Source organism: Filicampus tigris, chromosome 3 (genome assembly GCF_054856515.1).
Source record: "Filicampus tigris isolate MCC_2025a chromosome 3, RoL_Ftig_1.0, whole genome shotgun sequence".
NCBI lineage: Eukaryota > Metazoa > Chordata > Actinopteri > Syngnathiformes > Syngnathidae > Filicampus > Filicampus tigris.
In genome coordinates, this window is record NC_141219.1 from 29,493,361 (window position 1) to 29,781,718 (window position 288,358).

Genomic DNA, 288,358 nt, shown 5'->3' on the forward strand with positions numbered 1-288,358 from the left:
ACAAGGTCGCGGGCGTGCTGGAGCCTATCCCAGCTGTCTTTGGGCAGTAGGCGGGGGACACCCTGAATTGGTTGCCAGCCAATCACAGGGCACACAGAGACAAACATCCGCACTCACAATCACACCTAGGGGCAATTTTGACAGTCCAATCAACTTACCATGCATGTTTTTGGAATGTGGGAGGAAACCGGAGTACCCGGAGGAAACCCACGCAGGCACGGGGAGAACATGCAAACTCCACACAGGGAGGCCGGAGCCGGGATCGAACCCACGACCTTTGAACTGTGAGGCGGACATGCTAACCAGTCAACCACCGTGCCGCCTGCTGGGAACATATTCTTGATAAAAAATGTGTTTAGGTTGATTTCCACTTTAATGATCAAAAACACACTTTGCTGGTTTGGGAGGGGGGTGGTAGGGACACAGATAAATTATTTTAAAATATGTTTGTGTGCCAATTGTCACGTGAGGATCGGAATTTAGACCCATACGCAGACATGACACTTAAGTTGTAGAGTAAATAGTCTTTATCAATTAAAATACAAAGCATCTACATAGAGCTGAAACTAGAACTAGAAGAAAGTTTGCATCCTCACTCGAAGAAGGTTTGACATATTGACAACGTATCACTGAGTAACCCAAACTTTATAAACTGACAGACATCAGGCCTATATGACATAACAAAGGAGAAAGCATAAAAGGACCATGGCAAATGTATAGCAATTGATACATCACGTATCAACCAGTCATAACACCAATGGCGGAAATGTCCACCATACATAGTTTGTTACAATTTTTGTTTTCCTTCAAACTCTATCAGTGTTGTACAAGTTTATCATTGGTCATGACTGTAGAAGCAAGACAGCAGAGGTAGCTGAGAGGATTAGCCTTGCAGATACTGAACCAAAAAAAAGGATGAGGTAAAATATGGAATCAGTATATAATGTTCACACAATCAACATTTTCTTCATTCTTCAAACTGTCTGAGAATTTAAAATTTCTTCACTTTTCAAACTGTCTGAGAATGTAAAACAATTGTTTTTGAGGTCGTTTGAAGGTACAGTACATGCTTCATGTCATTTTTCTGCCAAGTTCAATATTCACTCCTCCATTTACTGCTTTCCATACCACTCGTCCAGTTCAGTGTAGTCAGTGCAGGTCGGGTAATTTCTCACTGGTCTAAGGTGAGAGGCAGATTGAATTTATCAGCAGTCAATCGCAGGACTGGCAGCACAATTTAGACCATTTCCGCCAAAGGGTGATTTAGAGCGGTCAGTGAATCAAACATTCAGTACATGATTTTGAACTGTGAGAGGATAACTTGTGAGATGAGAACCTCCAACCATTTGCTACCATTTACCTGTGAGTCAATAATTCTTACCACTCTTCTAATGATCTTTTGAGGATTTCACTTGGTCAAATCAGGGATACTACTGATTAAATAAGAAATAACGTTTTATCATTGCTCTTTAGCGCTGTGCTTTTTGCAACTCACTCATCTGCAATAGTTGCGCTGCGGATTGCCAAATAAGTTGGTTCTGATTACAATGGGAGGCACCACCCCTAAATAGTGTACACACACTATTGGCATAATGTAAAACAAACCTTCCCAAACAACCAAACAGTGACGACAAAACAAAAACAACAAAAGAACAGACAATCAAACCCACCAAATAAACGAACAGAGGACTCCTGGTGTACGAACGCAGAGTACCTGGTGATATTATCACAAATGTGTGCGATTAGAACAATTAAAACAGTTTACAGTACAGTGTAATTCAAATTAACTTTAGAACTTTACATAATATAACGAAGACTCTGTTTGTAATTGCTTTGAGGAAGTTAGTATTCATTTCCGTCGAACATCAACCTTGAACTCTTGACTCAAACTCATTGATTTGTGTTTGTGTGTTGTATTGTATTGGCAGCTATGGGCAGTAAGCCCAAGTCAAATTTCCCATTTGGGACAATAAAGTTTATCTTATCTTATCTTATATGTACAATCATAACAGTTCATTGTCCTGGATTCAAGTGCAAACTTCCTCCCAGTATTGGGCCTAACTGAGCTCACAGAAAAGTCAGGACTACAGCAAGGATTGTGACCTTCAAGCCAGCAGCCCAAATTACTGCAAAACTGAGGCAATAAAAAGGTTCACTGCCCTTCCTCTTCAGAGAAGAAGAAACTCAACGTAGAGGTAGCAGACAAAGTCAAGGTATGAAGACAGCATGTCTGTCACTTTTGAACCAAAACTGAAGATCCACCCACTTCCATCATGGAAGTTTTCCACAATTTTGGATGACCCAGCCCGAAGCGTTGACATCCAACTTGAACAGGTTCATAACCCATTCATCCTTCTGAGCTCCTTCCATGAACTCTGATAAGGATATCTGACCTGCGTGAAACAAGCACAAGCACATTAGTGACTTCAATTCACTAAAGAATCTTACGCTTTCATAATTTAATATTGAGAAAGTCCCCATAAACCTGTATTTTAAATATATGCTGAATTTAAACCGAGAAAATCAGCATACTACAAGAATGTTTTACTTATTAGATATACATATAACATGTATCAATGTATGTGTGGAGGCAGGTGAGGCTGACATAATTGAAAGGAAAAAAAAATATGAACCCCCACCACCCGAAAATATTTCATTTATATGGATCTTTGTGCTGTAAATTTTTTTCTTTTGTTTTGTTTTGTACTTTTGGTATACTGTATCAACTAAAAATGTACATTTGTTTTTATCGACAAGTTATTAACGTCTTTATTAACCTGTGCGATCTCAAAACAGTGGAAAAAGGCAACGTCTGAGGCTAGCAGTTCTCCAGCCTCGCGGTAGGGGGCACGACTGGGTAGCAGCGGGCCAAGCGGCTAAAGGCTAGCCGTAGAGTAAGTGAGAAAGTTACAGTATGGTAGCGGGTCAAGTGCAGCCATCCATCATTCTTTTTTTCCACGCTCGCTTGGCCTTACTATATAATGGAGGATTACATTTTGAAACTTCAACAATTTTCTAAACTGGACTTTCGATCAAAGCAGGAGGTCGTAAATAAAGGAAGACCAACGCCGGACCTACACGGTTTGATTCAGTCGACAAGACAGCAGACCCGCTCTTTTCAAACGGAATGGTAAGCACGAAAAGATTGGCTGTGTGGATGTCCAGAGAAAAACAGACTTTTTTGCTTTTCCTGCCTGCTCTTCTCAAATATTGACAATGACTGGACTCGGATGGGATATTGTGACTTGAAGAACTTGCAAAGGAGTCTCATAAAACATGAGCAGTCGACCAATCATATTCAAAGCCAGATCGTTTGGGAATTCCAGGATAGACTTAGCATTGGACGAACAACGAAGACTTAACATTAGCGTTCACAATGCAAAGGTAAGGGAGAACCGAGAGATTTTAAAATATCTCATCAATCCCACCTGCTTCCTTGCCAAACAGCAACTAGCATTTCGTGGAAATAATGAAAGTACAGACTCTTCTAATCATGGCAATTATGTTGAACTCGTGCATGCTTTTGCAGAAATCGATGTCAGGTTTGCTAAACACTTGGAAACATCCACTGTATTTTCTGGTTTGTCAATTAGAATACAGAATTATTTAATCAAAGCACTTGGTGATGTTATTCGAAATTACATTAAAAAGGAGCTCAGTGTAACTCCATTTGTTGCGGTAGAAGTCGACGAGATCACTGACGTCACAAAACACACTCAAATATCTGTCATATTGCGGTATGTGACTAAAACTGAAGCAGACTATGAGATGAAGGAGGCATTTTTGGGATTTGATGATGTGAGTGAGGACAGACGCGCACCTGCTCTGGCTGACTATGTTCTGAGAGTGTTGGAGAAGTATGACTGTGTTGAAAAGCTTGTAGCACAGACTTATGATGTAGCTGCTGTGATAGCCTCAAAGCTGAATGGCGTGATAGCCTCAAAGCTGAATGGCGTGCAAGCTAAATTTAAAGAAAAAGTGCCCGAAGCCATATTTACACATTGTTACGCACACAAGCTAAACTTGGTGCTATCGCATTCAGCAAAGTGCATGCCAGAGTGTCGAACATTTTTTTATAACTGCTGAAGAACTAGCATCATTTATTAGAAAATCCACAAAGCGCACTCACTTGTTGGATGATGTTGTCAAGAGGTGTTTGCCCAGGGCAACCGCAGACAAGATGGAACTATAACTCTAGACTGTTGCAGACAATAAGCATGCACCAAAATGATCTGCGCGCTTTGTTTAATGTTATTATAGAAAATCCTGACAGTTGGGATAATGACACGCTGATGACAGCAGCAGGGTACGATCGGTGGCTGTCAAAAGCATCAACCTGCTTTCTTCTTATGACATATGAGGACATTTTCAATGAAACGGATACACTTTTCAAAGAGCTTCAAAACAAAGTATTATCCTGCCCTCCTAAAGTTCACTGAACACGTAGGCAGTAAGCTCAACACCTTCCGCTCATCAAGACTCTGACCAATTGACTCCAGGTTTATTGATAATTGAAAGGGTGAAACTGACAAATCCAAAAACATATTGCGTAATCAGTAATATGAAATAGCCAACTTAGCCTTTCCCATGATGAAAACCTACATGAATTGTGCCTTATGCATCTGTCAGTCTGAGACAGCACCAATCGCCATAGTTGAAGCATCTCAAAAGATGCATAACTCTCTGCGTGACATTTCAGAGAGGGACGTTCCTGCATAGGTCCGAGGTATCTGGAGACTGACAAGGTTGTCTAAAGAGGATCGCCGTGTGATCCATGACTCTTCCATCTCATGTGGGAGGGGAGAGTCCCAGTCACTGTGATTGTTTGTCAGCTGTCGGAGGATTGCTTTACCTTGAATCGTGACTGGGGCGATGAACCCAAACGATCGTAGATGCTGTTCACAGTAGATAGGACGCCTCGGCGTGTAAAAGGTTTCTCTTCATCACTCAACTTGAAGGTAAAGGTGTCAGACATCAGGTCCCAGTTGAGGCCCAGACTGCGCTGCATGGGAAGAGCATCAGAACCGAGATCCAGGTCTTTGAAGCCAGTCGCATGGTCTCGGGATGGGAACGCCTCATTACTTCTCTTTCGTTTGAGGTGATTTTATGTAATCGCAAATTTGATTTTGACAGTGTCTGGCGTTCTCTTGAGCAAGTCCACTGGTGCTTTTACTGTAGGGAATTACTTCAAGCCATCGTCCACGTAGAAGTCTCAATTGACGAACTGTTTAACATCGGGGTCGCCTTCCTCTGCACTCTGCCGAAAGCAGTAGATGGCCACTGCAGGGGAGGGGCTGTTCCCAAATACATAGACCCTCATGCAGTACTCAACAATGTCCGGGGATGGGTCGTTGTTTCTGAACCACAGGAACCTCAGGAAGTTGCGGTCCTCTTGTCTGACGAGGTAGCAGTGGAACATTTGTTCGATGTCCACTGGAACCTGAGGAGCAGGGTATTGTTGAGGTCTGGCCCGGTCAACAGTAAATTGTTTAATAAGACTGCTCCATGCTGGGCGCTTAAGTTGAACACCACACGGATATTTTTGGGTTTCTTTGGATGGTACACGCCCAAGGTCGGCAAGTACCAGCGCTCTTTTCCTTCCTTCAAAGGAGATGCGACTTCTGCATGTTTATTCCGGAACACTTTTTCCATAAAGGTGAGGAAATGCTCTTTCATCACTGGCTTTCTGTCGAGACTCCGTTTTAGGGATGAGAGTCTGTTTGAAGCTTGGACCTTGTTGTCAGGAAGACGACGCCTTGGTGACTTGAATGGCAGCGGAGCTACCCAGCTGTTGTTTTTATCTTTCTTTAAGTTCTTTTCCATGATTTTCAGGAATGAAATGTCGTCAATAGATGGAGCCACCTTGTTACCATCCTTTGTCTGTTGAAACACAGTGGAGCCCAACTGCTCGGCTCCTACACTGCAGGTAAGTTTCTCTGTTGACTTTAGTTTAAGATGATTGATACCCTGGAGCTGACTGCGCCTCTCTTTCACCTGAAAGATGTTTGGGCAGGGTTCGAAGATGGAGAGATGTTTCTGTTCTGTCGTCCTCGTATACAGGGCATTTACTGTCTCTGGCTTGTGAACACCTCCCAAGCAAACGTTCCCGACAATCACCCATCCCAGGTAAAGCTTCTGGGCGTAAGGTGCATCTCTAGGGCCATTTATCTGCTTGCGAACTTTGTGGGCCGCAATGATGTCTCACCTAAGAAGAAGCATAATGGGTCCGCTCTGTTCGAGTATTAGGATGAGATGAGCAATTGATTTCAGATGGGGTTGGTTGGTTGCAGCATTGGGTGTTGGGATCTCAGATCTGTTGTTGGGGATGTCATTGCATTCCACAAGACATGGTAGAGGAAGCCTGACCTTACTGTCCATAGATTCGATTTGGTAGCCTGAAGCTCTTTTCCCCATGGTCTCTGTCACTCCAGAAAGGGTGCGAAGAGAAGGATTAAAAAATTTTTTTTGCGTTATGAAATTTAAATTAATCTCGATTTTGACAGCCCTAATATATATATATATATATATATATATATATATATATATATATATATATATATATATATATATATATATATATATATATATATATATATAAATATATTGAATATATATATTAATATATAAATATAAATATATATATATATATATATATATATATATATATATATATATATATATATATATTAAAAAACAAACATTAAAGTAACAGTACACGTGGGTGTATTAATACATTTTGGTATGGCATGTTCGGTCCACTTATTAGCGAGAGCTCATGCACGACTGTTGCATGCGGGAGAGGACAGTGGGGGCACAACAGTGAGAGCCAGAAAAGAGCCAGAGCTCGAAGGTCCCCCGTACACTGCGGTCTCCTGTTTGGGAACATTCTGGCTGTCCTGTTAAAATCGGTGATGGGGAAAGGTACGTGGTTAAGTCCGAAAGTTGTGTGCCGACATTGCTACTTAAGATGGGCGGCAAGTAGCAAGTCTAACATGCATGGCATCATCCGACTGGGAATATTTCTTAGACGAGGGAGCAAAAACATTAAACTTAAACAGCAAGATTTATCATATTGTAGCGTCTTCCAGGAACACGCCGTCAGATGTAGTTTAATTATCACGTTTTTATTAATCCAAGTACAACTGCTCGCGTTCTTCTTTCTCCACTGCTCCACTCGTTTTCGTACGATGCATTCATGAACCTCGGAAACATCACAACTCAGCAACACCCAAATCCGACCACAACACAGATAACCCAATTTGTTACAATATGCTGTTGAAGATTCAAATATTTCAATGCTTAAAAAGTGTATACAATTTCATAAAGACTTATTAAAGTTACTGTATTTTTTCATTGTAAAAATAGTTTTAATATAGTTAGCAATAATTGTAACTGTTATTGTATGTATTTTTACTCATCACAAAAAGTGTATATATGTACTGTAAGGACAACTTGGCTTTAACCTGAATACTTAGATGTGTCATAGGCTGGTCCGCTGATAGTGTAGTGGTACACACGCCTGAGTTGTGTGCGGGCAGCGTGGGATCGATTCCCGCTCAGTGACAGTGTCTATGTGTGCCCTGCGACTGGCTGGCGACCAGTTCGGGGTGTAGTCTGCCTTCGCCCATTGACGGCTGGGATAGGCTCCAGCAACTCCCCGCGACCCTGTATAGGATAAGCGGTTTGGAAGATGACATGACATGACATGTCATAGGCTGTTGCTGCTGAGTGTTAAAAGATTTCAGTGTCTTAATAATTTACAAAATTAAGAGATCTTTATTGTTAGTGTATTTTTTATTTTGGTGTAATTTCTTAGAATATCACCCGAATGGTTCCCTTATATTTATTTTTTCGAAAAAAAAGTACAGTTTACTTGTCATCTTTTCAAAATAAACATATTTATTTATTTATTATTATTAATGATTGTGGGATTAATAGTAACATTTATCACATAATAATAGCTTAATAACATTTTCATTGTTATTACACTTGTCCTAATAGGTTGGCAAGGGGAAATCTTACAATTCAATGGCATTACCCCTAGTTAAGATGTGGCATCTACTTAAACTTCAGTTCATGTACCAAACATGCCGTAAAAAGGCAACATTTGGTTCATTGGCGGTTTGGTGAACATGGGTCAGTGCCCTGTAACACTGAGTCTGGACTCCCCATGTAACCCGCCTCTGAATGAAAATTACACACAACTATAATTATTAAACTTCTGATATCGCACTGACCCAACAGGAGGCACTAACGCACGTAGCTCAAGATTCTAATCAGATCCTATCATGCATTGCATCAGCGATAACAGCAGTTAAGGCCTTTTCGGATTCTCATTTCTTCTTAGTAACTTTCCTTTCCCACATTAACCAAGCAAGATTATCCGGATGTACTTGCAAGAAAGGTTGCACTTGAAAAAGTGAAGGAAAAGTGGCTCACCTTTAAACTGCCTTTAGCATAAGTTACTTGTGGCTAATTTTTCGATCGATTTTAGAAACAAAAGAACAGAAAAGGAGAAGTTGCTGTTATGATACAAAACAAGAAGTAAATTGTAAGTTTTTGTTTATGTTTCACGTCACAACATCGTAATACAGTAGTCATTAAGCCCTTCCTTTAAGTCATAAGAAAATGAAATGCCAATTTCCCTTTTAAGAAACACTACTGGATGCAGTGAATTACCATATGAACAAAAGTTTAAGGGATAAGTTTAAGATTATTTAGAATTTAATCAAATAATTCAGGCTTCTTTGCATTTGTGTAAATGAGGAAAAAAGAAGCACAAGTGTGCTCTTCACAACTGCTATTTTTTGGTTGAAATGTTCAGCAATTTATTGAACACATGTTTTCAATTCAATTAAATAAAACACCACCACAAGATACACCACCAATGTAGTCATAAAAACTTGTGCTACTGTTTCTCAAATGAGTGATTCCTTACCATCGCTATTCTGGTCAACCAGTTCAAAGATTCTGTCACATATTTCAGATGGCGTCAAATCCACATCAGTTGTTTGGAGCTTGATTTTGTAAAGAATCTGCGTGATATATAAAATAGGTCTCACACACACACACACAAGCATACGTTGCATTGCTGACATGTTTTATAGTAATAACAATTTCTTATCAGAAGTTTTGAAATGTTGTAAAGCCAAATCTATTATAGGTTAAAACAATTAGTACTATTTATGTTTAAGTAAATCAGTTTCTATGGTGGTGGGCTAATTTGATTTGGGTTTAGAGGCTTACCATAAAGTTCAGCCAGATATAGCAGGACCTAACCTAACTTCTCATCCAATTAAGTGAACCAACCAGTATGTGACCTTACAACCTTAAGCTGTTTAGGGCAGTTCAATAATCACTCTGGAAGGATTAACATTATGAAACATTTTCATATTGACATAACACATAATGACAAACTATTTTAATAATTCACTTGCTGACAAAACCCAAACCATAGTGGCGTGGTTATGGCATGTGATTTGACTTACCCTTATTATCCGTTTAACCTCTTGCCGGTCTAATTTGCCATTCCCATCCTTGTCATACATCTTGAAAGACCACTTGAGCCTATCCTCAAGGTTCCCTCGTAAAATCAAATGAAGCGCTGCAACATACTCCAGGAAATCAAGTGCATTGTCCTGTGATCAAAACAGAAATTTACAAACAAGGAGGTGGGCGCATTTACCAAGATTATTACAATTCATTGCAACGTATCGTTCTGTTTTGCTTATTTTACCTGATTGGTGTCAAATGAGCGGAATATTGTTTCAATGAAGAGAGACTCGTCTGCAGAGGTGCTGGGTACTCCAAAGATCCTCTTAAACTCATGTAAATGCAATGCACCACTTGGACACTCCTTCATGAAAATTATGCACAGCTCCTGAATCTGTGCTAAATCCATCTCCTCGCTGTGGCTTTCTTCCTGTCCCATGGCCTTGATTTGCCTTGAAAAAAAGAAAGCAAAGGCTGCTGAAAATGCTATGATGTCTCCAGGTCACAAAGACATGGACTACAACAACTCAGTCAAACAGCATGTCCAGGTTCTCTCTTAGCAGTTAGCGGCAAGGTAGGCTCTTAAGAAGACAAGCGGATTAACTCACTGACCAATTCATCGCTGCCTGACAAGATGTATGCTGGGAAGTCTACCCAATTACCTTCCTGGGTTGGTTCATACAATACAGAAATTCAGCTTATTGTATCGGTCATTACCAAATCCCTGACTGTGCTGTTAAAAAGATCCATCTGTAAGTCTCAGAGATAATTGTTGAATGCAAATCAAATCCTATTTATGTGCTCATACAAGCACAAAATGCATCAACACAAACCACCATGACATTGCTCTTCTCTCTTATTGGTCACATTTATGTTAACAGGAAGAAAGCTATAATTACCACATTATTCTGGTTTGTGGTTTGAAAAAAAAAAAAGTCTTATGCTGTCAAACATCTATGAGGGTTGTAATGGTAAGTCACCAACAATTTAATCAACGGTGGAAACTATGGGGCAAATTCACAAAAGTACTGTGTGGTTTATGCGTGGCGCTAGCCGGTAAAAATGGAGTGGACAAATAGCGTAAAATTCACAAAACAGGTGCAGAATGCGTCTCGGTGTGCATATTTAAATGAGGTAATATGCATGTACAGTATTTGACAGAGAAATTGCCCATTTCTATGCAAATGAGCCTCATTGATAAACAACTAACACCAGCACTAAAAGACCGCTGCGAGGTATGTGCTAAAAATAATAACATATCCCACAATCCCTTGCATTTTTCCTTGCAAACGCATACGCTGGTCACTTGGACACCTTTACGCGACTACAAGTTTTTAGTAGATTTAAACCTTCTGTTGCGCTGGAGAAATATGCAGAGTGTGCGGTATGCCGACAGATTGTGTTTGAGCGCCAATTTGGACCCATACAAACTTCAACACAGAGACTGGATTACTGACCCGCAAGCACTGCCCATCGTGATTTACATCGATCTTGTCCACTACCTCATTTTCTACCCAAGCCCATTCTGTGAATTGAAGGACTTCCAGAATTATAAAAGTATGGAGGTATATGACAGATATGTGTCCAGCTTGGTTCGGGATGTGTGTGTTTACAATTGACACAATGGCGACCGGAAGGTTGTGAGAGCAAAAGTGGTTCATTCACACAGACTCTCTGAGCCTAGTTTACGATACATGCTTTGTTGGCACGAAATCACTTTCCTGGTTTCATCATTTTGAAATTTTTATTTATTTGACATTTTGAAATAGGCATAGGCTACCCTGCTGAAAAAAAACAGCATAGAACGGCATGGTTTAGTTTTGTTTACATGCTGGTCTCATCAGCTACTAGCAGGGCCACTAGCAAGACCAACACGAACACACTACACAGTCACAGTTTTTGTCTTTTGTTTTTTTAGCAGGGTAGTCTAACTAATGAGATAAAAATACAGTACTACCGTTGAGGAATGCAACAAAGAGCAATCGTATTTCAGCAGAGAATATTTTACCTGTGACAAAGTCATCCAAGCAAATTCGAACATAGTCGGAGTTTGAAGGTTGGCTCTGTTTATTGCAGCCAGCCACAGTCGCCTTTGTCTTTCACTTTTTTTTCTAGGCGTGAACTCCCTGATTTGTGATCAGGAATGGGAAATTCAGGTCCAGAAAGTAAAAATCCTGCCACATGCTAATGTAGCAGGATAGGAGAATGACAAAAAAAGAGGCCAGCCACAGGATATACAGTTGTTGTCTGGAAATCCAGTGCCAGCAATGAGTCTGGTCATTGTCTCATCAAGCGCAATTCCGAGGTAGGGCAAACCTAAACAAACAAATAGCGAAATGAACCAATCAGTGGAGAACGGACATGACAATTAAAAAACAAAAAACAAAACGCATCTTCTTTTGAAATAAATGCTTCCAGTGACGTAACCTTCTGGGGTTTCAATGACTGTGTTCCTGGTTATTTAAAGGGGAAGGCCCACTAGTTGAAACAAGGCATTTTGATTAACCCGTTTGTGGAATATGAGTTAAGCAGCAAAATCTAGCCATCTCATGAAGCGGCCATTTTGTCACTTCTGTCGACTAAAAATGACATCACAGTTGCTCTGGGTTCAGACAACAACCAATCATGTCTGAACTTCAGAAAACAGGTGATCTTTATTTGTTTCCATGTCGACTTTTTTGTCATGTCACTTTTTTTTATTGTTATTTATTCTTATTGTATTGTTTAATAAAGCCTGTAAACATACTTTACTTGGGGCGGCATGGTTTAGCGGTAGACTGGTCGTTTCCCAACCCGCAGGTTGTGGGTTCAATCCCCAGCCGTTGTGTGACCTTGAGCAAGATACTGAACCCCCAGTTGCTCCTGATGCTGCGTCATCAGTAGGTAAAATGAGGTACAGTGTGAAGCGCTTTGAGTACCAAAGGTAGAAAAGCGCTATACAAGTGACAGCCCATTTACCATTAACTTGTTTATGTCTGCTTTGGGACCAATCACAAACATTTTACGCAGCTCGTGATAACAGTAGGGCGGCACGGTGGTCGACTGGTTAGCACGTCCGCCTCACAGTGCTGAGGTTGTGGGTTTGAATCTGGAACCGGCCTTCCTGTGTGGAGTTCTTCCCCTGCATGCATGGGTTTTCTCCGGGTACTCCGGTTTCCTCCCACATTCCAAAAACATGTATGGTTGGTCAATTGAACACTGTAAATTGCCCCTAGATGTGATTGTGAGTGTGAATGGTTGTTCGTTTATGTGTGCCCTGCGATTGTTTGGCAACCAATTCAGGGTGTACTCTGCCTGCTGCTCAAAGACTACAGGGATAGGCTCCAGCACGCCCGCGACCCTTGTGAGGATAAGTGAATCGGATAATGGATGGATGGATAAATAGTGACAACAGTATTGTCTATCTGAATGGATTCACACACATCCAGAGACAAACAAGACTTGGATTTTTACAAGTTTTGGTTTATTAAGCATTTTGTTCATGATGTCATGACAGACATCAACATACCTAACAAGACCCCGAAAAGGTCTGAGAAGACTTTTTCTTCTTTTTTTTTTATTCTACATTCCAACTGGAACAAATACAAGTGAAAAATGAGCAACACACTACCCAGTGCTTTGATACCTCCTTAAATTGAATGTACAATCTCTAATGATACAAGTCTGGTTCCTGGTTGAACAGGGCTTGTGCAATAGTTACCATATACTAGTAATTTCCTCAACCTTATATTCAGGGAAAATGAAAGAAACTATAATATACTGTACTAACAAATAATATCTTGGCAAATAGTTTGCAAGACAGTATAATCTGTTTGTATTGTAATTGTTGTCATTTCAGAAATTCAAAAATAACATTTGCAAAAGTAAATATTTGTTTCTTTGTATATATTGTATTCTTGTATGGATGAATGTACTGTCAATTTATTGAAATTTGAATTGAGTTTATTTCTCACACAGTTATGGATTCACTATTCAGTACGACTGCTTGGATGGGCATACTCGAGTCGGCCATTCGTCGAGGGCAATTTTGGGATTCTAGACAATACCAAACTGAGCCAGGTCGCTTAGTTCCATGTCACCAAATGCCTCCCAGGGACAGATCACTGCAGAGTCTGAAGAGTATAGAGGGACAAAAAGATCATAAAAAGTTAAACTGAACATCCAAACATGTTCAAGACACAACTTTTAAACTACTTACCCCCTAGTCCCTCCATTCCTGGAACATCATTGTCAAACCTTTATAGGGAAATAAAGAGAAACGTAACAATCAGTGTTTGCTGATGAATGTGTAAATGCTGTCCAAATGTGGATATTATGGAGCTTACCCCTTCTGTCCGGCTTTGGGAGCTTTGCTCTTAAACTGTCTGGTTTCCTTTTGTTTGAACTTAGGAGGAGAGGCCTTGTTTCCTCGTTCCCCTGCTGCTGCGTTCATCTCGGAAGCCTTTAATTAAAAATTGGAAAAGGGAAGACCTTTTTTCACTGCTGATTCAAAAAGGTGCCTTGTGTTGCGACTCCACCTTTATAATACTTTCAACTATCTTATATAGCTACTTAGGCCCCTCTACAGGAAAATATGTTTCAGTGTATCTTCACAAGTTATTTACTGTTTGGGCATTTCATCTGCACAGATGCGGCATTTCAGAGCCCGAAAACCAGAGCTGGGCACCGCCTAACCGTCACCGAGTTACCGTCTACATATTTAATCGACCCACGTGGTCCCAGTCGGTCCGAGTCAGCCAAACGGGGTCGAGAACGGACTTAACCTGTACCACGTCACGGCCAAGGTGCCGCACTCCTGACATGCGGCTGAATAAGGAAAAAATAAAAAATAAGAGTGTCGTGTACCTTGTGGTCCCACAGACACAATGACAGGTGCCCCATATTGTTTTTATTTCACCAATCACCCTGCTGTGCGTGTATGTCTGTTGTTTTTATTTGATATTTTTTCTTTGTTTGGCGGCACGTCCGCTTGTGCGACGCCTGCGTGTGATGTGTACATTAAGTTCTGGACAGCGATTGGCTGTCGCCGACCACGTGGATCGGCTGAATATGCAGACGGAAAGTTCGTGACGGTTAGGCGATGCCCAGCTCTGCCGAAAATGATCACTTGTACTTAATGATCACCACTATAACTGGGCCCCAGAGTGGATGGATCTCAAAACTTCCCTGAATGATTGGTTGTAAAACAAGGATGTGAGAGATGAGAACAAACTGTTCTCCTCACCCTAGTACAAGACATGCAGGCAAATGACACGTGCACCGTGCACCCATGTCACGTGTTATTTCTGTCTGTGCCGTGATAATGAATAGTCGTGGTTTGGACACCACAAAAAGAATCAAAATCGAGAATCGTTTGGAACTGGAATCAGGGGTGGAGCCAGAACGTGGCTAATGGGTGGGACTGGAAAAATCAGGGTGGGCCTGAATATTTCTCTCACTGAGCACAATCCTCCTGTCTCGACAACGCACATTCAATTAAAACGGCAAACTGAATAATATGAAGTTTGGATATTCCTTAGACAACCACAATTTTGCCATTTTTAATATTCTGGGGGGGGCCTGTGCACACCCAGGCCCCTCCATGGCTCTGCCCCTGACTGGAATCGAAACAAAGAATCAAACCGGATTACGTGGAATTCAAATGGTGCCCAACCCTACTCTACTATTCGACTACTATTACTACTCTATGTTTTGTTCACGGTCAATTGTACCCCTGGCATTGGCTCCTACATTTCCAATTAATACTATACATTATGCTACAGAATGATGTTTAATACGCCCATTGGTAGCGTGAATGCCTGTATTTCACACTACAGCACAGACTAGTCGCTAGTGCAACCAGAGCGAGAAAGGTAGAGGTAGATAAAAACAGCTGAGCTAAAGTTTAAAAAAGATTGTCTGGTGGAAATTCTGACTGGCTGGTAACATTACAGGGTCACCACTCACCAGCTACATTGGCTGCTGTCAATTTTTTTTTCAAATTTAGAACCCTGCTCAAATGTACGTGCAAATACATTCAAACGTACAAAGTACTTATAGGCTAAATGCTACAAACATAGCAGTTTTTTCCCCCAGAATGCCATGGGGCCATTATGTTGCACCTACTCTTCTTTGCTGATTTTTATTATTATTATTATTATTATTATTATTATTATTATTATTATTATTATTATTATTATTATTATTATTATTCTTTTATGCTTGGGCTTCTTCTCTGTTTCCCACCTGTGGCTGTGCTACATTTGGCACATAACGTCTTCAGGGTCTTCTTGTGGACACACGCATTTCTTGAAGCGCTTCCGTGTTTACAAGATTTTTTTGAGGAACGAAAACAAAACTCCACTTGGGTGTGGACATGGACTCAGTCTAACTTGACAAGATGAGAATGTTCTTAATATTTGAATGCTATTTGTGTCAGTGCTGAAGTTAAAGGTAAGCTGCAACAGAATCTGTGTGCATTAGAGGCTGTTGTGGTTACTTATTTAAAAGTAAATTACAAATTAAGTTTGATTCTTGTGAAAATTGCTATACTTAAAATGATTTTTTTTTCAACATTTGTAGGCTCATTAATATTTAAGATAGCGCAGATTAGTTTTACTCTCTACACCTTTTTTTTTTGAGAACTACATTTACTATAACTGCATTTAAGAAATGTTACATTGGCTTAAAGAAATGCTGAAGGTAGGAACAACTGAAAAAGAACAAATAAAGTAATTCAGTCAGTCAAAAGAAATACCAGATACTACATAGAGTCATCATCAGATGTTTACAAAAAAAAATCAATATCATTGAATTACACAAAAAATTGACTTACTTGTTTTTTAGGAGTGCTGTATTCCAAAGAAATTTGTCTTTGCAGAGAAGATTCAATAAAGTAGCTGCAAGACAAAAGATTGAGCCTCCTTTCTTCTTGCAGTCTCTCTATTGGTCACCTTGTCATGCTATCACTTCACCTTTATAGCCAAGGTTTAAGAACCACCCTAACAACGGTTCAGTGACAGATTAGGTGGTCGTATAACTATAGGAGCTGATGGCTATTTTGAGTGTTGACTTAAAGTGGGGTTTAAATCATCATTTCCAGTAATCCTAGGTTCATCATAAGGTAAATACGCCACTGTAGACAAACCCTAAAAGAACAAATAAAGTAGTGCAGACAGTCAAAAGTGTGGACGTCTTCATTATATTGAAAGATTGACTAGTACTACAATCTGCTTTTAAACCCTACACAAATGAAAATCTAATTTACTTTAACTGAGGCCCTGTTTGTGTTCCTCAATTAGGCTCCTCAGTTGTTTGGCAGTGTACTGTACAATGGCTTAAAAATAAAATTATTCAACCAGAACTGACCTGTTGAGGGTGGTGAAATTCATTTCAAACAATACGTTTATGATATACTAGTACTTCATGTGCAAACATTACGCAATGTGGAAAGTGCGACGTCACGCATGTCCTACTCTTAACTTAGTTGAGCAGGATTATCTATATGGCAGTCTCAAAATATACCGCTTAAAAGATAGAGTTTATGAATAGATTACTTTCATAATTAGACAACATTCTTGAAATAAAGAGCTTACTTTTCTTTGGATACAGTTCCTGCAATGTGTGGGCAGAGACTTTTCTTATCATTTACAAATTTTATGAAGACTGGTATGAACAAATCAGCAGCAGCAGAACAAAAGATGCTGAAAACCTACAACATATTCACTAGAAGATGAATCGAACACTCAGTGCACAACCTCTTTGGAGTATCAGCATACTTATGTGTTAGAAAATGTAGGTTCTCTATTGAATGAATCCAAAACATACGGATTGTATCAAAGAATGAAGGAGTACTAATATGACAATCTAGGACAAAAAAAAAATCATGAGATCATGGTTATTTTTAAACCTCAATATTGTAAATATTATCAGTGTTTTATACTGGAACCTCCACTCTTTGAGCTTGTAAAGTAGACCAACATTACAAGGAACATTTTGCACAAAAACGTTCCTGTGATCAGTGTTGACCCGCCCATACATTATTTTGGAAGATAGTCACATCGGAAGCATTGCCTCATATGTACAAATGTTTAACACTTCCAACATGACTAGCTTGCAAAATATTGCAAGTTTCGTGCTAATATTTTCAGCCTATGGTTATCATATATTTATACATCTGCACATACATTTTAGTGACAATCGGTCATGTTTTTTTTGAGAGATGGAGTTTGCTTGAGCAAGGCATCGTCCCTGCCAGCTCAAGAGAAACATTGTTTGAGCACGCCTTTCACTCTGCCATCTCTCCTTGCATGACAGTATTTTGAGATTTGATTCTGTGTGGTGTGCAACATACACCGAAAAGAAAAAATAGTTTTAATCAATCTTTTGTTACATTTCTCAGATCAGAATTAAAATGTTCAAAACTACTTGTTCAGTCTTCTCAGCGTATCACTTGCGCACATCAAAAAACAGTCTCTCATTTCTTTGAACAAATTGCAAATTCTTTGGCAAATCCATGCAATAAAGTAAAAACGATGTGGTGCCCCTAGTGGCGGCTGAGTGTACCGCAGGCAGTCAAATTCAGCCGCAGGTAATTAATTAAATTATTACTACCCATTATCGCTACATCAATCACTCCTAGCGTCAATCTAGAGTTAACCCACGATGCATCTTTTTGAAATGTAGGAGGATACCAGAGTACCCAGAGAAAACCCCCGCAGGCACGGGGAGACCATGCAAATGCCATTCGGGAAGGCCGGATTCAAGCCCTGGACGTTTGTATTGTGAGGCGGATGTGCTAACCTGTCGCTAACCAGTCATTGCCCTGCATCAAATATACATCAGCCCAATATTTCTCATAATCAGGAGGTAAACGGCAGAGCTAGGCAGAATGGTCCGTCCCTCCGTCCTGGATGGACGCCCATTTTAGGAGCGGAGGCCGGTGGGCGACACATTTGAAAAAAAGGAGCGGACTAAGCAAGGGCAGAAGTGGATTTTAGTCCCTAATGCGTGTGACGCATTAGGCTTCTTTATACTCCCGTGTCGACGTGAGCGACAACTGCCGCATTGCAACACGTAACTGGCACATTGTGCTGTGACACATGTTGGCGACAGGTCTGCAACACATGCCGCGCACACGTCAGAAATTGCTGCTGCGTATATGACCACGTGCGCATTCCCTCTCCAGTTTGGCAGCGGCGTGGGTGTTATGTCACGTATGTGTGTGTAAAGAAGCTACACCCGCACGCACCTTCGCCGCCACATTCCATATCGTTTTCACAATACAATTAAATGCATTGTCTAGTCATCTGGGTCCCTTTATGGTTGTAGCAGGCACGATATCCATTGCTGTCACTGTCTTTTTGAAGCGACGCCCCCCAACTTGGAATGGAACTGTAACACATCTTCAAAACAAGTTGTGCGCGAGTATAAAGTGCGTGCAGCATTGCCGCAGTGACGTCGTTGCTGATGAGGCGAGCACATCCAGGTTCAGTTCATGGACTTCTTCTGGCGTCTTCCTTACTTTAACAACCAACACAGTAGGACGTCTTCATTGAAGTTGAACACCTTCGCTCTAATTCACCTCTCTCTCTTTTTTCTTCGCTCCGGACAAATCTGCTGTGTAATGGTTTCCTTTTCTTTTGAAGGCCGGGAATAGGATTAGCAGGGAAAATAAACAAGCTGGAATGCGAGTGACTTCTTGCCGTCTGTTGGACCCACATAATTATACAATACCTAAAACCAACCCCAAAAGGAACAAATACGTAAGCAGGATGAAAATAGATTTCGGACTTGGTCTTTGGTTTCTAAAGACAGTGACTCCAGGTGTTTTCGAACAGCAATCCTCTTTTCTTTATTGCCAAAAACAATTACCTCTGTTTTGTTTTGGTTTAGCTGAAGGAAATTTTGGTTCACCCAGTTGTTAATTTGCTCTAGACAGTGACACAATTCGCTGATTGAACTGGTGTCATTTGGGGACATTGATATATATAGCTGTGTGTCATCTGCATAACTGGATCTAGCCTTCTCTGTCGCTGGTCCTTCCCTGTGGAATGATTTTGGTTCAACCAGTTGTTAATTTGCTCTAGACATTGACACAATTCGCTGATTGAACTGGTGTCTTTTGGGGACATTGATATATATAGCTGTGTGTCATCTGCATAACTGGATCTAGCCTTCTCTGTCGCTGGTCCTTCCCTGTGGAATGACCTTCCATTGGATGTTAGGCAAGCCCCCTCTCTGTCCATTTTAAAAACCAGTTTGAAAACAAATTTTCGGCTGTTTTTCCGGTTTCTATGGTATGTAGTGTTTTGTGTTAAATTATTGATTTCACTTGCATTATGGCTATTTTGTTGTTGTATGTAAAGTGCTTTGTTACAACTGTAGCTGTTGTGAAATGCACCATATAAATAAAATTGTATTGTATTGTATTATAACATTGGTGTTCTGAAGCATTTGACCCAATGGTAACTTATCGTCGCTGTCCTGTGAAAAACACATATGTATATTTTTTTCAATTTTCTTATTTTTACATGAATGGTGTTTCTGCGTTACAGACATCGCATTAAAGTGAAAATTAAAAATGTTTCCACAATTGGACATAAGTGTTTTTCCTCGTTTATATATGTTTTCTTTTAGACACAATGGTTGACTGAACCTTTGGGAGTGTTTCAACAGATGTAGGATTTTTTTTTTTTTGATTGGGCCCTGGCACTCTAAGATTTCGAATGATTGCACAGTTGTTTGATTCAAACCATCTAAGAAATATATTCATCCATCCACCCATTATTTATATCCTCTTATCCTCACAAGGGTCGCTGGCGTGCCGGAGCCTATACCAGCTGTCATCGGGCAGTAGGCGGGGTACACCCCAAATTGGTTGCCAGCCAATCGCAGGGCACACAGAGACAAACAAACATCCGCACTCACAATCATACTTAGGGGCAATTTAGAATGACCAATAACCTACCGTGCATGTTTTTGGAATGTGGGAGGAAACCGGAGTACCTGGAGAAAACCCACTCAGGCACGGGGAGAACATGCAAACTCCACACAGGGAGGCCGGAGCCGGAATCGAACCCACGACCTCTGAACTGTGAGGCGGACGTGCTAATAACCAGTCGACCACCGTGCCGCCTTAAGAAATATATGAAATATATAAATATATACAGATCAGCATAGTTGTCTAAGGAAATAGACAACTATGCTGATCAGTTCTCCCAAGTCCAGGGGGCCCGGAGAGTGCTCCCACTGAAAATGGTTCATGTATCAACATCCAAATAATAAGTGCATGTCACAGAGAAGGTGATTCAAATATGACTTTATTACAAGATAACATTAAACAGCACATAAGCATAGATAGATAGATAGATAGATAGATAGATAGATAGATAGATAGGATAAACAATTAGACAGAGATTAGACTGTATACAGTGTCTCAGTTGGGCACGCATTATATGTGTACCAAACCCAAGCAGCAATACAGTGTTGCACTTTTGCAAATGCTGGGCTAAAACAAGGACAACAAGAGACTTCTTAAGATTGACAACAAAAATATCTATGCTTAAAGTTGAAGCGGTAGCAAGCGGCCCAGAATGTGTTAAGTTATACTTATAGAACTTCCTCCATTTCACAGCATTGGTTGTTCCCACTCAAAACCATACCAGATCATCTCCAGTAAACAATGACGAGAGCAATAAATCTTCTGGATTGTAGCCGCCATGAATAAATTACGTTTCAGTGGCACCTTGTTTAGACGATGCCAAACTGGGCCAGATCACTCAGTTCCATGTCCCCAAAAGCCTCCCAGGGGCAGATAACTTCTGCATCTAAAGAAAGACAAGAAAACAAATGTTCAAACAATGATGGGGCTGTCTCACTTATTGCTTTTTCCTATGATGTTTACCTCTGATGCTGTCCATCCCAGGAACATAATCAAATCTAAAAAGAAGATTCCACAGTTTTATTCAATATGTTAACATTGTAATGAACTATCACTTGAGCTGACTGGCAACTTACTCCTTCTGTCCAGCCTTGGGTGCCTTGCTCTTAAACAGTCTTGTCTCCTTCTCCTTTGACTTGGGAGGATTGGCAATGGTGCCCTTGGGTTCTGCTGCTGCATTCATTTCTATTAAACCAATAATTTGTGGCATTATTTCCAACAAATACAGTAAATCAATTCATAATTGAACATGTTTTTATATTAAGGTAAGTGAATAAATGGCTGCCGTCATTTTTGTATACAGTCGATGCAATTGTGATGTGCATCCATCCATCCATTGTCTACCGCTTATCTGAGGTCGGGTCGCGGAGGCAGCAGCTTCAGCAGGGAAGCCCAGACTTCCCTCTCCCCATCAACGTCTTCCAGCTCTTCCGGAGGGATTCCAAGGCGTTCCCAAGCAAGCCGGGAGACAGTCTTTCCAGCGTGTCCTGGGTCGTCCTCGGGGCCTACTGCCGGTGGGACATGCCCGAAACACCTCACCAAGGGAGGCGTCCAGGAGGCATCCTAATCAGATGCCCGAGCCACTTCAGCTGGCTCCTCTCAATGTGGAGGAGCAGCGGCTCGACTCTGAGTCCCTCCCGGATGGCCGAACTTCTCACCCTATCTCTAAGGGAGAACTCGGACACCCTGTGGAGAAACCCCATTTCGGCCGCTTGTATCCGAGATCTTGTTCTTTTGGTCATGACCCACAGCTCATGACCATAGAGCTCATGAGAGTAGGAACATAGATCGACGGGTAAATCGAGAGCTTCACCTTTCGGCTCAGCTTGTTCTTCACCACGACGGACCAATAAGTCGGCATCACAGCAGATGCTGCACCGATGCACCTGTCGATCTCCCGTTCCATCCTACCCTCACTCGCGAACAAGACCCTAAGATACTTGAACTCCTCTACTCGGGGCAGACTCTCATCCCCAACCCGGAGAGGCTAAGCCACCCTGTTCCGCCTGAGGACCATGGTCTCAGATTTGGAGGTGCTCATTTTCATTCCAACCGCTTAACAGTCGGCTACGAACCTCTTCAGTGAGAGTTGGAGATTGCGGCTTCAGGAAGCAAACGGTACCACATCATCCGCAAAAAGCAGAGATGCAATACTAAGGCCACCAAACCGGCCACCAAACCAGACTCCCTCGACACTTTGGCTGCGTCTAGAAATTCTGTCCATAAAAGTTATGAACAGAATCGGTGACAAAGGACAGCCTCTGCCAAGGCCCAACCCTCACTGGAAACAAATCTGACTCACTGCCGGCAATGCGAACCAAACTCTGACATTGGTGGTACAGGGACCGAACAGCCCTTATAAGGGGGCTCGGTACCTCGTACTCCCAAAGCACCCCCCACAGAACTCTCTAAGTTACACGGTCGAACGCCTTCTCCAGGTGCACAAAGCACATGTAGACTGGTTGGGCGAACTCTCATGCGCCCTCGAGGACCATGCTGAGGGTGTAGAGGTGGTCCACTGTTCCACGGCCAGGACGAAAACTACATTGCTCTTCCTGAATCCGAGATTCGACCCTCCTCTCCAGCACCCCTGAATAGACCTTACCAGGGAGGCTGAGGAGTGTGATTCCTCTGTAATTGGAACACACCCTCTGGTCCCCCTTCTTAAAAAGGAGGACCACCACGCCGGTCTGCCAATTCAGAGGCACTGTCCCCGATCCCCACGCGATGTTGTAAAGGCGTGTCAACCATGACAGCCCCACAACATCCTGAGCCTTTAGGAACTCAAGACGGATCTCATCCACCCCCGGGGCTTTGCCAACGAGGAGCTTTTTAACTACCTAGGTTACTTCAACCCCAGAGATAGGAGAGCCCACCTCAGAGTATCCAGGCTCTGCTTCCTTAGTGGAAGGCGTGTCGGTGGCTAATGGACACATCATGCAGTGTACCAAACAAATCCACATTCTGTACAATGTGACTACTGGTAAGCACATGAAAGGCGTTGTGCACGCAATTAATGAAGGTGGCTCTGGAAAACAACATGCAGTGAGCGCTGCATATCCTGCGCAGTTGGGTAACTAGTTGTGCGTTTGAAGTGTTCTGAGGCATTTTTTGTGGTTTGTCCATTTCACTGAGTCAGTTGAGATGAACTTTGTGACCACGTCACACGCATGAGGAACGATTAGTGGGCCGGACTAAAATCCACCTCCGCCCTTGCTTAGTCTGACCCCCGACTGTCCAGCTCTGGTCAAAAGTAACCAAACTGGGTGAAATAGCACTGGATCCAAAAGGGTCTGAGCCAATGGTGGGTTATTTAAGCCCAACGCATTGGGTTGAGGCATTGACCCAGCATATTTTGTTCCAACAAGGAATAAACGCTACCCATATATAACCCATCAGACTTTTGCACCTAATTTACCACTACCATGTGGAGCAAAACAGATTTGTACTTGTACACGAGGCACTTAGGGTGCTGGGGGGCGGGGCTAGGTGAAATGCGCCATCTCGACCAATCAAGTGCGACGGATTTGGGTGGCTGAAGCTCAACTTCATTGGTTAACCTTGGTCGCCCAGCGGGAACGAGCACGCTGGAGCACCCCTAACCACCACTAGGCGACCTTCTGTTTGATACTTCCGGGTACGTACGTAGTGTCTCTTACCGGTTATTTTGGTGCCATGCAGAGATGGAATTGCATCTACCGCTGTGAAATACTGCGGTTATAGTACAACAATAGTCAACACGTGTACGCTGGGCCCCTGTTTTGGTTAAAACATTTCTTAGCTGACCAAAAAAACGGCTAACGCTAACGTACGTGCCGTTCACTCGGTAGTAATTACGGTGTGTGTGCATTGATTTCATATTCTTTATTTGAGTTATGCAGAAGGCTAAACGTGACGCATATAACATACATACTGAAGTAGGATGTACATTTCCATTGGAATTGTTTAGTAGCAGAAGAATGAAGTAGGGAAAAGTGCACAATCAGAGGTACTTAGACGCATTGCATTTTCATGGAATTGCGTTACAATAACTATGACATTCAAACCTCTTACGTGTATTTCTTTGTAGTTAAAATAATGACTATTTTTTAATGTATCAGCTGCATTTATCTTTTACTATTGATAATTAAATTGAAAAAAAAAATGTAAAGACAACAATTTATATCAACAATTTATCAAAGGCCAGCAGTCATTCAAACGCAGCAAAGGACAGCAATTTTTACCTTCTTTCAAAACATAATTGCTTAGGGCTGCAATTAATGCTTATTTTAATAATCAATTGTATCTCGTAATCTTATGAATCAAAACAAACATTTTATTTCTATCCTTTCATTCTTAAACACTACTTTCAAATTTTCTGTGCAGAAAATGCACAAATTATTTATATTTCAGCGATTAGATTAGTCTTTGGCACATCAAAGCATATTGAAAAATGTTGATCATTCTTATTTAAGTAAAAGCAAATGTTTGCAAATGTCTTATTTTTGAAGAAACAAAAAAATAGGTGGCGGCACGGTGGTCGACTGGTTAGCACGTCCGCCTCACAGTTCAGAGGTCGTGGGTTCGATCCCAGCTCCGGCCTCCCTGTGTGGAGTTTGCATGTTCTCCCCGTGCCTGCGTGGGTTTCCTCCGGGTACTCCGGTTTCCTCCCACATTCCAAAAACATGCATGGTAATGATTGGACTGTCTAAATTGCCCCTAGGTGTGATTGTGAGTGCGGATGTTTGTCTCTGTGTGCCCTGCGATTGGCTGGCAACCAATTCAGGGTGTCCCCTGCCTACTGCCCAAAGACAGCTGGGATAGGCTCCAGCACGCCCGCGACCCTTGTGAGGATAAGCGGTATGGATAATGAATGAATGATGAAAAAAATAGGTGCTTTCATCAAAGGCTACGTAGACCTGAGAATATTTACTGTTGAGACGGTGACAATTGAGGGATTTGGAATATTTTAAACCAAGTATGAAAATAATCAATTATATTAAAAGCTTAATTTGATAGCCGATTAGTAGATTAATCTTTGAACCTATACTCGATTTATTTTTTCCCTTTATGACTCACATGGTATGCAATGATATCTACTTATCTTCTTTCTATTCAAGGGTATTTTAAAAGCTGAACTAATTAAATTTGGACTTGATAGAATTGAAATTCTCTGACGAGATATCTACGCAGCAATCACCTGGCTTCACTACATGCTGTGCTGCACCAACTGGAGGAAGATGATCTGAACCTGTCCAGCAGTGTCCACCTTTTCTGCTGTCAATGTCTTTGTTCCCTGCTTACAAGCCCAACAATGTTTTCAAAGATGGCTGGGACAATCATCCAATGAGCACTAAGTGAAATGGTACCGCTAACCAATTGTGGCACATAGGACTGCAGCACAATTTACAGGAGTCTAATGATTGCGTAAGTCCTTTTGAACTTTGGTAAACAAAACATGCAGCCGCCCAAATCCGTCGCAGTTGATTGGTCAAGATGGCGCATTTCACCTAGCCCCGCCCCCAAGTACAAGTACAAATCGTGAATCTTACAAGTCCAAATCTGTTTTGCTCCACATCTTAGTGGTAAATTAGATGCAAAAGTCACGTGTGCGTCCAGCAGCAGAAAAAACACTCGTGACCCCAAATGGCGACTTCAAGTTACTTTTGCACCAAATTTACCTTCATATGTTTTTAGCTGGTCTGTAAATGAGTCTACATTCTGTCAGCCAAACTGTCTGGTGTGCTGGGGGCGGGGGGGGGGGACGGGGTGCAAAAGAAAACACCCTCAGGCCATTGGAAGACCAGCATGGCGAAACGCAGTCTGCTAGATTCTCAAACACAGTAAAATAGACTTTCCCCGCCACAAAAATCAAGATTCAACAGTTTTTACGTCAAGTGCGCTTTCTATAAAAATAGAGCCCTAAATGTACTAAATGTGCTGTTTCGTACTTCTATTTCAGACAAACCTGTCCAAAGTGGCGACTACATTCAGCAATTGAGACTGCCCCTATCCAATCTTCAACTCCATCTGATGGGTCAAAATACTTAACTCACTGTGGGTAAAAGTAACCCAATCTGCTCAAATTCCATAGCTACCCAAAGAGTGGGTTCGGAAAACAACACAGCATTTTATAGTGCGTTTATAGTCATAAGTTCAAAGCCCCTGCACTATAAATCAACTGGGATATGTCTATTATTGATCTGTGATAAAATTTAAAGTCACTACAAACTTCAATACAACTCAAAAGATAATGTGTGGTGCCAGAAGGAGCCTAACCTGGATGTTACTTTGGGGATTGGTGGAATCCAGAAGCAGCAGTCTGGAAGGCCTGAGAAGAAAAAGATGCAAAACAAAGAGAAGTTTCTCTTTCTTTTTGCACTCCCTGTTCTGTGCTTTCACTATGCCGTCCCCTTTATATAGTGGTGTTACACAAAGCTGTTAATAGAGCTGATGCAGGGATATTATCATGGGGGATAATCTTCAGAATTTGAGGACAGCTTGTACCTGTGTTGCAGCAAGTGCCTCATCTCTTCGTTCATGTTTTTTTTTTCTACAGAGGCTGCTCATTCTCACCAGCAATTATGCTTTAATGCAGCATGATGCAACAGCACAACAGTAAATATTACTACTAACTACAATACTCAATTTTAAATTATATAATAGTTGTAGAATGTACAGTAGTAGGTTATTGGACAGTTGGCCAACACTCAACACTCGCAGGGGTCGGCAACCAGAGGAAAATTCTGGTTTTGAACGTGAGTCTCCTATCATGATTTTATGTACATTGTGGAAGCTAGCATCGTTTTCATATTGTGGGTGTGTGTGCGTGTGTGTGTGTGTGGTGTTTGATTGACAGTTAACAGCTGAGTGGGGCGTTGTTTCAGCGCATACAGCAGACACGCCCACAGTGTTGATTTTTTTTTTCCTCACTATTCTCAAGCCTCATTTGCTTTGTACTTTTGAAATGGATGTACAGGTGCTGAAAAATGTAGCACGTGGATGGGCAATTGGCTGAAGTGGTCCCCTGATTAATTTAACAAACCCAAGAGATTCATCAAAAAATAAACATCCAATCCATGTTTTTCATGGGGAACGGGATAAATATTGGGGGCCGGGGGAATCACACCAAAAAACAGAACAAAATACAAAATATTTTTTTTAATAATTTTATAAAAAGTTAGAACAAAAAATATGTGGATATACAAAGCCTTGCACGGTGCAGGTGTCAGCTGTAGTCTTAATTTATTATTTTACCTTTCATCAGTAGATGGTAGACATGGCTTAGTTGTGGAAACACCGTGTCTTATACAGCCCTGTACTACTACAATGTGAGTTTTTTTTACGGATTTGGAATGATATCCATGACAAACATTGTACTTCAATAATATACAATTTTGAGTGCATGTATTTTAGTGAAAAATTGCACACAATGTGTTCTTGCACTTAATATTTTCTTGTTCAGTTGTTTTGTGCCATCCTTGAATGGTAATTTGTATGCAAGAGAGCCCTTTTACACTGGAAAAACAAATTACAGTATGTGGTTATTTTGTTGTTTGCTTCAAACATTTTATTGTTGGGTTAGGATAGTTGATCTCTTATACATGCATTGAGAGATATATGAAAAATGAAATATATTAAGAGCACACATTTTACATGTATACAAAATATATTCATATTATGTATTCACAGTTGTTGTTTATCATTGTTTATACTGTTTTGGCCAGCACAGTGAACAAGTGGATAGCACACCAGCCTCGCAATTCTGAGGGTGGGGGTTCGAATTTGGGCACCTACCTTCTTGTGTGGACCTTGCATGTTTTCCCCATGCGTCCGTGGGTTTTACGCACTAAACCGTCTTCCTCCCATTTTCCAAAAACATGCATGTTACGTTAACTGAGACTCTCCATATGCGTGAATTTGAGTGTGAAAGGTTTTTTTCTATTGGATACATACCCTGTGCTTGGCTGGTGACGGGTGCAGGCTCCAGCTCACTTGTAATAGTCCCAGTCCCCTATTTTCAATCTCATCCATTTGCCCAATTCTTCAAAACTGTATCCTGCTGCATTTAAATTGGATTAGATAACATTAGGTCAGATGAGAGCAGAGCATTCTCAAACACAAAATGATGCATTGTTTTTATAAAATGTATAATGAAAATTACCAAAGCTGAATCAGGTGTTTAAAAGTGTTCTTAAAGAGTATTAACTTGTTTCACGTGTCACACGGCAAGACAGACACGTTATCAACAGCAGTTAATATGGAACATGCTGGTAAGTATTTAATTGGATCACACAAGGTGGCCTCAATGATGAAAGTATTATGCATAATACAATCCATACACACTGTATGTTAAGTAACTAATTCCTATATTTACTTAACATGAAATTATCATATTATACACTGGGATGGATATTTTATCTAAGTACTAGGCCATTACAATATATTTACAAACATCCATTCATACATTATCTGAACCGCTTATCCTCACGAGGGTTGCAGGCTGTTTGGAGTCTATCCCAGCTGTCTTTGGCAGTGGGCAGTACACCCTGAACTGAACATTTAAAAAAAAAAAATATGCTGCGTACTTAGCATTACTGCTGAGAAATGGATGGAGGAGAAGGAGGGGAGGGCGAAAAAGGCAAAGATACTCCGGGCGCACAAACACAGACACAATCGTAATACCTCGCTTGCACGGGACACTCGCATGCTCAAATGCAAGGAATCTTGGTCTTTGTAGTACAGGAAGTGCTTGTACAGCATGCACAGTTTTTGGCACGCAACCCACTGGGAATACACAAGCAGAAGTACACAAGCGCATAGACGCAGCACAAAAGCACACTTTTGGAGTGGGGAGCAAACAGGCTACTTCATTCCTGTGGTGAGTGACGTGAATATCAAGTGTTTCATTGATAGTTGAAAGTAACAAGCGGAAATGAACAAACAACTGAACTTACAGGCCTGACAGAATTTGTTCACATGAACACTGTACAGTAGTTAAATGCTTTGTTGCAGGTCTAAATTCCAGCTCTTAGTGGAATTTAAACACAGAAACATTTGCACTCACAGTCACACCTAGGGGCAATTTAGACTGTCCAATTAACCTACCGTGCATGTTTTTGGAATGTGGGAGGAAACCGGTGTACTCGGAGAAAACCCACGCAGGCACGGGGAGAACATGCAAACTCTACACTGGAAGGCCGGGGCTGGATTCTAACCCACGACCTCTGCACTGTGAAGCGGACGTGCTAACCAGGTGACCACTGTGCCGCGCTCTCCATAATCATAAAAATCAGAATTTTTATGGGGTAATGTGAGACACGATAACTAGACAACAAGGGTGAAAGGGACATGGAGGAAAAGACAGAGCTTACACGAAGGGTTTGGGCGTGGTCTGCAGGCTTAGGGCGGACGCAGGCAGTCGCTGTTTGCTTCCCGCTGGGTCCAGTTGTGTTCGGTTCATTCAATCAATCACATTTTATTTATATAGCACTTTTCATACATAAAAATGCAACTCAAAGTGCTGTAAAACATCCAAAGCAAAACATAAAAAGATCCGTTCACGGCCTCCCTCCCAACAAACACAAGACAGATATCCACCAGTACATCAGCACTCACACACACCCGCACAAAGTGCACAACCTGACAAAATGTGTTAAAGACATGACAAGGCACAGAGAAACCATATGAGGAAAGGGTAACCAAGGGAAGCTCATCCTCGCTGAGGGGATTGACAGCCCATGACCACAGGGGTGCCACCACCACAGAGACCCCCGGCGTGGATTAGACAGGCGGACCCCACACAAAGTGTAGAGGCCGCCGGCCACCCGGACCCAAGGAGTCCCTGCGATGACAGCCCCCTCCGCCCTTCCCCAACCAACCCCCCCCAACGCGCAGGCCCCCCATGAGGGAACACTGGAGCTAAAAGCTAACAACAGCAGAGAACAACAAAACTAAAAGACTAAACAGTAGTCGAGTCTAAGAGCTAAAATCAGTAAGATAAGATAAAAATAATCTTCAATCAAAAGAAAAGAAATTATTTAAAAGTTGTTAAAAGCTAAACTAAAAAGGTGTGTCTTGAGCTTCCTCTTAAAAATATCAACTGTCTTTGCGGACCTGACGTCCTCTGGCAGGCTATTCCAAAGGTGAGGACCAAAATGGCTGAATGCAGCCTCACCATTCGTTTTGGTCCTTACCCTAGGAATAATTAAAAGGCCTGCGCCAGAGGACCTCAGGATCCACGAGGGTTGGTATGATAAAAGCAAATCAGATAAATAAGATGGCCCAAGACCATTAACACATTTATAAACTAATAAAAGTACCTTAAAGTTCATTCTGTCGGGTAGCGGAATGGAGGGGAACCCAAAACAGGAAGCAGGGAGTGTTCCAAAACAAAATATATTTGATTTACAAAAGAATAAAACAAACCAGGTAAATCAAATTCTCAAAAATCACTGAATTAACAAAGATCTTGAATAATGTTCAGGAGAAACTTAAAGACTTGGCTTGACTAGGCAAACGAACAGCAATGGGAGACGACATCACAAAAGTACTGTTGTCAATTTATAGAGCACTGGTTCGTTCGGTTTTTGACTATGGCTGTGTGGTCTATGGCTCTGCAGCCAAGTCCACCTTGGCTTCACTTGATGTTGTACAGGCCAGGGCACTTAGATTGTGTGTGGGTGCAGTTCGCACAACTTCGATCCCCGCGCTGCTTGTGGAGACGGGAGGGTGCCCTTTGTATTTGCGCCACAAGAAATTGGCCCTCAATTATTTTGTAAAACTGAAAGGCTTTGGCGCCTTTCTGTCTACGTCGGTGTTGGAAGATAGCTGGGAGGATGGTAGAGCGCCGGCTGGGACGACCTTGCTGCAGTCAGTCAAAGGCCATTTTACATATCCGTATTTTCGCGGTAGGGATGTTGTGGAACTCGTGGTTTAGACTGACATTCCCCTTTGGTTGTGGTCCGCCCCTGATGTAGATTTTTCGGTGTGTGAGGCAGTGCGTCAGGGTTTTAAGGGTGATTTGGTTAGTTATGTAAATATGCATCTTAGGGATCGATGGGAATCTGCTGTACAAATTTACACTGATGGGTTGAGGGATCCAGGTAGCTGTCGAGTCGGTGTTGGGATCGATGTACCAAAGGTGGAGTTTCGACAAGGTCGGCGGCCTCCTGATGGTGTATCTGTTTTCACGGCTGAGTTGATTGGGATTCTGTGGGCACTGTGGCCGGTGGAAGAGGTGGGGGCTGTAAATTCGGTTATATGCACTGATTCCCTGTCATCGCTGGTGGCGCTGGGAGGAGGAGTAGGTGATGGAGGTCATCCATTGGTGGGGGGGTACTTCTCTTTTAAGTTTTGCGAGGAGGAAAGACATAATTTTGTCCCGGCTTCGGCTGGGTCACTGTGGGCTGGCTGGTGGGCTTTTTTTATTGGGGAAGCATGTCGATGGCTGCTGTGAGGTGTGTGGTGTGAGGGAGTCGGTGGAGCATGTGTTGCTACATTGTCCACTATATGAGGCAGAAAGGGTGGTGATGGCTGGTGCGTTCGGTAGGTTGGGTGTTGGGGTTGGGGGTTTGACTTTGAGGGGGATGTTGGGGATGGGTGTTTCATTGATGGAGAGGGAAAGGTTGGTATTGCGGTTTTTAAAAAGTACTGGGCTGTATATTAGAATCTGATGGGGGCTGATGTTGATCTTATGTGTGTGTGGGACACTTGACCGGTGGAGGGCAGCAATGCACCTACTGTGCCTAGTCTGCCGGAAAGTAAGCGAAGAAGAAGAAAACATGAAACTAAATTCTAAACCAAAACCAAAATCAACAAAGACAGATCATGACAAAACTTAAACAGGAAGTTGCAATAAACACTTAGAAGCCTATTTTTTAAAGAATATGTAATCATTCTATTTGAATGCATACAGCCCTCCTGTCTTAAGTTTGTGTTTCACAAGTCAAAGCAAAAAATTGTCCAAACAGCATCTTGTATCTTGAAAAACTTCTAAGTCCAGTCACTCGTACCCCAAGGCACCACTGTACCTGAGAGTGAGATGGTCGTCCCATTCACAGTGCCTGAGTGCGTCAAAAAGAATATGTGAAGTTTCTAACTGATTGTTTCATGCTGTGGCACAAAATGACCTTTGGCAATAAAATAATTGATATACAAGACACGCTGCAGAAAACACCAATGAAGCTGTGGTGGCACATTTCTTCTTTCATCTCCTAATTTCTTGACATGGTGAATTTTGGGTTTTCATTAGCTGTAACTCGTAAAAAATGACATATACCACTGCGTGTCATTAACTATATTAGTTTCACATGTTGACCAACAAAACAATTCATTCACTGTAAATCGCATTGGCAGTCCCATTCCATGATGCCAGCATTGCTCAGGAAAGCTCGACTGACAGGCAAAGAGTTTGTTTGGTCTTCAAGTGGAGTGGTCTGCTGGATGAAATGCTGCAAGTTACATTGTCTCAGCTCCTTTTTCAGCTCTTCAATTTTCTCCCATTTGCTCTAAAGAATGGTGCAGATTACATTAGCAAAGAACTATTAAAATCTTGTTGAATGAAAATACATACCCTAAGCCTGTCCTCTGTAGTCCGCAGCTCTTTCAAAGTCCATGACAATGTATCATCCGATTCTTTGCTCTGCTGCATGCCATGGCTGAGCTCTGATTGCAGTGTCCTCAAGATCCCTTCAGAGAGCTGAGCATCCACCTGAGAGGTTTTAAGTTGTATGTATTGCTCTAGATGTGAAGAATGGGCCAGAAGTTCTTTGATCCGATAATTATGATCAAGTACTGATGTCTGTATCTGGTGTAGACCACTCTGCAATTCTGTTGTGATGAATAAATGAAGACTGTATTTTATTTTAAGATGGTCCATCATTTTTTACAAAACAAATATTGGTATCCTACCTTGTTCTCTGTCTATTTGTTCCTGCAACCTTTCTCTCCATAGCTGACTCTGCATCAGCTCGGCCTCATTATATTCGAACCATTGTTCCAGTCTGTCCAGTTCTTCTGCAGACCCAAATTCCCTTCCAGGAATTGTAGCAGACACTGTTTCATGTTTCCACCGCTCTGTCTCATCCTCCAGATCTTTAAGATGAAGCTGTAAATCTTTCAGCATCCTCTGTTGCTGCAAAATCTGCCTAAATATCTCCTCCTTGGAGGAGAAGGAAGTGCCATTTACCTTTGGTGGGTACTGAGGATCAAGAAAATTTACAGGGGAAGTGTTCAGTTCAGGTGAGGCTCTCGCAGAGTCCAGAGCCTGGTTTGATTTTGTCCTTCTGGATACTGTTGGCACACCAATACTGAAAGTGTGAGTCTTCTCTGACTCCCTGTGTTGCAGGGATTCTGAATCTAGTGGTTTGAGCAGAGCAGGATGAATGACTCTGAATGTTTTCTCTTGCCCATCACTGAGGCTGGGACCAGTCCGTCTCAGAATGAACTGGACCTCAGCAGCCAACTGTCCAAGCTTATTCAGATGCTGCAGAGGACATTCATCGGCACCAAGCAGTCTCTCTGTGCCCCGTAATTTCAAGATGAGAATATAACGACCAGTTTGACCTGCGTAATAGATATCAGGTTAATATAAGCCATAAATGTGTACATACATACATGTATAAATACATACATACATACACATACATACATTGTTGCTTATTAATAAACAAAACTACAGCAGTACCATATCGAATCAAATCGTAATCCCACTGAGTCTTACGAAATCGAATTGTTACATTTTAAAATCGTTGCATCCTTGAATCATATCGTACCCCATGTATCAAGAAGCGTGGTAGTTAAACTGACGGGATTCTGCCAGACGCTCCCAGCAAACCCTCACAATACGTTTGGCTCTGCCAGGTCGGACCGGCATCTTCCCCCACCATCAGAGCCAAATCATCACCATGTGGTGATCAGTTGACAGCTCTATCACTCTCTTAACCTGAGCGTCCAAAACATGCGTCCGCAAATCCGATGACACGACCACAAAGTCTATCATTGAACTGCGGCCGCGTCCTTGTGCCAAGTGCACATATGGACACCTTTATGTTTGAACATGGTGTGCGTTATGGTAAATCCGTGATCAACACAGAAGTCCAATAACAGAAAACCACTCGGGCTCTCATCAGCTCTCACCATTCCTCTTAATCACGCCCTTCCAGGTCCCACTGTCATTGCCCATGTGAGCATTGAAGTTGCCCAGCAGAAGGATGGAGTCCCCAGGGGCGGGGGAATGCTCTCCCACACACCCCTCTAGGACTCCAAAAAGGGTGGGTACTCTGAGCTGCTGTTTGGTGCATAGGCACAAACAACAGTCAGGGCCTCTCCCCCCACCTGAAGATGGAAGGAGGCTACCCTCTCGTTGACAGGCATGAACCCCACTCCTGCTCTGCACTTCTCACCGTGGGCAACTCCACAGTGGAAGAGAGTCCAACTGGTACCAGAGTCCAGGCTGTGTGTGGAGGCAAGTCAGACTATGTCAAATCTGAACTTCTCTGCCTCGCACACCAGCTCGGGCTCCTTCCCTGCCATGGAGGTGACATTGCATGTCCCTAGAGCTAGCTTCTGTAGCAGGGGGTTGGACTGCCAAGCTCCCTAATTTATGCCTCCGCCCAGCTCACAAAGCACCCAACCCCTGTGGCCGCTCTCACAGGTGGCGAGCCCATGCCGAGGGGGACCCACTTTGACACTTTGGACTGAGCCTGGCCGGGCCCCATGGGTTCATGCCTGACCACCAGGTGCTTGCCGAAGAGCTCCACCTCCAGGCCTGGCCCAAAAGGGGGGCCCCGGTTACACGTGTCCGGGCAAGGGAAAACTGAATCCATTTTTGTTTTTCATTATAAGGGGTCTTTTGAGCCGTGCATCGTTTGGTCCCTCACCTAGGACCTGTTTGCCATGATTGACACAAACCCCTCCACCACGGTAAGTTGACGACCCAGTGGCGGGGCTGGGGGGGGGGGGTGCTTTGGGGGGGGGGGGGGGGTTATTGGATATTTATTTCAGAAAACAAATTTGACTGAACTTTTATTTTCAGTTCGACGTGGAAAATGTGACAAAACCGCTTACCAATTGCTTGTGCAAGAGAAATGACAACGTCTTGACAAGAAGTAGCCTGGGATATTCCACACACCACTCGGACCACACCTTCCATCCACACCTTCATCTCCATCGCTGACACACAGCATCACCAGAAGCTACGAGTACAGACCGACAGTCGGGGGTCAGTGGCTTAAACATGACTTCAGCAAAATTCAGCCTTTCATCCGTTTTCTATATCATTTCACAATTCACTTATAAACGGACAAACACTTACATACATTTATACAATCACGTGTGGAGGCATGCGTGAACCATTACACCATCAGTGACCTCAGCAAAAGTCAATTGTAAGTGATGTGAAATCCATACATACAGACATAAAAACCTACAACACTGTCCCTTTATAATTTGAATTTGCATTGCTGGATGAGTGCTTGGAATATCCATCCATCCATTGTCTATACCGCTTATCCTCACAAGGGTCGCGGGGCTTGCTGGAGCCTATCCCAGCTGTCTTCGGGCTGTAGGCGGGGGACACCCTGAATTGGTTGCCAGCCAATCACAGGGCACACAGAGACAAACATCCGCACTCACAATCACACCTAGGGGCAATTTAGAGAGTCCAATCAACTTACATGGAATGTGGGAGGAAACCGGAGTACCCGGAGAAAACCCACGCAGGCACGGGAAGCACATGCAAACTCCACACAGGGAGGCCGGGGCCGGGATCGAACCCACGATCTCTGAACTGTGAGGCGGACGTGCTAACCAGTTGCCCACCGTGCCGCCCTGCTTGGAATATATGTTATAATAAAACAAACCTGAACATTTTTTATTTAAATCAAACAAAATGAATATGAATTTTCACCAGGCAAGTTTATCTTCCATACATGAGAACAGATGTTGGTATGTGAAGTTTGTGGGTTTTTCTCTCTCTCTGTACACGTTTGAAGGAGGCAGGAATGTAGCAGAACACGCTGACATTCTTGATTGACTCAGACTGCATACATATACTTCCGCTTCGTTTACAGTATTCAAAACATCCCAAGTAGCATCAGAACATTCCAGAAAAAAAAGATACACAGAACTTCTAATTTGAAGTTCTCTCAAAATATAGCAATAATAATGAATCCGCTTTCAACAACACATTTGAATTCTTCCATTTTGTCATGACATTAAATGACACTTCTTCTGCTCTATGGTTGTTACTTTAAATTCGAGTTTAAATAATTGCATTTAATTGCATAAATGAACTGTTCTCCTCCGACTCCAAACAACCTGACCATTTTAGATTCTGCTGTTGGTGGGCATGGCACATTTACAGTATTTTTGCCACTTCAAGAAAAAGGTTTTCAGATACCAAACATGATGCTTAAAAACAATACCAACTGCTAATAAAGTGTACACTTACCTTCTAGTGAAGCCTCTTTATCATTGATACTCTTGATCCTGTGCCTGCAGTTGTTGTTAAGTTGGTTTGTTAATGCATAAAATATACCTCACATATTCACCTACAGATTCACTCCAGCTTAGGAAGAGAAATGAAGTGCAGGAATGTGGACCTGCTAGGTGTTTTGTGAGAAAAGTGATGTCATTTGTGGGAGGACCCTTAGTGCACGCACTGTTGAAAGTTTTGGTATTTCAGTTGAAATTCTCTTGTCTTCGTAAATCTCACGATCATATTTAAATTCCACATGACTAGACTATGAAACTTCATGCACGAACAAATGTGTCAATGAAAGCATCTTTTGTTTTCTCCTCCTTGGTGTGTGCCAGTGTGGTAAGGATTGGCAGCTCTGTTTTCCCTCAGTACCATGCAATAACAGTGGTAAACAGAGATAAGCACACACATACCACAAACATCATAAGGAGGAGTGAATCAGTATGTTGGACCGTTGTCTGGTTTCTGTGAGTGGAAGAAAGTAACACATAGTGGAAGTGTCGCTTTTTCAGCACATTTACTATATTCAGTAATGATTACAGTAATTGACAAGAGTAATTTGGCAGCTTAGTGATGAAGTGCTGCCTCCATGAGTAAAAATATGACTTAATCTTCCTATCGACACCTTTTTTTTTATCACACTTTTTGCTCACTTTGTGGCAACACCGTAGCTCGGCACTCGGTTGTTATGGTAACAAAAGCTGTACTCACTATTGATCTAGTTTGGACAAAGCATGAGAAAGCATTATTCATCACACTTTTTGCTTGCTTCATCATAACACTTGGTCTATATATCTTTCTGTCTGTCTGACTGTCTTCTGTCTATCTATCGGTCTCTCTCTCTCTCTCTCTCTCTCTCTCTCTCTCTCTCTCTCTCTCTCTCTCTCTCTCTCTCTCTCTCTCTCTCTCTCTCTCTCTCGCTCTCCCCTCTACATATCCATCCATCGCTCTAAACCTAACGTGGAATGAAAGTTTCCCTGTGTGATGGTACTTTCATGAACTGTGGCTGCAATCTATGGCTCCAAATATGTTTGGGAAGCCCTTGTCTACAGTTTTACTCTGTTGCTTTGGCGCTGTACATTTCTCAGATTAGAATTGAAATTCACAAAACGACTTGTTCAACGGTCACATCATCAAAAAAGGTTTCTCATTTCTTTGAACAAGTTGCATATGTTTTAGTAAATCCATGCAAATGATTCTGTACTATTCTCTGCTGTTTTCCACTTAAATTTGATCAAAATGTAATGGTCAACAGCTAGAGAAAGAATAAAATAAATATATACAAAATAAATCAAACGACCCTGACAAATAATCCTAATAAAGTCAATAAAAATAAATTATACTCTTTGAAGTGAATAATGGCAATTCAACTTTACTTCAGTACACTCGTAATCATTTTTTTTTTTTTACTTTCTCCTCCGGCCACTAGAGGTCACTTGGGGATTAGATGTAGACTCCTGTTTCCCTTAGCAGTCTTTCTTTTTGGTTGTCGTTTCCCTGACATTTTTATGCCACAGTTCCATACACAGTTAACGTTAAGACCCTGACTTTATTTATGTAAGTATATGACCCATTCTACCGAATTGGTTGAAGTTGCTGTCCCACAATGAAAATCATATTTTAAAAAACAATGAAGTGTTCAGACCTTGCCTATTTAGTTACATCTGTTTATGATATATTTTACCACAAGGCATTAATTGAGATACTATTAAACTGAATGTATAAAAAGTCATCTTTTATATGTCACTTCCTATTGGGAGGTGGCTGTCCCAATCTCTAACTCCTAAATTTCAAATCATGAAAAAAAAATGTAGAAAATTTTTGCCAATTTAAAAAATACTTTACTTTAATAGAACATTTTGGTTGCTTTTAAATGTATGGTGAAAGATTTACATTGATTTTGTTGATTTTTTTCAAATTAGAAGTTTGTATGTAAAAAAACCTGTCCCAGCTTTTCATGTCACTACCGAATCGCAAAGAGTATTTGTCTGTAGGCATGACTTGGTTTTAGCCACATCCCCAGAAATTTCACCAGTAAGAGACATTATCTTCATGTTCATCACTGGTCACATGGCGAGTAATTAGTTGGCAGCATTATTAAGTTATGTGCCCTCCAAAGTGGTTTTAAAGACTGTCACTACCAAACACCTCATTTTGGCAATAAAATGAGCACTTTTGATTTTAATGCTAAATATACTGTTTTCTATCTCTGTACACATGCTCAAAACTGTCTGTGGTAGCCACATTGTGCCTAGCATTCTTGAGTATTGTCAACAACTATCATAAAATGTCACTCCCGAAACGGTCACTACCGAAACGTTTCGGTAGTGACAATATGATGTTTCTTTTTGAATAAAGTAAGTTTTAAACAATATAATACATAGATACATATGTCATACATAGATCTTTCTGATATTAACAATATTATATTCCATATCTTATCCAAATTTGAAGGGAAAAATAAACCCGAACCGGTCACTACCGAAACATACAGATAGGTTTCGGTTGTGACACAATGGTTTCGGTAGTGACAATATGATGTTTATTTTTGAATAAAGTAAGTTTGAAATAATATAATACATAGATACATATGTCATACATAGAGCTCTCTGATTTTTAACAATATTCTATTTCATATTTTATCTTAATTTGAAGGGAAAAACACCAAAATGCCAAAAAGCCTAGCAGAGACAGAGTACAGGCAAAGGGTTACAATGACCCAGTGAAATCCAAAGAATATTTAATAAAGGAAAGAGAAAGAAATAAGAGATGGAAGGAAGAAGGAAAGCTGAAGTCTACCAATGAATTCTCCAGCAAGAGCAAAGGAAAGTCAGAAAAGCATGGAGGAAAAGACAAGACCACCCCGGATGTCTCTCAAAAAACAGAGAGAGAGGGAACATACATACAAATGTATGTTACAAAAATGTTTGTCATTCCAATTAAATTTTCATTTGGAAGGTGAAACCACAGTTTTTCAATGATGAAGAGCCCTGTGATGAACAGGTGAGCGGTCCGGCGTGTACCCTGCTTTTGCCCTAAGTCAGCTGCGATCAACTCCAACCCCCTGCGACCCTGAGTACAGCACAAAGTAGAAAATGGAAAAAATAATGTTTCATTCGTTATAATACACGTTAAAAGTTAAAATATAGCAAAACTAGTTAAGTGATTACAATGCTACACTCACACAAAGTATTACTGCAACAGCAGCAACAATATGGTCACTACTGAAATGTTGCAGTCACTACTAAAAAAACTGATGTTTTAACAAAAATAGAGTATAAAATTATCAACCAGCAATTTTTGAGAATGATTTTTTAAGCGTATGTTTGTTTTAATTAATGATGACTTTTGAAGTGAATATGATCAACTTTCTACATTTTACAATGAAAAATAGTATATACATTTTGATTTATTTTGGAAAAAGTCATATGAAATTCTGTTGAAAATTCATTTTGATTGGTTTTGATGGCAAAACCATATATATTAATTTATAAAAATACTCTGTAGAGGGGGGAATGGAAACAAATATGAATCGGCTAGTAGAACTATTTTTATTCTTCTGTAATTGTCTGTTTCTGTAGTGACACATTTTAGGGACAGGCAAGATATTTGGGAAAAGCTAGAAAATACTATTTGAAAATTGACTGTACTTTTACCATATTTGTGCCCCTTAGATATGGTGCAACATGAATACAATAAAAGTTTTTATGAAATAAAATACAAATTTCACACATTTTCCAACTCTGAATTTGAACCAATTCAGTAGAAATCATCGGTTACTTATCATTTGTAATTGCTACTTTATTAGTTATTGCTCGTGCTTTCTACATGTTGTATTGCAGTTGAAGGCCAAAGCTTATATATGGTATCATTGCAGAGCTCCTTCACCTTTGTTGTTAAAGCAACATGTCATGTCAGTTTTTGTTGATTAATAAAATTTTGTTTAAACAATACTTTGTTTTTTTGTTTGTTTTTGGGCTTCTGCTTTGACACCAGTAATAGCGTGTAGACGTTCGAATCGATTTCTATCCTTATAGCAAAAGGAGGAAGTGAGTATGCCGTAAAGCAATTCAGGACATTTGTATTTTTTTTGTGTGCCAGGGTTGCTTCCGTCCTCCTCAAAGCTGCTTAGTGCCTGTAAAAACGATACAGACCCCACACCGGGGCATTACAAAAGTCCCACTAGTTGTAAGTCAATGTTTCATCAAGAGTTGTGAAAATGTTTATAATGCCAATTTCCTGGCCAGTGCTGCTTTAAACACCATTTGACATTGAGGAGTCTGTTTTTTCATGAAGAAGCTATGGTCATCGTTAAATGCTGTGTCCCTGGCTGTGCGTTCTGCGCTGAAGATGTGTCTCAGGCCCTAGTCGCCATCGCTTTGCTGGCAAATAATCCATCCATCCATCCATTATCTCCCGCTTATCCGAAGTCGGGTCGCGGAGGCAGCAGCTTCAGCAGGGAAGCCCAGACTTCCCTCTCTCCAGCAACACCCTCCAGCTCTTCCGGAAGGATCCCAAGGCGTTCCCAGGCAAGCCGGGAGACATAGTCTCTCCAGCGTGTTCTGGGTCGTCCTCGGGGTCTCCTGCCGGTGGGACATGCCCGGAACACCTCACCAGGGAGGCGTCCAGGAGGCATCCTAATCAGATGCCCGAGCCACCTCAACTGGCTCCTCTCGACGCGGAGGAGCAACGGCTCGACTCTGAGTCCCTCCCGGATGGCCGAACTTCTCACCCTATCTCTAAGGGAGAGCCCGGACACCCTGCGAAGGAAACCCATTTCGGCCGCTTGTATCCGAGATCTTGTTCTTTCGGTCATGACCCACAGCTCATGACCATAGGTGAGAGTAGGAACGTAGATCGACCGGTAAATTGAGAGCTTCGCCTTTCGGCTAAGCTCCTTCTTCACCACAACAGACCGATACAGGGTCCGCATCACAGCAGACGCTGCACCGATCCGCCTGTCGATCTCCCGTTCCATCTTACCCTCACTCGTGAACAAGACCCCAAGATACTTGAACTCCTCCACTTGGGGCAGAATCACATCCCCGACCCGGAGAGGGCATGCCACCCTTTTCCGACTGAGGACCATGGTCTCAGATTTGGAGGTGCTGATCTTCATTCCGACCGTTTCACACTCGGCTGCGAACCGCTCCAGCGAGAGTTGGAGATCGCGGCTTGAAGAAGCCAACAGTACCACATCATCTGCAAAAAGCAGAGATGCAATACTGAGGCCACCAAACCGGACCCCCTCGACACCTCGGCTGCGCCTAGAAATTCTGTCCATAAAGGTTATGAACAGAATCGGTGACAAAGGGCAGCCTTGGCGGAGTCCAACCCCCACAGGAAACGAATCCGACTTACTGCCGGCAATTCGGACCAAACTCTGGCATCGGTGGTACAGGGACCAGACAGCCCTTATCAGGGGGCTCGGTACTCCGTACTCCCGAAGCACCCCCCACAGAACTCCCCGAGGGACACGGTCGAACGCCTTCTCCAAGTCCACAAAACACATGTAGACCGGTTGGGCAAACTCCCATGCACCCTCGAGGACCCTGCTGAGGGTGTAGAGCTGGTCCACTGTTCCACGGCCAGGACGAAAACCACATTGCTCCTCCTGAATCCGGGATTCGACCTTCCGACGGACCCTCCTCTCCAGCACCCCTGAACAGACCTTGCCGGGGAGGCTGAGGAGTGTGATCTCTCTGAGCACACCCTCCGGTCCCCCTTCTTAAAAAGGGGGACCACCACCCCGGTCTGCCAATCCAGAGGCACTGTCCCCGATGTCCACGCGATGTTGAAGAGACGTGTCAACCATGACAGCCCCTCAACATCCAGAGCCTTTATGAACTCCGGGCGGATCTCATCCACCCCCGGGGCTTTGCCACCGAGGAGCTTTTTGACTACCTCGGTGTCGGTGGAATTGAGGAGGTCTTCGAAGTACTCTCCCCACCGACCCACAACGTCCCGAGTTGAGGTCAGCAGCACCCCATCTCCACTATAAACAGTGTTAATGGTGCACTGCTTCCCCCTCCTGAGACGCCGGATGGCGGACCAGAATTTCCTCGAAGCCGTCCGGAAGTCATTTTCCATGGCCTCCCCGAACTCCTCCCACACCCGGGTTTTTGCCTCAGCAACCGCCAGAGCTGCATTCCGCTTGGCCAGCCGGTACCCGTCAGCTGCCTCCGGGGTCCCGCAGGCCAAAAAGGCCTGATAGGACTCCTTCTTCAGCTGGACAGCATCCCTTACCGCTGGTGTCCACCAGCGGGTTCGGGGATTGCCGCCACGACAGGCACCGACCACCTTGCGGCCACAGCTCCGATCGGCCGCCTCAACAATGGAGGCACGAAACATGGTCCACTCGGACTCGATGTCCCCCGCCTCCCCCCGTGGGAAAAGTTCTGCCGGAGGTGGGAGTTGAAACTCCTTCTGACAGGGGATTCTGCCAGACGTTCCCAGCAAACCCTCACAATACGTTTGGGTCTGCCAGGTCGGACCGGCATCTTCCCCTACCATCGGAGCCAACTCACCACCAGATGGTGATCAGTTGACAGCTCCGCCCCTCTCTTCACCCGAGTGTCCAAAACATGCGGCCGCAAGTCCGATGATACGACTACAAAGTCAATCATCGAACTGCGGCCTAGGGTATCCTGGTGCCAAGTGCACATATGGACACCCTTATGCTTGAACATGGTGTTCGTTATGGACAATCCGTGATGAGCACAGAAGTCCAGTAACCGAACACCGCTCGGGTTCAGATCGGGGGGGCCGTTCCTCCCAATCACACCTCTCCAGGTCTCACTGTCATTGCCCACGTGAGCATTGAAGTCCCCCAGCAGAACGATGGAGTCCCCAGGTGGAGCGCCCTCCAGCACACCCTCCAAGGACTCCAAAAAGGGTGGGTACTCTGCGCTGCCGTTTGGTGCATAAGCACAAACAACAGTCAGGACCCGTCCCCCCACCCTCAGGCGGAGGGAGGCTACCCTCTCGTCCACCGGGGTAAACCCCAATGTACAGGCGCCAAGCCGGGTGGCAATAAGTATGCCCACACCTGCTCGGCGCCTCTCACCCTGGGCAACTCCAGAGTGGAAGAGTGTCCAACCCCTCTCGAGAGGACTGGGACCAGAACCCAAGCTGTGCGTGGAGGTGAGCCCGACTATATCTAATCGGAACCTCTCAGCCTCACACACCAGCTCAGGCTCCTTCCCTGCCAGAGAGGTGACATTCCATGTCCCAAGAGCTAGTTTTTGCTGCCGGGGATCGGACCGCCAAGGTCCCCGTCTTCCGCCGCCGCCCAGCTCACACAGCACCCGACCCCTTTGGCCCCTCCCACCAGTGGTGAGCCTATGGGAAGGGGGACCCACGTGTCCTTTTCGGGCTGAGCCCGGCCGGGCCCCATGGGTGCAGGCCCGGCCACCAGGCGCTCGCCATCGAGCCCCACCTCCAGGCCTGGCTCCAGAAGGGGGCCCCGGTGACCCGCGTCCTGGCGAGGGAAAACGTGGTCCGTTAATTTTACTCATCATAAGGGGTCATTTGGCAAATAATGGATTCGTGCAACAGAGCCCGCCAGTCCAGGCAGTTCGCTCAGGCCCCGACGTTTCAGGGCCCAAAGCTTGTTCGACCCAAGGTGGACATTGGCATATCGATAGAGGAATGGAAGATGTTCCCCTGTCGCTGTGATGTATTCCGCTCTGGCTCAGTCATAGGAGATTCCCAAGCCCATTTCCAGCTTTTTCAGTGCGCCGGTCCCGAACTAGGTGACAGTCTGTTGAAAGCCAATCCCAACGCTGCTTCCGGATCCTTGCAAGATCTTATTGCCGACATGCGCTCGCTTGCTGTTATCCCGGTGGCCACTTGTGTCCTGCGCGCCGAGCTGCTTCAATTACGATAGGAATGCAATGAAGCGTTTCGTGCCTTTTCGGCCAGGGTGCCGGGGAAGGCGGAGACATGCGCCTATGCTGCAGTATGCGAGTGTGGCAGGGTTGTGGACTTCGCTGAACACATCATCCGCGATGTGTTGATCAATGGCATTTGTGACTCAGACATATGCCGTGTAACGCTGGGTATACCCGATGTCCTATACAAACCAGTGAACAATGTATTGCCATAGTTGAAAACAAAGAAATGGCCGCAGCGGCTTTTAGCTTCTGGTTAATATTTGGCTCACCGGGTTCCATTTCAATAAAGAAATTGTATTTCTGTCCTGTTGCTAATCGCTAGGCGGGAGCTAATGTCTGGTTATTTTAAGTATCTGTGTTAAGGGGCCGTCGAGCCAAGCGAGATATTAGGGTTTGCTTGCACACTTGACTCTTAATCTCTGGTTAATACTAATTTAGACAACGAGGTATATCTATTTCAGTATAAAAATTTGTATTTCATGTGTAATTATTGGCTACATAAGAGTTTGCTTGTGCACATGGCTATTAGCTTCTGTTTAGCTAATTGGTCTAGGTACGCGTATTTCGTTTCAATATAAAATTGAGCATTTCTTTCATGGTAGTATGGGCTGCACACGAATTTGTGTTTTGAGTTCTGTTAAGAAAGGGACTGCCGAGCCAGCGTCGTGACGGGGAACAAAAAAATATTTGCACTCACACTTGTCTGTATTAGGCTGTGACTAATCCCAAACTAGTTAACCAGCTATAGCGGTTTCAATAAATTGAGGAGGCACATTTCTGTCGTGTTCCTATGGGCCAAATTTTTGGTTTTAAGCGTGGTAAAACACAGCTCATCAAATTGTCTGAAGTTTGGTGTGTTCATTATTTATAACTGTTGTTCAAATTTTTCGCACTCTCAAAATGGTGGACGCGTTCCGATTTCAGAAAGGTGACCAACTTGAATGTGGATGAATTGTAATTTGCACTAGCAAGATGAACTGATATTGACAAAGTGGTTCATGATTTTTTTTCTTATCTTCTGCTCATACAAGTTACTGGGAAGATGAAGTGGAAGTGCAAGTATTGTGACTATATCACAGAGAAAAGCAGCTCCTTATTGAAACACTACTGATTAAACATGGCAGCTTCTCTAGAACTGTGCCATTTGCTTGCTTACACCCGAATGCTTATGCACGTTTAAGTCATTTACTGCACTTAAGGTTCACTTAAGCAAGATTTACCAGAATTCCCCAAAACAACTTTGTAAAATCGTCAGTTGTAAGTTGTGTGGTTTTTCAGCTTCCTGCACAGAAGAAATGTTTTTCAGTCAACCGCGCCATTCACATTTAAAAGCTCATCACAGAGTCCAGTGCCCATACACAGGGTGTAACATTAATTCTAATGTGTAATCCATATATTTTTTTCAAGAATATGTTCCCAGCAGGCCCACTAAAACATGGCATTCTGATTAATATTGTGTTTGTGGAATATGAGTTAAGTAACAAAATCCACCCCTTTTTAGCCATATCAGGGGGCGGCCTTTTTGTCACTTCTGTTGACTAAAAATTGCATCACAAATGCTCAGGGCTCAGATAATGACCACTCACAGCTCAGCTTCAGAAAACCCTTTTTTTTTTTTTTAATTGGTTGTACTTCGTTCGTAGCTCTTCCATGCGGCTATCTAGGAATTGAAACTTAACACCGACATTCTAAAATCTGAACAGTTCAGGTAGAACCGGAATGATGTATCCGGTTCCACTCAATTCCAGATTCTCGGTGCCCAACTCTATAAGCAAGGCACATACAGTGGGTACGGAAAGTATTCAGACCCCTTGATTTTTTTCACTTTCTCTGTCATTGCAGCCATTTGCCATAATCCCAAAAGTTCATTTTATTTCTCATTAATGTACATTCAGCACCCCATCTTTACAGAAAAAAAAAATCAGAAATGTAGAAATTTTTGCAAATCTATTAAAAAATATAAACTGAAATATATGGTCATAAGTATTCGCACTCTATATATTATTAATGTCTATATTTATTAATACATGTATCACAGCCTTTTATTGTTTTTGTTCTGTTTATTGCATTGTTTGTAAAGTGCTTTGTTACAGCTCTAGCTGTTATGAAATGCGCTATATAAATAAAATTCTATTGTCTTGTATCGTAATTCTAAGCGGTATGTGTGGAGAAAACCAAGCTCTGTTCTTCACCTGCCCAATACAATCCCTACAGTGAAACATGGTCGTGGGAGCATCATGCTGTGGTTGGCGTTTTTCAGCTGCAGGGACAGGATGACTGGTTGCAATTGAAGGAAGATGAATGCGGCCAAGGACTGCGATATCCTGGAGGAAAACCTCTTCCAGGGTGCTCAGGACCTCACACTGGGCCGAAGCTTCACCTTTCAACAGAACAATGACACAAAGCACACAGCTAAAATAACAATGGAGTGGCTTCAGAACAAATCTGTGACGGTTCTTGACTGCCCTGACCTAAACCTGATTGAGCATCTCTGGTGAGACCTGAAAATGGCTGTCCACCATCGTTCACCATCCAACCTGAGAGAACTGGAAAGGATCTGCAAGGAAGAATGGCAGAGGATCCCCAAATCCAGGTGTGAAAAACTTGTTGCATCATTCCCAAGAAGACTCATGGCTGTACTAGCTCAAAAGGGTGCTTCTACTTAATAAAACGCATTAGGGTCTGAATACTTATGACCATATATTTCAGTTTTTCGTTTTTACATACATTTGCAAAATGTCTATATTTCTGATTTTTTCTGTCAAGATGGGGTGTCGAGTGTACATTCATGAGAAATAAAATGAAACTTTTTATTATTTTGGCAAATGGCCGCAATGACACAGAAAGTGAACATTTTCAAGGGGTCTGAATACTTTCCGTAGTGCCTGTATTTCACACTGAAAAAATCTCAAAGCACACCACTTAGCAAAACTACACAGGGTCTTATGTACCTTTTGTCATCCAGTGGAAGAACATTTTGTTTTGCCTGTTACTATAAATGAATAAACTCATGTGTTTTTTTAAATTGTTTTATTAGTAAATATATATTTGTCAAAATAATTGATATTGGATAATTTTCCGCGGCACACCTGATGATCTCTCACAGCACACCGGTTGAGAATCACTGGCTTAGAGGGTAGTTTGATGACAAACCTCATTAAATCAGTGTAAAACATGAAGGAGGCTATGGTAAAATAAAATGGGAGCTCTTTTATCAAATAGAGGTAAATACTTTGACCCAAAAACACAAACACAAAGTCTCACTTGACTTCTGTATACAGACAATGCTTATTAACTGTTGCTATGGAAATATACATACTACAAGATCCTATTCTACAGTAAGCCTAAATGAATGGGGGGTAAGGGAGAAATGAGACTTCAAATAGATATGTGTGAGAAGGTGGTCATGATGACTATAGTGACGGTGGTGGACTTTATGAAATGCTCGGTCACTCTACTGAAACTGTAAATGATGTGGGATTGATGTGGTGCCTGGTGTGTAGATCAAACTGTGGTGGAAATGAAGGCAAGAGTGTGGAAATGTAATGTGTGTGTGTGCGTGTGTGTGTGTGTGTGCGCTAGAGTCATCATAGCCATGTTTCTCAGTCCTTACTGATGGAGGCGCTCCGTCACGGGCTTGTAAAGGTGTTCATACTGGCGATATTGGTTACACTTACAACAACAATTTGACATCGGGTGAGCATTTGACATTCCAGCGCTAGATGGCGGAAATGAAGATGACAATTAAGTGCCAAAAATACAAGTAACTGTTTTTTTACGGTGGCAATTTTGGTTTGTGTGTGTGCATGATTTTGTGTATGAGTGTGTGCAACTACAGTAACAGTTCCTCAAGAAAAGTTACCAGACATGCTTGCTTCAATCTGTTTATTGCCACTCCCATCTTAGCTTTAACTCTAAACCCCCAAAAAAGAGAGAATTACATATTGAACTAGAGATTGCAATTTCTGGAGAAATTGCATGTGAAGGCGAAGGAAGCTGAAAAGAAACTGTGGAATGCGTTGGAATGAAGTTGAATGAAGTTGAATAAAGTTGACTGATACTGAATAAAGTGGAATAAAGTTGAATAAAGTGGAATAAAATCGAATGATGCTGTATAAAGTTGAATGAGACTGAATAAAGCAGATTGAGCAGACGAAGAGAGACTTTCACGCCCTCTTTGCCTTGTTAAGAACCTGCGGTCTGGGTGAGTGGCATTTTGCCGGCATTGTCTCGCGGAGCCGAGCGCTTCAGCCGCCTTTTAAGCTTGAACACGTGGCTCCTACGCACTTGTGGCCACCTTGACTTTGCTTTTATTGACAACTTTAACCTATTCTGGAATCGCCCGTCTTTTTACCAGCCGGATGGTGTTCATCCGAACTCTCTTGGTAGCAAGATTTTAGCCGCTAACATCCACCATGTTGTAACCAATTCCACTCCCAGCTGACTCTTGTTTACCAATCATATTTCTTCTTCTACTCATAAACGCTGCAATGACAATGTCACTACCATCACTTACAGGCCAATACCAGCTGCTCACAGTACCACCACTCTCACTAGCTCCCCCTGCAGGCCCTCATTATCATTACCACTATCGGACAATTTTCCCATTGAAACCATCACCGGCAGACGCTTCCCTTGCACACACAAACAACGTGGTTTTAACAGTGGTAATCTAGTATATGTTAATACTGCTCATTCGTACCACCATGAGCGCACGTCCAGCACAATAATTAATCTGGCCGTGCTGAACGTGCGCTCCCTTTTAAACAAAACTTTTATCATAAACGACCTGATTTTAGACAATAATTTACATGGTATACTTTTGTCTGAGACATGGCTTGGTACAGATGCTCCAGTTGCTCTCAACGAGGCTTGCCCACCGAATTTTAACTTTTTATTTTCTACAAGGGATGGCAAAAGAGGAGGCGGGACTGCATCAATTTTTATTAATACTCTTTTATCAAAGGAGATCATTTTTAGCAGCTATTTATCGTTTGAACACCATGCCTTTGTTTTTAGCAGTCCCCCTATTCTCTGCATTACCGTCTATAGACCTCCCCATCATTCCACTTCTTTTATTACAGAATTTTCAGAATTCTTATCCATTTTATATTCCAGTTATAACAGGATATTAATAACTGGCGATTTTAATATACACATGGACAACATCTCAGACCCACTATCCAGAGATTTTTCAAACCTTTTAAACTGCTTGGATTTTAAACAGCACGTCTTGCAGCCAACTCACAACAGAGGACACACCCTGGATTTGGTTATAACCTATGGCTTGTCTGCTGGTGTGTCCTCTGTTGTTGACTTGGCAGTGTCAGACCACTACTGTGTCTATTTTAACATCGCCAGTTTTAACCATCTAGCAGTCCCGGTCAGAACAGTGAAGAAACGCTACCTATCTTCTGAGGTGGCAGCAAATTTTATCGAGATCTTAAAAAACACTCCTGCTGACATTTTACCTGCACCCTGTGATCTTATTGTTGACAATTTTAACCTACATCTTAAATCATCATTAGCTTCAGTAGCTCCACTTTTAATTAAAACAACAAAAACAAAGACTGTACCCCCGTGGAGAAACAATGCTATCAAAATATCAAAGAGAAAATGCAGGAGTGCAGAGAGGAGGTGGAGAAAAAGTAAACTTACAGTACACTATGAAATTTTATGCGAACAACTGAAATCTTACAATAAAACAGTAAAACTGGCAAGATCTTCCTATTTCTCAAACCTCATTACAGTCAATAAAAACAACCCCAGGGTTCTCTTCTCCACCTTTGAACTTTTAACTAGTTCTGATTTTAATAAGTCCCCACAGAGACCAACAGATGCTCTCTGTGAGGACTTTGCAGACCACTTCAGAAGTAAAATCGATGACATAAGATCCAGTCTTTTAGCCCGTCAAAACACAAGTTTTAATAAACCCGGACAATCATATTTACATGAGGAAACACTGGAAAGTTTTGCCCTGGTTGATGCAAGGACACTTGTTCGAGTTTTCTCCCAGGTAAACCCAACAACCTGCCTTTTGGATCCAATTCCCACATTTCTTTTTAAGACATTTTATGGATTTTTTTGAAGAACAAATTTTAAATATAGTCAATTGCTCTCTTCAGACAGGCGTCTTCCCCGCTGCTTTTAAAACGGCGGTGGTGAAGCCCCTTCTGAAGAAGAGCGGTTCTGACCCGAGCGTTTTTAATAACTACAGACCCGTATCCAACTTACCGTTTTTAAGTAAGATTTTAGAAAAACTGGTTTTCATCCAGTTGAATCATTTTTTAAATACAAATAATATTTTGGAGAAATATCAATCTGGTTTTAGGATGAACCACAGTACGGAGACTGCTCTTTTAAGGATCTTAAATGATATTAGGTGCACTGCAGACGTGAGAAAACTCACAGTCTTGGTGCTACTGGATCTAAGCGCTGCTTTTGATACAGTAGATCACCAAATTTTATTAAATAGAATTAAAAATCTAGTGGGCATCTCTGGTACTGTTTTTGACTGGTTTTATTCCTATCTCACAGACCGATATTTCTTTGTAAGTATGGATACTTGTTCCTCTAAAACTCATGAAATTAAATGTGGGGTTCCTCAAGGTTCGATTTTTGGCCCCTTACTTTTTAATCTTTATATGCTTCCCCTCGGGGATGTCATCAGGGGACACGGCATCAGCTTTCACAGCTATGCTGATGACACGCAGCTGTATATTGCCGTGTCTCCTGATGACACAGGACCCATTGATACCCTTTTAAATTGCATTTTAGATATCAAGTCATGGATGGCAGATAATTTCCTACAGCTCAATGAGGACAAGACTGAGGTTTTAGTTATCGGTCCCGAAGGTCAGAGAGAGAAGCTTTTACCAAAACTACACATTTTTAATCCCTCACACTGTGTGAAGAACCTTGGCGTCATTTTTGACTCTGAGCTCAGTTTTATTCCTCATATTAAAAATGTAACCAAGATTGGTTTTTATCACCTTAAGAATATCGCCAGAGTCCGCCCGTTTCTCTCTCAGGCTAACACGGAAGTGCTGATGCATGCCTTTATTTCCTGTCGTTTAGATTACTGTAATGCCCTGCTCTCTGGCCTCCCGAAAAAGAGCATTTCACCACTGCAACTACTGCAGAATTCAGCCGCTCGGGTGCTGACGAGAACCACAGGGCGGGAGCACATTACGCAAGTTTTGAAATTGCTGCATTGGCTCCCTGTGTGTTTCAGGATCGATTTTAAAGTACTTTTATTAGTTTATAAATGTGTTAATGGTCTTGGGCCATCTTATTTATCTGATTTGCTTTTATCATACCAGCCCTCGCGGATCCTGAGGTCCTCTGGCGCCGGCCTTTTATTTATTCCAAGGGTGAGGACCAAAATGCATGGCGAGGCTGCATTCAGCCATTTTGGTCCTCACCTTTGGAATAGCCTGCCAGAGGATGTCAGGTCTGCAGAGACTGTTGATATTTTTTAGAGGAAGCTCAAGACACACCTTTTTAGTTTGGCTTTCAACAACTTTTAAATAATTAACTTTTCTTTTGATTGAAGATAATTCTATGTTTTGCTTTGAATGTTTTAAAGCACTTTGAGTTGCATTTTTATGTATGAAAAGTGCTATATAAATAAAATGTGATTGATTGATTGATTGATACACTAACAAGGAGTTACCTAAAAGGTTAGGGGGTACTTTGTTGCTTTCAATGGCTGTGAAGTGTCCAGGATTTAACACTTCGTGGTGCATTCCCCAGTGTCACATGTAAGACATCATTCTATTCTGAAGCTTTTTTGAATGTGTTAGTGTAAAACTACTTCAGATGTGATATTTTCATGACAGCAAGATCTGATTATGCCGCAAGCACGGACAGGATTGCTCGTCGACACTTGTTCAGTTTTTCCCAGAAACTGAAAAGTTATACCCCCCCGTTGGGTAATCGAACCCTGGTCTTCCGCGCGACAGGGGGAGATTCTAATCCACTATACAAACAAGGGGTTACCTAGAAGGTTAGGGGGTTCATTGTTGCTTTCAATGGCTGTGAAGTGTCCAGGATTTAAGAGCTCATGGTGCATTCCGCAGACTCACGTGTAAGACAGCTTTCCATTCTGAAGCTTTTTTGAATGTGTTAGTATAAAACTACTTCAGATGTGATATTTTCAAGACAGCGAGGTCTGATTATGCCGCAAGCACGGACAGGATTGCTCGTTGACACTTGTTCAGTTTTCCCAGAAACTGAAAAGCAAGTACCTCCCCGTCGGGGAATCGAACCCCGGTCTTCCGCGTGACAGGCGGAGATACTAATCCACTATACTAACGAGGAGCTGATTAGAAGATTGAGCGGTCCTTTGTAGCTTTAAATGGTTGTAAGGTGTCGGATTTAAGAACACTTCATGGTGCATTCCGCAGACTCACGTGTAAGACAGCTTTCAATTCCGAAGCTTTTTTTTAATATGGTAGTGTAAAACTACTTCAGATGTGATATTTTCAAGGCAGTGAAGTATGATTATGCCGCAAGCACGGACAGGGAGATACTATTCCACTACACTAACAAGGAGTTACCTATAAGGTTAGGGGGTACTTTGTTGCTTTCAATGGCTGTGAAGTGTCCAGGATTTTAACACTTCGTGGTGCATTCCCCAGTGTCACATGTAAGCCATCATTCAATTCTGAAGCATTTTTTATATAGTAGTGTAAAACTACTTCAGATGTGATATTTTTTAAGACAGCGAGGTCTGATGGCTCCGCAAAATCAGACAGGCTTGCTCGTCAACACTTCTTCTGTTTTCCCTGAAATTGAAAAGTAAGTACCTCCCCATCTGCGAATCAAACCCCGGTCTTCCACGTGACAGGGAGAGATACTATTCCACTATACAAACTTGAAGTTGTTAAAAAGATTAAGCTGCATCTGATGGCGGTGCAAACAGTCAGGCTTCAGTTTTCCCAAAAACTGAAAAGCAACTACCTCCCTGTCGGCGAATCAAACTCCGGTCTTGCGTGTGACAGGCAAAGATACTAATCCACTATACTAACGAGGAGTTAATCAGAAGATTAAGGGGTACATTGTTGCTTTCAATGGTTGTGAAGTGTCGGATTTAAGAACACTGGTGCATTCCGCAGAGCCACGTGTAAGACAGCTTTCATTTCTGAAGCATTTTTCGATACAGTAGATCAAAACCACCACTGATGCGATATTTTCAAGACAGCTCAGTCTGACAGTGCCGCAAAAACAGACACGCTTGCTCGTTGACACTTGTTCAGTTTTCCCACAAACTTAAGAGTAAGTACCTCTATGTCGGGTAATTGAACCCCGGTTTTCCGCATGACAGGCGGAGATGCTAATACACTATACTAACAGGGAGTTGTTTAGAAGATTAAATAGTACTTTGTTGCTTTCAATGGTTGTGAAGTGTCGGATTTAAGAACACTGGTGCATTCCGCAGAGCCACGTGTAAGACAGCTTTCATTTCTGAAGCATTTTTCGATACAGTAGATCAAAACCACCACTGATGCGATATTTTCAAGACAGCTTGGTCTGACAGTGCCGCAAAAACAGACACGCTTGCTCGTTGACACTTGTTCAGTTTTCCCACCAACTTAAGAGTAAGTACCTCTATGTCGGGTAATTGAACCCTGGTTTTCCGCATGACAGGCGGAGATGCTAATACACTATACTAACAGGGAGTTGTTTAGAAGATTAAGGAGTACTTTGTTGCTTTCAATGGTTGTGAAGTGTCAGATTTAAGAACATTTTGTGGTGCATTCCGCAGAGCCACGTGTAAAACACCTTTCAATTCTGAATTATTTTTCTATATGGTAGTGCAAATCCACCACAAATGTGATATTTTCAAGAAAGCTGCGTCTGATGGCGGTGCAAACACAGACAGGCTTGTTCGTTGACAATTGTTCAGTTTTCCCAGAAATTGGAAGGTAAGCACTTCCCCCGTCGGGGAATTGAACCCCGGTCTTCTGCATGACAGATGGAGATACTAATCCACTATACCAAAGAGGAGTTATTTTGAAGATTAAGTGGTACTTTGTTGCTTTTAATGGTTGTGAAGTGTCCAGGATTTAACACTTTGTTTTGCATTCCGCAGACTCACGTGTAAGACAGCTTTCTATTCTGAAGCTTTTTTGAATGTGTTAGTGTAAAACTACTTCAGATGTGATATTTTCAAGACAGCGAGGTCTGATTATGCCGCAAGCACGGACAGGATTGCTCGTTGACACTTGTTCAGTTTTCCCAGAAACTGAAAAGCATGTACCTCCCCGTCAGGGAATCGAACCCCGGTCTTCCACGTGACAGGCGGAGATACTAATCCACTATACTAACGAGGAACTGTTTAGAAGATTAAGCGGTCCTTTGTAGCTTTAAATGGTTGTAAGGTGTCGGCTTTAAGAACACTTCATGGTGCATTCCGCAGACTCACGTGTAAAACAGCTTTCTATTCTGAAGCTTTTTTGAATGTGTTAGTGTAAAACTACTTCAGATGTGATATTTTCAAGACAGCGAGGTCTGATTATGCCGCAAGCACGGACAGGGAGATACTATTCCACTATACTAACAAGGAGTTACCTAGAGGGTTAGGGAGTAATTTGTTGCTTTCAATGGCTGTGAAGTGTCCAGGATTTAACACTTGGTGGTGCATTCCCCAGTGTCACATGTAAGCCATCATTCAATTCTGAAGCATTTTTTATATAGTAGTGTAAAACTACTTCAGATGTGATATTTTTAAGACAGCGAGGTCCGATGGCTCCGCAAAATCAGACAGGCTTGCTCGTCAAAACTTGTTCTGTTTTTCCTGAAACTGAAAAGTAAGTACCTCCCCGTCTGCTCGTTCAATGGTGGTGAAATGTGTAGTATTTAAGAACATGGTGTATTCCGCAGAGTCATGTGTAAGACAGCTTTCAATTCTGAAGCATTTTTTGATACAGTAGATCAAAACCACCAAAACCATGTCGGGTAATTGAACCCCGGTTTTCCGCATGACAGGCGGAGATGCTAATACACTATACTAACAGGGAGTTGTTTAGAAGATTAAATAGTACTTTGTTGCTTTCAATGGTTGTGAAGTGTCGGATTTAAGAACACTGGTGCATTCCGCAGAGCCACGTGTAAGACAGCTTTCATTTCTGAAGCATTTTTCGATACAGTAGATCAAAACCACCACTGATGCGATATTTTCAAGACAGCTCGGTCTGACAGCGCCGCAAAAATAGACACGCCTGCTCATTGACACTTGTTCAGTTTTCCCACAAACTTAAGAGTAAGTACCTCTATGTCGGGGAATTGAACCCCGGTTTTCCGCATGACAGGCGGAGATACCATTCCACTACCCTAACAAGGAGCTAGTGTACAAGATTAAGGGGTACTATGTTGCTTTCAATGGTTGTAAAATGTCAAGAACACTGGTGTGTTCCGCAGAAACACGTGTAAGACAGCCTATACGGTAGTGCAAAACCACCACCGATGCAATATTTTCAAGAAAGCTCCGTCTGATGGTGGCGCAACAACAAACAGGCTTGCTCGTTGACACTTGCTCGTCAACACTTGTTCAGTTCTTCCTGAAACTGAAAAGTACGTAGCTCCCTGTCAGGGAGTCGAACCTCGGTCTTCCGCGTGACAGAGGGAGATACCAATCCACTTATACTAATGAGGAGTTGTTTGGAAGCTTAAAGGGTATTTTGTTACTTTCAATGGTTGAGAAGTGTCTTGTATTTAAGAAAACGGGGGTGCATTCCGTAGACTCACGTGTAAGACAGCTTTCAATTCTGAAGCATTGTTCTATGCGGTAGTGCAAAACCACCACAGATGCGATATTTTCAAGAAAGCTCTGTCTAATGCCGGCCCAACCACAGACAGGCTTGCTCGTTGACACTTGCTCCTCGACACTTGTTCAGTTTTCCCTGAAACTGAAAAGTAAGTAGCCACCTGTCGGGGAATTGCACCCCGGTCTTCCGCATGACAGAGGGAGATACTAATCCACTATACAAATTTTTTGGTATAAAAAAACTAAGTTTTTTGGAAGGTTAAGGGGTACTTTGTTGCTTTTAATGGTTGTGACGTGTCTAGGATTTAAGAACACTGTGGTGCATTCCGCAGACTCACTGTGATATTTTCAAGACAGCGAGGTCTGATTATGCCGCAAGCACGGACAGGATTGCTCGTTGACACTTGTTCAGTTTTCCCAGAAACTAAAAAGCAAGTACCTCCCCGTCGGGGAATCGAACCCCAGTCTTCCGCGTGACGGGGGGAGATACTAATCCACTATACTAACAAGGAGTTAGTTGCAAGGTTAAGGGGTACTTTGTTGCTTTTAATGGTTGTGACGTGTCTAGCATTTAAGAACTGGTGCATTCCGCAGACTCACGTGTAAGACAGCTTTCAATTCCAAAGCTTTTTTTTAATTTGGTAGTGTAAAACTACTTCAGATGTGATATTTTCAAGACAGCGAGATCTGATTATGCCGCAAGCACAGGATTGCTCGTCGACACTTGTTCAGTTTTTCCCAGAAACTGAAAAGTAAATACCCCCCCGTAAGGTAATCGAACCCTGGTCTTCCGCGCGACGGGGAGATACTATTCCACTATACTAACAAGGGGTTACCTAGAAGGTTAGGGGGTACATTGTTGCTTTCAATGGCTGTGAAGTGTCCAGGATTTAAGAACACCTCATGGTGCATTCCGCAGACTCACGTGTAAGACAGCTTTCAATTCTGAAGCTTTTTTGAATTTGTTAGTGTAAAACTACTTCAGATGTGATACTTTCAAGACAGCAAGATCTAATTATGCCGCAAGCACGGACAGGATTGCTCGTCGGCACTTGTTCAGTTTTTCCCAGAAACTGAAAAGTAAATACCCCCCCGTTGGGTAGTCGAACCCCGGTCTTCCACGCGACAGGGGGAGATACTATTCCACTATACTAACAAGGAGTTACCTAGAAGGGTAGGGGGTACTTTGTTGCTTTCAATGGCTGTGAAGTGTCCAGGATTTAACACTTCGTGGTGCATTCCCCAGTGTCACATGACAGATTTCAATTCTGAAGCTTTTTTTTTAATATGGTTGTGTAAAACTACTTCAGATGTGATATTTTTAAGACAGCGAGGTCTGATTATGCCGCAAGCACGGACAGGATTGCTCGTTGACACTTGTTCAGTTTTTTCCCAGAAACTAAAAAGCAAGTACCTCTTATACTATACTATACTAAGGAGGAGTTGTTTGGAAGATTAAGGGGTACTTTGTTGCTTTCAATGGTTGTGAAGTGTCGGATTTAAGGTTCTTAATGTTCAGAGTTCTATTTAGAGAGTCTCTACCTCTTCTAAATTTCTGTTAATTTTGCTTAATATTTTATAGTTATTACAGACATTCAGTTTTCTTTTCTCATACTTTTTTAAATGACAGACTCTAACCTTAGTTCTTTGCAATTAATATCTCTCAATGTTAGATGTATCCTAGATAATACAAAGAGAAAATCTATTTTTATGTTTTGTAGACGGAAGAGTTCTCATTGAATTTTTTTGCAAGGGACTCACTCAGAAAGTGCTGATGTGAAATTTTGGAAAGCTCAGTGGGGAGATCAATGTTACTTCAGTCATGGCTTATCTCAGTCAGCAGGGGTCAGTATTTTATTTAATAAGTTCAGAGGTGACACAATCCAATCTTTTTTTTCCAGAAGATGGTCGGTGGATTATTTTGCTAATTAAAATAGAAAAATCTGTCTTTATAACCTGTAACCTTTATTGTCACAACACTGTTTGTGATGTTTACACATATTTGTAAGAAACTTACTGGTCTTAAAACCAAACATAATGAAGCACATATAATAATTGGAGGCGATTTTAATGATGCCCCTGATGATTTAGTGGATGGAGTACCCACGAGGTTAAATCAACACTCAAGTTTCAAAAACACTACCTTTACTTGCCAACTTGCCAGTAATAGATATATGGAGGTTTTTATACCCTGATAATAAAGAGTTCACTTGGTGTAATGCAAGCAGATCTGCTCAATCCAGAATTGACCTTTGGCTCATACCTCCGTCATGTTTACACTTTGTTTCAGATTGCTCACACAGTTATGCTTCTTTATCTGATCATCAATCAATTTCTATCTAAATGGTAGGCAATAAACAACAACAAAAAACTTTAAGAGGCTATTGGAAATTTAACATAATATCTTTTTGTGAATTGGTTAAAGGCAAAGCGAGAGAAGTTTTTAATGACATCCATTTGAACAATACTTTAAAATGGGAATTGTTCAAGTTCAAAATAGGGGACTAGCTATTAAACATAGTAAGGAAATAAAAAAGAATAATATCAATAAGGAGTTGAGTATTATGAACTAATTAAATGTCTTAATGGGCAAAGACAATCATTCAAATGTAGAAAAAAATGAATTTAACTGATTAAAAGAGGAAATAGATCATTTATATATTGATTTAGCCAAATTAGCTTTTTGTAAGGTCTCGAGCCAAATGGTTAGAGATGGGCGAGAAAAATTAAAATTATTTTCACTCACACAAAACGATTGAATTTTCTCGTCAGTTTTCTTTACCATCTCTGAAGTTCAGGAATCATACAATAAGCAGATCTGAGCAGCTTTTCCATCCTCGCGAATGCTCTCACCCGAGACGGGCGAGGGCAGAAAAGGGGCGCGGTCTAACATGCAGCCCTCACATTTATACCGTCTTCAAAATCTAAACATAATGTGGGGTGGTCTCCTCCCTGGCTGGACCTGCCTATGGGGCTGATCTTCACCAGATGGTCCCGTGCTCAGATCAGGGCATGCTGACTTTGAACTGATTACAAGATGTGTAATTCCCAATTTGGTTTTTGGTTAACCTGTTGGCTAATATAAAGCCATTCTTCTGGATTCAGATCCTTCAAGCCCGTTGTTTCACCGGCGCAGTTTTGTACGACACGAAGTTAAAAGACGAACGTTTGTTTTTCGCTGTCCCCATCCGTTTTTTTCTCTTACGATCCAATGACAGCCTTGTTTTTTTTATTAATATTATTTTCTTTATTTGAATACAAAATAAGTGCAAAAAATGTGGTGTCACTGAGTAATGTGGTAACAATTTTTACTTTGAAAATTCACTAGAATGCATGATATGAAGTGTAAAATAAAACAAAAAATGAAAAAAATGACCCCCCCCGCCTGCGTCCACCCGCCCAAGTGGATTTCAGATCTGTGGGAAACACTGAACACCCATCTGAAGCTGACTGTAAAACTAAAGAAAACAAAGAGAATAACAACCATGGGAATTAAACCAAACCACCTAACTTTTGTCTTATGAAAGTCTGTTAGCTTAATGCTACCACATAATGTGAAAAGCCCAATATGGGCTAATAATATTTCACGATACATTTAAATTCCATTTTTACAGTGTGTTTATTTTCAACAAGCAAATTTATGACACAATTGGACCTTTTCTTCTATTCTTTATGTAGTACACTGCATATTCTTTATGTAGTACACTGCATATCCTTTTTTTTTTACCTCAAACAATAACAGACTCCAAATTACCTTCTTTCATATTGAAGGTATCTCTCAAACCCTTAAGCGCTTGCTCCTTAGTGATTCTCTTCCAGGCCTCTGGCACTTTTGCTTGCTTGGCCTCATACTCTTTAGCAAATTGTTTATTGTAGCGTACCAGTACATACTTCCAGTAATCCGACGCTTCCATTGTGGGGTCTGGGGGAATGTGCCAGTCAGGATAGATGGTAATGTAGTCTCTGTATTGAACCCACCCCCTTAGTTTTCCGTAGTTTAGAAATCTACAATCACTCTGCACATCAGTTGTACACAGAGAGTCAACTAGCTCTTCAGTGACATCGTTCCTGTATCTTCCAAGCCCCTGTGGTCGATGCACAGCCGCATGATGTTTCTTGTGTTCTTTGCCACCTGCTTCACAGGGAATTTTACAAAATGGACACTGTTGTCCACATCCGAATATTCTCTTGAACAGCTCATTCTGTGGTTTTATTGCAAGTTTATTAAGCATTTCGGTTACGTCATCAGTTTGGGAAAATTCAACAAGGAGTGTTTCCTTTAATGTATTCAAGGCTGTAATGAAGCTTTGTGTAAATGAATCGCATGTGCTTTGGATCTGAAACAGACTGCGCTTTTGTGCCTCTTCTGATATTACAATGTCTTTAATCAGATATTTGCGCATTTGGTTGACGAGATTTGAAATGTTTGTGTCATCATCTGATAGCATATTTGAGGCCTGCGTCATTGCATTTAATAGTTTACAAACTACAACCTCCAACTTCTTCTTCTTTAATTTGCACAATAACGTGTCCTCCTGCATTTTTTGACAGAGGTGAAGAAGTATCTGATCCTTAACATATGTTTCATAGGAACAAATGTACTTGACAAAACTGTTGAAATCATCTTTCAGCAGTAACTCTTTCTGAATGTCATATTGGAAATAAGAGCGTGAACTGTAAATCATTGAATGACTGCTTGTCAAAATTTCATCTACAATGTCAATTCCCAAAGATCTGTTGATGCAATCCTCGATGGCCGGCTTGATACACTGCTGGACAAAATCATTTGCTTTGCGTTGGCAATGATCGGTCTCTTTGTATAAATCCAGAAAGTCTGACAAATATTGATGCTTGTACTTTTCCAGCTGCGTTCGGGGGTCATTATTTGACAGGAACCTTTGGTGCATCTTGAGGAATTCTCTTGCAGCAATGCCGCAAATATGAAGTTTGAGGTCAATCTCAAACTGAGTGTTGGTTTGGTGACGCCTGTAACCTTGATTAAGCAATTCATCAATCCTCTGCAGTAGATCCCTTGTGAAAGAGTCATGGTAATCACCGTTGGACTTAGTTTGATCAGCAACAAACTGGATGGACGTATCAATGACATTGTCTGCAAACAATTGTAAATCTCCTTTGTACATATGTTGAACTTTCTTCATTATGGAGTCAACATGGTCGCTTCTGGTCTTAAATGGGCCCATTCCAAAATCCTTTAGGTTTTCAATATTTATGAAGTTCTCATTCACTTTCCGATGGGCGACATTTTTCTTCAGTTGGGTGAGAATGTATGCAGGTACATCTTGTTCTTTCAATGTAGGTACATTGGCAGTAGCTGTAGCCCACATTTTGTCAAACTCCTCTCTCAGTTGGTCATCAGACAGTCTGAAGTCTTTGAAGTCATGCAGAAGTTTCATGACTCTCTCTTCAATCACACCACGGTACTCCCGTTGTATGTCCTGTGCCTTTTTCAAACCAATTTTTAGCTCAAGGACCCTGTCCAAATTAGTATTCACTGAATATTGAATATCCTTGGACAGACTAGCGATACTATTGATAAAGTCAGTTTTGTATTTCTCTATCAAATTAACACGTCTGTCTTTCTTTCTGTAATAATCATAGAGTTTCACATTCAATTTGTTTTTTTGTAATTCAATTTCCCCAGAGAGTTCTGATTTCTTTAATGTAACCATTGTGTCCCATGTTTCCAATCCAGCCTCATTGTTAGCATTTAAGATTTCTAATTCTGCTGCTGTCTGCCAGGAGAGGATTTCTTTTCGCATCTCCCATTCCCACTGTGTAAACTCTTTGCACAGGTTGTCATAAGCATGGGCCACAAGTGTGTTTCTGAAACTAAAGATGAAGTTCTCATACTTCACTGATTTCCACAGACTACTCATCCACTCTAGAAATTCGGGGATGTTTGAGATGTCATTGCTCTTTTCTTTCCCGACTGTCTGCAGAAGATTTTTCTTAAACTCTGCTACAGCCTCACTGTAACCGATGTTTACTGGTGCCATCGGAGGCGTTCCATGCCAAAGGCCTGGGATGTTCCAGTTGTTGTTTTCTAAGTCATAGTCAAGCACATCTGTGAACGCTTGAATCAAAGGCTGTCTCTCCATTTCAGAAGCAATTTGTGTCATTTCATTCAGTTGGTCCAATAGATGTTGTCTTTCTGTCATGCTTTTGGCATGAGCTGAAACACCAGCAACATTTTGATGCACGAAATGACAAACAGTTTTTTTCCCAATTTGTTTCATTCTCATGGTGGCATGGACAACAATTTGCAGGACATCTTTCATTTCCACTGCATTCTCCATTGCAATGTTGATAACGGCGACATCACTTAAGCCAATGACAAAGGTTGCCAGTTGGTTGTCATGCTCATAACTATCTTCTAGCTGTGCAAGCTCAGGGGATTTTAGACCTTCAGTATCAATGAGAAGGATGAAGTCACAACCCAACTGGATTTGTGTATCAACTCCAACTCTGAGGAACAACATATAAGCCCCTCTTGTACATCTGCCACTGCTGACCGGAAAGTGAACACCAAACATGGTGTTGAGAAGAGTTGACTTTCCAGTACTTTGAACGCCCAACACAGCTAGTACTAGCAGCCTGCTCTTCCCACCAACCTTCTTGTGAAGCTCCATTAGCACAGCTGTCACCCACTTCTCTGGGATGTTTGATGCATCTCCATCCAAAAACTCCAATGGGTAACCATCCAACAGCATTTCAGCAGCTACAGCAGGCAAATGAAACAATTTATCTGTGGGATCATCTGACTGCATGGAAAACTCATAGTTTAGTCCCATTTCTCTCATGTAATGTTCTATTCCTAAAGAGCTATTCACCAATTCTTGATCAATCCCTGCAATTAGATTGGCATCCTTATTTTTGCATTGCTCTTTGAATTTGTTACGCAGGGCAGTCAATTTGTCACGAGAGTGGGTATTAAATATGAACTTCATCCACTTCAAGAAATAAGTCCTTCTCTCTTTGTCACTTGTTGATAAAGTGTCAATAAAGTCTTGCATTCCTTTGGATCGTTTCTGTTTGTTTTGCTCTTCCCAAATGTGTCTTTTCTCATTCTGGAGCTGAGCTTTATAATGCTCAACACCTTCAGTGCCAACATCATTTATTCTGCATTCCTTCATCTCCAGTTGTGACAACATTTTCCAATTTTCTCCTTGCAAAGGAAGGTGATGTTTTTTGTACTGTTGTATTCTTCGTGCACTAATGCCCCTCATAATCTCTTCAGCAGTTTTTTTCTGGTCAAGAGTTTTGTTTTCATCGACAGTCAGGCCCAACTCAATAGCTTTTTCCAGCATATTTTCAATACTTGTTGTGCTTTTTATGTTATACAGTGAGTTCTTGATGGCTCTACAAAGTCTTTGAGAAAACTCTGCCACATTCACCCTTGAGTCTTTGATTTTAACACTGCTATTGGGTAAATCCAGTTTTTGCTGTGTTTTCTTGACAGACGTCATATCCTCACAGGCACTCGCTTTGCGATTAACAACAAAAAAGAGTTTGGATTTTGCATCTCGAAGACCTGTCAGAATTTTGTGCTCCTTTTCTTCAATTTTGTCCAAGAATACAAATACTGCATTAGACACTTCACAAAGAAAAGAAAATTGTGTGAGTGACTCACAAATATCTCCTCGCAAATTGGCAAATGTAATTGGCTCTGGGAATATGTCAAGATTTGCTCTGCCACAAGGAAGGAACCAGCAAACCTCCACCAAAGTATTTGAAATTTTTCTAGTCTGTGCCCCTCCTTCCATGTCTTTGTGTAAAAACATGTTGTGATTCTGCTGGCCGCGACTGAGGATGTTATTTAAAAATTGAGATTTTGATAAACTGCAGTTTTTTAGCCTCACAAAGGAAAAGAATGGTATAGTTGCTTGCACAATGTTGTTCTCAACAAATCCTCGTGCTTGACACAAATCATGCGGACACCACTCTTTGACAATTTCTCTCAGAGCCCATAGCATCAGAGTACACTGATTGTTGTTGCAGTGGGGCAACAGCAGTGGGACAGAAAACTGGCATAACGACATCTTGAGGGCCATTTCCTGCTGCAAGAAGCTGTCGGCACAAAGAAACAGACCTACTATCAGGTCAAGAGGATGAACTGTGTTTGCTGATTCACATGCTGTATAAATGTCCAGGTCAAGACTGTCTTCTTGTTCTTCATGATTGCTTAATATCTGTGTACAGTTCCTGCATCCAGCATTGATTTTGAACAGTTCTCTTAGGAAATAAAATGGTATTTCCTCCACTGATAAGACAACTTTTTCGTATATGCTGCTTTTGTTGACTTCCAACAGAGATTGAAGAGTGAGTTTGTTCGGATAATAGTTCTGTAGTCCAAGGTTGGAGAGGAAGTCCAACAGAACTGTCAAGGAGAAAGAGAGGATTATTTGAAAATAATAATTTAAAGCACAGATTTGTGTTCTTGTTTAACTGTGTCTTGACTTGAAATGGTGAATGACATGCATCTCTCATAATCTTATCAATCAGCAAATGTCAATACGCTTGCAAAGTTACAAGCAGACAAAACCCTGCACGGGGAGTCGGCTGAGGTGTGCAGGGTGGGCTGACTATTTCACAGCAGTGTTGTTTTCGTCAACGATGACGATGACAAAAATATTTCGTTAATGCCCTTTTTTTCATGACGATGACGAGCTGAACATGGCTCTTTGACGCCGAAAACATAACGTGACGTACATGAATTTTTGGTGACGAGACGAGACAGGACGAAATTGTTCGCGTGTGGTCCGTCAGACGTTCAATATTTATGACATCCCTCCCTATTGTACACGTAAGCTGTCTTTCAAAAAAATTGCAATGCTCGTGCCACCTATCCTCGTTTGGGCACGCCTACCACCACGACAGCACGCGTCGCACACACCGTCGCACACACCGTTGCACACACTTGCACACCCAAACACGAACAGGTCTGCGGTCATTCATCTCCGCTCACGCACACTGACACGTTTTCCTTTGACGAACCATGGCGACAATGACAGCAAATGGGCTTGCTGGTCGGAAACGAAGGAAAGATATGGACATCTGTACAACCCAGCAGAAAGAACAACACAATGCATTGTAGACAGCTGTAACGGTGAATGTGGCCACAAACTAAGTGTAAAGAATGACAAATCTCAAGCGACATCTTAGGGCTCACAACGCTGATGTTTTGTGCCAACTCATCCTGTTAACATATACTGTGTACATTTACTTGCACTCTGTCATTCAACAATCGGCTTGTTATCAATTTCATTGTGATTAAAGGGACGTTGGGTCCGGGATGGCCATGTTTTCACTAAGAAGTTGATTTTATATATGTTTTGATCAGGAAAAATGAAAAGAGATGCCATTTTCTATTTTATCCATTTATTTTGGAGAAATTAGGAAATAAGTAACTCCATGAATAACGGCCCTTGATAATGAGCAGAATGGCCGCGCCCCCTAGCGTTCTATCCTTGTTTGGCCGGAGTCACGCGAGGAACCGATTCCAAACTCCATTGAAAATCATTGTACTTTTGTTGCTTATAACGTCCCAAAACGGCGATCAATTGGCACCAAAATTTATGTAGACATCTCTACTAATGCCAACTTCAACATATCAAAAGGATTAACCTCTCCGAGGCTGATTTATATGAGAATGAGGAAATGTGTAAGTCAGTTGAGCTACATAGGCATGCTTGTTTCTTGCTTGTTGAAAAAAAAAAAAACACTGCTTCTTTGCTGATCACGGTTAGGGCGGGCGAAGCATTAAACACCAGTCAGGAATTACAGAGACTGAAGTGGAAATGAGACGTGCACATTTATTAGGATGAGGAATGGCCCCTGATTTTCGACTAAAAGGCGCCGTCCAATTTGGAAGGTAACAGCCTAAATGGCACGTTCCAAGCAAGCAGTGACACCGCACGCGACTGTGACTGCGACTGAGGCGACATGAAGACAGGCTCACCTTCACCTCCACACACTGGGCGGACAGTAAGGAGCTAATGTTGTTGTGCTAACGCCTTTTGTTTTAACGGCCTGAAGTTGCTAGTTGTTCCGATTAGCCATCCCAATCCTACCTTTAGATGGTAGGGAAGCGGGGGGCTCCAATCTGCCTGCTGCTGCTAAAAGCCGCGGTCTCCCTCCTGAACGAGACCTGACACTAGTTTAACATCGCTAAATGTCTGAAATATAACCAGTCGGGTTTTGTGTGCGCATTCATGCACTTGTCCGCTTCAGCTTGTGAAAGTGGGGGAGCGATCGTCACGGTATTTTTGGTGATCATGACGAGATCACGTTTTATGTCAATAAATCCAAACTATTGTGCAGAACACTTTTATACTTTCACAGGTTGAAGTGGACAAGAGTAGTAATGTGCATTTACATTTTGGTGGCGATTGGTCGCTGTTTTAGACAACAGAACTGTCAAAGCGAGCAGTATTACCACGCACGCCTTCCTCGCGTGACGTAGACCGCTGAGACCGAAAAGATAATGTAAACCACACCCCAGAAGGGGGCGGGGAAATTTGTCGTAAACCCAATCACAAAAAAATACCTTAAATCACTACAGAGTCTTCTGGGGGGGGGGCACTTTGGTACAGATGTCATTTTTACATGCAAACCTATCATATAAGTGCTCAACCCAATGTCCCTTTAAAGTTTTCCACGTAACTCGTGGCGCAAATGGGCTGACTTAAGGCATAAGTTATTTTGGTTGAGCTAACGTCAAGGCGAACGTCAAGGCGAACGTCAATTCATTCGCTTGTTGTGTGTAAAGTCAAATATTAAAAGTAGATTAAAGCAGTGGTCCCCAACCGTATTTCTACCACGGACCGGTTGGTCCGCGTTAGGGTGTGTGTGTGTGTGTGTACAATAATAAACGCGAATCCACTGCTTTTTTTATTTCACCATTATTTAATGACTTTTTAGCTTTAGCAATGCGGTATCCTGCAATATATATGATAAAAATGCCTTCAAAATAAAGTACAATTTTTATTTTTTTATTTTTATTTTTTACAAGAAACCTCTTTTACTTACAGGAAGTGTTCATTTGTGTTACAGCAGTTTTTAATCCTCAACCAACCACTGCAAAAACTGAAAACCTGTGAATAACATGCTTTTTTGTTCCCCCCGACCCCAAAAAGTAAATAAACAAATAAATAAATAAATGCAATTTTATAAAAGATTCCTAATTGAAGTGTAGTATTATATAGGGAGGGGGCTTAATACAACTGGAAACTGTTCACATTGTTTAGATGTTTACCAGTACCTTTGAAATACTAAGGGGCTGTAAAAATATATAGAATCAGTGACTTATAGCTAATTTCACTCACAATGTAAATCAATATGAAACTCGGTCTTTTGAATCTCTTCGAAAGCCCCGTTAGTTAATGACCTCATTAGAGACCATAATCGTAACATGATTGGTCTTTGCGAGTACTGGTTCAAACTTAATCAGTTTTTACCGCTAAATGAGGCCTCGCCTCTAAACTTCGTTAGTTCACATGTTGCACGCCCTTGTAAGAAAGGTGGGGGTGTAGCCCTTATTTACGAATCTGATCTCAAACTTAGCACTCATTCTAACGACGCCTTTAAAACATTTGAAGTTCGCATTATGCTTTTTCCGTAGATGTGACGTCACAGTAGCCGGAGGATTCAGTGACTACTAATCATGAACAGTCTGATAACGCCCCCTTCTGTCGGCTCGTGTGTTTCAAAATCCTCTCATTCCATAACATCCATTGAATGTGCTGTCTTAGTAGCGCATAGAAATTGTACAGTCTATGGTGTAGCGAGCGGTTTAGCTATATCTACGTCACTTCTGGTGGCTAGAGCCACGATTCCTCAAGCTTCCATGAGGTTCGGAAACACTCGGAATGAGTAAGTAAAACCTATTTTCTAATCGATCTGTGGTTGACAACTTGCAAGAAGTGACTTGTTTGTATTAAAAAACCTATTACTAATGAGAATATGAATTTTAACAGACTCTGAAAAATGTTTGCACCCTGACCTTTAACATTCATATGAATCTCCCATCGGAACCACTTACGATGGCGTTTCAGACAATAATTGATGCTTTTGGTTTCACGCAGATATTTGATAAAGCGACGCATAAGAATGGTAATACTTAGGATTTGGTACTAACGGCTTAGCATTCTCAAATGTAATGGTATTACCATGTACTACTGTTATTTCTGACCATTACTTTATAAAATTTGAAGTCTTGGCTCATTGCCATCGTCCTGACCACAATCAAAGCTATAGTAGGCGCAATATTAGCTCTTCAAACACCACTGCACTCTCTGAGCTACTGCCTCTGGCAACCACTTCCTTTCAGTTATATTGGTTTGATTGATAATCTCACAAATGATTTCAATGCTGCTCTGTTAAATGTGCTTGACTTCGTAGCACCATTAAGTTTTAAAACTCATAGAGGCCTACTCTGTGGTTTTCAGAGGAAACCCACGCACTTAAACAATTACGTAGGAAGCTTGAGCACAAATGGCGTGCGACTAAACTTGAGGTCTTCCGTCAGACATGGTGTGATATCTTACTGTTATACAAAGAAGCACTCATTTTAGCCTAAACTAATTATTTCTCCAGATGAATTGCTCTAAATAAAAACAACCATAAATAGTTATTTGATACAGTGGCAATGCTAACGCAACAGCAGCCGACCTCTAATAGCTCCTCCCATTCAGCTCACGACTTTATGCAATTCTTTACTCAGAAGACTGAGCGCATTCAGGACGAGATTAAGGACACGTTCCCAAAACACAGTTGAATTCTGTGAATTCTGATGTTAGCAAGGGCATTATGGCTGATATTTACCAGACAAGCGTATCTTATTTAAAAAAGTATCTTTTGAAAGCCGAACAAAACTGCTCAGTGCGGCAAAACAGACAACTTGTGTGCTCGACCCACTTCCTGGAAAACCCCCACCGTCTATAGGACTCTCCGTCCTAAATATCATTAATTTATCACTCACCTTGGGCACTGTACAAGCAGCTTTTAAGACTGCTGTTATTCAACCTCTACTTAAGCGAACAAAACTTGATCGAGAGGACCTCAGTAATTATAGGCTGGTTTCAAATCTCTTTTTTTTGCAAAAATTCTTGAAAAAGTCATAGTGCAACAGCTAAATGACTATATCGCCACTAATAATCTATTTGATTTGATTCTTTAGTCAGGATTTAGAGCCGACCACTCTTCTGAGATGGCCCTTTTTAAAGTGACTAATGATCTTCTCCTAGCTATGGACTCCGACACCTTCTCACTACTCTTACTCGATTTTTGCTCTGCTTTTGACACCGTCGATCAAAACATGCTCTTAGAACGCCTTGAAACGTGTGTTGGTATCTGAGGCTCAGCACTTTCTTGGTTTAATTCTTACCTCTCAGAGAGGACGCACCGTGTAATTCATGGTAAATGTGACTTCTGAGTCTTGTTACATGTGGAATCCAGCAGGGATCGTACTTGGATCTTCATTGTTTAGCATGTACATGCTTCTGCTTGGTGATATTATATATAAATATAACATTTGTGTTCATTATTGATGATACCCAGTTATACTGTATATGTCGCTGGAAATAAAAAAAACGGCGTAATTGCTGTAATCTTAAATCGATATTAAACAATAGATGTCTTTCAATTTTTTGCTTTTTAACTCAGAGAAAACTGAGGTGTTGATTTTTGGCCCTGCTCGTCATCGGCACCTATTTAAGGACACTCTGTGTCTTGATAAATGTACTATTACCCAAAGTGATTCAACAAAAAATCTCGGTGTTATATTTGACTCAAATCTGTCTTTTCAAATGCACATTAACAATATTACTAGAACTGCATTCTTCCATCTCCGTAATATTGCTAAAATTTGTCCAATTCTATCGAATAGTGATGCACAAATTTTAATCCATGCGTTTGTTACGTCTCGCCTCCATTATTGTAACGTTTTGCATTTTGTGGTCTTCCCATGTCTAGTATTAGAAGTCTGCAGCTAGTCCAAAATGCTGCAGCAGGACTCCTGACAAGGACGAGAAAGTTCGATCTTATTACACGGATACTAGCCAATTTGCATTGGCTCCCAGTCCACTTGAGATGCGATTTCAAGGTTTTGCTACTTACCTATAAAATATTGCATGGCTTAGCACCTTCCTATCTCGTCGACCTAGTGATACCATATGTTCCGTCCCAAAATTTTCGTTCACAAAATGCCGGTCTTGTAGTGATCCCGATAGCCGAAAAGAAGTCCGCAGGTTCTAGTGTTTTCTATTTGGTCACCAGTGCTTTGGAATGCCTACTTAAGGATATTTAAGTTGCTAGCTACCTCAGTAGAAATGTTTAAAACATGCCTAAAGACTTATTTATATACTTTAGCATTTAGTTGAACTATTTGTTGACCTGTTTACTGCCTCTTCTATTCTCTTTTCGGTCCCTTTTTTCCCAGGCTCGGGAATTAGATGATGATGACCGAATTGGAGTTTGCTGTTTGGATTCCACAGCAACTGATCGCTACAAGATCGGAGGCTGACCACATCCTTGGAGGAGCTGCTATGGAGATTTCTACATTGACCATTGGGCCCCTGCTCACTTCACCGAAGTCGTCTTCCTGCAGCACTTCATTTGATTGACTTTCACGTTATTTTAACTAACATTGTATTGCATCATAATATGTGCCCACTTGGCATCCATTGCAGCCTGATCATCCTGGAAGGAGGATTCCCTTCTCAAGGTTTCTCATTTTTCCCCGGATGGATTTTTTTTCCTTGCCCTTCTGGGGGGTTAAGATCAGGGATGTCGTTAAAATTTGTCAACTATGGCAGGGAACTCCGGTTCCTTGGGAGCCATATCCTGCCTGTTATGGATCTCTCCCTACTGCAACACACCTGATTCAAATGATCAGCTCATCCAGCATGCTCGGTAAAAGTCTGAAATTATCTTGATCATTAGAGTCAGGTGTGTTGCAGTAGGAAACAGGCAGGATTTGGCTCTCGAGGAACTGGAATTCCCTACCCCTGAACTCTGAGCATATGAAGCCCTTTGAGACTTTCTTGTGATTAAAAGAACTGTGATGCCCATCACTACACCATTTATATAATTCCCTAAAGCCCTGTTGGCCTTTTATCATAATTACAAAAATGTGAAATATTTACTTATGTTTAGTTTAGAAACAAATGTACCTGTTGGGTTTTGTCCTTCAGTGCTGGCTGCAGCCATGGTTTGGCATCCTCTGATGGCTTGTCATTAAAAACCTAGAAGCAATATTATTGTTAGGTCTCTTCTGTGTTTTTTAACACTCACTTTAACACACAGAATATAAAATACCCAAAATGTTGCTGATTATTAGTTGATAATTCTGTACCTTAGGTAAAGTACCAATATGACTGGAACACACGCATGGAGACATACTATATAGAATGTGATTACCGTACTTGGTGAAGTTTTATTTTCATCGTCCACACCTCAAAATTTCACTTACCTTACATGTCATTCAGCAGTATCGTATTCTGAAGCTGACTCTGTGTTGCAGTATTTAAAGGCAGTTAACAGAAACAGAAACCATTTGAGAAACTTGAAAAGCAAGTCCCCTTGCATTCTTTTATCTCCTTCTTTGTCTGTTAGTGAGACATGCGTGCATATGAATGTGATGTGAAGAAATAGTGAGATCAATATTTTTTGTTAACTAGGTCCATGCAATTGTCTTATTTTGGTTAATAAAACATCCATCCAGCGGCACGGTGGTCGACTGGTTAGCACGTCCGCCTCACAGTTCAGAGGTCGTGGGTTCGATCCCGGCTCCGGCCTCCCTGTGTGGAGTTTGCATGTTCTCCCTGTGCCTGCGTGGGTTTCCTCCGGGTACTCCGGTTTCCTCCCACATTCCAAAAACATGCATGGTAAGTTGATTGGGCTGTCTAAATTGCCCCTAGGTGTGATTGTGAGTGCGGATGTTTGTCTCTGTGTGCCCTGCGATTGGCTGGCAACCGATTCAGGGTGTCCCCCGCCTACTGCCCAAAAAGACAGCTGGGATAGGCTCCAGCACGCCCGCGACCCTTGTGAGGATAAGCGGTATGGATAATGAATGAATGAATGAAAACATCCATCCATTATCTATACCGCTTATCCTCACAAGGGTGCTGGAGCCTATCCCAGCTGTCTTCGGGCAGTAGGGGGGACACCCTGAATTGGTTGCCAGCCAATCGCAGGGCACACAAAGACAAACATCCACACTCACAATCACACCTAGGGGCAATTTAGAATGTCCAATGAACTCACCATGCATGTTTTGGAATGTGGGAGGAAACCGGAGAAAACCCACGCAGGTACGGGGAGAACATGCAAACTCCACACAGGGAGGCCGGAGCCGGAATTGAATCCACAACCTCTGTACTGTGAGGCGGACGTGATAACCAGTCGACCACCTTTAATTAATTGTTGGGTCAGTACAGTATTTTGTTTCGTAATTGTGTGGAACTGGTTGAAAAGGAAATAGAAAAGTCAAGTGTTGACTTTTTTCTTTCTTTTTTTTATATTCAGTATGACAATATGTTTCTGATTGTTTCTGGGACTGAAAACACTGCCAGCGCCTACATTGCTTCATGTAGGGGCAAGTAAGTTGTGTAAGGTCCATTTTTTTATAAGAACAAGAGATTGTTTTTGTTTTTTGTTTCACTATGTCCACAATGTTCCTCAATTGAACTATGTGCAACTGCAGTATGTGGCTCTTCTACATTCCTCTTTTTCTTCTGTTTCTCCAAAGTCACAACAGCAGCAGTGATTATATCTAAAAATTAACATTATATAGTAACCCAAGGCATTGTGTCATATTTAGAAGCAGGATGTTTAGTCCTTGTCCTGTAACATAGAATAGAATACAATAGAACTTTATTTTAACAGAATGGAATAGAACTTGATTTTCGCTGTCATCTGAACAATAAAAATCAGTTTACATGGAGCTGTGAGTCATCATACTGACAATGTGAAAGTATGATAAAGGGGACTGATGACTATCACAATGTCTATCAATATTAAAATAACATCTTGACAATACGTAAATTAGGATTTGTCTTTTACAGTTTTTGCCCATTGCTTGAACACGTTTTGCAAAATTTTGCTCACTGTCAAAACTCTACGTATAAGCAAATAACAGGTAACAGGTAAATAAACCATTCACATCTATGTTGAAGGATCTAAATCTATATGAATGGCTTCATATTAGCCAACAGGTTAACCAAAAAACAATGCTGCAATTACACATTTACAGACATCGCATAATCAGTTTAAAGTGTTAGTCACTATGCCTGACCATGGGACCAGCTGGAGAGGATCAGCCCTACAGACAGGACTAGCCACATTATGTTATGATTTTGAACACAGTGTAAATGTGAGGGCTGCATGTTAGACCGTGGCCCTTTTCTGCCCTCGCCCGTCTCGGGTGAGAGCATTCGCGAGGATGAACATTGTATGATTCCTGAACTTCAGAGATGGAAAAGAAAGCAGTCGAGCAAATTCAATTGACTTGTGTGAGTCTTTATTTACATTGGATACCTTCTTGAAAGATAAAACGAACACGCATTGAGTAAGTAGTTGTTATGTAAATTGCTAATTGGGCTGATGCCCTAGAGACCTGCAAAACATTCCAACAAGGTGAAATTGAAACTCTGCTATGAAAACCTAACAATCCTTTGACAAAATGTCATTCTGATGACAAAATGATACCAACTTGCATCATATGATTACACCGTCAGATTAGCAGCAACACTCTCGTCTACTTTATATAAAACACATCAGTCTTTAGTTTGTCCACACAAGGCCCTTTTTCACAACAACCAAAAGCTGAAATACTCAATGCAAAATCATTACTTTACAGTTGTGTCTTTTCCAGTGGAGTCAATTCAGTTAAAGCAAAAATAAAACAAGAATACAACAAACTGCACTATTGTAAACACAGAAAACCACAACTGTGCAAGTGGGCTGATGGATACTGCCGTCTGTTGGGGTCTGGCCACAAGATCTCATCAACATCACAAACAATGTCTTCTCTAGCTAAGCATCAGGGAAAATATCCCCTTGTGTGCCGAACCTATACCTGGTTTGATCTTACCTCAATGTCTCCGCGGGCCCATTCCATTGCCTCTTTGACCACTCCCTCTTCTCTCTCTCAGTCTTCCTCCTCCCTGCCTCCATGTTTGCAAAGTTTTCAAAATGAAACTGAGTCCGTTTCTGTAGCGGGGTGATTGGTGTTCAATTTTGTAAGTAACTATTATTAGGTGTGTGTCTGAGTATCTTCAATTAAACAGTGTGTTATATTTTGAATAGATGTGTTTTCCCAATGGTGGGGATTTCATTTTTGAACTAAGTGTCTAATGTATGAAATAGTGTCAGGAGCAAGTGTGTTGCAAAAAGGAGCAAGCGTGTGTAGCAAAAATTGGGGGCTCACTCATAAGAGTGAGCATTAGGGGTGAAACGTTTTTTGTATTCATCCCGTCCTGTCTCGGTACGGGCTTCATCGTTCGGTGCTCGCAGTCATACGACCAATACGTACAGAGCTAGAGGAGCCGTCTGCCCTATAGAACTCAGCGGGGGAACATTTCGGCTTCCCATTTGAATACGACGGCGATGGAGTGCAAGTGGTGGCTTGAAAAAGAACTAAGTGTCGGCATTGGTCGAGGGCATCAACCCGATACAGTTACCGGGGGTAGAAAAAAGAAACCCGTAGAACACAATTTATCCCCACTACTTTTTTAATTTATTCATTCATTTTTATTACTGTATATCAATAACAAAATGTGCACAATTAGCTATTCACTACAATGGTATACACAAGATTTATATATTTCCCCAACAATAAAGTAAAATAACTAATAAAATAAATAAATAAATAAAACACAGCACAAAAAAATATCCCAAAAGCATTAAAAAAACAAAAAAACCCAATAAATGTACAAAAATTAAAAATTAACAAGAAGGGGGGGGGGTTATCCTGCTGTAAAAAAATCCATAAAAGGTTGCCACTTTTTAAAGAATTTGGTCAAATCACCCCTTCTCCAATACCTGATTTTTTCCACTTTCAAAAAGGACATAACATCATTGAGCCATTGGGTGTGTGGAGGAGCAGTCGTGAATTTCCAGTTGAGAAGAAGGTGGCGTCTGACAATGACAGAAGTAAAAGAAACAACTTCTAATTCCATACTTGAATATTGGGAATAGTCTTGTGGGAGACCAAAAATGCCAGTATGTGGTGACATGGTGACAGGCCTGGAGAGAACTTTAGATATAGTATCAAAATACATTTGCCAGAAGCTTGTCAGGGCTGAACAGGAAAAAAACATGTGTGCAAGATCACAGGGAGAAGTTCCACATTTATCGCAGACATCTGTAACATTGAGAAAAAAATGTGAAAGTCTACTCTTAAAATAATGGCATCTGAATACAACTTTGAACTGAATCAAGGTCAGTTGGGCACAAATAGAAGTTCTGTGAATAGACCTCAATACAGAGTCCCACCATTGCTCCTCATCCCCGCTACTTTTTACCAGTCTGGAGAAGTGAAAGCAGACGGAGCCGAAGAAATTACTGAAGCAATCGGCCAGAGCTGAGCCATCCGTCCGTCCCTGGGCCGCGCACGTTGCTGTCTCACATGTTGCGATGACATACAGTTTCCAACACGGAGACGGATGAGCCACGCAGCTCGTTGCTGATGCTTCAAAGTCCCATCACTCAAAGTAAACAAGCTACTCACCCACGTTCCCCTTTAACCGCCACCTTCCAGATCGTTTTCGCAATGAAATTAAATGCATCGTCTAGTCATCCCTTTATGGTTGTAGCAGGCACGATATGCATTGTTGTCGCTGTCTTTTTGAGGCGACGCCCCCCGACTTGTTTCAAAACAATTTGTGTCCACGAGTATATTCAGACCGCTAGCACATCAAGGTGGAATTCATGCACTTTTTCTGGTGTTCACTACTTCTGGAAATACGCCATAGCAAACCTGCAGTGTATAGTGGTTTGCTTGGTATGCTTTTGTTTTGAAGGAGGGGAAGTGTGCAAGATAAATAAGTAACTTGACTACGACTTCTGCGACTTCTTCTTCTACAACTCTTCTCTATAATTATTGGACACAAATAATTGTACATACAATATGACAAATCCAACCCCGGGGCTCGCAATGCAAGGAAGCACGCAGTTGGGTAAATACTATTGACGCATTTGAAGCGTGTCCACAGCGGGTTCGAATAGTAAATTAGCCATCTAGATCCTTAAAAAGCCTCTGCAGTTAGCGTCTCTCCCGCAGCGACGTCAATCACGGACGCTTTTTTTTGTTGGGTTTTTTTTGGGGTCGGGGGGGCGGAGGGCCGACAATGTTTATGAATATGGCCGGAGGGTCGCGGCCGGAAGGGTACCCAAGTCAAGGGTGGAGGGTCGTGGCCGGACCGGCAAAAAATGGTCAAGTGCCCAGCTCTGCAATCGGTATATACGGCAACATCTATGCGCCCATATGCTGTAGTCAAGGAGCCGAGCTTCAAACGTTTATTAAACGTGCTGGAGCCCCATTACAATATTCCATCCCGGACGCAGATTAGCCAGACCGTGGTCCCTGCTTTATAAAATCGCACAAGAGCCGTGGTGGAGCATGAGCTGTCCTCTGCACCCTAATTACACATTTACGCCATAAAGAAATAAAAGTGGGTTTCTAGAATATATAAAAGTGAAAAAAAATATTTAAAATTATCTAGAGGACCTTAATCAAAGGTATGAGAAAAAAGCAGGGCTTTTAAACTGGATTTAAAAGCATTTACACTTGGGGCTGACTTCTCTTCTGTTGGCAGCTTATTCCATTTGTGTGCAGTGTAACAGCTAAATGCAGCTTCACCATGTTTACCTTGAACCCTCAGTTCCACGAATTGACCCAAGTCTGCAGATCTCAGAGCCTTACAGGGTTTGTATTGAGTCAGGATTTTATTAATGTATTCAGGACCCAAACCATTCAGTGATTTATAGACCAGTAGCAAAATTTTAAAATCTATTCTACAGTTAATTGGGAGCTAGTGTAAAGCCTTTAGGACTGGAGAAATAAAGGGGGTTGCAGAATTATTAGGCAAGTTGTATTTTTGAGGATTAATTTTATTATTGAACAACCATGTTCTTAATGAACCCAAAAGACTCATTAATATCAAAGCTGAATATTTTTGGGAGTTGGAGTGGTGCTTTTTTAGTTTTAGCTATTTGGGGAGGATATCTGTGTGTGCAGGTGACTATTACTGTGCATAATTATTAGACAACTTAACAAAAAAACAAAAATGTACCCATTTCAATCATTTATTTTCACCAGGGAAACCAATATAACAGTTCAACATTCACAAATATACATTTTTGACGTTCAAAAACAAATCCGTGACCAATATAGCCTTTCTTTGCAAGGACACTCAAAAGCCTGCCATCCATGGATTCTGTCAGTGTTTTGATCTGTTCACGATCAACATTGCAATTGTGGCAATGTGGACTCACGGCGTTACGGGACAACACCACCTGGGGACTTGCGCCCCAAGAACACAATGTTAAGTCAACAAACAAAAAATAAAAGGTGTGCAAATCAAATATCCACAGGACAAGATGTGATAACAAAAATAAAATGCCTTTATTCCAAATTTAATAAAATAGGAAAACTAAATCAAAAGAGTGGTATATGAAGCCTGCCACAACACAGCCAGGACTGGGGGCTTACCGTGGCAGCGGTAACAAAAAGGGAAAGATCCAAAACTGCACAGCACCCGTGAAACACAAACCAAAACAAGTGAACTACCACCAAGGAACCGCTGCCACACCCGGCCCTCAGGACCTGTCAATAAAAAAAGCACACAATGAAAGCAAACCATTGAGTCAGACCTCGTAATGCTAAAGAAAAAAACAACCAACAATAAAACCAACAGTGATCAATGGCTCCAATGATAATGTAACAAAAACAGAAATAAGGCTAACCAAATAATGATACTTATAAATTCAAGGGGACTGGTACAGCCGTTGGACGGCAGGGGGCAAGCTGCACGGACGAGCTGGGGCATTGCGTTACCCGATTGGGGCATAGACCAGCCTTACCCAGTCCCGCTCCAAGTCACACCACACTGCAGTAACGGAGCGGAACTGGATTAAACAGAGCGCACATATTTAAAACTAGGCTGGATCGACTAAACATGCATGCCTTCGATGACAATGCCACACTCTCAGACTGACGTCAACCCGTGCACTCCACCTGCGTGCTGGCTCTGTGAAGGAGGAAGAGGAAGAAGAGGCACAAGGGTGCCGCCCCTTGTGGTAGGGTGTGTGGCTCTATTTTGCAACACATGCAGCAGCAACCACAGCCTCCAAGACACTGTGCAGAGAGGTGTACTGTCCCTCCTTGTAAATCTCACATTTGATGAGGGACCACCGGTTCTCTATGAGGTTCAGATCAGGTGAAGAAGGAGGCCATGTCATTAGTTTTTCTTCTTTTAGGCACTTTCTTGCCAGCCATGCTGTTTTTTGTTAAGTTGCCTAATAATTATGCACAGTAATAGTCACCTGCACGCACAGATATCCTCCCCAAATAGCTAAAACTAAAAAAGCCCCACTCCAACTCAGAGGCGGAGCCAGAACGTGGCTAATGGGTGGGCCTGGAAAAATCAGGGTGGGCCTTAATATTTCTCTCACTGAGCACAATCCTCCTGTTCCGACACATTCAGATCTTCCTTAGACAACCACAATTATGTCATTCTTAATATTCCATCAAATAAAAAACACAAACAGAAATTCAAAAATAATTTAATAATAATTTATATAAAATTAAAAGTATATATTTTTCATGAAATTTCACTGGGTGGGCAGCCTGTCAATCTTGGTGGGCCTGGGTGTATACAGTTCAGTAATATGAGTCCAAACTTCACATGATGATAGTATTCCTCGTCAGGAACATGAATATACTGGAATGATGTTCTACTTATTGACCGCAGTAGAGAAAGTCTCCTCAGCTTTAGACGACCACGGGTGTGGCAGATATGTATGACACCAATAGGCGCAATAACCGACTTGGATTGGATTTGACCCTTCGCCACAATACAGAGCGGGATCCTGCTTAAAGTAAACCATTTTAGACTTGTTATAATTAATTGGGTTATCTGTTTTGTTTTGGGGACATTTGTGTTTTGCTGAGTTGTGTTGTTGTGTTGTTTTCTGAATGCATCATGCGACTCGCCCCTCGATGGGAGGGGTGCGTGAGTAAGAGGAGAGAGCAGACGGCGAATAAGAGGAGAGATCCGTGTGTACTCATGACGGAACAGTGACCGTGTTGTAATAATAAAAGGGAGATAACTAAACTACGTCTGATTTTGCGTCTTTGGAAGACGTTACATTATAAACTTTTGGGCGATTTAAGCTTGAAAATAAAATAAGGGCTGTGAGGGCAGGTCTTTGGGCAGAATGATGTAAATACACTAATAAAAACTGCATGGTAGTGCACTATTACATTTTTTTTTTGTATGGGGGAGCGGATGGACGGACAGGCGAACCGGAGACATTTGCGGTTAAAATAATAGACAAATTGGCCGATATACGATTACAATTTGGTCTGGTTTGAAAAATAGATGGATAGACGGATGGCAGATGGGTGCCCAGGCTGCAGATGGATGGCAATTTTTGACGTAACGTCAAACATGGGATTCTGCCAGACTCTCCCAGCAAACCCTCACAATACGCTTGGGTCTGCCGGGTCATCTTCACCCACCATTGGAGCCAACAGTTGATCAGTTGACAGCTCCACCCCTGTCTTCACCCGAGTGTCCAAAACCTACAAAGTCGATCATCGAACTGCGGCCTAGGGTGTCCTGGTGCCAAGTGCACCCATGGATACCCTTATGTTTGAAGATGGTGTAAGTTATGGACAATCCGTGATGAGCACAAAAGTCCAGTAACAGAACACGACTCGGGTTTAGATCAGGGGGGGCATTCCTCCCAATCACACCCCCTCCAGGTCTCACTGTCATTGCCGACGTGAGCATTGAAGTCCCCCAGCAGAACGATGGAGTCCTCAGGGGGTGCGCTCTCCCACACACTCTCCAAGGACTCCAAAAAGGGTGGCTCCTCTGAACTGCTGTTGGGTGCATAGGCACAAACATCAGTCAGGACCCGTACCCCCACCCTAAGGCGTTGGGAGGCTGCCCTCTTTTCCACTGGAGTGAACCCCAATGTACAGGCGCCAAGCCAGGGGGGGCAATAAGTATGCCCACACTTGCTTGGTGCCTCTCACCTTGGGCGACTCCAGTGGAAGACTGTCCAACCCCTCTCGAGAGGACTGGTACCAGAGCCCAAGCTGTGTGTGGAGGTGAGCCCGACTATATCTAGTCATAACTTCTCAGTCTCGCACACCAGCTCAGACTCCGTACCTGCCAGAGTGTTGACATTCCATGTCCCAAGAGCTAGTTTCTGTAGCCGAGGACCAAACCGCTAAGGTCCCTTTTGCCGCCGCCAAACTCACAGGGAACCTGACCCCTTTGGGCCCCCACAGCTGGTGAGGCCAAGGGAAGGAGGACCCACATAGCCTTTTTAGGCTGATCCCGGCCGGGCCCCATAGGTGCAGGCCCGGCCACCAGGCGCTCGCAAACGAGCCCCACCACCAGGCCTGGCTCCAGAGGGGGGCCCCGGTGACCCGCGTTCCGGCAAGGGAAAACTGGATCCATTAATCCATGCCTTTGTTACATCTCGGAAAGATTACTGTAATGCACTTTAATTTGGCGTCTCCAGTTGGTCCAAAATGCTGCTGCTCGCCGCTTAAATGGAGCTCGGAAGAAGGAGCACATAACCCCAATTTTGGCCTCCCTTCACTGGCTCCCAGTGTATTTTAGGGTTCATTTCAAGATGCTTCTATTTGTTTACAAATCTTTAAATGGCCTCAGCCAGGCATACCTCTCTGAGTTCCTCCACCCCTGCGCACCGTCGTGATGCCTCAGGTCGGCGGACCAGGCTCTCCTGGAGGTGTCGAGGACAAAGCGGAGCCTCAGAGGGGATCGAGCCTTTTCTGTTGCCAGTCCTTACCTCTGGAATTACCTTTAAAGGAAGCCCCCTCACTGTCCCTTGTAATACTCGTTTAAAGACATATTTCTATTCTTTGGCTTTTGACCTGACGCGAGACGGACACTTTTTTTGCTGTTTTCCGGTGTCTACTGTATATAATAATTTGTGTTTTAATTTCTTTGCATTCACTGTCTTTTTTGTTGTATTATTTCTATTTTGTGAATGTAAAGTGCTTTGTTACAACTGTAGCTGTTAGCTGTTAGAAATGCGCAATATACATAAAGATGTATTGTTTTGTATTGTAGATATAATCACTGCTGCTGTTGTGACTTCGGAGAAACAGAAGAAAAAGAGGAATGTAGAAGAGCCACATACTGCAATTCCATTGAGGAACATTGTGGAGATTATACAAAAACAAAAACAATTCTTGTTCTTTTAAAAATGGTCCTTCACATCAACTTACTTGTCTTATCGTCCAGAATAACATATGAACCATGCTTTCAACCATAAAACAGGCTTTAAGCAATCTTGGTGCTGTGTTTTCAGTACCAGTACAAAAACAATCAGGAACATATTGTCATATGAAATTTAAAAAAAAAAAGAAAAAAAGTGTTGACTTTGCTATTTTCTTGTCAACCAGTTCCACACAACTGCATTATATCAAAACAAAATACTGAATTGACTAAACATCAATTAATTGTTTTATGATTAACCAAAATAATACTATTGCATTGAACCAGTTTCCAAAAACTAAATTAAATCACTACTTCTTCACAGTACCAAAGCTGGGCATCCCGTCCCCGGGGCGGAGGGATGGTCCATCCCTCCGTCCCAGACGGACACCCATTTTTAGGATGGGGATGGGGGACAACAAGTTTTAAAAAAGGGACGGAATAAGTAAGGGTTACGCGTGTGACGTGGCCGCGAGGCGGCCAAAGTTAATCTCAACCTACTCGGCGAAATGGGCAAACGACAGAAATTGCCTCAGAATGCTTCAAACACGCCACTAGTTACCCAACTGCGTGTACTTACTTGCATTGGGAAGGCCCCGATGGTAACGCTGTGCACTCCACATGTTCGTATGGAGGGGATAAGAAAAGGAAGAAGGTGAAGAAGAATGAGATGAAGAAATAGAAGGAGAAGAAGGGAAAATTGAAACCTGATTGACTGGGCCACTTCATTCATTCGTGAGAGGGGAGGGGCTTTCCTTGATAGTAAACGACGACGGGCAAAACAAAAACGACACTGTGCTAAAGCTAAAGCATACAATATTGCTATCTTGATAAAGTACAACAGCTGTAAAAAACTAAAGAAAAAGTAAAAACATAACGTAAAACAAGCTCCTCGCTCACTCTCCAAGTCTCCTCTCTTTTTGCACAGGACACTGTGTGTGACGTAGTACTCCTCGATGCTGGTTGCCACGAGGCGAAGACAGAAAAAGGTTCATTTCAGCCGCACTGAATGGATGAATGGGTGGATTTTTGGTGCTTTGCTCCACGTCCCACCACTCCAAATGCATCACTCGCAGCCCCACACGCAACTGCGCCCGCCCGCGCTAACTACATTGACTTCAATTGAATCGCGCCGCAAGATTCAATCGTAAATTCACATGTATCAGCACCAAACCTGCTCCTGCGGGATTTGTTTCTCCACACACCGATGGTGATGGTGTCCCAGTAGGCGCTCCAGAAGTAGAGGGGAAACCAGCGAGCCAATCAGCAACCCGAAGGGCTGACCAATGGAAGTGCTCCCTGGACCAGGGGTCTCCGCCCATACGTTCAGAGACTAATGAGCATTAAATGAACCTCGCCATTAGCATCTCTCCCGCTGCATCATGCAAAGACACTTTTTTGGGGGGGTCGGAGCAGTAAGGTAAAGACGGAACCTCTTTGAAAGGATAAGGACAGACGGGGACAGACGACGATAATTTTTATGAATAAGGACGAAGGGACAAGTTTGGAAGGGTACCTAGGTCATGGATGGATGACGAACCGGAAAAAAAGGGTCAAGTTCCCAGCTCTGCACAGTACATTCATATGTACGCATGTCTCGCTAACAGACAAAGAAGGAGACAAAACAATGCAAAGGGACCTGCTTTTCTTGTTTCTCAAATGCTTTCTGTTTCTGTTAACTGCCTTTAAATATTGCAACGCAGAGTCAGCTTCAGAATACAATACTGACAGATGACATGAAAGGTGAGTGAAATTTTGAGACGTGGATGGTGAGAAATAAATTTTCACCAAAGGTCAAAAGTAAATTTGCCAGCTAATGATCTTTAAATAAACCTCTGCTGTTAGCATCTCTCGGCGTCATGCACGGACGTTTTGGGGTGGGGGGGTATTGTTCAAGCATGGTAGTCTTATGGTGAGCACATCTTCTGACAGCTCTGAGGTTAGGGTTCCAATACAACGGAGACATTACCGGTACTTGGCAAAAAAACAGTTATATTGATTACTGTATATCATAAAAACATTAAAGTTGATGAAAAAAATTAAAATAGTATTATACACGCACCCGTGTATAATACGCCCCCCAAAAATCACCTTTAAAAACTTTTTTTTACTCTGTATAATATGGTTGCCTGAATTGCTGGTATCTTTTATTACCAGAGTGAATAATATGAATACTGGAAAGTTCAGTTTCAGAATTCAAGAACAAGAATTCAAAACATACCAATAGGGCGTTCATGCTTTTAAATGCAGTTTTAAAAAAAATGCTCTTTTCTATTACCTCTGATTAAAGTCTTTCAAAATATTTTTAAAGTCATGTTGTGTGTGTTTTTTTTTATTGTATATTGTTCTTGAACTGTATGCTCTTTTACTAATTCTAATCAGCTTTTACCCCCTTTGCTTTTAAATCAATTTAACTCTGTAACTGCTTTTAAATGTTATACTTCTAATTACGGTCCACTGATAGTGTAGTGGTACACACGCCTGAGTTGTGTGCGGGCAGCGTGGGATCGATTCCCGCTCAGTGACAGTGTCTATGTGTGCCCTGCGACTGGCTGGCGACCAGTTCGGGGTGTAGTCTGCCTTCGCCCATTGACGGCTGGGATAGGCTCCAGCAATTCCCCGCGACCCTGTATAGGATGAGCGGTTTGGAAGATGACATGACTTTTAATTACAGTATGAGCTGCATATTAAGTTACGTAGTGTATGAAATTCGCTATAAATCACTGTTTCTGTATACAGGCAGTCCTCGAATTACGACGTTTCGACTTTACGAGGTCCGTGCCTCTTCCTCTTCTCTTTTGTCCCCAGCATCATGGTGACTACGTTTACATGCAGTCAATATTCGGGTTAAGGTCAAAATTCCGATTTCGGAAACATTCTGAATATCCCGTTTACATGAATGAGTGGACAGAGTTGCTCCGGCATTTGAATAAGCCACTGTGACGGCGACGCACAGCGTCGTGACTAAAATGGACGTCATTTCCGCATATTGCTCTCTACTGTCAATAAAACACTTGATATTCATTCACAGGAAGTAAGCAACATGTTTCCTCCTCTCCAAAAGTGTGCTTTTGTGCTGCGTCTCTGAACTTGTTTACCTCTGCTTGTGTTTGGCGCGCAACCACCGCACTTCCGCATACAAGCACTTCCTGTACTACAAAGATGAGAAGTCCTTGCGGTTGAGCAGTCTCGAGCGTGTCTGCGCGCGCTGGCAGTACCTTTGCCTTTTTCGCCCTCCTCTCCTTCTTCTCCACCCACCTCTCAGCAGTAATGCTAAGTACAGCATCTTATGTTTTTATTTGAATGTATTTTCGTTTTTTAATACCAAGCATTTTGATATAAATTTGGACTTTAATGGTGAAATCCGACATACGCGGAAATTCAGGTTACATCGCCAGTGTAGGAACGGAAGTAGAGATAGACCGATATGCTTTTTTCAGGGCTGATACCGATACCGATTAGTAGTAGTCAAGGAGGCCGATAACCGATATTTGGAGCCGATATTCATTTTCAGTAAAAAGGAAAATATCGGAAAATCAAAATCTACAGAAAAAAAATAAGCATGTTTATTGAACAATGTTTCAGGTTTACATAATGTAGATTTTTTTTTAAATTATTATTATTTCAAGAAATCTTTGCCAATATACAGTACATCTCTGTTGACACCGGGGGTGTCAGTATGTCTTAAAAAGGATAAATGAAAACTTAAACAATGGCTCAATGTAGTTTTCTACAGTAAATGAAAATTTCAAAATTACAGAAATGTTAAACTTTCACATATCTTTGCTTTGATTTCCACAATATTAAATTGATTTATTATTGGCCAGCAGAGTTTTAAAAAAGGCTGATTGCCGATATTCGCGAAAAAGCCAAATATCGGTGCCGAGAATCGGTCTATCCCTAAACGGAACTCGCTCGTAAATTGAGGACTTCCTGTACTTTTTACAGCTGCTTGGTATTGCCTAGGTACCGGTAAACATAAACAATGTTCCCTTTCTTAAGCCCCCTTCAATTTGAAAACTATTCACAGGATTTCAAAGTATTATCAGTGGTTGGTAGAGAATTGTAAACTGCTGTAACACAAGTGCACATTTGAAAGTACAGTGGTACAGTGGTACCTCTACTTACAAACATCTCTTCATACGAAATTTTCAAGTTACGAAACGCCTCAACAGGAAAATATTGCCTCTAGTTGCGAAAGAAATTTCAGGATACGAAAGGTAAAAGTATGGGGTGATACTCGCAGTATGGGCTGCTACTCGCAGCTCCTGAGTTTCCTGAACGCAACATACTCATAGCTGCTCTGCCATTGGCTAGCCTAGCATCTTCCTGGCATCCCATTGGCTAAGAGGGACCTGTGCCGTATGTCTCTATGTGTGTGGATAGACAGGTAAATAGATAGATGCAGCGTCCTCGTCATTCGCCCCTCGAGCCATGAGGTCATCCGATAGTTTTACGTGAATTAGAAACATGGAAAAGAAAAAAAGGAGAAAATTGTTCATTTGTCCATACAAACAAAGCAAGAGATAATAGAAAAGTATGAAAGGGGGATGCGTTTGGTTTATCTCGGCAAAGAAAATGACCGTAATGTATCGACAGTCGCCACATTATTAAATCAGTTGTTTACAAAACGCCAGACAAAAACCACTGCTGAGAGAGAACATGAACCAAAGCGGGTAAAAAGCGATAAGGACAGCAATTAAAAGGTCAACGACCATCATTTTTATTCCTTACTCTATTCTTTGTTTTTTTACATTATGCACAACTCTAATTCCTTGTGCAATAATCTAATTATAACATGTATTTGTTACATGTTTTCATGCATTTTTATGCTTTATAAAACATTTATGTCTGAATATTGGGGGGCTTGGAACGGATTAGGGCATTTACATGGAAAACGCGTCTCTACTTACAAAATCTTCTACTTAAGAAATTTCTTCCAGAACCAATTAATTTCGTAAGTAGAGGTACCACCGTAAAATAGTGTTCTTGTAAAAAAAAAAAAAAAAAAAAAGAAAATAGTAGCCTGTGAAATAGTCAGCCCACCCAGCACACCCAATCCGACTCCCCGTGCAGGGTGTTGTCTGCTTGTAACTTTGCAAGCATATTGACATGTTGATTTACAGAGCTGGGCATTCCGTCTATGTGAAGGACTGGCCCATCTATCCTCCTATGACGGACTCCCGTTTTGCTGACCGTTGATGAATGACGGATAAAACACGGACTAAACATAGTTGGAGGCCCATGTATTTAAAGTCCGTCTTTAGTCTATTTTTCGCGGCGAGGCTTCAATAGCGCCAGCGAGGAACAATAGTGAGTTGTTGTTGCTAGGTGGACAGATTTGAGTGAGGGTGAACAGGCTTCCAAAGGACAGTGAGTCACTCTTTCTGTTCAAATATTGACCAGTGGGAGGGGGGCGGGGTAGTGAGGGGGCGCTATCGAAGTTTGAAGTCGGAATTGCTAATGGAAGCCCGTTTAAAATCAGAGGCGGACCGGCCTATAGGCGGGTACTATCTAAACCCATCCCTTGAACAAAAGGCGAATGACAGACAGACGACGGAAAGGTACCCACGCTGCAGATGGATGACGAATAACGGATGCTCAATTTTTAGTAAAATGCCCTGCTCTGTTGATTTAACTTATTGATATTCTAATGAGAGGGATGCATGTCATTCAGCATTTCAAGTCCAGAAAGAATCCAACAAAAACACAGATATGTGCTTTAAATAATCCTCTTGACCTGATAGTAGGTCTGTTTCTTTGTGCCGACAGCTTCTTGCAGCAGGAAATGGCCCTCAAGATGTTGTTATGCCAGTTTTCTGTTCCACTGCTGTTGCCCCACTACAACAACAATCAGTGCACTCTGATGCTATGGGCTCTGAGAGAAATTGTCAAAGAGTGGTGTCCGCATGATTTGTGTCAAGCACGAGGATTTGTTGAGAACAACATTGTGCAAGCAACTATACCATTCTTTTCCTTTGTGAGGCTAAAAAACTGCAGTTTATCAAAATCTCAATTTTTAAATAACATCCTCAGTCGCGGCCAGCAGAATCACAACATGTTTTTACACAAAGACATGGAAGGAGGGGCACAGACTAGAAAAAATTCAAATACTTTGGTGGAGGTTTGCTGGTTCCTTCCTTGTGGCAGAGCAAATCTTGAAATATTCCCAGAGCCAATTACATTTGCCAATTTGCGAGGAAATATTAGTGAGTCACTCACACAATTTCCTTTTCTTTATGAAGTGTCCAATGCAGTCTTTGTATTCTTGGACAAAATTGAAGAAAAGGAGCACAAAATGTTGAAACTCTTCAAGATGCAAAATCCAAACTCTTTTTTGTTGTTAATCGCAAACTGAGTACCTGTGAGGATATGATTTCTGTCAAGAAAACACTGCTAAAACTGGATTTACCAAATAGCAGTGTTAAAATCAAAGACTCAAGTGTGAGTGTGGCAGAGTTTTCTCAAAGACTTTGTAGAGCCATCAAGAACTCACTGTATAACATAAAAAGCACAACAAGTATTGAAAATATGCTGGAAAAAGCTATTGAATTGGGCCTGACTGTCGATGAAAACAAAACTCTTGACCAGAAAAAAACTGCTGAGGAGATCATGAGGGGGATTAGTGTACAAAGTATACCACACTACAAAAAACAACGACTTCCTTTGCAAGGAGAAAATTGGAAAATGTTGTCACAACTGGAGATGAAGGAATGCAGAATAAATTATATTGGCACTGAAGGTGTTGAACATAATACAACTCAGCTCGGGGATGAGAAAAGACAAATTTGGGAAGAGCAAAACAATCAGAAACGTTCCAAAGGAATGCAAGACTTTATTGACACTTTATCAACAAGTGACAAAGAGAGAAGGACTTATTTCTTGAAGTGGATGAAGTTCATTTTAAATACCCACTCTCGTGACAAATTGACTGCCCTGCGTAACAAATTCAAAGAGCAATGCAAAAATAAGGATGCCAATCTAATTGCAGAGATTGATCAAGAATTGGTGAATAGCTCTTTAGGAATAGAACATTACATGAGAGAAATGGGACTAAACTATGAGTTTTCCATGCAGTCAGATGATCCCACAGATAAATTGTTTCATTTGCCTGCTGTAGCTGCTGAAATGCTGTTGGATGGTTACCCATTGGAGTTTTTGGATGGAGATGCATCAAACATCCCAGAGAAGTGGGTGACAGCTGTGCTAATGGAGCTTCACAAGAAGGTTGGTGGGAAGAGCAGGCTGCTAGTACTAGCTGTGTTGGGCGTTCAAAGTACTGGAAAGTCAACTCTTCTCAACACCATGTTTGGTGTTCACTTTCCGGTCAGCAGTGGCAGATGTACAAGAGGGGCTTATATGTTGTTCCTCAGAGTTGGAGTTGATACACAAATCCAGTTGGGTTGTGACTTCATCCTTCTCATTGATACTGAAGGTCTAAAATCCCCTGAGCTTGCACAGCTAGAAGATAGTTATGAGCATGACAACCAACTGGCAACCTTTGTCATTGGCTTAAGTGATGTCGCCGTTATCAACATTGCAATGGAGAATGCAGTTGAAATGAAAGATGTCCTGCAAATTGTTGTCCATGCCACCTTGAAAATGAAACAAATTGGGAAAAAAACAGTTTGTTATTTTGTGTACCAAAATGTTGCTGGAGTTTCAGGTCATGCCAAAAACTTGACAGTGAGACATCATCTATTGGGCCAACTCAATGAAATGACACAATCTGAAATAGATAAACTGCACAAGATTCGACTGTTCACAGATGTGCTTGACCTATGACTTAGAAAACAACATCTGGAACATCCCAGGACCTTGGCATGGACCATGTTGGCTCCATAATGAAGAAAGTTCAACATATGTACAAAGGAGATTTACAATTGTTTGCAGACAATGTCATTGATACATCCATCCAGTTTGTTGCTGATCAAACTAAGTCCAACGGTGATTACCATGACTCTTTCACAAGGGATCTACTGCAGAGGATTGAATTGCTTAATCAAGGTTTACAGGCGTCACCAAACCAACACTCAGTTTGAGATTGACCTCAAACTTCATATTTGCGACATTGCTGCCAGAGAATTCCTCAAGATGCACCAAAGGTTCCTGTCAAATAATGACCCCCGAACGCAGCTGGAAAAGTACAAGCATCAATATTTGTCAGACTTTCTGGATTTATACAAAGAGACCAATCATTGCCAACGCAAAGAAAATGATTTTGTCCAGCATTGTATCAAGCCGGCCATTGAGGATTGCATCAACAGATCTTTGGGAATTGACATTGTAGATGAAATTTTGACAAGCAGTCATTCAATGATGTACAGTTCACGCTCGTTTTCAATATGACATTCAGAAAGAGTTACTGCTGAAAGATGATTTCAACAGTTTTGTCAAGTACATTTGTTCCTATGAAACATATGTTAAGGATCAGATACTTCTTCACATCTGTCAAAAAATGCAGAAGGACACATTATTGTGTAAATTAAAGAAGAAGTTGGAGGTTGTAGTTTGTAAACTATTAAATGCAATGACGCAGGCCTCAAATATGCTATCAGATGATGACACAAACATTCCAAATCTTGTCAACCAAATGCGCAAATATCTGATAAAGACAGTGTAATATCAGAAGAGGCACAAAAGCGCAGTCTGTTTCAGATCCAAAGCACATGCGATTCATTTACACAAAGCTTCATTACAGCCTTGAATACATTAAAGTAAACACTCCTTGTTGAATTTTCCCAATCTGATAACATAACCAAAATGCTAAATATACTTGCAATAAACCCACAGAATGAGCTGTTCAAGAGAATATTCGGATGTGGACAGCAGTCTCCATTTTGTAAAATTCCCTGTGAAGCAGGTGGCAAAAAACACGAGAAACATCATGCGGCTGTGCATCGACCACAGGGGCTTGGAAGATACAGGAACGATGTCACTGAAGGCCTAGTTGACTCTCTGTGTGCAACTGATGTGCAGAGTGATTGTAGATTTCTAAACTACGGAAAACCAAGGGGATGGGTTCAATACAGAGACTACATTACCATCATGCCTGACTGGCACATTCCCCCACACCCCACAATGGAAGCATCTGATTACTGTAAGTATGTACTGGTAAGCTACAATAAACATTTTGCTAAAGAGTATGAGGCCAAGTCAGCAAAAGTTACAAAGGCCTGGAAGAGAATCACTAAAGAGCAACCGCTGAAGAGTTTGAAAGATACCTTCAATATGAAAGAAGGTAATTTTTAGTCTATAATTGTCAGTCAGCTTCCGATGAGTGTTCATAAACAGCTTGAACAATCATTATCATTTTTTGAAGAACTGTTGCTGTGTTCCAAACTGAACATGATACAGTCAGGAGGGGAGTATAGACATCATCCACTTTGTTTCAGCACCCACTTTCTTTGGAGCCATTGTTGGAAAAAATACATTTGACAAAATACCTGCACACAAAACATGAACAATGTGAGCTGATTTACTTATATCCATTTATTCACACTTTGTTGTGAAGTTTGCTGCTGCCATCTAGTGGTGGAATGCTTAAAGGCTCACCTAATGTTGAACCTTTCAAGTAGTTTTTCAACATACTACTTTCTTTGAGTCATTTTTATACACTTGACACTTTGTTCAAAGAGTTACAGTGTTCAAAGTGTTTCAGTTTACCTAAGTCTTTCACCTTGAATTTTGTTTTTTGCATTAGCACTCTCATACTTGTCATGTCTGCAGTGAGTGAAAATGTCCATCTTTTGGCACTATCCCTTTGCAACATAACGTGCTTTGTATTTGTCACATCCTTCAGTATCACTTTTAAGCGCATACAGCAATCTACTGCCCAGTGCTTTCTTACCCTTGGGTAAGTTGCAGGGTTCGTGCTCCCCGTTCACCACTGGCCATTTGAAATGGGGAGTGGTGTGGTAAATATTTCCCATATTCTACCTCAGGGCCCCACAGACGGTGGATGTTTTTAAGAACGGACTCAAGACGTTTCTTTCTAAAAAAGCCTTTCATTGCTAATTCTTGTGATTTTTTTACCTATTAACTTTATTGATTGCACCCACTTTCTTTTATCTGTGGTTTAATTGTATTACTTTCATTGTTGCCTGTACTGTGGACTTTGAGATTTGTTGCCCAAATGTAGAGTGTGTTATAAATTAAATGTATTATTATTGTTATATTCGTCACTCTGGCGAAAAGCCAATTCGTCCATCAAAACTGCCCTGGCAAAACTCATCTCAAAAGCAATATGACTACAGTACAAAGTACAAATGTCTGTAATCCATATGCAAATAATGCAAATAATCACACAATTTTCTTCATGGCCAGTTATGCCTATGATTGGTGGTGATTTTTTTTTTTCTTTTCAATTTAAAAGTTACGCTTGATCATTAAACATTTGCTTGGAACATTAACATGTTTTTTCACAAAATCTGCAGAGCCTATATTTAGCAATTCAAACTGGCCGACGCCATTAGCTTGTTCTGCAGTGTGATTAATTTGGAAGGGAGGTTTTTGTTTCCCAATCCAAGCATCACTGCCTGAATGAATCAAAATGTGTTTCGCATGGACTTTGGGTTAACTTAAGGGCAAACATGAGTTCAAACAGAAGACAGACTGCCTGGGACATTAGCTAGACTGGGGATACTCATCCCGAGGTCTCCCCAGTGCGGCGGCCATCTTGGACAGTGACATTAGCTGGAGTGAGGATAATCACCCTGAGGTCTCCCCGGTGCGGCGGCCATCTTGGACAGTGACATTAGCTAGGCTGAGGATAATCACCCTGAGGTCTCCCCGGTGCGGCGGCCATCTTGGTTAGGGACATTAGCTATACTGGGCATACTCACCCCGGTGTCTCCCGAGATCGGCGGCCATCTTGGTTCAGGGATATGAGTTAGACTGGGCATACTCACCCTGATGTCTCCCGAGTACGGCGGCCATCTTGGTCAGGGACATTAGCTAGACTGGGCATACTCACCCTGATGTCTCCCGAGTACGGCGGCCATCTTGGTCAGGGACATTAGCTAGACTGGGGATAATCACCCCGAGGTCTCCCCGGTGCGGCGGCCATCTTGGTTAGGGACATTAGCTATACTGGGCATACTCACCCCGGTGTCTCCCGAGTTCGGCGGCCTTCTTGGTTCAGGGACATGAGTTAGACTGGGCATACTCACCCTGATGTCTCCCGAGTACGGCGGCCATCTTGGTCAGGGACATTAGCTAGACTGGGCATACTCACCCCGAGGTCTCCCTGGTGCGGCGGCCATCTTGTCCAGGGACATTAGCTAGACTGGGGTTACTCGCCCCGAGGTCTCCCGGGTGCGGCGGCCATCTTGGACAGGGACATTAATTAGACTGGGGGTACACGCCCCAAGGTCTCACCAGTGCGGCGGCCATTTTGGTCAGGGACATTAGCTAGACTGGGGATACTCGCCCCGAGGTCTCCCCAGTGCGGCGGCCATCTTGGTCAGGGACATTAGCTAGACTGGGGATACTCGCCCCGAGGTCTCCCTGGTGCAGCGGCCATCTTGGTCAGGGACATTAGCTGGACTGGGGATGATCACCCCAAGGTCTCCCCGGTGCGGTGGCCATCTTGGTCAGGGACATTAGCTAGACCGGGGATACTCACCCTGATGTCTCCCGAGTACGGCGGCCATCATGGTCAGGGACATTAGCTGGACTGGGGTTACTCGCCCTGACGTCTCCCCGCTGCGGCAGCCATCTTGGTCAGGGACATTAGCTACACTGGGGATACTCACCCCGAGGTCTCCCCGGTGCGGCGGCCATCTTGGTCAGGGACATTAGCTAGATTGGGGATACTCACCCTGAGGTCTCCCCAGTGCGGCGACCATCTTGGTCAGGGACATTATCTAGACTGGGGATACTCACCCCGAGGTCTCTCCAGTGCGGCGACCATCTTGGTCAGGCACATTAGCTAGACTGGGGATACTCACCCAGAGGTCTCCCCAGTGCGGCGGCCATCTTGGGCAGGGACATAAGGTAGACTGGGGATACTCACCCCGAGGTCTCTCCAATGCAGCGGCCATCTTGGGGGAAGACCCAAAATCAACAGGAAGTGACCCATATTTAACAGGAAGTGACCCCAGATGACCCGGAAATTAACAGGAAGTGACCCAAATGACCTGGAAATGGACCGGAAGTGACCCAAATGACCCGGAAATGGACCAGAAGTGACCCAAATGACCCGGAAAGGGACCGGAAGTGACCCGGAAATGAACCAGAAGTCTTTTCTTCCCTTCTTATTTTTTATGTCCTCCTCATTCGATGCTATTCTCAATAATTTGAGGTCATTAAGCTTCATTCAACTTCATTCAATACCATTTCAACGAATTCCACAGCTTTTCATAGAGGTCATTCAACTTCATTCAGTATCATTCAACTTCATTCAGTATCATTCAACTTGATTCAACTTCCTTACACTTTATTCAACTTCATTCAGTATCATTCAACTTTGGTCAGTATCATTCACCTTCATTCAGTATCATTCAACTTCATTCCACTTAATTCTACTTCAATTCAATTCATTACTTTTCATTGAGTTTCATTCCACTTAATTCAGTATCATTCAACTTAATTCAGTGTAATTCAACTTATATCAGTATCATTCAACTTCATTCAACTACATTCAAATCACCTTCGTCCCACTTATTTCAATTAATTCGTTTTTCATTCAATTTCATTATCCATCCATCCATTATCTATACCGCTTATCCTCACAAGGGTCGCGGGGCGTGCTGGCGCCTATCCCAGCTGTCTTTGGGCAGTAGGCGGGGGACAACCTGAATTGGTTGCCAGCCATTCGCAGGGCACAGAAAGACAAACATCCGCACTCACAATCACATGTAGGGGCAATTTAGAGAGTCCAATCAACTTACCATGCATGTTTTTGGAATGTGGGAGGAAACCGGAGTACCCGGAGAAAACCCACGCAGGCACGGGGAGAACATGCAAACTCCAAGCAGGGAGGCCAGGGCTGGGATCGAACCCACGACCTCTGAACTGTGAGGCGGACGTGCTAACCAGTCGATCACCGTGCCGCCAACTTCAGTATCATTCAACTTAATTCAGTATCATACAACTTCATTCAACTACATTCAACTTCATTCAACTTTATTACAACGCATTCCGTAATTTTCATTCAGCTTCCTTCGCCTTCACATGCAATTTCTCCAGAAATGGATTCTCTAGTATTACTATGATATTGCTCCTTTTTTGCCACTACCAAATTTTGGCGTGCCGCTACTTCCACATACTTCATCCGATTCACCCCGTTCAAACTTAAAACTATTCAAAAAATTCATGCCATGGCTGCTCCTTTTTGTCCCCCCCCCCTAACTTTTATGGTTCCCCCAAAATTAAACTCTTTTCACCCCCAAAAACCCCATACATTTCCAATGGCACATTCAAACTACTTCCACATACTTCATCCAATTCACCCTATTCAAATGTCAAATTATTCCAAAAATTCATGCCATCAAAACTTGTATTTTCTTTTGCCCCTAAGATATACGGTTCCCCCCAAAACCCCATTCATTTCCAATGGGCACATTCAACACTTCCCCATTTGCTGCTTTGGTGCAATTCCCGCTCATTCTACAATATTTCATAGAGGTCATTCATTCATTCTACTTCATTCAACTCACATTGGTTAACTTTTCAACACACCTGCAATTCATACTTCCCAATAACTCAAATTATTCAACCTTAAAACCCATTAAAAATTTGCCATTCAGTCCCACTTGCATATTCAACATTTCAGTTTTACATCCTTCCAGTTAAGTCCCTGATGGTGTATTGGTACACACACTGAATTGTGAGTGGGCAGCGCTGGTTCAATACCTGCTCATTCCAAAACTTCTCATAGAGTTTGTTTAGGTCATTCAACTCACATTGGATGAGCTTTTCAACACACCTGCAATTCATACTTCCCAAAAATTCAAATTATTCAACCTTAAAAATCCAATGAAATTCGCCATTCAGTCCCACTTGCACATTCAACATTTCAGTTTTACATTCTTCCAGTTAAGTCCCTGATGGTGTAGTGTCACACACGCTGAGTTGTGAGTGGGCAGCGCTGCTTCGATTCCTGCTCATTTCAATATTTTTCATAGACTTCATTCCACTTTATTCAACTTTATTCAGTATCATTCAACTTTATTCAGCATCATTCGACTTTATTCCACTTCATTCAAATTTATTCAACTTCATTCCACTTTATTCAACTTCATTCGGTATCATTCAGCTTTATTCAGTATCATTCAACTTCATTCAAATTCATTGCAATGCATTCCGCAGTTTCTTTTCAGCTTCCTACGCCTTCACACGCAATTTCTCCAGAAATTGCATTCTCTAGTATTACTATGATATTGCTTCTTTTTTGGAACTCCAAAACTTTGGCGTGCCGCAATTTCCACATACTTCATCCGATTCACCCCCTTCAAACTTTAAACTATTCAAAAAAATCATGCCATGGCTGCTCCTTTTTGTTTTCACCCCTAACATTTACAGTTCCCCCAAAATTAAACTTTTTTCACCCCCAAAAAACATTCATTTCCAATGGCACATTCAAACTGTAACTCCTTCCAAATACTTCATTCAATTCACCAGGTTCAAATTTCAAATTATTACAGAAATTCATGCCATCACAACTTGTATTCTTTTTGCCCCTAACATTTAGGGTTCCCCCAATATTTCCTGTTTTTCACCCCAAAAAATCCCATTCATTCTTAATGGCACATTCAACATTTCACATTCACACCATTCCAGTTTCCAAAAATTCAAGTCATTCAACTCATTAAGCTTTTCAACTTTTTGTTTTCACCCCTAACATTTACGGTTCACCCAAAATTCAAAGATTTTATCACCAAAAAAACCCATTCATTTCAGAGGACACATTCAAACATCACTTACTTCCAAATACTTCATTCAATTCACCCCGTTCAAATTTCAAATTCTTCAAAAAATTCATGCCATCACAACTTTCTTCTTCAGTGTCATTCAACTTTATTCAGTATCATTCAACTTTATTCCACTTTATTCAACTTCATTCCAACGCATTCCAGTTTCTTTTCAGCTTCCTTCGCATGCAATTTCTGGAGAAATTGCGTTCTCTAGTTGTGTGAAGGCGAAGGTTATTGTACACCATTCACCTTTATTATAGCTTCTATTTTATTCCTCGCACTTTTTTGGTGTGCTTCTACTTCCACAGTTTTCACCCGATTCTCGCCATTCCAACTTTAATGGATTCCAAAACTTCACTTCCAAGAATCCTTTTGTTTTCCCCCTAACATTTATGTTTCCCCCCAAATTCCCTGTTTTTCACCCCCAAAAAAAACATTCATTTCCAATGGGACATTCAACACTTCCCCATCTGCTGCGCTTATTCGATTCCCGCTCAAGGAGGCCATTCAACTTCATTCAGCTCATTCAACTTCATTCAGATCATTCAACTCACATTACACATCACACACAATTCCTACTTCCCCAAAATTCTAATTATTCAACTTTAAAAAAAACAATTACAATTTATTCCACTTTATTCAGTATCATTCAACTTTATTTAACTTAATTAAATAACTCACGGCGGCACGGAGGTCGACTGGTTAGCACGTCCGCCTCACAGTTCAGAGGCCGTGGGTTCGATCCCGGCTCCAGCCTCCCTGTGTGGAGTTTGTTCTGTGTGTTCTCCCCGTGCCTGCATGGGTATTCTCAGGATACTCTGGTTTCCTCCCACATTACAAAAAACATGCATGGTAACTTGAATGGACTCTCTAAATTGCCTCTAGGTGTGATTGTGAGTGTGGATGTTTGTCTTTGTGTGCCCTGCGATTGGCTGGCAACCAATTCAGGGTGTGCCCCCTACTGCCTGAAGACAGCTGGGATAGGCTCCAGCACCCTGAGGATAAGCGGTATCGATAATGGATGGATAAATAACTCACCACACCCGAATACTCATTCCCGGTCCACTTTATTCAGTATCATTCAATTTTATTCAGCATCATTCAACTTTATTCAGTCTCATTGAACTTTATTCAGCAACATTCAACTTGATTCAGCATCATTCCATTTTATTCTACTTTATTCAACTTCAACTTTATTCAGTCTCAATCAACTTTATTCAGCATCATTCAACTTTATTCAGTCTCATTCGATTTTATTCCACTTTATTCAACTTCATTCAACTTTATTCAGTCTCATTCAACTTTATTCAGCATCATTTAACTTTATTCAGTCTCATTCAACTTTATTCAGCATCATTCAACTTTATTCAGTCTCATTCAACTTTATTCAGCAACATTCAACTTTATTCAGCATCATTCGATTTTATTCCATTTTATTCAACTTCATTCAACTTTATTCAGTCTCATTCAACTTTATTCAGCATCATTCAACTTTATTCAGTCTCATTCAACTTTATTCAGCAACATTCAACTTTATTCAGCATCATTGGATTTTATTCCACTTTATTCAACTTCATTCAACTTTATTCAGCATCATTCGATTTTATTCCACTTTATTCAACTTTATTCAACTTTATTCAACTTAATTCAGTATCATTCAACTTTATTCAACTGAATTCAACTTCATTCCAATGCATTGCGCATTGTTTCTTTTCAGCTTCCTTCGCCTTCACACACAATTTCTCCAGAAATTGCATTCTCTAGTTATTATTAATCTTATTCCTCTCACTTTTTTGGCGCGCCGTAACTTCCACATACTTCATTCGATTCACCCCATTCGAACTTTAAACTATTCCAAAAATTCATGACATTGAGACTCCTTTGTTTTTATCCCCTAACTTTTATGGTTCCCCTAAAATTGAAGTTTTTTCACCCCCAAAAACCCCATTCATTTCCAATGGCAAATTCAAACTGTAACGTCTTCCACATACTTCATCTGATTCAACCCGTTCAGATTTCAAATTATTCCAAAGATTCATGCCATCAAAACGTGTATTTTCTTCGCCCCTAACATTTACGGTTCCCCCAAAATTCAACTTTTTCACCCACCAAAACCCCATTCATTTCCAAAGGGCACATTCAACACTTCCCCATTTGCTGCGTCGGTTCGATCCCCGCCCATTCCACAATATTTCATAGAGGTCATTCAACTTCATTTTACTTCATTCAACTTCATTCAGCTCATTCAACTCACATTTCACATCACCCACAATTCCTACTTTCCAAAAATTCAAATTATTCAACCTTAATAAAACTATTCAAAAATTAACCATTCATTCCCAATGGCACATTCCACACTTCACATTTAAACCATTCATATTTAAAATTCACAAGATTCAGCTCATTCAACTCACATTGGTTAACTTTTCAACACACCAGCAATTCATACTTCCCAAAAATTCAAATTATTCAACCTTAAAAAAACCATTAAATTTGCCATTCAGTCCCACTTGCACATTCAACATTTCAGTTTTACATCCTTCCAGTTAAGTCCCTGATGGTGTAGTGGGTACACACGCAGAATTGTGAGTGGGCAGCACTGGTTTGATTCCTGCTCAGTCCAAAACTTTTCATAGAGGTCATTCAACTCACATTGGTTCAGCTTTTCAAGACACCTGCAATTCATCCATCCATCCATTATCTGTACCGATTATCCTCACAAGGGTCGCGGGGCGTGCTGGAGCCTATCCCAGCTGTCTTTGGGCAGTGGGCGGGGGACACCCTGAATTGGTTGCCAGCCAATCGCAGGGCACACAGAGACAAACATCCGCACTCACAATCACACCTAGGGGCAATTTAGAGTATCCAATCAACTCACCATGTATGTTTTTGGAATGTGGGAGGAAACCGGAGTACCCGGAGAAAACCCACGCAGGCACGGGGAGAACATGCAAACTCCACACAGGAAGTCCGGAGCCAGGATCAAACCCACGACCTCTGAACTGTGAGGCGGACGTGCTAACCAGTCGACCACCGTGCCGCACCTGCAATTCATACTTCCCAAAAATTCAAATTATTCAACCTTAAAAAAAAAACATTCACCATTCAGTCCCACTTGCACATTCAAGATTTCAGATTTATAGCTTCCCAGTTAGGGCCGTGATGGTGTAGTGGTACATATGCTGAGCAGTAAGTGGGCAGTGCTGGTTCAATTCCTGCTCAATCCAACATTCTTCTTTATCAATCACATTTCATTTATATAGCACTTTTCATACATAAAAATGCAACTCAAAGTGCTTTAAAACATTCAAAGCAAAACATAGAATTATCTTCAATCAAAAGAAAAGATAAATTATTTAAAAGTTGTTGAAAGCCAAACTAAAAAGGTGTGTCTTGAGCTTCCTCTTAAAAATATCAACAGTCTCTGCAGACCTGACATCCTCTGGCAGGCTATTCCAAAGGTGAGGACCAAAATGGCTGAATGCAGCCTCGCCATGCATTTTGGTCCTCACCCTTGGAATAAATAAAAGGCCGGCGCCAGAGGACCTCAGGATCCGCGAGGGCTGGTATGATAAAAGCAAATCAGATAAATAAGATGGCCCAAGACCATTAACACATTTATAAACTAATAAAAGTACTTTAAAATCGATCCTGAAACACACAGGGAGCCAATGCAGCAATTTCAAAACTGGCGTAATGTGCTCCCGCCCTCTGGTTCTCGTCAGCATCCGAGCGGCTGAATTCTGCAGTAGTTGCAGTGGTGAAATGCTCTTTTTCGGGAGGCCAGAGAGCAGGGCATTACAGTAATCTAAACGACAGGAAATAAAGGCATGCATCAGCACTTCCGTGTTAGCCTGAGAGAGAAACGGGCGGACTCTGGCGATATTCTTAAGGTGATAAAAACCAATCTTGGTTACATTTTTAATATGAGGAATAAAACTGAGCTCAGAGTCAAAAATGACGCCAAGGTTCTTCACACAGTGTGAGGGATTAAAAATGTGTAGTTTTGGTAAAAGCTTCTCTCTCTGACCTTCGGGACCGATAACTAAAACCTCAGTCTTGTCCTCATTGAGCTGTAGGAAATTATCTGCCATCCATGACTTGATATCTAAAATGCAATTTAAAAGGGTATCAATGGGTCCTGTGTCATCAGGAGACACGGCAATATACAGCTGCGTGTCATCAGCATAGCTGTGAAAGCTGATGCCGTGTCCCCTGATGACATCCCCGAGGGGAAGCATATAAAGATTAAAAAGTAAGGGGCCTAAAATCGAACCTTGAGGAACCCCACATTTAATTTCATGAGTTTTAGAGGAACAAGTATCCATACTTACAAAGAAATATCGGTCTGTGAGATAGGAATAAAACCAGTCAAAAACAGTACCAGAGATGCCCACTAGATTTTTAAGTCTATTTAATAGAATTTGGTGATCTACTGTATCAAAAGCAGCGCTTAGATCCAGTAGCACCAAGACTGTGAGTTTTCTCACGTCTGCAGTGCACCTAATATCATTTAAGATCCTTAAAAGAGCAGTCTCCGTACTGTGGTTCATCCTAAAACCAGATTGATATTTCTCCAAAATATTATTTGTATTTAAAAAATGATTCAACTGGATGAAAACCAGTTTTTCTAAAATCTTACATAAAAACGGTAAGTTGGATACGGGTCTGTAGTTATTAAAAACGCTCGGGTCAGAACCGCTCTTCTTCAGAAGGGGATTCACCACCGCCGTTTTAAAGGCAGCGGGGAAGACGCCTGTCTGAAGAGAGCAATTGACTATATTTAAAATTTGTTCTTCAAAAAATCCATAAAATGTCTTAAAAAGAAATGTGGGAATTGGATCCAAAAGGCAGGTTGTTGGGTTTACCTGGGAGAAAACTCGAACAAGTGTCCTTGCATCAACCAGGGCAAAACTTTCCAGTGTTTCCTCATGTAAATATGATTGTCCGGGTTTATTAAAACTTGTGTTTTGACGGGCTAAAAGACTGGATCTTATGTCATCGATTTTACTTCTGAAGTGGTCTGCAAAGTCCTCACAGAGAGCATCTGTTGGTCTCTGTGGGGACTTATTAAAATCAGAACTAGTTAAAAGTTCAAAGGTGGAGAAGAGAACCCTGGGGTTGTTTTTATTGACTGTAATGAGGTTTGAGAAATAGGAAGATCTTGCCAGTTTTACTGTTTTATTGTAAGATTTCAGTTGTTCGCATAAAATTTCATAGTGTACTGTAAGTTTACTTTTTCTCCACCTCCTCTCTGCACTCCTGCATTTTCTCTTTGATATTTTGATAGCATTGTTTCTCCACGGGGTACAGTCTTTGTTTTTGTTGTTTTAATTAAAAGTGGAGCTACTGAATCTAATGATGATTTAAGATGTAGGTTAAAATTGTCAACAATAAGATCACAGGGTGCAGGTAGAATGTCAGCAGGAGTGTTTTTTAAGATCTCGATAAAATTTGCTGCCACCTCAGAAGATAGGTAGCGTTTCTTCACTGTTCTGACCGGGACTGCTAGATGGTTAAAACTGGCGATGTTAAAATAGACACAGTAGTGGTCTGACACTGCCAAGTCAACAACAGAGGACACACCAGCAGACAAGCCATAGGTTATAACCAAATCCAGGGTGTGTCCTCTGTTGTGAGTTGGCTGCAAGACGTGCTGTTTAAAATCCAAGCAGTTTAAAAGGTTTGAAAAATCTCTGGATAGTGGGTCCGAGATGTTGTCCATGTGTATATTAAAATCGCCAGTTATTAATATCCTGTTATAACTGGAATATAAAATGGATAAGAATTCTGAAAATTCTGTAATAAAAGAAGTGGAATGATGGGGAGGTCTATAGACGGTAATGCAGAGAATAGGGGGACTGCTAAAAACAAAGGCATGGTGTTCAAACGATAAATAGCTGCTAAAAATGATCTCCTTTGATAAAAGAGTATTAATAAAAATTGATGCAGTCCCGCCTCCTCTTTTGCCATCCCTTGTAGAAAATAAAAAGTTAAAATTCGGTGGGCAAGCCTCGTTGAGAGCAACTGGAGCATCTGTACCAAGCCATGTCTCAGACAAAAGTATACCATGTAAATTATTGTCTAAAATCAGGTCGTTTATGATAAAAGTTTTGTTTAAAAGGGAGCGCACGTTCAGCACGGCCAGATTAATTATTGTGCTGGACGTGCGCTCATGGTGGTACGAATGAGCAGTATTAACATATACTAGATTACCACTGTTAAAACCACGTTGTTTGTGTGTGCAAGGGAAGCGTCTGCCGGTGATGGTTTCAATGGGAAAATTGTCCGATAGTGGTAATGATAATGAGGGCCTGCAGGGGGAGCTAGTGAGAGTGGTGGTACTGTGAGCAGCTGGTATTGGCCTGTAAGTGATGGTAGTGACATTGTCATTGCAGCGTTTATGAGTAGAAGAAGAAATATGATTGGTAAACAAGAGTCAGCTGGGAGTGGAATTGGTTACGACATGGTGGATGTTAGCGGCTAAAATCTTGCTACCAAGAGAGTTCGGATGAACACCATCCGGCTGGTAAAAAGACGGGCGATTCCAGAATAGGTTAAAGTTGTCAATAAAAGCAAAGTCAAGGTGGCCACAAGTGCGTAGGAGCCACGTGTTCAAGCTTAAAAGGCGGCTGAAGCGCTCGGCTGTAGTGGAATAGTATCTCCCTGTCCGTGCTTGCAGCATAATCAGACCTCGCTGTCATGAAAATATCACATCTGAAGTAGTTTTACACTACCATATTAAAAAAAAGCTTCGGAATTGAGGGCTGTCTTACACGTGAGTCTGCGGAATGCACCATGAAGTGTTCTTAAATCCGACACCTTACAACCATTTAAAGCTACAAAGGTCCGCTCAATCTTCTAAACAGCTCCTCGTTAGTATAGTGGATTAGTATCTCCGCCTGTCACGCGGAAGACCGGGGTTCGATTCCCCGACGGGGAGGTGCTTGCTTTTCAGTTTCTGGGAAAACTGAACAAGTGTCAACGAGCAATCCTGTCCGTGCTTGCGGCATAATCAGATCTCGCTGTCTTGAAAATATCACATCTCAAGTAGTTTTACACTAACACATTCAAAAAAGCTTCAGAATAAAAAGCTGTCTTACACGTGAGTCTGCGGAATGCACCACAAAGTGTTCTTAAATCCTAGACACTTCACAACCATTAAAAGCAACAAAGTACCACTTAATCTTCAAAATAACTCCTCTTTGGTATAGTGGGTTAGTATCTCCCTCTGTCATGCAGAAGACTGGGGTTCAATTCCCCGACGGGGGAAGTGCTTACCTTCCAATTTCTGGGAAAACTGAACAATTTTCAATGAACAAGCCTGTCTGTGTTTGCACCGCCATCAGATGCAGCTTTCTTGAAAATATCACATTTGTGGTGGATTTGCACTACCATATAGAAAAATAATTCAGAATTGAAAGGTGTTTTACACGTGGCTCTGTGGAATGCACCACAAAATATTCTTTAATCTGACACTTCACAACCATTGAAAGCAACAAAGTACTCCTTAATCTTCTAAACAACTCCCTGTTAGTATAGTGTATTAGCATCTCCGCCTGACATGCGGAAAACCGGGGTTCAATTACCCGACATAGAGGTACTGACTCTTAAGTTTGTGGGAAAACTGAACAAGTGTCAACGAGCAAGCTTGTCTGTTTTTGCGGCACTGTCAGACCGAGCTGTCTTGAAAATATCGAATCAGTGGTGGTTTTGATCTACTGTATCGAAAAATGCTTCAGAAATGAAAGCTGTCTTACACGTGGCTCTGCGGAATGCACCAGTGTTCTTAAATCTGACACTTCACAACCATTGAAAGCAAAAAAGTACTCCTTAATCTTCTAAACAACTCCCTGTTAGTATAGTGTATTAGCATCTCCGCCTGTCATGCGGAAAACCGGGGTTCGATTCCCTGACATAGAGGTACTTACTCTTAAGTTTGTGGGAAAACTGAACAAGTTTCAACAAGCAAGCGTGTCTGTTTTTGCGGCACTGTCAGACCGAGCTGTCTTGAAAATATCGCATCAGTGGTGGTTTTGACCTACTGTATCGAAAAATGCTTCAGAAATGAAAGCTGTCTTACACGTGACTCTGCGAAATACACCATGTTCTTAAATACTACACATTTCACCACCATTGAAAGCAACAATGTACCCCTTAATCTTCTGATTAACTCCTCGTTAGTATAGTGGATTAGTATCTTTGCCTGTCACACGCAAGACCGGAGTTTGATTCGCCGACGGGGAGGCAGTTGCTTTTCAGTTTTTGGGAAAACTGAAGCCTGACTGTTTGCACCGCCATCAGATGCAGCTTAATCTTTTTAACAACTTCAAGTCTGTATAGTGGAATAGTATCTCTCCCTGTCACGTGGAAGACTGGGGTTTGATTCCCAGATGGGGAGGTACTTACTTTTCAATTTCAGGGAAAACAGAAGAAGTGTTGACGAGCAAGCCTGTCTGATTTTGCGGAGCCATCAGACCTCGCTGTCTTAAAAAATATCACATCTGAAGTAGTTTTACACTACTATATAAAAAATGCTTCAGAATTGAATGATGGCTTACATGTGACACTGGGGAATGCACCACGAAGTGTTAAAATCCTGGACACTTCACAGCCATTGAAAGCAACAAAGTACCCCCTAACCTTATAGGTAACTCCTTGTTAGTGTAGTGGAATAGTATCTCCCTGTCCGTGCTTGCGGCATAATCATACTTCGCTGCCTTGAAAATATCACATCTGAAGTAGTTTTACACTACCATATTAAAAAAAAGCTTCGGAATTGAGGGCTGTCTTACACGTGAGTCTGCGGAATGCACCATGAAGTGTTCTTAAATCCGACACCTTACAACCATTTAAAGCTACAAAGGACCGCTCAATCTTCCAAACAGCTCCTCGTTAGTATAGTGGATTAGTATCTCCGCCTGTCACGCGGAAGACCGGGGTTCGATTCCCCGACGGGGAGGTACTTGCTTTTCAGTTTCTGGGAAAACTGAACAAGTGTCAACGAGCAATCCTGTCCGTGCTTGTGGCATAATCAGACCTCGCTGTCTTTAAAATATCACATCTGAAGTAGTTTTACACTACCATATTAAAAAAAAGCTTCGGAATTGAGGGCTGTCTTACACGTGAGTCTGCGGAATGCACCATGAAGTGTTCTTAAATCCGACACCTTACAACCATTTAAAGTTACAAAGGACCGCTCAATCTTCTAAACAGCTCCTCGTTAGTATAGTGGATTAGTACCTCCGCCTGTCACGCGGAAGACCGGGGTTCGATTCCCCGACGGGGAGGTACTTGCTTTGCAGTTTCTGGGAAAACTGAACAAGTCTCACTGAGCAATCCAGTCCGTGCTTGCGGCATAATCAGATCTCGCTGTCTTGAAAATATCACATCTCCAGTAGTTTTACACTAACACATTCAAAAAAGCTTCAGAATAAAAAGCTGTCTTACACGTGAGTCTGCGGAATGCACCACAAAGTGTTCTTAAATCCTAGACACTTCGCAACCATTAAAAGCAACAAAGTACCACTTAATCTTCAAAATAACTCCTCTTTGGTATAGTGGATTAGTATCTCCCTCTGTCATGCAGAAGACCGGGGTTCAATTCCCCGACGGGGGAAGTGCTTACCTTCCAATTTCTGGGAAAACTGAACAATTTTCAACGAACAAGCCTGTCTGTGTTTGCACCGCCATCAGATGCAGCTTTCTTGAAAATATCACATTGGTGGTGGATTTGCACTACCATATAGAAAAATAATTCAGAATTGAAAGGTGTTTTACACGTGGCTCTGTGGAATGCACCACAAAATGTTCTTAAATCTGACACTTCACAACCATTGAAAGCAACAAAGTACTCCTTAATCTTCTAAACAACTCCCTGTTAGTATAGTGTATTAGCATCTCCGCCTGACATGCGGAAAACCGGGGTTCAATTACCCGACATAGAGGTACTTACTCTTAAGTTTGTGGGAAAACTGAACAAGTGTCAACGACCAAGCTTGTCTGTTTTTGCGGCACTGTCAGACCGAGCTGTCTTGAAAATATCGCATCAGTGGTGGTTTTGACCTACTGTATCGAAAAATGCTTCAGAAATGAAAGCTGTCTTACACGTGACTCTGCGAAATACACCATGTTCTTAAATACTACACATTTCACCACCATTGAAAGCAACAATGTACCCCTTAATCTTCTGATTAACTCCTCGTTAGTATAGTGGATTAGTATCTCCGCCTGTCACGCGGAAGACTGGGGTTCGATTCCCCGACGGGGAGGTACTTGCTTTTCAGTTTCTGGGAAAACTGAACAAGTGTCAACGAGCAATCCTGTCCGTGCTTGCGGCATAATCAGACCTCGCTGTCTTGAAAATATCACATCTGAAGTAGTTTTACACTACCATATTAAAAAAAAGCTTCGGAATTGAAAGCTGTCTTACACGTGAGTCTGCGGAATGCACCATGAAGTGTTTTTAAATCCGACACCTTACAACCATTTAAAGCTACAAAGGACCGCTCAATCTTCCAAACAGCTCCTCGTTAGTATAGTGGATTAGTATCTCCGCCTGTCACGCGGAAGACCGGGGTTCGATTCCCCGACGGGGAGGTGCTTGCTTTTCAGTTTCTGGGAAAACTGAACAAGTGTCAACGAGCAATCCTGTCCGTGCTTGCGGCATAATCAGATCTCGCTGTCTTGAAAATATCACATCTCAAGTAGTTTTACACTAACACATTCAAAAAAGCTTCAGAATAAAAAGCTGTCTTACACGTGAGTCTGCGGAATGCACCACAAAGTGTTCTTAAATCCTAGACACTTCACAACCATTAAAAGCAACAAAGTACCACTTAATCTTCAAAATAACTCCTCTTTGGTATAGTGGGTTAGTATCTCCCTCTGTCATGCAGAAGACTGGGGTTCAATTCCCCGACGGGGGAAGTGCTTACCTTCCAATTTCTGGGAAAACTGAACAATTTTCAATGAACAAGCCTGTCTGTGTTTGCACCGCCATCAGATGCAGCTTTCTTGAAAATATCACATTTGTGGTGGATTTGCACTACCATATAGAAAAATAATTCAGAATTGAAAGGTGTTTTACACGTGGCTCTGTGGAATGCACCACAAAATATTCTTAAATCTGACACTTCACAACCATTGAAAGCAACAAAGTACTCCTTAATCTTCTAAACAACTCCCTGTTAGTATAGTGTATTAGCATCTCCGCCTGACATGCGGAAAACCGGGGTTCAATTACCCGACATAGAGGTACTGACTCTTAAGTTTGTGGGAAAACTGAACAAGTGTCAACGAGCAAGCTTGTCTGTTTTTGCGGCACTGTCAGACCGAGCTGTCTTGAAAATATCGAATCAGTGGTGGTTTTGATCTACTGTATCGAAAAATGCTTCAGAAATGAAAGCTGTCTTACACGTGGCTCTGCGGAATGCACCAGTGTTCTTAAATCTGACACTTCACAACCATTGAAAGCAAAAAAGTACTCCTTAATCTTCTAAACAACTCCCTGTTAGTATAGTGTATTAGCATCTCCGCCTGTCATGCGGAAAACCGGGGTTCGATTCCCTGACATAGAGGTACTTACTCTTAAGTTTGTGGGAAAACTGAACAAGTTTCAACAAGCAAGCGTGTCTGTTTTTGCGGCACTGTCAGACCGAGCTGTCTTGAAAATATCGCATCAGTGGTGGTTTTGACCTACTGTATCGAAAAATGCTTCAGAAATGAAAGCTGTCTTACACGTGACTCTGCGAAATACACCATGTTCTTAAATACTACACATTTCACCACCATTGAAAGCAACAATGTACCCCTTAATCTTCTGATTAACTCCTCGTTAGTATAGTGGATTAGTATCTTTGCCTGTCACACGCAAGACCGGAGTTTGATTCGCCGACGGGGAGGCAGTTGCTTTTCAGTTTTTGGGAAAACTGAAGCCTGACTGTTTGCACCGCCATCAGATGCAGCTTAATCTTTTTAACAACTTCAAGTTTATATAGTGGAATAGTATCTCTCCCTGTCACGTGGAAGACTGGGGTTTGATTCCCAGATGGGGAGGTACTTACTTTTCAATTTCAGGGAAAACAGAAGAAGTGTTGACGAGCAAGCCTGTCTGATTTTGCGGAGCCATCAGACCTCGCTGTCTTAAAAAATATCACATCTGAAGTAGTTTTACACTACTATATAAAAAATGCTTCAGAATTGAATGATGGCTTACATGTGACACTGGGGAATGCACCACGAAGTGTTAAAATCCTGGACACTTCACAGCCATTGAAAGCAACAAAGTACCCCCTAACCTTATAGGTAACTCCTTGTTAGTGTAGTGGAATAGTATCTCCCTGTCCGTGCTTGCGGCATAATCATACTTCGCTGCCTTGAAAATATCACATCTGAAGTAGTTTTACACTACCATATTAAAAAAAAGCTTCGGAATTGAGGGCTGTCTTACACGTGAGTCTGCGGAATGCACCATGAAGTGTTCTTAAATCCGACACCTTACAACCATTTAAAGCTACAAAGGACCGCTCAATCTTCCAAACAGCTCCTCGTTAGTATAGTGGATTAGTATCTCCGCCTGTCACGCGGAAGACCGGGGTTCGATTCCCCGACGGGGAGGTACTTGCTTTTCAGTTTCTGGGAAAACTGAACAAGTGTCAACGAGCAATCCTGTCCGTGCTTGTGGCATAATCAGACCTCGCTGTCTTTAAAATATCACATCTGAAGTAGTTTTACACTACCATATTAAAAAAAAGCTTCGGAATTGAGGGCTGTCTTACACGTGAGTCTGCGGAATGCACCATGAAGTGTTCTTAAATCCGACACCTTACAACTACTTGCTTTTCAGTTTCTGGGAAAACTGAACAAGTCTCAACGAGCAATCCAGTCCGTGCTTGCGGCATAATCAGATCTCGCTGTCTTGAAAATATCACATCTCCAGTAGTTTTACACTAACACATTCAAAAAAGCTTCAGAATAAAAAGCTGTCTTACACGTGAGTCTGCGGAATGCACCACAAAGTGTTCTTAAATCCTAGACACTTCGCAACCATTAAAAGCAACAAAGTACCACTTAATCTTCAAAATAACTCCTCTTTGGTATAGTGGATTAGTATCTCCCTCTGTCATGCAGAAGACCGGGGTTCAATTCCCCGACGGGGGAAGTGCTTACCTTCCAATTTCTGGGAAAACTGAACAATTTTCAACGAACAAGCCTGTCTGTGTTTGCACCGCCATCAGACGCAGCTTCCTTGAAAATATCACATTTGTGGTGGATTTGCACTACCATATAGAAAAATAATTCAGAATTGAAAGGTGTTTTACACGTGGCTCTGTGGAATGCACCACAAAATGTTCTTAAATCTGACACTTCACAACCATTGAAAGCAACAAAGTACTCCTTAATCTTCTAAACAACTCCCTGTTAGTATAGTGTATTAGCATCTCCGCCTGTGATGCGGAAAACCGGGGTTCAATTACCCGACATAGAGGTACTTACTCTTAAGTTTGTGGGAAAACTGAACAAGTGTCAACGAGCAAGCTTGTCTGTTTTTGCGGCACTGTCAGACCGAGCTGTCTTGAAAATATCGCATCAGTGGTGGTTTTGACCTACTGTATCGAAAAATGCTTCAGAAATGAAAGCTGTCTTACACGTGACTCTGCGGAATACACCATGTTCTTAAATACTACACATTTCACCACCATTGAAAGCAACAATGTACCCCTTAATCTTCTGATTAACTCCTCGTTAGTATAGGGGATTAGTATCTTTGCCTGTCACACGCAAAACCGGAGTTTGATTCGCCGACGGGGAGGTAGTTGCTTTTCAGTTTTTGGGAAAACTGAAGCCTGACTGTTTGCACCGCCTTCAGATGCAGCTTAATCTTTTTAACAACTTCAAGTTTGTATAGTGGAATAGTATCTCTCCCTGTCACGTGGAAGACCGGGGTTTGATTCCCAGATGGGGAGGTACTTACTTTTCAATTTCAGGGAAAACAGAAGAAGTGTTGACGAGCAAGCCTGTCTGATTTTGCGGAGCCATCAGACCTCGCTGTCTTAAAAAATATCACATCTGAAGTAGTTTTACACTACTATATAAAAAATGCTTCAGAATTGAATGATGGCTTACATGTGACACTGGGGAATGCACCACGAAGTGTTAATATCCTGGACACTTCACAGCCATTGAAAGCAACAAAGTACCCCCTAACCTTATAGGTAACTCCTTGTTAGTGTCGTGGAATAGTATCTCCCTGTCCGTGCTTGTGGCATAATCATACTTCGCTGCCTTGAAAATATCACATCTGAAGTAGTTTTACACTACCATCTTAAAAAAAAGCTTCGGAATTGAAAGCTGTCTTACACGTGAGTCTGCGGAATGCACCATGAAGTGTTCTTAAATCCGACACCTTACAACCATTTAAAGCTACAAAGGACCGCTCAGTCTTCCAAACAGCTCCTCGTTAGTATAGTGGATTAGTATCTCTGCCTGTCACGCGGAAGACCGGGGTTCGATTCCCCGACGGGGAGGTACTTGCTTTTCAGTTTCTGGGAAAACTGAACAAGTGTCAATGAGCAATCCTGTCCGTGCTTGCGGCATAATCAGACCTCGCTGTCTTGAAACTATCACATCTGAAGTAGTTTTACACTAACACATTCAAAAAAGCTTCAGAATAGAAAGCTGTCTTACACGTGAGTCTGCGGAATGCACGATGAGGTCTGAAATCCTGGACACTTCACAGCCATTGAAAGCAACAATGTACCCCCTAACCTTCTAGGTAACCCCTTGTTTGTATAGTGGAATAGTATCTCCCCCTGTCACGCGGAAGACCAGGGTTCAATAACCCAACGGGGGGGTATAACTTTTCAGTTTCTGGGAAAAACTGAACAAGTGTCGACGAGCAATCCTGTCCGTGCTTGCTGCATAATCAGATCTTGCTGTCTTGAAAATATCACATCTGAAGTAGTTTTACACTAACACATTCAAAAAAGCTTCAGAATAGAATGATGTCTTACATGTGACACTGGGGAATGCAAAACCAAGTGTTAAATCCTGGACACTTCACAGCCATTGAAAGCAACAAAGTACCCCCTAACCTTTTAGGTAACTCCTTGTTAGTGTAGTGGAATAGTATCTCCCTGTCCGTGCTTGCGGCATAATCAGACCTCGCTGTCTTGAAAATATCACATCTGAAGGAGTTTTACTACCATATTAAAAAAAAGCTTCGGAATTGAAAGCTGTCTTACACGTGAGTCTGCGGAATACACCATGAAGTGTTCTTAAATCCGACACCTTACAACCATTTAAAGCTACAAAGGACCGCTCAGTCTTCCAAACAGCTCCTCGTTAGTATAGTGGATTAGTATCTCCGCCTGTCACGCGGAAGACCGGGGTTCGATTCCCCGACGGGGAGGTACTTGCTTTTCAGTTTCTGGGAAAACTGAACAAGTGTCAACGAGCAATCCTGTCCGTGCTTGCGGCATAATCACACCTCGCTGTCTTGAAAATATCACATCTGAAGTAGTTTTACACTAACACATTCAAAAAAGCTTCAGAATAGAAAGCTGTCTTACACGTGGCTCTGCGGAATGCACCACAAAGTGTTCTTAAATCCTGGACACTTCACAGCCATTGAAAGCAAAAATGTACCCCCTAACCTTCTAGGTAACCCCTTGTTAGTATAGTGGAATAGTATCTCCGCCTGTCACGCGAAAGACCGGGGTTCGATTCCCCGACGGGGAGGTGCTTGCTTTTTAGTTTCTGGGAAAACTGAACAAGTGTCAACGAGCAATCCTGTCCGTGCTTGCGGCATAATCAGACCTCGCTGTCTTGAAAATATCACATCTGAAATAGTTTTAAACTACCATATTAAAAAAAAGCTTCGGAATTGAAAGCTTTCTTACACGTGAGTCTGCGGAATGCACCACAAAGTGTTCTTAAATCCTAGACACTTCACAACCATTAAAAGCAACAAAGTACGCCTTAATCTTCAAAATAACTCCTCTTTGGTATAGTGGATTAGTATCTCCCTCTGTCATGCGGAAGACCGGGGTTCAATTCCCTGATGGGGGAAGTGCTTACCTTTCAATTTCTGGGAAAGCTGAAGAATTGTCAATGAGCAAACCAGATCTTGCTGTCTTCAAAATATCACATCTGAAGTAGTTTTACACTAACACATTCAAAAAAGCTTCACAATTGAATGATGTCTTACATATGACACTGGGGAATGCACCACGAAGTGTTAAATCCTGGACACTTCACAGCCATTGAAAGCAACAAAGTACCCCCTAACCTTTTAGGTAACTCCTTGTTAGTGTAGTGGAATAGTATCTCCCTGTCCGTGCTTGCGGCATAATCAGACCTCGCTGTCTTGAAAATATCACATCTGAAGTAGTTTTACACTACCATATTAAAAAAAAGCTTCGTAATTGAAATCTGTCTTGCACGTGAGTCTGCAGAATGCACTATGAAGTGTTTTTGCGGCACTGTCAGACCGAGCTGTCTTGAAAATATCGCATCAGTGGTGGTTTTGACCTACTGTATCGAAAAATGCTTCAGAAATGAAAGCTGTCTCTGGGAAAAACTGAACAAGTGTCAACGAGCAATCCTGTCCGCGCTTGCGGCATAATCAGACCTCGCTGTCTTGAAAATATCACATCTGAAGTAGTTTTACACTACCATATTTAAAAAAAGCTTCGGAATTGAAAGCTGTCTTACACGTGAGTCTGCGGAATGCACCATGAAGTGTTCTTAAATCCGACACCTTACAACCATTTAAAGCTACAAAGGACCGCTCAATCTTCCAAACAGCTCCTCGTTAGTATAGTGGATTAGTATCTCCGCCTGTCACGCGGAAGACCGGGGTTCGATTCCCAGACGGGGAGGTACTTGTTTTGCAGTTTCTGGGAAAACTGAACAAGTGTCAACGAGCAATCCTGTCCGTGCTTGCGGCATAATCACACCTCGCTGTCTTGAAAATATCACATCTGAAGTAGTTTTACACTAACACATTCAAAAAAGCTTCAGAATAGAAAGCTGTCTTACACGTGAGTCTGCGGAATGCACCATGAGGTCTTAAATCCTGGACACTTCACAGCCATTGAAAGCAACAATGTACCCCCTAACCTTCTAGGTAACCCCTTGTTTGTATAGTGGAATAGTATCTCCCCCTGTCACGCGGAAGACCAGGGTTCAATAACCCAACGGGGGGGTATAACTTTTCAGTTTCTGGGAAAAACTGAACAAGTGTCGACGAGCAATCCTGTCCGTGCTTGCTGCATAATCAGATCTTGCTGTCTTGAAAATATCACATCTGAAGTAGTTTTACACTAACACATTCAAAAAAGCTTCAGAATAGAATGATGTCTTACATGTGACACTGGGGAATGCAAAACCAAGTGTTAAATCCTGGACACTTCACAGCCATTGAAAGCAACAAAGTACCCCCTAACCTTTTAGGTAACTCCTTGTTAGTGTAGTGGAATAGTATCTCCCTGTCCGTGCTTGCGGCATAATCAGACCTCGCTGTCTTGAAAATATCGCATCTGAAGGAGTTTTACTACCATATTAAAAAAAAGCTTCGGAATTGAAAGCTGTCTTACACGTGAGTCTGCGGAATACACCATGAAGTGTTCTTAATCCGACACCTTACAACCATTTAAAGCTACAAAGGACCGCTCAGTCTTCCAAACAGCTCCTCGTTAGTATAGTGGATTAGTATCTCCGCCTGTCACGCGGAAGACCGGGGTTCGATTCCCCGACGGGGAGGTACTTGCTTTTCAGTTTCTGGGAAAACTGAACAAGTGTCAACGAGCAATCCTGTCCGTGCTTGCGGCATAATCACACCTCGCTGTCTTGAAAATATCACATCTAAAGTAGTTTTACACTAACACATTCAAAAAAGCTTCAGAATAGAAAGCTGTCTTACACGTGGCTCTGCGGAATGCACCACAAAGTGTTCTTAAATCCTGGACACTTCACAGCCATTGAAAGCAAAAATGTACCCCCTAACCTTCTAGGTAACCCCTTGTTAGTATAGTGGAATAGTATCTCCGCCTGTCACGCGGAAGACCGGGGTTCGATTCCCCGACGGGGAGGTGCTTGCTTTTTAGTTTCTGGGAAAACTGAACAAGTGTCAACGAGCAATCCTGTCCGTGCTTGCGGCATAATCAGACCTCGCTGTCTTGAAAATATCACATCTGAAATAGTTTTAAACTACCATATTAAAAAAAAGCTTCGGAATTGAAAGCTTTCTTACACGTGAGTCTGCGGAATGCACCACAAAGTGTTCTTAAATCCTAGACACTTCACAACCATTAAAAGCAACAAAGTACCCCTTAATCTTCAAAATAACTCCTCTTTGGTATAGTGGATTAGTATCTCCCTCTGTCATGCGGAAGACCGGGGTTCAATTCCTTGATGGGGGAAGTGCTTACCTTTCAATTTCTGGGAAAACTGAAGAATTGTCAACGAGCAAACCAGATCTTGCTGTCTTCAAAATATCACATCTGAAGTAGTTTTACACTAACACATTCAAAAAAGCTTCACAATTGAATGATGTCTTACATATGACACTGGGGAATGCACCACGAAGTGTTAAATCCTGGACACTTCACAGCCATTGAAAGCAACAAAGTACCCCCTAACCTTTTAGGTAACTCCTTGTTAGTGTAGTGGAATAGTATCTCCCTGTCCGTGCTTGCGGCATAATCAGACCTCGCTGTCTTGAAAATATCACATCTGAAGTAGTTTTACACTACCATATTAAAAAAAAGCTTCGTAATTGAAATCTGTCTTGCACGTGAGTCTGCAGAATGCACTATGAAGTGTTTTTGCGGCACTGTCAGACCGAGCTGTCTTGAAAATATCGCATCAGTGGTGGTTTTGACCTACTGTATCGAAAAATGCTTCAGAAATGAAAGCTGTCTCTGGGAAAAACTGAACAAGTGTCAACGAGCAATCCTGTCCGCGCTTGCGGCATAATCAGACCTCGCTGTCTTGAAAATATCACATCTGAAGTAGTTTTACACTACCATATTTAAAAAAAGCTTCGGAATTGAAAGCTGTCTTACACGTGAGTCTGCGGAATGCACCATGAAGTGTTCTTAAATCCGACACCTTACAACCATTTAAAGCTACAAAGGACCGCTCAATCTTCCAAACAGCTCCTCGTTAGTATAGTGGATTAGTATCTCCGCCTGTCACGCGGAAGACCGGGGTTCGATTCCCCGACGGGGAGGTACTTGTTTTGCAGTTTCTGGGAAAACTGAACAAGTGTCAACGAGCAATCCTGTCCGTGCTTGCGGCATAATCACACCTCGCTGTCTTGAAAATATCACATCTGAAGTAGTTTTACACTAACACATTCAATAAAGCTTCAGAATAGAAAGCTGTCTTACACGTGAGTCTGCGGAATGCACCATGAGGTCTTAAATCCTGGACACTTCACAGCCATTGAAAGCAACAATGTACCCCCTAACCTTCTAGGTAACCCCTTGTTTGTATAGTGGAATAGTATCTCCCCCTGTCACGCGGAAGACCAGGGTTCAATAACCCAACGGGGGGGTATAACTTTTCAGTTTCTGGGAAAAACTGAACAAGTGTCGAGGAGCAATCCTGTCCGTGCTTGCTGCATAATCAGATCTTGCTGTCTTGAAAATATCACATCTGAAGTAGTTTTACACTAACACATTCAAAAAAGCTTCAGAATAGAATGATGTCTTACATGTGACACTGGGGAATGCAAAACCAAGTGTTAAATCCTGGACACTTCACAGCCATTGAAAGCAACAAAGTACCCCCTAACCTTTTAGGTAACTCCTTGTTAGTGTAGTGGAATAGTATCTCCCTGTCCGTGCTTGCGGCATAATCAGACCTCGCTGTCTTGAAAATATCGCATCTGAAGGAGTTTTACTACCATATTAAAAAAAAAGCTTCGGAATTGAAAGCTGTCTTACACGTGAGTCTGCGGAATACACCATGAAGTGTTCTTAATCCGACACCTTACAACCATTTAAAGCTACAAAGGACCGCTCAGTCTTCCAAGCAGCTCCTCGTTAGTATAGTGGATTAGTATCTCCGCCTGTCACGCGGAAGACCGGGGTTCGATTCCCCGACGGGGAGGTACTTGCTTTTCAGTTTCTGGGAAAACTGAACAAGTGTCAACGAGCAATCCTGTCCGTGCTTGCGGCATAATCACACCTCGCTGTCTTGAAAATATCACATCTGAAGTAGTTTTACACTAACACATTCAAAAAAGCTTCAGAATAGAAAGCTGTCTTACACGTGGCTCTGCGGAATGCACCACAAAGTGTTCTTAAATCCTGGACACTTCACAGCCATTGAAAGCAAAAATGTACCCCCTAACCTTCTAGGTAACCCCTTGTTTGTATAGTGGAATAGTATCTCCCCCTGTCACGCGGAAGACCAGGGTTCGATTACCCAACGGGTGGGTATAACTTTTCAGTTTCTGGGAAAAACTGAACAAGTGTCGACGAGCAATCCTGTCCGTGCTTGCGGCATAATCAGATCTTGCTGTCTTGAAAATATCACATCTGAAGTAGTTTTACACTAACACATTCAAAAAAGCTTCAGAATTGAATGATGTCTTACATGTGACACTGGGGAATGCACCACGAAGTGTTGAATCCTGGACACTTCACAGTAATTGAAAGCAACAAAGTACCCCCTAACCTTTTAGGTAACTCCTTGTTAGTGTAGTGGAATAGTATCTCCCTGTCCGTGCTTGCGGCATAATCAGACCTCGCTGTCTTGAAAATATCACATCTAAAGTAGTTTTACACTACCATATTAAAAAAAAGCTTCGGAATTGAAAGCTGTCTTACACGTGAGTCTGCAGAATGCACCATGAAGTGTTTTTGCGGCACTGTCAGACCGAGCTGTCTTGAAAATATCGCATCAGTGGTGGTTTTGACCTACTGTATCGAAAAATGCTTCAGAAATGAAAGCTGTCTCTGGGAAAAACTGAACAAGTGTCAACGAGCAATCCTGTCCATGCTTGCGGCATAATCAGACCTCGCTGTCTTGAAAAGATCACATCTGAAGTAGTTTTACACTACCATATTAAAAAAAAGCTTCGGAATTGAAAGCTGTCTTACACGTGAGTCTGCGGAATGCACCATGAAGTGTTCTTAAATCCGACACCTTACAACCATTTAAAGCTACAAAGGACCGCTCAGTCTTCCAAACAGCTCCTCGTTAGTATAGTGGATTAGTATCTCCGCCTGTCACGCGGAAGACCGGGGTTCGATTCCCCGACGGGGAGGTACTTGCTTTTCAGTTTCTGGGAAAACTGAACAAGTGTCAACGAGCAATCCTGTCCGTGCTTGCGGCATAATCAGACCTTGCTGTCTTGAAAATATCACATCTGAAGTAGTTTTACACTACCATATTAAAAAAAAGCTTCGGAATTGAGGGCTTTCTTACACGTGAGTCTGCGGAATGCACCATGAAGTGTTCTTAAATCCGACACCTTACAACCATTTAAAGCTACAAAGGACCGCTCAATCTTCTAAACAGCTCCTCGTTAGTATAGTGGATTAGTATCTCCGCCTGTCACGCGGAAGACCGGGGTTCGATTCCCCGACGGGGAGGTACTTGCTTTGCAGTTTCTGGGAAAACTGAACAAGTCTCAACGAGCAATCCAGTCCGTGCTTGTGGCATAATCAGATCTCGCTGTCTTGAAAATATCACATCTCCAGTAGTTTTACACTAATACATTCAAAAAAGCTTCAGAATAAAAAGCTGTCTTACACGTGAGTCTGCAGAATGCACCACAAAGTGTTCTTAAATCCTAGACACTTCACAACCATTAAAAGCAACAAAGTACCACTTAATCTTCAAAATAACTCCTCTTTGGTATAGTGGATTAGTATCTCCCTCTGTCATGCAGAAGACCGGGGTTCAATTCCCCGACGGTGGAAGTGCTTACCTTCCAATTTCTGGGAAAACTGAACAATTTTCAACGAACAAGCCTGTCTGTGTTTGCACCGCCATCAGACGCAGCTTTCTTGAAAATATCACATTTGTGGTGGATTTGCACTACCATATAGAAAAATAATTCAAAATTGAAAGGTGTTTTACACGTGAGTCTGCGGAATGCACCACGAAGTGTTCTTAAATCCGACACTTCACAACCATTGAAAGCAACAAAGTACTCCTTAATCTTCTAAACAACTCCCTGTTAGTATAGTGTATTAGCATCTCCGCCTGTGATGCGGAAAACCGGGGTTCGATTCGGTACTTACTCTTAAGTTTGTGGGAAAACTGAACAAGTTTCAACAAGCAAGCGTGTATGTTTTTGCGGCACTGTCAGACCGAGCTGTCTTGAAAATATCGCATCAGTGGTGGTTTTTACCTACTGTATCGAAAAATGCTTCAGAAATGAAAGCTGTCTTACACGTGACTCTGCGAAATACACCATGTTCTTAAATACTACACATTTCACCACCATTGAAAGCAACAATGTACCCCTTAATCTTCTGATTAACTCCTCGTTAGTATAGTGGATTAGTATCTTTGCCTGTCACACGCAAGACCGGAGTTTGATTCGCCGACGGGGAGGTAGTTGCTTTTCAGTTTTTGGGAAAACTGAAGCCTGACTGTTTGCACCGCCATCAGATGCAGCTTAATCTTTTTAACAACTTCAAGTCTGTATAGTGGAATAGTATCTCTCCCTGTCACGTGGAAGACCGGGGTTTGATTCCCAGATGGGGAGGTACTTACTTTTCAATTTCAGGGAAAACAGAAGAATTGTTGACGAGCAAGCCTGTCTGATTTTGCGGAGCCATCAGACCTCGCTGTCTTAAAAAATATCACATCTGAAGTAGTTTTACACTACTATATAAAAAATGCTTCAGAATTGAATGATGGCTTACATGTGACACTGGGGAATGCACCACGAAGTGTTAAAATCCTGGACACTTCACAGCCATTGAAAGCAACAAAGTACCCCCTAACCTTATAGGTAACTCCTTGTTAGTGTAGTGGAATAGTATCTCCCTGTCCGTGCTTGCGGCATAATCATACTTCGCTGCCTTGAAAATATCACATCTGAAGTAGTTTTACACTACCATATTAAAAAAAAGCTTCGGAATTGAAAGCTGTCTTACACGTGAGTCTGCGGAATGCACCATGAAGTGTTCTTAAATCCGACACCTTACAACCATTTAAAGCTACAAAGGACCGCTCAGTCTTCCAAACAGCTCCTCGTTAGTATAGTGGATTAGTATCTCCGCCTGTCACGCGGAAGACCGGGGTTCGATTCCCCGACGGGGAGGTACTTGCTTTTCAGTTTCTGGGAAAACTGAACAAGTGTCAACGAGCAATCCTGTCCGTGCTTGCGGCATAATCACACCTCGCTGTCTTGAAAATATCACATCTGAAGTAGTTTTACACTAACACATTCAAAAAAGCTTCAGAATAGAAAGCTGTCTTACACGTGGCTCTGCGGAATGCACCACAAAGTGTTCTTAAATCCTGGACACTTCACAGCCATTGAAAGCAAAAATGTACCCCCTAACCTTCTAGGTAACCCCTTGTTAGTATAGTGGAATAGTATCTCCGCCTGTCACGCGGAAGACCGGGGTTCGATTCCCCGACGGGGAGGTGCTTGCTTTTTAGTTTCTGGGAAAACTGAACAAGTGTCAACGAGCAATCCTGTCCGTGCTTGCGGCATAATCAGACCTCGCTGTCTTGAAAATATCACATCTGAAATAGTTTTAAACTACCATATTAAAAAAAAGCTTCGGAATTGAAAGCTTTCTTACACGTGAGTCTGCGGAATGCACCACAAAGTGTTCTTAAATCCTAGACACTTCACAACCATTAAAAGCAACAAAGTACCCCTTAATCTTCAAAATAACTCCTCTTTGGTATAGTGGATTAGTATCTCCCTCTGTCATGCGGAAGACCGGGGTTCAATTCCCTGATGGGGGAAGTGCTTACCTTTCAATTTCTGGGAAAACTGAAGAATTGTCAACGAGCAAACCAGATCTTGCTGTCTTCAAAATATCACATCTGAAGTAGTTTTACACTAACACATTCAAAAAAGCTTCACAATTGAATGATGTCTTACATATGACACTGGGGAATGCACCACGAAGTGTTAAATCCTGGACACTTCACAGCCATTGAAAGCAACAAAGTACCCCCTAACCTTTTAGGTAACTCCTTGTTAGTGTAGTGGAATAGTATCTCCCTGTCCGTGCTTGCGGCATAATCAGACCTCGCTGTCTTGAAAATATCACATCTGAAGTAGATTTACACTACCATATTAAAAAAAAGCTTCGTAATTGAAATCTGTCTTGCACGTGAGTCTGCAGAATGCACTATGAAGTGTTTTTGCGGCACTGTCAGACCGAGCTGTCTTGAAAATATCGCATCAGTGGTGGTTTTGACCTACTGTATCGAAAAATGCTTCAGAAATGAAAGCTGTCTCTGGGAAAAACTGAACAAGTGTCAACGAGCAATCCTGTCCGCGCTTGCGGCATAATCAGACCTCGCTGTCTTGAAAATATCACATCTGAAGTAGTTTTACACTACCATATTTAAAAAAAGCTTCGGAATTGAAAGCTGTCTTACACGTGAGTCTGCGGAATGCACCATGAAGTGTTCTTAAATCCGACACTTTACAACCATTTAAAGCTACAAAGGACCGCTCAATCTTCCAAACAGCTCCTCGTTAGTATAGTGGATTAGTATCTCCGCCTGTCACGCGGAAGACCGGGGTTCGATTCCCCGACGGGGAGGTACTTGTTTTGCAGTTTCTGGGAAAACTGAACAAGTGTCAACGAGCAATCCTGTCCGTGCTTGCGGCATAATCACACCTCGCTGTCTTGAAAATATCACATCTGAAGTAGTTTTACACTAACACATTCAAAAAAGCTTCAGAATAGAAAGCTGTCTTACACGTGAGTCTGCGGAATGCACCATGAGGTCTTAAATCCTGGACACTTCACAGCCATTGAAAGCAACAATGTACCCCCTAACCTTCTAGGTAACCCCTTGTTTGTATAGTGGAATAGTATCTCCCCCTGTCGCGCGGAAGACCAGGGTTCGATTACCCAACGGGTGGGTATAACTGTTCAGTTTCTGGGAAAAACTGAACAAGTGTCGACGAGCAATCCTGTCCGTGCTTGCGGCATAATCAGATCTTGCTGTCTTGAAAATATCACATCTGAAGTAGTTTTACACTAACACATTCAAAAAAGCTTCAGAATTGAATGATGTCTTACATGTGACACTGGGGAATGCACCACGAAGTGTTGAATCCTGGACACTTCACAGTAATTGAAAGCAACAAAGTACCCCCTAACCTTTTAGGTCACTCCTTGTTAGTGTAGTGGAATAGTATCTCCCTGTCCGTGCTTGCGGCATAATCAGACCTCGCTGTCTTGAAAATATCACATCTAAAGTAGTTTTACACTACCATATTAAAAAAAAGCTTCGGAATTGAAAGCTGTCTTACACGTGAGTCTGCAGAATGCACCATGAAGTGTTTTTGCGGCACTGTCAGACCGAGCTGTCTTGAAAATATCGCATCAGTGGTGGTTTTGACCTACTGTATCGAAAAATGCTTCAGAAATGAAAGCTGTCTCTGGGAAAAACTGAACAAGTGTCAACGAGCAATCCTGTCCATGCTTGCGGCATAATCAGACCTCGCTGTCTTGAAAAGATCACATCTGAAGTAGTTTTACACTACCATATTAAAAAAAAGCTTCGGAATTGAAAGCTGTCTTACACGTGAGTCTGCGGAATACACCATGAAGTGTTAAATCCGACACCTTACAACCATTTAAAGCTACAAAGGACCGCTCAGTCTTCCAAACAGCTCCTCGTTAGTATAGTGGATTAGTATCTCCGCCTGTCACGCGGAAGACCGGGGTTCGATTCCCCGACGGGGAGGTACTTGCTTTTCAGTTTCTGGGAAAACTGAACAAGTGTCAACGAGCAATCCTGTCCGTGCTTGCGGCATAATCAGACCTCGCTGTCTTGAAAATATCACATCTGAAGTAGTTTTACACTACCATATTAAAAAAAAGCTTCGGAATTGAGGGCTTTCTTACACGTGAGTCTGCGGAATGCACCATGAAGTGTTCTTAAATCCGACACCTTACAACCATTTAAAGCTACAAAGGACCGCTCAATCTTCTAAACAGCTCCTCGTTAGTATAGTGGATTAGTATCTCCGCCTGTCACGCGGAAGACCGGGGTTCGATTCCCCGACGGGGAGGTACTTGCTTTGCAGTTTCTGGGAAAACTGAACAAGTCTCAACGAGCAATCCAGTTCGTGCTTGTGGCATAATCAGATCTCGCTGTCTTGAAAATATCACATCTCCAGTAGTTTTACACTAATACATTCAAAAAAGCTTCAGAATAAAAAGCTGTCTTACACGTGAGTCTGCAGAATGCACCACAAAGTGTTCTTAAATCCTAGACACTTCACAACCATTAAAAGCAACAAAGTACCACTTAATCTTCAAAATAACTCCTCTTTGGTATAGTGGATTAGTATCTCCCTCTGTCATGCAGAAGACCGGGGTTCAATTCCCCGACGGTGGAAGTGCTTACCTTCCAATTTCTGGGAAAACTGAACAATTTTCAACGAACAAGCCTGTCTGTGTTTGCACCGCCATCAGACGCAGCTTTCTTGAAAATATCACATTTGTGGTGGATTTGCACTACCATATAGAAAAATAATTCAGAATTGAAAGGTGTTTTACACGTGAGTCTGCGGAATGCACCACGAAGTGTTCTTAAATCCGACACTTCACAACCATTGAAAGCAACAAAGTACTCCTTAATCTTCTAAACAACTCCCTGTTAGTATAGTGTATTAGCATCTCCGCCTGTGATGCGGAAAACCGGGGTTCGATTCGGTACTTACTCTTAAGTTTGTGGGAAAACTGAACAAGTTTCAACAAGCAAGCGTGTATGTTTTTGCGGCACTGTCAGACCGAGCTGTCTTGAAAATATCGCATCAGTGGTGGTTTTTACCTACTGTATCGAAAAATGCTTCAGAAATGAAAGCTGTCTTACACGTGACTCTGCGAAATACACCATGTTCTTAAATACTACACATTTCACCACCATTGAAAGCAACAATGTACCCCTTAATCTTCTGATTAACTCCTCGTTAGTATAGTGGATTAGTATCTTTGCCTGTCACACGCAAGACCGGAGTTTGATTCGCCGACGGGGAGGTAGTTGCTTTTCAGTTTTGGGGAAAACTGAAGCCTGACTGTTTGCACCGCCATCAGATGCAGCTTAATCTTTTTAACAACTTCAAGTCTGTATAGTGGAATAGTATCTCTCCCTGTCACGTGGAAGACCGGGGTTTGATTCCCAGATGGGGAGGTACTTACTTTTCAATTTCAGGGAAAACAGAAGAAGTGTTGACGAGCAAGCCTGTCTGATTTTGCGGAGCCATCAGACCTCGCTGTCTTAAAAAATATCACATCTGAAGTAGTTTTACACTACTATATAAAAAATGCTTCAGAATTGAATGATGGCTTACATGTGACACTGGGGAATGCACCACGAAGTGTTAAAATCCTGGACACTTCACAGCCATTGAAAGCAACAAAGTACCCCCTAACCTTATAGGTAACTCCTTGTTAGTGTAGTGGAATAGTATCTCCCTGTCCGTGCTTGCGGCATAATCATACTTCGCTGCCTTGAAAATATCACATCTGAAGTAGTTTTACACTACCATATTAAAAAAAAGCTTCGGAATTGAAAGCTGTCTTACACGTGAGTCTGCGGAATGCACCATGAAGTGTTCTTAAATCCGACACCTTACAACCATTTAAAGCTACAAAGGACCGCTCAGTCTTCCAAACAGCTCCTCGTTAGTATAGTGGATTAGTATCTCCGCCTGTCACGCGGAAGACCGGGGATCGATTCCCCGACGGGGAGGTACTTGCTTTTCCGTTTCTGGGAAAACTGAACAAGTGTCAACGAGCAATCCTGTCCGTGCTTGCGGCATAATCAGACCTCGCTGTCTTGAAAATATCACATCTGAAGTAGTTTTACACTAACACAGTCAAAAAAGCTTCAGAATAGAAAGCTGTCTTACACGTGAGTCTGCGGAATGCACCATGAGGTCTTAAATCCTGGACACTTCACAGCCATTGAAAGCAACAATGTACCCCCTAACCTTCTAGGTAACCCCTTGTTTGTATAGTGGAATAGTATCTCCCCCTGTCGCGCGGAAGACCAGGGTTCAATTACCCAACGGGTGGGTATAACTTTTCAGTTTCTGGGAAAAACTGAACAAGTGTCGATGAGCAATCCTGTCCGTGCTTGCGGCACAATCAGATCTTGCTGTCTTGAAAATATCACATCTGAAGTAGTTTTACACTAACACATTCAAAAAAGCTTCAGAATTGAATGATGTCTTACACGTGAGTCTGCGGAATGCACCACAAAGTGTTCTTAAATCCTAGACACTTCACAACCATTAAAAGCAAGAAAGTACCACTTAATCTTCAAAATAACTCCTCTTTGGTATAATGGATTAGTATCTCCCTCTGTCATGCAGAAGACCGGGGTTCAATTCCCCGACGGGGGAAGTGCTTACCTTCCAATTTCTGGGAAAACTGAACAATTTTCAACGAACAAGCCTGTCTGTGTTTGCACCGCCATCAGACGCAGCTTTCTTGAAAATATCACATTTGTGGTGGATTTGCACTACCAAATAGAAAAATAATTCAGAATTGAAAGGTGTTTTACACGTGGCTCTGTGGAATGCACCACAAAATGTTCTTAAATCTGACACTTCACAACCATTGAAAGAAACAAAGTACTCCTTAATCTTCTAAACAACTCCCTGTTAGTATAGTGTATTAGCATCTCCGCCTGACATGCGGAAAACCGGGGTTCAATTACCCGACATAGAGGTACTTACTCTTAAGTTTGTGGGAAAACTGAACAAGTGTCAACGAGCAAGCTTGTCTGTTTTTGCGGCACTGTCAGACCGAGCTGTCTTGAAAATATCGCATCAGTGGTGGTTTTGATCTACTGTATCGAAAAATGCTTCAGAAATGAAAGCTTTCTTACACGTGGCTCTGCGGAATGCACCAGTGTTCTTAAATCCGACACTTCACAACCATTGAAAGCAACAAAGTACTCCTTAATCTTCTAAACAACTCCCTGTTAGTATAGTGTATTAGCATCTCCGCCTGTCATGCGGAAAACCGGGGTTTGATTCCCTGACATAGAGGTACTTACTCTTAAGTTTGTGGGAAAACTGAACAAGTTTCAACAAGCAAGCGTGTATGTTTTTGCGGCACTGTCAGACCGAGCTGTCTTGGGTTTTGACCTACTGTATCGAAAAATGCTTCAGAAATGATAGCTGTCTTACACGTGACTCTGCGGAATACACCATGTTCTTAAATACTACACATTTCACCACCATTGAAAGCAACAATGTACCCCTTAATCTTCTGATTAACTCCTCGTTAGTATAGGGGATTAGTATCTTTGCCTGTCACACGCAAAACCGGAGTTTGATTCGCCGACGGGGAGGTAGTTGCTTTTCAGTTTTTGGGAAAACTGAAGCCTGACTGTTTGCACCGCCTTCAGATGCAGCTTAATCTTTTTAACAACTTCAAGTTTGTATAGTGGAATAATATCTCTCCCTGTCACGTGGAAGACCGGGGTTTGATTCCCAGATGGGGAGGTACTTACTTTTCAATTTCAGGGAAAACAGAAGAAGTGTTGACGAGCAAGCCTGTCTGATTTTGCGGAGCCATCAGACCTCGCTGTCTTAAAAAATATCACATCTGAAGTAGTTTTACACTACTATATAAAAAATGCTTCAGAATTGAATGGTGGCTTACATGTGACACTGGGGAATGCACCACGAAGTGTTAATATCCTGGACACTTCACAGCCATTGAAAGCAACAAAATACCCCCTAACCTTATAGGTAACTCCTTGTTAGTGTCGTGGAATAGTATCTCCCTGTCCGTGCTTGCGGCATAATCATACTTCGCTGCCTTGAAAATATCACATCTGAAGTAGTTTTACACTACCATCTTAAAAAAAAGCTTCGGAATTGAAAGCTGTCTTACACGTGAGTCTGCGGAATGCACCATGAAGTGTTCTTAAATCCGACACCTTACAACCATTTAAAGCTACAAAGGACCGCTCAGTCTTCCAAACAGCTCCTCGTTAGTATAGTGGATTAGTATCTCCGCCTGTCACGCGGAAGACCGGGGTTCGATTCCCCGACGGGGAGGTACTTGCTTTTCAGTTTCTGGGAAAACTGAAGAAGTGTCAATGAGCAATCCTGTCCGTGCTTGCGGCATAATCAGACCTCGCTGTCTTGAAACTATCACATCTGAAGTAGTTTTACACTAACACATTCAAAAAAGCTTCAGAATAGAAAGCTGTCTTACACGTGAGTCTGCGGAATGCACGATGAGGTCTGAAATCCTGGACACTTCACAGCCATTGAAAGCAACAATGTACCCCCTAACCTTCTAGGTAACCCCTTGTTTGTATAGTGGAATAGTATCTCCCCCTGTCGCGCGGAAGACCAGGGTTCAATAACCCAACGGGGGGGTATAACTTTTCAGTTTCTGTGAAAAACTGAACAAGTGTCGACGAGCAATCCTGTCCGTGCTTGCGGCATAATCAGATCTTGCTGTCTTGAAAATATCACATCTGAAGTAGTTTTACACTAACACATTCAAAAAAGCTTCAGAATAGAATGATGTCTTACATGTGACACTGGGGAATGCAAAACCAAGTGTTAAATCCTGGACACTTCACAGCCATTGAAAGCAACAAAGTACCCCCTAACCTTTTAGGTAACTCCTTGTTAGTGTAGTGGAATAGTATCTCCCTGTCCGTGCTTGCGGCATAATCAGACCTCGCTGTCTTGAAAATATCACATCTGAAGTAGTTTTACACTACCATATTAAAAAAAAGCTTCGGAATTGAAAGCTGTCTTACACGTGAGTCTGCGGAATACACCATGAAGTGTTAAATCCGACACCTTACAACCATTTAAAGCTACAAAGGACCGCTCAGTCTTCCAAACAGCTCCTCGTTAGTATAGTGGATTAGTATCTCCGCCTGTCACGCGGAAGACCGGGTTTCGATTCCCCGACGGGGAGGTACTTGCTTTTCAGTTTCTGGGAAAACTGAACAAGTGTCAATGAGCAATCCTGTCCGTGCTTGCGGCATAATCAGACCTCACTGTCTTGAAACTATCACATCTGAAGTAGTTTTACACTAACACATTCAAAAAAGCTTCAGAATAGAAAGCTGTCTTACACGTGAGTCTGCGGAATGCACGATGAGGTCTGAAATCCTGGACACTTCACAGCCATTGAAAGCAACAATGTACCCCCTAACCTTCTAGGTAACCCCTTGTTTGTATAGTGGAATAGTATCTCCCCCTGTCGCGCGAAAGACCAGGGTTCAATAACCCAACGGGGGGGTATAACTTTTCAGTTTCTGGGAAAAACTGAACAAGTGTCGACGAGCAATCCTGTCCGTGCTTGCGGCATAATCAGATCTTGCTGTCTTGAAAATATCACATCTGAAGTAGTTTTACACTAACACACTCAAAAAAGCTTCAGAATAGAATGATGTCTTACATGTGACACTGGGGAATGCAAAACCAAGTGTTAAATCCTGGACACTTCACAGCCATTGAAAGCAACAAAGTACCCCCTAACCTTTTAGGTAACTCCTTGTTAGTGTAGTGGAATAGTATCTCCCTGTCCGTGCTTGCGGCATAATCAGACCTCGCTGTCTTGAAAATATCACATCTGAAGTAGTTTTACACTACCATATTAAAAAAAAGCTTCGGAATTGAAAGCTGTCTTACACGTGAGTCTGCGGAATACACCATGAAGTGTTAAATCCGACACCTTACAACCATTTAAAGCTACAAAGGACCGCTCAGTCTTCCAAACAGCTCCTCGTTAGTATAGTGGATGAGTATCTCCGCCTGTCACGCGGAAGACCGGGGTTCGATTCCCCGACGGGGAGGTACTTGCTTTTCAGTTTCTGGGAAAACTGAACAAGTGTCAACGAGCAATCCTGTCCGTGCTTGCGGCATAATCACACCTCACTGTCTTGAAAATATCACATCTGAAGTAGTTTTACACTACCATATTAAAAAAAAGCTTCGGAATTGAAAGCTTTCTTACACGTGAGTCTGCGGAATGCACCACAAAGTGTTCTTAAATCCTAGACACTTCACAACCATTAAAAGCAACAAAGTACCCCTTAATCTTCAAAATAACTCCTCTTTGGTATAGTGGATTAGTATCTCCCTCTGTCATGCGGAAGACCGGGGTTCAATTCCCTGATGGGGGAAGTGCTTACCTTTCGATTTCTGGGAAAACTGAAGAATTGTCAACGAGCAAACCTGTCTGTGTTTGCACCGCCATCAGATGCAGCTTTCTTGAAAATTTCACATTTGTGGTGGATTTGCACTGCCATATAGAAAAATAATTCAGAATTGAAAGCTGTTTTACACGTGGCTCTGCGGAATGCACCACAAAATGTTCTTAAATCCGACACTTCACAACCATTGAAAGCAACAAAGTACTCCTTAATCTTCTAAACAACTCCCTGTTAGTATAGTGTATTAGCATCTCCGCCTGTCATGCGGAAAACTGGGGTTCAATTACCCGACATAGAGGTACTTACTCTTAAGTTTCTGGGAAAAACTGAACAAGTGTCGACGAGCAATCCTGTCCGTGCTTGCGGCATATTCAGATCTTGCTGTCTTGAAAATATCACATCTGAAGTAGTTTTACACTAACACATTCAAAAAAGCTTCAGAATTGAATGATGTCTTACATGTGGCACTGGGGAATGCACCACGAAGTGGTAAATCCTGGACACTTCACAGCCATTGAAAGCAACAAAGTACCCCCTAACCTTTTAGGTAACCCCTTGTTAGTAGAGTGGAATAGTATCTCCCCCTGTTGCGCGGAAGACCAGGGTTCGATTACCCAACGGGGGGGTATAACTTTTCAGTTTCTGGGAAAAACTGAACAAGTGTCGAGGAGCAATCCTGTCCGTGCTTGCGGCATAATCAGATCTTGCTGTCTTCAAAATATCACATCTGAAGTAGTTTTACACTAACACATTCAAAAAAGCTTCAGAATTGAATGATGTCTTACATATGACACTGGGGAATGCACCACGAAGTGTTAAATCCTGGACACTTCACAACCATTGAAAGCAACAAAGTACCCCCTAACCTTTTAGGTAACTCCTTGTTAGTGTAGTGGAATAGTATCTCCCTGTCCGTGCTCGCGGCATAATCAGACCTCGCTGTCTTGAAAATATCACATCTGAAGTAGTTTTACACTACCATATTAAAAAAAAGCTTCGTAATTGAAATCTGTCTTGCACGTGAGTCTGCAGAATGCACTATGAAGTGTTTTTGCGGCACTGTCAGACCGAGCTGTCTTGAAATTATCGCATCAGTGGTGGTTTTGACCTACTGTATCGAAAAATGCTTCAGAAATGAAAGCTGTCTCTGGGAAAAACTGAACAAGTGTCAACGAGCAATCCTGTCCGCGCTTGCGGCATAATCAGACCTCGCTGTCTTGAAAATATCACATCTGAAGTAGTTTTACACTACCATATTTAAAAAAAGCTTCGGAATTGAAAGCTGTCTTACACGTGAGTCTGCGGAATGCACCATGAAGTGTTCTTAAATCCGACACCTTACAACCATTTAAAGCTACAAAGGACCGCTCAATCTTCCAAACAGCTCCTCGTTAGTATAGTGGATTAGTATCTCCGCCTGTCACGCGGAAGACCGGGGTTCGATTCCCCGACGGGGAGGCACTTGTTTTGCAGTTTCTGGGAAAACTGAACAAGTGTCAACGAGCAATCCTGTTCGTGCTTGCGGCATAATCACACCTCGCTGTCTTGAAAATATCACATCTGAAGTAGTTTTACACTAACACATTCAAAAAAGCTTCAGAATAGAAAGCTGTCTTACACGTGAGTCTGCGGAATGCACCATGAGGTCTTAAATCCTGGACACTTCACAGCCATTGAAAGCAACAATGTACCCCCTAACCTTCTAGGTAACCCCTTGTTTGTATAGTGGAATAGTATCTCCCCCTGTCGCGCGGAAGACCAGGGTTCGATTACCCAACGGGTGGGTATAACTTTTCAGTTTCTGGGAAAAACTGAACAAGTGTCGACGAGCAATCCTGTCCGTGCTTGCGGCATAATCAGATCTTGCTGTCTTGAAAATATCACATCTGAAGTAGTTTTACACTAACACATTCAAAAAAGCTTCAGAATTGAATGATGTCTTACATGTGACACTGGGGAATGCACCACGAAGTGTTAAATCCTGGACACTTCACAGTAATTGAAAGCAACAAAGTACCCCCTAACCTTTTAGGTAACTCCTTGTTAGTGTAGTGGAATAGTATCTCCCTGTCCGTGCTTGCGGCATAATCAGACCTCGCTGTCTTGAAAATATCACATCTAAAGTAGTTTTACACTACCATATTAAAAAAAAGCTTCGGAATTGAAAGCTGTCTTACACGTGAGTCTGCAGAATGCACCATGAAGTGTTTTTGCGGCACTGTCAGACCGAGCTGTCTTGAAAATATCGCATCAGTGGTGGTTTTGACCTACTGTATCGAAAAATGCTTCAGAAATGAAAGCTGTCTCTGGGAAAAACTGAACAAGTGTCAACGAGCAATCCTGTCCATGCTTGCGGCATAATCAGACCTCGCTGTCTTGAAAATATCACATCTGAAGTAGTTTTACACTACCATATTAAAAAAAAGCTTCGGAATTGAAAGCTGTCTTACACGTGAGTCTGCGGAATGCACCATGAAGTGTTCTTAAATCCGACACCTTACAACCATTTAAAGCTACAAAGGACCGCTCAGTCTTCCAAACAGCTCCTCGTTAGTATAGTGGATTAGTATCTCCGCCTGTCACGCGGAAGACCGGGGATCGATTCCCCGACGGGGAGGTACTTGCTTTTCAGTTTCTGGGAAAACTGAACAAGTGTCGACGAGCAATCCTGTCCGTGCTTTCGGCATAATTAGATCTTGCTGTCTTGAAAATATCACATCTGAAGTAGTTTTACACTAACACATTCAAAAAAGCTTCAGAATAGAAAGCTATCTTACACGTGAGTCTGCGGAATGCACCATGAGGTCTTAAATCCTGGACACTTCACAGCCATTGAAAGCAACAATGTACCCCCTAACCTTCTAGGTAACCCCTTGTTTGTATAGTGGAATAGTATCTCCCCCTGTCGCGCGGAAGACCAGGGTTCAATTACCCAACGGGTGGGTATAACTTTTCAGTTTCTGGGAAAAACTGAACAAGTGTCGATGAGCAATCCTGTCCGTGCTTGCGGCACAATCAGATCTTGCTGTCTTGAAAATATCACATCTGAAGTAGTTTTACACTAACACATTCAAAAAAGCTTCAGAATTGAATGATGTCTTACATGTGACACTGGGGAATGCACCACGAAGTGTTAATTCCTGGACACTTCACAGCCATTGAAAGCAACAAAGTACCCCCTAACCTTTTAGGTAACTCGTTGTTAGTGTAGTGGAATAGTATCTCCCTATCCGTGCTTGCGGCATAATCAGACCTCGCTGTCTTGAAAATATCACATCTGAAGTAGTTTTACACTACCATATTAAAAAAAAGCTTCGGAATTGAAAGCTGTCTTACACGTGAGTCTGCGGAATGCACCATGAAGTGTTCTTAAATCCGACACCTTACAACCATTTAAAGCTACAAAGGTCCGCTTAATCTTCTAAACAGCTCCTCGTTAGTATAGTGGATTAGTATCTCCGCCTGTCACGCGGAAGACCGGGGTTCGATTCCCCGACGGGGAGGTACTTGCTTTTCAGTTTCTGGGAAAACTGAACAAGTGTCAACGAGCAATCCAGTCCGTGCTTGCGGCATAATCAGATCTCGCTGTCTTGAAAATATCACATCTCAAGTAGTTTTACACTAACACATTCAAAAAAGCTTCAGAATAAAAAGCTGTCTTACACGTGAGTCTGCGGAATGCACCACAAAGTGTTCTTAAATCCTAGACACTTCACAACCATTAAAAGCAAGAAAGTACCACTTAATCTTCAAAATAACTCCTCTTTGGTATAATGGATTAGTATCTCCCTCTGTCATGCAGAAGACCGGGGTTCAATTCCCCGACGGGGGAAGTGCTTACCTTCCAATTTCTGGGAAAACTGAACAATTTTCAACGAACAAGCCTGTCTGTGTTTGCACCGCCATCAGACGCAGCTTTCTTGAAAATATCACATTTGTGGTGGATTTGCACTACCAAATAGAAAAATAATTCAGAATTGAAAGGTGTTTTACACGTGGCTCTGTGGAATGCACCACAAAATGTTCTTAAATCTGACACTTCACAACCATTGAAAGAAACAAAGTACTCCTTAATCTTCTAAACAACCCCCTGTTAGTATAGTGTATTAGCATCTCCGCCTGACATGCGGAAAACCGGGGTTCAATTACCCGACATAGAGGTACTTACTCTTAAGTTTGTGGGAAAACTGAACAAGTGTCAACGAGCAAGCTTGTCTGTTTTTGCGGCACTGTCAGACCGAGCTGTCTTGAAAATATCGCATCAGTGGTGGTTTTGATCTACTGTATCGAAAAATGCTTCAGAAATGAAAGCTGTCTTACACGTGGCTCTGCGGAATGCACCAGTGTTCTTAAATCCGACACTTCACAACCATTGAAAGCAACAAAGTACTCCTTAATCTTCTAAACAACTCCCTGTTAGTATAGTGTATTAGCATCTCCGCCTGTCATGCGGAAAACCGGGGTTTGATTCCCTGACATAGAGGTACTTACTCTTAAGTTTGTGGGAAAACTGAACAAGTTTCAACAAGCAAGCGTGTCTGTTTTTGCGGCACTGTCAGACCGAGCTGTCTTGGGTTTTGACCTACTGTATCGAAAAATGCTTCAGAAATGATAGCTGTCTTACACGTGACTCTGCGGAATACACCATGTTCTTAAATACTACACATTTCACCACCATTGAAAGCAACAATGTACCCCTTAATCTTCTGATTAACTCCTCGTTAGTATAGGGGATTAGTATCTTTGCCTGTCACACGCAAAACCGGAGTTTGATTCGCCGACGGGGAGGTAGTTGCTTTTCAGTTTTTGGGAACTGAAGCCTGACTTTTTGCACCGCCATGATGGGGAGGTACTTACTTTTCAATTTCAGGGAAAACAGAAGAAGTGTTGACGAGCAAGCCTGTCTGATTTTGCGGAGCCATCAGACCTCGCTGTCTTAAAAAATATCACATCTGAAGTAGTTTTACACTACTATATAAAAAATGCTTCAGAATTGAATGATGGCTTACATGTGACACTGGGGAATGCACCACGAAGTGTTAAAAACCTGGACACTTCACAGCCATTGAAAGCAACAAAGTACCCCCTAACCTTATAGGTAACTCCTTGTTAGTATAGTGGAATAGTATCTCCCCCTGTCGCGAGGAAGACCGGTGTTCGACTACACAACGGGGGGGTATTTACTTTTCAGTTTCTGGGAAAAACTGAACAAGTGTCGACGAGCAATCCTGTCCGTGCTTTCGGCATAATTAGATCTTGCTGTCTTGAAAATATCACATCTGAAGTAGTTTTACACTAACACATTCAAAAAAGCTTCAGAATAGAAAGCTGTCTTACACGTGGCTCTGCGGAATGCACCACAAAGTGTTCTTAAATCCTGGACACTTCACAGCCATTGAAAGCAAAAATGTACCCCCTAACCTTCTAGGTAACCCCTTGTTAGTATAGTGGAATAGTATCTCAGCCTGTCACGCGGAAGACCGGGGTTCGATTCCCCGACGGGGAGGTGCTTGCTTTTAAGTTTCTGGGAAAACTGAACAAGTGTCAACGAGCAATCCTGTCCGTGCTTGCGGCATAATCAGACCTCGCTGTCTTGAAAATATCACATCTGAAATAGTTTTACACTACCATATTAAAAAAAAGCTTCGGAATTGAAAGCTTTCTTACACGTGAGTCTGCGGAATGCACCACAAAGTGTTCTTAAATCCTAGACACTTCACAACCATTAAAAGCAACAAAGTACCCCTTAATCTTCAAAATAACTCCTCTTTGGTATAGTGGATTAGTATCTCCCTCTGTCATGCGGAAGACCGGGGTTCAATTCCCTGATGGGGGAAGTGCTTACCTTTCAATTTCTGGGAAAACTGAACAATTGTCAACGAGCAAACCTGTCTGTGTTTGCACCGCCATCAGATGCAGCTTTCTTGAAAATTTCACATTTGTGGTGGATTTGCACTACCATATAGAAAAATAATTCAGAATTGAAAGCTGTTTTACACGTGGCTCTGCGGAATGCACCACAAAATGTTCTTAAATCCGACACTTCACAACCATTGAAAGCAACAAAGTACTCCTTAATCTTCTAAACAACTCCCTGTTAGTATAGTGTATTAGCATCTCCGCCTGTCATGCGGAAAACTGGGGTTCAATTACCCGACATAGAGGTACTTACTCTTAAGTTTCTGGGAAAAACTGAACAAGTGTCGACGAGCAATCCTGTCCGTGCTTGCGGCATATTCAGATCTTGCTGTCTTGAAAATATCACATCTGAAGTAGTTTTACACTAACACATTCAAAAAAGCTTCAGAATTGAATGATGTCTTACATGTGGCACTGGGGAATGCACCACGAAGTGGTAAATCCTGGACACTTCACAGCCATTGAAAGCAACAAAGTACCCCCTAACCTTTTAGGTAACCCCTTGTTAGTAGAGTGGAATAGTATCTCCCCCTGTTGCGCGGAAGACCAGGGTTCGATTACCCAACGGGGGGGTATAACTTTTCAGTTTCTGGGAAAAACTGAACAAGTGTCGAGGAGCAATCCTGTCCGTGCTTGCGGCATAATCAGATCTTGCTGTCTTCAAAATATCACATCTGAAGTAGTTTTACACTAACACATTCAAAAAAGCTTCAGAATTGAATGATGTCTTACATATGACACTGGGGAATGCACCACGAAGTGTTAAATCCTGGACACTTCACAGCCATTGAAAGCAACAAAGTACCCCCTAACCTTTTAGGTAACTCCTTGTTAGTGTAGTGGAATAGTATCTCCCTGTCCGTGCTTGCGGCATAATCAGACCTCGCTGTCTTGAAAATATCACATCTGAAGTAGTTTTACACTACCATATTAAAAAAAAGCTTCGTAATTGAAATCTGTCTTGCACGTGAGTCTGCAGAATGCACTATGAAGTGTTTTTGCGGCACTGTCAGACCGAGCTGTCTTGAAAATATCGCATCAGTGGTGGTTTTGACCTACTGTATCGAAAAATGCTTCAGAAATGAAAGCTGTCTCTGGGAAAAACTGAACAAGTGTCAACGAGCAATCCTGTCCGCGCTTGCGGCATAATCAGACCTCGCTGTCTTGAAAATATCACATCTGAAGTAGTTTTACACTACCATATTTAAAAAAAGCTTCGGAATTGAAAGCTGTTTTACACGTGAGTCTGCGGAATGCACCATGAAGTGTTCTTAAATCCGACACCTTACAACCATTTAAAGCTACAAAGGACCGCTCAATCTTCCAAACAGCTCCTCGTTAGTATAGTGGATTAGCATCTCCGCCTGTCACGCGGAAGACCGGGGTTCGATTCCCCGACGGGGAGGCACTTGTTTTGCAGTTTCTGGGAAAACTGAACAATTTTCAACGAACAAGCCTGTCTGTGTTTGCACCGCCATCAGACGCAGCTTTCTTGAAAATATCACATTTGTGGTGGATTTGCACTACCATATAGAAAAATAATTCAGAATTGAAAGGTGTTTTACACGTGGCTCTGTGGAATGCACCACAAAATGTTCTTAAATCTGACACTTCACAACCATTGAAAGAAACAAAGTACTCCTTAATCTTCTAAACAACTCCCTGTTAGTATAGTGTATTAGCATCTCCGCCTGACATGCGGAAAACCGGGGTTCAATTACCCGACATAGAGGTACTTACTCTTAAGTTTGTGGGAAAACTGAACAAGTGTCAACGAGCAAGCTTGTCTGTTTTTGCGGCACTGTCAGACCGAGCTGTCTTGAAAATATCGCATCAGTGGTGGTTTTGATCTACTGTATCGAAAAATGCTTCAGAAATGAAAGCTGTCTTACACGTGGCTCTGCGGAATGCACCAGTGTTCTTAAATCCGACACTTCACAACCATTGAAAGCAACAAAGTACTCCTTAATCTTCTAAACAACTCCCTGTTAGTATAGTGTATTAGCATCTCCGCCTGTCATGCGGAAAACCGGGGTTCGATTCCCTGACATAGAGGTACTTACTCTTAAGTTTGTGGGAAAACTGAACAAGTTTCAACAAGCAAGCGTGTCTGTTTTTGCGGCACTGTCAGACCGAGCTGTCTTGAAAATATCGCATCAGTGGTGGTTTTGATCTACTGTATCGAAAAATGCTTCAGAATTAAAGCTGTCTTACACGTGGCTCTGCGGAATGCACCAGTGTTCTTAAATCCGACACTTCACAACCATTGAAAGCAACAATGTACTCCTTAATCTTCTAAACAACTCCCTGTTAGTATAGTGTATTAGCATCTCCGCCTGTCATGCGGAAAACCGGGGTTCGATTCCCTGACATAGAGGTACTTACTCTTAAGTTTGTGGGAAAACTGAACAAGTTTCAACAAGCAAGCGTGTCTGTTTTTGCGGCACTGTCAGACCGAGCTGTCTTGAAAATATCGCATCAGTGGTGGTTTTGACCTACTGTATCGAAAAATGCTTCAGAAATGAAAGCTGTCTTACACGTAACTCTGCGAAATACACCATGTTCTTAAATACTACACATTTCACCACCATTGAAAGCAACAATGTACCCCTTAATCTTCTGATTAACTCCTCGTTAGTATAGTGGATTAGTATCTTTGCCTGTCACACGCAAGACCGGAGTTTGATTCGCCGACGGGGAGGCAGTTGCTTTTCAGTTTTTGGGAAAACTGAAGCCTGACTGTTTGCACCGCCATCAGATGCAGCTTAATCTTTTTAACAACTTCAAGTTTGTATAGTGGAATAGTATCTCTCCCTGTCACGTGGAAGACCGGGGTTTGATTCCCAGATGGGGAGGTACTTACTTTTCAATTTCAGGGAAAACAGAAGAAGTGTTGACGAGCAAGCCTGTCTGATTTTGCGGAGCCATCAGACCTCGCTGTCTTAAAAAATATCACATCTGAAGTAGTTTTACACTACTATATAAAAAATGCTTCAGAATTGAATGATGGCTTACATGTGACACTGGCGAATGCACCACGAAGTGTTAAAATCCTGGACACTTCACAGCCATTGAAAGCAACAAAGTACCCCCTAACCTTATAGGTAACTCCTTGTTAGTGTAGTGGAATAGTATCTCCCTGTCCGTGCTTGCGGCATAATCATACTTCGCTGCCTTGAAAATATCACATCTGAAGTAGTTTTACACTACCATATTAAAAAAAAGCTTCGGAATTGAAAGCTGTCTTACACGTGAGTCTGCGGAATGCACCATGAAGTGTTCTTAAATCCGACACCTTACAACCATTTAAAGCTACAAAGGACCGCTCAATCTTCTATACAGCTCCTCGTTAGTATAGTGGATTAGTATCTCCGCCTGTCACGCGGAAGACCGGGGTTCGATTCCCCGACGGGGAGGTACTTGCTTTGCAGTTTCTGGGAAAACTGAACAAGTGTCAACGAGCAATCCTCTCCGTGCTTGCAGCATAATCAGACCTCGCTGTCTTGAAAATATCACAGCTGAAGTAGTTTTACACTAACACATTCAAAAAAGCTTCAGAATAGAAAGCAGTCTTACACGTGAGTCTGCGGAATGCACCATGAGGCGTTCTTAAATCCTGGACACTTCACAGCCATTGAAAGCAACAATGTACCCCCTAACCTTCTAGGTAACCCCTTGTTAGTATAGTGGAATAGTATCTCCCCCTGTTGCGCAGAAGACCAGGGTTCGATTACCCAACGGGGGGAAATAACTTTTCAGTTTCTGGGAAAAACTGAACAAGTGTCGAGGAACAATCCTGTCCGTGCTTGCGGCATAATCAGATCTTGCTGTCTTCAAAATATCACATCTGAAGTAGTTTTACACTAACACATTCAAAAATGCTTCAGAATTGAATGATGGCTTACATGTGACACTGGGGAATGCACCACGAAGTGTTAAATCCTGGACACTTCACAGCCATTGAAAGCAACAAAGTACCCCCTAACCTTTTAGCTAACTCCTTGTTAGTGTAGTGGAATAGTATCTCCCTGTCCGTGCTTGCGGCATAATCAGACCTCGCTGTCTTGAAAATATCACATCTGAAGTAGTTTTACACTACCATATTAAAAAAAAGCTTCGGAATTGAAAGCTGTCTTACACGTGAGTCTGCAGAATGCACTATGAAGTGTTTTTGCGGCACTGTCAGACCGAGCTGTCTTGAAAATATCGCATCAGTGGTGGTTTTGACCTACTGTATCGAAAAATGCTTCAGAAATGAAAGCTGTCTCTGGGAAAAACTGAACAAGTGTCAACGAGCAATCCTGTCCGCGCTTGTGGCATAATCAGACCTCGCTGTCTTGAAAATATCACATCTGAAGTAGTTTTACACTACCATATTTAAAAAAAGCTTCGGAATTGAAAGCTGTCTTACACGTGTCTGCGGAATGCACCATGAAGTGTTCTTAAATCCGACACCTTACAACCATTTAAAGCTACAAAGGACCGCTCAATCTTCCAAACAGCTCCTCGTTAGTATAGTGGATTAGTATCTCCGCCTGCGAAGACCGGGGTTTGATTCCCCGACGGGGAGGTACTTGCTTTTCAGTTTCTGGGAAAACTGAACAAGTGTCAACGAGCAATCCTGTCCGTGCTTGCGGCATAATCACACCTCGCTGTCTTGAAAATATCACATCTGAAGTAGTTTTACACTAACACATTCAAAAAAGCTTCAGAATAGAAAGCTGTCTTACACGTGAGTCTGCGGAATGCACCATGAGGTCTTAAATCCTGGACACTTCACAGCCATTGAAAGCAACAATGTACCCCCTAACCTTCTAGGTAACCCCTTGTTTGTATAGTGGAATAGTATCTCCCCCTGTCGCGCGGAAGACCAGGGTTCGATTACCCAACGGGTGGGTATAACTTTTCAGTTTCTGGGAAAAACTGAACAAGTGTCGACGAGCAATCCTGTCCGTGCTTGCGGCATAATCAGATCTTGCTGTCTTGAAAATATCACATCTGAAGTAGTTTTACATTAACACATTCAAAAAAGCTTCAGAATTGAATGATGTCTTACATGTGACACTGGGGAATGCACCACGAAGTGTTAAATCCTGGACACTTCACAGTAATTGAAAGCAACAAAGTACCCCCTAACCTTTTAGGTAACTCCTTGTTAGTGTAGTGGAATAGTATCTCCCTGTCCGTGCTTGCGGCATAATCAGACCTCGCTGTCTTGAAAATATCACATCTAAAGTAGTTTTACACTACCATATTAAAAAAAAGCTTCGGAATTGAAAGCTGTCTTACACGTGAGTCTGCAGAATGCACCATGAAGTGTTTTTGCGGCACTGTCAGACTGAGCTGTCCTGAAAATATCGCATCAGTGGTGGATTTGCACTACCATATAGAAAAATAATTCAGAATTGAAAGGTGTTTTACACGTGGCTCTGCGGAATGCACCACAAAATGTTCTTAAATCTGACACTTCACAACCATTGAAAGCAACAAAGTACTCCTTAATCTTCTAAACAACTCCCTGTTAGTATAGTGTATTAGCATCTCCGCCTGTCATGCGGAAAACCGGGGTTCAATTACCAGACATAGAGGTACTTACTCTTAAGTTTGTGGGAAAACTGAACAAGTGTCAACGAGCAAGCGTGTCTGTTTTTGTAAGCTGTCAGACCGAGCTGTCTTGAAAATATCGCATCAGTGGTGGTTTTGATCTACTGTATCGAAAAATGCTTCAGAAATGAAAGCTGTCTTACACGTGGCTCTGCGGAATGCACCAGTGTTCTTAAATCCGACACTTCACAACCATTGAAAGCAACAAAGTACTATTTAATCTTCGAAACAACTCCCTGTTAGTATAGTGTATTAGCATCTTCGCCTGTCATGCGGAAAACCGGGGTTCAATTACCCGACATAGAGGTACTTACTCTTAAATTTGTGGGAAAACTGAACAAGTGTCAACGAGCAAGCGTGTCTGTTTTTGCGGCACTGTCAGACTGAGCTGTCTTGAAAATATCGCATCAGTGGTGGTTTTGATCTACTGTATCGAAAAATGCTTCAGAAATGAAAGCTGTCTTACACGTGGCTCTGCGGAATGCACCAGTGTTCTTAAATCCGACACTTCACAACCATTGAAAGCAACAAAGTACTCCTTAATCTTCTAAACAACTCCCTGTTAGTATAGTGTATTAGCATCTCCGCCTGTCATGCGGAAAACCGGGGTTTGATTCCCTGACATAGAGGTACTTACTCTTAAGTTTGTGGGAAAACTGAACAAGTTTCAACAAGCAAGCGTGTCTGTTTTTGCGGCACTGTCAGACCGAGCTGTCTTGCGTTTTGACCTACTGTATCTAAAAATGCTTCAGAAATGATAGCTGTCTTACACGTGACTCTGCGGAATACACCATGTTCTTAAATACTACACATTTCACCACCATTGAAAGCAACAATGTACCCCTTAATCTTCTGATTAACTCCTCGTTAGTATAGGGGATTAGTATCTTTGCCTGTCACACGCAAAACCGGAGTTTGATTCGCCGACGGGGAGGTAGTTGCTTTTCAGTTTTTGGGAAAACTGAAGCCTGACTGTTTGCACCGCCATCAGATGCAGCTTAATCTTTTTAACAACTTCAAGTTTGTATAGTGGAATAGTATCTCTCCCTGTCACGTGGAAGACTGGGGTTTGATTCCCAGATGGGGAGGTACTTACTTTTCAATTTCAGGGAAAACAGAAGAAGTGTTGACGAGCAAGCCTGTCTGATTTTGCGGAGCCATCAGACCTCGCTGTCTTAAAAAATATCACATCTGAAGTAGTTTTACACTACTATATAAAAAATGCTTCAGAATTGAATGATGGCTTACATGTGACACTGGGGAATGCACCACGAAGTGTTAATATCCTGGACACTTCACAGCCATTGAAAGCAACAAAGTACCCCCTAACCTTATAGGTAACTCCTTGTTAGTGTCGTGGAATAGTATCTCCCTGTCCGTGCTTGCGGCATAATCATACTTCGCTGCCTTGAAAATATCACATCTGAAGTAGTTTTACACTACCATATTAAAAAAAAGCTTCGGAATTGAAAGCTGTCTTACACGTGAGTCTGCGGAATGCACCATGAAGTGTTCTTAAATCCGACACCTTACAACATTTTAAAGCTACAAAGGACCGCTCAATCTTCTAAACAGCTCCTCGTTACTATAGTGGATTAGTATCTCCGCCTGTCACGCGGAACACCGGGGTTCGATTCCCCGACGGGGAGGTACTTGCTTTTCAGTTTCTGGGGAAACTGAACAAGTGTCAATGAGCAATCCTGTCCGTGCTTGCGGCATAATCAGACCTCGCTGTCTTGAAACTATCACATCTGAAGTAGTTTTACACTAACACATTCAAAAAAGCTTCAGAATAGAAAGCTGTCTTACACGTGAGTCTGCGGAATGCACGATGAGGTCTAAAATCCTGGACACTTCACAGCCATTGAAAGCAACAATGTACCCCCTAACCTTCTAGGTAACCCCTTGTTTGTATAGTGGAATAGTATCTCCCCCTGTCGCGCGGAAGACCAGGGTTCAATAACCCAACGGGGGGGTATAACTTTTCACTTTCTGGGAAAAACTGAACAAGTGTCGACGAGCAATCCTGTCCGTGCTTGCGGCATAATCAGATCTTGCTGTCTTGAAAATATCACATCTGAAGTAGTTTTACACTAACACATTCAAAAAAGCTTCAGAATAGAATGATGTCTTACATGTGACACTGGGGAATGCAAAACCAAGTGTTAAATCCTGGACACTTCACAGCCATTGAAAGCAACAAAGTACCCCCTAACCTATTAGGTAACTCCTTGTTAGTGTAGTGGAATAGTATCTCCCTGTCCGTGCTTGCGGAATAATCATACTTCGCTGCCTTGAAAATATCACATCTGAAGTAGTTTTACACTACCATATTAAAAAAAAGCTTCGGAATTGAGGGCTGTCTTCCACGTGAGTCTGCAGAATGCACCATGAAGTTTTTTTGCGGCACTGTCAGACTGAGCTGTCTTGAAAATATCGCATCAGTGGTGGTTTTGACCGACTGTATCAAAAAATGCTTCAGAAGTGAAAGCTGTCTCTGGGAAAAACCGAACAAGTGTCAACGAGCAATCCTGTCCGTGCTTGCGGCATAATCAGACCTCGCTGTCTTGAAAATATCACATCTGAAGTAGTTTTACACTACCATATTAAAAAAAAGCTTCGGAATTGAAAGCTGTCTTACACGTGAGTCTGCGGAATGCACCATGAAGTGTTCTTATATCCGACACCTTACAACCATTTAAAGCTACAAAGGACCGCTCAATCTTCCAAACAGCTCCTCGTTAGTATAGTGGATTAGTATCTCCGCCTGTCACGCGGAAGACCGGGGTTCGATTCCCCGACGGGGAGGTACTTGCTTTTCAGTTTCTCGGAAAACTGAACAAGTGTCAACGAGCAATCCAGTCCGTGCTTGCGGCATAATCAGATCTCGCTGTCTTGAAAATATCACATCTCAAGTAGTTTTTCACTAACACATTCAAAAAAGCTTCAGAATAAAACGCTGTCTTACACCTGAGTCTGCGGAATGCACCACAAAGTGTTCTTAAATCCTAGACACTTCACAACCATTAAAAGCAACAAAGTACCACTTAATCTTCAAAATAACTCCTCTTTGGTATAGTGGATTAGTATCTCCCTCTGTCATGCAGAAGACCGGGGTTCGATTCCCCGACGGGGTGGTACTTGCTTTTCAGTTTCTGGGAAAACTGAACAAGTGTCAACGAGCAATCCTGTCCGTGCTTGCGGCATAATCACACCTCGCTGTCTTGAAAATATCACATCTGAAGTAGTTTTACACTAACACATTCAAAAACGCTTCAGAATAGAAAGCTGTCTTACACGTGGCTCTGCGGAATGCATCATGAGGTCTTAAGTCCTGGACACTTCACAGCCATTGAAAGCAAAAATGTACCCCCTAACCTTCTAGGTAACCCCTTGTTAGTATAGTGGAATAGTATCTCCCCCTGTCGCGCGGAAGACCAGGGTTCGATTACCCAACGGGGGGGTGTAACTTTTCAGTTTCTGGGAAAAACTGAACAAGTGTCGACGAGCAATCCTGTCTGTGCTTGGGGCATAATCAGATCTTGCTGTCTTGAAAATATCACATCTGAAGTAGTTTTACACTAACACATTCAAAAAAGCTTCAGAATAGAATGATGTCTTACATGTGACACTGGGGAATGCACCACGAAGTGTTAAATCCTGGACACTTCACAGCCATTGAAAGCAACAAAGTACCCCCTAACCTTTTAGGTAACTCCTTGTTAGTGTAGTGGAATAGTATCTCCCTGTCCGTGCTTGCGACATAATCAGACCTCGCTGTCTTGAAAATATCACCTGAAGTAGTTTTACACTACCATATTAAAAAAAATGTACCCCCTAACCTTCTAGGTAACCCCTTGTTAGTATAGTGGAATAGTATCTCCCCCTGTCGCGCGGAAGACCAGGGTTCGAATACCCAACGGGGGGGTGTAACTTTTCAGTTTCTGGGAAAAACTGAACAAGTGTCGACGAGCAATCCTGTCCGTGCTTGCGGCATAATCAGATCTTGCTGTCCTGAAAAGATCACATCTGAAGTAGTTTTACACTCACACATTCAAAAAAGCTTCAGAATTGAATGATGTCTTACACGTGAGTCAGCGGAATGCACCATGAGGTGTTCTTAAATCCTGGACACTTCACAGCCATTGAAAGCAACAATGTACCCCCTAACCTTCTAGGTAACCCCTTGTTAGTATAGTGGAATAGTATCTCCCCCTGTTGCGCGGAAGACCAGGGTTCGATTACCCAACGGGGGGGTATAACTTTTCAGTTTCTGGGAAAAACTGAACAAGTGTCGAGGAGCAATCCTGTCCGTGCTTGCGGCATAATCAGATCTTGCTGTCTTCAAAATATCACATATGAAGTAGTTTTACACTAACACATTCAAAAAAGCTTCAGAATTGAATGATGTCTTACATGTGACACTGGGGAATGCACCACGAAGTGTTAAATCCTGGACACTTCACAGCCATTGAAAGCAACAAAGTACCCCCTAACCTTTTAGGTAACTCCTTGTTAGTGTAGTGGAATAGTATCTCCCTGTCCGTGCTTGCGGCATAATCAGACCTCGCTGTCTTGAAAATATCACATCTGAAGTAGTTTTACACTACCATATTAAAAAAAAGCTTCGGAATTGAAAGCTGTCTTACACGTGAGTCTGCAGAATGCACTATGAAGTGTTTTTGCGGCACTGTCAGACCGAGCTGTCTTGAAAATATCGCATCAGTGGTGGTTTTGACCTACTGTATCGAAAAATGCTTCAGAAATGAAAGCTGTCGCTGGGAAAAACTGAACAAGTGTCAACGAGCAATCCTGTCCGCGCTTGCGGCATAATCAGACCTCGCTGTCTTGAAAATATCACATCTGAAGTAGTTTTACACTACCATATTTCAAAAAAGCTTCGGAATTGAAAGCTGTCTTACACGTGAGTCTGCGGAATGCACCATGAAGTGTTAAATCCGACACCTTACAACCATTTAAAGCTACAAAGGACCGCTCAATCTTCCAAACAGCTCCTCGTTAGTATAGTGGATTAGTATCTCCGCCTGTCACGCGGAAGACCGGGGTTCGATTCCCCGACGGGGAGGTACTTGCTTTTCAGTTTCTGGGAAAACTGAACAAGTGTCAACGAGCAATCCAGTCCGTGCTTGCGGCATAATCAGACCTCGCTGTCTTGAAAATATCACATCTCAAGTAATTTTACACTAACATATTCAAAAAAGCTTCAGAATAGAAAGCTGTCTTACACGTGAGTCTGCGGAATGCACGATGAGGTCTAAAATCCTGGACACTTCACAGCCATTGAAAGCAACAATGTACCCCCTAACCTTCTAGGTAACCCCTTGTTTGTATAGTGGAATAGTATCTCCCCCTGTCGCGCGGAAGACCAGGGTTCAATAACCCAACGGGGGGGTATAACTTTTCACTTTCTGGGAAAAACTGAACAAGTGTCGACGAGCAATCCTGTCCGTGCTTGCGGCATAATCAGATCTTGCTGTCTTGAAAATATCACATCTGAAGTAGTTTTACACTAACACATTCAAAAAAGCTTCAGAATAGAATGATGTCTTACATGTGACACTGGGGAATGCAAAACCAAGTGTTAAATCCTGGACACTTCACAGCCATTGAAAGCAACAAAGTACCCCCTAACCTATTAGGTAACTCCTTGTTAGTGTAGTGGAATAGTATCTCCCTGTCCGTGCTTGCGGAATAATCATACTTCGCTGCCTTGAAAATATCACATCTGAAGTAGTTTTACACTACCATATTAAAAAAAAGCTTCGGAATTGAGGGCTGTCTTCCACGTGAGTCTGCAGAATGCACCATGAAGTTTTTTTGCGGCACTGTCAGACTGAGCTGTCTTGAAAATATCGCATCAGTGGTGGTTTTGACCGACTGTATCAAAAAATGCTTCAGAAGTGAAAGCTGTCTCTGGGAAAAACCGAACAAGTGTCAACGAGCAATCCTGTCCGTGCTTGCGGCATAATCAGACCTCGCTGTCTTGAAAATATCACATCTGAAGTAGTTTTACACTACCATATTAAAAAAAAGCTTCGGAATTGAAAGCTGTCTTACACGTGAGTCTGCGGAATGCACCATGAAGTGTTCTTATATCCGACACCTTACAACCATTTAAAGCTACAAAGGACCGCTCAATCTTCCAAACAGCTCCTCGTTAGTATAGTGGATTAGTATCTCCGCCTGTCACGCGGAAGACCGGGGTTCGATTCCCCGACGGGGAGGTACTTGCTTTTCAGTTTCTCGGAAAACTGAACAAGTGTCAACGAGCAATCCAGTCCGTGCTTGCGGCATAATCAGATCTCGCTGTCTTGAAAATATCACATCTCAAGTAGTTTTTCACTAACACATTCAAAAAAGCTTCAGAATAAAACGCTGTCTTACACCTGAGTCTGCGGAATGCACCACAAAGTGTTCTTAAATCCTAGACACTTCACAACCATTAAAAGCAACAAAGTATCACTTAATCTTCAAAATAACTCCTCTTTGGTATAGTGGATTAGTATCTCCCTCTGTCATGCAGAAGACCGGGGTTCGATTCCCCGACGGGGTGGTACTTGCTTTTCAGTTTCTGGGAAAACTGAACAAGTGTCAACGAGCAATCCTGTCCGTGCTTGCGGCATAATCACACCTCGCTGTCTTGAAAATATCACATCTGAAGTAGTTTTACACTAACACATTCAAAAACGCTTCAGAATAGAAAGCTGTCTTACACGTGGCTCTGCGGAATGCATCATGAGGTCTTAAGTCCTGGACACTTCACAGCCATTGAAAGCAAAAATGTACCCCCTAACCTTCTAGGTAACCCCTTGTTAGTATAGTGGAATAGTATCTCCCCCTGTCGCGCGGAAGACCAGGGTTCGATTACCCAACGGGGGGGTGTAACTTTTCAGTTTCTGGGAAAAACTGAACAAGTGTCGACGAGCAATCCTGTCTGTGCTTGGGGCATAATCAGATCTTGCTGTCTTGAAAATATCACATCTGAAGTAGTTTTACACTAACACATTCAAAAAAGCTTCAGAATAGAATGATGTCTTACATGTGACACTGGGGAATGCACCACGAAGTGTTAAATCCTGGACACTTCACAGCCATTGAAAGCAACAAAGTACCCCCTAACCTTTTAGGTAACTCCTTGTTAGTGTAGTGGAATAGTATCTCCCTGTCCGTGCTTGCGACATAATCAGACCTCGCTGTCTTGAAAATATCACCTGAAGTAGTTTTACACTACCATATTAAAAAAAATGTACCCCCTAACCTTCTAGGTAACCCCTTGTTAGTATAGTGGAATAGTATCTCCCCCTGTCGCGCGGAAGACCAGGGTTCGAATACCCAACGGGGGGGTGTAACTTTTCAGTTTCTGGGAAAAACTGAACAAGTGTCGACGAGCAATCCTGTCCGTGCTTGCGGCATAATCAGATCTTGCTGTCCTGAAAAGATCACATCTGAAGTAGTTTTACACTCACACATTCAAAAAAGCTTCAGAATTGAATGATGTCTTACACGTGAGTCAGCGGAATGCACCATGAGGTGTTCTTAAATCCTGGACACTTCACAGCCATTGAAAGCAACAATGTACCCCCTAACCTTCTAGGTAACCCCTTGTTAGTATAGTGGAATAGTATCTCCCCCTGTTGCGCGGAAGACCAGGGTTCGATTACCCAACGGGGGGGTATAACTTTTCAGTTTCTGGGAAAAACTGAACAAGTGTCGAGGAGCAATCCTGTCCGTGCTTGCGGCATAATCAGATCTTGCTGTCTTCAAAATATCACATATGAAGTAGTTTTACACTAACACATTCAAAAAAGCTTCAGAATTGAATGATGTCTTACATGTGACACTGGGGAATGCACCACGAAGTGTTAAATCCTGGACACTTCACAGCCATTGAAAGCAACAAAGTACCCCCTAACCTTTTAGGTAACTCCTTGTTAGTGTAGTGGAATAGTATCTCCCTGTCCGTGCTTGCGGCATAATCAGACCTCGCTGTCTTGAAAATATCACATCTGAAGTAGTTTTACACTACCATATTAAAAAAAAGCTTCGGAATTGAAAGCTGTCTTACACGTGAGTCTGCAGAATGCACTATGAAGTGTTTTTGCGGCACTGTCAGACCGAGCTGTCTTGAAAATATCGCATCAGTGGTGGTTTTGACCTACTGTATCGAAAAATGCTTCAGAAATGAAAGCTGTCGCTGGGAAAAACTGAACAAGTGTCAACGAGCAATCCTGTCCGCGCTTGCGGCATAATCAGACCTCGCTGTCTTGAAAATATCACATCTGAAGTAGTTTTACACTACCATATTTAAAAAAAGCTTCGGAATTGAAAGCTGTCTTACACGTGAGTCTGCGGAATGCACCATGAAGTGTTAAATCCGACACCTTACAACCATTTAAAGCTACAAAGGACCGCTCAATCTTCCAAACAGCTCCTCGTTAGTATAGTGGATTAGTATCTCCGCCTGTCACGCGGAAGACCGGGGTTCGATTCCCCGACGGGGAGGTACTTGCTTTTCAGTTTCTGGGAAAACTGAACAAGTGTCAACGAGCAATCCAGTCCGTGCTTGCGGCATAATCAGACCTCGCTGTCTTGAAAATATCACATCTCAAGTAATTTTACACTAACATATTCAAAAAAGCTTCAGAATAGAAAGGTGTCTTACACGTGAGTCTGCGGAATGCACCACGGAGTGTTCTTAAATCCTAGACACTTCACAACCATTAAAAGCAACAAAGTACCACTTAATCTTCAAAAAAACTCCTCTTTGGTATAGTGGATTAGTATCTCCCTCTGTCATGCAGAAGACCGGGGTTCAATTCCCCGACGGGGGAAGTGCTTACCTTCCAATTTCTGGGAAAACTGAATAATTGTCAACGAACAAGCCTGTCTGTGTTTGCACCGCCATCAGACGCAGATTTCTTGAAAATATCACATTTGTGGTGGATTTGCACTACCATATAGAAAAATAATTCAGAATTGAAAGGTGTTTTACACGTGGCTCTGCGGAATGCACCACAAAATGTTCTTAAATCTGACACTTCACAACCATTGAAAGCAACAAAGTACTCCTTAATCTTCTAAACAACTCCCTGTTAGTATAGTGTATTAGCATCTCCGCCTGTCATGCGGAAAACCAGGGTTCAATTAACCGACATAGAGGTACTGACTCTTAAGTTTGTGGGAAAACTGAACAAGTGTCAACGAGCAAGCGTGTCTGTTTTTGCGGCACTGTCAGACCGAGCTGTCTTGAAAATATCGCATCAGTGGTGGTTTTGATCTACTGTATCGAAAAATGCTTCAGAAATGAAAGCTGTCTTACACGTGGCTCTGCGGAATGCACCAGTGTTCTTAAATCCGACACTTCACAACCATTGAAAGCAACAAAGTACTCCTTAATCTTCTAAACAACTCCCTGTTAGTATAGTGTATTAGCATCTCCGCCTGTCATGCGGAAAACTGGGGTTCGATTCCCTGACATAGAGGTACTTACTCTTAAATTTGTGGGAAAACTGAACAAGTTTCAACAAGCAAGCGTGTCTGTTTTTGCGGCATTGTCAGACCGAGCTGTCTTGAAAATATCGCATCAGTGGTGGTTTTGACCTACTGTATCGAAAAATGCTTCAGAAATGAAAGCTGTCTTACACGTGAGTCTGCGGAATACACCATGTTCTTAAATACTACACATTTCACCACCATTGAAAGCAACAATGTACCCCTTAATCTTCTGATTAACTCCTCGTTAGTATAGTGGATTAGTATCTTTGCCTGTCACACGCAAGACCGGAGTTTGATTCGCCGACGGGGAGGTAGTTGCTTTTCAGTTTTTGGGAACTGAAGCCTGACTTTTTGCATCGCCATGATGGGGAGGTACTTACTTTTCAATTTCAGGGAAAACAGAAGAAGTGTTGACGAGCAAGCCTGTCTGATTTTGCGGAGCCATCAGACCTCGCTGTCTTAAAAAATATCACATCTGAAGTAGTTTTACACTACTATATAAAAAATGCTTCAGAATTGAATGATGGCTTACATGTGACACTGGGGAATGCACCACGAAGTGTTAAAAACCTGGACACTTCACAGCCATTGAAAGCAACAAAGTACCCCCTAACCTTATAGGTAACTCCTTGTTAGTATAGTGGAATAGTATCTCCCCCTGTCGCGAGGAAGACCGGTGTTCGACTACACAACGGGGGGGTATTTACTTTTCAGTTTCTGGGAAAAACTGAACAAGTGTCGACGAGCAATCCTGTCCGTGCTTTCGGCATAATTAGATCTTGCTGTCTTGAAAATATCACATCTGAAGTAGTTTTACACTAACACATTCAAAAAAGCTTCAGAATAGAAAGCTGTCTTACACGTGAGTCTGCGGAATGCACCATGAGGTGTTCTTAAATCCTGGAACCTTCACAGCCATTGAAAGCAACAATGTACCCCCTAACTTTCTAGGTAACCCCTTGTTAGTATAGTGGAATAGTATCTCCCCCTGTCACGCGGAAGACCAGGGTTCGATTACCCAAAAGGGGGGTATTACTTTTCAGTTTCTGGGAAAAACTGAACAAGTGTCAACGAGCAATCCTGTCCGTGCTTGCGGCATAATCAGATCTTGCTCTCTTGAAAATATCACGTCTGAAGTAGTTTTACACTAACACATTCAAAAAAGCTTCAGAATTGAATAATGTCTTTCACGTGACACTGGGGAATGCATCCCGAAGTGTTAAATCCTGGACACTTCACAGCCATTGAAAGCAACAAAGTACCCCCTAACCTTTTAGGTAACTCCTTGTTAGTGTAGTGGAATAGTATCTCCCTGTCCGTGCTTGCGGCATAATCAAACCTCGCTGTCTTGAAAATATCACATCTGAAGTAGTTTTACACTACCATATTAAAAAAAAGCTTCGGAATTGAAAGCTGTCTTACACGTGAGTCTGCGGAATGCACCATGAAGTGTTCTAAAGCTACAAAGGACCGCTTAATCTTCTATACACCTCCTTGTTAGTATAGTGGATTAGTATCTCCGCCTGTCACGCAGAAGAGCGGGGTTCGATTCCCCGATGGGGAGGTACTTGCTTTTCAGTTTCTGGGAAAACTGAACAAGTGTCAACAAGCAATCCTGTCCGTGCTTGCGGCATAATCAGACCTCGCTGTCTTGAAAATATCACATCTGAAGTAGTTTTACACTAACACATTCAAAAAAGCTACAGAATAGAAAGCTCTCTTACATGTGAGTCTGCGGAATGCACAATGAGGTGTTCTTAAATCCTGGACACTTCACAGCCATTGAAAGCAACAATGTACCCCCTAACCTTCTAGGTAGCCCATTGTTAGTATAGTGGAATAGTATCTCCCCCTGTCGCGCGGAAGACCAGGGTTCAATTACCCAACGGGGGGGGTATTACTTTTCAGTTTCTGGGAAAAACTGAACAAGTGTCGACGAGCAATCCTGTCCGTGCTTGCGGCATAATCAGATCTTGCTGTCTTAAAAATATCACATCTGAAGTAGTTTTACACTACCATATTAAAAAAAAATTTCGGAATTGAAGGCTGTCTTACACGTGAGTCTGCAGAATGCACCATGAAGTGTTCTTAAATCCGACACCTTACAACCATTTAAAGCTACAAAGGACAACTTAACCTTCTAAACAGCTCCTCGTTAGTATAGTGGATTAGTATCTCCGCCTGTCACGCGGAAGACCGGGGTTCGATTCCCTGACGGGGAGGTACTTTGTTTTTAGTTTCTGGGAAAACTGAACAAGTGTCAACGAGCAATCCTGTCCTTGCTTGTTGCATAATCAGACCTCGCTGTCTTGAAAATATCACATCTGAAGTAGTTTTACACTAACACATTCAAAAAAGCTTCAGAATAGAAAGCTGTCTTACACGTGAGTCTGCGGAATGCACCATGAGGTGTTCTTAAATCCTGGACACTTCACAGCCATTGAAAGCAACAATGTACCCCCTAACCTTCTAGGTAACCCCTTGTTAGTATAGTGGAATAGTATCTCCCTCTGTCGCGCGGAAGACCAGGGTTCGATTACCCAACTGGGGGTATTACTTTTCAGTTTCTGGGAAAAACTGAACAAGTGTCGACGAACAAACCTGTCCGTGCTTGCGGCATAATCAGATCTTGCTGTCTTGAAAATATCACATCTGAAGTAGTTTTACACTAACACATTCAAAAAAGCTTCAGAATAGAATGATGTCTTACATGTGACACTGGGGAATGCACCACGAAGTGTTAAATCCTGGACACTTCACAGCCATTGAAAGCAACAAAGTACCCCCTAACCTTTTAGGTAACTCCTTGTTAGTGTAGTGGAATAGTATCTCCCTGTCCGTGCTTGCGACATAATCAGACCTCGCTGTCTTGAAAATATCACCTGAAGTAGTTTTACACTACCATATTAAAAAAAATGTACCCCCTAACCTTCTAGGTAACCCCTTGTTAGTATAGTGGAATAGTATCTCCCCCTGTCGCGCGGAAGACCAGGGTTCGAATACCCAACGGGGGGGTGTAACTTTTCAGTTTCTGGGAAAAACTGAACAAGTGTCGACGAGCAATCCTGTCCGTGCTTGCGGCATAATCAGATCTTGCTGTCCTGAAAAGATCACATCTGAAGTAGTTTTACACTCACACATTCAAAAAAGCTTCAGAATTGAATGATGTCTTACACGTGAGTCAGCGGAATGCACCATGAGGTGTTCTTAAATCCTGGACACTTCACAGCCATTGAAAGCAACAATGTACCCCCTAACCTTCTAGGTAACCCCTTGTTAGTATAGTGGAATAGTATCTCCCCCTGTTGCGCGGAAGACCAGGGTTCGATTACCCAACGGGGGGGTATAACTTTTCAGTTTCTGGGAAAAACTGAACAAGTGTCGAGGAGCAATCCTGTCCGTGCTTGCGGCATAATCAGATCTTGCTGTCTTCAAAATATCACATATGAAGTAGTTTTACACTAACACATTCAAAAAAGCTTCAGAATTGAATGATGTCTTACATGTGACACTGGGGAATGCACCACGAAGTGTTAAATCCTGGACACTTCACAGCCATTGAAAGCAACAAAGTACCCCCTAACCTTTTAGGTAACTCCTTGTTAGTGTAGTGGAATAGTATCTCCCTGTCCGTGCTTGCGGCATAATCAGACCTCGCTGTCTTGAAAATATCACATCTGAAGTAGTTTTACACTACCATATTAAAAAAAAGCTTCGGAATTGAAAGCTGTCTTACACGTGAGTCTGCAGAATGCACTATGAAGTGTTTTTGCGGCACTGTCAGACCGAGCTGTCTTGAAAATATCGCATCAGTGGTGGTTTTGACCTACTGTATCGAAAAATGCTTCAGAAATGAAAGCTGTCGCTGGGAAAAACTGAACAAGTGTCAACGAGCAATCCTGTCCGCGCTTGCGGCATAATCAGACCTCGCTGTCTTGAAAATATCACATCTGAAGTAGTTTTACACTACCATATTTAAAAAAAGCTTCGGAATTGAAAGCTGTCTTACACGTGAGTCTGCGGAATGCACCATGAAGTGTTAAATCCGACACCTTACAACCATTTAAAGCTACAAAGGACCGCTCAATCTTCCAAACAGCTCCTCGTTAGTATAGTGGATTAGTATCTCCGCCTGTCACGCGGAAGACCGGGGTTCGATTCCCCGACGGGGAGGTACTTGCTTTTCAGTTTCTGGGAAAACTGAACAAGTGTCAACGAGCAATCCAGTCCGTGCTTGCGGCATAATCAGACCTCGCTGTCTTGAAAATATCACATCTCAAGTAATTTTACACTAACATATTCAAAAAAGCTTCAGAATAGAAAGGTGTCTTACACGTGAGTCTGCGGAATGCACCACGGAGTGTTCTTAAATCCTAGACACTTCACAACCATTAAAAGCAACAAAGTACCACTTAATCTTCAAAAAAACTCCTCTTTGGTATAGTGGATTAGTATCTCCCTCTGTCATGCAGAAGACCGGGGTTCAATTCCCCGACGGGGGAAGTGCTTACCTTCCAATTTCTGGGAAAACTGAATAATTGTCAACGAACAAGCCTGTCTGTGTTTGCACCGCCATCAGACGCAGATTTCTTGAAAATATCACATTTGTGGTGGATTTGCACTACCATATAGAAAAATAATTCAGAATTGAAAGGTGTTTTACACGTGGCTCTGCGGAATGCACCACAAAATGTTCTTAAATCTGACACTTCACAACCATTGAAAGCAACAAAGTACTCCTTAATCTTCTAAACAACTCCCTGTTAGTATAGTGTATTAGCATCTCCGCCTGTCATGCGGAAAACCAGGGTTCAATTAACCGACATAGAGGTACTGACTCTTAAGTTTGTGGGAAAACTGAACAAGTGTCAACGAGCAAGCGTGTCTGTTTTTGCGGCACTGTCAGACCGAGCTGTCTTGAAAATATCGCATCAGTGGTGGTTTTGATCTACTGTATCGAAAAATGCTTCAGAAATGAAAGCTGTCTTACACGTGGCTCTGCGGAATGCACCAGTGTTCTTAAATCCGACACTTCACAACCATTGAAAGCAACAAAGTACTCCTTAATCTTCTAAACAACTCCCTGTTAGTATAGTGTATTAGCATCTCCGCCTGTCATGCGGAAAACTGGGGTTCGATTCCCTGACATAGAGGTACTTACTCTTAAATTTGTGGGAAAACTGAACAAGTTTCAACAAGCAAGCGTGTCTGTTTTTGCGGCATTGTCAGACCGAGCTGTCTTGAAAATATCGCATCAGTGGTGGTTTTGACCTACTGTATCGAAAAATGCTTCAGAAATGAAAGCTGTCTTACACGTGAGTCTGCGGAATACACCATGTTCTTAAATACTACACATTTCACCACCATTGAAAGCAACAATGTACCCCTTAATCTTCTGATTAACTCCTCGTTAGTATAGTGGATTAGTATCTTTGCCTGTCACACGCAAGACCGGAGTTTGATTCGCCGACGGGGAGGTAGTTGCTTTTCAGTTTTTGGGAACTGAAGCCTGACTTTTTGCATCGCCATGATGGGGAGGTACTTACTTTTCAATTTCAGGGAAAACAGAAGAAGTGTTGACGAGCAAGCCTGTCTGATTTTGCGGAGCCATCAGACCTCGCTGTCTTAAAAAATATCACATCTGAAGTAGTTTTACACTACTATATAAAAAATGCTTCAGAATTGAATGATGGCTTACATGTGACACTGGGGAATGCACCACGAAGTGTTAAAAACCTGGACACTTCACAGCCATTGAAAGCAACAAAGTACCCCCTAACCTTATAGGTAACTCCTTGTTAGTATAGTGGAATAGTATCTCCCCCTGTCGCGAGGAAGACCGGTGTTCGACTACACAACGGGGGGGTATTTACTTTTCAGTTTCTGGGAAAAACTGAACAAGTGTCGACGAGCAATCCTGTCCGTGCTTTCGGCATAATTAGATCTTGCTGTCTTGAAAATATCACATCTGAAGTAGTTTTACACTAACACATTCAAAAAAGCTTCAGAATAGAAAGCTGTCTTACACGTGAGTCTGCGGAATGCACCATGAGGTGTTCTTAAATCCTGGAACCTTCACAGCCATTGAAAGCAACAATGTACCCCCTAACTTTCTAGGTAACCCCTTGTTAGTATAGTGGAATAGTATCTCCCCCTGTCGCGCGGAAGACCAGGGTTCGATTACCCAAAAGGGGGGTATTACTTTTCAGTTTCTGGGAAAAACTGAACAAGTGTCAACGAGCAATCCTGTCCGTGCTTGCGGCATAATCAGATCTTGCTCTCTTGAAAATATCACGTCTGAAGTAGTTTTACACTAACACATTCAAAAAAGCTTCAGAATTGAATAATGTCTTTCACGTGACACTGGGGAATGCATCCCGAAGTGTTAAATCCTGGACACTTCACAGCCATTGAAAGCAACAAAGTACCCCCTAACCTTTTAGGTAACTCCTTGTTAGTGTAGTGGAATAGTATCTCCCTGTCCGTGCTTGCGGCATAATCAAACCTCGCTGTCTTGAAAATATCACATCTGAAGTAGTTTTACACTACCATATTAAAAAAAAGCTTCGGAATTGAAAGCTGTCTTACACGTGAGTCTGCGGAATGCACCATGAAGTGTTCTTAAATCCGACACCTTACAACCATTTAAAGCTACAAAGGACCGCTTAATCTTCTATACACCTCCTTGTTAGTATAGTGGATTAGTATCTCCGCCTGTCACGCAGAAGAGCGGGGTTCGATTCCCCGACGGGGAGGTACTTGCTTTTCAGTTTCTGGGAAAACTGAACAAGTGTCAACAAGCAATCCTGTCCGTGCTTGCGGCATAATCAGACCTCGCTGTCTTGAAAATATCACATCTGAAGTAGTTTTACACTAACACATTCAAAAAAGCTACAGAATAGAAAGCTCTCTTACATGTGAGTCTGCGGAATGCACAATGAGGTGTTCTTAAATCCTGGACACTTCACAGCCATTGAAAGCAACAATGTACCCCCTAACCTTCTAGGTAGCCCATTGTTAGTATAGTGGAATAGTATCTCCCCCTGTCGCGCGGAAGACCAGGGTTCAATTACCCAACGGGGGGGGTATTACTTTTCAGTTTCTGGGAAAAACTGAACAAGTGTCGACGAGCAATCCTGTCCGTGCTTGCGGCATAATCAGATCTTGCTGTCTTAAAAATATCACATCTGAAGTAGTTTTACACTACCATATTAAAAAAAAGCTTCGGAATTGAAAGCTGTCTTACACGTGAGTCTGCGGAATGCACCATGAAGTGTTCTTAAATCCGACACCTTACAACCATTTAAAGCTACAAAGGACCGCTTAATCTTCTATACACCTCCTTGTTAGTATAGTGGATTAGTATCTCCGCCTGTCACGCGGAAGACCGGGGTTCGATTCCCCGACGGGGAGGTACTTTGTTTTTAGTTTCTGGGAAAACTGAACAAGTGTCAACGAGCAATCCTGTCCTTGCTTGCGGCATAATCAGACCTCGCTGTCTTGAAAATATCACATCTGAAGTAGTTTTACACTAACACATTCAAAAAAGCTTCAGAATAGAAAGCTGTCTTACACGTGAGTCTGCGGAATGCACCATGAGGTGTTCTTAAATCCTGGACACTTCACAGCCATTGAAAGCAACAATGTACCCCCTAACCTTCTAGGTAACCCCTTGTTAGTATAGTGGAATAGTATCTCCCTCTGTCGCGCGGAAGACCAGGGTTCGATTACCCAACTGGGGGTATTACTTTTCAGTTTCTGGGAAAAACTGAACAAGTGTCGACGAACAAACCTGTCCGTGCTTGCGGCATAATCAGATCTTGCTGTCTTGAAAATATCACATCTGAAGTAGTTTTACACTAACACATTCAAAAAAGCTTCAGAATTGAATGATGTCTTACACGTGACACTGGGGAATGCACCACGAAGTGTTAAATCCTGGACACTTCACAGCCATTGAAAGCAACAAAGTGCCCCCTAACCTTTTAGGTAACTCCTTGTTAGTGTAGTGGAATAGTATCTCCCTGTCCGTGCTTGCGGCATAATCAGACCTCGCTGTCTTGAAAATATCACATCTGAAGTAGTTTTACACTACCATATTAAAAAAAATTTTCGGACTTGAAAGCTGTCTTACACGTGAGTCTGCAGAATGCACCATGAAGTGTTCTTAAATCCGACACCTTACAACCATTTAAAGCTACAAAGGACAACTTAACCTTCTAAACAGCTCCTCGTTAGTATAGTGGATTAGTATCTCCGCCTGTCACGCGGAAGACCGGGGTTCGATTCCCCGACGGGGAGGTGCTTTGTTTTTAGTTTCTGGGAAAACTGAACAAGTGTCAACGAGCAATCCTGTCCGTGCTTGCGGCATAATCAGACCTCGCTGTCTTGAAAATATCACATCTGAAGTAGTTTTACACTAACACATTCAAAAAAGCTTCAGAATAGAAAGCTGTCTTACACGTGAGTCTGCGGAATGCACCATGAGGTGTTCTTAAATCCTGGACACTTCACAGCCATTGAAAGCAACAATGTACCCCCTAACCTTCTAGGTAACCCCTTGTTAGTATAGTGGAATAGTATCTCCCCCTGTCGCGCGGAAGACCAGGGTTCGATTACCCAACTGGGGGTATTACTTTTCAGTTTCTGGGAAAAACTGAACAAGTGTCGACGAACAAACCTGTCCGTGCTTGCGGCATAATCAGATCTTGCTGTCTTGAAAATATCACATCTGAAGTAGTTTTACACTAACACATTCAAAAAAGCTTCAGAATTGAATGATGTCTTACACGTGACACTGGGGAATGCACCACGAAGTGTTAAATCCTGGACACTTCACAGCCATTGAAAGCAACAAAGTGCCCCCTAACCTTTTAGGTAACTCCTTGTTAGTGTAGTGGAATAGTATCTCCCTGTCCGTGCTTGCGGCATAATCAGACCTCGCTGTCTTGAAAATATCACATCTGAAGTAGTTTTACACTACCATATTAAAAAAAAGCTTCGGAATTGAAAGCTGTCTTACACGTGAGTCTGCGAAATGCACCATGAAGTGTTCTTAAATCCTTACAACCATTTAAAGCTACAAAGAACCGCTTAATCTTCTAAGCAGCTCCTCGTTAGTATAGTGGATTAGTATCTCCGCCTGTCACGCGGAAGACCGGGGTTCGATTCCCCGACGGGGAGGTGCTTGCTTTTCAGTTTCTGGGAAAACTGAACAAGTGTCAACGAGCGATCCTGTCCGTGCTTAAGGCATAATCAGATCTCGCTGTCTTGAAAATTTCACATCTGATGTAGTTTTACACTACCATATTAAAAAAAAGCTTCGGAATTGAAAGTTGTTTTACACGTGAGTCTGCGGAATGCGCCATGAAGTGATAAATCCTAGACACTTCACAACCAATAAAAGCAACAAAGTACCCCTTAATCTTCAAAATAACTCCTCTTTGGTATAGTGGATTAGTATTTCCCTCTTTTTAGTTTCTGGGAAAACTGAACAAGTGTCAACGAGCAATCCTGTCCGTGCTTGCGGCATAATCAGACCTTGCTGTCTTGAAAATATCACATCTGAAGTAGTTTTACACTACCATATCAAAAAAAAGCTTCGGAATTGAAAGCTTTCTTACACGAGTCTGCGGAATGCACCACAAAGTGGTCTTAAATCCTTCACTTCACAACCATTGAAACCAACAAAGTACCCTTTAATCTTCTAAACAGCTTCTCGTTAGTATAGTGGATTAGCATCCGCTTGTCGCGCGGAAGACCGGGATTCGATTCCCCGATGGGGCGGTGCTTACTTTTCAGTTTCAGCGAAAACTGAACAAGTGCCAACGAGCAAGCCTTACTTTGTTTGCGGCGCTATCAGACCTCGCTCTCTTGAAAATATCGCGTTGGTGGTGGTTTCGCACAACCGTATGGAAAAATGCTTCAGAATTGAAAGCTGTCTAAGACGTGAGCCTGCGGAATGCAATACGAAGTGTTCTTAAATCTTACACGCTCCACAACCATTGAAAGCAACAGAGTACCACTTTATCTTCTGATTATCTTCTCGTTATCAGAGTGGATTAGTATCTCCACCTGTCACGTGGACGACCGTGGTTCGATTCCAAGGCAGGAAGGTACTTACTTAGTTTCTGGAAAAACTGAACAAGTGTCGAAGAGCAAGCTTGTCTGTGTTTGTGGTGCCATCAGACCGAGCTGTCTTGAAAATATCGCATCGGTGGTGGTTTTGCACTACTGTATCGAAAAATTCTTCAGAATTGAAAGCTGTCTAACATGGGAGTCTGCGGTATGCACCAGGAAGTGTTCTTAAATCCTAGACACTTCACAACCATTGAAAGCTACAAAGTTCCCCTCAACCTTCTACCACCTCCTCGTTAGTATAGTGGATTAGTATCTCCACCTGTCATGCAGAAGACCAAGGTTTGATTCCCCGACGGGGAGGTACTTACTTTTCAGTTTCTGGGAAAACTGAACAAGTGTCAATGAGCAAGCCTGTCTGTGTTTGCGGCGCCATCAGAGCGAGCTCTCTTGAAAATATCGCATCCGAAGTAGTTTTAAACTACAATATTAAAGAAAAAAAAAATCAGAATTGAAAGCTGTCTTACACGTAAGTCTGCAAAATGCACCAGCTCCTCGTTAGTATATTGGATTAGTTTCTCCGCTTGTCACGTGAAGAGCGGGGTTCAATTCCCCGACGGGGTGGTACTTACTTTTCATTTTCAAGGAAAACTGAACAAGTGCCAACGAGCAAGCCTGTCTTTGTTTGCGGCGCTATCAGACCTCGCTGTCTTGAAAATATCGCGTCGGTGGTGGTTTTGCACTACCGTATGGAGAAATGCTTCAGAATTGAAAGCTGTCTTACACGTGACTCTGTGGAATGCACCACAGTGTTCTTAAATCTTAAACACTTCACAACCATTGAAAGCAGCAGAGTACCTCTTAATCTTCTGATTAGCTTCTCGTTATCATAGTGGATTAGTATCACCGCCTGTCACGCGGAAGATCAGGGTTCGATTAAATATCACATCAGTGGTGGTTTTGCACAACTGTATCGAAAAGTGCTTCAGAATTGAAAGCTGTTTTACTTGTGAGTCTTCAGAATGCACCACTTAGTGGTCTTAAATCCTAGACACTTCCCAACCATTAAAAGCAGCAAAGTACCCCTTAATCTTCCAAACAGCTCCTCCTTAGTATAGCGGAATAGTATCTGTGCCTGTCACGCGGAAGACCAGGGTTCTATTCCCCGACGCGGAGGTACTTACCTTTCAGTTTCTGGGAAAACTGAACAAGTGTTGACGAGCAATCCTGTCCGTGCTTGCGGCATAATCAGATCTTGCTGTCTTGAAAATATCGAATCAGAATCGTAAAGCTGTCTTACACGTGAGTCTAAGGAAGGCACCACGAAGTGTTCATGAGTCCTCGACACTTCACACCCATTGAAAGCAACAAAGTACTCCTTAATCTTCTAAACAACTCCTCGTCAATATAGTGGATTAGTATCTCCGCCTGTCACGGGGAAGACTGGGATTCGATTCCCGGACGTGGAGGTAGTTGCTTTTCAGTTTCTGGGAAAACTGAACAAGTGTCAACGAGCAAGCCTGTCCTTGTTTATCGCATCAATATCAAAAAATGCTTCCAAATTGAAAGCTGTTTTACACGTGAGTCTGCGGAATGCACCACAAAGGGTTCTTAATGAGCCTTAGGACATATGAATTACTTGTTAGCAAAAGTTGCATAAAATAAAGAAAATAAACTGAGGTATTCAATAATGGATGATTTTCTTATAAGTGATAAAGAAGTCTGTAGTATTTGGACTCACCAACCATCCATCCACACAAACAGACAGGTATTCAACTTATTAGATGATAAGTTTCAATCGTAAATTTGTCGGACTCAGTTGTTCTTCTTGGGAACGCACGCTGGATGTCCATCTTGAACAGTGAATTTCTCTCCGTCTATGATGACCTCCGCACACATCCATTTGGTCTTCTTCCCAGCCTCTTGTGCCTCTTTAACAAGGGGCTGAGGCTTGTTCCTGTAGTCACGCTCCTGATAAGTAAGATCTTCTGACATTTTCAATTTCCTCTGTTTCAACACCTCAGCATTGCTAAACGATTTACATAGTTTTTGCCTGAAAGTATGCATTGTAAATTGCATGATAATAGCACGTGCACTTTTATCCTCTCGTGCATGACGCACTCGATGTACAGTGTCCACCAACAATCCCAGCCTAGTCTTCTCCTCAGGTGGAATGCGCCAGTGGAATTATATGTAGTGGCAGTAGGTAATAACCTAAATATTGTTAAATGTGCAGTTTCAGTTTCAAATAAAAGCTGCATTTATATACTTAGCACTGGTATAAATATGTCAAACTACACATAAATTGTATCCAAACAACATGTCAAACTACACATACATTTTATCTAGATAATATATTAAAGCAACACTGTGTCATATTTCAGTTTTTGTTGATTATGGCGGTGTCATGTGGACAAAAGCGGTAGTGATTTGACAAAAGTCAACCACATTTCCCATGCGCGCCAGTCTATGCCAGTGTCATGAAATTCTGAGCTCTCGCTGGCCTGCAAGTTGGACTGAATTAAATTTCTATTTCCAGTGGCTATGTGAAAAATGAATAGCAACGAGGTAATTAATCTAATTTTGTTTAAACAATACTTTTGTTTTTTTGTTTGTTTTGGGGCTTCTGCCATGACATCAGAAATAGCGTGTAGACCAGGGGTGCCCACACTTCTTCAGCCTGAGAGCTACTTATGACATGACCGAGTCAAAATGATCTACCGCCCACAAAAAATGCAGAACACATTATTTATAAATACAGTATATTGAGAATTATTCTTATATGTACCATATATGCTGGTGTACCTTGCATGACTGCATCAACCTATATATAGCACAATACAACAACGAAAATGTTATGTAATTACCTTACTCTGATGACTTGCACTGAATGGAATCAGCCAGGAACGCATACTCCAGACAGTAGCAGCTGATAGCCAGCCTCAAGCAGATTTGCAGCAACAACAATCTGCCCATTCACTCCATTCGGCGTGTATAAACCAAGTAAACTTTTTTGCACACTACGCTAATGCTATCAATATTGCTGTCTTGGTAAAGTTCAAGAACTGCTAAAAAAAAAAGCAGCCGAGTGAACAGGACGCTGTGTGGCTGTGTCCGATGAATATTGGTTGCCGTGAGGCGGAATGGCAAAACAGTTGACTTGTTTTATACGCGCCAAGTGAGCAAATGGCCAGATTTCTTCGCTTCGCTCCGCGTCCCACCGTTCCAAATGCATCATATGCAACCGCACCCGCCCGCGTGAACTACATTGACTCCGATTGAAACGCACCGCCAGAAAATGTTCCCAACGCAGTTGGCGTGAACGTAGCAATACAGTAGTGAGGACGGATGATAGGATGGTGATCGACCCACAATGCCTTTGCAATCAACTGGTCGATTGCGATCGACTTAATGGGCCCCTGGTGTAGACGTTCGAGTTCCTTTTAGTGAAAGGAGGAAGTGAGTACGCCGTAAAGCAATTCAGAACATTTGTATTTTTTTGGGAAGCCAGGGTTGCTTCCATCCTCCTCAAATTTGCCTAGTGCGATTAAAAACGATACAGACCCCGCAGGGCATGACAAAAGTCCCATTCAACTACTTGTTAGTCAATTTTTCATCAAAAGAGTTGTGAAAAAATGTAAGGTCGATTTCCTGTCCAGTGCTGCTTTAAACTACACATACATTTTATTTAATTATGTATATGCAGTGAGTCGATCATGAAATCCAAATCAATAAATTAAACACTCTCACAAACTACGCTATGCCAACTACAAATCCCATAATACTCGTGGTACCAAACATCGCCCGCCATCTGATTTAAACCCACTCTTATAACTTAACCAAACAGACGATCAAAGCACCCGGTGCATCCACAAACCAACTAATAGTGTCAAATTAGCACAGTTTTAACCAGTAAGTACATTTGGCACTTTTATGAAGAGGCAAACAATCTTTCTCAAACAAGACTTACAATGACAGAATCGCAATCAGTAGTGTTACTGATAAACTGCGACATGAAATGGACATCGGACATCGCAAACATGACAGTTAAATCAAAATCAAAAACGTAAAACTCTCAATATAAAGGAATAAAGAGATGCTTTACGCGTTAGCTATACACCGGGTCAACGCTTGCGTTCGTGGCATTCGTGGCATTTACTGTTCAAAATATACGTGGCATGACATTCACGTGACACACAGCAGACGTGACGTTCACGTGACCCGCCATAACATTGAAAGGGACCGAGCGCTGAGACGTACCATACCATTTGTTTTTTTTTTAATTCTCAGAAAGCACAACAATGTCTTTCCTCCTTTTCAGCCACTTTGATTTTTAGCGCCTTCACCTCAATTCTGTGGCTTGCCGTTCGATCTCTAGACCTTTCAGATGTTCTTGTATGTCAGAAATATCCTTTGTATTTTTTGACATCTTATCTTGGAACTCGGTGAAGTGGTCATTTACGTTGTTGATAGCTTTCAGGATGTCCGCGTTGGACACCACATCCTCCTTCTTTGAGACAGAAACAGTGTAAGACTTCTTTGGGTTAGGACTTTGGGATGGTGTTTGCGGCAGAGGTGTACATAAGTTGGAAAAATCAGTTACATCCATGTCAAACATAAACCCACATGGCTTTGAAATCTCTCTGCTTCACTGCGTCTCTCTTTATTTCCACCCGACATGACAAAGCAGGGACTGCAAATTAGGCTGCTAACCTTTAGCAACTTCCAGAGACAGGTCGTCATAACAGTGCTTTAACAGTCCTTTAGCAGCACAAGTGAATGTCTTGAGGACAAAAACGAAGAGTTGAAGCAGGTATCCTTCAGAAACAAATACTTCAGAGTCTTAAAAAAATCATTTTCACCATCTTGAGCCGACCTCCTTAATTAACCCGATTGAAACGGCTACGCATGGATGCCATGACGCAATTATACGTTATCTCCGCTTGTCAAATTGCTTCCATCAATAAAACACATTATATTCATGTCACCGCATGAATGAAGCAGACGGTTTCCCCTTCGTTTTAAAAGTGTGGTGTCGTACTTACACTAGCTTTCGCCAGGTTTTGTTTATCACTAAACGTGTGGGTTTCCGGTGGGTTGGTCACCAAACAGTGCGCCTACAAGCACTTCCTGTACTACAAAGACAAAGATTGATTGATTGACTGATTGATTGAAGTATTGATTACTGTAGTATTTTATTAATTTGAGACTATTTTTTATAATACAAAATTTGTTTTACAGATAATTTCTTTAATTAGAAACATTTCCCTGAAACAAGCATTGGTTTTTTTTCTTAGTTTGGTTGTTTTTTTGTTTTACTTTCTTAAAAATCATTTTTTTCCCGTGTGGAGCAAGGCTTTGGAGTAATGGATGGACTTAGCATCAGTCTGCAAGCTCGTCTCCAGCTACTAGCTAATAACTGGTAGTAGCCAGCCAATTGTGCCACTGTGAAGCAATCCAAATCTGCCATCGGCTTGCAGCATACACTGCATGTGGCATAACACTTCTTGGAAGATGCATTTTTCAGTGTGTGGGCATTGCAAGATGGCCAACTGCACACTGTAGTGGTAGAAATGGTCCAACGTTTTATGACTAAGTGACTGGCAATTGTGATGGATAGGCACAGATTGACAGTGCTCAGTACTTATAGTGAGGAGTGCATACCAGAAAATATACGCCCCGGCCTGCATGTGTCATTAGGGTAGTTTTTAGCCCCACCCAAAAATTCCAGACAACTGAGAAGATGAAAAAAAGTTTAACATTATGGAGCCTATTTTCGTATCCTGATTTTAAGTCAAGCCTCGTTGTGCTTGTTTGGGAATGTGGCTGACTGGTCTGACAGTGTCTAAACTCACCTCCTCAACCCACGTATAACTTTTGGCTCAAGCTTGTCCAACATGATTTTGGTGAATTTGATTGAGGTGCAGGCAGACAGGTACATGAGCTCTGCTGACATGGTATACCATCATATTATTTCATTTATAAATATGACAACCGGGGGCTTAAAACTTCTGAAAAATTGCAGAAATCAATTCATTGAATACATTACCGTATTAATATTCTTACCATCATTGTTAGTTTTACATCATCCCATTGGTCAGCACAAAGGTATGACTGGGGCACACTAACAACCAGCGGAGGGGATAGTTACATTAAGGTGCACGGACATATTTAAGTTGCCAGCATGATCACCAGCTCATTCTGCATTGAATGGGGGTACGCACATAACGTTGTCTTTTGCCACACCGGCTAAGAGCAGTGACAATGCTTCAGTCATGCATGGATCACTGCTTTCTTTTATGCACAGAGTTGTCTCCATGCAAAATGTGAGTGCACTACATTTAAAGAGGATGAGAGGAGGCTCTTTGCTTGGTGGCAGATGAGGGTTGTGTTCACGCCCACAACAGTATAAAGGGTCCATTTTTAAAATGTGCTGGTTTGCAAGTGTCACCGGGTCAAATGTGTAATGCGACGCAGATGCAAGGGTCACAAAAAATAGAGCCCTATATCACAACAGTTCTGTACTATATTTTTCAGTGTTTGCACATATTGCATTTATCTTCAAACATATTTATTGTATTTACAAACATATCAGGAAAATTACTTTAGGTCTTAACATTTTTTATTGGATGGAACATCGAAAGAGAATTAATAGCCATTCAAATATTTGGCTTTTTAATTATAAGGGATGAATACTAAAAACGATGAAAAAATAATAAATTATAGTCACATAGCTTCAAATACTAGTAAAACAAAAAAAGATAATACAATCAACAACGCAGGTGACTCATTGTTTGGCAATACACAAAGAAAAAAGTAAGAGAAAGTACAGTAAAGAGTTTCAATGGTCCTAGTCTACAACACATCCTTCCTGTCATTCATTAAAAAATAAAATTAAAAAATTGTAATGCCATGAAATTCAGAAAGTTCAGTTCAGCAAAGCCCACCTATTTATTCACAGTACAATAAACAATCCATTAATGGCTTTTCAGAAGTCTGTTTCACAAAGTAGGTTCAAAAAACTCTAGTCTTATTCTGAAGTCTGAGTTGATCCACTGTCTGATAGAAAACTCTGAGTTTCCGGTTCCAGAACAGCTGATTTGAATCAGTTTATTCAACTCAGCGTGCACCACAACTATGAAAAGACAGTATCAATGGAGCCCCGAGTCGACGAGACACCATGGCAACGGGGAACAGAAGGGCTAGGTTTTTCACCCCACTGGAACTTGAAACATGAATGCATTAATAGGGCAAGTTTGAACACATTTTGAGGAACAAGTGCAACACCGCTGCAGCTGCTAAAGAGAGGGAGACAATGTGGTAGAACATTGCTGCTCAGGTCAATGTGTCAGTTTCAATGTAGCCCTTAGGAATCACAATAACATAACGGGGAAACTGCTTGAATGGAAGCCTATCAATTTATTTCATTTAGGTGCAATCTCGCGGGGGAGAAGCGCACTTGGCAACAGCTCAAGATGAAATATAAAAACATTGTTCAAACAGTTAAGACCCTGGCATAATCTCATGGGGGTACCTCATTTTGATCACGTTTTACATTGTAACGTAATTATTAAGTGGCTGTTTAATTGGGCAGTATGTTATCCCCGACATAAGGCTGTTTTCACACCTATAGATGGGATGACATGTATATCATGCTCTGTTAAATAATGAAGCCTGTAATGCCTGTGATGCCCGTAAAATGGATGATGGCCTTACTTAAGTGCTCAGCATCTCTGACATTGTACAAAAACCTTGCATTTGAGAAGAAATGCAGCGCAACACACAATATATGCTGGGATGTGAGAGCAATGCTACGAATGGTAATGTTCCAAATGTAAGGACAGATTAGGTTGAGTATGTAGATGATGGACTGTCATGTGAAACGGTACCGCTCAAAAAGATAATTCTGAGCTCCTGACGAATATTTAATTCCCTGCATAGTAATGCTGCAACTTACGCAATGGACTTCTCATACACTGACTCCGATTTTTAAAAATCAGAACAAGGCAGAACTAGGCCATACCAAAACTCGCTTGGGAATGAACTGAATGAGAAAATAAAATGGAGTGTGTGGCTCTGAAAGAGGGCGGGGACAGAGAAACTCGAGGTTCATTGAGATAAACCTGGGCCTGAACAGGTTAGGTTCATAGAGTCTGTTACTGCAGTAACTGACCGAGAGCTTAAGTTACCTCTCTCTCTTGAACCGGAAGAGTTACCCCTCTTTCTCTGGTTTGAGTTACCTCACTTTTTGAAATGGAAAATTCAGTTTTCCTCATTTCAGGGTTAGCAGACACTGAATTTTCACTAAACCTGCTTTGTGAAACAGACCCTATGTCTGTATGTTTATGTGTAAACACATTTGCATTACCTTTATTAATATTTTCTTTCAATGTTTGACTCATTCACAGTACATATATTGCAAGCCTCCAGACATTAAGTAGCTGCAAGATTTTTGTCCAGTCAGTCAGGCCAATTGAGGAAAAACCAGGGCAACACAGCAGAATACCGTAATTTGTAGCCTATAAGTCACTACTTTTTTCCTTCGCTTTGAACCCATACGGCTTCAAATGTGATACAGTTCATTTATGGATTATTACTGAAGAGTTTGATGCCGCCAATAGATTTAACCATAGTTTCGTCACATGACCAACGAGATTACAGAATATGTCACAGTGGACCAATAAAACTGTCTGAGTCCACGCTCATACTGAATATATATTTCAGTCATATGTATGTGGGAGTGGGAGGCTTGAATGATATTTTTTGCCAGAACGTCCGCGTGCGAAGAGTGAAGTATAAAAAGGGAATGGTCACACAGTGATGATGTGAGAGTCGAGACAGGGGTTACGAGGGACTGTTCACGAGAATTGTGTTTTTGTCCATCGATGTATGTGATGATGTATGAGTCGCGACAGGGTTTACGAGGGACTGTTCACGAGAATTGTGTTTTTGTCCATCAAAGAGTGTTTATGAATGCCCTACACGCGGTACGCAACATTTGTGGCAGCCATGGGATTTGTGTCCTGGCATTTGTAACTCTTTTTTCTTCGGACAAAAACACTCAGAAACGTGTACTCATTTGGAGCGAACCTGCAGACCCCGTTTACTCAACACAACTTTCAGTGAACTTCGAAAGGCTTGGATTGCAGTGTGATGAAGAGGACTGCACAAACTCGTCGACAAATTTCTACTATATAACTAGTCATGTTTGACAATGTTTGGAAAAAAAACGTTTACTGGTGTTTATGGTAATTAAAAGTTTAAAAAAAACATCTATGTAACCATTTATTTGCGAATATCCCATGTTATAACGTGGAGACACACAGCTAATAAAGGGAAGTGGACTATATATGTACATATTTGCTTTTATGGCGAAGTTTAGCTGTCGCGGCTTTTAATCAGGTGCGCTTTGTAGTCCGGAAATTAAGGTACATTCCTCTGTTAAATCAGGTCCTATGTGATTTGCAAATTCCATTTTTCAATAGACTGTTTTTTTTTTGGCATCATTTTCGCTGACAATTGAGCTGATGCTGGAAAACTGGTGTAAAGTGTGTAAAGTTTGGACATGGCTTTTTCTTTTTCTTACTGCATACTCCCTCCCTCAACATGAAGGGGATTCTTTATACACCTGTGATTTGAAAAATCTTTGGTCAATATTTGAAGTACATATACAACAGAACTGTAAAGAAAGAGAACAATACATATCACAACAACAACAAAAAATAAGTTACTGGTCAGCTAATACAACAAGTCTTTTTCTAAATCTATTGTCCAAATTATACACATAACATATAAAAGTTTCTTTACAAGTGGATTTGATTATTATATTATGCCCATCTTTATAGTAAATGTGACTAATTGAACACAAAAACACTATATATATATATATATATATATATATATATATATATATATATATATATATATATATATATATATATATATATATATATATATATATATATTAATATGTGTTGGTACAGAAAGTATTCAGACCCCTTGCAGCGACCTTCATATGTAACTCACATGCTGGCCATTTCTTCTGATCCTCCTTGAGATGGTTCTGCTCCTTTATTGGAGTCCAACTGTGTTTAAGTAAACTGATGGGACTTGATTAGGAAAGGTATATATAAGACCTTACAGCTCACAGTGCATATCAGAGGAATGAGAATCATGAGGTCGAAGGAATTGTCCAAGGTGGATCAGAGACAGAATTGTGGCAAGGCACAGATCTGGCCAAGGTTACAAAATAATTTCTGCAGCATTCAAGGTTCCTAAGAGCACAGTGGCCTCCACAATCCTCAAATGGAAGAAGTTTGGGACAACCGCAACTCTTCCTAGACCTGGCCGTCCAACCAAACTGAACAATCGTGGGAGAAGAGCCTTGGTGATAGTGGTAAAGAAGAACCCAAAGATCACTGTGGCTGAGCTCCAGAGATGCAATAGGGAAATGGGAGAAAGTTCCACAAAGTCAACTATCACTGCAGCCCTCCACCATTTGGGGCTTTATTGCAGAGTGGCCCGACAGAAGCCTCACCCGCACAGAGTTTGCCAAAAAACAAACAAACAAACAAACAAACAAAAAACACATGAAGGACTCCCAGACTATGAGAAATAAGATTCTCTGGTCTGATGAGACCAAGATTGAACTTTTTGGTGTTAATTCTAAGCGGTATGTGTGGAAAAACCAGGCACTGCTCACCACCTGCCCAATACAATCCCTAGAGTGAAACATGGTGGTGGGAGCATGTTGTGGGGTGTTTTTCAGCTGCAGGGACAGGATGACTGGTTGCAATTGAAGGAAAGATGAATGCGGCCAAGTACAGAGATATCCTGGAGGAAAACCTCTTCCAGAGTGCCCAGGACCTCAGACTGGGCCGAAGATTTACCTTTCAACAGGGCAATGACCTGAAGCACTCAGCAATAACAAAGGAGTGGCTTCAGAACAACTCCGTGACCGTTCTTGACTGGCCCAGCAAGAGCCCTGACCTAAAACCGATTGAGTATCTCTCTCGAGAGAGACCTCAAAATGGCTGTCCACCAAATGTTCACCATCCAACCTGACAGAAGTGGAGAGGTTCTCAATTCAAGGAAGAATGGCAGAAGATCCCCAAATCCAGGTATGAAAATCTTGTATCATAATTCCCAAGAAGACTCATGCGTTAGGGTCTGAGTACTTATGAACATATGATATTTCAGTTTTTCTTTTTTAATAAATATGAAAAAATTCTACATTTCTGTATTTGTTATGTCAAGATGGGGTACATTAATGAGAAATAAAATGACATTTTAAAATGTTGGTCAAATGTTTGCAATTAAACAAAAAGTGAAACATTTCAAGAGGTCTGATTGCTTTCCATACATACACAGAGCTAGTCATTCCGTCTATGTGATGGACCAGTCCATCTATCTGCCTATGACGGACGCCTGTTTTAATTACAGTTGACGAATCACAGGTAAAATTTTAAAATAGATGGACTAAGCATAGTCGAAAGCCCATGTATTTAATCCGTCTGTAGTCCTTCGTCTATTTTTCACGGCGAGGCTTCAGATGGCCGTGACGAGGAAAAATAGTGAGTTGTTGTTGCTTGGGGGACAGATTTGAATGAGGGACCAGGCTGTGAACGAACAGGCTTCCATGGTACAGAGAGTCACTGTGAGTCACTTTTATGTTAAAAGGGTGGTTGCTTTCGAAGTTTGCCGTTGGAATTGCTGATGGAAGCCCGTTTAAAATCAGAGGTGGTCGGGTACTATCAACAACCCTCGAAATAAAGGCGAATGACAAATGACGGAAGGGTACCCATGCTGCAGACGGATGATGAATAATGGACGCTCAATTTTTGGTGAAATGCCCAGCTCTGTGTGTGTGGGGGGGGGGGGGGGGGGGTGCGTGTGTGTGCGTGTGTGTGTATGTATATATATATATATATATATATATATATATATATATATATATGTATATATATCCATCCATCCATTATCTGTACCGCTTCTCCTCACAAGGGTCGCGGGGCGTGCTGGAGCCTATCCCAGCTGTCTTTGGGCAGTAGGCGGGGGACACCCTGAACTGGTTGATGTATATATATATATATATATATATATATATATATATATATATATATATATATATATATATATATATATATATATAAACTCTTATTACAAATTTATGTGTGTTCAGTTGTTCTTTATACACAGGCTTTCATTCATTCATTCATTCAGTACTTTCATTGTTTTTCCTTTCCTCTAAACAGTTAACAATGTCAAAGTTCTAATTGATGAGCCGTTCAGTTGCTCAAAAAATCAATAGCATAAAGATGACCGAACACGATATAATCTGCCACAATCTCTATCACTGGTCCAGAGATGCACCTGCTGTAACAAGGTTTCTGTGGAGGTTTGGGTTCTGGCTATGCCTGTTTCTGCTGCGTACTGAAGAAAATGTAATATCACACCCAGGAACTTTACATTTGTGAAGCAATTTGAGATGGACAGTCTTGTAGTGGGCCCTGAATGTCCCTTTGTTGCTGTAGACTTTTTGGCACAAGTGGCAGGTTATTGGCAACTCATTTTCTCCTCCCTGAAGTTCATTTTGTGCTCCCCCACCACAAATCAAGATCTTGCTTCCTCCATGAAACAATGTCCCTCCCCGAGGCCTCCCTATTCCTACGTCACAACTCTCATCACTGTCCTCCATATGGAGCGCCTCGACATCCTGCTCTGCCCCATCTCCTTCCTCATGGTCAACTCCATCTGAGTCCCAGCAGGATCGACCACTGCTGCTGCAGTGAGTTGGAGCATAGGAAGACGTGCTTAGGTCCAGTACTGTCTCATCTTCGCCACTTCCCCCTCTTAATCGCTGGATCCAAGCTTTGTGAGATGTTTCATTGCTTTCTAGAGGTATAGGAATTTTGCTGATAGGGTACAACAAACCCATGCGATTGTGTCCCCTGAAGATCACGGAGTTCTGGCAGGTTGGGTCTTGAAGAGAAGAAGCTTTGTCCGACAGGTCATGGCAGCAGTTCCTGGCAACAGAGTCTCTTTCTTTGCAGTGGGTTGAGGGAGTGTATAGGAGTTTTGTTTTGTTTTCATGGTCTTTGGTCATCATCTTATGGTGAAGGTTCAAATTGGCACTATGTCTGCAGAAAAAATACCAGCATTTTAATTTAACCATTCTTCAAATAATTTACAAAAGACTAAGTACAGTGTCATCTTGCAAACGTCACATGACCAAACCCAGAAAACATGTGAGCTTTCACGGTTGTTATTTAAGCCCTTAGGCTGTAAGGTCATTTTCAATTTACAGCTGGTGGCACTGCAAGGCAAAATGGCCGCCCCCCCCTTGAGATGGATAAAAACGGGTGGATTTTTCTGCTTAATTCATTTTCCACAAACGCAATATTCATCAGAATACCATGTTTAGACTAGTGAGGGCCGATAGAAAATATTTTGGAGAAAATGTTTGACCTGACTTCGGCTTTAAGCGACTTTCTCTTACTGCAGAGGCTGTTGTAAGTCCAGCACCCCATGAAAGAGAACCATCATATTGCATGTGTTGGGTCATTTCAGCTGGCCCGACAGCCACTGGCAGCTGATGATGACTGTCACTGCCCATCTTGTCATGACGTGTGACTGGGGGCACACCTGGCCCACATACGCTTACCGATAGCCTAACGGTCACAATGAGTCTGTCACATATTACTGCAACCTCGACATTATAACATATTCATTGATGAGAAAGAATCATCGCAAGCTGACTATTTTTTTTCACCTGCAAGGAGCATTTTCATGCTGACGGGGCCTTGGCGTTTGTAAGCATTGATCACAAATAAAGTCATAGTAATGGCGTCCTGAGTTACTGATTTTTAACCAGTCGTTATTTTTGATTGTATCTGGCGTGTTATTATTGGATCATGTGTATTTGAATTGCATGTGACACAGCATTGGGCAACCTAACACTCACTCGCTCTGCACCGGCTCCAACAAACATGCATTTTGTCATGAGCACAATATTCTGATTCAATTGATTTTATTATACTTATTCAAAGCAGAATGCAAAAACACATGCTCCTTCAAAGTAACCAGTTAGATGAGCCGCTCACATGTCACTTGTCGACGAATACTGTAACTTCCCACTACGCAAGTAAATTCCACATTTAAAGTGTGACATACAGTATTTTCCGAATGTATCACACATGGAATTCACATCTTGTGAAAATGCCACAAACCTGTAACTAGGGCCACCCTGAGACTTTACAGAGTCCGCTTCTTTAGTGGCTGCACAGAAATGTTCAAATGTGGGTTTGTCAGAAGTATGGATGGGAGAATCATCGTACCTTGTAAGAGCGCAAGCTAGGTGCGAAAAGAAAAATACCTGTAGCGCAAATGGAAGGATATGGCAGGAAAGATTTGAACTAGAGAAACAGATTTCTACTCTAAACTCTAAAATTTTTATTTGTTTTCTCTTGTCTTCCATTTCAACCCAACTGCCCCTCAGTTTGTTGCCCATAACTTGGATGCAGTCTTAGTGAGTGTTTGTGAGGTTAGTGATACACATTCTGTAGCAGAAATTTAAGCGGCACATAACCTGCATACTGTAGAATCAATTTAACCCATTCATTGCCATTGACGATTTTACTTGTCTTTTCACAGTCCAGCCATTCAATCCAAGGAACTTATTTATATTTTTTTTCATTTTTTTTCAAATGTTCGGGTAAAAGAGGGTCTGAAAATGTCTGGCAGTGAATAAGTTAAGGGGCACATGGAAATTGCAAATAGCCGATGCCAGATCACATGGACCAGTTGATGATTTTGGAAAGAATTCCTTAACTGTAGAATATAATGAAATTGTTACCCTTGCTTTTTTCACCATTTCACTCATGTTTAAAACACATTTGGCTTAGGCAAAAGTTTAAATATGTTCAGTTAACAATTTTAAAAATAAGAAGCTACCACACCACACCACTTCTTTCCATAACCATTGCATGATTCAAAGTTCCAGTCTACATCTACTTTCTGTAATTTATTCAAGCAAAAATGAAAGCTTCTCTTTATCTCACCGGTCTCGGCTCCTGCGTGAGGGAAATGTTGCACTGCAGCCATTCACTGTGCACATGTGTATCTCCTTAAGGTGCACATTTTGGTAGTGCATCTTGACACTGTTGTGGTTCTTAAAAGTCTTACCACAGATTTCACAGTGGGGAAACTGGTAAACCGTGGGGTCAAGGTCTGGTAAACTTGATTTTTCATGGCAGTCTACACAGGTCTCAGATGCTTCCTTCTTGTGGTCTGACAGTTGAAGAGCATTCCCATTAGTCAGCCTGTGCTCACTCCACTTTAGCTTGGAAATTTGATCATCTTCAAACAGTCTATTTTTGTACTCTTTGTCATCAATTTCCTCATTAAAGCCAAGTTCCTGACTGGCCAATTGGTTGTCACGAAAGCTCTTGATAACATTGTTTTCTAAAGGAGAGAATGAACTAATGGTGGTTACTGTTTCTACTTGCTGTATGGTGTCATTTTTGTGCTCATCCTTTAACATCCCTGTGGTTTGGTCCAACAAAGACTTGCTACCTTTCCTTTGTCGATCCTCATTAAAATACATTACTTTCTCTTTATGCTCAATCCCAGCTCCCAGGAAAATAATTTTCCCTTCTGCTAGGTGACAACCACATTTTTCTTTGTCTCTGTCCAGTAAAGGAATGTCATCTTCAAAGTTATCAACCTGCTCCTCTTGCTCTAACGTCTCCTTTTCTATCTTTATTGGCATACTTGATTTTCGAGATTTTTTTTTTGGTACGGGGTCAGCATTGCAGATGTCAGGAACAGTGGAAGGTTTTACAGACACCGAGGATGAGAGTAGGGGGAGTGAGGGTAGTGTTCCTGCGGTGTTGGCAAGTTCTGCTGGTGTAACAAGGCTGCGGTAGAAAGGCAGGACTGGCTGTACTGTCTTTACATTTGGAAAGAGAATGCCACTCTGGCCTGTACTGGGGAAAGAGTTGCCGTGCATTTTTGGGCCACTATCCACTTGATTCACCATGTGGCTGCAAACTGATTTGTGACTTTCTGCTGAGCGGATTGGAATGGATGTGACATATTCAGACATTTTCTCTCCAGGATAGCATTGTTCAGCAGCTAAGTTGTCCCGTATGTCTTTGTCTCTATTGTTGCGATTCATGGGCATGTGAAGTCGTGGGTTAGGGTTGGCACTGTGGCGGTTGCGACTGCGCAGTGAACTAAATACCATGTTGCATCCTTCAATTGTACACTTGTGCTTTATCTTAAGGTGCACTGCATTGTAATGGATTTTCAGTGTGCCTTTGTCATAGAATGTCTTCTCACAGGCATTGCAAAATACACGGCCCTTCTTCAGAGATCCTCCACCCCCACTTCCTATTGAAATCCCAAATCCGGTGTTTCCATTGTGCATCCTCCCAAAAGGTGACATTTGAATCGCATCAGAGATCATAGAGGGCGTGGGGGTCCCATCAGAGGAGCTGTCACGTGTTGAAAAATCTTCCACCTCTATCTTTGTTGTTGATGTAAGACATTCCAATGGTTTGTCTCCAGCTTGGTCTTGAACAGTAGTGAATGTGACAGAGTTGGAACCTATATGGCTGCTGCCTGTTATATATGGAATATGGAGGGGGCTCTCACTTGCTGGATTGTCCTGCTCTTGATCACTTTGCCTCTGACTCTGGTGCTCTACTGACCCTTGGCATGACTCCTGGTGTTGTTGGTAAAGCTGCTGGCAGGAACCTGATGGGGAGCCAAGAAATGGAGCTGGAATAGAATTCAACAGCTGGAAAGGCAGCACGAAGGCCATGCTTTTAATGAGGTTCTCAAAGTGGTGCATGTTGTTGCCTTTCTGCTTCTCTGCTTTGATTGTGGAGAAGTTGGTAGTAGGACATGGGGTGTTTCGCTCAATGAAAGTGCGAATATCTGAGATGGTGCGAGTGCTGGGAACTAATACTGCTTGCCCCTCCTTGTCTTGTTGAGCCATGAGCTCCACGATGGATTTGGTCTCACCAAAGCGCAGAAACTGCTGCAGGGTTGCAATCTCCTCCTCAAATGTCATGATGGCCCAATGATCCAGTACTTTTCCTGCTACATCCTACAGACAAAACAAAACAAGGTGAAATGGGATAGAAAAGTAGTACAAGGAAGTGTAGTGGGAAGGGTATATGAATTGATGTAATAGAATGAAAGTGAGAGGGAAATGAAGAAAAATAGAGAACATTTCAACATTACTGTTGTCTTTTGCGTTACTCGTTCATATTTACACCGCAGGCTAGACAGGACTGCAGGATAAAAGAATCATATAGTTTGGGCACAGCCAAAAACCATAAGAAACTTCATTATACTGCTGTGTCACATCATATAGATTTATCCATTCTGTATTTATTTCTGATTCATAAACATAAACCATTAAACGAACATATACAGTAATCCCTCAGACTTCGCGGTTCGAGTTTCGCGACCTCAGTGCATCGCGGTTCTTCAAAAAGTATGCATCAAAAAATAGAAATGAAACATACAGCCATATCGGCAGCCATACTGCGGAAAGACGCGTTGTTTCAAAGAGATGAGTTGACTCGGAGGCTTTGTTCATACCCATGGGCACTCATGAAAAGCTCATGATTGGTTAACAAACAAACAGCACTTTTGAACAATGTTCTGTTCGGAAACTCATAACGTTATTCAAATGTGCCGTTCATTAGTCGACGGATAAGCGGATAGAAAACAGCTGTGTTTAGAACCTGTGAGCAGAGCGCGCTCAGCCACCCAACAAGCACGACGAAACATCGGCAAATAAAATATTAAAGTGTTTGTTAAAGTTTGTGTTAAAACAGCTTACCTTAACTAGAATCCCGCGTTGCATTTTATCCAAAGGACCTGGTTGATGTTAATGTGCAAAGGGAAAGTTCAGCCATGATTACTTCCAGCGACCGTGCTTCTTCGTTTTAAAGGAAGAGGAAAGAAAGAAGAAGAAGCAGACAACGAAGAAAGAGGCAATGAAGAAGGAAGCAACGAAGAAGAAGCGGCAGCAACAACAGCAGAAGTAATGACACTTTTGCTTTGCACAATGATGACAAGGGTTTAAAAGTGCATTACATCAGGATTGTATCATTGACTAAAATGCACAGTGGGATTCTAGTTAAGGTTAGCCAATTTTAGGGTAAAAATTAAAACTTTAACATAGTTATTATCCAAAGTTCCGTCGTAATCGCCCACTGCCGGAGTTGTAGCTCATGTTTCTCCCACAGCCTGCAGCTTGGTATTTATTCTTCATTTTGCATTTTCAAAGTTAAATTTGTCATGTAAGAAATATTTAAAGGGACACTTGGATAAGCTTAACATTGGCACTTGTATAAAAGGTTTGCATGTAAAAATGACATCAGTACTAAAATGCTCCCCCCAAAAGACTGTAGCGATTTAAGGGCTTTTTTTGGGATTAGATTTAGGACAAATTGGCCGCCCCCTTTTGGAGCTTGCTTGTTATTTTTTCGGTCTCAGCGGTCTACGTCACGGGAGGGGGGCAAGCGTGGTGTTTTTGCTCGCTTTGTCCAACTCTTGTCCACTTCAACCTGTGAAAGTATAAAAGTGGTTGCACAATAGTTTGGATCTATTGACATCAAACGTGAGCTCATCATGATCACCTCCACAAAATCAAAAATACAGTGCCGATTGCTTCTCCACTTACACAAGCTGAAGCGGACAAGAGAATGAATGTGCACACGAACCCCGACTGGACATTTAGCGACGCTAGACACGTGTCATCTCTCAGGAGGGAGAAGGCGGCTAGCAGTGACCGGCAGGCAGATTGGATCTTTACAACCCCCCCCCCCCTTTCTCTCCCCGGCTAACAGTAGGATAACGGCACGCTAATAGCAACAACTAGCTTCAGGCCGTTAAAACAAAAGGCGTTAGCACAACAACATTAGCTCCTTACTGTCCGTTATATGAAAGTACAATGATTTCCAATGGAGAGTTTGTAATCGGTCCCTCCAGTCACTCCGACCGTACAAGGATAGAACGTAGGGGGCGCGGCCATTTGCCTCATTAAACAAGAGGCGATATTCATGGAGTCCCTTATTTCCTAATTTCTCCCAAATTTATTGATAAAATAGAAAATGACAACTTTTTTCATTTTCCCAATCAAAAAATAAATAAAAATTGTTAGTGAAAACATGGCCATTCCGGCCCAACTATCCCTTTAAAAAGATGGGAAACATGTCGGGGGGTTCGCAACGGCGTAAAAGAGGAGTAAATCCTCCAAGATCAAACTTTAAAATAAATGTAATTGTGTTCACATTGGAAAAAAGCTCACAGCACACTACTTAGCAAAACGATTAACAAAAAGTTGCTATACAGGGTCATTATGTACCTTCTGTCATTTTGTGGAAGAACATTTTGATGTTCAGGGGTAGGGAATTCCGGTTCCATATCCTGCCTGTTTTGGATCTCTCCCTACTACAACACACCTAATCATATTAGACGTGTAACCTCATTTCCACAAGATTATTTTTTTACGTGTTGAGCTGAGCATCCTGGTCGTTTTTTATGAAGTTATGAGGTATGAAGTTGACCTGTGTCAAACATCCCTAATTACGTATTTCCACGGAAAAGAAAACACTGAAAGCCACAAACACCTTTTGACAAAACACTAAAGCTGACAGCACGTCATAACCGCGCGTAAAAAATGAGACGATTGAGCCGTGGCTAAATTACCACAATCACCATAAATGTCCACTTTATGCTTCATGTTTCAAGTGGGATTAAACTAAAGTCAAATATAAAGTCAATACTGTTACTCAAAACAACTGCAGAGTAGCTGTCAGCACTGAATTTGATCCCCCGCCCCGGTCATATAGTATAGTATCGAAAACTCAAAATATTTTTCCCAGTTGTTGTCCTAGGTCTTAAGATGGTACAGACAAAGTTTCAAGACAATTGGATGAAGTACAAGGATAAAATACAATACAATACAATTTTATTTATATAGCGCATTTCATAACAGCTAGAGCTGTAACAAAGCACTTTACAAAACAATAAGCAATAAATAATAAACAATAAAAAGGCCATAATACACAAGTGTTAATCAATAAATTAACACATTTAAAAATTCAGTGTGTTCACTTCCTGTTCACTTTCGACTATGGCTGTAATGGACTTTTCATACATCTTGGCTCAAATGTACCGGAATTGTATTTTGTTTTTCCAGTCTAGGTTGCGCTATAGAGCAATTATGTTTTCATCATTTATGACCACTTTGAAATATCAGAATTTTCGCAATGCCCGATCAATGTGCAAAATTTGGTCAGTTTTCGGGCATATTTAGGTCCCCAAAATTGAGATTCAGCATTAGAATAATAATAAGAATTCCTACAAAAAACAATAGGGAACTCGCAGCGGTCGCTGCTCAGGTCCTAATATGACAATATAATATTCACTCAGAGCTGGGCACTTGACCCTTTTTTGCTGGTTGGTCCTCCATACACGACCAGGGTACCTTTTCTGTCCTCATCCCTCCTTATTCATAGCGCATGACATTATTTCAAGCTCATTGGCTAACTATTTCCTATACTCATCCACTTACTGGCTGGGAGTATTGTGAGTGGATTGAATTGTTTACAACTGTTTACAACTAGGCGGCACGGTGGTCGACTGGTTAGCACGTCACAGTTCAGAGGTCGTGGGTTCGATCCTGGCTCCGGCCTCCCTGTGTGGAGTTTGCATGTTCTCCCCGTGCCTGCGTGGATTTTCTCCGGGTTCTCCGGTTTCCTCCCACATTCCAATAACATGCATGGTAAGTTGATTGGACTCTCTAAATTGCCCCGAGGTGTGATTGTGAGTGCGGATTTTTGTCTCTGTGTGCCCTGCGATTGACTGGCAACCAATTCAGGGTGTCCCCCGCTTACTGCCTGAAGACAGCTGGGATAGGCTCCAGCACCCCCGCGACCCTTGTGAGGATAAGCGGTATCGATAATGGATGGATGGATAAAAGACATTCAAAATACGGGATGGTGTAGTGGTACACACGCCTGAGTTGTATGCGGGCAGCGTGGGATCGGTTCCCGCTAAGTGACGGTGTCTATGTGTGTGCCCTGCGACTGGCTGGCGACCAGTTCGGGGTGTAGTCTGCCTTTCGCCCATTGTCAGATGGGGTAGGCTCCAGCACCTCCCCGCGACCCTGTACAGGATAAGCGGTTTGGAAGATGACATTAAAAATACTTCATTTTTTATTTTTTGTTTTACAAATAAATCGTAATCGTAAAATCGGGTTTAAGAGAAAATAATTGGGATTTTCTTGTTAGGCAAAATTGAACAGCCCTATGTGAACTGGTCAAAAATTTCCAATATTGCGGCGTACAGGGTATGTCGTTATTGATGACACTGACATTTGTACTATTGATGTTTACACACACTGGCTACTACAAGGAAGGAAAATAAATTTTCAGTGGCGTGTTGCTTTAAAATCTCCTTTCATTTGTATTTGTGAACAGAAGAAAAAAATGTTAAGGTTTTAGCATAAAAACACTGGCATGTGAGTCGCTCCAGCCGACCCACTAGTATTCACCTGAAGTACATATCCTCGTATGTAGTCCTGTAGCGTCCAGTCAAGCGCATCAAGGATCTTGATAACCTCTTCCTCTTTGAGAACAGAAAGAAGGCGGTCCAAGAGGATCTTCAGGCGTATGGGAATAGCTTGGGTCCCATAGAGCATCAGGCTGCAGATGTCAAACACCACGTTGGAATGCACAATCTCCACCTGGTCGTTCTGATACATGTGGTGCACCTTCAGTTTACAAAGAGCTAGAAGATATACACATAATTTGGGGCATTGGGGGATAAATCACATTCCCTGGAAGTTACATTTACAGTACAGTACCACAAAGTAGAGAGTTGGTTTTAAATAAGCATTTGAATACAATAATAGGAGAAGTATGCATGTTAAAACACACACACACACACGCACGCACCCCCCCCCCACACACACACACGCACCCCCCCTACCCCCCCCCCCCCCCCACACACACACACTTGTTACATTTTCTATAAATTTTTATCGGCAACTGGTTTGTGGATTAACCCAAATAATAAATGCAAAAATGTACATTTAAATATTTCTATATGTTGTATATTTGTACAGCCAAAATATATATTTTACAGCATATGAATTTTATACAACTGTGCCCCAAAAATATTTGTCAAGTGTCAGTAGTATTGTGCATATGATTTAACACATTTTACTCTACATGATTTGGTAAAAGATAAAATTGTTGTCAAGGAGAGAGCAAAACATTTTTACAACGTGCAAATTCAAACAATGTGCGGTGGAACCTCAAGTTATGAACGCCCCTTTGTACGAACAATTATTTTATGTAAGGTGTTTTGATCAAAAAATTACATCTATTTACGTACTATTTTTGATATATGAATGGTCTTGGTATGGATGAGTGGATGGATGTGTTTCTTCTTATCCCAGGTTGACCACACAGTCAGGTAAGCATGGTTGCTATCTTTAATACGTTCAAATGGCTCGTCAAGTATTACAACTTGCATTATGTGAAATGTAGTTAGTTTTTTTTTTTTTTTTTTATATATTTACTTAGCTATTTGGTGTGTAATGAAGCGCTGTCACAGGTACCTTAACTAGCTTAGACCAATGCTTGCTGCCTGGGCCCTGGCTTTTTCTAACTAGACTTTGAAAACAATACATTACTTACAAGGATTGCAGGAGTGTCATTAGTCAGTAAACTCACGTTTATTTACAACAAAAAACAGATTGTATGGGCATATAGCTGACGGAGGAACAATCGCATCACAAAAAGCACACACTTCTTTTGCTTGCTAGCTTGTCTCTTAGGACTGTGTCCAACAATGCTTACCATGTGACACAAACAAAATTTGCCAGCCCAGGCAATGCAGAAAGGGAAATCTGAACTTGCAATCTGTGTTTGTGCGTGTGTATGTAGGAGTGGGATAACTTTAAGACCTCCTGCCTGCCCCCACACACCCCCACCCCCAACTGAACCTCCTGCCACGCCTCTGCTACCTCAGGTACAGCTTCCTAGAACCATTTTTGTTTTTTTTATCACGTTTTATATCTTTAGAACAATGTGTTTTCTAATAGTTCTATATTGCATTACATATCTTTTAACCAAACACTTGTTATAAAACAAAAAAAAGGAAAACTGGTCAGTAAAACTTAGTTTTGGGGCTCTGATTAATTGCATTTCCATTCATTTCAATGGGAAACATTATACCTCTATTTGGGAAAGTTTCATGTTACTGAAGGATCCGTTCCATATTAGAGTCAGCCTGGTAAGTTGTAACAACTCTGTATAGTTGGCTTTATATTAGCCAAAATGTTAACAAAAAGCTATATGTTAGCCAGATGTTAGCCGGACAGATGCCCATTTTGCAGGCGATAAACAAATAAACGGGAAAAAGAGAAAAAAAAAAAAGACGGATTAAGCATCAGCAGAAGTGGATTTTCACCCATCTATGTAATCGTATATAGCCTGACATTGATGATTATTGTTTCGTTTGATGCAGGTAAGGGGTGGGGGTGCTTAACGCAACACGCTTAACCGGTAGGCGATTACTATTTGTCCGGAAAAAATGGCGGATAAACCGGACGGCGGAACGGTACCCCAGCTGTAGGCGCGAGGTGATAAAGCGTTCCGCAAAATTTTTGTGAAATATCCATCTCTGGGCATTACACAGTTATGGTCATCACACATAATCAGCAATGCAATCAAGACACCTTTTGTTTCTCGTGCATTTGATGTGTGTACCGATGTAACACACACACGAATACACACATAAATTCACAAGCATGCTGACATACAGGCTATTGTTGAGACTAGAATTTTGTTTAGACGTATTGTCAGGACAACATTGTAAATGTGAGGGTTGCATTTTAGACATCGCCGTTTTCTGACTTCGGCTCAAGTGTTCGACCTTGAGTGTTCACGAGGTAAGAAAAGCAGCCCGGAGCTGATTTTGTATGATTCCTTTATTCCAGAGATGGAAAGAAATAGATCAGCAAATTCAATCAACTTGTTTAAGTTGTTATTTTCATTGGATGCCTTCTTGAAAGATAAAACGAACATGCATTGAGTCAATAGTTGTTTATTGTGAACTAATAATTGGGCTTACGCCCTAGTGACCCACTAAAAATTGCAACATTACAAACGGGTTCACGGAATCAATTACATTTGTAACTTGAGGTTCCACTGTAATTAAAATTTAATTCAACTAACCGCAGGGCCCAACACACAAGAAAACTATGCATTTTCTGAATTTCTCTTTAATTTTACTGAAAACAGACATGCAACATCTCTCAAACATGAAAGGTTTAAAGTCCCTGATACACCAAAACAACGTTCACCAAAAGTGACAGACGCTTACCCCTGTGGCGTCTGGCTGGTTGTCGGCACGTCACGCTGGCAAAGCACACCGCAACTACATTGCTACTTTCACATGGTTAGAAAACTCCAACAGGAAAGATGTTGGCCGGGGGCTGATTACAACAACGTAAACAATGCATTCGGCTCTATTCTTCGCTCACGATGAACTCCCACGTGAAGTAAACCCTCACGTTCTTGACACGGTATTGTGAAATACTTACATTGTCAACCCTTGCTCTTGTACTTGTAAGATTAAGGCAGTGGAGGCGTGCTCACTGTTTTTCCGCATTTGTCACTTCACATTGGTGCTCCGCGCGCTGATTTGATAGCTAACAGCCAATCAGAGTGACCAAATGTCACGACTGGCAACGTCGGTTCAACATACGTAAACGCCCCCAAGACGCTTACATACGGGTTACGACAATACGACGGTGGCCACTACCAATCAGACGACGTCGGTTTGGTGTATCAGGACCTTAACAATTTGTTTTTTGGGGATGAAGTAGTCCCAAACAATCAAGAATGGCCACATTTCAGAGCTGCAGAACAACAAAGTCAATTGTATGAATTTCCTCTGTACTGGAGAAAGCATTTCCGCTCTTACCATGTGCGACCCAGCCATGCTTGCAGTTTTCACACTGCCGTCGTTTCAGCTTCCCAGGCTTAAAGTTGTCACAGTTGCAATTCAACAAAGTGCAACAGATAGCCTACCAAAAAAGGGATACATGTCAGATTCAAGACGTTTATTTGTCATGTCCACAGTAAAAACAAAGTGTTAAACACTGAGCAATTATCTCATCTTTTTTTAATTTTTTTTTTTAAGATCTGGCTTGCCTTCACACTCCACTGGACTGGGATCAGGTGAAAAGACCCTTTGGTCCTCTCTCAGTGACGTAATCTCATCATTGCACAGCAATAACAGGTGACATTGACTGCGTTTACATGCAGTCAATATTCGGGTTAAGGTCGAAATTCTGATTTCTGAATCATTCGGCATAATCCGCTTACATGACTTAAGCGGACACAGGTATGCCCGCATTTGAATGAACCGATTGAAACGGCGACATACTGACGTCGTTACGCAAATGGACGTCATGACGTGGACGTGTATCTTCATGCCTTCGAAGCTACAGCAACACAACAAGGGTGGGTGAAAGCACAGTGGGGTGGTCTCTTGGCGCCATTTCTCTGCGGCGAGGCACTCAAAGCCTATCAGGGCTTAAAAAATGACATAGCCCAAGATTATAAGCAACTAAAAGCAGAAATCTTGAGCCAACATGGCCTTACTAAATTCAGCATGGCGCAGCATTTTCATAATTGGTTGTAGAAAAAATGATGCCCCTCCTCGCTCCCAGATGCATGAACTCATTTGAATAGCCGGACAGTGGTTAGAACCAGAGAAGAAGAGCCCTGCAGAAATAATAGAGACGCTAGTGATGGACCGATATTTACGAGCCCTCCCTGATGAGGCCAAAAGGATAATAAGTCAACAGAAATTAACAAAGGCCAGGGAACTAATAGATGCAGTTGAACCCTAAAATAAATCAGTTCCCTTCTTGGGAACCAAGAAGAGGGTTGAAGCCATCTGTGCAGCAACAAGGGAGCCTGGGCATAGAGTCACAGCAATGCTATCGTTGTGGGAAAGTAGGACATATCTCCTGGCAGTGTGGAAAGTCAGACGCATCTATGCCCACATCAGCGACGGCTAGTAGCACACACACACTTCGTCACTGGTGGAAAGTGGGAGCCCCCGACCCACATGTCCTGTCAGGGTAAATCAGTGCGATGAAGAAGCCTTGCTCGATTCCGGAAGTGCCAGAACCATGGTCCAGGAGGCAGTTGTGCAAGCCACTTTCTTTTCTGAAGGAGAACGAGTGCCTGTTGTTTGTGTTCATGGAGATATCCGCGAATACCCTGCCACCATGGTGAAACTTACGACAACTAAAGGCACTTTTGACGTAGAGGTGGGAGTGATAAAGACCCTTCCTGTTCCAGTACTAATTGGCAGAGATTGCCCGGCTTTTCAGATGCCTTGGTTTGTAGCACAGAAGTGTCTCAGTCGGAAACCTCAAAAACAGTGCGCCAAAGCATTGGCGGTTGAAGTAAGTGGAACAGACATCACGCATGGGGACTTGGCGGGCTCCGAACAGCAGAAGTGCCTCTGTAAGGTCAGTATGGAACAGCACAATTACAGGACCACACACTTTGCAATGCTTTAAAAAACCTTCAGATAATAGAGGGGACTTTGGTCGGATCCTGGACCACTCCGACCTACCCCCACTTTGCAGTGAAAAACGGCCTCTTATATCAAGGAGTTAAAAGTAATGAGAAAATAAATGAACAGTTACTCGTTGCTGAAATACATCGCCCCACAGTTTTACAATTGGCCCACACGCACTTAATGGGGGCTCACTTGGGGTAGAGAAAACCAAGGAAAGGGTACTACAGAGGTTCTTTTGGCCTGGAGTACACAAAGAAATAGAAAACGACTGTCACAGTTGCCCAGATTGTCAGTTGAATGCTCATACAAGAATCCACTCACCACCCTGCCTATAATAGAAACCCCCTTCAAGAGGGTCAGAATGGATATTGTGGGACCACTGCCTAAGAATGCTCGAGGACACCAATAAATAGTGATAATAGACTATGCCACCCGGTACCCAGAGGCCATCCCATTGAGAAGGCCAAATAGCTAAAGAACTTTTCCTCTTCAGCAGTAGAGTGGGAATCCCAAAAGAAATTCTTACAAACCAGGGTACCCGCTCTATGTCGCGAGTTATCAGGGAGTTGTGCACTCTGTTGCAAGTAAAGCAGTTGAGAACCTCTGTCTACCAGCCTCAAATGGATGGTCTTGGTAGAGAGATCTAACAAAACTCTCAAAGCGAAGCTGAGAAAAGCTATCGACAGGGATGGAAGAAATTGGGACCAGCTGCTCCCTTATCTTCTATTTGCGGTCAGAGAAGTTCCTCAAGCTTCCACTGGCTTTTCGCCATTTGATTTGCTCTATTCCCACAAACCTAGGGGCCTGCTGGACATTGCCAAAGAGACATGGGAAGAGCAACCCTGCCCTCACCAAACCATGATCGAACATGTAGGTGCAATGAGAGACAGAATGGCTGCTTTAATGCCCATTGTGAAGGAGCATATGATGAAAGCCCAAAGAGAACAGTGTGGTACGTATAATAGAACAGCCCAAGCCAGAGAGTTTAAACCTGGCGATAGAGTTCTAGTGTTGGTCCCTACAGTAGAATGTACATTTCTTGCTACTTGGCAAAGGACCCTTTGAGGTAAATCGAGAAAGTAGGGGGCGTCAACCACAAAGTGTGACAACCCGGAAAGAGGAAAGGAGAGCAAATTTATCGTGTTAACCTCTTAAAGAAATAGAATGCGCGAGAAGCATTAATCACTTGTCTCCCTCCCAGAATTCTTACCACACCTGCTCAGGAGAATGTGCAGTTTGGCCCTGAACTTGATCCTCACCAACTCCAACAGGCTGAGCTCCTAGCCTCAAATATTTATATGTGATTGATTTCCAGATTTCTTGAGAAGAAAACAAGGAGAACATACACTCTCGGGCGTAGACATGCCTTGGTAAGCTAACCCAAAGAACATGGCGCTAAAACGTTAGTCTTTTGTTCATGGAAGAACATGCGGAAGAGAGCCGCCATCTTGACGGGTTGCGGCCTCTTTCAAATTAGAACTTCCGGGTTACCGCTCTGGAAATAAACTTTTCAAACAGCCCTCACTTCACTTCCGGCCAGCCATGAGGACGCAAGTCACTGTACGAACTGTCGACCCCCGCTTGTCAACGGAGGAGTGTGTGCTGACCTGTTGCCGGGCGTTAAACTGAAAGTTGGTTGATTACACTCAGTATCTGGCCAATACTCAGCATTTTCCCACAATCATCCCCGCAACATAGCAGTTCGCTGGGCATTCCAAAACAAATACTTGGTGAAATAAAACAGATTACATTAATTGTAAGCCCACAGTTCAAAGTGCACACAATTAATGCTATACTTGGAGTTTTTGGTTTAATATGTCGATCAATTCAAATCTCCGGACCATTGTTTAGCCGCCAATAAATAAATAAAAGTTTATCAACTGTAGTGCACAAAAGTCGCCATATTACTCCAGACAAGTCTTTGCAACCATCATATAAAAATATTTGCCTCCTTTCCTAGGTCAACATGTTCGCGTAAGACAACTTACACACGCTCAAACCTAGTGTGAATATTTTTATTCGTTTTGCACTTCTGACTTGGATTAAAATTCAAATATCACCCACACATCCCCGTGGACTGTCCCAGAGAGATAGCCTCCTGACCGAGAAACAGAGGAGCTGCAAAAGCCCATTGAGTATGTCTAGCAACACCAGCAATGAGTCTCCTGCAGGTTCTAATGCAAGTTTGAAAAGGATAGAATTTTAATTCATTTTTTCTTCAGGAATATACAGATAATTTAACTTCTTAAAATGTAAAATTATGTGCAGGACCTCCAGTCCCAGTGCATTCCTGAGTCTGGAGCGACAGAGATCAAGCCATCCTCCTGCAGCCCTAATAAGCCACCTCTGAAACCCTGATTCGGAATAAAATACAATACAATACAATACAATTTTATTTATACAGCGCACCACAAGTGGTTCATAACAGCTAGAGCTGTAACAAAGCACTTTACAAACAATACAATAAATAAAAAACAATAAAAGGCTGTGATACACGTATTAATAAATATAGATATAAATAATATGAAATATAAACAAAAATATGAATAAATAAAGCCAATAAATTAACATAAAACACTATGTACATTTGACACTGGAAAAGAGCCGAAAATTTCAGGTCTGATCAAAAGCCAGAGAAAAGAAATGGACAGAGAGGGGGCTTGCCTAACAACCAATGGGAGGTCATTCCAGAAGGGAGGACCAGCAACAGAAAAGGCTCAATCCCCTCTGAGGCTCCGCTTGGTCCTTGGCAACTCGAGCAGCGCCTGGTGCGTAGGGGTGGAGGAGCTCGGAGAGGTACGCTGGGGCGAGGCCATTTAATGATTTAAAGACAAATAGGAGAATTTTAAATTGAACGCTGAAATGCACTGGGAGCCAGTGAAGGGAGGCCAGAATTGGTGTTATGTGCTCAATCTTCCGAGCTCCAGTTAGTCGGCGGGCAGCAGCATTTTGGACCAACTGGAGACGTTTGAGGGAGGACTGGCTGACTCCAAAATAAAGTGCATTGCAGTAATCTAGCCGAGATGTAAGGAAGGCATAGATGACTGTTTCTAAGTGCTGATGGGAAAGGAGGGGCTTTACCTTAGCCAGCTGTCTAAGGTGAAAGATGCTCGGCTTTACAACAGTGCTGATTTGCTGGTCCAATTTAAGATCACTGTCCATTATAAAACTCAAGTTTGAGACTGTTGGCTTTTGATATGTAGCCAGGGGGCCCAGGTCAACAGAGTGGGATGGAGATGAGCCACTGGGACCGAACACCATAACTTCTGTTTTCTTTTCATTGAAATTTAGGAAATTCAGTGACATCCAGTCTTTGATGTCCTCTAGGCAGGACAAAAGTGGTCTTAAGGAGAAAGCCTCTTTTTTGCTTATATAGATATAGATTTGACAGTCGTCCGCATAGCAGTGGAAGGAAATACAGTGTTTTCTAAGGATGGAACCCAGGGGCAGCAAATACAATGAGAACAGCAATGGCCCCAAAATAGAACTCTGTGGAACACCCTACGATAGAGGGGCAGAGCGGGACTCAGAGGAACCTAGGCTAACAGAAAAAGTCCTGCCCGCTAAATAGGATCTAAACCACTCTAGAGTTAGAATACAGAGTTCAAGCTTGCCAACTGCAACCCTGGTTCGCCACACACAGAATAAGGTCACCCCAAGTCAAACACCGAGAAAGAGACGCACCATCACCTTGATGCACAGCCCCACTGGAACTCAGACACTGAGACAGAACCAACCCACTTCCTCCCGGAATTGCTGCTCCAGTGCAGCACCACATGGGAAGGTCCATACCAGGATGTTGAACAACCGACTGAAGCAGACAGAGGGTGTCCCAGTGCTGAATGTGCCTGAAATAGTATTCCCACTTAAAACAGTTGATGTTGAGGCCATGGACACCAAACTGGGTGATTCAGAGTTCAACTCAGCAGTTGTAAATTCAAATGGTCTATATATATATATATATATATATATATATATATATATATATATATATATATATATATATATATATATATATATATATATATACATATATATATATATATGTATATATAAATAATATCTGTCATTTTATAATCACATTGGTATAATGTTAGGTTCTTGCCCTTTGAGTTTATGCATAGTGTTTTCAAAGCTGTTCACTTGATAGACAATTTCTTTCTTTTAACTTTCATCATACCAAGGTTGCAGATATTGGTGGAACGTCATTGGATGATAGTGTCAGAAGAATGATGGCATTAATCATGACGAATCCACTGTCTCTGAAGTACAACAACCTCTTTGGACATTGTGGCAAGGGTGGCAAGAACAAGTTGAGAAACCTGCATCTTTTTGATGTTCTGTAAATTTGAGTTTTTAATTGGCCATTGTAATTCCTTGTCCGTCTAAATATAGATGCCGTTTGACAAAACGTGATGTACATAAGTAGAAGCATGCCACATTATACCGCTGACTTAACTATATATATATATATATATATATATATATACATATATACATATATATGCATACATATATACATATATATATATACATACATATATATATATATACATATGTACGTATGTATATATATGGGTGCTTAGTCTGCCCTCATATTAGGGGTTTGACCGTTCACAAAAGTCATGGTTCAGTACGTACCTCGGTGTGGGGGTCACGGTTTGGTATGGGTTCGGTATAGCTATAAGTCTCTAATGCATAAGCCTAGTTTATTTTTTTAATTTAGTTTTAACAGAGAGCAAGTTACAATTCACTAGAAAGCAAAAAACATTCCCTGTTATAAAAGCACGAAATAGAATAAAAACTTGCGCATTAGGGTTGTTCATAAATAATAATAATAATAATAATAATAAAGATGAAACATAGGAAAACACACTTTCTTGTATGGATATATATATATATATATATATATATATATATATATATATATATATATATATATATATATATATATATATATATATATATATTTTTTTTTTTGTGAACGGAGGATGAGAAGTATTTTAAAAAGTACGGACTAAGCAGCACGAAAATGGGTTTTCGTCTGTCCCTCTATTTGTCCCTAACCGGGTCAAGTACCGCTGTTGGGTTCTTTTAAACAGCAAGACCATTGTACTCTTCTGCGATACCACGGAGCCCCCTTCATTAATTGCCTGCACAGTAACATTGCACAGGCGTAGTCTGCCCTCAAGTGGTTCAATCCATGGATTATGCCACAGGCGGCAGGACACCATTTCACTGACTGACAGAAACACGCCCAGCCTGTTTTATGTGTGCAATCCGGGAGGAGGTATTGGGCATAGGAAAAAGGTGGATAGCATATATAATATATCATATATATATATATATATATATATATATATATATATATATATATATATATATATATATATATATATATATATATAGGTGTTGTTCCGATGCCATTTTTTGGCCCCGATACCGATTCCAATACCCAGCCGTGCGGTATCGGCCGATGCCGACACTGTACCGGATACCAGACTTTTGGGAAAAAAAAAAAAAGATCTATATGAGCATTTTTTTCTTGTAATTCTAAAGAACTGCATACTCACTTGGATGTAAAACCATTGCTATCATGGCTTGGTCAGACTTAAAAACCTTTGTGAAACAGGAAATAATATACACGAGGTATCTTTGAGAGAGATTGTTTCGGATTAATTACAAAAGCTATAGGACATTATTATAAAAGTTTGTTTTGAGTATTAGTGACCCATCGCAACAACTTCCGCTCCCAAATCCACTTTGAAAACCAAAACAAGCAGTAGAAAAATCCAACAAGTTCAACTCCAAAATCCAAAATTGAGCAGGGTTTGTTGTTGCGGTCCATTCCCCTTGTTCATGCTCGCTGCCGCCGCCGCAAACTCTTGGTACTTGTTCATATGTTTCGTCCTCAAATGTTTTATCAGATTTGACGTATTGAACCTGGCCACTTTGGTTCCGCCTCTTGCAACATTCGCTATAGCTGGAGTTTCTATGTGGAAGTAGTTACATATCGCCGACATTATATCTCCTGTACCCCTATATATATATATATATATATATATATATATATATATATATATATATATATATATATATATATATATATATATGATTTCTTCAGAATACATTTTTTTTCTCTTTATTCAAGCAAAATGTTTAAAACAAAATTCACAAGTTTCAAAATAAAATTACAATTGAAACTCAAAAGGAGTAGGTTGAAGTTCAAAGAACTTATACACGTCCTACCCCTCGTTCACCAAATAAAAGACAATTCTGTGTTGCATAGTTTACAATAATAATACAAAAAATGATACAATTAATTAATGATGAAACAGAATGCAACTGCAAAAACAGGTCGTATAGTTATTAATGATATCACAAAATACAATGGAAAAACTGATCGCAACATCTTTTTTCCTTTTTTTCATTCATGGTCATATAAATTACATTGATGATGGAATAAGATAAAGTGTAAAACAGGTTCACAACAAGCTGCAGTTTGTATGTTTTATTTTAATTATTGTTTAACTTCTTCTGCGGTGAAGGTGATTTTTATAAAGCTTTTTAAATTGTACCAAGTTTCTGGCGGCTTTGATATCTTCACCAAGACAATTCCATAAATTTACACGTAACACACTTTTAAGAGTGGTTCAGGAATATGGTTTTTTAAAATACATTTTTTCCTCGGATTGTAGATTCCTTCTCTTCTGCTGAACATGTTTTGGATATTTACTGGAAGCAAATTTGTATGTATTTTGAACATCAACTGATATATTTTAAAGTCTACAAGGTCCTTAAATTTTAGAATATTTAACTTTAGAAAAAGAGGATTTGTATGATCCCAATATCCTGCAGAGCTAATAATTTCTATTGCATTTTTTTTTATTGCATTCAATGCTTCAATGTTACACTTATATGAATTTCCCCAGGCCCTATGGTCCCCACTATATATATATATATATATATATATATATATATATATATATATATATATATATATATATATATATATATATATATATATATATATATATATATATATATATATATATATATAGTAGGGAAGTAAATGATTCCAATATGCATTAAAGTAACAAAATAAAAGAATCAATTCCCAACTCTCAACTCTCTCATGTATCTGCTGTAAACAAACTGCATACACACATTGGGTAAATTACTTTGACTCTAGAACTGCCAAGCTTAGATTACTAATACGCCAACTCCAACGATCAACATCGTCGACAGTTAATTTTTGGGGGGAAAACTTTATTGATATTTTCCAATTTAAGTGCACACAAGCACAAAGAAGAAAAAATACTGCCTGAAATCGACAAGTATCAAAGATAAACAAGTTATGCCACGCAGTGGCACAAAGATTGGTTACAATATTTCACTCCAATTTAAAACACAAATATAAACCCCCACAAAAAAAACAAAGACGGAACCAAATGAAAAACAAAAGGCTGCAGAGCAATACAAAATGGTTGACTAACTACAAAAGTTACACATCAACAAATGGCAGCGTCTCCACGTATTTAATAAATGATGTCAATGTTTTAGAATATATTTGTTTTGAAAACCACTTAGACAGTACCTCTGACCTCTGGCGGTGGGATGTAAATGCAAACAGTCCTCAAGAGGACAAGCAGGTGGTAAACCAGGATACGCAACAAAATGTTTAGCTACATAACTACGGATCTGTAAGTACCTAAAGAAGTGTGTCCTAGGAATGTCAAAATCTTTAGTCAACCTATCGAATGAGAGAAATGCACCATCAGCAAACATGTCGGAGATCTGCACAATACCCTTATTAAACCACATTCTAAAATCTGAATCAGCCAAAGCTGGCAGAAAAAAAGGGTTTAATATGATAGGAGAGCAAATGAATAGCTGCTTAAAATAAAAATGTCGACGACACTGAAACCAAATATTCAAAGTATTTTGGACCACGGGGTTATTCAACTTGACACTATGGCCAATTGGTAAGGCAGAACACATAACCGTGATAGGCGAAGCAGGAGGGCCCGACTTGAGTTCTACAGAGGACCAAAGTGGTCCATGACCTTCCCTGAACACCCGAATCCAGGTAACTAGTTTTATGACATTAGCGGACCAGTAATAATACATAAAATTCGGCAGCGCTAACCCTCCTTTAGATTTAGAGCATTGTAACAAAGATTTACGAATTCTGGGTATTTTTTGTTCCAGATGAAGGAAGACACAGCCTCGTCTACTTTATTGAAAAATATTTGAGGTAAGAAAAGCGGGACCATTGGAAAAAAGTACATGAATCTTGGTAGAACCACCATTTTAACTGTGTTGACACGCCCTGCTAGAGAAATAGGCAACATTGACCAACGCGTAAAGTCAGTTAATTTTAATAGTGGACGCGTTATTTATTAATCTAATTATTTGCTGTTGTGTTTTTCTCTTGAAAATGCCTCGTCTCCCAGAACCTGCAATGCTTGTCTGCAACTCACATGCACAGTAGTGGTAATCCGTGTCAGCCGTGATGTAAACAGAAGTATTGTGGGTAATGGTGTCATGGCTCCCGAGTTAGCGTGAGCAACCGAGTCTGAATGTCTGGGTGCATTTCACAAAATTACTTAATACGATGTAAAGCTCCCTTTCATAGCTAATAACGCCGTGATAAATGAGCATCTAAAGAAGAAGCACGTTGGTGCTGATATCCGATTACATTTCTCACATTGGGACAGTCGTTTCTGAAAGCTGGCTTTCACAGGCTACCGTGCATATCCTGTTGTAGTACGCTAACATATTGTAGAATCTACTATGGATTATGGAGGCATTAGTCAGCGAACATCGAGCAGCAAGAGGATGTGCTGCCTCATGGTCACTGTGACTACGTACTCAGTGTTGCATTTCCGAATTGGAAATCTAATTTCTGCAGGCCCAGTAGTCGAAACATGGCATTCTGATTAATATTGCCTTTGTGGAATATGAGTTATGCAGTTTTGCCACTTGCTGTCAACTGAAAATGAAATCACAGTTGCTCGGATAATGAACAATCATGGCTCAGTTTCAGTACAGGTGAGCAGTTTCAACCAAAATGTTTAGGGAAACCACATAAACATTTTCAACATCTTATGACTCCCACAGGAATTAACCACAGTATGCCTAGCCTGAAGCCTTTGGGTCAGCCATGGGTTCCCCAACCCCTCTAAATCACTCAAGCCCTTGTCAGGTATTGGATCCATTCGATCAGCAGGGTTTGAGATCTGACTGCAATTTGCAACTCAAAGGTCCAGTCAACCACCACTAGCCCTCAAGTTTGCAAGACACAAGGTGACTAGTCACTTGCAAAGCTTCCTCTATTTTACATCAGAATGCTGATGACTATCACAACTGCACAGTACACACATTGCTGTTTTATTCTTCAGAGGAGCGATTGTCAGAACTAATGTATTCAGTATTCTTGGAATCATTTCCGCAATGTCTCAAGACCGATATCAGGGGTTGTTGCGATATTTACGCCTTGATATCAAGGACACTTGTTGAACAAATGCAGTAGGACACATTTGCTGCTATTTCAGACATTTGGGGGCGTTTTGTTTGTAACTGTATGCTGTCGTACAACCCAGGACAACATACTGTAACGGTTGACGAACAGTTATTTCCAACAAAGATCTGATGTCCTTTTCTGCAATACATTACTTCTGAAACTGCATTTAAAACTAATTTAATGCTGAATGATGATAACAATATCCGCCGAACGCCATTTTGAATGAGGATGGACCGTCAAAGAGTGACGTTGCTCACAAAGTATACGCTGCAGCAAATAAATAAAGTTGATTGCACGGTTCATTTTGAACCAAGGCCGAGCCGCATTGGGGGGTGGGCTTTCTTTTGAAAGAAAATGGGTTTGGCTTGCCAGTCAAATGTTGATACCCCTTAGGCAGAAATGCTAAACACAGTTTACAGGTAACGACTTTGGGTCCATGTGGAATCAGTCACAAATTACTGGAGACCAGAGCTGGGCATTCCGTCCCGGGGGAGGAACGGCCCATTTTTGGGATGGGGGATGACAACTTTTAAAAAAAGGGCCGGACTAAGCAAGGATTTTAGTCTGTCCCACTAATCGTCCCTCATGCATGTGACGTGCCAAAGTTCATCTCAACCTACTCGGCGAAATGGGCAAACGACAAAAATTGCCTCTGAACGCTTGTAACACGCCACTAGTTATCCAACTGCGCGTACTTACTTGCATTGGGAATGCCTCAGTGGGAACGCTGTGCATTGCACATGTTCAGTCTGCATGGAGGGGAGAAAAAAAGGAAGGAGAAGAAGAAAGAGTGCTGGCGCCGGAAATTTGAAACTTGAATGGCGCAGCCACTTTATTCGTGTACATTGGAGAGGAAAGGGGCTTTGCTTGGTAGTAGACTGGCAAAACAAAAAAATGTTTTTCACATCGCAATCAAGTGGCCGACACTGTGCACTCTTATGTTTGAACCAAACCGACGTCAGAGGTCGTGAAGCGTCGTGGCATCTGAATGCGCCTTCTGATTGGTGTAATGACCACCGTCGTAGTGTTGAAACTCATCAGTAAGCGCCTGGGGGGCGTTTACGCATGTTGGCGTCGCCAGTCATGACATTTGGTCATTCTGATTGGCTGTTAGCTAGCAAATCAGCGCTCGGAGCACCAATGGGAAGTGACAAAGGCGGAACAGTGAGCACGCCTTCGCTGCCTTAATCTTACAAGAGTGAGGGTTGATAATTTGATAAGTCTTTCACAACACCGTGTCAAGAACGTGGTGGTTTACTTCACGTGGGAGTTTGTGAGCGGGAATATAGCTGAATGCATTGTTCATGTTTTTATAATCCGCCCCCAATCAACAGCTTTCCGGTTGGATTTTTCTAACAATGAGAAATAGTGACTACCGCTGCCGATGGGTATGGAAGGGTATTACATCTTATGCATATGTAGAAGGTACTTTAATGGCCAGCGTCGCTATCTGTCGTTACGGTGTATTTTTCCAGCGTGACGTGCCGACAGCCGGCCGGACGCCACAGGGTCGGTCTATCCAGGCCTTAAGAGAACACTGCTCGGGTTCTGAGTCCCCAGAAGCAGCACTCTCCAGCACTCCCTCCTCTTTGGTGCATAAGCACAAACAACAGTCAAGGCCCGTCCGCCCACCCGAAAGCGGAGGGAGGCTACCCTCTCGTTCACCGGAGTGAACCTCAGTGTACAGGCGCTAAACCAGGAGGCAGTAAATATGCCCACACCTGCTCTGTGTCTCTCACCATGGGCAACTCCAGAGTGGAAAAGAGTCCAACCACTCTCGAGAGGACTAGTACCAGAGCCCAAGCTGTGTGTGGAGGCGAACTTATCACCGAATTTATCACGCTTGCACACCAGCTCAGGCTCTTTCCCTGCCAGAGATGTGTCATTCCATGTCCCAAGAGCTAGATTCTGTAGCCGGGGATTGGCCACTGCCCAGCTCTCTTACCTTTGGCCCTTCCCACAGTTGGGGAACCCATGGGAAGGCGGACCCACGTTGTCCTTTCGGGCTGAGCCTGGCCGGGGCCCATGGGTGCAGACCCGACCACTAGACTCTCGCCAACGAGCCCCACCTCCATGCCTGGTTCCAGAAGGGGGCCCCGGTAACCCCATCCGGGCAAGGGAAATCCAGGTCCAATATTTGTAATCATCATAGGGGTCTTTTGAGCCATGCTTGGTCTAGTTCCTGACCTGGACCTGCCATGGGTGACCCTGCCAGGGGCATAAAGCCCCAGACAACTTAGCTCCTAGGATCATTGGGACACTCAAGCCCCTCCACCATGATAAGATGACGGCTCATGGAGGGGAACTTAAAATTACCCAGGAATAATTCAATTACCATGGCAGAATTTGATACAGTAGATCAAAAAACTGTAACAGATTTGGTTCAGCAGTTGAAACCATCAACTAGCTGTCTTGACCCATTACCGTCTGACTTTTTCAAAACTATTGGGAAATCTGTTCAAACTGAATTACGGCAAATAATCAACAGCTCACACTTCAGTGAGGCGAGCTTCCTAAACCCTGAAAGTAGCTACTGGCATGCCCCTTCTGAAAAAGAGAATGCTGGATGTCTCCTTTTTAGTAAATTGGAGACCCATCTCAAACCTTCCCTTCTTATCCAAGATTGTCGAGAAAGTGTTTTTTAATTAACTCAGCAAATTCTTTAACTCAAACTGACTTTTTGATAAATTCCATTCAGGATTCCGACCTCATCACACCCCAGAAACAGCTCTTATCAAACTACTAAATGACATTGAGATTGAACACTGATGGAGGGAAGGTGTCGGTGCTAGTCTTATTGGATCTTAATGCAGCATTTGATGCAGTTGATCATAACATACTGTTGAATGGGTTGGAAACTTGGGTGGTATTAGCGGTATATGGAACCGTCCTAAAGTCCTTAGAAACAGTCATCCATGCCTTCGTTACATCTCGGCTAGCTACTGCAATGCATTTATTTTGGAGTCAGCCAGTCCTCTCTCAAACGTCTCCAGTTGGTCCAAAATGCTACTGCCCCCCTACTAACTGAAGCTCGAAAGATGGAGCATATAACACCAATTCTGGCCTCCCTTCACTGGCTCCCAGTGTATTTCAGGGTTCAATTAAAGATTCGCCTATTTGTCTATAAATCTTTAAATGGCTTCGCCCCGGCGTACCTTTCTGAGCTCCTCCACTCCTACGCACCTTCCCGCAGCCTCAGGTCTGCGGACCAGGCGCTGCTCGAGGTGCCGAGGACCATGCGGAACATCAGAGGGGATCGAGCCTTTTCGATTGCTGGTCCTTCCTTTGGAATTACCTCCCATTGAAGACACATTTCTATTCTCTGGCTTTTGATCAGACCTGAAATTTTCGGTTATTTTCCGGTGTAAATTGTATATAGTGTTTTATGTTAATTTATTGATTCACACTTGTGTATTATGTCCTTTTTATTGTTTATTATTTATTGTTTATTGTTTGTAAAGTGCTTTGTTACAGCTATAGCTCTTATGAAATGCGCTGTATAAATTGCATTGTATTGTATTGTATAAAATAGTTTAGGTCTGTAGTGTATGATTAGTATTAAATATTAATTTGATAAATGGGCGGCGATTGGGTTAATGCCTGCACTAACTCTCGCTCGCCGCCAGGGGGCACCACGCCCATTTTGAGTTGATTCTTTGGACAAAACGGACAAAACGGACGAAAAAGCCCTCGTAGTTCAGTCTTAATATATGAAGGTGCTACATTAAACATTTGTAAGTCCGATTTACCAGATAAGTGATTGAAACTTTGACCCAAACACACACAATTCACACTAGATTTCTATAAATGACAATGATTTATTTTCTACAAGTATGGAAATCTAAACGAGACACACTACAATGGTCAGAAGCGGAAATAGAAACACAATAAAGAAATCCTATACTAAGACAAGTCTAAATAAATGAAGAATGAACAGGTTTAAAAGGAAAGGGGCATTGGGACCGGACGAGGGGTGTGTGTGTATGTGTGTGTTGTGCATATGTGCGTGCGTGCGCATGTAATGAGCAGTGAGCTAGCGTACCAGGCTAAAGTTAGCTGACTTTTGCAAAGCTCTACTTGATACCAAAATTAATTATGCACCAATCGTATGGCCCGTAGGGGATTGCAAGCTGCACTTACGGGTTTTGGTTGGCGTCGCTGGACGGTAGAAGGGGAGGAGGAGTTGCCGAGGAGAGTGACGTCACAGGGGAGCCAGAAAAAGAAGAAAAGTCGAGTCCAAAAATGAAAAACGAAAAGCAAAGTTCAACCAAGGAAAATTGGTCGCAACAGTGACGGGGTTCTGCGGTTCAGCACGCGGCGTGGTTCAGACCACCAGGACTCGCATCCTGGGGGGGTGAGGTCTCGGCCAAGCAGTCAGAGATGGCTTGATTGAATCAAGACCCAGGGGGTCGGTGTCCTGAAGCTGGTTTTGGCTTTGTTGTGACCCCCCTGCTGAGACAGCACGTCCACGCTATCTGGGGTTGAAAGGGAAAGACCATGCGTTGGGCTTCCTTTGGCTTCGGCAGGTCGCTCCAAAGGCTGGGTGCTGGCACTTCAAAAGGGCCAACTATGTGTATCCCTGGACTGGCTGGGTCAAGCTCTGTGCTCACCGGATCTGGCATCCATTTCGATACAGGAAAGGAGTTACTTTTTGACCATTGGAAGTTTTGAATCTGATCGAATGGTCATGACATGGGGTCCGTCAGTCGTTGGACCCCATCTGTTCAGTCTGTATATGTTACCTTTGGGTCAAATGCTTCCGAACACCAATGTTGGCTATCACAGTTGCAGATGACACACAGCTATATCTATCAATGTCCCCAAATGACAGCAGTTCAATCAACGTATTGTGTCACTGTCAATTTAACAACTGGATGGGCCAAAACAAAACAGAGGTAATTGTTTTCGGCAATAAAGAAAAGAGGATTGCTGTTATAAAACACCTGAGGTCACTGTCCTTAGAAACTAAAGACCAAGTCCGAAATCTTCGGGGATTGATAGACTCAAATCTGACTTTCAGCAAACATACAGTATAAAATAAATCACTAAAAGAGCCTTTTACCATCTGAAGAACCAGTTGCTCCAAGCAGACCAGGATAAACTTATCCATGCTTTTATATCCAGTTGATTATTGTAACGGTCTTCTTATTGATCCCTCTCAAAAGATCATCAAAAGGCTGCAGCTCATTCAGAATGCTGTAGCTCAGGTTCTGGCCATAACAAAGAGATCAGAACATATTATTCCAGTTCTAAAGGCTTTACACTGGCTCTCAATTAGCTGGAGAATAAATTTCAAAATTTTGCTACTGGTCTATAAATCACTGAATTATATACTACATATATTAAGGAAATGCTAATTGAATATAAAGCCTGTAGGGCTCTGAGATCTGCCGACTTGGGTAATTAGGGGAGCCCAGAGTTTGATGTATACATGGTGAAGCTGCATTTAGCTGTTATGCTGCACACAAATGGAATTCGCTGCTGACAGAAGAGAAGACAGCCCCGAGTGTAGATGCTTTTAAATATAGGTTAAAAACGGCTTTTTTTCTCATAGCTTTGATTAAGGTACTCTCAACAAATTTAAATCTTATATACTGTGTATATATATATATATATATATATATATATATATATATATATATATATATATATATATATATATATACACACACACAGTAAGGCGGCACGGTGGTCGACTGTTTAGCACGTCCGCCTCACAGTTCAGAGGTAGTGGGTTCGATCCCGGCTCCGGCCTCCCTGTGTGGAGTTTGCATGTTCTCCCCGTGCCTGCGTGGGTTTTCTCCGGGTACTCCGGTTTCCTCCCACATTACAAAAACATGCATGGTAAGTTGATTGGATACTCTAAATTGCCCCTAGGTGTGATTGTGAGTGCGGATGTTTGTCTCTCTGTGCCCTGCGATTGGCTGGCAACCAATTCAGGGTGTCCCCCGCCTACTGCCCAAAGACAGCTGGGATAGGCTCCAGCACGCGAGGAAAAGTGGTACAGATAATGGATATATACAGTATATATATATATATATATATATATATATATATATATATATATATATATTACACATGTTGACATCTGCAATTTACATTTACCAAATAGGTCTGTTCATATCATGCCGTGTCAAGCCTTAACACATGGCTACTACGCACTTGTGCCCACCTTCATTTAGCTTTAATTGACAATTTTAACTTATTCTGGAGTTGTCAGTCGTTTTATCAGCCGGACGGTGTGCATCCTAATTATTTAGGGTGCTCCATTTTAGCTGCTAACATCCACCATGCCGTCAATAACTCCACTCCCAGCTGACTCAAGATAACTACTTGCACCTGTTCCCACTTCCTCACACCACAATAACAATTTCACTACAGCCACCGACAGACCTGTCTCAGCTGCTCACACCACCACCCTCCTCACCGGCTCTCCCTGCAGGCCCCCGTTAGCATCACCACCACCGGTCAGCTTCCCCATCCAAACTATCACTGTCAGACGCTTCCCTCGCACACACAAAAAACGAGGTCTTAGTAATGGGAATCTTGTTTATTTTAACTATTCTTTTCCGTGCCATCGTGACCGCACGTCCAGCACAAAAATCAACCTGGCCGTGCTGAACGTGCGCTCCCTTACAAACAAAACTTTTATCATTAATGACCTGATTTTAGACAACAATTTACAAGGTATTCTTTCATCTGAGACATGGCTAGGTACAGATGCCCCAGTTGCTCTCACCGAGGCTTGCCCATCGAATTTTAACTTTTTATTTTCTACCAGGGATGGGAAAAGAGGGGGTGGGACTGCATCAATTTGTAATAATACTCTTTTCTCAAAGGAGATCATTTTTAACAGCTATTTATCATTTGAACATCATGCCTTTGTTTTTAGCAGTCCCCCTATACTCTGCGTTACCGTGTATAGACCTCCCCATCACTCCCCTTTTTTTATTCAAGAGTTTTCAGACTTCTTATCCATTTTATATTCTACTTATAACAGAATTTTAATAACCGGCGATTTTAATGTACACGTCGATGATATCTCGGACCCGCTGTCCAGAGAATTTTTAAACCTTTTAAACAGCATGGATTTCAAACAGCATGTCTCACAGCCGACTCACAACAGAGGACACACCCTCGATTTGGTCATTACCTATGGCCTGACCGCGGGTGTGTAATCTGTTGTTGACCTGGCTGTGTCAGACCATTACTGTGTGTATTTTAACATCGCCGGTTTTAACCATCCAGCAGCCTCGGTGAGAACAGTGAGCAAACGCTACCTATCTTCTGAGGTGGCTGCAAATTTTATCGACATTTTAAAGTGCACTCCTGCCAACATTTTACCTGCACCCTGTGATCTTATTGTTGACAATTTTAACCAGAACCTGAAATCAGCCCTGGACTCAGTAGCTCCACTTTTAATAAAAATGACAAAAGCAAAGACAGTACCCCCGTGGAGAAACAATTCAATCACAATTTCAAAAAGAAAATGCAGGAGTGCACAAAGGAGGTGGAGAAGGAGTAGACTTACAGTACACCGAAATATTATGTGAACAACTAAAATGCTACAATAAAACAGTCAAACAGGCAAGAATTTCCTATTTCTCAAACCTCATTACAGTTAATAGAAACAACCCCAGATTCCTCTTCTCCACCTTTGAACTTTTAACTAGCTCTGATCTTAACAAGTCCCCACAGAGACCAACAGACGCTCTCTGTGAGGACTTTGCAGACCACTTCAGAAGTAAAATCAAGAACATAAGATCCAGTTTTTTAGCCCGTCAAACCATAAGTTTCAGTAAACCTGGACAATCACATTTACCTGAGGAAACACTGGAAAGTTTTGCCCTGGTTGACGCAAGGTAAATCTCCCAGGTAAATCCAACAACCTGCCTTTTGGATCCAATTCCCACATTTCTTTTTAAGACATTTTATGGATTCTTTGAGGAAATTTTTTTTAAACATAGTCAATTGCTCTCTCCAGATGGGTGTCTTCCCCGCCGCCTTTAAAATGGCGGCGGTGAAGCCCCTTCTGAAGAAGGGGAAGTCTGACCCCAGCGTTTTTAATAATTACAGACCTGTATCCAACTTACCATTTTTAAGTAAGATTTTAGAAAAACTGGTGTTTCTCCAGTTAAATCACTTTTTAAACACAAATAATACTTTAGAGAAATATCAATCTGGTTTTAGGATGAACCACAGTACTGAGACTGCTCTTTTAAGGATTTTAAATTATATTAGGTATACTGCAGACGTGAGAAAACTCACAGTCTTGGTGCTACTGGATCTAAGCGCTGCTTTTGATACAGTAGATCACCAAAATTTTATTAAGTAGACTTAAAAACCTAGTGGGCATCTCTGGTACTGTTTTGAACTGGTTTTATTCCTATCTCACAGACCAATCTTTTTTTGTAAGTATGGATACTTGTTTCTCGAGAACCCATGAAATTAAATGTGGGGTTCCCCAAGGTTCAATTTTAGGCAACTTCATATGCTTCCCCTTGGGGGTGTCATCAGGAGACACGGCGTCAGCTTCCACAGCTATGCTGATGACACACAGCTGTATATTGCCGTGTCTCCTGATGAAACAGGACCCATTGATACCCTTTTAAATTGCATTTTAGATATTAAGTCATGGATGGCAGAGAATTTCCCACAGCTCAATCAGGACAAAACTGAGGTTTTAGTTATCGGCCCTGAAGGTCAGAGAGAGAAACTTTTACCAAAACTACAAGATTTTAAACCCTCAGAATGTGTGAAGAATCTGGGCATCATCTTTGACTCTGAGCTCAGTTTTATTCCTCATATTAAAAATGTAACCAAGATAGGTTTCTATCACCTTAAGAACATCGCCAGAGTCTGCCCGTTTCTCCCACTGGCTAACACGGAAGTGCTGATGCATGCTTTTATTTCCTGTCGTTTGAATTATTGTAACGCCCTGCTCTCTGGCCTCCCCAAAAAGAGTATCTTTTCTTTACAACTACTCCAGAATTCAGCAGCTCGGGTGCTGACGAGAACCAGAGGGCGGGAGCACATTACACCAGTTTTAAAATCGCTGCATTGGCTACCCGTGTGTTTCAGGATCGATTTTAAGGTACTTTTATTAGTTCATAAATGTCTTAATGGTCTTGGGCCATCTTATTTATCCGATTTGCTTTTATCATATCAGCCCTCGCGGATCCTGAGGTCCTCTTGCGCCGGCCTTTTAATTATTCCAAGGGTGAGGACCAAAACGTATGGCGAGGCAGCATTCAGCCATTTTGGTTCTCAACTTTGGAATAGCCTGCCAGAGGACATCAGGTCCGCAGAGACTGTTGATGTCTTTAAGAGGAAGCTCAAGACACACCTATTTAATTTGACTTTTACCTAATTTATCTTTTCTTTTGACTCAAGATTATTCTTCTCTTAGTTTAGTGATTTTAGTTCTTCAATTATATTACTGTTGTTGTTAGCTTTTAGCTCCAGTGTTTCCTCATGGGGGGCCCTCCGCGTTGGGGGGGGGGGGGTGGCTGCCCTTCCCCCAGGGGCCGTCATTGCAGGGGCTCCTTGGGTCCGGGTGGTCGGGGGCCTCTAGACTTTGTGTGGGGTCCACCCGGCCGGTCCGGGCCGGGGGTCTCTGAGATGGTGGCACTCCCTGTGGCCCGTGGACTGTCACTCCCCTCAGCGTGAACGAGCCCCCCTTGGGTACCCTTTCCCATATGGTTCCTCTGTGCCTTGTCATGTCTTTTTGAACAAAGCTTATACGGTTGTGTGCTTTGTGTGTATATGTGGGGTGTGTGTGTGTAGGTGCGAATGCTGATGTACTGGCGGATATATATTTTTGGGTTTGTTGGGAGGGAGGGCGGAAGCGGGTCTTCCTTTTTATGTTGTTTATGTTGTGTTTTGGACATTTTTACTGGACAGGACTTTGAGTTGCATTCTTTTTGTATGAAAAGCGCTATAGAAATAAATTTGATTTGATTTGATTTGATCATCACTTGATCATAAGTTATTACCTCCAGCAGTACTTAATAAAAAGTTCCTGTCATTCATGGAGCTTCATGTAACAACATGAATGCGCGAGTCAACTCTCGGCCAAGGAATTCGATTGCCTTTACACCGTTGACAACACCTCATAGGGCTGAGAAGTTATTGTTTGTGACAATAATTACTGTCACGATTTCATAAAATAAAGTAGACACATCATAGACACAAAATACAAGCAGGAACAAACCTAAGTAAAACGAAGCGAATAAACTGCAAAAAAATAAGTCACTGTGCTTTTTAGATATGATTTAATGAACTTAATGCCATCAATTGCCATATGTAAAACGTAGTGATTCTGATTGGCTGTTCACAATCAAAATGCAAATCATCTGCCGGTGACAAATGATGTCAAGCTACGGCACCATCAATCGGACAAACTACAATAGACGCCATTATTAGAGTCTGATGCGCTCGTTTCTTATTTACCTTTTTTTTTTCAAATCACCTCGAAACTTTACCTCCATGTAGTAAAAGAAAATTAGAACTAACTGAAATTGTAATTATTATAAATAGAAAAAAGAATAATGAAAAAGAAAAAACATTTAGTCCGGTCAGTTTTGACTTCAATACATATTTTTGCTTTTATTACAAATGCCCTGTCTGTGTGTTTCTATCTATCTATCTATCTATCTATCTATCTATCTATCTATCTCTCTCTCTCTCTCTCTCTCTCTCTCTCTCTCTCTCTCTCTCTCTCTCTCTCTCTCTCTCTCTCTCTCTCTCTCTCTCTCTCTCTCTCTCTATCTATCTATCTATCTATCTATCTATCTATCTATCTATCTATCTATCTATCTATCTATCCATCCATCCATCCATCCATCCATCCATCCATCCATCTATCTTGTTAGACCAATTATCGATTATATGTTATGCATCACTATTATTTGTGTGTAAATGGCAAATGGACTGTCACTTGTATAGCGCTTTTCTACCTTTGGTACTCAAAGCGCTTCACACTGTACCTCATCTACCTCCTGATGACACAGCATAGGGAGCAACTGGGGGTTCAGTATCTTGCTCAAGGAAACTTCAACATGGTCACAATGGCCAGGGATTGAACCCACAACCTGCCGGTTTGGAAAGGACCACTCTACTACTGAGCCATGCCGCCCCCAGCGTGTAAATTAATTTGAGAACAATGATGATTTCATTTGTGGTTTACAGTCTGTGATTATTTATTTACTGGACAAAATATCAGTTCCAATATTTATATTTAAAAAATAAATCTTATTGATACAAATATTGATCAAAGGTAGTGATGTCCCACCACACCATAGAGTGGAAACATTTAATATTATAGACCACACTATATAGTTAAATATGCTCATAAGTTAACTTTACCAGCTAGAGTATGGCAGCAAATTTTGCATTTTCCTTTTAAGGTCCTGAAATCATTATTGAATAAATTAATCCCCGATTTTTGAAAAAGTAACTTAAAAGTAACTTAAACTTGAGTAACACATTACTCTACAAATACAGTAATATTGTAAAGAAACATATTACTTTCACATGCAAGTAACTAGTAATGTGTAATATATTACATTTTGGAAGTAACTTGCCCAACACCGTGTGTGTGTGTGTGTATATGCCCCTAGGTGTGATTGTGAGTGCGGTTGTTTGTCTCTGTGTGCCCTGCGATTGGCTGGCAACCAGTTCAGGGTGTCCCCCGCCTACTGCCCAAAGACAGCTGGGATAGGCTCCAGCACGCCCCGCGACCCTTGTGAGGAGAAGCGGTACAGATAATGGATGGATGGATATATATATATATATATATACATATATATATATATATATATATATATATATATATATATATATACATATACATATATATATATACATATACATATATATATATATATATATATATATACATATACATATATATATATATATATACATATATATATACATATATATATATATACATACATATATACATATATATATATACATACATATATATATATATATATATATATACATATATATATATATATACATATATACATACATATATATATATATATATATATATATACATATATATATATATGTATATATATATATACATACATATATATATATATATATATATATATATATATACATATATATATATATATACTGTATTTTAGAAAATGTTTTTAGTTTTCTGTTACTGTGTTTAAATGTTGTCAATGTACATTCTAGTCATTTTTGTAATGTACTTTAGTTTTCTCTGATTTGCTTTTGAATGGTAACTGTTGTTTGTAAATGCTTGCAGGTATTGTGTTTTTGCTTGTGTGAAGCACATTGAGTTGCCTTATGTAACAAGTGTGCTTTATAAATAAAACTGCCTTGCCTTACCTTTGATATATTTTTTACATCCGTGCATATTTTAAGCGGTTTAAATCGATTTAATTTGATGAATTGTTGCATCCCTATCTGTTGTTACTTGGTATTTTTGTGTTCTGCATCCAGCCCTGTTCTGTGTTCTTACTTTGCATTTTTGTATGTATAGACTTCTATGATTTTGGTGAATTTGACCGAGGTGAGATACCAGAGAGATACTGAGCTTTGCCGATAAATGTAGCACTAGACTGTAGCGGATGTCACTGTATTTGATTCATGGCCGCAGATATATTCAACATTAGGTTGGGATTTAATTCCTCTTCACTTAAAAAAAAGCACTGTAACCATAATTCATTATTTCAAGTTTCACATGAAACATTAAGGTTTTTTTCACACTCCTCAACTCGGTTGGACTACAAATTCCCTCAAAAGCTGGTGAAGGACCCCTCGTCGGATGACACGCTGAAGGCAGTACTGACGCAGCGATCTGGGATAGCCGACGACTGTTTTCAGGCACAAGTCAACGGGATCCAGGACGCGCCACGACAGAGTAAATCCGTGTGATCGGGAAGAGCGGAGGTCGAAGTGTGTTTCAATTCCCGTTTCAGCTACACGGCGGCGCTTCCGACGTACAGGGCGTGCGTGAACGCGGAAGAGATCAACCGGTAAGTAGTGACGTGCCTCTTGGGTCGAAACCCTGAAGCGTGTGCCGAGTAATGTAGATGAGTAGTTCTTGAACGGCGGGTTGATTCGCCTGTTGATGACGTACGTGGTGACGTTGGAAGCCCCGCGAAGCGGGTGTACCACGTGACTGATTCAGGAAATGATTCACTAGGTTTGAGTGTACAGTAGTTCGAAATAAAAGCGACAGTGAAATGCTTCCAAATCTATACAAACTTGCGATCTCATATCTATGCACCCGTGTCAGTACCATGTGAAAAGAGTTTTTTTTAAAGCAGATGAAATCCTCTGCAAAAAAAAAAAGAAACCGCCTGAGTCCAAAACCTTTGGAGAAAAAATACTGTTTTTAAATAAAAATGAAGAAACACTTTATTTTACCTCCTTAGTTCACATTTTCACTTGTTGCATAATCACAAACATAAACAAAGTAACATAGAACAATTCCTGTTAAAACACTCTTAAAATAATATTTTTTGTATTCGGAGCATGATTTACACTCCACCGTTTTATTGCAAGCACCAAGCATGTTATACATTTTTCTGTCCACACGATGGTGTAGTCGAGGAAATGAATCATCTTAAAGCCCCTACGTGTGTAAGAAGTATTTCCCTGCATGGCTTGACTTTATGGGGCTTCATTTTGCCATCACTACCGGTAAGTCGGTATGAAACAGAGGCAACGTCTTCTCACTACCATACTCAAACGCACCTGAACTTCTGACGTATTGTTCAAAATTCAATAAAGATTTGCGATCATATACCAGCCGAGACAATAGCAAAATGATACGAGAAGCATGGGAGCAAGAAGTTGAGACTTCATCCCCGTTTGGACCTATTTAGCCTCAAAGATAGATTGATGGGCTGGGGGTGGGGTCTGTGGGAGTTTTGGTGGTGGTATGGGTTTGGGGTGATTGTAGTACGCTGCATGCGAGGGTTTGGCACCCAGCTATCCTCTGATCCGATCTCTGCCTCTTGACAATCTTGTCACATCTTGCTGACAAATCCACTCAAGCCATTCAGTGGCCCTGAAAGGGGTGAGCGTGTGTGTTTGTGTAGTTTTCATGGAGAACGGTAGATCGTTAAATAGTTAGATCATAGATCAGAATTTTGCTCTGAAAGTAACTTTTAAGTCCGCTGATAGTGTAGTGGTACACACGCCTGAGTTGTGTGCGGGCAGCGTGGGATCAATTCCCGCTCAGTGACAGTGTCTATGTGTGCCCTGCGACTGGCTGGCGACCAGTTCGGGGTGTAGTCTGCCTTCGCCCATTGACGGCTGGGATAGGCTCCAGCAACTCCCCGCGACCCTATATTGGATAAGCGGTTTGGAAGATGACATGACAAGTAACTTTTAAATAGAAGGAATTATAGGCCTGTATTATATCACTGATAAAACAGCAATTTCTTAAGTATGAAGTCATATTTTCTTTATTTTAGATGTTATGACAGCTTACAAATATACATAAGTAACACAAAATGACCACAGTGTTTTTCTACTCCTAATGCTTAGTGTTGCTTACACACACTAGTTATAGACTGATTTGGAATTATCCAAACTCGAACTCTTGACTTAGTTTAAATAAATGCCTTTGAGCACTTGTAAAGGGTTTTTTCAATCCAATCGAATCCAAAGAAAAATGTAGTCTTTTTTTTTTTTTTTACTATAACAAAAAGTGCAGGGAGTTCACAGGCGCAGCAGCATGTCTAATGAAATTAAACAAAAACTAACAAATGAATAGCTCACTAAAGTATTATAGAGTAGATTAAGTTTAACAAAAATCAATATAAGTGAAATGTTAATATTTCACTTATCAGTAATTATAATGATCTTTTCTTAAAGTTCAAAAACAAAAAAATTGCATCCTTAATTACTGGCCCGCAGGTCACTTGTGAAGTACCAGCAAGAACTTAACATTTCATATCAAATAACCTAGTCTTAAATAGTTTGCTTATCAGCCATTGATTAAAAAAAGAGGCATATATGCAGCAAAATGCCAAATGTCTGCCCCAATAATTGGCCCGGCTGATAATTGGTCTATCACTAACACATACATATATAAGGTATTAGACAACATTTTTCTGCTACCAAAACAACCACCACCACCACATTGTTGCTGTAACAAAACATTGTACTAATATTTAACTGCAGTACATTTATTTTCTTTTGAAGCAAAGCTAAATTGAAAAAACTCTGCTGTAATGTAATTTTATAAAATAACATTTATTAAAATGTATTTTAAAAAGTATTCCTTTATTTATTGCTTCTGCATAGAGCTGCAAAAAAAATTAAAGCTCACCAAACCTTAACTATTTTTAATTAATTTAAGCTTTTAATGTTTTTCTACTAAACTAATTTAAATTGAAACAACACTGAATCTCTACAAAACACAACAACATATAAATGTACACCTGTAAAACAAAAAGAGGAGAAGAAAAAAACATCCTGATGAGTTTTGTATAGTTAAGATTGGCAATGAAAAAACTAAGTGCCTCTGCTTTGAGCATCTGGTCTGGTTTCTCCTGTCAAAAATTATCTGCCCTGTTTTGGAGAAGATTCTCTCAGGAGGGACAGACATTGCTACAATCCATCCGGCATCAAGCAGCAACATTTGCATTAGGGACACTGACACCTTTATCATAGAATATGTTTGCCTTGTTTTTTTCCCCTTTATTCTGCCTTTGTATTGCCTTTAAAGTTTATATGTGTCCAGATATATACAGGTATAAATCCTTTGCCTGCTGTCCCTCATTTCCTTTATTATTCCTCACCAGCATTATCTCTCCTCTGTGTGCTCTTATTGCCCACTTCAGTTCTGTGCAGTCATTGACTAATTGACAATTAGTCTCTGACAATTATTAATTGGCAATCATGTGCATGTCCAAGTGAACGATGGGAACGGCTACCAATACACGTCAGTATTGATGGTTGGCGTTTGATTCTCAGTTTTGCCATTTAATGTGTTTTAATGTGGCGCAAAATAAAAATTTTGAATGGCAAACTGCAATGCGAAACCGCTTATTTTGAGCTTTGTTTAATGTCATATGACATTTATCATATTTCTTATTATTAAATTGTATGTTTTTAAATAAGGCCCCACAGTGGCCTACTTGTTAGCATATCCGCCTCACAGTCAGAGGTCGTGGGTTAAAATTTGGCCTCCGGCCTTCCCGTGTGGACTTCGTTCTCACTGTCCCTGTGTGGGTTTTCTCCGGGTATAGTATTCCAGTTTTCTCCCACATTTTAAAAACATGGATGGTAGATTAATTGAAGACTCTAAATTATCCCTAAGTGTAAATGGTTGGTTGTTTGTATGTGCCCTGCAATTGGCTGGCAACCAGTTCAGTGTGTACCCCGACTCCAATCCAATCCAAAGTCGGCTAGGGTAGGCTCCAGCACACCCGTGACCTTCGTGAGTGATACAGAGGATCAATGGATGGATGCGTAAAGATCTGTTCTATCATGACAATATTACAATGTACACAAATATGTGTGAACATTTTTAGTTCACTTTAATATTTGTTTTGTAGATATGAATATAACTTTTAATAAAGTACACTTACATCATAGACACATTTTCATAGAAAACTGCAAGTTCCTGCAAGTTAATGCAATAAATTGTTAAGAATAATAACTTGAATAGTAAATTTATATAATTCGAATGTGTTTTTTTTTGTTTTTTTACTGATTTTAAGTCAGATTCATACCTCTGGGATCAAAAACGTATATATCTAGCGATTTAAATTTTTATGTAGTCAGTTGTTTATATAAATTGATATTGAATTATGACTTGATAATTGATAATTATGACTTATTGAATTCAAACAAAACTGTCTATTCTTTGAAGTATGAACAAAAAAACTGTAGGAAAAGCATTGTTAATCTTGCGTAGCCATAATTTAATTTCTAATACGACACAACGACTGCTATAGAATTTCAAATAAAAGTAAAAGTCAATGAATGTGTCATGTCATGTCATCTTCCAAACCGCTTATCCTATATAGGGTCGCGGGAAGTTGCTGGAGCCTATCCCAGCCGTCAATGGGCGAAGGCAGACTACACCCCGAACTGGTCGCCAGCCAGTCGCAGGGCACACATAGACACTGTCACTGAGCGGGAATCGATCCCACGCTGCCCGCACACAACTCAGGCGTGTGTACCACTACACTATCAGCGGACTCAATGAATGTGGCAAAGGTAAAAAAAAAAAAAAAAAGAGAGAGAGAGAAAAAAGCCAAATTATTTGTCAGTGATCTATATGGTTTCATTTCAGTTGACCATGTTTAAACATACATCACTGCAGTGTGGTAAGAAGTTGAATTTGTGAAATGATCTTCTTACCTCAGCCATTGTCATTATCTTCAGTCAATTCAGTCAGAGGTTCCTAAAGGTGCCACAGAGTTGGCCATTCTTTGAGTCCCATGAAACAACTGCTCCCAACTCTCCTGTTCACACAAGTACTAATGCAAAAGCGTCATCCCACGCAGCAGTTTCTACCTCTACAATAAGCACACACGCACTCTGCCTCTCTCTCCCTCTCTATCGTTTGCACACACACACGCACGCACACACACACGCACACCCACACACGCACGCACACACACACACGCACACGGGTCCCCCCCCCCCTCACACACACACACACACACGTCTACCCCCTTAGAGTCACAGGGCAGTCTCAACACAGCTGGCTGGAAGAGGGCATGACACTCATCTTTCACAGAGATTTGATCAAAAGGAACCACAAAGACTTGAGGCTCTTCTAATCCAGTCAGGGGAGACTCATACTCTTTCCCCCTCTCTCTTTCTGTGAGCAATGCCCTAAATCAGCGGCGCACCTCTCCATGCACATAGCCAAGTGGATTCACCTTAACACAGCCCTGTGAACAGCCTCCGTAACAAGTTATGCATTGTGCCGTCAGGAATGTGTCAATGTCTGTGCTGGATGTTTCTTGGGAAGAGGGGGACATGAGCAAGGACCAGTGAGCCTCAACATTTACTGTACCTCATAGTTCTAATCTAATTTGACTAAAACACCGTAATGCACACAAAATATTTTTTCATTAGGAAATAAGGATGAAGAACAATGTTTGACATCGGTATCAAAACCATTTTTAATCTTAGGGCTTTCTAAAATGTTTTACATGTTATCGGTTTCACTAATTTCTTTGTGAGTAGAGGAAAATCCTGACCCACTGTATTTAAAGTAAATATTAGATTAAAAGCAAAAAACATTCATCAAGGCAGTCCAGTTTATGGGTCTGTAAGTATCAATCCTTTTTTTTTTTCTTTTAAATAGACATTTGTGACTGTTGCAGCATGAAAACTTTAGGTCAAGTCAAAGTCATGGTTTGAAGTTGGAATAGCTTGTTTGCAAAGGTTGACTTCAAGACTTCAAGACTACAAGACTTCAAGACCGTATCTCACTGAGCAGAGAAGGCATGCGAGGGTAGCGAATGTTGAAATCGATAACTTTTCTGAGGAAAACCAGGTGGTCCTTAGCGACTATTAGTGATACTTTGTGACAATTAGTGTTGCCAACTGCTCAGTAAGAAAGTCGCGATTGGCTGCCCTAGAAGTCAAGTGATCCAAGTTTTTTTTGTTTCGACAATGACAATGATCTTCCTATTTTTGTGAGGAGAAAACTCTCTTACCGTGCTGACAGTTTCGGCTGTCACTGCAGCCTTCCTCGGAGCTGTCACTGCTTCCACGTGACGTGTCTAAAAACAGCTGACCGGGTCGGGGGAACCTTCAAAATAAGGCTCCCCGACCCAATCAAAGCTGCGCTCCAATGCCCCACCGCTGTTGAAGGAAGGCTGCAGTGAGAGCTGAAACTGTCAGCACGGTAAGAGTTTTCTCTTCCCAAAAATAGGAAGATCATTGTCATTGTTGAAACAGAAGAAGCTTTTATCACTTAATGAATAAGAAGACAAGATGAACATTATTGGATTGTCCTAGAAGTCGCTAAATGACGCCATAACCCAAGTTGCATAATTGTACTTTTGACTGTACAGTTTAGCCTGGGCCATGTTAAGCTAGAGAGCTAACGTTGGAGGATCAGTTTGTGTCATGGAGAAATGCAAACACACACTGAACTGGACGAGGTGAGTATCTTTAAATGCAGTTATGTATTTAGAAGTTTTATTTGAAGTTTTTAGAGTTTTTTTTTTTTAGGAATACCAATGAGCAAACTATTGCAGTGATCAAGCCTGTAGGAAACAAAAGCAGCAATTAATTTATCAACATCAGCAAAAGACAGAAAAGGCCAGAGCTTGGAAATGTTCTTGAGGTAGAAGAAACAGGTTTTGTACAGATGTTTCATGTGAATACCAAAGGTCAGATGTGGGTCAAGCTTTACACCAAGATTAGTTAACTGTGGTTGAGAGGGGGATGTCTTGAACGGAAAAAGAAATGGTGGTTCTGTTGGATGATTGGACGTGGTGGGGGGCGGTGTAAATTTTGTTTTCGTCATTTATTCATCACAAATATTTTTAATCAGATGAAAACTAAATGAAAATTAAAATAGAAGTAATTCATTAAGGCAATAACGATAACTACATTAATGAAAAAACTCAGTCACAAAATCCAATCAGAAGAAGGAAACATACGCGGGTAGGAGGAAAGAACCACTCAGAAAATGGAACAGCAGTCGACAAATGAGACAGATATGATGATGAAAGTCAGAGATAATGTCCATTACATAATAATAATGCTGGTAGAAGCGATGGAAGGATTTTTGGGCCCTTTTTACCTTCACAGAGGAAGAAAATAGACAAAGTGTAAATAATGTGGAACAGTCATTCGTTGGAAGAATACAATGAATTTGAACTGAAGCAACATCAACAGAATGTACATCTCGAGAGTTACTTCAAGTTAAATTTGTTGCCGTTGCTAATGTTGTTTTAAAATGTGGATAACTGAAAATAATTACGTGCATATCACGCTGTGGTAAATTACAGCAGTTTGACACCATTAGCATTGGATCTGTTGACAATGTTAGCTCCCCAAGCGCTTATTTATTTATTTTTTACATTTATTTAGTTGAAAACTTATATTATCATTTCAACATTTTTCATCGAAACAAAGTTTAATAATAACAGTTATGTTAAATGTGTCTTGTGCGTTAAACTACAGTTACAAATGTGTGTGTTGTACTTTCTGGTTAAAGTTGAAATGTATGCTGAAGGAAAATATTCATTATTTATTAATTTAGTCAACTAAAATTGCTCTTTATTTCCATCGACTTAAATTGGACAAAAACTAAACTAGCGTTAGATGACTAATTTATGACTAAAAATATTTAATTTTAGTCAAGACTTTAAAACTAAATTAAAATATCTGGTCTAAATTAACACCGGTGGGGGGTGCAGATGAGAATGGCTTGAGTTTGAGTTTGAGTTTATTTGAAAAGAGAGACAACACATATTAATGAACATGTACATGTAAATATGCAAGATTATAGCCAAAAGCTAATTTCCATCTTTAGTCCCTTTGGCAGGTTGATGTTAAAAACACAAGATAAAATGAATAGGGCAACAGTAGGTAAAAAACACAGGACACAGACAAACTTGAGATACATGCAATCCAGGCAGTGTTGTGATGACAATGTTGTTCATCCAGCAGCCAGTTGATAAGATGTTTGATAAAGAGGTTCAGAGACAGGAGTTCACGTATGGTGTTTGATATTGAGTTCCAGGTATGTGATGCACGGACAGAGAAGGTGGTTTGGCTAACTTTACTCTTTCTAAAGGGAATCACACAGTCACCTCTAAAACCAGCTCTTGTTGATCGGTTGGGGATTTATTTTTACAAATTCTTGCAGTGGAGGAGGAGCTTTGTGGTGGAAGATTTTATAAATCAAGATGGCATCAGCGTATTTAATAGTATTGTCCCAGTTCAGGCGTTCATGTTTTTTTAATATCTGATGGTACGTTTTTGGTTTTCTGTCCAATACTTTCAGAGCTTGTTTATAGATGGTTTCAATTGGTTTTAGTCTGGTCTTACAGGCAGATGACCAACTTATTAGGCAGTAAGAAATGTGGGACATGATCATTGTGTCAAAGTACAGTTTTGCTGACTCAAGATTTAAATTGTTTCTAATGAACCTGAAGTTGGACAAGTTAAATTTAATTCTATTCAGAGTGATTTTTATCTGTCGTTTGATGAGAAGTTGTGTGTCAAGAGTGATTCCTAAGTATTTAAATGCTTGTACTACATTGATTGTTTTACCTTGTACAAAAACGTTGGGATCACTGTCAGTAGTCACTCTTTTTGAGAAGTACATACAAACAGTCTTGGATATGTTTAAGTACAGTTGTGATTTTACAAAGAAACTTCTGTCTGTGAGATAGGAATAAAACCAGTTAAAAGCAGTACCGGAGATGCCCGCCAGGTTTTTAAGTCTGTTTAATAAAATTTGGTGATCTACTGTATCAAAAGCAGCGCTTAGGTCGAGTAGCACCAAGACTGTGAGTTTTTTCACATCTTCAGTATACCTGATATCATTTAAAATCCTTAAAAGGGCTGTGTCTGTACTATAGTTCATCCTGAAAACCAGATTGATATTTCTCAAAAATGTTGTTTGTATTTAAAAAATAATTTAACTGGAGAAACACCAGTTTTTCTAAAATCGTACTTAAAAATGGTAAGTTGGATACTGGTCTGTAACTGTTAAAAACACTGGGGTCCAAATTGCTCTTCTTCAGAAAGGGCTTCAGCACCGCCGTTTTAAAGACGGCGGGGAAGACACCAGTCTGAAGAGAGCAATTGGCTATATTCAAAATCTGTTCCTCAAAAATCCATAAAATGTCTTTAAAAGAGATGTGGGAATTGGATCTAGAATGCAGGTTGTTGGATTTACCTAGGAGAAAACTCGACCAAGTGGCCTTGCATCAACTAGGGCAAAACTTTCCAGTGTTTCCTCTGGTAAAAATGACTGTCCAGGTGTACTAAAATGTACGTTTTGACGGGCTAAAAGACTGGACCTTATGTCATCAATTTTACTTCTGAAGTGGTCTGCAAAGTCCTCACAGAGACCAACAGATGTTCTCTGTGGGGACTTATTAAAATTGGAGTTGGTTAAGAGATTGAAGGTGGAGAAGAGGAATCTGGGGTTGCTTTTATTAACTGTGATGAGGTTTGAGAAATAAGAAGTTCTTGCCTTGTTTGACTATTTTATCGTACGATTTGATTTGTTCACAGAATATTTCATAGTGCACTGTCAGTTCACTTTTTCTCCACCTCCTCTCTGCACTCCTGCATTTTCTTTTGGCTGTCTTGACTGCATCATCTCTCCATGGGGGTACCGTCTTTATTCTTATAGTTTTGGTTAAAAGTGTAGCTGCTAAATCTAATGATGACTTGAGATTCCTGTTAAAATTGTCAACAATAAAAACACATGGTGCAGGTTAAATGTCAGCAGGAGTACTCCTTAAAATCTTGATAACATTTGCAGCCGCCTCAGAAGATAGGTAGCGTTTCCTCACTGTTCTCATCGGGGCTGCCTGATGATTAAAACAGGCGATGTTAAAATACACACAAAAATGGTCTGACACAGCCAGGTCAACAACAGGACACACTAACAGACAGGCCAGGCCGTAGGTTACGACCAAATCGAGGGTTTGACCTCTATTGTGAGTTGGCTGTGAAACATGCAGTTTAAAATCTATACAGTTTAAAAGATTTAAAAATTCTCTGGACAGTGGATCCGAGATGTCGTCATCATGTACACTGAAATCGCCTGTTATTGAAATTAGATTGTAAGTGGAATATAAAATCGATAAAAATTCTGAAAACTCACTAATAAAAGAAGTGGAATGATGGGGAGGTCTGTAAATAGTGACGCAGATTATTGGAGGACTGCTAAAAATAAAGGCATGGTGTTCAAATGATAAATATCTGTTAAAAATGATCTCCTTTGAGATAAGACTATTTTTAAAGATTGACACAGTCCCACCTCCGTTTTTCAATCCCTGGTAGAATTTTTTTTTTTTTAATTCGGTGGGCAAGCCTCGGTGAGAACAACTGGAGCATCTGTACCAGCCATGTCTCAGATAAAAGGATACCTTGTAGGTTGCTGTCTAAAATCAAGTCATTTATGACAAAAGTTTTGTTTAGAAGGGAGCGCACGTTCAGCATAGCCAGGTTAATGTTTGTGCCGGACGTGCGCTCATGGTCGCACAGGTGATGAGTGTTGACATAAACAAGATTGTCACTGTTAATACCACATTGTTTGTGAGTGCATAGGACGCGTCTGCCTGTTATTGTCTGAATGAAAAAGCTGTCCGATGGGGGTGGTGATGATAACTGGGGCTTGCCGGGAGAGCTGGAGAGGGTAGTGAGATCATTATTGCAGTGGTTGAAGGTAGAAGAACAGGAAGCGAGAACATGCGCAGGGTGATTACTAAATAGGAGTCAGCTGGGGGTGGAGTCGATGGTGGATATTAGCAGCTAAAATCGAGCTGCCCAGAGAGTTCGGATGAACCCGGTCAGGCTGGTAAAACGAATGGCGGTTCCAGAATAGGTAAAAATCTTCGATCAAATCAAAGTCAAGATAGCCACAAGTGTGCTGGAGCCATGTGTTCAGGCCCAGAAGATGGCTAAAGCGTTCGATGCAGTAAGAGTCGGTAAAATGCCGCTAATCCAAATTGACAATCCGCACGTTCTCAGCAAGGCAAAGAGGGCATGAAAGCCTTTCTTTGTCTGCTCCGATTGTTGAAGTACTGTCTCGTTCGTACCCACGTGGATAATGAGCCGGGATATGGATGATGGAAGAGAGTCAAGAATAATGTTCACTAACTTTGGCTCCGGGATAACAGCGGGTGATAGTTCTGAAATAACGAGTGCGTCTAATGATGCTGTCCCCGACTATAACGGTGGTTGGCGGGTGATGTGGAGAAGGAGCACCAGAGGATCGGCGGCCTCCGGGGAGAAAACCCCGACCCCGTCGGTCAAAAGGATGCTGCCGAGAGCGGGTGGTAGCCGCGGACACCGGTGAGTGTTGACGGTGAGCCCACTCATGTATCGGGACACTGCGTCCTTCAGTAGCATGACACGCGAGCGGGCGGCCGGACCACGAGTGGACTTACCCAATCCGGAACTCCTGACAGAGATCATCGCTGTGGATGGTGGGGAATCCGAATGAGTACCTGGGTCAGAGGCAACAGCAGACGTCTCTTACCGTGGGAGCACGGTAGTTGGAGCAGGAGAATCATTTGCCAAAGGGGCAAATGGTTTTTTCAGCACCAGTTGGGGTCGGGGAGGTGTTTCTCTGCTCCTTCTGCCGCAGGACACCACCTCGACCCAAGTGGCACCGTGCAGTGGTGTTGAGCAGGATGGCCCCGGGCAGGCAGCTGGATCCCAACTCACCGTGTCCATCAGGGTGGCCCTGGTCGTCGCCGTTGCTGTCAGGGCCCCGCTAGAGATGACGCTGTTCATGACGACGGCCGAGAGTTGGGGGAAGCGGGTCGTGAACTAAGAGATGATTGACTCTCTTCTCCAGAGATCTTCTGACAGGCGGCAACATCCTCTCTTAGGTCAGCAATTCTTTTGTTTGCCTTTTCCAGCAAGCTGTCCGAGTTGTCGCTGTGAGGCATTATGCACTAGCCCTTGGCTAGACTATTGCCGATGTACGTATGCTAGCGGCATGCTAGCGGCATGCTATGCTATCCAAAAAGCATACAAAAATTAAAATTGTAAAAATAGAATAGTAAAAACGGAGTAGAAATAAAAACGTGAGGTGACTTCAAAAAAAGGAAGGTAAAAATCAAAAATTAAAAAGTACAGTCGTTCCTCGGGCAAGTCTGTGAACCGGCCACAGTTCACAGTTAGAGCTGTTCAGCTGGAGGAATTTTTGGCTCAACCACACCTTTATCTCCTCCAGGCAGTTTGAGAGAGAAGGGAGTGGAAGCGAGGAGGATGAGGGCAAAGACGAAGGGAAAGGGGTAGAGTTGCGGCTTGGGCCTGTTCTTAAATATAGCTGAGTGTCATCAGCATAGCAATGGAAGTAGATTCCATGCCTGGTGATGACACAACCTAGTGGAAGCAATATACGATCAATAATAGGGGTCCTGGGACAGAACCTTGAGAGACTCCACAGATGACAGGGCCTTTTTCGGGGGGAGTAGGCAAATTCAAGGCTGACATACTCAGTTCTGTTGGTGAAATATGAGGTAAACCAGTCAAGAGTATTGTGGGAGAGACCAATACCTGAGTGAAGGTGCAGGTATCTGATGGTTGACAGTGTCAAAAGCTGCAGTATGGTCAAGGAGGATGAGCAGAGAGGGGGAACCAGTGTCGGCAGACATGAGAAGGTTGTTGATGACCTTTACCAAAGTAGTGTCAGTGCTGTGGGCAGCGCAGAAACCGGATTTGAATTTTCCGTACATTGAGTAAAGTTGAAGATGGTCTTGTGATTGTGTGGCTACAGCTGTTTCCATCACCTTAGACGGGAATGGAAGGTGGGAGATTGGCCGGTAATCGGAGAGGAGTTCTGGGTCAAGGTTGGATTTTTATTTAGAAGGGCTTTGATACTTGCTGTTTTGAGTGAATGGTGGACAAGGCCAGAGTGTAGCGACTGTTTTTAAATATGTGTAATAGGACGAATGGCAGACGGGCTTGATTTGATGAACACAATAGTAATGGGCATAACTGTTCTTTTAAGTGAACTGAATCATTAGAATCAGTTCATCAAAAGAATCCTTCAAAAGAATCATTCAGCCCCACATCGCCCCACCACCACCCCCGGCGCGGACGGGGTGCATTTCCCCCCCGTAAAAAAATAAAATTGTCCACACCTGATGGTCTACTTATTATAATTGGTGCGTTTGGATTATCGTTGCTAACAAAAACCTATGCGTTTGCATTGATGTACTGTAATCACGTCAGGCAATCGTCGTATTCGTGTTTGGTGGTAATGCACCGGACTTTCAAAAAAAAAAAAAACACTCGAATATTTAAAACCATTATCATAACCATTATTATCGTGGTTATAATAACGGTGATAAATACTAACAACAACAACTATCGCAGTAGACACTATGCCTACAAATATAAACATTTGTTATTTTGGAGGACATAACACACGGCCGTCACACGCCCGTATTTTTGTTTTCACGTGTTACGAAGTGCAGGCTTGTCAAATGAAGCGGATGACTACATGTCTGGTTAAACATTCTGTTGCACTGAAATAAAAACAAGAATTAATAAAATACTCGAGCACCAAACAAGATTTGAAATAAAAGTACAATTTAATGGCAAACCAACATTATGATGATCACACCACATTATAGTTGCAGTAGACAGAGAGGATAATAATATTTAAATGCACATATGTGTAAATAAATGTTTTCAAATAAAGTTGTCCCATGTCCACAACAACGTCATCTCCCTGCTGCTGCAGACCGGGGCGCCTCATCACGATCTGGTGAAGGACTTTAAGTTTGTCAGAGCTCTTATTTGTTTTCATGCGCTTGCCCCCGGTACTTGGATGGGCTTAACATTAGCCGTTATCTTGGAGAAACGGATGCCAAAGAAAGCTTGTCCCCACGAGCACGAAAGGAGTGGTGTTGGTGAGCGGTTCCTTCCTTGGCGAATCGCGAATCATTCAAAGCAAAACTCAGTTCACTCACTGACTGCATGGATGGAGTTCTCGTTCGCGTGAACGAGAAATGGCAGCGACACGTTCACTCATTGAATCGTTGGTGAACGGGAAATGACATCACTGATCCCTGCAGCGACACGTTCACTCACCGAATCGTTGGTGAACGGAAAATTACATCACTGATTCCCGCAGCGACACGTTCACTCAGTGAATCGTTGGTGAACAGGAAATGACATCACTGATTCCCGCAGCGACCCGTTCACTCACCGAATCGTTGGTGAACGGGAAATGATCACTGATTCCTTCGTGAAGGCCAATAGCGTGGCAGTATGTTCAGTAAATCCCGCTTACATCTGACGTTGGCTGCTGATTGGTCGATCGCGAAGATTGACAACATGCGCGTGGGTGAGGTCAAATGAACTGAGAAAAGAACGAATCATTTTAGGAAGTGATCCACTCACGTTCACTGAAAAGAGTCATTCTTTTTGAACGAATCGTTCGCGAATGACCCGACACTAGAACACAGTAGGGAATGGATCTTGGGGACAGGTGGAAGGCCTCATCTTTTTAATGAGAATTAAAAAGAATAAAAGAATAAATATTGTAGGTGAGTAGGCCTATGTAAAATGAATGAAAACCAAACAGTTAAATGAATAGATAAGTGAACCGATGAAATATTAAAACAAAGAATAAATAGATCAGTAAAAAGCTAAATGAAATATGTATACATCTCTCACTTTTTTTTCAAGCGCTTATCAAATGTGCCGTAAGAAAGCAATTCAAATAGGAACACATTTAAACAAGACAGAAAGTAAATATTATATACTCAACCACAATATAATATTGCTGGCGTTTTTCTCTATATTTTTTATGAAGGAATGAGTCCAGCACTAGAGACCCAGGACACATTGTTTCTCTCGCTCACGCTCTTTCCTTTATGCGCACAGGGCACATGCAACTGTGACATGTTTCAACTGACGCTGCTGTGCGGGAAGAAGAGTGTAAAGGCACATTTCTCTAACTTTCCTAACAACTAATTATTATCAAGCAATCTAAAAACTACTTTTCTATAATGTCACATGAATACTGAGTGCTGAGCTGGCAGCGCACATGTACGGTTATCGGGGAGGCGGAATACAAAGAATAACTTTCCTAACAACTAATTATTATCAAGCAATCTAAAAACTACTTTTCTATGATGTCACATGAATACTGAGTGCTGAGCTGGCAGCGCACATGTACGGTTATCGGGGAGGCGGAATACAAAGAAAAGAGGCAGCATGGGAAACAGTTTCGGTACGTGTTGGAGCTGCATGACGGACTGGCTGACGGATGGTCCTAAAATAAAAATCTCCGGTTACGACTGTCCACAGCCAATCGCCGATCCGGAGGTATCCGTAAATCTCTACTTTGGCCAGAGTTTTTTGGAAACCTTCGTTTAAGGGATGTGACAACAAAATTTAAAAAAATAAAAATCCCAAGACCAGTATCACCGGAAAGAGCTGGAATAAAGGATAAAACGGTGTCTAATATGTGTAAATACTTTAAGAATTACGGAAGTTATGACATTTTAAAGGCTTCAAGCGGCCAGAAATGTAGGTAACTTTCTCCATTATTACAATGGAATGGTCTGTGATTGAGTGTCTGTGCAAAGCGGTTTGTGGTTCTTTAGGGACAAGTAAGGGCAAAGAGAGGCATTGTTAGTCGAGATAAGCATATATATGGATTGACTACGTGTGCCATAAAAGCCATTTCTGCAGTTCGACCTCCGTCTGCCTGTTGATTGTTTGGCAAACGGAGATTCCTACATCATCGCTGGCAAACGGACGTCTAGTTATCGCGGAAGATGGGTCATTCCCCATTCAACGTTAGGCAGCACAACTTTTGCCGTAGTATATAATTTTCTTCCACAATGTACAAATTTGATGAAACTATGTCTGAATGTCCCCAAATACTTCAAAATTATAGGTCAGTATAAATGTTGCAGCTAGTTTTCAACACCTTTTGGCCGGTCAAAGATGAGTTATCCTTCCGTGAGTGCGATAAACATAGAAATCCTACATGAAACTCATCAAATCGAAAACGAGGCGACAGAGGAGATTGTGTACATCATATCTAAAAATAGTCATGGAAATCACATTTTTAACAAGCCAGAGCTAGTTTTTCCGAGATGAGTGCAAAACAGACCTGCTTTGTTTTTTATGAAAAATAAATCTCTGAGAATGTGTGGGTGGTAGGGCAAATTGCAGAAAGGTATCTCCTGTTTGCAAAATACCCAGCTACGTGTAGACAGGGCCAAAGCCTCAGTCACTGTGGCCACCCCGCATGTCGCACTTTGTGGTGGAGTTTTTAGTGCAGCTCCCCGCAACTGAGCTCACCAAAACTGAGAAAGGAACGAGTCACTTCATGAAACGATTCCATTCATTGTGATTACATCAAATATTTGGTGGTTTTGTGAATTAGACAGGAAAACTTGAGCCCCGTTGAACTCTATGAACCCCCCCCCCCTTTTTTCGCTTGTGTTCCCCCTAACCTAGTGGTCATACGATGAGTACTTATGTTCTCCCAAAGAGAATGTAACACAAATGACTATTAAATGAAAATAATTTTTTTTCATGTCCGCTGATAGTGTAGTGGTACACACGCCTGAGTTGTGTGCGGGCAGCGTGGGATCGATTCCCGCTCAGTGACAGTGTCTATGTGTGCCCTGCGACTGGCTGGCGACCAGTTCGGGGTGTAGTCTGCCTTCGCCCATTGACGGCTGGGATAGGCTCCAGCAACTCCCCGCGACCCTATATAGGATAAGCGGTTTGGAAGATGACATGACATAATTTTGTTTCATTTTCTTTAATTCAATTCATTTAATTCAAATTACCGGTAAACATAAAAATCAAAAAGCAAATTTTCAATTGCCTTGAAAATAATTAAAAATACGATTAAAGAGACACTTGGGTGTGCTTAACATTGGCACTTATATAATAGGTTTGCATGTAAAAATGACATTAATACTAAAATGCCCACCTCAAAAGACTCTGTAGTGATTTAAGGTCTTTTTTTGTGATTAGGTTTACGACAAATTTCCACGGCCCAAAAAGGGGTCTCAGCGGCCTTCGTCACGCGAGGAAAGCATACATGGTAATGTTGCTCGCTTTGTCAGTTCTGTTGTCTAAAACGGTGACCGATCGCCACCAAAATGCAGATGCACATTACTACTCGTCCACTTCAACCTGTGAAAGTATAAAAGTGTTCTGCACAATAGTTTGGATTTATTGACATAAAACTTGATCTCATCATGATCACCTCCACAAAATAAAAAATACCGTGGTGATTGCTCCTCCACTTTCACAAGCTGAAGCGGACAAGAGCATGAATGCGCACACAAACCCCGACTGGTTATATTTTGGATATTTAGCAACGCTAAACCCGTGTCTCAGGAGGGAGAGAGGCGGCGGCTTGCAGCAGCAGCAGGCAGATTGGAGCTTTACGTCCCCTTCTTCCCTCCCCGGCTAAAGGTAGGATAATGGGACGACTAATAGCAACAACTAGCTTCAGGTCGTTAAAACAAAAGTACAACAATATTAGCGCCTTACTGTCCGCCCAGCGTGTGGAGGTGAAGATGAGCCTGTGTCTTCATGTCGCCTCGCAAATAGCCGCGCGCGGTGTCCCTGCTTTTTGCTTGCAGCCACCACCTTCTGCCAGAGTAAAGCGGCGTGAGAGTGACAAAAGCCCTCATCGAACAGCGAACAAAAAGTTCCAGCAAGGTTGACTGAACAGCAGAGTGTGGCCGCATTGGAACGTGCCATTTCGGCTGTTACCTTTGAAGGGTTTTATTATTAGTTTGTGAAGACATATACATGTATGGCTAGTGAAGGGTTTTATTATTAGTTTGTGAAGATATATAAATGTATGTTAACCATTTATTAATGATTCAAAGTTGTATTACAAATGAGTAGAAGTAGAGCTGTTTCAAGGTTGTAGTATCAGGGGAACGGATGAATCAAAGGAACACAATGTGTGGGCGGTTTGATGGTACCAGGTGCCGCCAGTGAAAAACAGGGAGACAAAGGCGGGGACCACAGTTTCTCTGAACGCCCCGGCCTCTTGGAATGCAGATAACTTGGTGTTTTCAGGAGCTCCAACCCAGCGAGTCATGTGCACAAGAACAGGCGTCATCTGAGACGGCGGGGAAAAGAGAACCAATCAGCATCTGAAGAAATATATTGCAGATACCATGTAACTAATGAAATGATAGTGGCTAGTGTTTTTGGTGTGTTTAATTTGCATATTGTTTTCTATAACTGTTCGGGGCATCTCGAGTGTGGTGTCGCTCTCTGATGGCCACAGGAGCGCACGGATCTGTATTGAGAGGGAACCGAGCCCCCGATACTGTATTAGCTTTTGCTGTTAGGAATAAAATCTCTGTGATTTGGCTGATTGGCTTTCTGGTCTTCTCTCTTACGGAACGAGCACGCATAATCGTTAGGTAAGGTGAAGCTAAGGCTAATGTCGGTTCAAATAATAAATATATGGTAAATAATTTTGAGTCAGCTAATTAGGGTAAGTATCGTGATTTAGACCTTAAACCTAACACCTTCCAAATTAGACAGCGCATTGTAAGTCGAAAAACTGGGACCATTCCTCATCCAAATAAATGTGCACGTCTACTCATTTCCATTTCAGTCTCTGTAAATATCTTGTAAATATCCTGACTGGTGTTTAATGTCTCACCCGTCCTAACCGTGATCAGCAAAGAGGCAGTTTATTTTATTTATTTTTTTTAAAGCAAAGAAGCAGTGTGCGCTCGTCCCAGCCTAAATCTATGTAGCTCTGCTGACTTCCACATTTCCTCATTCTCATATAAATCAGCAACGGAGAGGTTAATCCTTTTGATTTGTTGAAGTGGGCATTAGTAGAGATATCCACATAAATTTTGGTGCCAATTGATCGCTGTTTTTGGACATTATAAGCAATAAAAGTACAATGATTTCCAATGGAGAGTTTGGAATCGGTTACTCGCGTGACTCTGGCCGAACAAGGATAGAACAGCAGAGGGTGTGGCCATTGTGCTCATTATCAAAGGGCGTTATTCATGGAGTCACTATTTCCTAATTTCTCCAAAATGAATGGATAAAAAAGAAAATGGCAACTCTTTTCATTTTCCTGATCCAAACATATATAAAATCAACTTCTTAGTGAAAACATGGCCTTCCCGGCCCCACCGTTCCTTTAAAGCACCCATGTCAAAGTCAAGGCCCGCGGGCCACATCCGGCCCGCTAGAAGGTTTTCTACGGCCCCTGGGATGATATTGCTTTATTATTAGATTCGGCCCGCAGCAAGCCGGTGTGGGTAGCAGATCTGATCGGGTCCTTCGCGCCTGCCGAAGACGTCACGCTTTAAAATATATTGTAGCGACTTCAAAGAACACACCGTCAGATGTAGTTTGATTATCATGTTTTTATTAGTCCAACCGGCTAATAAGGGCCGCAGACAACCGTTCAGTCAAAAAAGAGCAACGGCTCTCCTCTTCGTCCTCCGCTCCTCTCGCTCACATGCCCTCCCATCCAGCGAGCCGCCCGATGCATTCATTAACTTCGGAAACAACACAACTTGGCAAGACACAAATTTGAACACAACACAGATAACCCAATTTGTTTCACTATTTCTGTAATATATTTCTTTGCATCAACGTTTGCCACCCCATGGCTGTTCTACATGTTGACTGAAGACTTCACGTCGGTTTTCGTGGCTTTCAGAATCTGATTGTGGTGTGGTTATTTGGAGTAAAACACACTTTATTAGAAATACTTCATGTTAGAAATCTCACGTTGTTTTATTATTAGTAATTGTTGGCATTTGATAAAGTCATTGAGTTTTGACGTAGTGCTAAGATGTCCCACACTGTGAGCAGACATTGAATAAGCGCTAAGTGTTGTTAGCAAGTGACTTTTTTTTTCTCTTTCCTCCTTCGACACAGCTCGTAGTTTGTTCGTGCCAGCAAACTCAGTAGTTGCAGATTGCCCGTGTTTCACCACGTTTGTTGTTGTGTGTAAATGTTAAAAGGTGAGTTTAATATTTAAGTATAATATTTAATTTAAGTTCGTGTCAGGTAACTGCTGTACATAATAGCCTAGATATGTTCTCGTGAGTGATGTCACGTTGATGAACAGTTATTTTGGCTCATATGCTAACTATTCTAGTGATGAAACGTGTGAATGTGTATTGTATGTATTGTTTGGCTGATTAATTTCTTAATACAGTGAATTGTAATGTTTAGGCATATTGTTTCGGCACAAATGGATATGTTTAGGCACAAATGGATATGCATTGGATGATGTTGGTAGGTTATTCTTTGCCCGTGTTGTTGCAGACTACAATAAATAGATGTGTCAAGTGGAATACGGGCCTGTGTTCTCTGACAGAAGCACCACATCCATACCTTGCCACTCTAAAATAGGGTCAGCTGGAGACATACCAGTAAGATCCTCTCCGTTTTGCTTCAGATTATGTACAATTCATACAAACATGCAGCCCGAGTCAACCAGAAAATTGTTTCCAGTTTGGCAGGAGAAACGCAAACGGAAGTGACGTACGAGCTGCTCGCAAAAGTAGCAGTAATGTACTTTATTTTATTTTTTATTTAGTAACTCCGAAGATAAAAACACAACAGCCAAGGGGGTGACAAACATAGACGCTAAGAAATATATTATAGATATATAAAGCGTGACATTATCAGCAGGCGCGAAGGACCCGATCCAATCTGGACATTTAAAAAAATTTAAATTAACATTCTATCAGTCCGGCCCTCGGCTTGTCGCAAATTTTTTTATTTGGCCCTCCGTCCATTTAACTTTGACACCCCTGCTTTATAGTAAAGAATACACCTGCTTTTACATACATAACTCTTATAACATTTACCACAAAAACACTTTAAACTGGTATTTCAAATTTAAATACTAGGGACAAAACACTGAATAAGAATAATATTTAGACCTTTTCCTTTTCTTTCATCAGTCATCTGAGCCCTAATGAGGCACTTGAATTGACACACATGTGGCTGATTTGATTGATTTTAGCACGACTGTTCCACAGGTTATTGATCTGGGAAATTAATTACAAATTTTCCAGCTACCTAACCCTGTACCTTAACTAATTATTGCAGCTAATAGCACTTGAGCTTTCCACATTGAATTACTTTCCAAATAAGAGATCAAAGCTATTTTTTTTCAAGAAAATTACAAAAATGTTCAGATAGGAGACATCATGTCAAACCATGTAACACAAGGTTGGAAAGCCCTCAAGTCTCTCATGGCTGTCCAGGCAGGCAGATCTGCTAACTAGCGTTGAATTTATTCCATACCTAAGGGATGCATACTAAACACAGCCCCAGACCTGGCTGGGATTAGGTCTGCATTGCTTGTAGGATTGCTGCTCCCTGGGTTGTAGCACCATAGACGTATTATTAGCCTAAGGGCAAAGCATGGGAGTGCAGCTAAAACCACAGCAAATAAACTCCGTATGCAGCAGAACAGGTCACGCTGCCGACTTACATATCTGTCATTCACCTTCCTGCAGGGAAGAGAGGCTGGTGCTTTTGAATTTTTGAAATGTTTTCAGTTAACGGAAGCTACAACAAGGCAAATTAAAAACATTTTTCTCCCCATTGGTTCATTTTCATGTTATTTTTAATTATTATATATGTAATTTTAAAACTGACGGACGCCTGTTTTGCAATTGACGGATGACTTGACACATTCTAAAAATGACTGACTGACGATTGACGGAAGTGGGTTTTCAGTCATCAGTGTAATCATCACTAACCGTGTCGTCAGTGACTGTCCATCAGTCCTGGCGGACGCACGTTTTTCTAACATTTTTTTGGGAGGACTGACGTACGAACCTACGGACAGACTTAACTGATAGACTGACGATTCCAATTCAGTTCGTCATGAAAATTGACGGACTGACGAATGACAGGCGGGTACCCTAGCCGTTGACGGATGACGAATGACGGACCAGCAAAATTTAGTGAAATGCCCACCTTTGTTTTTAAGTAGATTGTTTTGTATCAATAAAGGGCAGGAATATTCAATAGCAGGGGTCACCAAGTCCGGTCCTCATTGGCACCTATCCTTCATGTTTAGACCCCTGATCGATAGGGAGCACCTGAAATGGATTCATAGCTTTCATTTGACTGCTTCAATATCTCACTTATATGTTTTCCCAACATTTCAGTTTGAAAACTTAGTTTTCCTGAATATATTTTACATGGGCAGTAAATATCAGAATGTTTCAGCTGTATGTGTTTGCATATTTTGCATTGTTCTACACACCAATTCAATGTCGGCTGTCGGAAAGTCAGTTCGCGCCATCTGCTTGGTGTAGAACGCACCGTCAAAGCCGTTGTCGGGGTGTCTGGGGGCGGTTTGGCCGGTTCAACATGTAGAATCGGGTCGGGCTGTCTGGACAAATAATCAGTCTGATTGGCCGTTAGTTATCGAATCAGTGCATGATACGAGAGCGGAAGTGAGGAACGCAAACAAACAGAGAAGAAGGAAGACATGCAAGTTTTGCACATTTTGTACTTTATTTACAGCTGGTTGCTACGACATGGCATCTGGACGGAAGCTAGTGAAAAGGTATTCATCAGCATGATTCAGGAGCGGCCACCTTTGTACTTACAGTATATCTGGTGTTATTGATTTTTTTTTCCACCTAATTTGAGCACTTAAGCAGAAACTATCGTTATTTCTTTCTATTAATTTGTCCTTTTGAAACAAGAGGAGCAAAGTAATACTTGGAATTGGACAAGCTACAACAAGCCACACAACTTAAAATATATATTAGTCTTCCATGGAAAGAAAAGACATGCAAGCAGCAACTGAATGTTTTTGGTTACTCCTATTTGTCTAATTGTGGATAATGCTGCTGAGAGTAATTTCCCTCGCGGGATGAAAAAAAGTGTCCATCAATGTAACCATTTATTGTTGTTATTTGTTGTTACAAAGAAGTCCTACTTCTTCCATTTATTTGAATGTATCACCCCCAGATGGCTCCAGTGCACCAGCATCCAGAGGGAGTCCTGCTTGACCCAAAGTGCAGCATACTTCCTGTAGAAGAATCCACCATCCTTGCCGGTCGAAGGAACATCCATAACATAGAAAACACTGTAATATAGGGCTGCTTAATTAATGCTTACCTAAGCATTGTGTGTGGTGGTATGAAAGCTAATATTTAAAAATGCATGCCACTGTGGTTGCAGAGACCCAAACAGATTTATTTGTTTATTTATTTTTTCAACCTTATCTATTAGGAGCATTTTTCACAAATTTAATCTGTTAGTTTCCTCAGACACTATTTTTGTTTGTCAGGCAAAATGTTTTAAATTGACTACATCACCATGTTCCTAAAGAAGATAACATTTTGAATTTTATCATATACTATTTTTGTGCTACAAGCATATTTGGTTTCCTATGCAAGAAAACAAGTCTTGCAATATACCGTACTCGAACACGGCACACTGTTGTCATGAAAAAAGGACAGGTTTTGTTTTAAAATGTATGGAGAATGTGTTTTTTAATTATAGAATGTTGATCCAGTGCCTGCTGTGTGGCAAATGTTCATTTCTCCCATCCAAAACACAGACGCAGCCTGGACACTTCCCTCAGGAATACTCTGCCACTTTTCCAACATCTCCAGCACTGAAAAACGAGGAAATACAATGTGTAACTCATAATAGCTCATTACAGAATCAATGTCAGGAATTCTTTATATATTCCCGGAGGGAAATATGGCTTCTTGGTGCAGTCGTTACCAAACCAAAACAAAAATACAATACAATACAATACAATATAATACAATTTTATTTATATAGCACATTTCACAACTAGGGTGACCATATGTCCCGATTTGCGCGGGACTGTCCCGCATTTTAATGATTTTTGCGTCCCGCAAATTGACTCGCTGTCCCGCATATCTGATCGACAGGCACCAATTTTCACACGTGCGTCTAAAATCATGTTTTTTATTAAACGCCTGTGTGCTGAGAGCAGACAACACATAGTGGAGGCTATTATGGGGGCGGATCTCGGGCTGTGTGTCGGGTGGGGGGTGGGGCGGTAGCGGTATGGTGTTCGGGCGGGTGTGACTGTCTGTGTGTGGGACTGTGAGAGGCAGGGGTATGCTGTCAATCAAACAGCCGGACGCAGGCAATAGTTGTTTTTAAAGATATTTTAAAGATATACGCCAACCAAAAACAAGCATTTTAGCGACGCGTTCCAGAAATTTGTGCTGAATTCATGAAAATGGAGGACTCTAAGTAAAGTAATTAGACTGCAAAGAAAATGAAACGCAGTTTCAACAAGGTCTGGGAACTCATTGTCCGTGGGTGAAGCCAGTGAAAGACGATTCAGATAAAGCTTTCTGTGAACTTTGTGGCCGCTGTTGCTGTTATGGGGAAAACGGAAAGACTTGAGTTGTGATGGACATAACCTAAAGTGTTTCAGCAGTGCTTTCCTTGCTTCTGGAAGTGCATAGTGCTGCTATGGTGGACACGTTTTTTGACAAGTGAATTGATTGTAGTTACAGTATTGTTATCTTAGGACTATTTTTGATATACTTCTTGTTTTATTTTCGATTTATGCTGTGGCTGTTTAATTTGAAAATAATTTGAATTGCAGTAGTTGTAGTAGCCTGTCTTTGTTTGGATTGTCTTTGTTACTGTAGTAAATTGTTACTGCACTTCATGCTCAACATGTTGACTTCAGATTTTACAAGGTTTTATTGTGTGTGCCTATTGTTAAAGTGCATCTACCTCAAGATGTGATGAGACTAATTTCAGCCTCTATTGTGAGCTCCTATTGCAAGGGCGGAGCTATGGGTGGGCCTGGGTGTGCACGGGCCCACCCAGATTGCCAGATTGACAGACTTTTTTTAATTGTATTGAATATTAAGAACGGCATAATTGTTATTATAAAAAGGTGGTCCATCACCATAGCAAACAAGAAGGGGCTCAGAGCTGATCCCTGATGCAGTCCCACCTCCACCTTGAACTCCTCTGTCACACCTACAGCACACCTAACCACTGTCTTACAGTCCTCATACATGTCCTGCACCGCTCTCACATACTTCTCTGCCACTCCAGACTTCCTCATACAATACCACAGTTCCTCTCTGGGCACCCTGTCATAAGCTTTCTCCAGATCTACAAAAACACAATGCAGCTCCGTTTGGCCTTCTCTGTCCTCAAAGCAAATACTGCATCTGTAGTACTCTTTGTTTGGCATGAAACCATACTGCTGCTCACAAATGCTCACTTCTGCCCTTAGTCTAGCTTCCACTACTCTTTCCTATAACTTCATTGTATGGCTCATCAGCTTTATTCCTCTGTAGTTGCCACAACTTTGTACGTCTCCCTTATTCTTAAAAATGGAAACCAGCACACTTCTCCATTCCTCAGGCATCTTCTCATTATCTAAGATCCTGTTGAACAACCCAGTCAGAAACTCTACTGCCACCTCTCGTAGACACTTCCAAACCTCTGCAGGTACATCATCAGGACCAACTGCCTTTCCACTCTTCATCCTCTTCAGTGCCCTCCTCACTTCACCCTGACTAATCTTTGCTAGTTCCTGGTCCACAGTATTCACCTCTTCTAGTCTTTGGTCTCTCTCATTTTCCATGTTCATAAGCTCTTCAAAGTACTCTTTCCATCTTCCCATCACACTACTGGCACCTTTCGTCCCTATCCTTAATCACCCTAACCTGCTGCACGTCCTTCCCATCTCTGTCTCCCTGTCTTGACAACCGGTATAGATCAGTCTCCCCCTCCTTACTGTCCAACCTAGCATACAAGTCATCATAAGATCCTTGTTTGGCCTTTGCTACCTCTAAATTCACTTTACACTGCATCTCCCTGTACTCCTGTCTACTCTCCTCAGTCCTCTCAGTGTCCCACTTCTTCTTAGCTAACCTCTTTCTCTGTATACACTCCTGTACCTCCTCATTCCACCACCAAGTCTCCTTATCTATTTTCCTTCCAGATGACACACCAAGTACTCTCCTACCTGTCTACCTGATCACATTAGCTGCAGCTTTCCAGTTATCTGGAAGCACCTCCTGACCACCCAGAGCCTGTTTTAACTTCTCCTAAAAGTCATGCAACACTCTTCCTTTTTCAGCTTCCACCGTTTCGTCATTCTCTGCCTTTGCCCTCTTCATCTTCCTCACCGCCAGAGTCATCCCACACACCACCATCCTATGCTGTTTGGCTACACTCTCGTCTACCACTACTTTGTAGACCCCAAATGCCCTGATACTCATCTCTGGTGACTTCAATCATGCCTCCCCTTCCTCCTCTCTGCCTTCATTCACACAGTATGTCACCTGCCACACCAGAGACAATAAAACACTGGACCTTTTCTATGCCAACACCAAGGAGGCATACACATCACTGCCCCTCCCCCCGCTGGGCAAAGCTGATCACAACCTGGTGGCTCTCCAGTCCGTGTACAAACCTCTGGTCCGCAGGCAGCCAGCTGTGACCCGCACGGTTCAAAGATGGTCTGGAGAGGCCGAGGAGGCCTTAAAGGACTGCTTCAGCACAACTGTGTGGGAAGTATTCAGCGATGCTCACGGGAATGACATTAGTAGTCTAACGGACACTGTTACAGACTATATAAATTTCTGCATGGAGAACACCATACCCACCTGGACAGTAAGGTGTTTCTCCAACAACAAACCCTGGATCACACCAGACATAAAAGCTCTCCTGAAGGAGAAGAGGAGGGCTTTTGCATCAGGCAACATAGAGGAGCGGAAGACTGCAGCGCCAGCTGAGGAGGAGGATCAGAGAGGGGAAAAGGTCCTACAGGAAGAGGATGGAGGAGCAGCTGCTGCAGAATAATGCCAGGGGAGTCTGGAGGGGCCTGAAGACCATCTCAGGCCACGGACAACCCAAGACCCGGACTGGGGGGACCTGCAGTGGGCAAATGAGCTGAACCTCTTTTTCAATAGGTTCGATCAGATGCCTGCCCCCACTCAGTTTCTCCTGCTGCAGCCTCCACCTACTCCTCCTGGGTGTGTCATCCCCTCCCCCCTTTTCTCCACAGTCTCCAGCTCCCAGCTACGCCAGATAGCCACCACTCCCTCCTGCCCAGCCTTGGCCTTCACAACATCTCAGGTGAAGAACCAGCTGAAGAAGATGAAGGCGAGGAAGGCAGCGGGTCCAGATGGCATCAGCCCACAGCTCCTCAAATCCTGCGCAGACCAGCTGTGTGGAATTGTCCAGCACATGTTCAACCTGAGCCTGAAGCTGGGCAGGGTCCCCCAGCTATGGAAAACATCCTGCCTGGTCCCGGTGCCAAAGACCCCCCACCCGAAGGAGCTCAACAGCTTCAGACCAGTGGCGTTGACGTCTCACCTGATAAAGACCCTGGAGAGACTGGTCCTTGTCCACCTGCGCCCCCTGGTGAGCTCCTCAATGGACCCACTCCAGTTCGCATATCAGCCTGGCATCAGTGTGGATGATGCCATCATCTACCTCCTCCACACTTCACTCTCCCACCTGGAGAAGGCTGGGAGCACTGTGAGGATCATGTTCTTTGATTTTTCCAGTGGTTTCAACACCATCTAGCCCACCCTACTGGGAGACAAGCTGGAGCGGGCAGGGGTGGCCCACCACCTCACCACATGGATCCAGGACTACCTCACAAACCGGCCACAGTATGTGAGGACACAGGACTGTGTGTCTGACGTGCTCCTCTGTAGCACGGGGGCCCCACAGGGAACTGTCTTGGCTCCCTTCCTGTTCACCCCCTACACCTCGGACGTCAACTACAACACCGCTACCTGTCACCTGCAGAAGTTCTTTGACGATTCTGCGATTGTCGGCCTCATCACAGGCGGAGATGATCGGGAGTACAGAGAACTTACTCAGGGTTTTGTGGACTGGTGCCAGCAGAACCGCCTCCTGATCAATGCGGGGAAATCCAAAGAAATGGTGGTGGATTTCGGTAGGCGCCAGCACTCTTCACCTGCACCAGTGAATATCCGGGGAACAGATGTTGAGAGAGTCTCAACTTACAAGTACCTGGGTGTTCATCTGAACAATAAACTGGACTGGAGCAACAACACAGACGCCCTCTATAGGAAGAGTCAGAGCAGACTCTTCCTACTCAGGAGACTGAGGTCTTTTGGGGTTCAGGGGACACTCCTCAGGAACTTTTATGACTCGGTGGTTGCATCGGTCATCTTCCAGGGAGTGATCACCTGGGCAGGCGGCGTCTCGGCCCGGGACATGAAGCGGCTGGACAAACTGGTCAGGAGGGGCTCTGTCCTGGGCTGCTCCCTGGACTCTGTGGACTCGGTGGGGGACAGGAGGATGTTGGCCAAGCTGTCATCAATGCTGGACAACCCGGACCACCCCCTCCAGGCCACCCTAACAGCACTCCACAGCTCCTTCAGTGACAGACTGTTACACCCTCGCTGTGCAAAGGAGAGATTCCGCCGTTCCTTCTTGCCTGCTGCTGTCAGACTCTTAAACAAGAACATTGTGTAGTCTCTACAAACTGGTGGACATTAGTGCAATTGTGCAGTCCTGCACCTGAGCTCATATCGTGCAATACCCAACATTCCCCACTACTGTAATACCGTGCAATACTCAACATTCCCCACTACTGTTAGTCTAGTTTTATTTTTATCCAATGCTGTTCCTCACTTAGAGTATTTTTCCTCTGTACTATGTACAGGCTAAAATGAGTGTTCCTCATACTTTTTATGTAGATGTATGTTGGTGTGTATAAACATGTGTATATACACGTTACTGCGTATATTTACATAGGTTTGATCCTGAACGTTTGCCGTCAATGTTATACATTAATGGCTACATTATGCCGCTGTCCCTGTGTGACCTATATCTTTGCTGCTGTAGCACTGAAAATTTCCCCACTGTGGGATCAATAAAGGCATTCTTATCTTATCTTCTTATCTCATCTTTGCAGTCACTGATCTTCTTCAAGTTACACCATCTACACAAGATGTAGTCTACCTGTGTGCTCCTATCACCACTCTTATAGGTCACCCTATGTCCCTGCCTCTTCTGGTAGAAAGTATTCACTATAGCCATTTCCATCCTTTTTGCAAATTCAAGTACCATCTGTCCTTCTGCGATTCTCTCCTGGATACCAAACCTGCCCATCACCTCCTCATCCCCTTTGTTTCCTGTACCAACATGTCCATTGAAGTCCGCACCAATGACAACTCTCTCACTTCTAGGTATGCTCTGCATCACTTCATCCAAGTCCAGCCAGAATTTCTCCTTCTCCTCCAGCTCACATCCTACCTGTGGAGCATATCCACTAACAACATTGAACATCACACCTTCGATTTCTCGCTTCAGACTCATCACTCTATCTGACACTCTTTTTACCTCCAGGACATTCCTAACAAACTCCTCCTTCAAGATAACTCCTGCTCCATTTCTCTTCCCATCTACACCATGATAGAACAACTTGAACCCTTCTCCTAAACTTCTAGCCTTGCCACTTTTCCACCTGGTCTCCTGGACACACAGTATGTCTACCTTCCTCCTCTGCGTCATGTCCACCAATTCTCTACCTTTTCCTGTCATAGTTCCAACATTCAATGTCCCTACCCTCAGTCCTATACTCTTAGCGCTCCTCTTCTCTCTCTTCCTACAAACACACTTTCCTCCTCTCCTTCTTCGACCAAGAGTAGTCCTATTTCCACCGGCGCCCTGTAGGTCAACAGCGCAGATGGCGGTCGTTGTTAACCCGGGCCTCGACTGATCCGGTATGGAAGTCATAGGTTTGATTCGCATCTTTGATTTAGCAAAGGTTTTACGCCAGATGCCCTTCCTGACGCAACCCTCTGTATCTATCCGGGCTTGGGACCGGCACAATAAGACACTCACTTGTGTCCTCTTGTGGCTACATTGTAAACGAGACGTTTGGTATCATGTGTTTAATGAGGATTTGAACACGTATGCACTTTAACAATTTCCATGTAGTTTGTGACGAATCTGCAGAGAGGAAACACAAAATGACTTTTTGACATTGCCCTAATGGCCACATCTGTAATCGGGAGCCAGTTAATCTGGAAGCCAGTTGAACCGTAACACCGGCTCCAGTCTCCCTGTGTGGAGTTTACATGTTCTCCCCGTGCGAGTTTTCTCCGGGAACTCCGGTTTCCTCCCACATTCCAAAAACATACATGGTAAGTTGATTGGACACTCTAAATTGCCCCTAGGTGTGATTGTTCATTCATGTTTGTTTGTCTCTGTGTGCCTTGCAATTGGCTGGCAACCAGTTCAGGGTGTGCCCCGCCTATTGCCCGAAGACAGCTGGGATAGGCTCCAGCACGCCTGAGACCCTTGTGCGGTATAGATGATGGATTGATAATGGATTGAACATTTGACTAAAACTGTCACTTGGTGCTTCATAAAAGGAAAGAAAGAACAAAAAGTATTTTGTACTAAATGAAAGCGTGGTTTAATTTTAAAGACAGCAAATCCACTAGCTCACTTACTGTGTGCAAATAAAAGCACAGCGTTAGTGAGCATCATCACATCAGTAGACAATACCCCACGGAGATCAAATGTTTTGAGTCTTCTTGCACAGCGTTGGTAACTTGGTACTTCTTCCATATGCAACTCGCGAAGGACTAACAAAGCCAGTGTCGATTGCACCTTCGCAGCAAACATCATTTTGTGGTAGCATGAGTGAAAATGAAGCCGAGTTAGTTTATGATTTGCAGTTTCCGGGTTGAAATGAGGAATCCTGACTATAAGTCATCAGAGTAATGTAATTACAAAACATTTTTTTGTTGTTGTATTGTGCTATATAGGTTGATGCAGTCATGCAAGGTACACCAGCATATACGGATCATATAATATATTTATAAATAATGTGTTTTGAAGGTCCACTGATAGTGTAGTGGTACACACGCCCGAGTTGTGTGCGGCAGCATGGGATCGATTCCCGCTCAGTGAAGGTGTCTGTGTGTGCCCTGCGACTGGCTGGCGACCAGTTCGGGGTGTAGTCTGCCTTCGCCCGTTGACGGCTGGGATAGGCTCCAGCAACTCCCCGCGACCCTGTATAGGATAAGCGGTTTGGAAGATGACATGACATGACATGTGTTTTGAATTTTTAGTAGGTGGTAGATCATTTTGACTCTGTCATGTCATAAGTAGCTCTCAGGCTGAAAAACTGTGGGCACCCCTGGTATAGAGGGATATTACTTCAAACGCATGCGCAGAAGGTACGTCGCAGTTGGCCCCACGGTCGGCTTGTTGCCCTGTGTACTGCCGTTAGTTTTCCGGCCAAATTCGCCGACGTCTGATTGCTGTTTCGAGGCCTCAATTGACCGACTGTATTCAACAACACTTTCACTTAAGATGTGGAAGCGTGTGCTCTTGTGCTCGTGTGTATAAACATCACATGTATCTTCCAAATGTTGGCCTGGGGTCTTATTCACAAAGCAGGTTCATCCAATTCTGCGTTTAATCCTTAAATATGAGTTGATCTACTCTGAGATAGGAAACTCTGAGTTTCCGGTTCCAGAACAGTTGATTTGAATCAACTCGTTGATTTACTCAACTCGGATTACCTTCACCTGTAGTTAAGCGCATGCACCACAACTATGAAAAGACAGCATGAATGGAGCCCCGATTCGCAGAGTCACCATCGCAACGAGGGAGGGGCGTGGGAGAACAATGTTGTTTGGGTGAATATATGCAGAAGTTTCAAGTCCATTGTAATCACAATAATATAACAGAAGAAAACTGCTTGCTTCCGCCTATTAATTGATTTAATCTAGGTGCAATCTCGTGGGGGAGAAGCACACTAGACAGCTGATGAAATATAAAAACTTTGTTCAAACAGTTAAACCTCGGCATAATCTCATGGGGGTACACTGAAAAAATGGTTTAATTTACTCAATTATATTTCATCAGGTGGTTGCACAAAATAAAATAATCTGGAGCCAGATACATTTTTAAGTAGAAGTATAGTCTACTTGAAAAATGTATCTGGATTCAGACAATTATATTTCGTGCAACCACGTTAAAGAAATAAAATTGAGTCAATATTCAACAGATTTCAATGTAATGTAGATGACTGTCAGCTCAAAAAGATAATTTTCTGGAAATGCTAAAACATCACTGCGCGGACTGATCTGCCGATGAATATTTAATTCTCTGTGTAGTAATTCTGCACCTTCATCCGCGTGCACGGGATCATTATCATAAGGACATGTTTGCCTCCACTTACACTGAAGAATTGGTGTTTTTAATTTACTCAATTTTATTTTGACAAGTGGTTGCACAAAATAAAATAATCTGGATACATGTATTTTGTAGATGTATAGTCTATTTAAAAAAATGTATGTTAATCCAGATGTTTCATCCAACCACTTGTCAAAATAAAATTGAGTAAATTCAACAGAAACCTTTTTCAGTGATACTGTGCCAAATGGACTTCCCATACACTGACTCTGACTTTTTTTATGACGGACGGTAGAATGCTATGACAAAACTCGCCTGGGCGAACTGAAGAAATGGGGAAATGAAAAGGGGTGTGTGGCTCAGAAAGAGGGTGGAGACAGAGCTAAACTTGAGGTTCACTGAGATAAACCTGCTCCCAACCAGGTTAGTTTCAGAGAGTCTATTACTGCAGTTACTGGCCGGGATCTTAAATTACCTCTCTCTCTGAAACCGGCTTGAGTTACCCCTCTTTCTCTGGTTTGAGTTACCGCACTTTTTGAAATGGAAAAGTCAGAGTTTCCCTCATTTCAGGGTTAGCAGACTCTGAGTTTTCATTAAACCTGCTTTGTGAAATGGACCCCTGTTGTTCTTCACTTTATTGACAGTTTCACAAAAATGTGAAGCTGTTTCCTTTTTATTCCTTGCAGACTGTGGACGTGGCTCTGGCTACTGCAATAAATGGTGCAAGGTTTATCTCTAACTTCAGACCACATTATTTGATAATGACATTCTTCCTGGTTCAGTGAAATAAAATTGACAGGGGGAAATAAAAAAATGACTTCTTTAATGTAATTTAAGAATAAATTAATATTTATTGCCGAGCTTTATTTAACACTTTTTGTAGCACTCAACATTATAGATCAGCTTATTCTAGATTGTAGGAATAATGCAATATAGTCATGCAACAGTGCATTTATGATTGTGTTTAAAGAAGAGGACTTTGTACCGAGAAAAAAAAAACTGAGGAGAGCACTTTCAACGTGTAGTATGAGATTGTTCGTTCGTGTGGGAGGTACAGGGCTTTCATAGAGATTGCTTTTATATACAACAGCATTAGTGAAAGTAGAAATAGCTACTGAGTGCTCTTCAAATGTTAACAGAGGACCAAAGGTTATTTGTGCTTAATATGGACATATTTTCTCTCTATTTATGTGGTGAAGTGTGACCACAGATAGAATTGTTGAGAGCAATCCCAATGGTATGCTTATAAACAATTTGAACTCATTTTTTAGTGCTAAACACCCTCACACTCTACTGTATTTCTCCATTTCAATAAATAGAAAGTGAAAACATAAAACATAATTTCTTACATACAAGTTGGTATGAAAGTGATATATTTCAATAGAAAGCAGTCAAGCATGATGTCCCCAACTGGCGGCCAGACAGTTATATTTTATTTTATTTTTTGTGGGGATAGGGAGTGGGGGAGTTATAAACATGTTTCCTCTCCTATGGTGGACCCCCGCATACTCGCGGCCCGGCACCCACAGGTGCACTTATTCACAGATTGTTTTTTCTCAATATATATGTGTGTGTGTGTGTATATATATATATATATATATATATATATATATATATATATATATATATACACAGTACATTTAACTTTTTTATGGGGGCAAACCCCATTCTTTGTGAAAAGTAGAGATTTATCAGTGCTTCTGAATAATTTTTAGGGTTTGCAAAAAAATGAAAACTTTTTTTCTACCTGTAATGCAGTTTCATTGGACTTCGATTACAGTCTACCGTTCCCTATCCTTTGCAAATATCGGAAAATGTCTTATACTGCCCTATACTACAACGTCAGCATCCATCCATCAATTATCTATACCGCTTATCCTCACAAGGGTCGCGGGGCGTGCTGGAGCCTATCCCAGCTGTCTTCGGGCAGTAGGCGGGGGACACCCTGAATTGGTTGCCAGCCAATCGCAGGGCACACAAAGACAAACATCCGCACACACAATCACACCGAGGGGCAATTTAGACAGTCCAATCAACTTACCATGCATGTTTTTGGATTGTGGGAGGAAACCGGAGTACCCGGAGAAAACCCACGCAGGCATGGGGAGAACATGCAAACTCCACACAGGGAGGCCGGAGCCGGGATCGAACCCACGACCTCTGAACTGTGAGGCGGACGTGCTAACCAGTCGACCACCATGCCGCCAACGTCAGCATGTTTAATGATTTTTTTTTTTTTTTTTTTGCGGATTTGGAATGACATGCTGGAAAAACATAGAGGCTGAAAAATATTAACATTCATGTGAGTTTAACATTTCCTGTGAGTTTATTTTTATAGAAAATTGTACAAAATTAGTTCTTGCACGGCGGAACAGTGGTCGACTGGTTAGCATGTTCGCCTCACAGTTCAGAGGTCGTATGTTCGATCCGGCCTCCCTGTGTGGAGTTTGCAAGTTCTCCCCGTGCCTGCGTGGGTTTTCTCCGGGTACTCCGGTTTCCTCCCACTTTCCAAAAACATGCATGGTAAGTTGATTGGACTTTCTAAATTGCCCCTAGGTGTGAATGTGGGTGCCAATGTTTGTCTCTGTGTGCCCTGCGATTGGCTGGCAACCAATTCAGGGTGTCCCCCGCCTACTGCCCGAAGACAGCTAGGATAGGCTCCAGCATGCCCCGCGACCCTTGTGAGGATAAGCGATATCGATAATGGATGGATGGATAGTTCTTGCACTTAATGTTGGTTTGCTGTTCAGCAGTTTTGTGCCATCCTTGAATGGTCATTTTTATGCATAAGAGCTCTTTGCACTGGGGGAAAAAGATCAGTGTGTGGTTATTTTTTGTTTTAACATCCTATGTTGTTCAAGCCTAGAGCTTTTACATAGTACATGCATTGAGAAAAATGGATTATGAAAATGAAATGTATTAAGATACTTTGATGTACATTGGTTCAGTAAAAAAACAACAACTCACGTGCATATATTTTGTCTATAGTTAAAATATCTTTGTCATACATTTGTTAAGATGGTGGTCGTGGTTGTATGTGGCTCCCGCAAGTACCACTGATGATCATTTAAATTGCCCAACCCTGGTTTAGAATATTAAGTGAATATGTGTGTAATATTTAGTCTATCTGATCTGCCAGAAAACCAAGGGAAATTACATGATGGACCCCAGAAAGTACCGTGCCACTGCTGGCAGGTGGTAGTGCTGAGCTCCATGAGTACAATGAGTAGTGTGGCACTCTTCCCAAAGAGATAGAGGAAGCTCAGGATGGTTGAGCCACCATCTTAAAACAGGAGTCCCCGGCGATCGTCCATTCACTGGTACTGAAGTAACTATGTTTGTCTCAAATTAATTAATCATAACTCGTCGTAATCTTTAAAAAATGTTGTCACTGAAGGATTTGTCCCATTTTAGAATCAGGCTGGAATTAGTGAATCTTGATGGATGGCTTTATATTAGCCAATATGTTGATCAGACGGTAAATTGCATTACACATTTATGGTCATCCCACACAAACAGCTAAGTGTCCTTACACATAAGCAGTCATATAACAATCAATAGAAAGGAAGAAAGAAAACTATTTGTGTCTTGTGTAACACACAGACCAACAGGCCTTCACATACAGTAAGTGCACGCATACAACTTTGTCTAGTGGAATGGAATGTGGCTTTGAGGGATATCTGACAGGGGTAGGAGTCCTTGTGACCAAGGATGTCTCCAGCCCAGACGACCTGGTCCTTGAAGTGATAAACCAAAGATGGAGAAGATCAGAACCAACGTTTTTTATTAGACTTATCTGTCAAGACAGCACTATATATGTGAGGGTTGCATCTTCGACAGTGTCCTTTTCTCACTTAGCCTCCACGGGTGTAAGTGTTTGCAAGGTTAGGAAAGAAGCCCAGATATGACCTTGTTTTATTCCTGTATTTCAGAGATAAAATGAAAAAGACGAGCAAATTCAACCAACTTGTGTGAGTCTTTATTTACATCGATGCCTTCTTGAAAGATTAAACGAACATGCTTTGGAAAATAGTTTTTTTTTTGGTAACTAATAATGGAGCTTACATCCCTGCTGGAATTTCCAACATCATGGTTTGGTTTGTTGCAAACATCCACCATGCAGTTATGATACCAGGCACGTGGGTAGTAATGTTACAAAGATGCCCCGCCCTGTCATGTAAAATTTTGAAAACTCATTTATTTCCCCCTGTTGTTGTCCCAAGTCTTAAACTGGTACAGCCGAAGCTTGAAGTCAATCGGAGGAATCCTCTAGGACAGGGGTCGGCAACCCACGGCTCTAGAGCCGCATGTGTCTCTTTCATCCTTATGTTGCGGCTCTACGTGGCCTGGGAAGATGAATTATAAGTGTCCGATTGAAGTTTACTTGTATCAAAAACTTCTTAAAAAGTCTAAGTTTTTGGCCACTTCCATATGCGGTCCCAGATCCAATACGTATCGGATTTTTTGCAATGCAACCGCAGTCTGAACCACGCCAGGTCGCATATATCCAACATAGATGTCATCCGAGCCCAAAATGCGCCACGCATGGGCGAAGGAAGAGAGCTGGGAGATCTAATCTGCAAAGTTGTTTTGAATAATAGTATTGACTTATATTATATATACTTACATATATACATATATTTGACTTTAATTTAACCCTTTCATGCAGAGTGGTCACTACAGTGGACAGCTATTTAAAAGTTGCTTTCGCCTATATTAATTCATCTATATAAATAAAAATATATTTATATTTTAAATAATTACATCTTTCAGGCGCATATGTTCACGAAAGGACTGTTAGCGTTTCTGACTACAAACTGCGACCGGGTACCGTTAAATTTTGATCCGCCTATCCGTCTAATCCCCCCCCCAATCCCCCAATAAACACGTCATATTTGAACAGATTTGCAATATTATGCGGTTATTTTGTGTATCAACATTATTCTGCCCAAAGAGCTTTACAAAGCCTCACATGCACTTATTTTATTTTCAAACTTAAAATGCCCAAAAGTTTTTCAATTTAAAATGGGTTAATTTTGACAGGATCTTTAACTGTTTAAGTTGCTTGACGATGTTGTCGAATTCTCCTGCATTCGACTCCTGCATCTCTGCTCTTAAAAAAATAAAATCTCCGCTCTTCTTCGTTTTCTTGACATGCATGTCGTGTGTCGTGTTCTTTAATTGAACAAATGTAAACGTGGGACAACTGCAGCTTGTCGACACTGAAAGTTTAGTCGAATCACCAACCGAAGATCATTTAAAATTAGAGATGGACCGGCCCCCCAACCCTCCCCCCACCCCTGGCAAAAAAGGTGGAAGACAGACGACGGAAGGGTACCCAAGCTTCTGACGAATGATGAATGACAGACGGTCAATTTGTAGTAAAATGCCCAGCTCTGGTTATTTAGTTTGCACCACAATGTGCATGCATAAGCAGACACAGCCAAATAAAATTTTTTAAAATACACGCATACACACGGCAAGGTGTGATGAAATGACAAGGGAGTAGCAGGCTTGGAGAATTCGGATCAAGCTAGTTATATCAATCCCTCTAGATGCGAACCTGGCATCGCCGACAGGATATTAGACATGTTTGTCAAATCACCGTAACTCATGAACCGTTCAAGCTCCGTAAAATCCTAATTGATTCTGAAAGCAGGGAAATTGAGCTTTCTGTCAATACCAGAGACATTATGGTAGCTCACTTTTTTTTATGTTCGGGGTGGACGTGGGAAACCGTGCATCATATTGGAATGTGACGAAGATGACATGTTTTTCATATCACTGTAACTCATGAACCATTTGTGCTAGCAATGTAATTCCAATGGGTTCTGAAAGAATGATGGGCTTCCGACCTTGCTTTGTCCGACAATTTTTTAAGTTCCCCGTCAATCGTTTGGCCGTGTGTGTGTGTGTGTATATATATATATATATATATATATATATATATATATATATATATATATATATATATATTGTGTGTCTGCGGCTCTTTGGGGCCTTGTCTACTGGGCTTGGCTTTTTTTAAACAACCAAATATTTCCCCACCACTACGTGTTGAAATACACATCCTCGTTTGTTAAAAACGCAGCTACACTACACCGTGGAAGAACAAGCATGCCAAGCCTCTAGGCGGCAGTAGTGTGCAAAATACTGTCTGTTCAGAAGGAACTTCCGTCCTTTGACGTCAACAAGTAATTCATAATTTAACTAACAGTTAACAATCACTTAACACATAATTAAAAACTCAACAATTAATCGTTTATAATGATATATTAAGTAGTTATAACTAATAGTTATTATAAAGTGTTACCAACTGTTGTTTTAAATAGAATCAATCAATCAATCACATTTTATTTATATAGCACTTTTCATACATAAAAATGCAACTCAAAGTGCTTTAAAACATTCAAAGCAAAACATAGAATTATCTTCAATCAAAAGAAAAGATAAATTATTTAAAAGTTGTTGAAAGCCAAACTAAAAAGGTGTGTCTTGAGCTTCCTCTTAAAAATATCAACAGTCTCTGCAGACCTGACATCCTCTGGCAGGCTATTCCAAAGGTGAGGACCAAAATGGCTGAATGCAGCCTCGCCATGCATTTTGGTCCTCACCCTTGGAATAAATAAAAGGCCGGCGCCAGAGGACCTCAGGATCCGCGAGGGCTGGTATGATAAAAGCAAATCAGATAAATAAGATGGCCCAAGACCATTAACACATTTATAAACTAATAAAAGTACTTTAAAATCGATCCTGAACACACAGGGAGCCAATGCAGCAATTTCAAAACTGGCGTAATGTGCTCCCGCCCTCTGGTTCTCGTCAGCACCCGAGCGGCTGAATTCTGCAGTAGTTGCAGTGGTGAAATGCTCTTTTTCGGGAGGCCAGAGAGCAGGGCATTACAGTAATCTAAACGACAGGAAATAAAGGCATGCATCAGCACTTCCGTGTTAGCCTGAGAGAGAAACGGGCGGACTCTGGCGATATTCTTAAGGTGATAAAAACCAATCTTGGTTACATTTTTAATATGAGGAATAAAACTGAGCTCAGAGTCAAAAATGACGCCAAGGTTCTTCACACAGTGTGAGGGATTAAAAATGTGTAGTTTTGGTAAAAGCTTCTCTCTCTGACCTTCGGGACCGATAACTAAAACCTCAGTCTTGTCCTCATTGAGCTGTAGGAAATTATCTGCCATCCATGACTTGATATCTAAAATGCAATTTAAAAGGGTATCAATGGGTCCTGTGTCATCAGGAGACACGGCAATATACAGCTGCGTGTCATCAGCATAGCTGTGAAAGCTGATGCCGTGTCCCCTGATGACATCCCCGAGGGGAAGCATATAAAGATTAAAAAGTAAGGGGCCTAAAATCGAACCTTGAGGAACCCCACATTTAATTTCATGAGTTTTAGAGGAACAAGTATCCATACTTACAAAGAAATATCGGTCTGTGAGATAGGAATAAAACCAGTCAAAAACAGTACCAGAGATGCCCACTAGATTTTTAAGTCTATTTAATAAAATTTGGTGATCTACTGTATCAAAAGCAGCGCTTAGATCCAGTAGCACCAAGACTGTGAGTTTTCTCACGTCTGCAGTGCACCTAATATCATTTAAGATCCTTAAAAGAGCAGTCTCCGTACTGTGGTTCATTCTAAAACCAGATTGATATTTCTCCAAAATATTATTTGTATTTAAAAAATGATTCAACTGGATGAAAACCAGTTTTTCTAAAATCTTACTTAAAAACGGTAAGTTGGATACGGGTCTGTAGTTATTAAAAACGCTCGGGTCAGAACCGCTCTTCTTCAGAAGGGGCTTCACCACCGCCGTTTTAAAGGCAGCGGGGAAGACGCCTGTCTGAAGAGAGCAATTGACTATATTTAAAATTTGTTCTTCAAAAAATCCATAAAATGTCTTAAAAAGAAATGTGGGAATTGGATCCAAAAGGCAGGTTGTTGGGTTTACCTGGGAGAAAACTCGAACAAGTGTCCTTGCATCAACCAGGGCAAAACTTTCCAGTGTTTCCTCATGTAAATATGAGTGTCCGGGTTTATTAAAACTTGTGTTTTGACGGGTTAAAAGACTGGATCTTATGTCATCGATTTTACTTCTGAAGTGGTCTGCAAAGTCCTCACAGAGAGCATCTGTTGGTCTCTGTGGGGACTTATTAAAATCAGAACTAGTTAAAAGTTCAAAGGTGGAGAAGAGAACCCTGGGGTTGTTTTTATTGACTGTAATGAGGTTTGAGAAATAGGAAGATCTTGCCAGTTTTACTGTTTTATTGTAAGATTTCAGTTGTTCGCATAAAATTTCATAGTGTACTGTAAGTTTACTTTTTCTCCACCTCCTCTCTGCACTCCTGCATTTTCTCTTTGATATTTTGATAGCATTGTTTCTCCACGGGGGTACAGTCTTTGTTTTTGTTGTTTTAATTAAAAGTGGAGCTACTGAATCTAATGATGATTTAAGATATAGGTTAAAATTGTCAACAATAAGATCACAGGGTGCAGGTAAAATGTCAGCAGGAGTGTTTTTTAAGATCTCGATAAAATTTTGCTGCCACCTCGTTTTAAATAGAACACAGTCATGATCAGATAGGGCAATATCAGTCACCATAACCTCCAAAATATTAAAACCACTGGAAATAATTAGATCCAATATGTTCTCCTTTTTATGTGTTTAATCTGTCATATATTGAGAAGCATTTCTCAAATGCTCAAATTGCATTTCCATCTTTCGGATTGTCGACTTGAATGTCAAAATCACCATTAAAACAACAAAGTCAAAATCAATGCATACAATTCACAATAGCTTGGCAAAGTCATTTTTAAAAATGTGTAGTATTTTGGAGATCTGTAAATAGTTACAAATGTTGCTCGATGAGAGAATTTGGACTGAAGAGCAACATATTCAAAAGACTCAAACTTCCCATAGGATATTTTCTTGCATTGGAGGTTGTTACTGAACAAAACCGCAACAATTCCTCCTTTCTTTTGCGTTCTGGCTTCACTCATGAAACTGAAGTTTAGAGGGGTTGACTTGCTAAGAACTGCAGTACTGTTATCTTGTGCTAACCAAGTTTCAGTTAATAAACATAAAATCAAATTGTGCTTGGTAATAAAATCATTGATTAAAGGGACGGTGGGGCCGGGATGGCCATGTTTTCGCTAACAAGTTCATTTTATATATTTTTTGATCAGGAAAATGAAAAGAGTTGCCGTTTTCTATTTTATCCATTCATTAGGAAATTAGGAAATAAGTGACTCCATGAATAACGCCCCTTGATAATGAGCACAATGGCCGCGCCCCCTACCGTTCTATCCTTGTTCGGCTGGAGTCAGGCGAGGAACCGATTCCAAACCCCTCATTGGAAATCATGTCATGTCATGTCATCTTCCAAACCGCTTATCCTATATAGGGTCGCGGGGAGTTGCTGGAGCCTATCCCAGCCGTCAATGGGCGAAGGCAGACTACACCCCGAACTGGTCGCCAGCCAGTCGCAGGGCACACATAGACACTGTCACTGAGCGGGAATCGATCCCACGCTGCCCGCACACAACTCAGGCGTGTGTACCACTACACTATCAGCGGACCTCCTCATTGGAAATCATTGTACTTTTATTGCTTATAACATCCAAAAACGGCGATCAATTGGCACCAAAATTTATGTGGACATCTCTACTAATGCCCACTTCAACAAATCAAAAGGATTAACCTCTCCGTGGCTAATTTATATGAGAAGGAGGAAATGTGGAAGTCAGCAGAGCTACGTATATTTAGGCTGGGACCAGCGCACACTGCTTCTTTGCTTTAAAAAAAAAACTAAATAAATAAACTGCCTCTTTGCTGATCACGGTTAGGACGGGTGAGGCATTAAGCACCAGTCAGGATATTTACAGGACATTTACAGAGACTGAAGTGGGAATAAGTAGACATGCACATTTATTTGGATAAGGAATGGTCCCAGTTTTTCGACTTACAATGCGCCGTCCAATTTGGAAGGTAACAGCCGAAATGGCACGTTCCAATGCGACCACACTCGGTTGTTCAGTCAGCCTTGCAGGAACTTTTCGTTCGCTGTTCGATGAGGGCTTTTGTCACTCTCACGCCGCTTCACTCAGGCAGAAGGTGGCGGCTGCAAGCAAAAAGCAGGGACACCGCACGAGGCAGTTTGCGAGGCGACATGAAGATACAGGCTCATCTTCACCTCCACACGCTGGGCGGACAGTAAGGAGCTAATGTTGTTGTGCTAACGCCTTTTGTTTTAATGACCTGAAGCTAGTTGTTGCTATTAGCCGTCCCATTATCCTACCTTTAGCCGGGGAGGGAAGAATGGGACGTAAAGCTCCAATCTGCCTGCTGCTGCTGCAAGCCGCCGTCTCTCTCCCTCCTGAGACACGAGTTTAGCGTCGCTAAATGTCCGAAATACAATCAGTCGGGGTTTGTGTGCGCATTCATGCTCTTGTCCGCTTCAGCTTGTGAAAGTGGAGGGCAATCGCCACGGTTTTTTGATTTTGTGGAGGTGATCATGATGAGATCACGTTTCATGTCAATAAATCCAAACTATTGTGAAGAACACTTTTATACTTTCACAGGTTGAAGTGGACAAGAGTAGTAATGTGCATCTGCATTTTGGTGGCGATCGGTCTCCGTTTTAGACAACAGAACTGACAAAGCGAGCAATATTACTACGCATGCCTTCCTCGCATGACGTAGACTGCTGAGACCGAAAACATAACATAAGCCACGCCCCTAAAATAGGTTTATTTGTCGTAAACCTAATCACAAAAAGACCTTAAATCACTACAGAGTCTTTTGAGGTGCGCATTTTAGTACTAATGTCATTTTTACATGCAAACCTATTATATAAGTGCCAATGTTAAGCTCACCCAAGTGTCCCTTTAAAAATGATTACCCTGCCAAAGACCTAACATTTAAAAGCGCTAAATTGAATGTATAAAAAAACCCTTATCTTTCTCATTTTTTGGAACGGACTATGACTGACAAGGAATCCCGGAAAGTGTTAAATTTGATCAGTCGAAATCTTCCTCGAAAACCTTCTTGTAATGGTTTAATTGTTGCTCTGTTTATTTGCATTGAGTTATGTTGAGTTTTAGCACCCTCCAGTGGTGAAATGTGTGATGTGCATTACATTGATTTGAGTTGACATCGTCATGTCAATATTCAATGATATGCCCGGAGAGCAACACTTACCCGACCATTTGTTATAAAATGCCCAATTCTCCCAAGCAGTAAAGTGTTAACAAGTAAATTCAAATGTTTTTGACAAGCCCGCCTTGCGAGTGCTACATACGTGTCATTTACGATGTTAGCATTTGTTAGCATGCTACGCTAGTGGACTTTAGTTTGCTGATTAGGGTAACTATGTTAGCGTATCCATTTTGTGTTATCTGTCCTAAGTGAGAATTCATGGTTTACAAGTTAATTCATTTTCTAAACAATGTAAACATGTACTTTATGTTGTGGTCATTTGTATTTTATTTCTTTACATTTTGACACATTGTGACGGAGTGGCTCCGTCAGGTGCTGCGGGGAGAACAGTTTGCCAACCTAATCCGATACGCACATTAGCACACCCGTACCTCGAGCCGTTCGTCCACTCAGTCTGTCCGCATGTGTCTTGTTGGTTGGCCATCCATGGGTGGGCTTGGCGTGCGGGATGTGCTTTCATATCTATATTTGTCGGGCCATTTTTTCCATTCCACTGTAGTATTCCATAACCTCCTGTTCCACAAACTTTTCTCCAGCATTCGCCTATCATTCACGACTCGCCACTGTCAAACCGAGCAAGTCGTTATTTCCGGGTTTTGTAGCGCCATGCGTAGGGCGTCGCCATGTGACGTCATTGTGACGTCATGGCGGAATACCGGGTTTTTAAGTTGAATAATCGTTTGTTGTTTTTGAGCAGTCTAAGGGCACAGAGTTATGACTGATTGAATGATTATATTTTTCTATAATTTGGAATATTTTTTGTTGGTAATATGGATGTGTTTGGACAAAGAAAACAGTCAATTTGGGAATTAATTGGTTTAGGGGAGGGGCCTAGGGGTTTAAAAGTTGGCCAACCTCTGTCATGAGGGTTGTGTGGGCCAGGAGAGAAGGAGCCAACAGAGAAGAGCCACAATCTTTGAATGTGAGAACAGTTTTGTTTTTACTTTATATTCAATAAATTGGAAGCAAAGCACAGCACGCTTCGGCTATGCCATTTTTTTGTTCTATTTTGAACCCCGTCAAATATAGTGGCAGTGGTGGGATGGCTGGCCGAAGAAAGCGACGTTCCCAACAGCGGAAAATTGAGGAGGACCTGGAGTCCTGTCATGGAGTAGGGGAGGGGCCTAGGAGTGAACTCCTGGGTTTGATGAGAGACTTCATGGCAGGCCAGCAAAAACGAGACGAGGGCCTGCTGGATGAGATAAGTAACCTCCGTGTTTCACTACAGCCTCCTACCCCTCATCCAAGCGATCCTGGGGAAGCGTTCCCTCAAGCAAGCAGTCCTTGGATGGGATTGCCTACACCTGTACAGGCAAGATGGCCACAGAGGGAGGACTCCAGTGGGCAGTATATTTTCCCGCTGCAGTCAGAGTTGAGGACCTATAAAGCGGAGCCCAACATTCCACCATATCAGATAGTGGCAGATATTGAAAATGACCTAATGCGCTTTGAGCGTACTGTAAAGATGTGGAGGTGGCCTGAGACTGAGTGGGCATGTCGCCTCGTGCCGCTTTTGTCAGGAAAAGCGTTAGAAGCGTATACGGCCATGGACAAGGAAGAAGCACATTGCTACAAGGATTTAAGAGCTGCCTTGTTGGTGAAATTTGACATCTCCCCAGAGACGTATAGGCAACGGTTCCGTTTGCCAATTGTTCCGCACGATGAGACGGCAATTGAGACCTATCACCGTCTGAGAGGCCTGTACCGGCGATGGATTCGTCCAGATCAGCTCACCAAGGAGCAGATTGGGGAGATTGTCATTCTGGAGCAGCTTCTTCAAGTCCTGCCTGCCGACATCTGCACCTGGTTTAGGGAGCACGAACCCGAGGACGGCCTGATCACAGCGAAGCTGGCACTACAGTATCAGAATGCCCACCGAGGAGGCCCTCCACGTTTCCCCAGCTCAGCGCCACGCCGGGCTCAGCAATCTGCACCAGTCCAGCCCAGCTACAACTTGCGAGGTAACCCCAGCTCTGCTACCAACCAGGCAGCGTCCAGTAAGCCTATTGTTTGCTATTACTGCCTGCAGCAAGGACATATAGCTTTGGTGTGTCCAGTGCGAAAAGACAAGCTTACTGGTGACTGTTATGCGCCTCGTGTGGAGTGTGAATAGTTTACTGACCAGTGTTTGAAGGAGCGTACACTGAGAACTGTGACCCTGGATGGTCGGCAGGTGACAGCATTGTTGGATAGTGGAGGCCATACATCACTGGTGAAGAAGGACCTCATTCCTGTGAGCTGTATTGATGATGGAATGAAAACTGACATTGTATGTGTCCATGGAGATAGTCATGCATATCCAAAAGCTGAAGTGACTATTGTAGTTGGTGATCAAGCATACCTGATGACTGTTGCTGTGGTAGAGAACCTACCTGTGGACATGGTACTTGGTACAGACTTACCTGTACTCCTGGACCTTTTACAGAAGGCCAAATATAAGGTGTTCGGTTGTGTGAATGTGCTTGATGTGACTGGCAATGTGTCGTGTCCGGTGGTCACTAGATCTCAAACCAATTCGGGTCTGGAACCTCTGACAGACTTGGATGACAGCCTGTGTGTGGGAGGCTCCAAGGGACCTAGGAAATCCAGGCGCCAGAGGCGTTTTGAGAAACATCTAAACAAACAAAATCGTAAAATGCTGATTGTGGATGAAATGTGGAAGGTACCGGAAGATATAGTGGAGTTACAGAGGAAGGATGTGACTTTAAAATCCTGTTATGAAAAAGTTGATACTCAAGCTAATGCTAATGTTACAGGTAAAGAACAGTTTGTTGTTATTGATGGTGTGTTATACATAAATAGCAATACTCAAAAACGCCTGGTTGTTCCTGCGCCCTGTAGACAGCTGGTAATGCACGTAGCGCATATGCTCCCTTGGGCAGGGCATTTTGGTCATCACAAGACCTATTTGCGTATTAGTACTCGGTTATTCTGGCCGGGTATGTATAAAGACATCTACACGTACTGCGCCACATGTCCTGCATGCCAAATGACAGCTCCGATTCGCAAATGCTTTAGGGCGCTTCTCCATCCACTCCCAATCATTGCCACTCCTTTCCACAGGATAGCAATGGACATTGTTGGCCCATTAGTTAAGAGTGCCCGGGGCCACTAGTACATTCTTGTACTCTGTGACTATGCCACCATATACCCCGAGGCCTTCCCGTTACATACCATCACTGCTCCTGCTGTTCTCCATTCCCTGGTTCAGTTGTTCTCCAGAGTCGGTATCCCGGATGAAATCCTGACTGATCAGAGCACTAACTTCACCTCTCGTTTGTTACAGTTGTGTCATTAACAGTTTGGAATTACTGCTTTGCGAACCACCCCCTATCATCTTCAGACTGATGGGCTCGTCGACCGGTTCAATCAAACATTAAAGAGGATGCTCCAGAAGTTTGTGAATGACAAAAGAAGAAGCGACTGGACAGGTGGCTGCCATTTGTTCTCTTCGCCTACCGAGAAGTACCACAAGCCTCTACTGGATTGTCACCCTTCGAGCTACTGTACATGTAATGTGCAAGGACCTCTAGACCTCTTGGGGAAGGCATGGACTGCTCCAGATCCCAAGTCCACTGAGCAGGGGATTTTCCAGTATGTGTTCCAAATGAGGGACCGGTTGTCCAGGTACCTTGATGAAGCTGAGGAAAACCTGAAGGAGGCCCAGAAGAAGCAGAAGATGCGGTATGACCAGCAGGCCCGTAGAAGAGACTTCCAGCCAAGTCAAGAAGTTCTGCTACTTCTTCCCTCCTCCAGCAGCAAGTTGTTGGCCAAGTGGCAAGGCCCATGCACTGTCGTCAGGCGTGTGGGGCCTGTCACTTATGAGGTGCATCAGCCTGATAAGAAAAAGCTCAGGCAGATATACTACGTGAACCTTTTGAAAGAATGGAGATCGGTTCCCTCTGCCACCCCTGGTGCAGCCTGTCTGGTGAGAAAGGTAGAAGGGGAGGACAATGAGGACCCTGGTGTTCCAGTAATAATGGAAGTCTCGGAACCGCTTGTGGCCCAACTTTCTGGCAACCAAGGTGCCGACCTCCTTAGGATCTTCCGGGAGATGCCGTCGCTCTTCAGAGCAGAACCTGGCCAGACCACCCTGATGGAGCGTGTGATCCAGTTGAAGGAACACATTCCCATCCGTCTGCGTCCTTACCGTGTCTCAGCATTTTGTGGCACAACTCAAGAAGGAGGTGGAATCGATGCTGAAGCTTGGTGTTATTGAGCCATCAATGTCGGAGTGGTGTAGTCCGGTGGTGATTGTATTTAAGAAAGATGGGTCGCTGCGGGTCTGCATCGATTTTCGAAAGCTGAACTCCATCTCAGAGTTCGATGCCAATCGAATGCCAAGAATAGATTACCTCCTGGACCGCATTGGCTCGGCAACTTTCATCACCACTCTGGACTTGTGCAAAGGCTACTGGCAGGTGCCGTTGGAGGCCTCCAGTCGGCCCTACACTGCCTTCAGAACACCACTGGAACTGTTCCAGTTCACAGTTATCCCCTTTGGCTTGCATGGGGCTCCTGCAACCTTCCAATGCCTTATGGATAAGGTTCTTCAGGGCTGTGAAGAATTCAGTGCAGCTTACCTGGACGATGTGGTGATTTTCAGTGGCACATGGGAGGAACTGTCTTGGAGAAGATCAAGATAGCAGGGCTGACCTTGAATGTGGCCAAGTGCGAGTGGGCTCGCCGCAAAACTAGGTACCTTGGCTATCAACTGGGAAGAGGTAAGGTACGACCTCAGATAGATAAGGCTGAAGCTATCCAGAAGTGTCCTCGTCCTCGGACAAAAGGAGGTGCGGTCCTTTCTGAGCCTGGCTGGATGGTATTGGAGGTTTGTACCTCAGTTTGCCACAATTGCGGCTCCACTCACAGCTCTGACCACGAAAAACCAGCCAAACCTTGTCAGTTGGACCGACGAGTGTGAAGAGGCTTTCAGGACCCTGAAGACCCTCCTCTGTTCTTCTCCGCTGTTGTGCAGTCCTAACTTCAACTACCGCTTCCTGGTGCAAGTGGATGTCTCGGAGGGCGGTCTTGGGGCTGTTCTTGCTCAGGGTGAGTCCGGAGCTGAGCAACCCATCCTGTACCTCAGCCGCAAGCTGTAACCCTGTGAGTCCAGGTATTCGGTGGTGGTGGAGAAAGAGGGACTGGCCATCAAATGGGCTCTGGAGAGTCTTAGGTATTACTTGCTTGGGAGAGAGTTTGATCTGAGAGGGACCATCAAGCATTTACGTGGATCAACTCGATGAAAGACCACAAAAGCCGACTGACGCGCTGGTACCTTTCATTGCAGCCCTTTAGGTTCGTGGTCCGACACCGTTCTAGGAAGTCCAACGTCGTAGCTGACAACCTATCCAGGTTGCCAAGTCTTTGTCAACCTGCGGGAGGAGGAGGATGGTGTGATGGAGTGGCTCCGTCAGGTGCTGCGGGGAGAACAGTGTCATCAACCTAATCCGATACGCACATTTGCACACCCGTACCTCGAGCCGTTCGTCCACTCAGTCTGTCCACATGTGTTTTGTTGGTTGGCCACCCATCGGTGGGCTTGGCGTGCGGGATGTGGCCACTGTCGGGCCATTTTTTCCATTCCACTGTAGTATTCCATAACCTCGTGTTCCACAAACTTTTCTCCAGCATTCGCCTATCATTCACGACTCGCCACTGTCAAACCGAGCAAGTCGTTATTTCCGGGTTTTGTAGCGCCATGCGTAGGGCGTCGCCATGTGACGTCATTGTGACGTCATGGCGGAATACCAGGTTTTTAAGTTAAATAATTGTATGTTGTTTTTGAGCAGTCTAAGGGCGCAGAGTTATGACTGATTGAATGATTATATATTTCTATAATTTGGAATATTTTTTGTTGGTAATATGGATGAGTTTGGACAAAGAAAACAGTCAATTTGGGAATTAATTGGTTTAGGGGAGGGGCCTAGGGGTTTAAAAGGTGGCCAACCTCTGTCATGGGGGTTGTGTGGGCCAGGAGAGAACGAGCCAACAGAGAAGAGCCAAAATCTTTGTATGTAATAACAGTTTTCTTTTGACTTTATATTCAATAAATTGGAAGCAAAGCACATTACCCTTCGGCTATGCCATTTTTTTGTTGAGGTATATTTATACACACACATATAATGTAGCTAGTAAACAATGGTAGACAGACATTTTAAATGCTGTACTAATACTGTATTTGGAATTTTGTTTATTACAGTTTTACAGAAGAATACGAGATTAATAAATGGACTCTTAAGGCCACAAACATCTCATCTGTTAACTGTCTGTCTAGCTGGATAGAGCAGTCATACGTCTAGTGAGGACAGAACACTTCTTCTTTTACCTACATAGACATCAATTGACAAAACTTCCAGCACATCAAGCCCAGGCTTTTTCTTGGAAAAGTCAGGAGGATTTGCCTTGAAACCTAGACCCAGTACACGTCAAACAGCTGTTAGTGCTGGGCGCCTATTGAGAGACTGAAGAGGATGTCAATGTAGTTGTGGAATGGATGGGGTGGTGGGCGCTGAGTCTTAGATGATTGAGGGGGACGAGATGGACAGAGAGTTGTTGGTGAGGGTTGTGGGTGGGGAGTTAGCTGGATGCCAACCTTAACAAGTCTGTTCATTGAACAGCCAGTGAACTCCAGCAGTTGGGAGGAGGACAGGATAGATGGCGAAATGGGTGGGGATGGGTTTGGATGAAGTGAATCCTCGTAGGCAGTGTCCGCTGATGGGAGTGGCAAGTCCTCCTCATCTTTGCTCTGATGTCCCGCATAGTTAGATGTATGGAGGGATGGAGGGAGTGTCAGCTCCTCTCTGTGTTTCGGTATCTCTTGGCTTTTGGGGGGTTTCCTTTGTATCTTGCCCTTGGCAGAGGGAGCACTGTGACACAGGAAGAAAAATAGGTTGGAGGTGAAGAGCTTTACTCCTGACTTGTTCAGGGAAAATCCATCTCTCTTAAAAAATGTCCGTGGTCGAAGAAAAAGTTGAAACTGAATAAGTGTCACAAGCAGCTGAAAGCCATTTATGTAACAAACACATTCCAAAACAGTGTTTGTGCACTTAGTCTGCTAAAATGTCTGAGAATATACTTTTCACCATTTCATGTATAGATCATAAAGCTGTTTAGTCTCTCCACGTTGTTATAAATATTGTAATGTCTTGTTCAGTACCTTAGTGCCCTCGAGGACCAACCTAGAAATTTTAATCACACTTGTCATGCCCAAGTCCTTTACTTCTTGTTGTCAAAGTCACTGTTTCATCCTTCACAGTTAACTCCCAAGGCTGCAGTTGACAATTAAAAACAGAAGTGGGAATGCATCTCGTTTTGTCCTTGTCAATCACAAGGAATACTGACTCTTCCTGGAGGCCACAGGCAAGGCTGCAGGGAATGATTGTCAGGTGACATTACTGTTCTACTAACGCTGCAAAAAAGCCATCTTTTTTACATTACAAAAAAGATGTATGCATTATTTAACACGGAGATCAGGCACAATTTCAAGAAGGTTCTTGAGTTCTATCACTGACTGTTACAATCAAGGCTGCAGGGTGACATGATTTATTGATTACATATCCCCGCACAAGCACACCAAAACTCTGTAGTGGCAACTAATCCATAAAACTATGGGGGGGAACAGTCACCAAAACATTCAACATAATAAACCCACATCATATGATAACAACAACCATACCACAATTACATACCCATAGCAGCACACTGCATCGCCTGATCAGCAAATCTGTTAGAGACCCTACTGTAATATTAAATCCACATACTAAAAATATGGATTTCAAAACCTTTAACTATACCACAAGACATTCGATCCCAAGAACAATTTAGACCCAGACAATCAGTTTTACAAAAATAATCAAAGCAGTTCTAATTCAGAGTACTACATGGATGATAACTTCAATGTAAACATAAAAATGGAAAATGCAATTTCAATTATACACTTTAATAGTAGAAGCCCCTATAGAAACTTCACTAAATTAAGGAATACTTGACTAAATTAAATACATTTTAAATAATTGTCATATCAGAAACTTGAACTTGGCTTGACAATGAAAAAATAAGTGACATGAAACTCGAAGGATCTGAATTGTTTGCCACAAATAGGAAGAAAAGAAAGGGTAGGGGGTTAAAATATACTGCCAAACTCAAGGCCCGGGGGCCACATCCGGCCCGCGACATATTTTTGTGGCCCGCGAAGGCAAAGCATGTGTGTTGACTTGATGTGTTTCTTTGAAAATGTCTTCAATGTTAACACAACATATGAGATATTGCAAGCATTTGTTACAAATCCCTACTTTAAAATACATTGAAAAACAGTTTGCAGTGGCTTTTGATTTCAAAACTAGTTATCCATCAATTTGTTGGATATATGTGATAATATAAGGTGATCATACATTTGTATGGGTTCACAGTCGTAACGGCCCTCCGAGGGACAGCACAACTATGATGTGCCCCGTGACAAATATGAGTTTGACACCCCTGCTGTATGTAGAGAAAGCTCTTTGCCTAAAAAAACAAAACAAAAAAACCCACAACAGAGAACATAATGGAATGTTTAACTATTGAATTACACATAAATAAAAAGCATCAAATGTCATTATGAGCTGCATTTATAGGACACCAGGATCATGTCTTGACACATTCAATATAAACTAATGGACATGTTTAGTGACTCAAATTATTAAAAAAAGAAAAAAAAAAGGAATATTGTATAGTGATTTTAACATTGACTTGTTAAATGGACATCAAATAACAATTGATTTTATGAATACAATGTATAGCAACAATCTTTTTCCTGTAATCAAGAAACTGAGTAGAATAACAGTTAATAAAGCCACACTGATAGATTAGATATTTAGAAACAAAATTGACCATAAAATAGAAAGTGGACTTTCTTATTAATGGAACAAGTGAATCTCCCCATCTTTACAGTTTTTCCTCAGTTATTTTGTTAAAAAAAAAAAAGTTAACCACTCACATATCAAAAATAAGACTAAAAACACAATTTTCCATTGCAGCTATTAAAACTCATTCAGTGGCAGACCTTTTCAGACCCATTGTGAAATGACATAAATATGTCATTGGGATAGAATGAGTTAAGTTGGACCTAGAAAATCAAAACTGGTCTGAGGACTATTCAAACGAAGACCCAAATTTTGCGTAGGTTGCATTTCAATCCACCATAATCTCTTCATGCAATCTTCCATTAACCAAAGTCACCAGGAAGTACAAAGGCTTGAATAAGCCATGGATGACGAAAAGGTATAGAGAACGCATGTAAAAAGAAACATATTTTAGAGAAAACATTTATAAAATTGAGAACTAAAGATGCTGAAATAAAGTATAAAACCTATTTAAAACATTAATTTGAAAATAAATTAGTAAATATTATCATAACACGTGAGAAATTATTATCATGCATTGATAAAGCAGAATAAAAGCAACACACAAGAAATATAGAAAATACTAAATCCCGTAATCAAAAATAGCTAAAAAAAAATCCTGAATATTTCATAAAAGTTACAAATACTGTACTGTTATTGATAAAATTGCAGAAATAGCTCATGCATGTAATGAATATTTTGTCAATATCATGTAGCATATAAATGGATAAAAAGTTATTTAGATCAGGGGTCCCCAACCACCGGGCCGCGGCCCGGTACTGCTTTGGACCGCTTTGTTTTTAGACTGATCTTTCTGATGGGAAAGAAGGCCCCGATTTGATTAACCTCCTGATTCCGATTCCGATTTTGATACTGATTTTGGTTTTCCCGATCTCTTCTCCAGTTGTTATTCAAGCCTTGTCAGTTTTTGTCATGTTTTTCTGTTGATGATCCTTTAGCGTCATCCCCAGAAACCTTCTTCCGGACACTTACTTAGGCTACCGGATGGCCATTTATCCGGGACTTCCGCAGGGGTGGCCAACCTAGGCGCCCAAGTAAAGATTCTTGTTTCTCCCATAATCCCACCTTTCCCAAATTGCATCATTCCAAACCTGTACCCAACACACCTTACTTCCTGCCTCTTTCATCACCTTGTTCACTGTGTACTTCTTCACGTTGTTCCATTCATCCCTTTTCTTCTAGTTTACCTTCCTCTGTACCTGTAATCCCAGCCCGTCGTGTCTCTTGTTCTCCCACTAACTTCTATGGTGGCAGGCTGAGGAGGCAGAGCCCCATGCTGGCTCCTCGGCAGCTCCAGAGCCCTTGTGCCGGATCCTCAGCAGCTGCAGGGCCATGTCTGGGCTCCTCGGCCCAGTGACTGTCCTCCGTCCATGCCCCGGTGGCGCAATCCCTGCAGCCGCCCTCCCCTCCTGTGTGGCCACCGGACCGGTGCCGCCAACAACCTTACGTCTGGCCTCCCCCAATCTGTCATTGATTTTGGTTTTGATTTAGAATTGCAGCATGTTTTCCTCATATTCTTTTGTGTGTGTATGTCTTGTTAGGTTATTGTGTCCACCTGTGCTCGTTTACCCAATCCCTTTGTATTACCTAATCAGCTCCCTCTAACACTTTGTCTTGTCCAGGTGTTCCTTGTTGTCTCATCTGTTTGTTTGTATTTAGTTTGTTTCTTTTCAGTATTTGTTGGCTCATTGTCTTTTTCATGTCTGACTGCTGTTTGCTTGCTGTGTCAATCCAAGTCAAATTGGTTTCCCAGCGTTTGTTTAGTTACTTCAACTCCCACTCCACACGTGACAGAAACCCTGGTATTATTGGTACCATACAGGTTCTACAATCCAATCCATTATTTCATTACCTTTTAAAAAAAAGTTTATTTTGTTAATATGGATGAATAAGAGTGATTCACAGCTTAAATTTTAGTTATTATTATTTATTAATTGCTCATTTTAATCTTCCAGTAACATGATTGTTGCATTTGAGAACAGCATCCAGTCTACAGTAAGAGGATTGGCTGTTAGCAAAAAAAAAAAAAAAAAAAATTAATTCATATACATTTTGAAATCCAAGCAAATCCAAAATTTCAATTCACAGTAAGGAAAAACATGTCAATTGCATCATCTCAAGCAAATGGACATCAGCAAGACACTGTCAAATGCTGGTTGTCCCCAAAATAGTTCTTACCTCCTTGCCGTGGCTGCGGGGAACTTGGCCTCACAAAAGAGGTCATCGTTCCCCGCCAGCAGTTTTCTAACATGAAAATTTATGACAATTTAAACATGTTTTACCATACATACCATTAAACACTAGAGGTATGAGGTAACTAGTTTGTAGTTATTTTGGCAGATATCACAGGTAAAATCAGTTCAATTAAATACAAAAACTTACACTTAAATTTAAAAGTAAACTCTACCGAGTCTGAACTCGCTGTGCCTGTGGTTGCCTCCAAGTTTTAGGCATAGAAGAAGAGCGGCGCAATTTAGGCTATGAAGGTTGCTCCGTCACAACCTTTGCTCATTACCCGTTTCCAGAGATGGGCATTCGACCCTTTTTTGCCCGTCCGGCCGCGACCCTCCACCCTTGACCTGGGTACCCTTCTGGCCGCGACCCCCCAGCCATATTCATAAACATTGTCAGCCCCCACCCCGTTCCGACCCCCGCCCCTCAAAAAAAAAAAAAATGTGCATGATGCCCCCGTGGGAGAGATGCTAACGGAAGAGCTTTATTTAAAGACAATTAGCTGGCTAACTTGCTATTCAAACTAACTGTTGTGGACACACTTCAAACGCGCCACTTACTCACGCAATTATCCGGCTGCGTGTGCTTACTTCCATTGCGAGCCCTGAGGTCGGTTTTATCGTATTGTATAATTATTTGCGTCCAACAGACGACAAGTCTGCAAGCATTCAACAAGTTACTTATTTTGCACACTTCTCCTCCTTCACACGTCCCGGCCTTCAAAATAAAAGCATGCCTGCAAACCACTAAACAGCAGTTTTGTTGTGGCGTATTTCCAGAAGTAGGAAAGTGCATGATGTGCCAGTGTCATACTTGAGTGCTGCGCGCTGCTTGAATGTACTCCCGGACACAACTGTATGTCATCGCAACATAATGGACCGATCAGAACAGCAACAAATCCTGATGTGTGCGTGGCATGTGTTGCAGACCTGTCACCAACAGCACAATGTGTCAGTCATGTGAATCAATGCGGCAGTTGTTTGTGTAAGAAGAGACATGAGACAGCAACGTGCGTTCAAGCGTGTTTGTATTTCCTTATTGTCACCTCACGTAACCCGCGTCATACCATTACAAGAGGGGGCGGGGGTGCTTGGGGGCAATACCACAATCCCTATAACATCAGTTGTCGGGAGTAGAAAGAAGCCTAAAAAGAAGCCTTTCACCGAGTAGGCTGAGATGAAATTTGGCCGCCTCTCGAGCACGTCACACGCATGAGGGCCCATTAGTGGGCCAGACTAAAATCCACTTCCGGCCATGCTTAGTCCAGCTTAGTCCAGAAAATTTATGACAATTTAAACATGTTTTACCATACATACCATTAAACACTAGAGGTATGAGGTAACTAGTTTGTAGTTATTTTGGCAGATATCACAGGTAAAATCAGTTCAATTAAATACAAAAACTTACACTTAAATTTAAAAGTAAACTCTACCGAGTCTGAACTCGCTGTGCCTGTGGTTGCCTCCAAGTTTTAGGCATAGAAGAAGAGCGGCGCAATTTAGGCTATGAAGGTTGCTCCGTCACAACCTTTGCTCATTACCCGTTTCCAGAGATGGGCATTCGACCCTTTTTTGCCCGTCCGGCCGCGACCCTCCACCCTTGACCTGGGTACCCTTCTGGCCGCGACCCCCCAGCCATATTCATAAACATTGTCAGCCCCCACCCCGTTCCGACCCCCGCCCCTCAAAAAAAAAAAAAATGTGCATGATGCCCCCGTGGGAGAGATGCTAACGGAAGAGCTTTATTTAAAGACAATTAGCTGGCTAACTTGCTATTCAAACTAACTGTTGTGGACACACTTCAAACGCGCCACTTACTCACGCAATTATCCGGCTGCGTGTGCTTACTTCCATTGCGAGCCCTGAGGTCGGTTTTATCGTATTGTATAATTATTTGCGTCCAACAGACGACAAGTCTGCAAGCATTCAACAAGTTACTTATTTTGCACACTTCTCCTCCTTCACACGTCCCGGCCTTCAAAATAAAAGCATGCCTGCAAACCACTAAACAGCAGTTTTGTTGTGGCGTATTTCCAGAAGTAGGAAAGTGCATGATGTGCCAGTGTCATACTTGAGTGCTGCGCGCTGCTTGAATGTACTCCCGGACACAACTGTATGTCATCGCAACATAATGGACCGATCAGAACAGCAACAAATCCTGATGTGTGCGTGGCATGTGTTGCAGACCTGTCACCAACAGCACAATGTGTCAGTCATGTGAATCAATGCGGCAGTTGTTTGTGTAAGAAGAGACATGAGACAGCAACGTGCGTTCAAGCGTGTTTGTATTTCCTTATTGTCACCTCACGTAACCCGCGTCATACCATTACAAGAGGGGGCGGGGGTGCTTGGGGGCAATACCACAATCCCTATAACATCAGTTGTCGGGAGTAGAAAGAAGCCTAAAAAGAAGCCTTTCACCGAGTAGGCTGAGATGAAATTTGGCCGCCTCTCGAGCACGTCACACGCATGAGGGCCCATTAGTGGGCCAGACTAAAATCCACTTCCGGCCATGCTTAGTCCAGCCATTTTTAAAAATTTGTCACCCCCCCACACCTCCTCCCCAAAAATGGGCATCCGGCCGGGCCGGAGGGTCCGACCGGTCCGGCCCAGGGACGGACTGCCCATAAGTGATGTCATATGGCCGGCAAGTTCGGCGTTTGGAGGATGTAGCCTATGAATTTGGTCATAGCTATTAACCGTATCCAACTTTGCTACGGTTTATGTGGTCCACGGAGGCTACATGAGGAGGATCCTTTAAAGCAGGGGTGGGCAATTATTTTTCCCCGGGCGCCAAATTAGAAGCCGGAAATATTGTGGAGGGCCGGGCCAAAAGTTTTAAATCCACTCCAGTTATCGATTTTATTTCTTCATTTAAATAATTAAATCACATATGTGTGTGTATGACATACACACATACACTGTATGTGTTGTTGTTAGATAATGAGGGAGTGGGTTGTTTTACAAAAATATTTATTCAGTGAAATTATGAAAAACAATGGTAATGTGCAACTCTTTTTAGGTAACATTAACAATTCAATGCTTTCTGTTTTTAACTTCCTATTACCATACCACAATGTTTTTGTGTGTCACTAATAATATAACATAACACAACATTTTTGTCCCAACTGCCACACAATGCAGAGAAAAATCTAAGTACCGGTAAGCATGTTTCAGTGTTTGTTTTTTCGTTTTTGTGTTTGTTCAATGAGACAAATCTAGCCTCTGTTGAGCTTCAACAAGTGCATCAAAGTCAGGTTGAATGTTTGAGGTGGAGATGTGAAGCACACATGACAGATGATCATCAGTAAGAGAGGATCTATAACTGGATTTGGTAAACTTCATTACTGAGAATGTTTGCTCACATCTATAGGTAGATCCAAAAAGAACCGGCATCTTCTGAGCATGTTTCCTCATGTTTGGAAAATTTTCCTCCTTAAGAGAGGAATAGAACTCCGGCAGTGATGCTGACTTAAAGTGTTTGCCAGTATTGTATCTGACTGCAAGTCTATGAGCTCAAGCTGAACATCAATGGGTGCATTATTCACATTGCATGCAAAGGGAGAGGAAATCAGGTGCATTTCCTCCTCAAAGTTTTTAAAATCTTCTTGAAAAATCACTGTGCAGGTCTCCAAACACAGATGAGTACCTGCAGAGGTGACAAGCTGATGGTTTGACTTCTATCAGGGTTTGCATGTGAGTGATAATTTTGTTCTCTAGTTGATTCGAAGGTAACTGCAACTTTCTCATGAAGGCCTTGACCAGGTTATGCAATTCATGAACAAATAGGCCCTTATCTTGCAGTTTAGTATTCAGTTCATTCATCAGATCTGTCACATCAACAGCAAATGCTAAATCTGCAATCCAGTCTACATCTGAGAGCTCTTTTTAACACTTTGCCCAGACTGAGCCATCTGACAGCTGTATGGTACCTGACGTCACATGTTCGTTATCATGCTCTTCTAAAAGTGCAACAAACTGCCTGTGATTCAATGCTCGTGCCCTGATGAAGTTAACTGTCTTAGTTACAGCATCGACAACATTGTTAAGTTTTAACACTGACTTGCACAACGTATTTTGATGAATAATACAGTGAATAATTTTCAATTTATGCTCCGCATTAAGTTCAGTCACTTTATCTTGCATCTGTTTCAAAAGTTCAACATTTTTCCCTGTCAGATTTGGACAACCATCAGTAGTGACTCCTACTAGTCTGTCCTATTTCAGTTCAAGCTTGTCCATGCATGCGTTTACCTCGTTGAACAAATCACTTCCTGTGGTTGTTCCTTTCATTGATCTCACTGCTGCCAGCTCCTCCGTGATCTTGAAATCCTGAGTTATTCCTCAGAGAAACACAAGTAACTGTGCCGTGTCACGGACATCACAACTCTCATCCAAAGCCAAGGAGAAAAAGTCAAAACTTCACACTTAGTTTTTAGCTGAAATTGGAGATTCTCAGCAATGTCCGCCACTCTTCTGGTTCGCCTGGACGGCGGGACTTTTTCAAATGCTTCTTTTTTCTCTGGATATATTAGTGCTGCGGAGTCCACCAAGCACCCTTTAATAAATTCCTCCTCCGAAAATGGCTTACAGTTCTGAGTGATTTTGTGGGATATCACAAAGCTCGTCCTGGTTGCTACTTCCCGGGCTTCGTGTAGTTTGGCAAAATAGCCTTGTTGTTTTCCTAGCTTAGCTAGCAAATCTTCGGATATCTGCGCTTTCCCAGCCTCACTGAAATGTCTGTTTTTCTGCATGCTTGGTCTCATAATGACGACTCACGTTATACTCCTCAAACACGGCGACCCGCTCACCACAAACTAAACATATGGGGTTACCCTTGACTTCAGTAAATAAATATTTAGTAGTCCATATTTTCTTGAAACCAAGGCATTCAGCATCCACTTTTCATTTTTTGGCACGGGCAAACATTTTGAAGGGTTACCATTTCAATGACACATTTGCTAATCACATGGACGTGGACATGTACCTCTACGTAAACGACGCACGCGCATTATAAACAAGTTTCAACATAAAAGCACTGCTGTTTTAGTACACGCACTTAGCGACATTTTGGAAATAGGTTTTATTTGATTAATTCCTAGCAACTTTTCACAGGCCAGTAAATGGCCGGGCCGCGGCCCAAAACGCATTATGCAACATTTTAACTGTACTGTAGCTTTCATTTTCTTAATTCCCAGCAACTCTTCGAGGGCCGATAAGATCCGGGCCCGCGGGCCGTAAAATGCCCGGGTCTTAAAGGCTTTGAAAGACCCAGCCTGCGAATGGTCCTTTGGAGGACTGAGACTATGAATTAGGACATAGCTACAGTTATACTGCCGTCAGCCTCCTGCTGACCACAAACAAGAATAAATACTGTGACCCATCGTCAGAAATTTTTGTTGAGAATGTACTTATCCTGTCAGTTCATTGTGTATTTTGAGGCTGCTGCCCCTCAGTCTTTTCACTAGATAAACATGAAAACAAGTTCAATGACCAGGACTACTCAATAGTGCCACATTGTCATTCCAGTGACAGTTCTCTACAGTACTGAAAAAAAAATGCTTTTCACTCTCTGAAGAAAAACGCTTTATCCATGTTTTTACACGTTTTGTGTGTGTGAACCTGGGTTACTCGCTTGGTGCTAAATTGATGGCAGTGCAGGGGTGAATTGTTGAGACGTGGTTGACTTCCTGATGGGGAGTAGATGAGATTCATATTGAAGTTGAGGTTTACAATGACACACATTTTCTGAGTGCTGGAAATAAAGAGGAGGCCATTGAAGAGTATTGAATCAAGGGTGAATGGGAGTTCCACCAAGGCACTTAAACCTGTCTGTATACTGCAGCCAACAAAAGAAAAAATCTTAAGTAACAAAGATGATAGTTACTTCCCAATGAGTGCCAATGCTTCATACAAATTTTGACACTCCATCACATGTTGAACACACAGAGAAGAGTGGATTTTGTCTTCTAAAAATAATTGTGACATATTGTTTGGACAGTAAAATATCACCTAACACCTAAGAACAACTTTAAAAACTTGCAGTATAAGAAAACTAATATTAAATTAAACTGCGGATTATGCTCATCCATCCTCATCTCATTCAGTTATCAATAAATAAAATGTGTGATTCATGAAAACTTAAATGGTCTACCTGCTGATTCTAATTAACATAGATTATGCCTATGTTGGTGAATTAAAACTCAACATACTAGCTGAACTGTTTTGAACTTGAAATAGGTAAAACTGGTATTTGAGCTTTTACTTTGAGTGTCAATTGTGTATGGAGAGATGTTTTGAAAACTGGACGCTTTTGAAAGCAGTAATTCCATTTTCTAAAACAGCGGTGTCGAACGGCAATCCTCGAGGGCCGCTTTCCTGAATGATTTCTATGGGGAGAGATTTGTGTCAAAACTATTGACACAAATGCATCGCGATTTTTCTGTGTTTTTCAGATCCACAAATACATTTGTGATTTTCACCTTTTACAGATTCACAAATATATTCGTGATTTTCACGTGTTTTTCAAATCCACAATTATATGTGCTATTTTCACGTGATTTTTTTATTGTTTTGTGTGCATTTATCATAACTTATCATTTATAAATAAATATTCAATTCTGGGTGTGAATTGTCGAATGTGTGTTTATGGATGAACGGACACGCGCATTTATTTGTGACACAAACAACGCTGTTTCAAGCGATCCACACACACACACACGCGCATGTGTACACGCACATACACAAATGCACGCACACACACACGCGCACACCCCCCCCACACACACACACAAACGCACCCACACACACACACGTCTCAGATATTCACATTATTGAAAGGCCATCCCTCCTCCGTCCGCGGGGAGGGTGTTCCTGTCTCCACTGAACAGAAACGAGCCATCATCAATTTTTCATTTAAAAATTGGCAATTGAAACACGGAAAACAAATCTTAAAGGGACACTTGGATGAGCTTAACATTGGCATTTATATAATAAGTTTGCATGTAAAAATGACATCAGTACTAAAATGCCCCCCCAAAGACTGTAGTGATTTAAGGGCTTTTTTTGTGATCAGATTTACGCCAAATTGGCCCGCCCCCTTTTGCAGCTCGGCTTGTTATGTTTTTCGGTCTCAGCGGTCTACGTCACAGGAGGGAGGCAAGCATGGTAATATTGCTCGCTTCGTCAGTTCTGTTGTCTAAAACGGCGCCCGATCGCCACCAAAATGCAAATGCACATTACTACTCTTGTCCACTTCAACCTGTGAAAGTATAAAAGTGTTCTGCACAATAGTTTGGATTTATTGACATAAAACCTGATCTCATCATGATCACCTCCACAAAATCAAAAATACCGTGGAGATCGCTTCTCCACTTACACAGGCTGATGCGGACAAGAGCATGAATACGCACACGAACCCTGACTGCTTATATTTCGGACATTTAGCGAAGCTAAACTCGTGTAAACTCTCAGGAGGCGGACGGCGGCAGGCATTGGGCAAGCAATCAGGCAAGCATGGATCTTTTTTTATTTCCTGATCAAAAAATATATAAAATGAACTTGTTAGTGAAAACATGGCCATGGCCAAGTATCCCTTAAATATTATCTTAAGTGTTTATTCAACACAAGTCATGAAACAAAATATGAGGGTTTTTTTTGTTTCCCTCATGCTCTTTTTGCTTTGACCCGGAAGCCATTCTTCTTCCTCCATGGCCGCTTTCCTGCATGTTTTCCATCTCTCACTGCTGCAACACACCTGATTCAAATGATCAGGATCCTTATCAGGCTCCTGCATATCGGTTAGGTTAATTGTTCGTAGGTTGTTATATATTACATTTTAATCCTGGAGAATACGTTAGAGTGATTTAATTTCTTTTTCCACCAGGGCCACTCAGGAGTACGCCTTCGCCACTCATCCAAAAAACATTTGTCGGATGCGGCCACACGTCATCACCCCTGATTTTAAAAAATGATAAAAAATTATGCTTTAGCTATCGTGATACCAGACCACTTCTGGAGGACACTAGACCACAACCAGCTGTCCACCAAAACAAATCCCATCCAAATCTGATGTGGCATTTCAAAATAAAGTCCCCTGAAATTTCACTGCCATCACCCCTGAATTAGAAAAATTGTTTAAAATTACCCTTCAGGTATTGTGATACCAGACCAGTTCTGGAGGACACTAGACCACCCCAGTTGTTCACCTAACCAAGTCCTGTCCAAGTGTCCCTTTAAGGCCTGAATACTCAAGGCAAGTAATAAACCAAGAAAGTCATCGCTGGCGTCAGGCCGAAACCTTCTATGTCACAATTTGGTGGATTTAATATTTTTTCACAAATCTATACTGGTGGTTAATACACAGGTGTGAGCGTATTTGTACAAGTTATTGATCAATCTAAAGTCTTATTCTCTTGCTGGAATATTAATGGTTGCATAAACATGACATTTTGGGGTGATGATTTTGGAGGTATGAAGATTCTGCCAGATGCCAACCACATGTACACCACAATGTACATTGTGGCTGATTCATGGCTAACTTCAGAATGCGATCTCTCATTCATTCATCAATACATGAATTTAATAATAACACTGTAGAGTTATTATTAACAAAGTTTACTAATAATAACACTGTAGTGTTATTATTAGTAAACTTTGCTAAAATTTAATTGTGACACACTGAGTTTCTTGCTGTAGAAGGGAAACATAACTTGATGATGGTGTGCTAAGCACATTTTGGCACCAGCCTGAACTGAGAAAGGACTCTCTGGGTGAGTTGGCAGGATGAAAGTAACACCCAGCTGGGTAGGTTTTCCAGCTATGTGCTGGTTACTGTGGGATGAATGCCTCATCAGACACACAGCCGGCTGCAAGACAGCTCACATCAATGCACAGCATCTGGTGGCATTATATCAGCCATCTTAAGACGTTAAAATTCTAAATTACACTACATGGTTATTTGTCTCAGCTGCCGTTTTTAGTTGCTTTTACTTGGTTCACTGTCAATGTGGGGTTAGTAGAGTCAGGAAATCATGGGGGTATTCAACAAAGCTTGGGTAATTGATTGTGGCGGATCCTGCCAGCAAACAGCAGGTCCACAGCCCCATTCCCGTAGCCCAGCAGAGGGCCAGCAATGATGTGGATAAGGGAATTATCTCTACTCTGGTGATTTATACAGGATGACACTTGAAAATCAATTAAATCAATATAATTCATGTTTTCAAATGTTCGACTGTGTGTTCTGTTTTAACCAAATAACCAAACAAACTGACAAGAATAAATAGTAAAAGAAAAGACGCCAAAATAGATTTAAAATCCTATCAGTTAATTTGTTCTTTGTTTTTCCAAATTAAGAAATAAATACAGAGAGAGTCTGATACTGACTAGAAATTTTACATTTGCAAATAATTTAGTTTGAACGTTTGTTTCAGTCAAGTGTATATTTACTGCACCACAAACGCAACCAGCAGAGATGCTTCATTCACTGTCAACTGTAATAAGGAATTAAAGTATGAAACTTGATAAATTATCGTCCCTTAAAGGGGGAAAACAACCCAAACATATTTTTTCAAGAATATGTTCTATGCAAGCCCACTAGTTGAAACAAGGCATTCTGATAAATATTGCGTTTATGGAATAAAATCCCCCCGTTTTTAGCCATCTCTGGGAGCGGCCATTTTGTCACTTCTGTCGACTAAAAATGACATCACAATTACCCAGGGCTCAGGTAACGACCGATCACGGCTCCGCTTTAGAAAACAGGCGAGCTGTGATTGGTCGTTCCCTGAGGCTTGGGTAGTTGTGATGTCATTTTCAGTTGATAGAAATGACAAAATGGCCACCCCAAGACATGGCTAAAAACAGGGGGATTTTGCTGCTCTCATATTGCACAAACACACTATTTATCAGAATGCCGTGTTTCAACTAATGGGCCTGCTGGGAACATTTTCTTGAAAAAAAATATGTTTGGGTTGATTTCCGCTTTAACAAGATAACATTGCCAAAACAACAGGTTACAAATTATAAGGGACAAGGGGGGAGAAAACAGTGTCCTCAGCCTCCCTGTAAGTTCTTTTAGGGAGTCCTTGAAAAGAGGGTTTGTCAGGGTCTTCCAGTAGTGGGAACTCTAAAAGAATGGGGTACTGGACCTCCTCATAAGGGGCCCAATAAATTTGAAGCGTTGTGTAGTCGATTATATCATTGCTAGTAATACTGTCAAAAATAGAAAACGGAAACATATTTCCATACTAACAAATAGTGAATCATCTATGTAATACAAATATAGCATGCACTTTAAGTCACCACTGGCAATTTTTAATCAATGATTCAACGTGAGGGTACCTATCTTTCTTGAGGAATTTATACTAGGGCCAACTGTAACAAGGGTTGTACCGGAAATAATTTCTTCTTCATTTTTTGAAAGATTTTTAATCAAAGGAAAATTCGGCCGGCCAGTCAGAAAAATGATAAATGAATGATTATTTGCTAAAAACAAAAACGTTTATCAGTTTGAACATGAACTATCTTGTCTTAGTGGTGTATTCATTTAAATATAGGTTGAAATGAATTGCAAATCATTATATTCTGTTTTTATTTATGTTTAAAATTAACACAACGTCCCAACTTCATTGGAATTGGGTTTGTACATGCGTAAAAAGAGCGCCCACCCGCCGCGCGCATTTTTCAGACCAGAAGACCATGCGGGCTGCCCCACGGGCAGGGTGTGTGGACTTCAATTCCTGTAACAAGAAAAACACAGGAAAAACACTGAAATTCAATGCAAACCTACAACATAATTTTCACTCACAGAGTCAATCCAACACTAACCACCGTCCTCCTCACAATTGTGGCTAATGGATTTTTATCACGGCGACAGTATTGGGACTGATTTTGATGAGTCCCAAGGCTGCTCTCCAATTCCTTTTGAAATCCCTTTCTTTAGTAGTAGTATTAGCATTCAAGTAGACTGAGGCCTTGGCCCTCTGAGATCACAATGTTATTAATACAAACACGTCAAACCGCATGTTGAAATTCAAAACTGAGGAGCCAAAATATCGAGGTTTCAAAGTCCTGAAATATAATTGTCTTTTAATATTTAACACTACCACTACACATGGAGCAAATTATTAATGCTACATTTTTTATTTTGCTCCCACTTTGTTATATTGTTCACAAATCTGTCTAAATATGTATTAGTAAGCACTTCTCCTTTCCCGAGAGGCTTGACAGGTGTGGTATATCAACCCATATCGCCTAAAAAATGTTGAAGGTGATTTGTCAACTAAAAATTCAGGAAATCTCAAAGTCGTGATTAATACTAGGACATCTGCTCTAGGTCACCATGAGTGGCTAAAAGTGTTAAAATTAAAAATACGAACATAGTGGAACATGGAAAGGGTAGTTTATGAACTAGAAATTCGGGAAATCTCAAAATTGTGATTAAGACTAGCATACCTGTTCTACATGATTGTTAGTGGTCAGAAATGCTAAGATGAAAACCACGAACTCAGTGGAACACAGAAAACGGCGGTTCTGCTGTCACTCAAAATGACTGATCATGAGTGCGGCTCATTGAGTGACCATTTTTTTAGTCATTTAGCGGCGGATACACTCATACATAATACTATAACTTTAATCTCCAATTTCAGCAAGATGCAGTTTACACGGTGGAATTCATCCAGAGGTTATAAGTATCCCTCACATACAATACTCAAAGCTTAACACTAATGAAAAAAAAAACTGACACAAGTACAGAAAATCTTTTTTTTTTTACATTTTTGTGAAAATGTCCATAATTTTTTCAATGAAATTTACATTTATGATATTTGCTTTAATTTAGCAGCCATTCAATGGGAAAAACACTTTGCTTACATTGTGCAAATGCACAGATGATCTAATTTTGCGCTACTCCATTGCACAAAAATCAATATCATGTTTTACCTGTTTTAGACGGATTTTGTTACCTTTTTCGAGATGCTGCATCGGCATCAATCCAGAGAGCAAAACAAAAACTAGCAATAATAAGGCACTAAAAGAGGAGAGGCAAGATGGTGTAAAAGAAGGCAAAGTCAGCCAATTCATGCTTGTACATTATAAAGCTTGATGATTTGAAAAGGGACGGTGGTCGACTGGTTAGCACGTCCGCCTCACAGTTCAGAGGTCGTGGGTTCGATCCCTCCCTGTGTGGAGTTTGCATGTTCTCCCCGTTCCTGCGTGGGTTTTCTCCGGGTACTCCGGTTTCCTCCCACATTCCAAAAACATGCATGGTAAGCTGATTGGACTCTCTAAATTGCCCCTAGGTGTGATTGTGAGTGCGGATGTTTGTCTTTGTGTGCCCTGCAATTGGCTGGCAACCAATTCAGGGTGTCCCTCGCCTACTGCCCGAAGACAGCTGGGATAGGCTTCAGCACGCCCCGCGACCCTTGTGAGGAGAAGCGGTGTAGATAATGGATGGATGGATGGATTTGAAAAGGGACTTGGTGCAAATTTTACACACACACAAACTCATAAGCACACACACACACAAAAATTCAAATTGAACTCAACCAAGTTGACTAAAAATATCCACAGGACAAAAGGCCAACACATGCCCACAACTATAAAACAAGGGCACAGCTCGACCATATCCAGGGTTCACGCTCTCCGTTCACCACGGCGCCAATGAGGGAGTTGAAATGGAGAGTGGCATGATGAATATTTCCTATATTCACCACTCCGGCAAAGGGCCAATTCGTCCATCAAAATTGCCCCGACAAAACCCGCGTCAAAAGCCATGGAAGGCTACAAATTACAAATGCCTGTATGCAAATAATCCCACATTTTTCTTTACGACCAGTTACGCATATGATTGGTTACAGTATTAACACAATGTTGCCTGCCACATGAAGTATAAATAAATAAATAAATAAATAAACACCACTTGTCAATCTGATGACGTAATGTTTACATACAGTCAGGGTTTTTCCTGGATCAAATTGAGGCATAGGTAGTACCATCCTGACCATGCACCATGACATGAATGTATTCTGTAAATTCAACTGACCCACATACTTTTACTGGGAACATACTTTAAGTTGAGTTCCAATAAGAATGACTATTATCATATTAAAGCATACATTTATTAAAGCTAGAGCCACAATTTTTAAAGTGGTACTGCAAGAGCCACGTTATACATAGGGGCGCACATAAACTGCCCCATCCCGTCGCTCGCTCCCTAGCTCTCTTGCATATTTTGACAAACTCCACTTCATTGTATGGCTTTTTGTATTTGAGCGTTCAAACCTCCAAGCAAGTTGAAACAAGTGCTTCATAAATTTCGGGAACAACTGTGTCTACTTTTCTGCCTGACCTTTCAAAGTTGTGTTTGCGAAGTTCAGTCCCGGTTGGACAATTCCTGGTTGACGTTTGCATGGAGGGAACTGAAGTACCGCTGAAGAAGTAAAGTCTTGCTCAAATGATGCCAAACATATGAGGCAAAATGACCCTGCAGAAAACAAAAACTGTTAAAACGTCCTGTGTTGAACTTCATATTTTTGTTATGCTCCCTCCCATTTTGAGAGTGAACTTGGTAGGCAACACTTCTCAACGTTTGTTCCCTCTATCTCATTTGCATCAAAGTGCATGCATGAGTTGCTAGTAGCTGGTACTTCGTTTGCCGAATGTAATCTAAGCTTTTCCCACTAGTTTACAAAATGTATCTTTCATTGTTACAAAAGAAAGCCCAGTCTTTGCTCATTTTAAAAAGGAAAATCAAGAGGAGACAAGATGCATCTTTCAGTGTTAATACACACATTTAACACTCTGTGTTAATACACGTAAATGCACTTTATTTATTAAGGCTTCCTCCATTGTCCTCATGCCGTTACTTGCAAATAAGTCTGCCAAAATAGCAGTAAATTGCTTGCCAGCACCTCTCCAATTGGAAACGCTTTCTGACTTCACAATGGCCCCGACATAAAGTAGAATATGTTTCAATCCAAGGGGATTTGCCGTTGTGGCAGATGTCCGAGTATGCGCAGCGCCACCCATGGGGAGGCTGCAATCAGCCATTTTGGTCCTTAATTTTGGAATTGCCTTGCCAGAGGACGTCAGGTGCGCAGAGACTGTTGATATTTTTAAGAGGAAGCTCAAGTCACACATTTTTAGTTTGGCTTTTAACTAATTGTAAGTAATTTATCTTTTCTTTTGACTGAGGATTATTCTATGATTTTAGTTCTTAGACTATATTATATGTTTTGTTTTTTAGTTTTGTTGTTCTCTGTTGTTGTTAGCTTTTAGCTCCAGTGTTTCCTCATGGGGGGGCCTACGCGTTGGGGGGGGGGGGGTGCTGCCCTTCCCGCAGGGGCTCCTTGGGTCCGGGTGGCCGGGGGCCTCTACACTTTGTGTGGAGTCCACCTGGCTGATCCGGGCCGGGGGTCTCTGTGGTAGTGGCACCCCTGTGGCCCTGGGCTGTCTTTCCCCTCAGCGTGGATGAGCTCCCCTTGGGTAACCTTTCTTCATATGGTTTCTCTGTGCCTTGTCATGTCTTTCTAACACAGTTTATCAGATTGTGTGCTTTGTGTGTGTGTGGGGGGGGGGCGCCATCTGCTCTGACTCTTCCTATAGAGGGCGTCTGTGTTGTCGGTCCAGTCCAGTTTATTGTTCAGATGAACACCCAGGTACTTGTAAGTTGAGACTCTCTCAACATCTGTTCCCCGGATATTCACTGGTGCAGGTGAAGAGTGCTGGCGCCTACCAAAATCCACCACCATTTCTTTGGATTTCCCCGCATTGATCAGGAGGCGGTTCTGCTGGCACCAGTCCACAAAACCCTGAGTAAGTTCTCTGTACTCCCAATCATCTCCGCCTGTGATGAGGCCGACAATCGCAGAGTCGTCAGAGAACCTCTGCAGGTAACAGGTAGGGGTGTTGTAGTTGAAGTCCGAGGTGTAGAGGGTGAATAGGAAGGGAGCCAAGACAGTTCCCTGTGGGGCCCCCGTGCTACAGAGGAGCACGTCAGACACACAGTCCTGTGTCCTCACATACTGTGGCCGGTTTGTGAGGTAGTCCTGGATCCATGTGGTGAGGTGGTGGGCCACCCCCGCCCGCTCCAGCTTGTCTTCCAGTAGGGTGGGCTGGATGGTGTTGAAAGCACTGGAGAAATCAAAGAACATGATCCTCACAGTGCTCCCCGCCTTCTCCAGGTGGGAGAGTGAAGTGTGGAGGAGGTAGATGATGGCATCATCCACACTGATGCCAGGCTGATATGCGAACTGGAGTGGGTCCATTGAGGAGCTCACCAGGGCGCGCAGGTGGACAAGGACCAGTCTCTCCAGGGTCTTCATCAGGTGAGACGTCAGCGCCACTGGTCTGAAGCTGTTGAGCTCCTTCGGGTGGGGGGTCTTTGGCACTGGGACCAGGCAGGATGTTTTCCATAGCTGGGGGACCCTGCCCAGCTTCAGGCTCAGGTTGAACATGTGCTGGACAATTCCACACAGCTGGTCTGCGCAGGATTTGAGGAGCTGGGGGCTGATGCCATCTGGACCCGCTGCCTTCCTCGCCTTCATCTTCTTCAGCTGGTTCCTCACCTGAGATGTTGTGAAGGCCAAGGCTGGGCAGGAGGGAGTGGTGGCTATCTGGTGTAGCTGGGAGCTGGAGACTGTGGAGAAAAGGGGGGAGGAGGTGACACGCCCAGCAGGAGGAGTAGGTGGAGGCTGCAGCAGGAGAGACTGAGTGGGGGCAGGCATCTGATCGAACCTATTGAAAAAGAGGTTCAGCTCATTTGCCCACTGCAGGTCCCCCCCAGTCCGGGTCTTGGGTTGTCCGTGGCCTGAGATGGTCTTCAGGCCCCTCAAGACTCCCCTGGCATTATTCTGCAGTAGCTGCTCCTCCATCCTCTTCCTGTAGGACCTTTTCCCCTCTCTGATCCTCCTCCTCAGCTGGCGCTGCACAATCTTCCGCTCCTCTATGTTGCCTGACGCAAAAGCCCTCCTCTTCTCCTTCAGGAGAGCTTTTATGTCTGGTGTGATCCAGGGTTTGTTGTTGGAGAAACACCTTACTGTCCTGGTGGGTATGGTGTTCTCCATGCAGAAATGTATATAGTCTGTAACAGTGTCCGTTAGACTACTAATGTCATTCCCGTGAGCATCGCTGAATACTTCCCACACAGTTGTGCTGAAGCAGTCCTTTAAGGCCTCCTCGGCCTCTCCAGACCATCTCTGAATCGTGCGGGTCACAGCTGGCTGCCTGCGGACCAGAGGTTTGTACACAGACTGGAGAGCCACCAGGTTGTGATCAGCTTTGCCCAGCGGGGGGAGAGCCAGTGATGTGTATGCCTCCTTGGTGTTGGCATAGAAAAGGTCCAGTGTTTTATTGTCTCTGGTGTGGCAGGTGACATACTGTGTGAATGAAGGTAGAGAGGAGGAAGGGGAGGCATGATTGAAGTCACCAGGGATGAGTATCAGGGCATTTGGGTGCTGTGTTTGTAGCCTGCTCACTGCTGCAGTCAAGACATTGTTGTTGTTGCGGTCCATTCCCCTTGTTCATGCTCGCTGCCGCTGCCGCCGCAAGCTCTTGGTGCTTGTCCACATGTTTCGTCCTCAAATGTTTTATCAGGTTTGACGTATTGAACCTGGCCACTTTGGTTCCGCCTCTTGCAACATTCGCTCTAGCTGGAGTTTCTATGTTGAAGTAGTTACATATCACCGACATTATATATTCCTGCGTACATGTTTCAACGTTGCGCACGACGCCAAATCTGACTCAGTGTTTTGTTGCTTTGGTGTATCATAACATCATTGTAAACCAAACGATGGTCGAATAGATTCGTCGTGTTGGTGCAAAGACAACTTGCACTTTATACGTCTTTGCTCACTGTCTTCCACGGCGAACCCAAAATGTAAGCAAATAAGCGATTTCGACTTGCCTTGCTTGTTTACAAGTCGTTCCTGTGGCGGTTCGTGTGCCATTATTAGGTCTGTTACTCTGTTAAAACGTTGAGTAGGAGCGTGTGCAGTGCGACTTGCAGGGTGCGGGGTACGGGCTGGATTGGTGTCTAGCTCGCTAGCTAGCTAGCTTGGAGAGGGCGGCGCGGTGGAGTAACTCATGAGCGCATGCCTCAAAACAACTCAAAATTAGTATTAATTATAGTTTTTTTTACGATTATGCCAATTTTGTAATCGTGGAGTGTAATAATCGAAAATGTAAATGAATTTCCAGAGCTACGCAGTCCGTCCCTGGGCCGGACCGGTCGGACCCTCCAGCCCAGCCGGATGCCCATTTTTGGGGCGGACGGGTGGGGGGTGACAAATTTTAAAAAATGGCTGGTCTAAGCATGGCCGGAAGTCGATTTTAGTCTGATCCACTAATGGGCCCTCATGCGTGTGACGTGCTCGCGAGGCGGCCAAAAATCATCTCAGCCTACTCGGTGAAAGGCTTCTTTTTAGGCTTCTTTCTACTCCCACGTCTGCGCGAGCGACAACTGCTGTTATAGGGATTATGGTATTGCCCCTCCACCCCCTCTTGTAAAGGTATGCCCCAGTTGCAGGTCGGAGGCGCGGGTTACGTGATGTGACAGTAAGGAAATACAAACACGCTTGAGCGCACGTTGCTGTCTCGCATGTTGCGATGACATACAGTTTCCCACACGGATGAGCCACGCAGCTCGTTGCTGCTGCTGCAAAGTCCCATCACTTAAAGTAAACAAGCTACTCACACACATTCCCCCTTAGCCGCCACCTTCCAGATAGTTTTCGCAATAAAATTAAATGCATCGTGTAGTCATCACTTTATGGTTGTAGCAGGCACGATATGCATTGTTGTCGCTGGCTTTTTGAAGCGACGCCCCCACGACTTGTTTCAAAACAATTTGTGTCCTGAGTATATTCAGACGCGAGCACATCAAGGTGGAGTTCATGCACTTTTTTTGGCGTTCACTACTTCTGGAAATACACCATAGCAAACCTGCAGTGTATAGTGGTTTGCTGGTATGGTTTTATTTTGAAGGCCGGGAAGGAGGGGAAGTGTGCCAAATAAATAAGTAACTTGACTACTAATAATTATACAGTACAACAACTCCAACCCCAGAGCTCGCAATGCAAGGAAGCACGCAGTTGGGTAAATACTACTGGCGCATTTGAAGTGTGTCCACAGCGGGTTCGAATAGTAAATTAGCCAGCTAATGAGCCTTAAAAAGCCTTTGCCGTTAGTGTCTCTCCCGCAGCGACGTCAATCACGGACGCTTTTTTTTTTGGGTCGCGGGCGGAATGGGGCGGGGGCCGACAATGTCGCGGCTGTGATTGACGTCGCGGCCGGAAGGGTACCCAAGTCATGGGTGGAGGGTCGCGGCCGGACCGGCAAAAAATGGTCAAGTGCCAAGCTCTGTGAATTTCGATTAATTACAGAGCCCTATGTTGTAACATATACACACACAGAATACGTGTGTTGAATAAACACCCTATTTCTATAGCTCTTCGTGCTGGTGAGATGGGCAACATGGGCTAGATATTAACATGCATGTGCATTTGGATAAGGCTCTTCTGTTTCCCTCCGGTGTGCGGCTCTCAAATATGCGCGCTGCATTCAAAGAATGATACCAGTATCAATAACCAGCATCGGCGCTTCATTTGTTCGTACTCGCCGATGCCGAGACCAGCATTTTAAGCGTTATCGGTATACTTGCCGATACCAGTATCGGTATCGGAACAACACTATCATGAACACCAAGTGTTATATTGACCTCTAAGAATGGACAATAATAAAACCTGTTTTCTCTGTGTCTCTTTATCAGTTGGGTATCAGTTTGGATCGGCTGTACCAATTAGCAACTAGTAATAAGTGTAGCACAAGTTGTCCTAATTTCTTGTCACTTTCAGTGACCATGACTGTTGCAAATATGTGTAGGAATCCTATATCTATGGCAGGAAATAGTGGGAATCATCCATAAAGACAACATTACCTGATATGTTTTGTCACCTCTTCCAGTTCCCTGAACATGCACTTGTATTGGTGCTTTTGCTCCAGGGCCTGCAAGTGTCGTACCCCATCTGATGTGGCTGCTTGATCCTTGCTAAGTGCTCTCTATGACATATGAAACTATCCAGACTAGCTTTGGTTTACACATGAAATGCTCAGGCCACTCAACCCTGTGAGAGCAAACTGTCAGTCAGACAGCAGAGGACCTTGAAGCACTGAGCTGCTTTGTGAACTGAACTGTGGAGTTCTTTTCCTCTGCACAGAAATCCCCGCTAATCACCTATTATAATCCTGCCATATTGCAGATTTCTCTGTTACACATACACAAACGTATCTAATTTTCTATTGCGGGAACGATCGCTATATCCAGGGGTGCACAAAGTGGTGCGCATGCGTGCTCAGTTTTTCGTTTTTGTTTTTTTTTTCATCACAGAGGTGGACAATGCTCAAGGTGCAAAGTGTTGCCTAAGTGGAAGCGAGAGAAGAGGTGCGCTTGTTTTACATCCAACCGCTGCCATTTCACACATAAACACAAAAACCTTTTCCCCCGTAACCTTCCCTCATAGAGCTGCGCTATAATTAGCTCTGAATCAGAACAAATTACCCAATGAAAAGACATTATTTCTCCAAGGTGGGATGGCGCCATTTGCGTTTGCATTTTGTTAGCAAAATGTTGCTGTTACAACAAACATAAGGCAGTGAAGCTGATGAAATGTACCAAATGTACACCGTGAAGGGGTTCCTGAATTCATGTTTATGTCACACTGAAGTCTTTAGACTGCTATGATGGGGTTTTCATTAACTATTTAGGCTGACCAAAATGGCATCAGTTACTTTAGTTAGTAGTGTCTTCGCTGAAAGAAGTTTCTCTGCACTAAAACCCATCAAAACACGCGCAAAAACAACTGAGACAGACAGCCACTTGAACAGCTTTGGAATAAAAAATATCGAAGAGGCCCAGATATCTTCGTATGGAAAAATGCGTCACACAGTTTTCAACTCGGCATGGAAACAGGAGACTCACGCTATTTAATTATCTATGTTTTGCTTTGAATGTTTTAAAGCACTTTGAGTTGCATTTTTATGTATGAAAAGTGCTATATAAATAAAATGTGATTGATTGATTGATTGATTGATTAAAATGATGAAAGTTGGAAAGATCTTTAAATATTAACAAAGATATTGAGTAGTGTGTCACTTTAGACAGCCCTGTTCCCTTTCTTTTAGCGTAGATACCATGACTTTAAAATGATCTGTACAGTGTTCTATTTGCAGAGCTGGGCACTTGACCCCTTTTTTTTGTGGGTCCGTCCTCCGTTCGTGACCTGCGTACCCTTCCGTCCCTTCGCCCTTATGTGATGAAGATGGTGATGATGCCGACTGGAGCAAGCCAGAGAACATCAGGAGAATATTAAGGAGTGAAAGCGCAGATTGAAGAGGAAACAAAGATTTACACTTCCGGGTAAGTGTAACAAAGAGATTTTTACGGTCTAGAGATGTTCCACACATGGATATACTTCGTATGCAAAGGGATAAGGTACTAAATGTTAACAGTTAGGTAACGAAACAAAATTGCTGTCCCGGATTACACACACGTCAGTCGCGTCCTGACTCCTGTGTCATGTGCCATGGTAATACATGTGTTGAACCACTAGGGCAGAGAATGCATGTGCATGAAAAGCGTTGTGCAGGCAATTAATGAAGGTGGTTCCATGGAAGAGAACATGCAGTTGTCTTGCTTTTCAAAAGAACCCAACGCAACACGTTTAGGTGGTATTTGACCCGGTTAGGGACGAATAGAGGGATGGAGGAAAACCCACTTCCATCCTTGCTTAGTCCGCCCTTTTTAAAAGACTTCTCGTCCTCCGTCCGTCCATCCACAAAATGGGCGTCTGTCTAGGACGGATGGGCGGAATTCTCAGCTCTGTCTATTTGTGTACATGAAACGTTGAGTTTAGTAATATCAGTGACTTTGCATTATAGTTGAGGCCCAACACCTCTCCCGGGGTCTCAAGGCTCAAAATAACTTTTTATCTTAGAGGAGCATTTTAGCTAGCCAATGACTTCACTTGAGGAACAATGTTGTAATATTGAAGAGCAATTTTTTGGGGACCGCGGTTAATCCCGGTGACCTGAAACTAGGTTTTAATTGAACAATAAAAATATGACAATATAATGTGGGAGTTGCAGGGTTGCCACTAGGGCTGTTCGATTTTGCCTAACAAGAAAATCCTGATTATTTTCTCTCAAACGCGATTTTACGATTACAATTCCTTTGTAAAATAAAAAATAATGAAAAATGAAGTATTTTGAATGTCTTTTATTTAAATTTAAAGCGACACTGGGTCATATGTCAGTTTTGGTTGATTATGGCGGTGCCATGTGGACAAAAGCGGTAGTGTTTTGACAAAAATCAACCACATTTCCCATGCGTGCCAGCGCGTAATGTCGTGAAATCCTGGGCCGTCCTTATAGAGAAAGGAGGAAGTGAGTATGCCGTAAAGCAATTCAGGACATTTGTATTTTTTTTGTGTGCCAGGGTACATCCCACCCTCCACAAAATTGCTTTGTGCCAGTAAAAACGATACAGACCCCCTCAGGGCATAAAGTCCCATTCAACTGGTGTACTTGTAAGTCAATGTTTCATCAAAAGAGTTGTGAAAAAATATTAAGGTCGATTTGTTGCCCAGTGCTGCTTTAATTTTTCTTTCTTTGAACTCAAATTTAACCAATTTAACTTAATACACACAGAACAATCCATTGGGATTAACAGCATTTTATTTACACAATAGATTTCAGATCTGTTCTTAATTAAACCAATAATGAAAGAAGAAAGTGCATATACCATCTGAAACGAAATCATCCACATGAGAGAAGGTAGACAAGTCTGTAAACCAAACAGTCTGTCAGCAAGTCCCTTTGCCAACCAGCTCGTGACTAGCCTTTCACCTTTCTCCCTGGTCTTACTTAAACATAAATCAATGATTAGTGTAAAGCTGTCACTCAATAATACAATGCACTGTCAAGCTTAAGTACGGATGCATAGTCCGGCTGGACCAGAGTCCGTGGTAGAGGAGGAAAAAAAGGGACGCCTTTCAGACATTGATTAACTTGCTCACGGGTTGTATTGTACATGTGGGGCACACACTACACTACAGATCTATTTTTGCCCGATTTACTAACCAAACGCTTACTTGCCTGAGCAAATAGCAGAATCGCCGGTAGCCATGGATGTTGTTGTTGTTGTTTCGGACTGCACGCTTGTGGGAGGAAGCGGAAATGCAGAGGAAACTACGGTGGCTTAGATACACCAAAAATAAAAAAATCGAACATGCCGATTTTTAACGTTTTTAAAATCGTTTTATCCAGAAAATTCGGTTACGGTTCAAAATCGCTTAATCGAGCAGCCCTAGTTGCCACTATTCAATATATTAGTATTTGAGTATCCTACTGAAAATTCTATCGAATAATTTAATAGGCGGAATAAATCAAGTTTTACTTGATTCAAGAGCAATTATAAATACAAAAAAGAAAATGAAATAGGTGGCTCGGTGGTCAACTGGTTAGCACGTCCACCTCACAGTTCAGAAGTTGTGGGTTTGATCCCGGCTGGCCTCCCTGTGTGAAGTTTGCATGTTCTCCCCGTGCCTGCGTGGATTTTCTCCAGCTACTCCGTTTTCCTCCCACATTCCAAAAACATGCATGGTAGGTTAAGTGGACACTCCATTTTGCCCCTAGGTATGATTGTGAGTGCGGATGTTTGTTTTTCTCTGTGTGCCCTGCCATTGGCTGGCAACCAATTCAGGGTGCCCCCGGCCTACTGCCTGAAGACAGCTGGGATAGGCTCCAGCATGCCCGCGACCCTTGTGAGGATAAGCGGTATAGATAATGGATGGATGGAAAATGAAATATTTTACTTAATAATGAATGACAAATTTATTTTCTTTATTTTTTTTAATTGAAATCTACACTTCCTAATTCTTAAATTGACATTGTTCAGCGCAGCAAACTATTTTGGTGTGTGGAAACATTTTCCGTGGGGCAATTTCAAACACAAATATACATTTCAGTTAAACCAGGGGTGTCAAACTCATTTTTTGTTGGGGGCCGCATCGTAGTTATGGTGTCTCTCGGATGGCCGTTATGACCGTGAACCCATATAAATGTATGATCACCTTATATGATCATATATACACAACAAATTGATGGATATCTAGTTTTGAAATTAGAAGAATTGTTTGTTCAATTATTTTTTAATTTATTTGATAGGGAAGAATTGGTAACAAGTAATACATTGCAGTGTCTCATATCTCAGTATTGTTAAAAGTGAAAACAATTTGCAAGAAAAACGTGTTTGACGCAAGAGTTATTAAAAGTTGACGCACATGATTTGCTTTTGCAGACCTCGTAAAATGAGGTTCCAGGTCGGATCTGGCTCCTGGGACTTGAGTTTGACACGTGATTTAAATTAAGTACTTCTTGGATCAAAAAACATAAGGCTCTTCATTTGAAAAGAGTCGTTAAAAGCCTTCATGCATTTTCACTTAAAATTGGCATTTTAGTAACTGACATACTGTGTTACAGTGGGTTGATGACTGTGCGTTTATGAGTTTGAACCAGCTGACTAGTAATAAGAAAAATGTTCATTATGCCAGAGGAAGTTATGGAGAGTTCAAACTAAAATGAAGACACCACGAGAGGATACAATTATTTCCTTCATTTTATTTCACCAAAACCCTACAAAATATAGCCTACACTAAGAACCCTGTATGATGTAATAAAAGAAAAAGGTCACGGGCATACACTGTACTTGTCATCTTCATAATAAAACACAGCCACAAATTTGCCTGTCATCATAGTCATATAATGCAGAGTTCAGACTACATGACTTTTTCTTATTTTTGTTGTTGTTGTTCATGACGGTTTCTATGTCATCTTATCAGACATGGTGTCATAAAATCGTTCTGTGTCTTCTTGGGCCGGGCGAGTGGCCACAGTACAAGTACGGCACTGACCAGACCCCGCCTGATCATCGCGTGTTGCCGCCAAGAGCACGGCCCAACCGCACAGTTCGTCAGGGATGCGGACAAAAAGAAGAGTCGAGGAGACATGGAAACAGTTTGTGGGCATGCAGGACTGCGGGACACAAATGCGGGTCTGCGCCAGAGCTTGGCTCCGCAGGAACAATAAGAGCATGATCAGGCACGTGCTCCCGCTCTCGGCATTTGCCGGGAGCCGAATTATTTGGGCAGAAAAGGGAGTGACAGGCAATTTGCTCCATCACACTATGAGTCAAATAAGAACAAATTGTGGGGCCACGTAGGACACACTGTGTGCACAATCAAACAAAAATTGTGACACGCCAGACTTTCTGTGTTGTGGCCGTGAGGCATCCTAGATGCCACATCGGTACAGGGCTAATGTTATGTTAGTATGGTTCGTCAACATATATCTCACTGATTTGCGGAATGTTCATTTTACCGTGTTTTGAGTCGTAGGTAGGCTTTACAAAAGGTGTCCTCGGCATAAAGCA

At 42.1% G+C, this 288,358-nt stretch overlaps 7 protein-coding genes, 2 long non-coding RNA genes, 34 other non-coding genes and 1 pseudogene across 48 annotated transcripts; 36 read left to right on the forward strand and 8 right to left on the reverse strand.

The window, feature by feature from the left end:
- Positions 1-626: 626 nt before the first annotated feature.
- LOC147150559 (guanylyl cyclase-activating protein 2-like) lies at positions 627-10,074 on the reverse strand. The gene is made up of 4 exons (XM_086025678.1): positions 9,737-10,074; positions 9,489-9,638; positions 8,939-9,035; positions 627-2,393 (listed from the first exon to the last, which is right to left on the reverse strand). The coding sequence occupies exons 1-4, from the start codon at positions 9,929-9,931 to the stop codon at positions 2,272-2,274; spliced, it is 564 nt and encodes a 187-aa protein (XP_085881804.1). The 5' UTR covers positions 9,932-10,074; the 3' UTR covers positions 627-2,271.
- Positions 10,075-12,933: 2,859 nt separating this feature from the next.
- LOC147150560 (retinal cone rhodopsin-sensitive cGMP 3',5'-cyclic phosphodiesterase subunit gamma-like) lies at positions 12,934-26,793 on the reverse strand. 2 transcript variants are annotated; one of them, XM_086025679.1, is made up of 4 exons: positions 26,672-26,793; positions 13,818-13,933; positions 13,691-13,728; positions 12,934-13,604 (listed from the first exon to the last, which is right to left on the reverse strand). In XM_086025679.1, the coding sequence occupies exons 2-4, from the start codon at positions 13,922-13,924 to the stop codon at positions 13,528-13,530; spliced, it is 222 nt and encodes a 73-aa protein (XP_085881805.1). In that variant the 5' UTR covers positions 13,925-13,933; positions 26,672-26,793; the 3' UTR covers positions 12,934-13,527. The 2 variants fall into 2 exon arrangements, with proteins under 2 accessions (XP_085881805.1, XP_085881806.1); XM_086025680.1 differs by lacking the exon at positions 26,672-26,793 and adding an exon at positions 16,307-16,475.
- Positions 20,776-26,820, reverse strand: LOC147150561 (retinal cone rhodopsin-sensitive cGMP 3',5'-cyclic phosphodiesterase subunit gamma-like). The gene is made up of 4 exons (XM_086025681.1): positions 26,672-26,820; positions 21,490-21,598; positions 21,377-21,411; positions 20,776-21,299 (listed from the first exon to the last, which is right to left on the reverse strand). The coding sequence occupies exons 2-4, from the start codon at positions 21,594-21,596 to the stop codon at positions 21,223-21,225; spliced, it is 219 nt and encodes a 72-aa protein (XP_085881807.1). The 5' UTR covers positions 21,597-21,598; positions 26,672-26,820; the 3' UTR covers positions 20,776-21,222.
- Positions 26,821-29,850: 3,030 nt separating this feature from the next.
- Positions 29,851-36,987, reverse strand: LOC147150562 (ras association domain-containing protein 8-like). Its single transcript, XM_086025677.1, has 5 exons — positions 36,846-36,987; positions 35,462-35,589; positions 33,305-33,958; positions 32,967-33,223; positions 29,851-32,901 (listed from the first exon to the last, which is right to left on the reverse strand). The coding sequence occupies exons 2-5, from the start codon at positions 35,562-35,564 to the stop codon at positions 32,728-32,730; spliced, it is 1,188 nt and encodes a 395-aa protein (XP_085881803.1). The 5' UTR covers positions 35,565-35,589; positions 36,846-36,987; the 3' UTR covers positions 29,851-32,727.
- Positions 36,988-53,019: 16,032 nt separating this feature from the next.
- Positions 53,020-53,092, reverse strand: trnad-guc (transfer RNA aspartic acid (anticodon GUC)). Its single transcript has one exon. It is a non-coding gene; the product is annotated as a tRNA-Asp (tRNA).
- Positions 53,093-60,140: 7,048 nt separating this feature from the next.
- Positions 60,141-72,118, reverse strand: LOC147150564 (up-regulator of cell proliferation). The gene is made up of 3 exons (XM_086025676.1): positions 72,031-72,118; positions 71,732-71,803; positions 60,141-64,938 (listed from the first exon to the last, which is right to left on the reverse strand). Exons 2-3 carry the CDS (start codon positions 71,766-71,768, stop codon positions 60,269-60,271), a joined length of 4,707 nt encoding a protein of 1,568 aa, XP_085881802.1. The 5' UTR covers positions 71,769-71,803; positions 72,031-72,118; the 3' UTR covers positions 60,141-60,268.
- Positions 66,816-71,813, forward strand: LOC147150565 (uncharacterized). The gene is made up of 2 exons (XR_015086136.1): positions 66,816-68,432; positions 70,999-71,813. It is a non-coding gene; the product is annotated as an uncharacterized LOC147150565 (long non-coding RNA).
- A 16,611-nt stretch (positions 72,119-88,729) lies between the features above and the next one.
- On the forward strand, positions 88,730-90,488 carry LOC147150566 (interferon-induced very large GTPase 1-like). The gene is given in 2 exon segments (XM_086025590.1): positions 88,730-89,815; positions 89,817-90,488. Coding segments are annotated over 2 exon segments (1,218 nt in total). The 3' UTR covers positions 89,949-90,488.
- A 13,342-nt stretch (positions 90,489-103,830) lies between these two features.
- On the forward strand, positions 103,831-103,903 carry trnad-guc (transfer RNA aspartic acid (anticodon GUC)). The gene has a single exon. It is a non-coding gene; the product is annotated as a tRNA-Asp (tRNA).
- Positions 103,904-105,849: 1,946 nt separating this feature from the next.
- Positions 105,850-105,922, forward strand: trnad-guc (transfer RNA aspartic acid (anticodon GUC)). The gene has a single exon. It is a non-coding gene; the product is annotated as a tRNA-Asp (tRNA).
- A 255-nt stretch (positions 105,923-106,177) lies between these two features.
- trnad-guc (transfer RNA aspartic acid (anticodon GUC)) lies at positions 106,178-106,250 on the forward strand. The gene has a single exon. It is a non-coding gene; the product is annotated as a tRNA-Asp (tRNA).
- Positions 106,251-107,486: 1,236 nt separating this feature from the next.
- Positions 107,487-107,559, forward strand: trnad-guc (transfer RNA aspartic acid (anticodon GUC)). Its single transcript has one exon. It is a non-coding gene; the product is annotated as a tRNA-Asp (tRNA).
- A 1,946-nt stretch (positions 107,560-109,505) lies between these two features.
- trnad-guc (transfer RNA aspartic acid (anticodon GUC)) lies at positions 109,506-109,578 on the forward strand. The gene has a single exon. It is a non-coding gene; the product is annotated as a tRNA-Asp (tRNA).
- A 1,837-nt stretch (positions 109,579-111,415) lies between these two features.
- Positions 111,416-111,488, forward strand: trnad-guc (transfer RNA aspartic acid (anticodon GUC)). The gene has a single exon. It is a non-coding gene; the product is annotated as a tRNA-Asp (tRNA).
- An 811-nt stretch (positions 111,489-112,299) lies between these two features.
- Positions 112,300-112,372, forward strand: trnad-guc (transfer RNA aspartic acid (anticodon GUC)). The gene has a single exon. It is a non-coding gene; the product is annotated as a tRNA-Asp (tRNA).
- Positions 112,373-114,653: 2,281 nt separating this feature from the next.
- trnad-guc (transfer RNA aspartic acid (anticodon GUC)) lies at positions 114,654-114,726 on the forward strand. Its single transcript has one exon. It is a non-coding gene; the product is annotated as a tRNA-Asp (tRNA).
- Positions 114,727-116,124: 1,398 nt separating this feature from the next.
- trnad-guc (transfer RNA aspartic acid (anticodon GUC)) lies at positions 116,125-116,197 on the forward strand. The gene has a single exon. It is a non-coding gene; the product is annotated as a tRNA-Asp (tRNA).
- Positions 116,198-117,008: 811 nt separating this feature from the next.
- Positions 117,009-117,081, forward strand: trnad-guc (transfer RNA aspartic acid (anticodon GUC)). Its single transcript has one exon. It is a non-coding gene; the product is annotated as a tRNA-Asp (tRNA).
- A 1,089-nt stretch (positions 117,082-118,170) lies between these two features.
- On the forward strand, positions 118,171-118,243 carry trnad-guc (transfer RNA aspartic acid (anticodon GUC)). The gene has a single exon. It is a non-coding gene; the product is annotated as a tRNA-Asp (tRNA).
- Positions 118,244-118,498: 255 nt separating this feature from the next.
- On the forward strand, positions 118,499-118,571 carry trnad-guc (transfer RNA aspartic acid (anticodon GUC)). Its single transcript has one exon. It is a non-coding gene; the product is annotated as a tRNA-Asp (tRNA).
- Positions 118,572-120,183: 1,612 nt separating this feature from the next.
- trnad-guc (transfer RNA aspartic acid (anticodon GUC)) lies at positions 120,184-120,256 on the forward strand. The gene has a single exon. It is a non-coding gene; the product is annotated as a tRNA-Asp (tRNA).
- Positions 120,257-121,654: 1,398 nt separating this feature from the next.
- Positions 121,655-121,727, forward strand: trnad-guc (transfer RNA aspartic acid (anticodon GUC)). The gene has a single exon. It is a non-coding gene; the product is annotated as a tRNA-Asp (tRNA).
- Positions 121,728-122,810: 1,083 nt separating this feature from the next.
- On the forward strand, positions 122,811-122,883 carry trnad-guc (transfer RNA aspartic acid (anticodon GUC)). The gene has a single exon. It is a non-coding gene; the product is annotated as a tRNA-Asp (tRNA).
- Positions 122,884-123,138: 255 nt separating this feature from the next.
- trnad-guc (transfer RNA aspartic acid (anticodon GUC)) lies at positions 123,139-123,211 on the forward strand. Its single transcript has one exon. It is a non-coding gene; the product is annotated as a tRNA-Asp (tRNA).
- Positions 123,212-124,823: 1,612 nt separating this feature from the next.
- On the forward strand, positions 124,824-124,896 carry trnad-guc (transfer RNA aspartic acid (anticodon GUC)). The gene has a single exon. It is a non-coding gene; the product is annotated as a tRNA-Asp (tRNA).
- A 2,253-nt stretch (positions 124,897-127,149) lies between these two features.
- On the forward strand, positions 127,150-127,222 carry trnad-guc (transfer RNA aspartic acid (anticodon GUC)). Its single transcript has one exon. It is a non-coding gene; the product is annotated as a tRNA-Asp (tRNA).
- A 1,693-nt stretch (positions 127,223-128,915) lies between these two features.
- On the forward strand, positions 128,916-128,988 carry trnad-guc (transfer RNA aspartic acid (anticodon GUC)). Its single transcript has one exon. It is a non-coding gene; the product is annotated as a tRNA-Asp (tRNA).
- Positions 128,989-130,733: 1,745 nt separating this feature from the next.
- Positions 130,734-130,806, forward strand: trnad-guc (transfer RNA aspartic acid (anticodon GUC)). The gene has a single exon. It is a non-coding gene; the product is annotated as a tRNA-Asp (tRNA).
- A 1,086-nt stretch (positions 130,807-131,892) lies between these two features.
- Positions 131,893-131,965, forward strand: trnad-guc (transfer RNA aspartic acid (anticodon GUC)). The gene has a single exon. It is a non-coding gene; the product is annotated as a tRNA-Asp (tRNA).
- An 813-nt stretch (positions 131,966-132,778) lies between these two features.
- On the forward strand, positions 132,779-132,851 carry trnad-guc (transfer RNA aspartic acid (anticodon GUC)). The gene has a single exon. It is a non-coding gene; the product is annotated as a tRNA-Asp (tRNA).
- A 3,748-nt stretch (positions 132,852-136,599) lies between these two features.
- On the forward strand, positions 136,600-136,672 carry trnad-guc (transfer RNA aspartic acid (anticodon GUC)). Its single transcript has one exon. It is a non-coding gene; the product is annotated as a tRNA-Asp (tRNA).
- A 1,938-nt stretch (positions 136,673-138,610) lies between these two features.
- trnad-guc (transfer RNA aspartic acid (anticodon GUC)) lies at positions 138,611-138,683 on the forward strand. Its single transcript has one exon. It is a non-coding gene; the product is annotated as a tRNA-Asp (tRNA).
- Positions 138,684-143,606: 4,923 nt separating this feature from the next.
- trnad-guc (transfer RNA aspartic acid (anticodon GUC)) lies at positions 143,607-143,679 on the forward strand. Its single transcript has one exon. It is a non-coding gene; the product is annotated as a tRNA-Asp (tRNA).
- Positions 143,680-145,884: 2,205 nt separating this feature from the next.
- Positions 145,885-145,957, forward strand: trnad-guc (transfer RNA aspartic acid (anticodon GUC)). The gene has a single exon. It is a non-coding gene; the product is annotated as a tRNA-Asp (tRNA).
- Positions 145,958-147,043: 1,086 nt separating this feature from the next.
- On the forward strand, positions 147,044-147,116 carry trnad-guc (transfer RNA aspartic acid (anticodon GUC)). The gene has a single exon. It is a non-coding gene; the product is annotated as a tRNA-Asp (tRNA).
- A 2,205-nt stretch (positions 147,117-149,321) lies between these two features.
- Positions 149,322-149,394, forward strand: trnad-guc (transfer RNA aspartic acid (anticodon GUC)). The gene has a single exon. It is a non-coding gene; the product is annotated as a tRNA-Asp (tRNA).
- Positions 149,395-152,536: 3,142 nt separating this feature from the next.
- Positions 152,537-152,609, forward strand: trnad-guc (transfer RNA aspartic acid (anticodon GUC)). The gene has a single exon. It is a non-coding gene; the product is annotated as a tRNA-Asp (tRNA).
- Positions 152,610-154,487: 1,878 nt separating this feature from the next.
- Positions 154,488-154,560, forward strand: trnad-guc (transfer RNA aspartic acid (anticodon GUC)). The gene has a single exon. It is a non-coding gene; the product is annotated as a tRNA-Asp (tRNA).
- Positions 154,561-157,727: 3,167 nt separating this feature from the next.
- trnad-guc (transfer RNA aspartic acid (anticodon GUC)) lies at positions 157,728-157,800 on the forward strand. The gene has a single exon. It is a non-coding gene; the product is annotated as a tRNA-Asp (tRNA).
- An 815-nt stretch (positions 157,801-158,615) lies between these two features.
- On the forward strand, positions 158,616-158,688 carry trnad-guc (transfer RNA aspartic acid (anticodon GUC)). The gene has a single exon. It is a non-coding gene; the product is annotated as a tRNA-Asp (tRNA).
- Positions 158,689-159,497: 809 nt separating this feature from the next.
- Positions 159,498-159,570, forward strand: trnad-guc (transfer RNA aspartic acid (anticodon GUC)). The gene has a single exon. It is a non-coding gene; the product is annotated as a tRNA-Asp (tRNA).
- A 13,107-nt stretch (positions 159,571-172,677) lies between these two features.
- Positions 172,678-215,337, reverse strand: bnc1 (basonuclin zinc finger protein 1). Of its 3 annotated transcripts, none has more exons than XM_086025642.1 (5): positions 215,320-215,337; positions 185,488-185,590; positions 182,045-182,245; positions 175,524-177,577; positions 172,678-173,603 (listed from the first exon to the last, which is right to left on the reverse strand). In XM_086025642.1, the coding sequence occupies exons 2-5, from the start codon at positions 185,503-185,505 to the stop codon at positions 172,817-172,819; spliced, it is 3,060 nt and encodes a 1,019-aa protein (XP_085881768.1). In that variant the 5' UTR covers positions 185,506-185,590; positions 215,320-215,337; the 3' UTR covers positions 172,678-172,816. The 3 variants fall into 3 exon arrangements, with proteins under 3 accessions (XP_085881768.1, XP_085881767.1, XP_085881766.1); XM_086025641.1 differs by lacking the exon at positions 215,320-215,337 and adding an exon at positions 214,007-214,106 and having other exon boundaries at positions 182,045-182,263; XM_086025640.1 differs by lacking the exon at positions 215,320-215,337 and adding an exon at positions 214,007-214,106 and having other exon boundaries at positions 182,045-182,280.
- LOC147150601 (uncharacterized) lies at positions 209,458-232,862 on the forward strand. Of its 3 annotated transcripts, XR_015086133.1 has the most exons (3): positions 229,207-229,326; positions 229,634-229,740; positions 232,313-232,862. It is a non-coding gene; the product is annotated as an uncharacterized LOC147150601 (long non-coding RNA). The 3 variants fall into 3 exon arrangements; XR_015086132.1 differs by lacking the exons at positions 229,207-229,326; positions 229,634-229,740 and adding an exon at positions 209,458-209,655; XR_015086134.1 differs by lacking the exon at positions 229,634-229,740 and having other exon boundaries at positions 229,211-229,326.
- Positions 232,863-267,471: 34,609 nt separating this feature from the next.
- Positions 267,472-269,589, reverse strand: LOC147150602 (general transcription factor II-I repeat domain-containing protein 2B-like; annotated as a pseudogene).
- Between the last annotated feature and the right edge of the window lie 18,769 nt (positions 269,590-288,358).

What these genes read in the sequence shown, in the direction of transcription:
- LOC147150559 (XM_086025678.1), bottom strand. Translation starts at nt 9,931, where the DNA reads ATGGGACAGGAAGAAAGCCACAGCGAGGAGATGGATTTAGCACAGATT. An exon ending in GCTCATTTGACACCAATCAG is followed by an intron (nt 9,639 to 9,736) that starts GTAAAATAAGCA and finishes TTTTGATCACAG; the next exon opens with GACAATGCACTTGATTTCCT. An exon ending in AGGTTAAACGGATAATAAGG is followed by an intron (nt 9,036 to 9,488) that starts GTAAGTCAAATC and finishes TATATCACGCAG; the next exon opens with ATTCTTTACAAAATCAAGCT.
- LOC147150560 (XM_086025679.1), bottom strand. Translation starts at nt 13,924, where the DNA reads ATGAACGCAGCAGCAGGGGAACGAGGAAACAAGGCCTCTCCTCCTAAG. An exon ending in CCCAAAGCCGGACAGAAGGG is followed by an intron (nt 13,729 to 13,817) that starts GTAAGCTCCATA and finishes TTCCCTATAAAG; the next exon opens with GTTTGACAATGATGTTCCAG. An exon ending in AGGAATGGAGGGACTAGGGG is followed by an intron (nt 13,605 to 13,690) that starts GTAAGTAGTTTA and finishes TATACTCTTCAG; the next exon opens with ACTCTGCAGTGATCTGTCCC.
- LOC147150561 (XM_086025681.1), bottom strand. Translation starts at nt 21,596, where the DNA reads ATGAATGCAGCAGCAGAACCCAAGGGCACCATTGCCAATCCTCCCAAG. An exon ending in CCCAAGGCTGGACAGAAGGA is followed by an intron (nt 21,412 to 21,489) that starts GTAAGTTGCCAG and finishes TCTTCTTTTTAG; the next exon opens with ATTTGATTATGTTCCTGGGA. An exon ending in TGGGATGGACAGCATCAGAG is followed by an intron (nt 21,300 to 21,376) that starts GTAAACATCATA and finishes GTCTTTCTTTAG; the next exon opens with ATGCAGAAGTTATCTGCCCC.
- LOC147150562 (XM_086025677.1), bottom strand. Translation starts at nt 35,564, where the DNA reads ATGGAGATGAAGGTGTGGATGGAAGGTGTGGTCCGAGTGGTGTGTGGA. An exon ending in TTCTCTTGCACAAGCAATTG is followed by an intron (nt 33,959 to 35,461) that starts GTAAGCGGTTTT and finishes TCTATTACGCAG; the next exon opens with GTCAAACTGGTCGTTATATT. An exon ending in CTACAGAGGACAGGCTTAGG is followed by an intron (nt 32,902 to 32,966) that starts GTATGTATTTTC and finishes ACCATTCTTTAG; the next exon opens with AGCAAATGGGAGAAAATTGA.
- LOC147150564 (XM_086025676.1), bottom strand. Translation starts at nt 71,768, where the DNA reads ATGGCTGCAGCCAGCACTGAAGGACAAAACCCAACAG. An exon ending in TGAAGGACAAAACCCAACAG is followed by an intron (nt 64,939 to 71,731) that starts GTACATTTGTTT and finishes TCTCCTTGACAG; the next exon opens with TTCTGTTGGACTTCCTCTCC.
- bnc1 (XM_086025640.1), bottom strand. An exon ending in GCATGGCTGGGTCGCACATG is followed by an intron (nt 182,281 to 185,487) that starts GTAAGAGCGGAA and finishes TATATCTTCTAG; the next exon opens with CTCTTTGTAAACTGAAGGTG. An exon ending in TCACGCAGGAGCCGAGACCG is followed by an intron (nt 173,604 to 175,523) that starts GTGAGATAAAGA and finishes TTTTTTCTGCAG; the next exon opens with ACATAGTGCCAATTTGAACC.